The 288,358-nt window shown below is 38.2% G+C and overlaps 2 protein-coding genes, 1 long non-coding RNA gene and 3 other non-coding genes across 14 annotated transcripts in view; 1 reads left to right on the plus strand and 5 right to left on the minus strand.

Moving 5' to 3' along the window:
• Positions 1 to 35,089, minus strand: part of APC (APC regulator of WNT signaling pathway) — a 92,269-nt gene extending 57,180 nt beyond the window's left edge. For 2 of the 8 annotated variants that reach the window (XM_058166562.1, XM_058166560.1), the window contains exons 1-3: positions 34,109 to 35,089; positions 32,366 to 32,412; positions 4,390 to 4,542 (exon numbers count right to left, since the gene is read on the minus strand). In XM_058166562.1, the coding sequence (XP_058022545.1) occupies positions 4,390 to 4,524 (135 nt within the window). In that variant the 5' untranslated portion in view covers positions 4,525 to 4,542; positions 32,366 to 32,412; positions 34,109 to 35,089. Of the gene's footprint in view, positions 1 to 4,389; positions 4,543 to 19,534; positions 19,631 to 32,365; positions 32,413 to 34,108 lie in introns of those variants that run through there. The other 6 variants (XM_058166561.1, XM_058166556.1, XM_058166559.1 and 3 more) reach the window with 5 other exon arrangements.
• Positions 35,090 to 93,350: 58,261 nt separating this feature from the next.
• Positions 93,351 to 187,069, plus strand: EPB41L4A (erythrocyte membrane protein band 4.1 like 4A). 2 transcript variants are annotated; one of them, XM_058166123.1, is made up of 23 exons: positions 93,351 to 94,222; positions 94,853 to 95,173; positions 127,404 to 127,508; positions 135,732 to 135,783; positions 136,780 to 136,858; positions 139,844 to 139,941; positions 145,161 to 145,281; positions 149,990 to 150,077; positions 151,949 to 152,037; positions 153,267 to 153,330; positions 158,030 to 158,121; positions 159,634 to 159,711; positions 163,139 to 163,260; positions 167,254 to 167,344; positions 168,768 to 168,851; positions 171,307 to 171,417; positions 172,503 to 172,580; positions 174,118 to 174,237; positions 178,349 to 178,396; positions 178,484 to 178,552; positions 183,325 to 183,435; positions 184,476 to 184,557; positions 184,647 to 187,069. In XM_058166123.1, the coding sequence occupies exons 2-23, from the start codon at positions 95,075 to 95,077 to the stop codon at positions 184,773 to 184,775; spliced, it is 2,010 nt and encodes a 669-aa protein (XP_058022106.1). In that variant the 5' UTR covers positions 93,351 to 94,222; positions 94,853 to 95,074; the 3' UTR covers positions 184,776 to 187,069. The 2 variants fall into 2 exon arrangements, with proteins under 2 accessions (XP_058022106.1, XP_058022107.1); XM_058166124.1 differs by lacking the exon at positions 93,351 to 94,222 and having other exon boundaries at positions 94,308 to 95,173.
• Positions 148,898 to 149,004, minus strand: LOC131193750 (U6 spliceosomal RNA). The gene has a single exon (XR_009154008.1). It is a non-coding gene; the product is annotated as a U6 spliceosomal RNA (small nuclear RNA).
• Positions 187,070 to 189,019: 1,950 nt separating the features above from the next.
• Positions 189,020 to 196,381, minus strand: LOC131189755 (uncharacterized). Its single transcript, XR_009153119.1, has 4 exons — positions 196,245 to 196,381; positions 195,228 to 195,466; positions 193,387 to 193,438; positions 189,020 to 191,192 (listed from the first exon to the last, which is right to left on the minus strand). It is a non-coding gene; the product is annotated as an uncharacterized LOC131189755 (long non-coding RNA).
• Positions 193,194 to 193,318, minus strand: LOC131193779 (small nucleolar RNA SNORA13). The gene has a single exon (XR_009154030.1). It is a non-coding gene; the product is annotated as a small nucleolar RNA SNORA13 (small nucleolar RNA).
• Positions 194,187 to 194,327, minus strand: LOC131193780 (small nucleolar RNA SNORA13). The gene has a single exon (XR_009154031.1). It is a non-coding gene; the product is annotated as a small nucleolar RNA SNORA13 (small nucleolar RNA).
• Positions 196,382 to 288,358: the final 91,977 nt, after the last annotated feature.

Raw genomic sequence — 288,358 nt, forward strand, 5'->3', positions numbered from 1 at the left:
TTTGATAAGTCAACATCATTAGCTACCAGATGGTGTTAAAATTGCTTCAAATTATTGCATGTGTCTGGGGGTATTGTTCTATTTAACAGGCAATACACATTCATTCCACTCACTTCAAAGTTTTCTAATCTGTTTATGAATATTTAAGTAGGGTATAAGTACACTTTTATACATAGAATTGCATGAATAAAACAACACTCCATGCTAAGTAGTTGCATTTAATTTACGCTAGCGTTTGGCAAGACCATCCATAACTTATTGTTCCAGGAATATGATTTTAAAAACCAGCAGAAAAAGCAAACACGCCTTCATAAAAAATCAGGGCTCTTGGTGCTCTCTGAGCTGTTTTCTTGCAGGCATTTCATTAGCATACTAAGTAACATCATCAATGCTAGCAGGAAGTGGGGTTTGCTTTCATTTTATATATTAGTGGTTTGCTCTGTCAATATTGGAATATTGGAATATTGGTGGAAGTGGTCTTGGCGATTACTTGGACTGCTGATTATTGTTAGCTAAATTAACAGTAAATAACAGTCCAAGAAACCACCAAGATTCTCCCACCAATACTGACAGGGCAAACAGTGATGATGTTACCTAGTTTTCTAATGAAACACCTGCAAGAAAACAGCCAAGCTCAGAGAGCACCAAGGACACTACAATTCAATCCTGAGTTAAAAATATTCTCTTCTATCAGTATAAAATAAAAATGCTTGATAAGGTACTCATGCTGTATTGCTGATTCTTGCTGTTTACAGGTAATCCTCGAGTTACGAATGTAATGGAGCCTGCCAATTACATTCGTAATCCAAAGATTTGTAGGAGTGAATCGGGTAACGTGACCATGATCACTCCCTGCTTTCATCCATGTATTTGTTAATTGAATGTGCGGGTTGTAAATGCACATGAGGTATCTCAGGATGGGAAAGGCCATAAAGGGCCTAGTGATTGAACAGGCTACCTGCTTCATACTACCCAAGGCCTCTGCTGACCCACAGATACCTCATGCAATTGCCCCCCCCCCCAATTCTACCACACCGGGTTTCCACAGGCAGGTCTATGGAGAGTCACTTACCTTTCGAGGATCTAGCGAGCTGTCTCCTCTCCAGCTCTCTGTTTCTTTGCCTGCTTCCAGCAAGGGGTGAGAAGAAGAGGGAGAGCAGGAGCATCGCGTCCTGCTCGGTTTCTCTGACTCACTGAGACTGCCTGTCACTTCTGGAGTGAAAGCTTTTGAGGGCCATGATCTCATGCAATTTCAAGCACCGATCTGCTTTTGCTGAGAATGAGTGCCTGAAGTCCTGCGAAATCACGGTACCCAGAAGCTTCCAGTTTGTGTTTGCATGCCAGCGGAAGCCGAATTTGTTGCCCCAAAGCCTTCCATTCGGCATGCAAACACTTTTCCATGCTGAGCCTGGAAACCTTTGGAGGAGACTCACTGAGGCTGCCTGCCACTCCAGAAGTGGCAGGCAGCTCCAGTGAGTGAGAGAAGCCTAGCAGGATGCGCTCATCCAGCTCTCCCTCTGCTCTCACTGCTCTCGAGGATCAGGCAAGGAAACAGAGAGGCTGGAGAAGAGACACCTTACTAGATCCTTGAAAGGTAAGTGAGTCTCCACAGGCCTGCTTGTGGAGATCCAGCAGGAGGATGGAGTAGGTAGGGCGGATGTTGCAGTGCCTCTGCAGTTGTTCATATGGGTGAACGACTGCCATGGTACTGCAATATTCGTAACCTCGGGATTGTGTTGTACTTTGTGTGTGTGTGTGTGTGTGTGTTATGTCACAACTTCAAAAGGTCACTAAGTGAATTGTTGCAACTCAGGCATTACTGGTACTTACAAAATGTCATATTGCAGGGAAATTTAATCTTCTATTTATACTCTATTCCGTAGAACGCCTTCATTATTAAATGATAAATCTAAGATTTTGAGCCTCAAGGCCTGAAAAGTTTTTTTTTTTTAAAAGCTAATGAGGCTTCATATAGTCCTACTAAACTGCGGCTTAAAATAATGTGTGAAGTAATTTACAAAGAGGAATTCAGGAGCCCACTAAGGCTGCTTCACTCCTAGCTGAATGTTGCAACTGATATACAATGCTAAAAATATAGTCCTCAAAGAGAGATTAGATATAAATTTTAAAACATAGAAACTGCAACCTGAACAGTACCTATACACAAGTTAAAAGATAACGGTAAAGGTTCCCCTCGCACATATGTGCTAGTCATTCCCAACTCTAGGGGGCAGTGCTCATCTCCATTTGAAAGCTGAAGAGCCAGCACTGCCTGAAGACGTCTCCGTGGTCATGTGGCCGGCATGACTAAATGCCAAAGGTGCATGGAACGCTGTTATCTTCCCACCAAAGGTGGTCCCTATTTTTCTACTTGCATTTTTTTACATTCTTTCGAACTGCTAGGTTGGCAGAAGCTGGGACAAGTAATGGGAGCTCACCCCGTTATGCAGCACTAGGCATTCGAACCGCTGAACTGCCGATCTTTCAATTGACAAGCTCAGCGTCTTAGTCACTGAGCCACCGCGTCCTTATGCACAAGTTACTCAGTTCCAAATCATTCTGGGTCTTCCCTGAAGCACACTTTAATGTCTTTCTCAGTGCAATAACGCACTGAAGATATAATCAGACAACTTTTAAACAAAGAAGATGCCCCTGTTATCTCTGATGAAATTGAAACCTTAGAACATGTTTTCCTAAGGCAGGGGTGTCCAAAGTTTTTTGAGTGAGGGCCAAATACAGAAAAATAAGCAAAGGCCCGGGCCACGGGGGGTGGGGGTGGGGGGTGGGTGAAATTTTTTTGTACCAGTTCTTTGGGCGTGGCTTATTTTGGGGTGTGGCTTGGTGGTCATGTGACTGGTGGGCGTGGCTAACTGCTCATGTGACTGAGTGGATGTGGCTATGGGCATAGAACAGGGGTGTCCAAACTTGGTCCCTTAAGACTTGTGGACTTCAACTCCCAGAGTCGCTCAGCCAGCAAAGCTGGCTGAGGAACTCTGCGAATTGAAGTCCACAAGTCTTAAAGAGACCAAGTTTGGACACCCCTGATCTTGGCTTTTGTTTTGTATTTGGTATGAACTTGAAACTCCCTTCGTTATTCCCTGCCCAAGGGGTGGAGGCGCGAGGAGGGCGAAGATAGAACTGCTGGGGTCGGGCACGGCCAGCAGCCTCTTTCCCGCTTGCCGCCGCCTCCTCCGCCCCCTCCCTTCGTTATTCCATGCCCAAGGGGTGGAGGCGCGAGGAGCCTCACCAGGCGGCCCGAGGAAGGCGAGGCTAGAACTGCTGGGGTCGGGCATGGCCAGCAGCCACTTTCCCACTTGCCGACGCCTCCTCCGCCCCCTCCCTTCGTTATTCCATGCCCAAGGGGTGGAGGCGCGAGGAGCCTCACCAGGCGGCCCGAGGAAGGCGAGGATAGAACTGCTGGGGTCGGGCACGGCCAGCAGCCACTTTCCCGCTTGCCGCCTCCTCCTCCGCCCCCTCCCTTTGTTATTCCATGCCCAAGGGGTGGAGGCGCGAGGAGCCTCACCAGGCGGCCCGAGGAAGGCGAGGATAGAACTGCTGGGGTCGGGCACGGCCAGCAGCCTCTTTCCCGCTTGCCGCCGCCTCCTCCGCCCCCTCCCTTCGTTATTCCATGCCCAAGGGGTGGAGGCGCGAGGAGCCTCACCAGGCGGCCCGAGGAAGGCGAGGATAGAACTGCTGGGGTCGGGCACGGCCAGCAGCCACTTTCCCGCTTGCCGCCGCCTCACCTGTTTCTCGATGGCTGTCACTGCCGCCACGCGTGTCCGACATGGGGAGGCGCGAGGAGCCTCGCCAGGCGGCCCGAGGAAGGCGAGGGTAGAACTGCTGGGGTCAGGCACGGCCAGCAGCCTCTTTCCCACTCACCGCCTCCTCCGCCCCCTCCCTTCATTATTCCCCGCCCATGGGGAGGAGCCGTGAGCCTCGCAGCGCGAAAAGGGCCATATTAAATTATACTTTCAGAATTTGCTGCGGGCCAATAAAAACTGACCCGCGGGCCGCAGTTGGCCCGCGGGCCGTAGTTTGGACACCCCTGTCCTAAGGTATAGATTTTATAAGGAATTGATCTCAGTCTAAAGATACAAAGCACATGAACAGCAGCTCTCACAATTAATATGGCACAACTGCCAATTATTTTAAGAAATTGTATTATATGGGTATTATCTTAGAGTTGTGGGAATATGAATACATGCATACCCATACATACAACTCACACACAAATACATAAGAGTCTGATACAACAGAGTGTTTTTAAGGGAAAATCAATTATCTAAAAGGGAAAGCTCAATGTCCATTGCATTATGGAAAAAAATCATACAAGCCTTGCAAGCAGAACCACAATCCCAAAATGCTTTTAAAGCAAAATTATTTTCATACCTTCATATTAGATGCTTCAGTTTCCAGTTTTGTAAGATGATTTGAATTATCTTCCAGTTCTTGTCGAAGATTTGAGTTCTCCATTTTTAACACCTCTACTTGTTTTAACAACTGATCATACGACACTGCAGCCATTCTGGGCTACCCCAGGACCTGAAGCAAATAGAGAATAAACGTTTAGTTTCATTTGGTCCAAGAAACATATCATGAATTATTATTTTTTTAAAAAGGACATTACTTCCCATCTATCATTGCATTTTTCATATATTGTAAAAATGTCTTGGAACTTCAAGTAATTCTCTATTTAAGTACAAAGTACAGAGCTGAAAGATGGACAGTTATATACAATAAATGTTTTAAATAACTAAATAAACAAACTCTTGAATGCCTTTACTTCAGAAAATAACACAATAACATTTAAGACAATATCACGCTATTCATCAATGAGGACTTTCCAATTCAAATTTTAGTTTACAGTATGCATTTCCATATAGACAAGTAGTATGCTTGAATTCATTTGCAAAATAATTCAGAACCAATTAACATGCTGTAATAAATAGATAAGTCCCTTAATTCAATGTCCCTTAAGGCAGACTCAATTTCTCACTGTGGAAAAAGGGATGAAAGTGAAATATTAAAGTTCAAAGTGAGCGGAGTTTGCAAGTTATACCAAAAATAAAAAAAAACAACCTTAAAAGTAAAAGTAAAGTCAGTGAGGATGTAGGTTCCGTGTGAGAAAATAATATGAATTGATAATGGGTGATCACCCGAAGACAAAATTCCTAAACTCCTATTTTAGGCATGTCTTTTTTTCAGAACAGAAATAGAGCCCTAGCTGGTCATTCCACCTCTTAGAGAACAAATAAACTGCAATTTAGGAGAGGCAAAAGAGACAGAACTTAGCTAATTTAAAGACATTCAAGACTTCAGGTCGAATATATCAAGAAGTAGACATTAGTTTCTGATAGCAATTAGGATAGGAATTGCCATCGCTAAGTAATGTGGCTGTAAAGTACAATGTCAGGTGTCTGCATTACTTTGTGATGGTAGTTCCAGCAGTCCCAGTTGCCTTCATTAAGCAAGGATTGTGTGTACTGTTAAGTGAGGACTTCACGTGAAGTTTACTTCCAACTTCCCACTGGTTTCCCCATTGACTTAGTTTATGGAAAGCCAGCAGGGGAACATTAGAAACTATCATTACATGATTCTGGAAATGCTGCAGGGGCTGGAACTCAGAGGGCTGGTTGTAACTAGTACTCATTCAGTACTGTTGTAAATTTGATCACAAGGTCCTAGCTTCTATATCTCAGGATATAGAGGGAACTAAAAGACGCAATGATAGGAACATTTTTAGTAATCTTTAAGAACTTCTGGGGTACTGAAAGGGCCACAGGAATCTGAAAGAAGGCAAATGTCATCCTAATCTCCACAAAAGGGAAGAAAAAAGACACAGGAAACTACAGACTTGTCAGCTTGGTATTTATGCTGAATAAGATTTTTTTAAATGATGATTAAGCAGGATGTTTATAAACACTTGGATAGGTGTACTACAACTAGCTGCAGTTAGAATGGGTTTGTTATAAAGAAATTTGCCTAACTAATGTAATCTTTATCTGTGACAGTTATAAATTTAGTATGTCAGAAAAATGATATAGACATGGTGTATCTGGATTTCAGTAAAGCTTTTGAGAGAATACCTCCTTATTGATAAAACTGTATAACATGGCCTGGATGATACTACTGTTAAGACTCAGAGTTGATTAAATAACTGCATTCAAAGGGTGCTCCTAAATGATTCTAAGAAACTTCAGCTTGAAAAGAAATATTGAAAAAAAATCCCAGGCCTCTATCTTTTATGTTTTGGCTAATGTTTAACATAAAAGAGATATTTATAAAGGTTGCAGACAACACAAAACTGAAAAGGGTGGCTAATGTTTACATAAAAGAACAATTCCAAACAATAACGAATAATGAACAATTTAACTGGTAAAATGTAAATTCTGCATGTTTAGGGAAGTTATAAGGCACAAATAGGATGGGTAAGACTTGGGTTACACAACCACAAGTCAAACATGAGTTAGCAGTGTAATGCAACTGCTATCTTGGGGTGCATCCACAAGAGCTCAGAGTCCAGATCATGAAAGGTAACTGTGACTGGGACCAGGCCTCAGTTGTGGAGTACTGTCTACAGCTCTGAGCACCATACTTCATAAATGACAATGACAATTTGAAGTAAGTTCAAAGCATCAAGAAGCTGAAAGGTCCAGAAACCAAATCCTATAAGGAATGATTAAAAGATATAAGATATGTTTATCTTATAGAAAAGATAGCTGAAAGGAGACTTGACAACATGACATATGTGAAGGGCTGTCTCACAAAACGAAGAATACTTACTTTGATACCCCAGTGGGTAGGCATGTCCTCTGAACTTACTTCAATTTGTCACTGTCATTTATGAAGTTAAAATTACAAAGGAGAAAGTTCAGGTTCAAGTAGAATAGGCTACCATATGAAATGGTAAGTTATTACTTGATGAAAGGCTGAATGGACATCTGTGGGAGCTGTTTAGTGGATCCTGTATTGACTAGAAGAATTAGATGGTCTCTAAAGTCCATGTGAATTTTATGAAAAATGGATATGCTTCTTGGTAGCTACAGATAGGATAGTAGGCAGTAGTTTCACCATATGCCTGATGGCAAATACTTACATACGTAGATGTTATGCGACTAACATTCCATTTGAGAATGTTACTTGAATACAACAGACCTGTGATGGTGAACCTATAGCACCTATGCCTCTCTGCGGACATGCCAGCCATTGCCCCAGGCCAGCTCCACCATGCACGTGCAGACGCCTCCCGCCAGCCAGCTGGTATTTGGGTCACTGCCACGCATGTGCAGGAAGGGTGGGGCACATGCACAAGGGGTGCAGGTGGCTTTCCAGGACCAAAACAGGGCACAGGGGGGGTTTGCACAGCGCCCCCGGACCCCGTTTTGGGCCTGGAAAGCCTCTTGCACCAACTTGGAAGCCAAAATGGGGTGGGGGACAGTGCGCATGCATTTTGGAGTTCACATTGCATTTTGGAGTTTCAGGCATGCGTGCGTGCACTTGCATGCATGCACTTTGGGCACTCAGCACCAAAAAGATTAACCATCACTGCACTAGACAAACCTATTTTCCTTTTTTTTTCCTAAAAAAGATGAAATAAAATAGAAATAGAAAGCAGGGAATGCACCTAACTGAAATATATTAAAATGTGAGTGAAACCTTAGTTCTAAAATAGTAGGTATTCAGCCATGAATGAGCAATAGCGTATTTTGGATAAGAGTACAGTTAAGCATTTTCCTTGATTCCAAAGACTGTGTCAGTTGCTCCATGACGATCAGAAAGTATGCATGTATATACAAATATTCCATTCATACCAGGGGGCATATGAGATGACTGGAGAAAAGTTTAATTCAGATGTGAACTATGAACAGTAAGTAAAAAAAAAATCAAATGAATCTTCTTTGCTAATTAGTTTGCTCTCATTCATTCATTTTCCTGGCCTAAATATAGTACATATGTGTAAGTGTGCAAATGTATTCGTGTGTATAAACAAATAACCTTGAAAGAAAAATTAAGATATGAGAGAACTTAAGTAATAAACATGCAATTTAACCTGATACAATTAACACCAATTTATTTATTTTTATATTTTTGATAACCTGCATATTCTGGCAACTTGTTTTTCCTTTTGGTTGCTGATTGGATAGAAGATCAGAAAGAAATAACAAAGTTGAAGACTAATCTAGGAATTATTTTTAAAAATCCCCAAAGAAGGAATAGGAAAGTAAATTTTTCTTCAGTTTGAGTTCAGCTCCTGGTGGCTTCATGGATATTTCCAGGAAAACTACACAAAAATATCCATGAAGTCACCAGGAGCTGAACTCAAACTGAAGAAAAATTTACTTTCCATTCTATTTGGAATGTGCTTTGTAATACCCCATTCAAAGATGAAATATGGCCCTCATACAAAGTTACAAAGCTTTATATATGAATGCAAAATGCAAAATGCCTAACTCTTGAGATTATTTCCAGCATCTTTGACCTCTGGCTATACTAACAGAACCTACCAACAGGTCGTCCTTGACTTATGACCTAACGACTGCTTGACCCAGTTTATTTAAGATGTAGTTTCAAAATTAAGGCTCCTGCAGTGTTCCTGTGATCATTCACCCTTATAAGTGACTGCAGAGCTACTGCAGTACAACCCCACCTATTTCTCATTCCTCCCCCTTCCCCAGGCCAGGTTCCCGTAGACTTTGGGCCTGCTTCCCACTCCACCAGCTCCCCACCCACTCTTATCACTGATTGCTCATTTACTGTGTTCCACCTTTGTTTCCCTGCCCCCAACAGCTTTTAGTCTTCTTTTCTAGTCCAGGCACACCAGAAGCTAATGGGTGAAATGAAGCTGAGAGACATTTGCCCCCCTCCCCACAGCTTCTAGTCCACCTGGGCTAGAAAGAAAGGCTCAAAGCCATTGGTGGTAGTGGTGAGGAAACAAAGGTGGAATAAAGCTCTGCCACCTTAGTTTTCCCTACAACTATTAGCATGCCTGGCTTAGAAACTGTGAGTGAGAAACAAAGCTAGGACAAAGCTTTCTCATTTTTGTTTCCCCTGCGGTTTCTAGCATGCCTGAACTATAAAGAAAGGTGCTACATCCCTCAATGTCCCTAAACTGTATTGCTGGGTTGTGTCCCTAGGCTGCTCCAAAAACAGTGCTCATTTTTGGGAACGGATAGAGAAGGAACAGTGTGTTTTTCTTCTCCAACATTACTTGTGGAGTTTCCAGGACATCTGGGGGGAAAAAAGTGAGCAATATGTGATGGGGGTGGGGGGTGGGGAATAGTGTGTGGGGATCTGGTGGGATGGCAAAGCAGGCCCAAGGCCTGCAGGGATCCTAAGGGTGGGAAGCGGAGCATGGGATGCCTCAGGGGATGGGAAAAGCCCAGGTAGGGCTTGCATTAGGCTTCTCAGTGACCCTGAGGCAACACTGCTTCACTGAATAACTGCATTGGGGAAAACAGGAATGGGAGCCATTCAATGTAACAATCATGTGGGTGCTTCACTAAATAGCGCTTGCACTAATGGACAGCTCATTATAGCCATAGGTCAAGGACTACCTGTATATTTGCTGCCCGGCTCCATCTCATCAATTCCTATTTTGTACTTGATGCAGAAACTGCAAATTTAGGCAATTTTGTTATTTACACTTTTAAATCCATTTTAACGTTGATGTTTGTGGAGGGGGGGATCTTTCCCTGGATTATTAGAAATCAAATTTACCCCTTCAAAACAATTTATTATGTTCCAAAATAGATCAGGTTTTAATGAATGCTTAGAAGATAGTAATTTTGAGAAAAATATTATTAGGTAACAGTCAAAACTTATATTTTTCATTGCAACCATTTTTCAAAGCATTTACAAGCTAAAATTTTGCATATTAAAAGATGACTACACAACTTCAGACCTACTTAGTAAACATTTGCATCAAGAAATGAGTATAAATATATTGTAAAAATGCAGATTGCATGCAGAGTATCATTGTACCCAGAGAGACTAATTAATGTGTCAAGAGGTTCAGCCATGCTACTTTTCCAGGTTAAATGCATATCTTTATTTTAGTAAAATGACAGAGTTGAAAGGAGGAGTAAGGATTTATACCCTTCTTATCAAGAGTGGAAAAGGTAGATAATGAAGTGCTAATTGCTAAAGTAACACCTTGGCGGAATTAAAGAAATGCAGGACTAGATGAAAGAAAAAGACTAGCTGGAAAAAAAAACGAGAGCCTACACAGCATCCTGGCCTCCACTGAAAAATTTCAAGGAATAGCTAGAGGAGTGGAAGACAAAGAAGAGTTAGTACAGAGGTACCATCCACCTTATTTATGTCTTTTAGAGGGTTTCAAGGGCAGCCTTACATTAAGAGTCTAGAGTCTTTTTTTAAAAATCAGATTAGCATATTGCCTCTGCCCAAGATTGCATAGACTCTAAATATTACATGCAATTGATAAAATATTAGCTAACCATTCTGACTCGTAAGGAATTACAATCTTCTGCATCAATTCAATAGAAAAAATGAAACTCGGTCAATCTAGTTCTTGCCAGTGCCTATCAGCATAATTTCTGATTTGTCTGGATTCAGTTTCAGGCTATTTGTCTTATTCAATAGATATCAGTTCAAACAGTAGTTCTGCATTTAAATTGTCTTTGTTTAATGACCCTATCTGTGGCAGGAATTTCCACCACTAAGCATTATCTAATTATCACTTAAGGTTAAATGAAATATTATGTTATCACACCACTTAATGAGGGCAATTCCAGCAGTCCCAGTTGCAGTTCTTAGGCCAAGACTTTGCCCTAATTAGGCAAGGGCTTCATGCTCCTCCTGCCTTCTGCTTCATTCTTGCTTCTGCTTCAGCCCCTACCCACCTATCTCCTCCTCCATCTTGCTTTTTTGGTGACCCTGCACTCTGCCACTCGCAGCCTCAGCTTCCTTCTACCAACCCATTACTATCTCCTTCCTCCTGCTTACCAGGTGTACCTGGGCTGGCCCTTTGCAAGGCAGCTGCTGGCAGCACAAGTCCTTGGAAATCCCTCATGCACCCAAAAGCTGCTTTGGAGAGGGACAGGCAGGTGAGCCATTCCAGCAGCAGGAGGAAAAAGATGGTGAAAGTCACCTGGGGTTGATGGATAAAAGGACACAGATGGGAGGCAGAGAGGCAGGAGTGGGAAGTTGAAGTGCACTCTTGGCAGTTGTGAAAGCTGACTGCTCAAATTTGATCACCTGACCATGGGATCACTGCAACGGCAGTATCTCCAAGGACAACCTATAAGTACCATTCATTCAGCACCATTGTAACTTTGAACAGCCACTGAACAAATGGTTGTTAAAAGGGGGACTATCTGTATGAAGCAGTTACAAACCTTGGTAACAAGATACTTTAAGAGATGAATCACTGACTCATAGAAGCAAGGCTTTCGGCAGACACTAGAAGTGTCAGTTGGCTTTACTATCCAGGAAGGATTAGAAGCCATATTCCATATAGCAACTTTCAAAAATAAGAAAAATCTTAAAGGTAACTCAATATGGGTTTCAGTAGGACAATGTATATGTGACAAAGACAAGTATTTACCTTCAATTAAGAGAATGTGAATCTCAAATAGCAATGCACACCAATTTCCTTGCTGAATTACAAGATTTTCATTAACATATTAGCTAACAGGCTATATAAATGCATTTCAGATATACAGTCAGGTCCAGAAATATTGGGACATCGACACAATTCTAACATCTTTGGCTCTATACACCACCACAATGGAGTTGGAATGAAACAAACACAATGTGCTTTAACTGCAGACTGTCAGCTTTAATTTGAGGATATGTACATCCAACTCAGGTGAAGGATGTAGGACTGACAGCAGTTTGCATATGTGCCTCCCACTTGTTAAGGGACCAAAGGTAATGGGACAATTGGCTTCTCAGCTGTTCCATGGCCAGATGTGTGATATTCCCTCATTACCCCAATTACAATGTGCAGATAAAAGGCCCAGAATTCATGTTAAGTGTGCTATTTGTATTTGGAATCTGTTGCTGTCAACTCTCAAGATGAGATCCAAAGAGCTGTCACTATCAGTGAAGCAAGCCCATCATTAGGCTGAAGAAACAAAACCAACCCATCAGAGAGATAGCAAGAACATTAGGTGTGGCCAAAACAACTGTTTGGAACATTCTCAAAAAGAAATAATGGACCGGTGAGCTCAGCAACACCAAAAGACCTGGGAGACCACGGAAAACAACTGTGGTGGATGACCGAAGAATTCTTTCCCTGGTGAAGAAAACACCCTTCACAACAGTTGGCCAGATCAAGAACACTCTCCAGGAGGGAGATGTATGTATGTCAAAGTCAACAATCAAGAGAAGACTTCACCAGAGTGAATACAGAGGGTTCACCACAAGATGTAAACCATTGGTGAGCCTCAAAAACAGGAAGGCCAGATTAGAGTTTGCCAAACAACACCTAACAAAGCCTTCACAGTTCTGGAACAAGATCCTATGGACATATGAGACCAAGATCAACTTGTACCAGAGTGATGGGAAGAGAAGAGTATGGAGAAGGAAAGGAACTGCTCATGATCCTAAGCATACCACCTTATCAGTGAAGCATGGTGGTGGTAGTGTCATGGCGTGGGCATGTATGGCTGCTAATGGAACTGGTTCTCTTGTATTTATTGATGATGTGACTTGCTGACAAAAGCAGCAGGATGAATTCTGAAGTGTTTCGGGCAATATTACCTGCTCACATTCAGCCAAATGCTGCAGAACTCATTGGACGGCGCTTCACGATGCAGATGGACAATGACCCAAAGCATACTGCAAAAGCAACCAAAGAGTTTCTGAAGGGACAGAAGTGGAATGTTATGCAATGGCCAAGTCAATCACCTGACCTGAATCCCATTGAGCATGCATTTCACTTGCTGAAGACAAAACTGAAGGGAAAATGCCCCACGAACAAGCAGAAACTGAAGACAATTGCAGTAGAGGCCTGGCAGAGCATCACCAGGGATGAAACCCAGCGTCTGGTGATGTCTATGCGTTCCAGACTTCAGGCTGTGATTGACTACAAAGGATTTGCAACCAAATATTAAGAAGGGAAAGTTTGATTTATGATTGTTTTTCTGTCTCATTACCTTTGGTCCCTTAACAAGTGGGAGGCACATATGCAAACTGCTGTCAGTCCTACATCGTTCACCTGAGTTGGATGTACATACCCTCAGATTAAAGCTGATGGTCTGCAGTTAAAGCACATTGTGTTTGTTTTATTCCAACTCCATTGTGGTGGTGTATAGAGCCAAAGATGTTAGAATTGTGTCGATGTCCCAATATTTCGGGATCTGACTGTACATATGGATCAAACTGCTTTTTTCTTAAGGAGAAATATAAAGAGTTACAATAGGTTTATACTCAATACAACAAAATACAGAAACAAAAAGAAGAAAGCTGCACTAATTTTTTTGGATGGAGAAAAAGCTTTTGACAACTTGCAATGGTACTAAATAAAATGAATCCTGCAGAAGAGATGCAAGCTTGGGTTAAAGGTATATACAAATGGCAAAAAGCAATAATGTCTTGGTCGAGTTTCAAATCAGTAAAGGGACAGGGCAAGAATGAGCATTCTTATCTTTACTATTTATCATTGCAAGAGAAATATTGGCAAAAAATAGTCCAAGATGATAAATAAATAATAGGCCTCAACATTTGGGAAGAAGAATATAAGCTTAAAATTTTATGCAGATGATGCAGTATTAACTGTGATAATTAGTTAATTTCAGTTAATGAAAACAATTTACAATTATGGAGAATACTTTATATAAAATCAATGTTAAGAAAACAAAAATAGTTACAGCATTTTTAGTACAAGGAGAAATCAATTTTCTGCCAGAAGAATTTGGTTGTTACCCTATTTAGCAAAATATTAGTTTGGAATTGACAGGATACAATCAAGAAATATAAAAATAACAATGTCAAATTATGGCCACAAATTACATTGAATGATGTGGGAACCTAAAGCAATCTTGATTATAGGATCTTTTTACAATTTTCAAAATGAAAGTATTACCCAAGATAAACTATTTATTTCAAGTGATACCAATTGGAATATTAGAGAGAATGTTACCTAAATGGCAAGAAATGGCAAGAAACTGTCACAAAATTTATATGGAGAGGGGAAAAATCCAGAATCAAACAAAAAAAAAAACAAAAGACTCCAAAAAGAGAGGTGGTCTCACTCTCCCAAATTTCAAATTGCATCATAAAGCTAACTGAATAAAAAAAATCATGAATAAAATTCCCAAATAGCAGAATAGCAATTCTGGAAATAGTTGGTTTGGCTAAAAGATTTCATAGATATTTATGGTATAGAGATATGAAAGAAGATAAATATGTTAAAACATTATTAAACAAAAACTGATAAACGTATGGAATTCCACAAAGTGAATAATAGGCCCCACACTTTCATCTCTGGCTTCTCCTTCAAATATTTTTCATGTTGCAGATAATTATTGCAAGAAAAATGTAACTGTATATGTAAATATTGTTAATTCAGATTCTGCAGATTTACTGAAAAGGACTACTTAATGAAGGCTGGAATAAGTCATTGGTGATGTATTTACAAATTGCAGGAAGAATAAAATCAGATGTCAAGAAAGAAAGAAGGATATTAAGAAAAAAGAATTTGAAATGTTCACACAAAACCAACACTATGTACTAGAGCACATATAGAAACTTTATATATGATTCAAGACAGAACAAATAAATTATATGATAAAATGGATGCAAAATTTCAAATAAATCGTTGCAACACAATAATGGAAAGAATTATGGACTAAAATAAAACGGAAATTAAAAAAGAATTGTTAGGTTTTTGATTTCTCCTTTTTTATAATCTGCCACTTTACAATGTGTGTAGAAACCTCTTAGAAACCAAACTGTAAGTTAATATACTTGCATCACTTGTGTGACGTTGTGCATCACTTGTGTGATGTTTGCATGTATGGAAACCATTCTTGCGTAAATTTGGTTAAACTTCTAGTGTATCTGTGTGTGTATCAGTTTTACCATCACTGTGTATTCTCTAAGGATCAATCAGTTATCATTGGTACAACATTTTGTATCCATTTTCCTTTAAGTTGTTAATTGGTATAATTTTTTTTAGATTTTTCAACATACTTTTTGGTATTTAAAACCTTTTTAAATTTCCTTTATTTCCTCCTTTTATTAACAAGTTTTAGACAAGAGACAGAAAGGCAGGCAGGTAGACAGTAACAATACAGTGCAAACTTTAATATTAAATAATCAGTTTATCATATAAAATGCAATGAAATTCAGAGTGGCTCTTTTTCAATGTTAAATTCAAATGAGAATGAAAATGTAAATTAATGTTATGCTTGTAAATTAATAGTGATAGAGCACTTCTCTATACTCAATACTCTAGATTTTCTAAATAATAGAATGTTAATCATCTCAAATAATCCATAAGCATCACTATAATTGAAACAACAATATAATGTATCAATATTTATAATGATTCAATGAAAAGCAAAAAAATCTAGCACTTTCACTGATAACATTCATATAAATAATCTGCAGGAAGGATAAACAAAAGGATAATGATAGGGTAAGATATGAAAACCTAGAGAGCACTAAAGTAATTTTTAATAAAAGATATCAGAAAACCAAGGGCAAAATAATGTTGACTACAAGACAAAGTGGAAGATGATTAGCTATGTTATTAATCTTAACTATGTATGATAATACTACAAATGATATTTTGGCAACAATTGATGCTAACACACCAAGGAATTGATCTCATTAAACCTTGTTAGGTAGACAATCTAAAAGAAAATGACAAAAGAAACAGCAGTACAAACGTTTATAAGTTTATAATTTAGATATTTTGTACTCCTGATGATATGATTCCTCTGCCAACCCAATTTACAATGACTACGTATATACAGAACATTAAACCACAAGAACAATGAACCAAAAGAAATGTTTTTTGATTTTGATTTACTATCCTAAAAACAAGCCATGATATATTATTCACTGTTTCCCCATTGCATTAAGCCATAAACGAACTACATTATGATTTGTTCAAATGAGAGTTCTGAGCCAAATGCTCTTCTACTATAGAATTCCAGCTTTGAAATGGTTTCCCAATTAGCTCCTATATAAGACAAATAAGGTAGAAACAGATGCCTCAGGAAAGACCACATGCGTTTCCCAAGGCAAATAAACATGCCTTTGATCATTATAAGGGCTCTTTTACAGCATGCTAACAATCGTATTAAAAAAATAGATGGGACAGTAATTTCTAGTATTTTATTAAATTGTTTTTCATTATTTTTATTTTAACAAGTACTGTAACAAGTACTGTATACAGTACTGATAACGAGTACTGTAGATATATATTTTTATTAATAGAGGGTGCTATGATACTGAAATTCAGTTTCACAACTCCATCTTCTGATGATGAAAAAAGCTGCAGTTATTTCATTGTTACAGACCAAGCAAAAACTGGCCGAAGGAGCAGGAAAAAACAACAACGGAGAAAACAGAAAAAATATTGAAACAGGAGAACAGGATAGGAGAAGCATCAGAGTGAATTGAGAGGAGGCAAGAAAAGAATCTGAAGAAAGAAATCAAATGAAAGGAGTAACAAAGTGAGAAATGAAGTGGATAAGAAAATTGATGTAAACGCATACATACAAAAGAGAATCAGAGCTGGCAGAAAGCAATGGATTAAAAATAAGAAAAAAGTGCAGCAGCAAAAGAGGAAATGCACTGCCACAAATGGAAGAGCATTCAGGCAACAAATAAACTGAGTAGGCCTAGAAGACAGAAGTGGAGGAAGCAGGAATATCAGGAAATTAAATAAGTGATAGAAGGGACTCCAAGTAAGAAAAGGGGGAGAATGATGGAAAGAGTAATGGAAGGAGTATTAATAAAGGGCAAAATATTGGGGACAAGGGGTTGAATGCACTTTAACTGGAAGCAACAAACAGGCCTGGGGAGTAGAGGCAAATGACTGCACCAGAGAGCACTTTACTGGAATTTCAGCACTCCTGCTCTAGGGCTATTCAACATGTTAATCATTCTGCTGTTCTGCACATGTATTCCATGCTAGCACTTCATGTGCTTCCAAAGTTTAGGATTAGGAAGCATTATTTGTCATTTGCATTGTATGGCTTAGGTTTTGTCTTCCTCACTGTAATTTGATGATTACCAGTATATATTATTGATTATAGTTTTCACAACATATAATACAGTATAAATTCAGTCCAACTAAGAGGTCAGTAGAGTGCATTTTCCTCATTCACCAAGCATAAAGGTTTTCATAAAAATCAGTGAAATTGGGGTTTAAAATGTCAGTCCAAATTTAGTAACAATAGTTTCTCTGACCAACAGGTCAATGCCATTATTATTAGAAATGCTTTATAAAGCCTTAGTAAGACCACACCTGGAATACTGCAATCTGTTTTGGTCACCACATTACAAAAAAGATATTAAGACTTTGGAAAAAGTGCAAAGAGCAGCAACTAAGATGATTAAAGGCCCGGAGAATAAAACATATGAAGAACAGTTGCAGGATTTTCAGTTTGGCTAGTATAGAGAAAAGAAGGACTAGGGGGACATGATAGCAGTATTCCAGTATTTGACAGGCTGCCACAAAGAGGAGGGGGTCAATTTATTTTCCAAAGCACCAGAGGGCAGGACAAAAAACAATGGATGGAAACTAATAACGGAGACAAGCAACCTGGATTTATGGAGAAACTTCCTAACAGTGCGGACAATTAACCAGTGGAACAACTTGCCTTCAGACATTGTGGCTGCTTCATCACGGGAGGTTTTTAAGAAGAGACTGGACAGTCACTTTTCTGAAATGGCATAGGTCATAGGATCTCCTGCTTGAGCAGGGAACTGGAATAGAAGACCTCCAAGATACCTTCCAGCTGTATTCTGATTCCAACTCCTGAGATTCCCATCTCTCTCTGCATTTTCCTTGCACATAGAGGATTAGTAGCAAGGACACCCAACCAGTTTTGCGCTATGGTATATATCATGCTAATAGAATGTATCTTTCTGTTCACACCCACAAAACCAAGTAGATTATTTCCTAGATTATTTACTTGCACTGATGTTACCTATTTTGGATAATGAAACGTCTGCAAAAAAATAATCAAGCTCAGAGAGTACCAAGGACCCCTCATTTCAACCCTAAACTACAAATATTCTCCTTTATGGGTAAATTATTTTCCCTTCATCTACCACTAAGTGCTGTATTTATTACTTGTTAGCCTTTTGGGACTGCTACCAATTTATATAGTAATACGTATATCTTTAAGTCTGAATAGTTAAAATTACATATACTAAAATACATTTCATACAAACGTATTCATACAATACTTTTCATATAGATACCAAGTGCAAACGACTACATATTAAGCAAGAAAAAAAATAACATTGAGTTCAATGGAACTTCAATACCAGATGATATACATAGCACTGTTATTTAGACTTGTTCAGTTATTTAAATAGGTTATATTTTATACCCTTTGCTATAATTATTAAAATCATAACTAATTATCTTGAATGTCTTAATATGCATACTTTCTGAAAAATTAGGTGAGATTCAAGATTAAAGACCAGTTGAAATCAATGGGATTTCATTTATTCAGTTCATGACTGAAGCCTCATGGATTTCAACTGGGCTGCCCTAACTATAGTTAAGTCTTCCTCCCCATTCTTTTAAAATAAGGAATATTGGTTGACATAATTAAAATCAGACAATCCTCATGAATACAATTAGTATTGTAACAAAAACAGGAAAATAAAAGCATACACATGTAGAAAAAATTAGCATTTCTAAATTTAGGGTAGATAACGGATTTTAAAGAATAATCTGGATTACCCACCTCTTCCCACAATAGCAGCAAATGTCCTCTAAAATGCTATCTACTGCTTATGTTACCAAATATTATTTTAGATTTATCCATTTACTTTAAAACACTGCATTGCTTTACGATTGTATAATTCTGCTGATACTGAAAAATCCTTCATGTTTCATCTATACCGAACTATCTAAGATGACCTAATTATTACATTAAAAAACTATATGACAAGAAAAAAAGAAAAAACATCTCATTTGCTATTTATTATTAATATTATCCAAGACTGAATAACTCTCATAATCTTTTTGATGATGAATATAAGTCAGATAGCTTCGGTTGAGGAAAGAAAATGAAGAGACTAATATTCATCTTTATTTTCTATTTCATCAATTGCTTTTTTTTAGGTGGCAGGCAGCTCCTTTATTACATTCCTGATTGCAGCAATGCAGGAAACAGTCTTGTCTCTAGGTAGCTTTTTCTTTTTAGTAAGGAAGCAAAAGCTGCTGCAGCAAACCACGGAAGTGCCACTTACACATTATGTCAGTAACAAAGGCATATGATTTTGCACCATTTTCAGTACAGAATCTTCCTGGCTTCCCAATGTCAAATTAAACATTTCAAAGCTAAAATAATTCATTTTCTATAATACTTGCCTCATCTTCCCCTATAGCCTCTATTTTGCAGGGCTGTTAGATTCACATCAAGGCATCTCCTGTGTGGCTTTGTGTCTTTTTCTCTGGCTGCTGCTTCTGTGACAGGAGGGAGGAGGAGGAGGAGGAGGAGGAGAATGAGAACCAGAGGATTTCAATGGGCTCAGTTCTCATTCCTCTAAGCAATGAATCCGTTTCATTCTTTGTTGCCCTTTATCCGTCTCCTAAGATACCATTTTCCCGTTTTTTATGTCAAACCTTTAAAACAATCTTTTGTTCCCGATAAAGACATCTTTTTTTTTTCCAACTGCGTTCTAAGTGCACCATTACTACCTTCTTCCAGCCTGTCAAAAACATGGATTATAATGCTAAGAATCTGTCTCTCGTATATTTCTGTAAAAGTCAAAATGAGAAGGCTGCCCTCTCTAATATTTGTCAATACAAATACATGGGTCAGCCCATTGCCAGAGATACAAATGCTAGTTTATATTAGAAGCACAATGCCAATGTACACCTACCCCATCTCCGATGCTGACTGCACCTCCATTCAGTCTATAATATCCAGTAGCCTCCTGTATTCAATGACTGCGCTACAGTTAGAGCCAATACAGCCACATTCCAATCATGTGGGTGCCCAGCCCAATTCAGCCAATGGCCTGCTTGCTTCAGAGAATGTAAAAGACTATGGTTCATACCCAATGCTTCCTTTTTCCTACTCACCCTGACTCTTGTCAATTTGCTGCCTGGACAATCTACACAGAGAGGGCAGGGTTAACCTGTCAACAAGAACAGGAAAGGACACAACCTTTACACAGCAAAGAGGAAAACAAAATAAAATGGAGTCAGGGGAAAAGTAATAGCTGGACTTGGGAAAAGAAACATATCTAAAACAGAATTCTTTTATCCTATTTAGCTGAAGGATTTATGTCTGCATTGAGATGGGATTTCTCAACAGCAATATTTCTCTATTAATGGCAATTGATAATGAACTCAAATTGTTACTATGGAAAAGAATTAGTTCCTTTGATTATAGTGAGAGCTACTTCAGGTCTGTTTTCTATTACTAATCCTGAGAGTCATTTAATCCACTTAAATTTAAATTACAGGATCCTACTTTAGGATACCTGGCTAACAAAAATTGCTTTCATTTCCTATTTATAAAATCAAGTTTCTGTAATAATGATAAATTAATTTAAAACAGTTTAAAACATTAACCACAAAAACATAGTTTTTAAAGCAAGATTACCTATATTTTACAAAGATATTTTTAGTTTGCTATAATTTATAAGAAAATCTTCGTTAAGTAGGCTATGGAGACATCCATCTAATTTTTTGGCAACAATGTGGAAGTAGTTTATCACTACTCTTTGTGGTATGTTTTTATTATTATGGTTGGTTGTACAATCAGCCAGATGTTTAGATTTCCTAATGACCTGGGGTAGACAGATTAATAATATTAAAGGTATCACTGCAGGATGTAAGCTGTTATAATTACAGCTGCCTTTTGCAATTGACTAGTGGTGATTTTGTTAATGCCAATGGTGTTCAAGTGGTGCTCCAATTGTTTTAAAGTAGCATCCAAGGCACCTATTACTATTGGTATGATCTCTTCTTTTTTGCTACAGTCGCTCTACTTCTATTTGCAGGTCTTTTCATAATTTTATACAGTTATTTCTCTTCTATTCTGCTGTCTCCAGATACTGCCACACCCATTATCCAGACATGCTTGTCCTTTGTTATCAACAATTGTTATGTCAGAAGTGTTGTATAGCAGATGCTTATCTGTTTGAATGTTAAAGTCCAGACCATTTTTTATTTTTCATTTATTATCACTCTATTTGTGGCTCCACCAGGTTCATGCTTGCAGTCAATTGGTCTTTCTTGCAGATATTCCAATAAACCATTGTTTTTATTTTCTTATGCTATTGTTTATAATCAATCTGTGCAATCTTATTGCAGCAGCTAACTACATGGCTCATTGTTTCTTCAGCATCTTTGCTATCTGTTGTTGTCTTCTCAATTGTGGCTTTATATGCATTTGTTCTTAAGGCTTGTTTTTGTGACACCATAATTAGCCCCTTTCTTCAATTTTTCTCTTAGCCATTGCCAGATCTTGTCCTTATCTGCTTTGCCTTTATCTGCTTTGTTTTTATGTAATGGCCAATTTAATTTCTCTGGTATTCAGTAAGCCTTCATTATACACTAGCTTCAAGTGAATCTTTTTCACTGACCTTCAAATATTCTTCCAATGTCCCTTTTTCACTATTTTTCTCCTGCTGATGGTGAAGGTAGTATATTTGTCCAGGCCAAATTCCGCTGTAACATTTTGTCTAAATATACAGGCAGTGTTGAGCAAGAATTCTATTTCAGATGGTGTTTTTCCGTACAGATTCAGAGTATCTACCTAAAGATGATAGCCTGGCAGATTTTTTTTTTATTGAAATTTTTTTACAAAGTTTTAACAGATATCCCCCCTCCTTCCCCCCCCCTCCTCCAACTTAGCTTCTAACAACAAAGGATTTCCAGCCTTTAATACATTAATATAAAAATCTCTTGCTTTAAGAACTGTACTAAGACGATACTTTCTTCCTTTATAATTCACTGTTAAACCAGCTGCAACATCCCATCTAAACTGTATCTGATATTTCTTAAGTTCTTAACATTTTAGGAGGAATTTCCTTCATCATTATTATATCTTGTCCTAGTATTTGAAATTTATTTTTATAAAATGCTTGTAAGACTCCATACCTAATCTTCTTATTTGTAAAAAAAATCACCACATCTCTTGGTAGTTGCCTCTGTCTAGCCAACCAGGAGTTAACACGATAAATTTTTTCAATATTAACTTCAAAATCTTCTGAATTCTCTCCCGTTATCTGTGCAAAAGCCTGTGTAAAAATCTTTTTTAAATTCTCCTGCTTACATTCCTTCAATCCTTTCACCCTTACAGCATACTCCATTAACCTATATTGTAAAATAACCCTTTCTTCATCTGCCCTATCCACTTTAACCTGTATTCCCTCTATTTTGATTTTTAAATTCAAATTAACTTGATTCATTTGAATCTCCTCTATTTTCCTTTTCAAATCCAAATTAACTTAAGTTCTTCCATTCTTTCATTCATCTTAAAAGTATAATCTGCTAAGAGTTTAAATGCTTCCACTACACTTTCCAATTCCTCATTCTGAGTTTCCACCATATCTTTAAAATCCAGTAATTCTTTTTCCATTTCATTAAATTTTTGATCTATTACAGAAATTTGAGCCTCCCAAAATTCCTTTAAAAAAGCCTTTAAATATTCCTTCAGATCTTCTTTTACTTTCTGTATTTGAACTAAAGAAATTTCACAATCCTTAACATTTGGCTTTGTTTGCTTAAAAGCCATTTCCTGTTAAGCTATAATATGCCAAATGGCAAAGAGAAATAATAATGAAGAAAAAAAAAAAGAAAATGAAAAAATTCAGTAAATCTTCTCCTCTTGAACACTATAATAAAAATAAATAAGTTCTTGTTACTTAGTCTCTTCATATACTTCATGTAGCTTCAAGACCAACTGCTTTAACAAGCAAACATTCACTTTCAAAAAAGCAAAACACCATTTCCTTTCTTCATCTTTCATCTTTCCAACAAAGTATCCTCTGGTTAGAGAATTAGAATTTCCTTACAAATAACTGCCAGTACTCCTGTTTTGGTTCCATCTGTGTTAAAAATCCATTCACATGATTTTAAAGTTTCAGTTCATTGTAAATCCAGCAGCACAGAGACACTGAGAGCAATAACAGCTTTAACGAGCAGTTAACTTTCACTTTCACACCCTGTTACAGTGAAAGCGCCATCTTTATTCTTCTTATGTTAATTCTGAAGGAAACTTTGTAGAAACAAAATTACAATTTAATACTTGCAATTACAGTTGCCAGAACTCCTGTTTTCGCTCTGTCTGCATTGAAATCATCTTGAAACAAGTATTAAGCACAGAGGTGGATGCAGCATCTTGTTCTGCTTAGGCAGAAGCGCTTCGGGTCTGGAGCTTGTCAAGCTTCTGGAGGGCTGTCACCTTTCGAGCCCCAGGCTTTATTCCTGGGATTCTAAGGGAGCTCTACCCATGCCTGGCTGCTCTCCTTCCCCTCTTCTCCTGAGGGGAGGGAATTTGAATCGTCGGACAGCTGATTTACACTGTCCAGACGGTTCTAAACATCATCCCGAAGCCGACGATCCATAGGACCATCTTCGATGCAGCAGAGCCAACTGGAAGTCCCCGCCTGGCAGATGTTTTTGATGTTTGATAACCATGACCTAACTTGTTCAATACTGTTGATAGAGAAATCAACAGTAGTAATCATAGTGATTACTTGAAAGATTCGTCTCTCAATGTTAACCTCTGCTCGTTTTTCACCGATTAGCAACCGTGTCTTGCATTGTACCACTGATCTTTGTATAAAGATTATGTTTCTACTGATTCTTATTATTTTCAGGCACTTAATTATTCAGCCATGTGAAAAAGGAGACAAAGGGATGCAGGGGAGCCTTCTTGTAATCACAATTGAAGCTACATTAAAGTTGATCTTTTTCTTACAGTTTCCCAAAATCATTAGGAACTGATCTTTTGTCCCGCTACTGTTTGCATAGTTTCCTTATTGGTCAGATGGAAAGAGTTTATTTTCAATTAGATGCATCAGCTATTAAACCAGTTAATAATCTGAAAGTTACAAATAACCAAGTAATTGGTCTGTAGTTGCCTAGTGGTGTCCCTTTTGTTGGATCTTTCATTATCAGGTAGGTTTTGCCAGATGTTTTATTTATTTTTATTTATTTTATGTTAACCAATCTTCAATTTCACCTCCTTGCATATTTGTTAAACTGCTTGGCAATGAGTGGGAGCAGAGCAGTTATTGAACATAAATGCAGTTCAACTGGTGCTGACCAGGCCTTGATTTTCCTTGCCCTTTTCTTAGCCATTTCTGCTGTTATTACGAGTTCTTTCATTTCAGCTTCTCCCTTTTCACCTCCTTTATCCAAGTTAGCATTCATTTTGTATTACTTTGGGTTGTCCCATAACTGTGCCCAGGCCTGCCTATCTATTCTTTGTAAGGTGTTGGCTGGCTCATTATAGTCTCTCCATTGATGGATTGGTAGAAATATTTTTGTTTTAACTGCAATTGGAAATTCTGTCTGTAGTGTGCAATTCGAGCTTCATTCTTGCCTATGGCTGTTACTTATTACTTTATTATTTCCAGTGCTTCCTTGTCTCTAGAAGATATTTCTTGATCAGGTGTTACTTGGTCTTGTTCTTCAGCTTTTTTTATTGCTTTCACATCTGTTCTAGCTTGCTTGCATCGGATATTGCTTCGTGATCTTATTTTCCAACCTGATCTTCCATTTTGATATTGGCCTTTTTTCTTCTTTGTGCATTTTGCATCCAAGATCTTCAGTTATGACGGCAGCTAAGCTGCCCATTAATTAATCTGTTTCTTGCAGTGTGGTGGTGCTTATATAGTATTGGCATCTTTTAATACTCTCTCATTCTCTCTGATTCTCTCTCTTTCATTCTCTCCCTCGTTCTCTCTCTCTCTCTCTTTCTGATACTTTCTTTCTCTCTCTCTCTCTCTTATCTCACGGGCCAGCCAGTGTCTCAGGGCTGAGAGGAAGTCAAGTGTCTCCTCAAAAGACCGAGGTGTGCAGAGCACCAACAAGGGCAGGAAGATCCAGCAAGAGACAAAGCTTCGCTCCCGCTCTGGAATATGGAGCGAATCTCCCTCCCCCAGGTGAAGAGTGACGGGGAAGGGAGGGTGAGGACAGCCACTGGTGGGTTCATCTGACAGGAAGCCACAGCAGGGGGAAGAAAAAGCCCAAAATTGCTGACATTCATTACATCGGCCCACCTGTGCCACCACCCGCGAGAGCTGCACTGCAAAGTTGCAAGTTGCACGAACTTCACTCTGTAGCAGAGATTTCCAGCCACATTACGAGCTGCCTGGCCAGTCCCATATTCCAGAGCTCTAGTCACAGGACTGGCCATTGGTTATCCCGGAACAGCTCCTCCACCCACGTGCACCACAGACCACCAAAATTTTCTCGTGGACCACTGGCTAGTGACCTCTAATCTAATCCATGGGCATCAAACTTGCCACATCACATTGTTGTCATATGACGTTTTGCGACATTTTTCCCATTCGCTGAGCTGTGGTGGGCATGGCCTGCGCGTGATGCATCTGGTCACCAGTTTGACACCCCTGGTCTAGTCCAGAGGTCACCAACTGCTGGTCTGCGGACCACTGGTGGTCCACAAAAAATTTTTGGTGCTCCGCAGTGCACCCGAGCTGGTCCGGGATGACCAACGGCCCGTCCTGTGACTAGAGCTCTGGAATACGGGACTGGCCAGGCAGCTTGTGGTGGGGCTGGAAATCACCATAGAGGGAGCTATGTGTAACCTGCAACTTTGCAGGAAGTGCAACGTGCAAGGAGTAGCACAGCCCTCGGCGGCCGGAACAAGGTAAGGGTGCAAGGAGGGTGGGTGGCAGAGTAGGTGGGCCAAAGCAATGGGTGTCAGCAACTCGCAGCTCTTTCTTCCCCCTCCTTCCTGCCAACTGAACCCACCAGTGACTGCCGCTGCCCCTTGCCCTCCCTTCCCCGTCACCCCTCGTCTGGCCTGAGAAGGGAAGGGCGGGGGAATGGAAATTTGTTCCACATTCCAGAGTGGGAGTGAAGCTTTATCTGTTGCTGGATCTTGCAGGCATTTCTTCTGACCCTTGGTGCTCCGTGCAGCTTGGTCTCTTGGGGAAACGCGTAACTTCCTCTCAGCCCTGAGACACTGGCCTGGCCTGGCTGTTTCTCTCCGCTGCTCTGTTGGCGCCTCCATGTCCTGCCTGCTGCTCTCGCAGTGCAGTTAAATTAAGCGTACTTCACAATGGGGGAGATGGCATCCCCTTCTCCTCCTGGAGCCCATTACGAAGTGGAGCACTGGCTGCAGCCGGGTCGAGCGAGTGTCTCAGGAGAACAGGTCATGCATCTCCCTGAGCAACTGAGGTGTGTCCAGCCAAAGAAGTTCCCGCAAGACCCAGAGAGCACCAGAGAATCAGAATGAGAGAGATGAGCGAGACAGAGAGAGAGGGGGTAGAGAGAGAGAGATGAGAGAGAGAAAAAGATGAGACAGACAGAGGGGGGGAGATGAGAGAGAGAGAAAGAGAGATGAGAAAGAGAGACAAAGAGAGAAAGGGGGAGAGATGAGAGAGAGAGAAAGATGAGAGAGAGACAGAGGGGGGAGAGAGAGGGGGAAAGAGATGAGAGACAGACAGAAAGACAGAGGGGGAAAGAGATATGAGAGAGAGAAAGAGAGACAAAAAGATAAAGGGAGAGAGAGAAGGATGAGAAAAATGAGAAAGAGACACACAATCTGTTGGTGAACACCCTGGTTTTTTTACATATGTGTGGTTAATTGTAAAGATAATATTCCTCTTTAAATGAACTTGATTCCTAGTGACTGCATGGACATGTCTAAGTTTTTGCAGCAATACATACATGGATTGCTGTTATATCCTTCTGCGTTTTTTTTTCTTCAAATTCCCAGTTTTGCCTATATCACTGGATTTTTTTTGTTTTTATTTTTAGCATATGGCACATGTTAGCCAGGGATACCGAAGTAGCTGGCTGCCCCTGTGAAAGGAATTTTTTTCTGGCGGTGTTATCTTTCCTGTGGGACACCTGAATGCCAGTATGCAATCGGGGTGGGGGTGGGGTGTCTCTACCCGGTTTATTCACTCACAGGAATCAAGCCATCGAGCTGCCGACCTCAGCAGAGCGCAGGTTCAGCATCTTACCATGTGAACCACCACGACCCCATATCACTGGTGATCTTAAATCTAAGGATTACTGAAGTTCAACCTGATATAGCTTTTCAAGATCATTCTGAATCAGCTGGCTGGCTGGGTGGGTACTAACTACACGCAAGGTATAATTCTTGATGCAGTTATCGAAAAGTTTCTTGCAGCACAATCAAACTGATTAACAAGTTTTACTGTTCTGCAATTAACAAGAGATCATCTTTTTAAATGGAAATCTCTGGTTCACTGAATAAACCATAATTAGATAGATTCACAGAATTGTTGGCTTCACACAACCCTATTAAATCAAAGACGTGCATTTGGGTTTTGAATATGAAAACTGAGTTGTACTGTGGTTATCTCCAGTTCCAGTTCTAAAGTTCCCAATGGCCCAAGAGTGTATTACCAAAATTCCAAAGGAGTACGACTGGGGAGAAAAGCTTCAAGTACCAAAAACAAAAAAATCTGGAAGCCCAACTCATTTGGAAAATTACTTTATCAAATACACTACAAAATAAAAATCATATTCATAATTAGCTTCAAGAATTTTATAAGTGAAAGAAAACTATGTCTACATAATAGGAAAGCTTATGTTTGACACATCCATGAACCAGCAAAATCAAAGTGCAAAGTACTAGCTCAAGGTAGTTTTGGCCTAGGTGCATCATGAAAAAAATATTGAGACTTTAAGGACATTGTGAATCAAGGAAGTCTGGGAATCTCTGCACTATATTATAGCAGAACTTATAACAGAAAAGCATGTTTAAATAAAATAATTGTTTTTGAAACATACAATACACATTTGCTTAAATAATGAAATCAAATCCAGCTTTTTTCTATTAACATTTGAAATCACTGAAATGGAACCAAAAGATACTAATTATTTGTGTCTATATAACAATAAGCAAATTAGGCACATAAATCCTCATCAATTTTGCAATGAAGTGATTCAGACCATCACATTAAAAAATTGTCAATTCCAGCTCCACCTACTCCAGTTAAATCACTGAGCCACCAATCATTCTATCACTCTCTGTGATAGACACACACAAATCCTGTACAATATCCAGCTTCCTACTTTGTTAAGTAAAGGTCACCAATATCACCTGAAATCAACATTACAGATTCTTCTTCACCTTTCCTTCCCCATACTGGCCCATAAATATATTTGAGTGAAATATTTATATATGAAGAATTTTCAAATAATACTGGTATAAAGTGTGAAAATAATAGCTTTTCATTCCATACGTTTGAAAATCTATGTACAACATTATAAAATTTCTTTTACTTAAATATAATGAATTCAGATTTATATTTAGAGTATGTCCAATGACTGACAAATGTAAGACTCATTAATTTATATGATATATAGTTTATGATCTAGATATATCTGGATCCAACTGTTCATGTTTAACTGCACTAATCAAACCTCTAGGTATGATAATCCTCATGATAGGAATGAAAAATGGTCCTTTGGGGAATTTTTCAAATGGGAAGAAATGTCATAAAATGGTTACTATTTCAAGAATTCAATTTTTTTAAAAAAAGCTTAACAATATATTTAAAAACAAGATGTTATATCACTGAATTTTCCATGAAAAAAAAGGAAACAAAATATATGAAAAAGGTTTCTTGCATTTGTCAGTTATTTACAAGAATAATTTTATATTATCTAGTATGGTTTGAAAATAAATTAGATAAAATATATTGATTTGTATTTGTGGTAATAATTCAGATTTGTACTTATTTGCAATCACAATCAAATTACAAGAGAACCCGGTCTTGTCCATATAACTAATTAAGCTCCATTTTAAATTCTAACTTCTAAAATATTTTGAATTCTAACTTCTTACAAGAAATTAATTTATGAATAGAAAACACGAAAAAGCTTATCAGAAAAATGTAATCAAAGGAAAAAACAGTGATGTTTTCAAACTTGCCAAAAGAACATAATTAGTCATTTAATTTTATAACAAGAACAGAATGCAAATATTATTGCCAGGTCCAGTGGTTCAACCTGCACTAATGTGAAAACAACTACTAGCATAAAATATACATATATTACATCTACATCAACTATGTGGCAATTGCAACGATAGAAGCTGGGAATGTAAACAAGATAAAATTAATTTTATGCTCAAACAGTAGAAATAACTGGGACCAGCTATAGTGCTACATTAATAATTGCATACCTTTTACATATCACAGTCTTATTTCAAAATGAAGATAAAGTGATTCAATACATAAATGAGAAAATACCAATTATTATCACTGAAAAAGAATACTTAACTGAGAGAGTTGCAAAAATGAATGTAATGTTAGTAATCAGTCTTCAACCTAATATTTTCTGCCATTTAGTTAACTATTCAAGGGACAGCTACACTTTAGATACAGTCTTACATGATAGAACACTTGCTTCTTTGCTTTTCATATTGGATATGCTTAGAAGAACGTAGTTTTGACACAGGTAGATGTATTTATAAAACATAAAATTAAAAAATATATTTAAAGCAATGTTATACATTAATGCTATAAAATACACCCAATTTTAATCTTTAAACAATTAAAGTAATACAACCACAAAGACTTTTCTGAAGCAAGTATTTCAATAGCTGAAGTTAAGACATTTTGTTCCTCAGTAGAAATAATAGCATAAAGACCTACTTTTTTATGCTAACAGAGAGATACACAAACTCACTCCTTAAAGAGGACAAGAACTTTTTCCCCATTCAATTTACTCTTTTAAATGCATTATACTTGAAACATTTTTGGAAAAAACTTCATGAACCAAGTCCAGTTCTCAAGGTCTAACAATAACATCTAATTAGTGAGTTGTCACTTGAGCTGGCACCAAAAAGTTAGTGAAATACACAGTTCCACATTAATTCAATATCACACAGCCTATAACATAAGTAGCAAAAAGTCAGAACTTACCATATGAAATAAAACCAAAAAATACTGTTAATATAAAGAAAATTTAAAAATTTGAAAATCTTCATTTGCTAACCTTACTCATTGAAGAAAATTCCCATACTTGCTCCTAGGTTTTGTTACAATTTATTGTGCACAAAGCTTTTACAAAGTTAAAAGGCAGCATAAGAAATTTCCCAATTTTCATACTCCTACTCTAAAAGTATTATGAATTGAAGATGAACCCAAAGTGCTCTCAAAATTCTTGCTACACTGGTTCAATATGGCAATGTAATTTTCACTATAGCTGAGAATTTAACCAGAATGCTACATCAAAACATCAATGCTCATAATGATTATCTCGCATTACAAGCTATGCAGTTGATAATACTGGAAGTAATTCACATGTCACTTTCAGCCACCATAAAGCCAGTCACAGCTGTGCAATTCTATATATTCCTTCTACTATAGTTTTAGCTTGTTGTAAAAACTACCAACAAAAAATGCAAATCTGAAATCCAAAATTGCCAAATATACAGGCAGCAAAGTCTTAAGAAGACTCCATATGGTCTCTGTTAATATAAACTTTGTTTCATTAACCATTTAGAAATATTTTAAAAATAATGAACAAGGGTGATTTGGAGTATTTTTGTACTGTTTCAAGTTCTTGAGCAAAGATGGTTATTATAAAGTAAGAAAAAAGCATGGTTTATAAAAAAGCATTTATAATATAGGCTGATAACTGATTGAAGAATTTATATAAATGGAAGATTCTCCAAGAATATATACTGAAACCATGCTTTTTAACATGTTTCTAAGTGATTTAATCAGGGGTGAGAAACAAAATGATTGCAGATTCAGACAGCATTATTTAAAAAATTAGAAAAGTTCTAAAAGGAACATTGAAAATGGAGGATTGGCTTCAAATAGCAACAAAAAATTAAATATAAACAAATAATGCACAGTGGGTCAGCACCCAAAAAAACTAGTAACACGTATAGAGGCAGTCCTTGATGTATAACAGCTGAGACTGGTATTTTGATTGTAAGCTACTGTGGTCATAAATTGACGCACCTATTGACTTGACCCAATTTTTGGACCATTTTTATGGTGGTGGTTAAGCAAACCAAATGGTTGTAAATCTAAATCATGTGATCATTAAGCAAATATATTCTCTCAAATGGGCATTTTAGGGAAGTGCAACTTGTTGCTCTTTTCTTCTAGGGCTCGCTCCTGCTCCACTATACTTTTCCTGCCATTCAAGGCCAAAGGCAGACATGCTGTGGGGGGGGGGGGTCAGCATCACAAAGCAGTGACAGCTGGACTTTTGGAAAAAGCAACCCAACTGTTTCTTTGCTGGGAACTGTGGCTCTTTGCAAAATTATTTCAGCAAATTCCAGTCCCTCCTAAGTAGCCATATGCACGAGTCCTTAGAGTATTTGGATCTCTGCAGGGAAGATTTTCAGTATCACAGGGGAGAGGCAAAAGTAAGGTAAGGAGTATGGGGTGTCTCGGGAAGATGGGCAAGGCTTGGATCAGGCAGTGAATGAATGTGTCTTTCTGTTCTACCACTGAAGACCCTGCTTGCAGGGAATGGGGTATATCAGGAGAGTGGGCAAGGCCCGGAGGGCCTGGTACAGATTTCTCTGAGGCACCCCACACTCCTTACCTGGGATTCCATCTGCTTAACAACCTCTGAAATCACTTAATGACTACACTTGGAAATGCTGGTATTGTAGTTATTGACCAAAGCAATCATGTGATGCTTAACAAGTGCTTCATTTAATGACCAAACTACTGGTCCCAGCTATCAAGTTGGATCAGTACTGAGAAACCATGTTAGTTTAAGTACATTCAAGCAATATAGTGATTACTTAGAAGTAATGTAGGGAATTATAAGTTTCCAATAATTTTCATATTAATGGTAATTTTCATATTAATACATAGCAGCAACATATTACTCAGATTCAACAGTATTTACTATGAACCTGATCAAAACAAGTTAATGTAGGAATAAAAGTAGTCCAAGAACAGATATCACCACTTAATAACTCATATACATTCATAAACATACCCTTCCCCAAATATATCACAATATTACACTTACCTGAAGAACGAAAGTTAGATTCCCTCTGTCTCCATACAATATGATACCTAAGTAGATAAAATATGTAATGGAAGGATTAGCACAAACAAGTCCTGCTTCAATAAATCATGAAAACTTGAAATATATGAATAATTCTAACACTGATGCTCAGTGAACCAATATATTGATTTAATAAAATTCAACTTATCTCATTCCCTTCCCATCAGCTGAATAAAACATTGATGTGTAGATCGTATATTTGTTAGCTCAGTTCCTTTACAATACTAATAATTCTATAAAGATTAAAATTCAAGGTTAAAGATATTAGTAACCTATTGTTCGTTAATCACAGCTCCTGACACTGCATTAAAAATGAATTACCTTCTTTGCCATTACGGTATATCAAAATGCTTATTTATTGGCCATGTGAGTTTTATAAAGCTGCTTATCATAAAGAGAACTATGACACTACTGTATACCGGCCAAATACAGTTGATTCTGTTTGGTAATAATTCTCTAAGTTTCAAACATAACATATTCATGTTTGATTGAAGATGCCAGAAACAGAACCTAGGACCTAAAAAATATGTATGTGCTACTATTGAATTATAGTAATCTCACAATCATTTCAACTACTTGAAAAGTGTATCAGGACCAGAAGGTACTAAGAATATAACAGTTTGGTGTGCATCCTCTTGGAATTATTAATCTTCATATTAGGCAAGCACTATAGTTCTCCAAGAAGTTGTTTTCTCTAGGGCCTTACAGTGTTTGAAATGGCTCTGACCCAGATAAAAATTGCTACTTTATTAAACTTATATATGGAAAGAAAGGGTCTCTTCTCAAACTGAGAATAGCAATAGCACTTAGACTTATATACCACTTGACAGTGCTTTATAGCACTTTCTAAGCAGTGTACAGAGTCAGCATATTCCCCCCCAACAATCTGGGTCCTCATAATAGTAAGGATAAAGTTTTAAGAGTCAAGTGAATGTTACCGAGGTACTATTGACTACAGCAAATCAAGACAAACAGTGCCCACATTAAGCCTATTCTACAGCTCAAAATGTACCTGACAAGATTGTTTGACAAGATTCCTAAACAAGTGTTTCTTTGTGTACACCTGTAATTCACCTGTTTAAGTTACCCTCCACAGTCCGCCACTCACTCCATACTACCCAACTTACTACAAGCCGTCCTTTCTAAAAATCCGTACCCAGCTTCTCCCATATAAGAAAAACCTTATGAATCCTGGAAGGGAACAAAAGCCTATTATCCGATCTAGCATCCTGTTTTCCCTTCGAGGGCTAAATTAAACGCTTAGGGGAAGTCGCCCAAACAGGAAACGAGCTTCTAAAGAGACGGCACTGGACCCCAACCCTCCGTATTTTTAAAAAAAATTTTTATAAGAAAAGCTTAAGCCAACAGGCACATCGCATTTACCAAGAACGTCAAGCCCCGTTTCCGAATCGCGCAGAATTGCCATGCTTAGATTTTTCAGAATCCAGCCAGACAATGGGGACGATAATGTCTGCGATCCCGTAAAAAGTGGGAGGATCTGAAAAGGCGCAACGCCCCTTAAAAGGCAGGATCGCTTTGGTTGGCAAGTCAATACCTCAGGACTGCCAGAGCCAAGGATAAGAGACGACAAAAAGAAAAAAGAAAAAAAAAGGGGGGGGGAAGGAAAGGAAAGACAAGCGTGTTCTTCGCAGCCGCCGTGACCGGGGAGGAGGCACATGGACGCCACCGACAGCACACACTCACCTGCCCACCTGGTCGCACTCCACACCCAACGGCGCCGCAGCCTCCGCAGCTCCCCGAACTCTGCCGCCGCCTCCGTCGCGGCCGGTGCTCGGGGGACTCGGCCCCACCAAGGAACCAGGAGATGACCGCCCACACATCCGGGGCGCCAGGCAGGCCCGACGGGACACTGCTTACAAGCGGCGGGGACAGCGGGCAAAAGGGGTAATAGTATCCCTTGTCCCGCCACCTTGACTCCGCATTTCCGAAGAGTACAGGGAGCGAGAAATCCTCCCCGCTCGGCACGGTTCTTGCTCCAATCGGTATCGGACTTTCGCCAGCCTTTGCCTTCCCCGTAGTCCTACCTGGGCCGTCACCGCCCCCTTCCTTCCCTCACTGCAACTCCCTCAGCAGCTCTCCGCCGCCATCTTGCTTTGGGAGCCTACTTCGGGCGCATGCGCGATACTTGGAAATCCCAGCTCCGAAAAAGCTTTAGGCTCGCTTCTGGGTAGGGTTAACCGGAATGAGCAAGAAAGAGCCGAGTGCGCCTGCGCTGACTCACACCTGCTGTGTGACAGAAAAGAAACCTAGTAAGGGGAGGGCGGAGCTTCGGTTTAATCGTGGCTTGTCTTGAAGCTGCAGAAAAGGAGATGTGCGGCGGTGTTTGAGGGCAGCGCGCCGGGCTCCTCTTTTAGGTTTACGAGGTTGAAAGTTTGAGAAAGTATATGAGAAGAACAGGATTGAAATGCGTTTGGGTTCTTACAATGATAAAGCACTTGGTCTGTGATGCAGATAACTAATTCTACAGAATGTCCCAAATGTGCTTTTTCAAGAGGCAACTGGACTTTTTTGATTTTTCTCTGAAGTCGTTTCGCTTCTCGTCCAAGAAGCTTCTTCAGTTCTTTCTACAAAAAAGAATCTTGAAGGGTCAGGGAACATCTGGAACATTCCAGATATGTTGGGTTCTAATTCCCATTATCCAAATAAAGAATCTTAAACTTCCTATTATCTTATCCAACTGCTTAGTATTTTACCTTTATTTAAAAATGTATGTGTTGTTTTCGTACAAGTATGGCATGGTAAATAAAATTAAAAATAGAAGGATGTGCCTATATTATGATCTGATTCATATAGTGTACTGAATTGTGGTTTGCTGAGTAAGTTAGAATGACTGAATTGTGTTTTGTACAGAACCATAAATCAAACTACAGTGCAAGGTTTATATAGCAAGGCAAAACTGAACAGTTATGGTGTAGTACAGTACACTGTACAAACCAGGTTGGATATATTCTAAGAATCTAAGCAAAAGAAAAAACTTAAATATTTCACCTTCCTCTTTTTTTGTATCTTTGTGTACCCTAGCTTGATGATACACAATCATCTTGTTCAGGAAGAAAACCTATTTTTAAGTGTGACATATCTAGAAATTTGGGCAATGAAATGTGTGGAAATTGCTAAATTCAGTAATTTTGAAAGACAACACTGAAGTAATTTTGAAGTTGCTAAAAGTCATTGCATAATTAGAACAGACAACTTGTACTTAATTGATCCATGTGGTCAATTTAGAGTTGCCTACAACTGCATATAAGTCCTCGCCACATAGCTATGCTGTGATGGGGCTGATGGATAAGTGAAGGTTGTAGATGGCTGCTAACAGACCAATGTGCACACCTCTCAAATGCACATCCAAATCCCAACTATACATTGTAAGGAGATGCACATCTTGCACACTGAATGGTTGATCTGACTTCCCATTCTGTGCCATGCTCTTTAAGTGCCCCCTAGACAGAATGTTACTTTTGCAGAAACAAAAATATAACAACTATGCAACTGTCCCCAAATGACAAGTGCATTCGTTCTCTGACATACACTACTGCTCAACCCTTAGAAAGTTTGAATGAAATTATTGCAGGATTTATTGTACAGCTATAACAAATAACAGAATTGGAAGGGACCTTGGAGGTCTTCTAGTCCAACCCACTGCTCAGACAGAAAAGTAAAAGGTAAAGGTAAAGGTTCCTCTCGGACATAAGTGCTAATCGTTTTCCACTCTAGGGGACGGTGCTCATCTCCGTTTCAAAGCCAAAGAGCCAGCGCTGTCCAAAGACGTCTCCATGGTCATGTGGCCGGCATGACTAAACGCCAAAGGCGCATGGAACGCTGTTACTTTCCCACCAAAGGTGATCCCTATTTTTCTACTTGCATTTTTTACGTGCTTTTGAAGTGCTAGGTTGGCAGAAGCTGGAACAAGTAATGGGAGCTCACCCTGTTACGCGGCACTAGGGATTTGTACCGCTGAACTGCTGATCTTTCGATCGACAAGCTCAGCGTCTTAGCCACTGAGCCACCGCATCCCCTCAGGCAGAAAACCCTATACCATTTCAGACAAATAGTTGTCCAATCTCTTCTTAAAAGCTTCCAGTGTTGGAACATTCATAACTTCTGGAGGCAATTTGTACCACTGATTACCATAATTGTTCTGTCAGGAAGTTTCTCCTTATTTCTAGGTTGCTTTTCTCCTAGAATATATATATTCTGGTTTTCTGCCCTTCATTACAGCTGCAATTCCCTTTAAATTAACTTGGCAATAAAGTATTTTATGCTTTACCTAAATTTATGCCTAAATCAAAATGCATAGAATTGTTTGTAAATATTCTTGTATCTTCTAACAGCATGTCTTTGTCTGTAATCCAAAAATGACACACAGATCACTTTTACGATATAAAATAGTCATACACCATCAATTTTTAACTGAGTCACAGACGCTTGTGTTTTAATAATAACTGGGAATCTGATTGCCCTGTCTAATTTTTATGAGTGTGCTTTCTTTGTAATGCTAGTAGAAGCTGTGACATTATAACAAAGACTTTCTTTTAAAATTTCCAAATATAGATTAAGTCCTCCCCCAAACTTAGATTTGTCTCATTTGGTGTAATAAAGAAGTTACTGTTCTTGGTTCATAGCTAAGATTCTTTTTACTGAGTAATAGTATAAAAAGTATAAACAAAAAGTATGAACATTTGCCAGTGGAAAAGCAAGCCAGAAGAGAATTTTTTTTCTGAAAAAAATAACTATGTCCATACAAGGTAAAAAGAAACCCAATTAATATGGAAAATAAAATAATTTAACAAATTAAAAAAAGATATTGAAAAGAAGTAATAATTTAAGAAATGTAAATTTTATCATTAGGAGTTGACAAGCATCTTAATTTGTTATTGTACATATTTTTACTGTTTAACTTCTATGATTTTATGAAAAGCTGTTTGTGTGCACATGAGTTTTAAATTTGAATCAAGCTATTATTTCTTTCATGATGCGTTTATGGTTCTTTGACTCTAGTCCCATATAATTTAAAATCCTCCACCTGCTTCCTTCCAGATATGTTTGACTTCAATTCTCATAAATCTTTAATCATTCTGATTGAGGATTATAGGAACATATAACATATTTGTAGGATACTAATTTAGACAAGGTTAATAATACATTTGCATATTCTTAAATGTTTGTTAATTTTTTAAGATATATAGAATGAAAATTAGTGATTATTTTTTTTTGAATTTATATCCCGCCCTTCTCCAAAGACTCAGGGCGGCTTACATTGTGTAAGGCAATAAAAGGAAATAAAATTAGTGAAAAAAATATCAGGAAAGGATCCTTCTCAACTTCCAGTGTGCTTTACTATATTTAGGAAGACATTTTGCTATTTCTAAAAAGCCCTATAAAATCTTTTTAAACCGGGGTGAAATCCAGCAGGTTCTGACAGATTCTGGAGAACCAGTAGCAGGAATTTTGAACAGTTCAGGGAACCGGTAACGGAAATTTTGAATAGTTCAGAGAACTGGAAAATACCACCTCTGGCTGGCCCCAGGGTGGGGTGGAAAAGGAGATTTTGCAATATCCTTCCCGCAGGATTGGGGAGGGAACGGGGAGTTTGCAGTATCCTTCCCCTAGAGTGGGGTGGAAATGATATTTTGCTGTATCTTTCCCCTGCCATGCCCACCAAACAATGCCCACAGAAATGGTAATAAAAAAAATTGGATTTTTTTTTTAAATACAAGCTCACATTTAATGGATGTTATATGCAGTTTAACTTGTAGAATAAAGCCATCAAATGTATACCGTTCTTCTGCTTCCAACAATCATGCATCATTATAGCATGAAGTTTCTGCTATGGCTTCTAGCTCTCTGTATCTCTTTAGCACTGGGAACTTTATTTTTGCCATGTGGAATAAATAGCTTTCAATATTAGCACGTAAAAATATACTGCTATGCTTTTCTCCAAAGATTTTATATATAGTGGTACCTTGGTACTCAACATTAATTGGTTTGGGAAGGCCCATAAGGAATAACATAATGAGTCATAAGGCACCTGACACCAAAAAGTTCTAGTTGTGTATTGAGTACCAAACAAACAATGAGTACCAGGACAAAATTTAGAAATGAATACTGGGACAAGTTAGAAATGCATGGTATTGCTGGTTATGCCACTTTAAAAAAAAGACATTACATTATTGGGCAGGAAAGTGTTAATCGTTTATGCCTCAATATTTATTCTCTTAAAAAAAAAAAGCTCCCATGTGCCAATATGCTTTTAAAATATCTCCACTGAAAAACAATGGGCTTTGGGAGAGAGAGCAAAGCTTTCCTAATATCATTAGAGGCTGCATTGGGTAAATCCACAGATCCAACACAATGGCCCATGAGATTTCACATTAAGACTGAATTCATGGTGGCGCAGTGGTTAAAGTGTAGTACTGCAGGCTACTTCTGCTGACTGCCGGCTGACTGCAATTTGGTAGTTCATATCACCAGACTCAAGTTGACTCAGCCTTCCATCCTTCCGAGTTGGGTAAAATGAGGACCCAACTTGTTGGGGACAATATGCTGACTCTGTAAACCACTTAGAAAGGCTGTAAAGCACCGTGAAGCAGTATATAAGTCTAAGTGCTATTGCTAAGAGCAGCAAGATTCTTGCTTCTGCAGGAGCATTCAGTATTACATATAATATATATAATACATATAATATATAACTGTAAGATTATTATATAATCTTACAGTTATAGCATGGCTATTTAAATTGCTTTCTTGCATATAAGATATAAGCCACATATATCCAGAAAATTTCTCTTCACGCCTATATTTGTGTCTGCTCTGAGTTTAACTTCTTTTCAATGGAAATTTGGCTATTTTCTTCCCGCCTTTGGAAAGGGAGAGATCTACTTAGTATTGTTGTGGTCTGCCAGCTGCCAGCGGAGACTGGATGATGAGGAGTTTGGGGAGGAACTTGGACCAGTTCTGGAGTCTGGTGAAGGCTCTGATGGATGCTCTGCATCGGACGCAGAGATAGAGCCGAGGCCATCCAACATTTCCCAGCCACCAGAGAGGCAGCTGCCTTTGGAGGCTGAGATAAGGAGGAAAAACAGCTGGGGCCTGTTCCAGATGCATGTTGGCACAGAGCAGTTAGGAGAGGTGAACAATAGAGGACAAGGAATTGACTTGGGAAGCAAAGCACACGTGGATGCTGAATGGCCCCTCCCTGGCTGGGGAATAAACAGGAGGAAAGGGGAGTGGTTGTTGTAGAAGACAACAGTTCCGTATTTATGGAGATTTTGCTCATTGTGTTTCATGTCTCAAAGACTGCTTGCCAGAATTTAATTTGCAGCCTTTCGGCTGGGAGCTCACACTTTGCAATTATCGCAAGGAACTGATAAGGTCTGTTGCTGTGGTTAACTCCTTGCAGGGCTCTTGCCTGGACTTTTCAGTGGGTGAATGCAATTAAGTCCCAAGAGGTAAATAAAGAGAGGTTTTTCATGACAAGAAGTCTGTTTCTTGCTTCTGCTGAAGGCTGAGTTGGAACAAGTATTTATAAGTTCAGGCTAACCTATGAATCACTGGTTCTTGCTTCATGAGATTCAATGTTTATTTTGATTCAGAACTGACATGTTGAAGCCAGTGAGGTAGTTTGCAAAAGGAACCATCAAATTTGATGAGCAATGTATATATTAGCTGCTGTTTCCAGCTACAATTCTATGTGTGGGTAGCCCATCCCTTGAATTAAATAGTCTGATCTGCCTTTCTTGTACCAACTAAATGCCATCTTAAATTATTCCTCTACCAAAATTGGGGGTGGGGGAGAATGGGTTTACAGGTAGACCTCAACGTATGACCAATTGTGTAACAATTGTTCAAAGTTATAATGATTTTGGAAAGGGTATTTTACATCTTGTGAAGCAGTTGCAGCCATGCAAAATGACATGCCGCATCTCCCACACATAAGTGGTTACATGATTGCATTTTTGGCGCTTCACAGCTGGTTTACATTTATGATCAGTTGCAGCATCCTGTAGTCATGTGACCATAATTTGTGATTTTATTTATTTGCTGGTTGCTGGCAAAAATGCCCATTTGTGGGAATGGATTTGCTTAATGACCACAAGATTCACTTAACAAGTGCTGTAAGAAAGGTTGAAAAATCAGAACCAGTCACAACAACTTAGGATCAAAATTCCAGACCCAATTGTAAGTCAAGGAGTACTTGTAGCATAGAAGAATACCAGTTGGAATAGGGGCATTCCAGGAATGGTGGAAAACCAGATGTATTTTCATTGTGATTGGCTAGAAATTAATGATGAAAGATCACATGACTGATCTATGCAATTTATAGTGGGGGACAAAGAGGGTCCCAGAGCCCTGTCTGTCTTCTGGTTTCAAGGCAACCACCTCTCATGCCCTATTTGTATAATCTTCGTCATGGAATGGCAAAAGTCACTCAACTGCAACTACACACACACACAAATAAATTTCCAGAATGCCAATCTTGATATGTTTCATATCATTGTATGCATTTGCCTGGAAGTACATAACAATCTGAAAAGTTGCTCTGAGAGAAAGCCATGTAAATTAAACTGCTGAAATCTATACAGGTTTGATCAACAGGTAAATAAAATTCTTTGCTGCCATTCTTCTGTTGTATTTAAAAGCCACTCTGAGCGGTGAAGATGAAGTGACACCATTTTTTAAAAAATTTATATTTATATCCCGCCCTTCTCCGAAGACTCAGGGCGGCTTACAGTGTATAAGGCAATAGTCTCATTCTATTTGTATATTTTACAAAGTCAACTTATTGCCCCCCCAACAATCTGGGTCCTCATTTTACCTACCTTATAAAGGATGGAAGGCTGAGTCAACCTTGGGCCGGGCTTGAACCTGCAGCAATTGTAGGCTGCTGTGTTCTAATAACAGGCTTCTTACCAGCCTGAGCTACCACGGGCCTTCATATTGGCATCTCTGTAACCAAGCACTTTTGCTAAAATCTGGGATTATGATTGTATGCATTCTGAGCCACACGTAGAAAAGGCAAGGCTTCAGAATAAAGATGCTCAGTCACCCTGGGGTGGTAATGGCAGGAAAGAGTTCCTGTCAATCAGGAAACATTGTACCTACAGCTGCAAAGCCTCAGTAATTCCATGAAAAATTCCCCTTTTGCTGTGGTTTCCAATAAATCAGGGCAGAACCAGCGTGCCTACTGTTCCTGTCCTAATGTTCCCTTTGATTGTATCCAATTCATATGGTTATTTCATGCTTATACTTATATATACTGTGTGTTTGACAAATAAATAAATAAATAAAAATAACTCCTGAAAAGAGATGGTGGTGCAGGGATGAACTAATTGGGAAAGCAGGTGAACTAGCCATCTTAAATTCTCCTATGTACTATTTCTTGCCCTATATTCTCCTCTTTGCACTATTCCTTGCTCTATATTGCCCATTTGGCCCAGGAGGAATAAACGTGGTCATACGGCATTCCAACGGAGTTGAATGGTACAGAAGGAGGAAGGGCACAAGGAGCCACAGCTGCTACTCTGTATTCTCCTTCAGTGTTGATGCTGAGTCAGCCAGCCATTGACTCAACAGCAGCATTTTGTCGACAGCTGTTTCTGATTCTTATCAGTCAGGAAATGAATTCTCTGCAGTGACTAAGAAGGTAAAGAAAGATCACTTGACAGGGCTTAGAGAATTTATTAGGGTGGTGGCAGAGAAGCAGCAACTATGGGTTAGTTCTTTCTCTTTTGCCCATCTCATTTTCTGCAGACTTAGACCAAATTTGGTTTTGGTTCTCTCTGCATTGGTGGGTTCATCCTTGGGATCAAATACCACACAGGGAGTAAGATACGGATTAGAAATGTTGTTCTGGTGCTGCTCTTCTATTGGTTAGATCAGGGGTATCAAACTTGCGTCGTCACGTGACGTATCGTGTCTTTTTTTCCCCTTCGCTAAACCAGGTGCATGTGACCCAAGGGCTGTGAGTTTGACAACTCTGGGTTAGATGAAGGTTAAGCACTGATTGGCTTATGGTGGTCCCTGCATGTTCTCTGCATTTTTGAGGTCAATAGACATGAAAACAACTGCAAGTCAAATTCAAAGTGCTTTGTAAGGGATGGGAGTGGAATTATTGGTAATGTGGAAATATTCTGTCAGGCAATCCTTTTTCAAAAATTACTCTTATCAAGAGCTATACAGCCAGAATCATTTAAAGTCACTAAATTGTAGAAAGATGCCTTAGGGTCCACCTGCATCAGCCATACATTAAGTACAGCATTAAGAAATATAAATATTCTTGTGCAGTTTTCTTGAATTTCAGTATGGCTTGGGAAAAAAATTCACAAACTGAAAACCTTGGTACCATGAATAATATGCTTCCTATATACTTGTCACAATTATTCATGCTGATAGTACATTTATTGGAAGCTCTTTTACAAGGAATCATGTCAATGCAATCACTTTCCTTCCAAAAAGTCTTGTACACTATTAGGCTGGAGACAAAAATAGAAATGTTTCACCTATATATATTGGAAGCCCTATGATGCCAGTGTATATATGATTTCACATTTGCATTATAATAAACTTTTGTAGTACAATGTTTAACAATTAGAAATCGCAAAGCCTGTATCCATAAAAAAGAATTCACATTTATCATATCACTATTATTTTGCTTTTAATATTTATGTGAGGAAGTATCTCTTGCCAGTCACAGCCACCCAACCCACTAGAGCAGGGAGGCAAGGAATGTTGCCAGTCTTGTTCCCTAAGGAGTTATATCTGGCAGGACCCAGAAGAAGACCCTTCTTTGGGGGTCTTCTTCTTTGGAATATCATCCCTTCAGAAATTAGATTGGCCCCTATTTTGACACTCTGTTGTAGGGCCTGAAGATTTGGTTTTGCTAGGAGGCCTGGGGAATCCAGAGTGTGATGGAGCACATCAAATGGCTTTATTTGACTGTGTGTTGACACTGGGGGATGAATCAGTGGAGGGTTATATTTTTATTTTTTTCTATCCTGTGTCTTTATTGTTTGTAAGCCACCTAGAGTCGCTGTGAGTTTGTAAGCCACCTAGAATTGCTGTGAGCCACCTAGGTGGCTATATAAATGTAATAAATAAGTAAAAAAATATACTTGAGACAATATACGTTAACTAACAAAACTATTTGCTCAGCTTTCTTAAGAAATGACCATTCATATTAATTAATGGGGTTTGATTACTGTTGGAGGAATGCCTGCCTTTTTTCTCCTGTTTCTTCTTCTCTCTTCTCCCTGCTTGATTGGAGTTGCTCTTACAAACATTTTGTCCACTGTCTATGTGCATTTTAATCAAAAAGCAATTTTCAATAGAATGTAAATAAACACACATAAAAATCTTCATACAGTATAGCCATAGTAATTATTGAATGTAATAATATCAGGAGTCTTCCTTCTAGTATGCAGAAGGGAATTGAGTATTGTGCTTGAATTCTTTCTTTGGTCAATGGATGAGACTGTTGGTCTTTGGCTTGCCGTGATGTTCTTTTTGGAGCAGGGGTCTCCAAACTTAGCAACTTTAAGCCTTGGCGGACTTCAACTCCCAGAATTCCCCCAGCCAGCTTTGTAAATATTATTTACACCTTCAAATTGTTCTACATAGTAATGTGAACAGTTTTCCCTCTTCCCATCCTATAAGTAATATTTGAAAATAATGTGTGAGCATTTCCTCTCTACCTTTTTACTTTCAGGTTTAGTCAATCTCTCTCCCCCCCCCTCTCTTTCTGTCTCTCGCAATGTGTGTGTGCATATGTGTGTGTATGTGTGTTTTATTCTAATTCTATCCCTATCTGCTGTTCCTAATTCTTGCCTAACCTAATTCTAGATTACATATATTAGAGGCTACATTTCCTCTTTCTCTGGTTCAGAAAGACAAACTGACAACTGTTCTTGATTTACTTGATGATCATTTAATGAGCAAAACTTTGATTATTATTTTTTTATAACATCTTCAAACTCCTACCAAGAACTGTCTGCAATGCACCTTTCCTTCTGAAACTCTTTGTGGTCTTTGGACCACATTCACAGCCAATGAACCTTCAGCAATACAAACACTGCCTAATCTCTTTTAGGATCACTAGTCATCCTTTCCCTGGACTTAAACTGATAGTCCATCCTAAGGATCACTCTGGCTGTCTAAGCCCATATTAGTCATTTTAGCTGCCAACAATCTCCTTTATTCCCAAGTTTTTCCCCCCTCCATAGCCTCCTGGATGTTTCTTTCCTATTCTTCCTTCTGTTATAAGAACTATTTTCTTATAACAGATTCAGATTCTATGCTAAATTCCACTCTCAGCTCCTTATCAGCAAAGTGAGACAAATTCATTTATTTAGCTATCTGTATGGAGAACCAACAAGAAGAAATGTCTTGGTTCATCACACTGTCCTGCCCAAATTTCCCAGATGGGAGATACCTCAGGTTCTGCCTAGAATCTGCAGACTGAGTCACCATCTGCTATCACCTGTTTAAAGATAGGCAGTATTTTTACTGTGATTTGTATGCTGTCCCTTGATTTAATTTTTGGTTTCTGCCCAGAGAAGCTTTAAGAACTTTGAACAATCAATGCAGCATCAAATTTGGAGGCCCATATCTACATAACAGTTCTAGATTAATATTACAGGTGGATCTTTTCAACTTGCAGTGTTATAATTAGATATTCTAAGTGGAATATCTACAGGAGCCAGAACTAAAAATTAAAAAGACAAAATCTTAATACCACTTTTAGCTTCAAAACTTAAACATCTTTTTCTATAGAGAAAGACACTACTCTTGGCAGAATAAAATTGCTTTTATTTCTGAAATGCTCTTTTTCTTGCTTTTTGTTTCAAAAATATTGCTAAACATTCATCCGTAATCAGAGTGACTGAGTTCACAAAGTCAACAGTACCATTTTCAGCTGAAATTCTTACCAGAACAGTCAATAATTATTGACCCATTGCAGATCTCAAAAGTCATTTCTTATTTTCAGTCTTGGAAAAATTTGAGCACATACTGCTACAAAGCTCCTGTAATATTTGCCTCCATTTCAGTTCCAAAGAAAACAGGAACAAAATAGTCTGTGACAGGCCTCCCATTTCTGGATTATCTTAGTGTCTATTTAGAACAATTAATTTTCTCAAGGGGCCATATGAGAAATTGGGACTGTTGTGGAGGGCTGACACCACACCACCAACACTGCCATTGCCCTGCCTCTGATGTCAATGCTGCCCCACTGCCCTACCCCTTCTACTGATACCCCACTCTTTGCTGATACCACCCCACGCCTGCCACCAATGCTGTACCATCACAGCCCTATTGTCAATGCCATGGGCCAGATTAGGGACCACCAACAGACTGGATATGGCCAATATGTCCACATCTGATTTAGACCCACCTATCAGAAAAATACCAACAAGTAGCATTCTTGTGAGCAGCTTAATGGGAACAGACATCTATAGTGTCTTGAATGGAACTCCTGGCTTAGTGAATATAAGGTGTTGTCATGTGAGCAGAATGATGGGAACACACACCTTTAAATTCCTCATTCAAAGCCCAACTCAACCTGCTGCTCTGTTTAAAGTCCCCCAATCTTTCTGAAGCTCCATATGATTGCATATACTGTCAAATTAGCTTGCTCAACAAAGTGCAATTTTTCTTCTGACTTTTAACTATAAATTCAATACTGTTAAGTAATAAAACATAAATTTGGGATAACTTGAGAAATTATATGGAATTAGAATATAACTGCATCAATCTACATCGGCCATGTTTCTCTATATGTTTTTAAGATATATCCTTTCTATTCACCTATAAATCATTTAGGGCAAGGCACCACAGCTGAAGGCAGCTTTCCACTGCAGGCCATGCTTAAGTGTGGTCAGTAGCTTAACAAAATGGGTAGAATTCATTTTGTTCAATAACTTTGTTTGAGTTTTTACTTCCTTTGGTTATAATTATGCCCTATTAAATGTAATTTTGTAGTTATTTTTAATTCTGTAGTTGACCTCTGCAAATTATTACTTTTAATAGCAGCCCAATCCCACCATAATTAAGCAATTTTACTCTTGTACATTGTAATAACAGAACAGATTGTTTTAAAAAATATTTCCTAAGTCCACCTAGAAAATGTACATCAGGCAAAGGAGGGGAGGACATAGAATAATAGCATACATATTTTGTTAGTTACACAAGATGCATCTTGTATCCAAATGAACTTAATAGTGCCAGCATAAAAAGATTTCCTTTGTAAATTAGTTTTAAAGACATGGCAGGAAGAAGCAATTCATTAAGAAGTTAAATCTACAATTAAGCTGTAGAATGTCCTTGTAAACAGACTACAATTTTTTGGTCCTAGGCTGATGCAGAAGTGAGGCTATTTCTAGCATGTAATGATATCACAGAGCCTGCTGTGTTAAAACTGTGAAATTTATAGGGAAGAGGTCCCTTTGAGAGTGTACCACAGATTCAATTGCATGGCCATTTCATTCTATTACTGTCTCCTTTCTAGAAAACAATGACATAGAAAAACCAAGGCACAAAGCCTATCAGCTGTGCTGCTAGGGACAACTGTCAGGACTAATCTATCATACCTTAGTTATTCTTCAAGACAATGGCTGAAACAGCAAGAAAGAGACTCAGCCAGGAAGGGGGAGAAAACGGCTAGCACCAAGGACAAGGTCAGCTGCTGATAAAAATATAATAAATCCAGACAGTGCCTTCAAACTGGAATATAATCTTAACCATGGATGCATCCTCTTTCTGGGTTCATTAATCACAGCTGCACAGTTTCTGTAAACTGCAGCAAAGAAATGATCATATTTAAAAGTACTGATGGTGTTATGGCTAGTAACTTTTGACTGCTTGATTTTATGTTTTGAAATTGTTTCACAGTCAAGTCAAGGTTCTGTAGTGCAATTTGCAAGAGTATTTTAAAAAGATTATACCATAGGGGATTGTTTTCCTTCCTTTTAAAAAATGTCTCATCAAATCCACATTAGGCTGTCCTGAAGCAGACCTTGTGCTGGTTTCACCATTAAGTACAATGTGCAGAGAAATATCTGTGAAGCAAAAGATTGTAAGATATAAAAGGTGAAATTAGAGCAAGTAAAATAATTTTGCATTTCTGTAGAATGTTCACTAAAGACAGGAAAATGGAGATATTGCTATATGCATAATGCTGGGAGGGTGTAGTATATGAACCTAGTGCAAAGAAATATTATACAAAATGCTAAATGTCTGTGTATACAAGTGTGCTTGTGTTTATTTTGTCATATGGAAATGAAAGTTTGGTTTATCATAAAAACAAAAACTTGAATGGAGCGTTGAAATAGATGAAAGAAGAGGAAAACCAAGGTCATAATTGGATTGAGTTGCTGAGTTTCTCAAAAATAAGTTTAAAGAACAAGTGTCAATGTATAAAGCTGTGTATGGATCTGGTAGAAGGATGGGTTTATAAAGAAAAAATTAGGGGAAAGCTCATTGAATAGTATTGAGGTACACTACATTTGATTAGGGTTTTATTCTTTTATCTCCATTTTCAATTCTCTTGCTCGTCTACTGTCCTTCTCCACTTTCCATGTCATTGCTTGCCACAAAATAAAATGGTATGAACGCATCATTCTACAATCTGTCATTTTAACTGTAGAGCTAACAGGCAAACTTTCTAAATCTTTTGGCTGGGCTTTGTTTGGAAATGTCAATCTATCACTTCTATTTAACTTTTACTCCATTTGTCAGTATATGATTTTAATAATTTTATAGCAAATGTAAATGTAAAACAAGAGTTTTGCAGGATTGCCTCAAGAGAGATTTTTGTGGTGCAGAAGATAGAGCATTCCCACCCACCATTAGGCTCAAAGCAAAGGCCCAAGATTAGTTTAGCATATGAGGCTAATCCCCTAGAATGTAATAAACAAATTCAGTAAAAGCAAATTAGTATATTTTGCTGTTCTTTGGGGACATCCAAAATTTACTCCTTGAAACAGTTGTTAAGCATTGTCAAATTTTTACTGAATTTATACATAGCCAATAAATTTAACTTAGCCAATGATTTAACTTCATGGACGTCAGTTATGCTGATTTACTTTAAATACATAATTGCCAATTTGATTTCCATAAAATGCATAGCTGAGCTGTGATCGTCAGAGCCTTTTTTTTACTTTTAAAAGCATTTTTCTACAACCTATCTTCTAAAAGTAAAAAAAAAGATCGTGCGCCACAGCTCATCACATCCCCTCGCACTGTTCTACTTACCCCATGCCTTCTTTTGGCATGCACTGGTACATGATGTGCACTGCGCGTGTGTGTGCATGTGCATGTGCCTGCAGCGTGGGTTTGGCGCACTGTGGGTCAAACCAATAAACCAGTAGTAAACTGGTTCAGATTTTTTTTTTTATTTACATTTATATCCCGCCCTTCTCCGAAGACTCAGGGCGGCTTACAGTGTATAAGGCAATAGTCTCATTCTATTTGTATATTTTACAAAGTCAACTTATTGCCCCCCCCCCAACAATCTGGGTCCTCATTTTACCTACCTTATAAAGGATGGAAGGCTGAGTCAACCTTGGGCCGGGCTTGAACCTGCAGTAATTGCAGGCTACTGTGTTCTTAATAACAGGCTTCTTACAGCCTGAGCTATCACGGCCCTTTCACCACTGGTATAGAGGATTGCAACCTCTTGGATAAAAGAAGATACCAATAGTCTGTTCCAGACTGATTCCAAAGCACATGATAATCCTTCACAAAGTTGTTAGAAAAATAAAAAGAACCTTAAAGGAAATACTGGTATATTATGCTTGGAATAATATGTTCTGGGCCTCTCACATGCCTGGTACAATGGCTCTACTTTCCAATTTCATTGATGTGCACTTATGTGACCATTATAAATATAATGTTGCCAAATCTGACACATCATATGCATTTACCTGTGAAATAGTTTTACCTCTGTAATTTGATGTGTAATTTCTATAGGATCTGAAATAGAACGGATGGAAGAAATGTCCATCTGGATTCAGTTCCAAGTGGGGAGAAAGACGCTGGAAACCTGGAGGCTGTTTGGAAAGATGTTTAATGATGGACAGGACCACATGGGTTTTTTGAGTCCTGGGAAAATGAGCACATGGAAGAGAGAGAGAGAGAGATTTATACCCTGTCTTGGGCTTTGAACTTGAGCTTGTATTTTGATTGGTTGTCAAACTCGCAGGGGTAACTTTGTAAGTTGTCTTGGGTCCCAGGCTTGCTGGATGATGATATAATGAAGAAGGTTGTGTTCCGCAATTCCTTTTATGGCTTAATGGCTTTGTCCTGGTTTGGTTCTTGAGTGAGGGCTAATCCTATCATGTCCGGAAGGTGAAGGTCTTTTGTTTTGTAGATAAGCTGGCCCAGCCTTTTGTCTTGTAGATAGGTTGGCACCAAAATATCTGCTGGGGCTGCAGGGATCTGAGGCTCTGAGTTTATGTCTTTAGAGACATGTTTCTCATTTAGGGAAAATATAATATTCTGCCTTTTTAATGATTCGTAGAATATTTCATTCTTCTAGGAGAAAGGTGGGTGCTAACTTTCTACAGAACATTCAATTTTTTTTCTCCAAGAGAAAACTATTGACTCTCCATGGGATCCAATTAACCCTTCCCACCATTATTTCAGTAGACTTGAAAAAGAGGTCTTGTGGTAGACTAACTTTCCCTCTTCTGGAGTGTGCATACTTCAAAAATGCTTCAGAAGGAATGTTTTGTACCTTACACAAGCACAATTTCAACTCCTGCCTACTATTCATTTAAACAGCCCAACCTTTTTCAGGATTTCTTGTCAGCCTGTTAAAAAAATCACATCACCCAATCTACACATTAAAGTTAATATGATTCCTAAAGCAATGATTTTTTTCACTGCTTTATGTTTTCCGACTGTGCAGAAAAAAGTGGAGCAGCTTTAATGAAAACAGAGAGGCTGCCTTTGCACTATCAAACATTTTATGTGTGCCCATCTTTGTCCTTCATGTTATAATGAAATTAGGTCATTGATCCATGACTGTTCAGTTCCATTTCTGAACTTGGGATTTTTAAACCTCATGGCTGTGCTCAGTGTGAGATTTAAATGAGTTAATTGTACAATGCCACCCTCTTCCTAGTTGCTAAGATACAGTGGTATGCCTTCCAGCTGTAATAGCCAATTCTTTATTCTAGTATAATTTACCTGAATTTGAGAGTAAAGGTTGAAGTTGAAGGTAAGATCAGTAGAACAATGTCAGTTTAAGAACACCTTCAGTAGAAAATTACCTTTTTCTCCTATCTTGCTATACTATTTTCAAATTTATATTTTAATTTATCCATATTTAGAAAAAATGTTACTACCTCTGTGGGTTTTACCTTGCGACTCTATATGCAGAATGTAAACACAGATTGTGTGTCTTACAGAAACACTCTTTCCTGTGTGTGAAGAGGAGGAAGTCAACATTTCTTAGGCAGAGATGAGAGTTATGTAAACACAAAAACCACCCAACTTCAAGAATCCAAAACACCATAGCAAGAATCCATTAATTAATTGGAAGGATTGGAGACAGAAAAGCAAGTTTAAATCATCATGGATATAGGAGTCACTGGTTGTAGGCAATTAACCTTTTTGTATGGTTTGATTTTTATATAAAATTAACAATAACTTTGCCTTTTTTAACTTAGCCCTGGCTCTGAGATTTCTTCAAACTCTAGTAAAGCTTCAAACAACAGAGATTAATGATTTACTGCTAAGTCCTTCTTAAAGGACCATGACAAAGTCTCTCCCATGTCACCCAGGAAAGTTTATCGGTTTTATTAATATTTATTCCTTCTCAGTAGCTGGTCATGCATTTTTATATTTTTGCCTAATATATTTTGCCACACACAAACAATATTTAAAAAAAACACTCATAATATACATTCGTCATACTTTTTCCTCCATTAATAGAAATATTTGGTTTGTACTTTCCCAAAATATGCATATTTTATACAAACGTTCAGAAAACTGCACAGAAAAATCTGAACTGCCAAGAAATTTTGAAATCAAATAATTAAATTGCAATTGGTGTATTTATGAGGTGCGAATTGAGGAGGTGTCATAAGATATGATTAGAGAACTGGCAAAGTGAAAAGTGAAACTGACCAGACTACAAACTCAAGTTCAACTCTATAATATGATCTGGGGGTGGTGAAGGGGAAATTTTTCATTATTTTTCCTCCTACTCCACTGGCAGCTATCAAGTTTTGGCCAACAGCCTTTTTTAAGGTGGCCTGGGGTTACTGAGGATCTGAGTGGACAAAACAAGCTGATGCTAAACCCAGGCCAGATAGATTTCTTGTTATTTTAGGTTTCTGATATATTTGGTGTTATCCTTTGACAGTAAAGCACCACCCAAGAAGAACCGGGTTCATACCTGAGGGATGGATACAATTGGATGGATAGATGCAAGATATGGCGGTGGAGCCTTCACCTACAGTAGTTTTGGTTTGTAAAACACTCTTACGTGAAATGTGAGGACCTCACAACAGTGAATAATGCCTTCATAATTTCTCATCTTGATTATTGAAATACCCTGTACATAGGCCTGCCTTTGAAAAATGCCCCAAAGCAGGGGTGAAATCCAATAGGTTCTTACAGGTTCTGGAGAACCGGTAGCGGAAATTTTGAGCAGTTCGGAGAATTGGTAAATACCATCTCTGGCTGGCCCCAGAGTGGGGTGGGAATAGAGATTCTGCAATATCCTTGCCCCAGGAGTAGGGAGGGAATGGGGATTTTGTAGTATCCTTTCCCTGCCACACCCACCAAGCCACACCACCTCCACCAAGCCATGCCCAGAGAACCAGTAGTAAAAATTTTTGGATTTCATCACTGCCCCAAAGCTTTAACTAATGCAGAATATGGGTGACCTGACTATTACAGTATGTACCACATGAACACTTGATTCCTGTGCTTTAAGCCTGGCACTGGCTCCCCAATGTTCTCCATGCAATTCAAAGAACTGGTTTTAACCTTTAAAATCCTACATAGCTTGACTTTGTGGTATTTTTTCTAACCAGTCTTGATACTCCAAATGCAAATGTCTCAGCAGCCTCCTTTAATGGTCCCCCTCTTTCACAGAATAAACGGGTTGGTGACTCTCAGGCACTGCTCTGTTGCTCTTCCTGCTTTACTGATTACTCTTCCACCTAGGATACAATCAATTCCCACTTTATTAACACTTCATAAGCAGCTGAAAATGAGATATTTAGAAAAGTTAACTACATTACTTTCCATATATGCTTTGTATTTTCTAATTTTATTGTTATATCAACTACAAGATCTGTCTCCACATCATAATTGATGGTAATTGATAGTCAGATTGTGGGTTTTGACATTTCTCTGGTGTTCTGACATAATTGCAGAAACACTTCTCACTTCTTTTCCCCCTTTTCCAATAGTCACTAAATAATAAACCCTATGGGCTCTTCTTCCTTTTCCAAAATATTCCAATCATCTGTCTACTACTTCTTTCTCAAGGAGGGAGGGAGGAAGAGAGAGAGGGGGAGAGAGAGAGAGAGAGAGAGAGAGAGAGAGAGAGAGGGAGGGGTATGATATCCTGTTTGCCAAAGCCCTCAAAAACACCTGAACTATTTCTGCTTGGATAGAACATCCTTGATACTAGAAATCACCATATCAAGCCTATCAATTCAACTATCAATAGATTTTGGAACCCCAAAGTGGGAGGGAAGTCTCATAGCTATGACAAAAATTAACCCTGCAAGGTTTTTTTTAATCATTGCTTATTTAACTATAAATATACAAATAGGATGAAGACTATTGCTAACATAGTGTAAGCCGCCCTGAGTCTTCGGAGAAGGGCGGGATATAAATGCAAAATAAAATAAATAAATAAAAAAAACAAAAAACTACTAAGCGTAGACAACAATTACACAACAGTAATGTAAACTACTCTGTCAGTTCTCTTACCAGATGACTACTAAAGAATTCTTAAAGTACTTCCGTATCTTTGAACATTGATAATAATCATACATATATGAGAGGCATTCCAAAAATGTTATCTTACTGGACATTACAAACTTCTATAATAAGGTGTGGGGGGACTGTATGATGATTTTAAGTTGGGCAGGCATAGAATTGCTATTTTAGTACAATATCATAGCATGAGCTTTGATTATATATCTCCCAGCATAAGACAAATGGTCAGCCAGCTTGTTTCTCTATCCAGGTGATTATTCCAGTAGTAGACTTTTCTGTTTTCTGTTCAATTGCATTCCATTCTCAAAGACTGCCTGGACAAGTCCCTGCAGTTTTTTGAGCAAAGTTTTTCACAAGTGGTTTGCCATTGCCTCTTTTCTAAGGCTGAGACTGACCAGCCCATAGTCATCCAGCTACCCTGGTGGCCAAGGCAGGATTGGAACTCCTGATTTGATTTCAAGCCTAATATCTTAACAACTACATAAAACTGGCTCTAGTAGTAGAGTAGCTCCTGATAATGTAAGTTCCATAGAGCACGGAGAAATTCATTTGAAATCTGCTGAGCTAGCATATAGAATGTGAAGAGATCAATATAACCATTTGATCAGGAGCTCAAGGAAAATGCAGTCCAGTTGTTCTTTTGTATTTATTTATGGATTCAGTTTACCCTACTCTTCTAATGTATGTGTCTCACTCAGATCAGCTTATAGCAATTAAAATCACAGAGGTGCAATCACAGCAAAATTGTCGGTTTGTCTTTGTGAGAGACAGGCGTACAGATGTAATTGCTGCTGCTATATACCAAAGCATTTATTCGCACTGACGTGCATGAAATTCTTTGTAAGGCCTATGAAATCCAAGAAATAATTTAACATTTATTTTAAAAAATGAACATGGACACAAGTATCATGGGAGATATACAGATCATCAAACTTCTACTTTATAGTGAAATTTCTTTCTCTTTTTTTTGTCCTGAGGACATCATAGTGACAGATGCAGTTTTGAGGAATTGCACACCTGAGCATGTGCACCCAAACAAGCCCATCTTCATTGTGTTAGGGCAGAAAGGGCAAAGAAAATATTTCCTGCCATTCTTCAGCACACTTGTGATCACAGCAACAGCACAGAGTAAGGGGATAATATTTGTGGGAGAGTTACACAGGAGATCTTCAGAGGTAGCAATTTGTCCACAGAGATTAAGAAGAATCACAAAAGCTCACATTTAAAAATAATCTTAGGGCAGTGTTGGCAAACCTATGATGCATGTGTCAAAGGTGACATGGCACAACATTTTACAGGCTTATTTTTACCAACACTCAACAACAATTAATATATTCTCAAAAGCATACAATTTTTGGAGGCTGCGAAGGCTGCACAGGAATGGTGTGTGCTCTCTTGTGACCTATGGGCTTTCCAGAAATTGTACAAAAGGGCTATGCTTCTCACACAGCCTCCTAGGCCTCTGATAAACTCATGAGAATGGGTTGTGCTTTTGCATAGTTTTCAGAAGCTGAAGACACCGCAGAAGAGCATTCTCTGAAGGCGCTTTAAGAACAAAGGCCTCATGATTCCCCATGCAGCTTTGAATGGGCTACAGAGGTCTTTAACTAACACCTGAAAATGAGCGGTGCATGGCAGATTTTGGAGAATGATGGGTCATGGAGGCAATTGTACCATTTCAAAAAGCTTGCGTACCTTGGAGAATGATGCACGGTGGCCTTTTTGAAAGGCAACAGTGGCACTAGGACTGAAGTTGAGGTCTGGGTCTCTACTTCAGGCCTAGCCACTGTGCTGCTGCCAAGTGCCATTGTTGCTGAATAGGCCTAGAATCAAATTAGGCATTTTCCAAATTTTTGACACGCCAAGACCAAAGGGTTCATCATTGTAGTTCTAGGCACTCTTTTGTTAAGAACAGCATTTAAAATACCGTAATGTTCTTCATTAAAAGACTAAAAAAATAGAAATAACGTTGACATTGTCACTATCTGGATGAATACATCCAGATAGTGGCATACATTAAATTAGTTCTTCACTGCTACCATCTCTGATGCTATAAATCACAGTTAATCCTGTTTTTTTTTCTGTTTTACACCATTTGGAGCAGAAAATACCAGAGATAATATTCAATCAATCAGGCAGTCATCTCTTTACTATCAATGCCTGGCTTTGTTTTTGTTTTTTAAATATGTGCTTTACTTTGTGCACATACTTTGTGCACAATTACTTCAAAGAAAAACAAGAAAGTCCAGTTGCCTTTGGAAAAAAGCACCTTTGGGACACATGTGCTCTTATGTTTCAGAGAAAGCATGCTGGGCTGGGTCTCATCAGATGACATTGCATTAAAGAAGGAATATGAGCACGCCAGTGCTCCCAGATCTTACCTGGATGGGCAGGATTATTGGGAGAAAAGGAGTCCTTCAAATAGCCAGACCCCATGGTATAAAGGGCTTTATAAATCACAAACAGCATTTCAAATCATACTGGGGGCTTACTGGTAATCAATGTGGCTAACACAGCAGGATATACAGTGTACTCATAACTGCCCATGCCAACCTATTCTGGATCAGTACCGGTTTCAAGTGGTCTTAATGGGCAGCCCCATATACAGTATACAGTATATGGGGCTTCTGCCTGCCCCATATAAGGCAGGCAGAAGGTCACCAAGGCATGAATGATTGTGAGAAGCATATTTGTCGACTGCTGTTTGAGCACCAGTTCTGTCCGGAGGAGTGCTTATTACACAGATAGAAAATTCACTAATTCTTTCCCATCCAGATCCCAATAGCTCTTTGGGCACAAAATCTCAATCACATCATATGTGCAACTGATATTTATGCAGGAGGATCAGGACAACCTTGAGAAAGAAATTCAAGGACAGTTATATATTGTAAACAAAGCTTTGCTCTGAAACAAAAAAGAGAGAAAGAAACTTGAGATTGTGCTGACCTGATTCTCTGGATTGGAGGAGAGAGAAATTCTCTAGGCTTTAATATTCTGCTCTCATACCTTGCAACAATAATGTAGCGTTCCATTTCTCTTTGTGGAATCTGTTCCCTGATTTGGATTGACATCATGTGATCATGTGTCAATAGATGGCCTAGTCCAGTAACTTCATGTACAAGCTAAATAGAAGGACTAAGAGTGTTAAGTCCTGTGAGACCCCACATATGAGGGATATTCCAATTATTTTCTTCCCCATCAACACTGATTAGAACTAGCTACAGAGAAAGGAGAAAACCATTGCAAGTGTGTGCCATCCACTTCAGTTTACTCAGACAATCCAGAAGGATACCACAATCAATGATAACAAAACTGCTGAGAGTCCAAGGAGAACTAAGACAATTGTTTAACCACTATCTTGGTTATACCATTGTTTAGTCACAGTATGATTGATACTGCTTTGATACTAAATGCTGATCTGAAATCTGACTGAAAAAGGTCCAGATAATCCATTTTCTTCAGAGGTCTCTGAAGCCTGGCCACCTTCTCAAAAACACTCACTAAAGAGATATATTTGGAGACTGGATAAAAATTGTCCAGCATCATTAGATACAGCAATGGTTTCTTGAAGATGGGATGCACATCCTTATCTTTCAAAGCGGATGAAATCACCTTTTCATTCAACGCTGCATGCACACACACACACACATTTCATATCCTGGAAAGCATTAACTAACCAGAGGTAGAGGGGATCATGGATCATTAGAGAGGGAGTGTTAGACTTACTTGCAAATCATCCCACCTTTTCTCTACAAGTGACCAAATGCAATAGCAATAGCAACAGCACTTATATACTGCTTCACAGCTTTCTCTAAACAGTTTATAGTCAGCATATTGACCCCCAAAATTTGGGTCTTCATTTTATCGACTTTGAAAGGATGGAAGGCTGAGTCAGCCTTGAGCCAGTCAGAATGGAACTGCTGGAAATCAGCAGAATTAGACTGCAATTCTGCATTCTAATGAGACATCAGTAACCAACCTACACTGTTGCCTCTGAGTTGTGTCTTTAACTTGATAATAGAACATCTTTGCTACTGCCTAACTGTTCAATTGTTCAACTTTTTGTACTTGCTACTTAGAGTATATATATATATATATATATATATATATATATATTATTTGCATTTATATCCCGCCCTTCTCCGAAGACTCAGGGCGGCTTACACTATGTTAGCAATAGTCTTCATCCTATTTGTATATTTATATACAAAGTCAACTTATTGCCCCCAACAATCTGGGTCCTCATTTTACCTACCTTATAAAGGATGGAAGGCTGAGTCAACCTTGGGCCTTCACGTTTATCTTTATCTTTATCTGCCTTCACGTTTGAGTTGTTTTTTGACTACACTTTTTCCTGTTGATTCTGGTATGAATAAATTGGAGGAGTCAGCTCCAGATTAATTGCTTAAATTTAACTTGAAACTTTTTGCTGGAGCTGAAGCAACATGCCACTTGATTATATTCTACTTGTATTGCTACATGGAAAAGCCTTAAAGATTGGAAAAATAGCATCATACTTGCTAAAAAGATTTGGAATACTTTCACTTTCATATATTCTTGCACTCCAAATAAATGTGTTTTTCTCTCTCCAAAATGTATTTTCTGCAACTTGTATTCAACATGACGTAAGAATTATAAATAAATTATAAATTTAGAATTATAAATTATAAATTTAGAATTATAAATAGAATTAAGCATAGAATCAAAATCATGTGAAGCATTAGTACCGTTTTATAAATCCCTAGTAAGACCACTGGTGCTATTTAACTGGTTCCATCAGTTCGGGTGAACTGGTAGCGGCGGCTGCGGGAAGCTCTATCCATCTGCCCGGACGTCATCACATCCCGTTTTTGATCCTCTGAGCAGGTGCGCCCTCTCCCATTTGCGAACCGGTAGCGAAGATAAGTAAATATCACCCCTGAGTAAGATCACACCTGGAATACTGCATCCAGTTTTGGTCATCACATTACAAAAAATATGTTGAGACTTTGGAAAAAATAAGAAGTGCAGCTAAGATTATGAAGGGCTTGGAGACAAAAATATATGAAGAACAATTGCAGGACTTGGGTGTGGCCAGTTTAGAGAAAAGGACTAGGAGTGACATAGCAATATTCCAGTATTTGAGGGGATGCCACAAAGAAGAGGGTGTCAACTTATTTTCCAAAGCATCAGAAGGCAAGACAAGAAACAAAGGATGGAAACTAATTAAGGAGAGAAGCAACCTAGAATTGAGGAGAAACTTCCTAACAGTGAGAACTGCTTGCCTTCAGATGTTGTGTGTGTTTCATCACTGGAGGTTTTAAAGAAAAGACTGGACAGCCACCTTTTTGAAAGGGTATAGGATCTTCTACTTGAGCAGGGGGTTGGACTAGAGGACCTCCAAAGTCTCTTCCAGCTCTATTCTAATTGAAATAAAGCAAATGACAGAAGAATAAGTAAACTAACCTAATCCTAACCCTAACTGCACTTTTTAAAGCAAGATGCTATCTTTTCTTCTTTTGAGTGACTTCTGGATTCATGTTGCATTTGAAATGTGACTTATGCTGGTTAACAATTTAGGAATACTATAAATTATCAGAAGGAGATACCTATAAATTATCTTGAGGAGGTACTTCACTTACATAAACAGATCCGAGCCAGGTGAAATTTTATTGATTAGTAACTTGCAATAAGCAGACTGCGGATCCACATAAAGTACCTTATGCAAACGTACTAAAATATAAATACTAGTAAATTTAAATTTAAATTTAAAATATAAAAATATTTAAAAATTAAAATATAAAAAAACTAGTAAAAACAGTTTTTTTTTCCTGAGGATCAGCATTTGTTAGTGACAATGTTCAGACATGCTGTAAATTTATTGCATTTCTTTTTTTAGCGTTCATTTTCCCTGAGCTACAGGAACGACATCATCTGTTTTATGAGGATGATTTATGGTGATTTGTTTTGAGGTTGATATATCAGCCTGTCAAAGACAGGCAAATTATTGCTTCCTGTTAAATATGGCAGAAGGTCTGAAGAGATGTCGTCTTTTTGCTGCAACAATTTCATGGGAGGAGAGAGGCTTACTGACAGTACAGCTTAGCATCATTTTCTTATCATGAAAGGGAGATCTTGAAGAATACCAAAATCCAAGAAATTATTCTCAACAGAGCTGCAAAAATGTGGACAATCACAAGATAGCAGCAAAGATACACAAAAAAACTTTTCATGAAATAGTTGATTGGACTGTTGCAGCTCATACCCGATAGCTCTGAATAGAGCACATAAACTTTAGTACACAAGGGACCGTGACTGGGGATCTCACAATTATACTTAGCAGGAAGCTTTTAACACATGAAATCTTGAAGATAACATTGGAATGGATTTAAGTTGACCAGGACAAATTGTTTTAGTTATGATAACATAAGCTTAGTCTCGTAAAAATATAAGCTAAAACATAGGTGTGTGACTTGGGACAGTAATTATCTCTTAGCCCACTATAACCCCAGAGATAAATATTGTTGAGATAAAAAGAGAATTGATCCCCACCTAAACTGCTTTGAGTAACTTTGTTATTTAACTGTGATAATAAAATAGAAAATGCCGCATACCATTTCTTTAATTGTTCTGCAGGACCTTTTTTTTTTTTTAAAAAAAAACACCTTTCTATCCATTTTCAGAGACATAATGCCTCCACTACACAGGAAGTTCTATTCTTGAAAATGCATTCTCAGCATATGATGTTAGTCAGTCTCTTGGGTATCTGAATTAACAAAGCTTCCTTCCTGAACCTCTACAATGTCTATTTTTCTGGGCAAGATTAATAACAGGAGACATGTTATATTTCAGCAGCCCCCAATTAAAGAATTTCCCAAGGATTCCCCTCCCCTCTGTAATTCCCAGGAAGAAATGAAAAATATGTCTGCATGAATTTTCTGCTGATTTCACTGAGCACAATTTATTTCAGCTACTCTGACTTTATTGATCTTGCACTAAAAGTGAATGATAGCTTACATATTGGCGATGTAGCAATTTCAGTGATAATCATACCACTACCGTTCCACCAATGTGTGTCAAATTGGGATATACCATATGGTAAAGATATTCAAGTATGATATATGAAATATTTCTTTTCATGTATACGTGTTAATTATTTATAAAACATTCATAGCAAGTCCTAAGGCAATTTATGCTGTGCTTTTCCAAAACAGATAGCACTAAAACTAGCATTAAGTTTGAAAGTAATTACAAACCAGGGGAAATGAAAAAATAATTTAAGAAGAATGCTGAAAATTTAATAGCTGCTGGAATAGACCAAAACCTTACTTCAATCTTCCCAAATGCATACATACAAACAAATGTACAAACAGATATTTTGGGATTCCCTAGCCACCATGTTAGAGATCCAACATTTCTGGAGGGCATCAGGTTGGGGAAGGCTATTTTAAAGCTTCTAAAGAAAGTAACAAGGAAACCCACATTTACGTTGCTCTAGAAGTTACAATTTCAGCAAATTTAAAAAGATTCTAGGTTGCAAAGGGTGACCTTTCATGTTTCTAATCCCACAATGGCCAACCAGATGATTTTAGGAAGCCCAAAAACAGATCAGTCTGGATAATTTCTCTAAATAACAGCAAAAAAAGATTTATTGAAGTTCTTGAAGAGTTTTACAAATGGGAGGTCATTACTCAAAGGGCTCTGCGATAGCAAATAAGAAGATACAATAAATAAAAACAGTCAATCTCTTCATGCCCTATTTTATATATTGTATAAAAAGAGGAAAAATGAAAAAAAAAAGATTTCACACAAGCTCTCCATAAGCACATTACACCCATATTTTAACAGTTATGTTCAATTATATTAACTATACTTGCAACCTTACAATTTTCAGCATTCTCAGACCATTATGTTTTTTAAAAATCAGTTTGGGATTTTTATCACATTTGTAGCACTGATTACAATTCTCTATGCATTATTATACAAATCTCTAATAAAATCTTTCTATTCCTTTAATTCTGTTTCAACCCAAATCATTTCATAGCTTTTTAAAATTCTCTTTACTCTTTTGAAGGCTTCGTGTTTATTTCTCTTCATACACTTTCAGCAAAGAAATATTGGAGTAGGATTCATATCTTAATACAGAAGATTCTTAAATGAATATAAATATAAAACTGGGAACTTTTCTTTTGGGTCTAACAGACAAAGAACTTGAAAAAGCAGAGCTGATGTTATACAGTATATGCTAATAGCAGCAAGAACGCTTTATGCATAAAAATGTAAAGTTGCTTTAATTCCCACAATGAATGACTGGCTGCAAAAGCTGATGAAGTTAGCAGCGATAACTAAATTGACTGATTAATTAAAGAAAAAAATACAACTAACTTTGCTTTTACTTGGAAACCACTTAACTTCATGCTTAAGAGAGAAAAAAATGAAAATTCAATTCTGAATTTTGTGAATTAGATAAGTTTGTTATATAAATGGCTAGTAACGTATTACAGGTAGTCTTCAACTTACAACCACAATTGAGCCCAGAATTTATGTTGTTAAGTGAAACATTTGTTAAGTGAGTTTTGCCCCATTTTATGATTTTTCTTGCCACTGTTGTTACTGCAATTGTTAAGTTAGTAACATGGTTATTAAGTGAATCTGGCTTCCCCATTGACTTTGCTTGACAGAAGGTTGCAAAAGCTGATCACATGACCCCAGGACACTGCAACTGTCATAAACATGAACCAATTGCCAAGCATAGTTACTTTTTTCAGTGTCATAACTCTGACTGGTCACTAAAGGAACTGTTTTAAGTCCAGGACTACCTGCACCATGTAAAAATAGGAAGTTGATGTTGTATGCTATTACCTTATTGTACTGCACTAAAAAGAATTGGAAGTCAATATTTTTGTTTTTCTATCATTCATTTATCTTACAGTTTTTCCTATTGCCTTTTTTCTCCCCTACTTTCCCATTCTTTTCATTTTTCTTTGTATTTTATATTTTGATAACTAATAACATTTGTAAGACAACACACTTCCAAACAACTTATTTCCATCAGAATTGCTCTGCATTTTTTCTGCCACTGTGTAGCTTTTATTCTCACGCAACCCTTTTCCTTATTTCCCATTAGCACAATTTTCTGCATTTCAATGGTGCTGTCTAATATAATTTTTCCAATTCTGTTCCAAGCAACTTCCACATTGTCTTTCATTTTGCTCATTTTTCATTCGTTCTATTGAGAGATTAATTTTAACTTCAATACTTTTCATACAGAATATATACACTCTTTTCCTGCAGTTCTTTCATTCTAATTTTTTTCACTTTTTCCCTGTTCTTCCATGCTCATTCTTCCCCAAAGCCTAATACCACAATGGTGTCTCCCACATTCAGAACCACTATATCTTTGTGTTCTTCACTAATTATCTCAGCCTTTCATAATAAATGATCAATTCTATCTTACCTTAAATTGATAGTCACTCCTTTGCCATATTTACATACGAATATATGATACATGAATAGATATATGTTTATATATCAATAGACTTACTTTTATAAAAGAAGCAAACCTTTATTTACACAAAAATATATCAAAACGTTATCTATTCTCATTTGTTCTTGTGTTTCTGAATGGCACAGTAACTTTTTGTGTGTTTTCCAGAGATATAAAAAAGACTTTGTTCTGTTTGATGGCATAATTACAACAGACAACAGATTGATGTAGAAATGAGACCATGATACAATCAAAGGAAACGAACGGTAGACAGCATAGCAAAATAACTGGTAGTAAACACAATAATAATGGGACGTTGATGACAGGTATATTTTTTTCTCTTTTTGTTACTCACTGCTTGAAATACGATTGTTAGTAATAAACGTCAGAAGATCGAACTCTTTGTACTGCCTGTGAGCCTGATGCATATTTCTCTGTTATGAACTTCTAGTAATATCAATTTTAATTTTAATAATCTGTTCGTAATAAAATCTGACCAATTTTTCATTTTGTAATTTGAGGCAAGAGTGACACCTTGTGCGCAGAATAAACAGTACAGGACAGTGATCTTTGCTCCTTGTTCTTAGCATTACAAATCCACAGAACTGCTTCTTAGGATTTTGGGAATGATGATGGGAAAAGTACCATCAATCATATATACAAATAGAATGAATTAATCAGAATAAGTATTTCTAGCATCGATGCAACTACAAAAACACATGGGTGGCAATGTAAAGCATTTTGTACTGCTTAATGCAAAATGCTTTACATTGACTCTTGAAATAAGGGTAACATCCTCAGGAAAATTACTCCTTCCCTAAACCGTTTACTAGAAAAAGAAAGAAAGGGGTATTAAAAACAAGAAAGAGAAAAGGGAAAAAAGAGCTAATAGAAAGTACAGTGGTAGCAGAAAAAATAGGGCTTTAAAAAATAAAATGTTCCCTCAATGAATAAACCTCAAGCCATGATAAGTAAACTATTTGAATCTGGAATTTTGAGACCACGTTGAAGCACAACTATGGGGAGTTGCTATAATGGTTAATTTTACCATAGGTTTAATTTCTTAACTCTAGCAAAAAGTCAAAGAGGGGAATGATTGTAAAAAAAAATACTGTAGAAGGGAGAGGATCAGGATGTGTTCTAGCCCAGGGAGAAATTTAACCATAAGATTTTAATGAAAATAAAGAATCAGAAATATAGACTCAGTGAGCAACTATTTTTAGGCTGATTCATTAATATGTCGGTATGGTTAAGTATGATAGCTTCTTCTCTGGTTTTTACATGCTTGTAAAAACAAACACAGTGGCTACTTTCAAATGATTGACACTTAGCAGAGCATGCCAATGTTGTTTTTAAAGTATGCCATCTGTCATCAGACATATGCCATATGTCATCAGTTAGACCCAGCAAGTTTTTCTAATTTAATTTTAAAAAGCTGGAAATCGTATTATTTGGTTTTTGCCTACAGAGAAAAGTAAAACCACAGCTAAAATACGACAGCCTAAGCATGAAGGAGAAAGCTGCTGTATCAGGAAGATCCCGCCAGGTATTTTTGGTTGGTACCTGGCTTGGGAAAAAAAAGGGAGAGGAACTTTTTTACTCAGCAGCCTTAAACAGATGCACTCCCATGCATACACCAGCTGGAAATGAAGCCAACTTAAGATTTCCAGTTTTCTGCTTTAACCATAGTGGCCTGATTTCCTGTCTGGATCACATTTACTGTGGCTTTGATCGGTTGATTCGTTGTCTTGTTTACCCCTCCTGGACTGGCTGAAAGTAAAACCAAAAAAAAGAAAATATCACAGTTTTAAAATGTTTGCTTCCTCAGTGAACCTGTAAAAAAAAAATGCACACAAAAAAAAAACCTGCCAGTTTTTTGCAATTTCACTGATGAACTTTGTCCAAAACTAGAAAAAAAAATGCAATGAAGGATAGTGACTAGTAATCAGGAGAGAGGGAATGTGTCTTCCACAACATGCACAGTAGCCAATGGAGTTGAGGGATTTTCTATAATTGAACAAAATGAAGCAAAGAGAATTAGTTGTGTTGACAGAAGTAAAAAAACCCAACACTATTACTGCAATACAGGTAGTACAGGTAGTCTCGACTTATGACTCAATGGAGCCCAAAATTTCTGTTGTTCAGTGAGACATTTGTTAAGTGAATTTTGCCCCATTTTGCGAACTTTCTTGCCACAGTTGTTAAGTGAATCACCACAGTTGATAAGTTAGTAACCTGGTTCTTAAATGAATCTAGTTTCCCCATTGACTTTCCTTGTCAGAAAGTCACAAAAGTTGATCACATGACGTTGGGATATAACAACGTTCATAAAAATGAACCAATTGCCAAGCATCTAAATTTTGATCACATGATCATGGGGATGCTGCAAAGGTCATAACTGTGAAAAATGGTCATAAGCCACTTCTTACAGCACTGTTGCAACTTTGAACAGTCACTAAATGAACTGTTATAAGTCGAGGACTACCTGAACTTAACTCACAACGGTCATTTATCAAGTGACCGTTCAAAATTACAACAGCACTGAAAGAAGTGACTTACAATTGGTCTTCATACTTAACAACCATCGCAGTATCCTGATGGTTATGTGATCATGTATTTATAACAGCTGCAGCATTCTGGAGTCATGTCGTCACCATTTGTGACCTTCCCAGCCAGCTTCTCACAAAAAAAATCAATGAGGAAACCAGATTTGCTTAATAATTGTGATTCTCTTCACAATGATTGGAAAAAAGTTTGTAAAATTGAGTACAACTCACTTTGCTTAGCAATGAAAATTCTGCTTTTGATTGTGGTTGTAAGTCGAGAACTATCTGTATACCAGAAAAATAGGCCACGATGACAGAATAGAATAGAATTTTTTATTGGCCAAGTGTGATTGGACATACAAGGAATTTGTTTTAATAATAATAATAATAATAACAACAACAACAGAGTTGGAAGGGACCTTGGAGGCCTTCTAGTCCAACCCCCTGCCCAGGCAGGAAACCCTACACCATCTCAGACAGATGGTTATCCAACATTTTCTTAAAAATTTCCAGTATTGGAGCATTCACAACTTCTGCAGGCAAGTCGTTCCACTTATTAATTGTTCTAACTGTCAGGAAATTTTTCCTTAGTTCTAAGTTGCTTCTTTCCTTGATCAGTTTCCACCCATTGCTTCTTGTTCTACCCTCAGGTGCTTTGGAGAACAGCCCGACTCCCTCTTCTTTGTGGCAGCCCCTGAGATATTAGAACACTGCTATCATGTCTCCCCTAGTCCTTCTTTTTATTAAATTAGACATACCCAGTTCCTGCAACCATTCTTCATATGTTTTAGCCTCCAGTCCCCTAATCATCTTTGTTGCTCTTCTCTGCACTCTTTCTAGAGTCTCAGCATCTTTTTTACATCGCGGCAACCAAAACTGAATGCAGTATTCCAAGTGTGGCCTTACCAAGGCATTATAGAGTGGTATTAACACTTCACGTGATCTTGATTCTATCCCTCTGTTTATGCAGCCCAGAACTGTGTTGGCTTTTTTAACAGCTGCTGCACACTGCTGGCTCATATCTAAATGGTTGTCCACTAGGACTCCAAGATCCCTCTCACAGTTACTACTATTGAGCAAGGTACCACATATACGGTACCTGTGCATTTTGTTTTTTTGGCCTAAATGTAGAACCTTACTTTTTTCACTGTTGAATTTCATTTTGTTAGATAGCACCCAATGTTCAAGTCTGTCAACATCCTTCTGTAACTTGAGCCTATCTTCTGAAGTGTTGGCTATTCCTGCCAGCTTGGTATCATCTGCAAATTTGATGAGTTCCCCATCTATCCCCTCGTCCAAGTCATTGATGAAGATGTTGAAGAGTACTGGGCCTAAAACAGAGCCTTGGGGTACTCCACTGCATACTTCCCTCCATGTGGATGTAGTTCCATTGAGGACTACACGTTGAGTGCGGTTGGTCAGCCAGTCTTGGTGCATATGCTTTCAGTGTACATAAAAGAAAAGATACATTCATCAAGAATTCTATGGTACAACACTTAATGATAGTCATAGGGTACAAATAAGCAATCAGGAAACAATCAATATCAATATAAATCGTAAAGATACAAGCAACAGAGTTACAGTCATAGAGTCATAAGTGGAAGGAGATGGGTGATAGGAATGATGAGAAGATTAATAGTAGTGCAGATTTAGTAATAGTTTGACAGTATTGAGGAAATTATTTATTTAGCAGAGTGATGGTGTTTGGGAAGAAACTGTTCTTGTGTCTAGTTGTTCTGGTGTAAAGTGCTCTGTAGCGTTGTTTTGAGGTTAGGAGTTGAAACCGTTTATGTCCAGGATGTGAGGGGTCTGTAAATATTTTCACAGTCCTCTTTTTGACTCGTGCAGTATACAGGTCTTCAATGAAAGGCAGGTTGGTAGCAATTGTTCTTTGCCCAGTTGCAAGGCAAAAGATAGGCTGATGGGATTGCCTGTCTCCCCTCTTGACTCCAACTGCCCCACAATATTTTACTTTCTTTTCTGAAACATTGGGATGAAATCCACTTACCTTCGCTACCAGTTCATAAATGGGAGTGTGCATATGCGCTCACTTGTGATACCTCTGCACATGCACAGGACCTTCTGTGCATGTGCAAAGTCTCAAAAATGGGACGTGATAATGTCTGGGCAGGTGGGCGGAGCCTCCCGCCACCAGCGCTACCGGTTTACTCAAGCCGGAAAGAATCGGCTGCATTTCCCCACTGCTGGAACAGAAATACATATTTCTAAACTATCAGATCTGTCAGATCTGACAGATCAGGCCAGATCTGTGGGGTTTTTTTTTTGCAGCTTGCAAGTATCTCTTCTACTCGTACTTTATTAAAAGAATCTTTTATAAACAAAATCAGATGAGAACCGAGTGGAAACTATATAGTTCACTGCTATCCTACATAACCTGCCACTGCTTCAACAGACAGGAAAATTGTACCCCTACTACAATTGATAGAGAATTAAGACCTTTTCCAGTTCAATCAGTCAGACTCTATCTGGCTACCTAAATTAGCCAGGAAAATCAGGAAAAAGCAAGACTAAGTGTTCATGTAGTATGCTGAGATTCCTGTCTGCATTACTAATGTTAACAAAAATTACATAAAACTTGTAAGAAACAAGTATGAATATAACCAACATAACTTTCCCCTGAAAAACAAAAGAAAACCACAAAAGGACTATTAGTGATTTTTATCTACACATTTTTGCAAATCTACATGTTTCAAAAAAAAAAATCACTTTTGCTTAGAGATAAATATTATCAAACACTTCTTCTGTAATCTAGATTTTAATTTAAGAGTCTTTCTACAGTGAGAATTTACAGCATCAGAAGAATGGCTTTGGAATCCCAAATTTACACAGACACACCTAGCTCGTCTTTTCTTCTCTAGCCTATTATTTTAAAGTCCTTATTCTGTACTACAAAACACCAGCCTGTCACAAAATTCAAAGAAGAATTAGGAGAGTAAGGACAATGACACAAAGAGAAAATGGTACATAATGAACCTAAGGACTGGGTTCTGCTAAGGATTACTAATGAAGAAACCTTTGTTAAGTTGACAATGAATGAATGCAATTTGTTTGGAAAAAAGAATTGTCATTTTGGCTTGATTTATTTCCTATATTTCCCAGCTTAGGCAGATGGATTGGTTCCTTTTGTGAACCATACTCTCCACACAAGATTTTATAACACATTACTCTTTTATGTGTGAAGGTCCTGTGATGCAAACTCCCTTCCTATGCCAGTCCACAGAAAATAAAGCCTTGTATTTGAGGAAACACTTGAAGTTCACCAAGGAGGGGCTCCTTGGATTTTGGCCAAAATACTGTTTTTTGTTTTATTAATAGCTTACAAAAACAGTGGTTTAGCCACAATTGAACATTTCACCTTTGCATTTGACAGAGATTTTAAAGCGTGTTCAAAGTTTCTCCATCACAAAGAGAAGGTAAAAATATATGGAGTTCAGAACAAGCAAACAAGCAAACAACAACCTCAAGCATTTACAAAATGGGAATACCTCCAAATTATCCTGGAATGTCATTTTATACCTAATTGCATAGAAAATGTCAGTTAGTGATTGCGTAAATCACAATAATTGCATGAATGTTACAAATCTGCTAACAATGAGTAAACTAATAGTTATCGGCTATCAATTATTAATCCCATTTACAATTTCTTTTTATAGTGCAATATTTAGCTTACATGAAGACTCCCTCTTTTTTTCATTTTTTGGAACACTTCTGAGCTGTTCAGTGTTTTAAAATGAAATGCAAATAATCCAAACTAGAGGGACCACAGAAAAGCCAGTTATAAATTCTTTTAACTATAGTTGACAGACTGCCTTGGTTTTTCCACTTGTACATACATTCTTATAATGGATGTGTCTGTTCCTTTCTCTCTCTCTAGGTTTCTTTTGCAATCTATGCATTTATTTGACCCTGGGCATATAAATCAAAGTTTATGTACATAATCTTTAAAATTCAGCTAATATTCTGTCTGTCTGTCTGTCTGTCTGTCTGTCTGTCTATTGCAGATGTGCACCTCTGAATTCCAAGGAATAGGATACAATTGCTGATGGGAACCATGCATGCAGTATAGACTTCTTTTTTTGATTAGCTGTCCAAAGCACAGAAGATAAAGATAAAGCATTTTAAAATGCTTTAAAATAGAGAAAACTTACATCTCTCCACAATAGGCAGTACCTCACCTTCTAAAAACTATAACGAGTAAAGCTACGGTGGTTTTGATATATGAACACTCCCACATTTTAAAAATGACTGTTTAAAATGCCACAATAAAAGGGATGGGGGAGAAAAAGTATGCTTATCTATTGTAACATTATATTCATTAGTTAGATGCTCATGTATTTATGTCAAAGCAATGGAAACACATTGCCAAAGGAAGAATGCAGCAAATACAAGCTAAAGTATTGCCTTGCACAAAGAGATCTGGTTCTCTTTCCCTAAGTTCATATTGAAGCTTTTTGTAGTATTTTCGTAAAGTGCTGTATAGAATGCTTTTAACATTATTTCTTCCTTCCTGGAATGACTTTGAAGTGAAATATGCTGTGATTGCTTCAGTTACTCTTTGCTGCGGGGTTTTTATGTTTGTTATGGGTCTTCGCTTTTATGTTTTCCCAATTATATGTAAAAGTTACTTTTCTGTGATTTATTTGTTATGGGTCTTCACTTTTATGGTTTCCCAGTTATATGTGAAAGTCACTTTTGTGCGATTTGGGCAGGCATATAAATGAAAATGAATGAAAGAAGAATGGTTGACCATTTGATTAAGCCAGGAATGAAGGCTTCTACATATTTTTGAGATAATCAAAAGTTGTTTCTGAAGATTACATGGGTACAATGCTGCTTCTTTTTAATTATTTAATTTGATTTTTCTATTTTTTAATGAAGATTTATTCCTTTTTTAATACACACTCACATCTTTAGTCACTGACCAGAAATACATACATGCATATATGTATATATTCAAATCTTTATATACGTTATATATATATGATACACTATATAATATACAGTATATTATCTATAGCCGTGATGGCAAACCTATGGTGCGCAGAGCCCCCTCCGTGGTCACACGCGCCATCACTACCTGGTTTTCTGGTTTCTGGGGTGCACATGCGCGCCGGCCAGCTGGTCTTGCCCCCTTCAGAGTGCCGGAAACCCAAAGACGAGCTGGTCTTCAGGTTTCCAGCGCTCCAGCATGCGCATTCATGCGCATGTGCATGCACACTTTCTACTTTGGGCACTTGGTGCCGAAAAGATTCCTCATCAGTGATCTATAGCATGTATGATACATTATACCTATACTGTAGTACACTGTGTACAAAATCTAAGAAAAAGAAAAGATAAGCATGTGGTTTATGATTTTTTTTTCATTGATGTCTCCATAGGAATGACTTTTAAGACATTCCCATGGGCAAAAATCATGTCATGCTCATCACTCCCTTGCATCACTCATTCTCAGAGTACTGAAATCATCCTTCTGCTCTTTATAGCAACTGTCTTTGTGAGCCTTGTGTGTTTTTTTGTAAATCATTTCAAAATGAATACATTTTTCTACATTCCATATTCCCAGACTTAGCTTCTTTTTACATGCTATATTCTATACAACATGTAAATGTGTGTGCGTGCAGGCACATATGTTTATACACAAACATATACAGGATATCATATAGCATGTATTAACATGCATATATGTGTGTAAATGCATCCTACATGCTGCCCTATATGCATTATACACACACAGACACACACACACACACACACACACACACACACACACACACAGAGTGGCATCTGAGGGAGTCAAAACAGATAAGTCCATTTTGTATGTGTACTAAACAACTCATGACTTCTTGGTTCATTGTTTCAGAGATATTTCACAGAACATCTAATGTCCTATCTTCACAGGAAAAGATGGGATACATTCAGAAATGTATCTGCCTTGAAAATGGCCCATGTTGAACTATATAGAACAGTGGTAGTCAACCTGGTGCCTACCGCCCACTAGTGGGCGTTCCAGCTTTCATGGTTGGCGGTAAGGGTTTTGTCCAATACTGAAGCACTTTCCTTTTTTTTAATTTAATTGACTTTTTCAAAAATTTTCACAGCATTATTTAAAAACATTTTCATTAGGTTTTCATAAAATTTCCCATGACAATTTAAATTTCTGAAAATATACTATGTGTATCGCCCACGCATAAGTTTAGTTCACTTTACGTAAATGGCACTATAGTGAGACCGCAAACAAAAGAGCCCTGTAAGGTAAAAGATGAGGAGACTCTCATTTCCTCTCCCAGAAATCCTTGTACACACTCTGCCCTGCTTTCCTGCTTCAGCACAACCACTTTGAACAGTAATACTTTTGCTGCTAACATTCATTATAAAAGAATATATCCTCCAGCCAATACCAGTTCACATAAACGTAAACTAAAATCTATAGTCCATTCTGTAACTGTGGCATGAATTAAGGGAAACGCTTGTATAATTACAAGCATTATATTAAATATATAACGCATTATATTATAAAGCTGTATTACAAATAAGTGAATGATACAACAAATATTCCATAACACTGCTAAAATTGCAGGCACTATAGTAAAACAATCTCTCATAGAATGGTATGTAGTAGAAAACTGCAAAGCAACCATGATTACTAGCTTGTTTTTCATTTGGAAGCCCTCTGGGGTAATGAGGCCCAAATGCACAAAAGGAGAAGAATTATACAAATCACTCCATATATGCAGAGATTATGCCACTATAGACAATAATCACAAACATTAAAATTTGAGAGACTTTAGAGTACATAATTAGCAACACACATTTCAATAAAATAGAAAAAACCCTTGGAGAGAGTTACAGCTGAATTTGGTTACAGCTGGATTTGGCTACCTATATTTACCCAAATATAAATTCTCTTTTATAAATCTCTTTCTCTATATTTACCCAAACATAAATCTCTTTTATAAATCACTTTCCGGTTCAGTATTACCTTGTCTTGCTTTTTTTTGGAACATCCTAGCTTATGTTTTGATGTTCAGGATAGATGATAAAACCTTATTTCTTTCAGCCTTACCTCCAGGATCTTTTTTCAGTGCTGCTGCTGAGCTCACTTGTTTCCCTCTCCCCTCTCTTCTACCTTTGAACCTTAGGTGTTTAAATTCCCCCGCTTTTTCCTCTAGAGGAGGGAAATGCTGAAGTGCTTCCTTTTCCGCAACAAGGCAAGTCTGAACTTGTCTCTCTGGCTGTCTACAGTGACCAGCCACTGCAGGAGGGCTAAGATAAAACTGCTGATTCCAGGTCTAGGTCTCTGCTGTCAATCCTGAGATAGCTGAGTGAAGGTGGGGGAGGGAAAGGTTTGCCCCACCTTGGCTAGGGGACTGGAGGTATGTATGTTGACATCTTCCAGCCAATCTTTGGTTCTTGACAATTCCCTGGAGAGATACCTGCAGCTTTCTTCACAAGGTTTTTCGGAAGAAAACCTCCTTCTTAGAGCTGAGAGAGATTCACTGGCCCAGAGTCACCCAAGTGGCTTTGAGCCTAAGGTGGGTCTAGAACACCCAGTTTCTAGCCTGATAGTTTAATTACTACCTCAAACTGGCTGTCTTTGTGGCAGTTTGCTCTCCCTGAATCTCTTAGAGGCATACTTTATTGGCTGTGTGGAGGTCTAAGGCTGGAAAAGTGTTATTGAAAAAATGGTTACCACTGATAGGATAAATATCCTTTGTCTTCTTGTTTTGTTTTTTGGCCCATGGACAATGGCTAGCCCAGCCTTGGAATAGATCATTATCAAAGGAGGTTATCTGGCAGGCGCTGGTTGCACATTGTTCATAAGCCAATTTTAAGTTCTTGAATCCAGATCAGCTGTTAATATATAGCGAGTGCAAAAATCGGGAACTCTAGTCAGCTTCCTGGTATCTCAGTCTGCTCAAGTAAATCCACTTAAAGTGCATTGCAATTATCAAAACATCTTCTAATGCAAGAATTAATGCAACAGCCAGCCTTTCCAGGAAAGGATGAAGCTATTGATGTGCCAACCAAAGTTAATAAGTTTGCCACAAAGAGCACTTCATCCCCCAACAATGAATACTTTTGAAGCATTTATAAACTATATACATTGTATATAAACTATATACAACTATATACATATACATGTACACTGAGAGCATATGCACCAAGACAAATTCCTTGTGTGTCCAATCACACTTGGCCAATAAAATTCTATTCTATTCTATTCTATTCTATTTTGTACTGTTGGAAGAAATGTCCATCTGGGTTCAATTCCAAGTGGGGAAAAAGACACTGAAAATAGGGAGACTGCTTGGAAAGATGGTTTAGTGGTGGACAGGATCACATGGCTTGAGTTCCTGAATAGGAACTGAGCATGCCTTGGTTTTATGCCCTCTCTGAGCTTTGAACTTCCTGGGACACAGGAAGAGTACCTTGATTGGTTATTAGAATCCCAGGAGCTGAGGGTCTTAGCTAGCCTTGCTGGCTGATGTAATTTTACCAGGTGCCATGTGGTGAGTTTCTGTTGCTAGATGTATTGTGTTGCAGACGATGGTCCATTAACAAAGGGGGCGGGGGGAATTGGGTTTCTGCCTCTGGCCCATTGACAAAGATGGCGGGGGGGGGGAGGCAGGAAGGTGACAGCTGCTTTGTCTTTAAAACATGTTTCTCCATTTCTCGTCCAGGGAAATATAATATTCTGCCTTTTTAATATTTCCTAAAATATTTCATTCTTCTAGGAGAGAGGTGGGTGCTTACTTCCTAAAGTACATTTCTGAGAAAATGCACCCTATCTTTAAAAAAAATCCCCTAATTTGAGGAGCATCTGTCTATTGGCTATGTCTGGGTTATGTGGTTGAATCAGTTGCTATCCTGAGAAAAATACTTAGCTCCATGTTCTGGCAGCACTGAATCATAAATGCCCCAATGAAATGGGAAGTGGGGAAAGGTTTTTGGTTTTTTTAATAATTATTTAATTTAAAAAAGTGTAGTCACCCAATCAGAGTTGGCATCACCATGAATGAAGTTAGGAGGCATAGTCATTTCATCCCCATTCATCTCTTCATGTGATTATGGTGTACGTATGAAAATTAAAATGCAGATATAGAATTTCTAGGCAAATCCTGTTTACTTAGGATCACAATTAACTCACCAAAGTTAGGTTTTTGCTGCCCACTCCCCCCCCAAAAAAATATTTGACAATTTTGGGATCAAACTATCCCCAGAATTTATGCACTTCTGCACAACTTCAGAGAATAAGGGAGAAATTCAGAGCATAAGAGAGAAGTACCCAAGGGCAAGTGTCCAGAAATTGAGTTAGGACGATCTCAAAAACATCTGGGGCCTTGTGTACCACCTAATCTTCTGTCTATTTTTATTGAAATCTTATCAAGAGCTGAAAGTGTAAAACTTGCAAAAGTATTGCCTTCCTATAAGGGCCTCAGTAGTTGAATGTTGCTGGAATGTCAGGCTGGAATTAGGAAGGCTGGTTACCAGTTGTGAATTAATCACATGCCAGCTGAATATATGGGGAGCTTGACCATTCAGCAAACTATTGGAAATGTTTGTAGCCTTCTGTCTTGTAGCTCAGAAAAATCAAGGGACAATGCCTTCCAAATGCCATTTTTGAGGGATGTTGTCACCAGGATCATAAGACTATCCTTTTTCTGTTGACTCTTTTTTGGGGCAGTGCTATACCCAAAGTATTCAGAAAATCCACTAACCCTGGTTATGCCAGAATACCTTTAGGGTTTGGTATTATGACATGTTCCCTCCCTTCAGCAAGCATTTAGTACTGCCATGACTATTTTTCTCAGTGTCTTAATGGTCAGGAAGCATTATTATTGTAATTGGCCATTGTAATTTTTTCTTGCTATTTCTAATTTATTTTTGATTCTTTGCAAGCCTCTTAGAGCATTTTCAGAATTTAGCAGCATATATGAATTTCAGCAATAAATGAATAAACCAGTCTTTATGCAGACTACCCAGATTCTTTGACTCCTGAATACTTATGATTTCACTCTAGGTAGTCCACAACTTACAACCATTCATTTAGGGACCATTCAAATTTACAACGGCACTGACAAAAGTGACTTATGGCTGTTTTTCACATTTATAACCATGCAATATCTCCATGATCACATGGTCAAAATTTGGATGCTTGGCAACTGGCATGTATTTATGACAGTTGCATTGTCCTAGGGTCATGTGATCACCTTTTCTGACCTTCTGACAAGCAAAATAAACGGGGAAGCCAGATTCATTCAACAACCATATTACTAACTTAACAATGCAATGATTCACTTAACAACTGCGGCAAAAAGATCATAAAATGGGGCAAAACTCATGTCTCACCTAGCAACAGAAATTTTGGATACTATTGTGGTCATGGGTTGAGGACTCAATGTATTTGTCTGATTCCTCCTTATTTGGTAAATTAGGAGTGCTTAGTAAGGACTTAGAAAATATTTATAATGGGCATTGCTTAAACTATTTCTTGGGATATTGTTGGAAGAAATATCCATCTGGGTTCAGTTCCAAGTGGGGACAAAGACACTGGAAACATGGAGGCTGCTTGGAAAGATGGTTTAATGGTGGTCAGGATCCCATGGCTTGAGCTCCTGAACAGAAAAAGGGATGAGATCCTGTGCATTCCCTGGCTTTATGCTTTTTTTGAGCTTTGAACTTTCTGGGGCACAGGAAGAATATCCTGATTGGTTGTCAGACTCTCAGGGGGTGGGGGTCTTAGCTAGCCTTGCTGGCTGCTGTAATCTTCCCAGGTATCATGTGGTGAGTTTCTGTTGCTAGGTGGGTCCTATTGTGTTGCAGATGATGGTCCCATTGACAAAGGTGGGGAGAATGAGTGAGCCTGGCTGAGGCCTTAATGGCCCATTGACAAAGGTAGAGGGGGGGAGGCAGGAAGCTGCAGGGAGCTGCTTTGTCCTTAAAACATGTTTCTCCATTTCTCATCCATATTCTGCCTTTTTAATATTTTCTAAAATATTTCATTCTTCTAGGAGGGTGGTGGGTGCTAACTTCCTACAATGGGGTGATGATCATGCTGTTAAATATCTGACTGGATTATTTTTTTTCACATGACATGCTAATTTGCCTCATTTAGGTTTTTGTTGACTCTAATTCAATTTATCATTCCATCCAGGTGCTCTCTTGATTGAGAAGAGGCATTTGATAATATCAGTCTATTAATAATATTTTCTTCCTATCTCCTCATTATTGTTGCCTAGCACTTCACTGGAGATTGTGTTCTGAATTTCTCACATTCATCTCATATTACAGATAGACTTTGACTTCCGACCACAATTGAGCCCAAAATTTTCATAGCTAAGTTAGACAGTTGTTAAGTGGATTTGCCCATTTTATGACCTTTCTTGCCACAGTTGTTAAGTGAATCATTGCAGTTGTTGAGTTATTAACACGGTTGTTAACCGAATCTGGCTTCCCTATTGACTTTGCTTATCAAAAGGCCACAAAAACTGATTACATGACTCTCGGACACTGCAACTGTCATAAATGTGAATCAGTTGCCAAATGTTTGAACTTTTATCATGTGAGCACAGGGATGTGGGAATGGTTGTAAGTGTGAAAAATGGTCATAAATCACTTTTTTCAGCGCCGTTGTAACTTTTAACCATCACTAAATTGTTGTAAGTCGAGGACTACCTATATTCTTCTTGGGCATTTGGCTTCTCACTGTTGCTTGGGCTGCATTTTTTATCCCTTTTTATTTTTATAAATAACTCAAGGTAGAAAACATACCTAATACTCATTCTTCCTCCTATTTTCCCCACGATAACAACCCTGGGAGGTGAATTGGCTTGTGAAAGAGTGATTGACACAAAATTACCCAATCAGTTTTCATGCCTAAGGTGGGACTAGAACTCAGGTTAAGTTCCTTAACCACTAGACGAAACTGGTTCTGAATCATCTATGTTCATGTTGTGGCCCGCCAGCAGCCAGCGGATCTGGCAACAGATTTGGACAGTGAGGAGGTTGGGGATGAACATGGGCCAGTCCTGGAGTTTGGGGAAGGCTCTGATGAGGGCTTTGCATCGGAGGCAGAGAGGGGGCCAGGGCCATATGCTAGTTATCAGCTGCCTTTGGAGTCAGACATCAGTGAGGCAGACAAATAGCTGGAGCCTCTTCCCAGTGTGCGCATGCATAGAGTTGCCAGATGAAGGGAACAGCTAAAGAACAAGGATCGACTTGGGAGTAAGGCCACAGGTGGACAATGAATGGCCCCTCCCAGAGGGAATAAAAGAGGAGCGAAAGGGGAGTGGAGTTTGCAGGAGACAATTAGTTCATTACTGCATTCTTGACAAGTATTGCGGCATCTGAAAGATATCGGCCTGGCTTCTCTCCAAGCCTGATAAAGGTCGGTAATTGTGAACTATCTTGAAAGACTGTGGGAGAAGAAGGACTTTGCTGGAGAGGAATTTACTGTAAATTAAATAAAAAGGGGTTTTTGTCGGAACGAGGAGTCTGCTTCACGGTTTGGGGAAGCCTAGGTCAGAACAGTTCATATGCAACTAGGGCTGTGCAGGTGATGATGCCCATATACCATACATATAAAGAAGAAACCTGTGAATTCACGATGGAACTATGCTTCCAGAACTCAGGTTTTGGAGTATGTGAACAAATATTCCAGAAAAAAAGCAGGCCATTAATTTGCTTCCCTGGGTCATCTCCTCTTCATGGCTTAGTTTTGTCTGTACAGGTCCTCCTTTAACAATGATAACTAGGACCTGCAATCTGGCACTAAGTGATGCAGTCATAAAGCATGACATCATATGACCACACTAACTTATGAGGGCAGTTGTGGCAGTTCCAGTTGCTGTTGTTAAGTGAATCCCATGTTGTTGTTAAGCACAACTTCATATAATCACCATTTATGCCAGGGGTGAAATGCTGCTGGTTCGGACCGGATCGGCCAATCTGGTACCAATGTTGGCGGGTGGTTCGGAGAACCGGTAGCAAAAATCCATGCCCCCCCTGCCCATGCCCACCCAATCGCCCACTTGCTGCTTCTTTTAAAAAATGCTTTTAAAAGGTAAAAAAGGCTCTGACAATCACAGCTGAGCTTCCTGATCATTAGACCCTTTTTTTAACTTTTAAAAGCATTTTTTACAACCTATTTGCCTGAATAGGTTGTAAAAAAATGCTTTTAAAAGTAAAAGAAGAGGCTCTTGTTTTTTAAATGTAAAAAAAAAGATCGTGCGTCACAGCTGATCACCCCACCCCACGCGCTGTTCTACTTACCCTATGCCTCCTTTTGGCATGCACTGCCCGTGCACAGACCTCACATTTGGTGCGTGGTGCGCGGTGTGCACCGCGCATGCACGCAGCACATGCACAACCAGCGAGCCAGTAGTAAACTGGTTCAGATTTCACCACTGGTTTATGCCCTCCTGCCAGTTTCCTAATTGACTTTGCTTGTTGGAAGCCAGCAGGGAAGGTTGCAAATGGTGATCATGTGACCATGGGATGCTGCAACTGTCGTAATTGCGAGCCGGTTTCCAAGCAGTCAAAATGTGATTATGTGACTGCAGGCTGCAACTATTGAGGACCAATCATAAACCTCGTTCAGCAATGTCGTAACTTCGCATAGTTATTGAATGCTGAATCAGTGATTGTTGAGACTACCTGTCTCAATGTGAAGGAAAAGATAAGGTAAGGTAAGGTAAGGTAGGGTAAGGTAAGCTTTATTGTCATATTTTTTTCTGTTAACCACTGACACACATTAAAAAATGAAAGTTTGCATACACATACACAAGTTTGATAGGTAAAAGGTAAAGGTTCCACTCGCACATACATGCTAGTCGTTGCCGACTCTAGGGGGCGGTGCTGATCTCCGTTTCAAAGCCGAAGAGCCAACGCTGTCCGAAGACATCTCTGTAGTCATGTGGCCGGCATGACTCAATGCCAAAGGCGCACGGAACACTGTTACCTTCCCACCATAGGTGGTCTCTATTTTTTCTACTTGCATTTTTGATACTATTTATTTATTTATTTATTTATTTATTTATTTATTTATTTATTTATTTATTTATTTATTTATTTATTTGTCACAACAGTATATATAAGCATAAGCATGAAAAACTATACTATATAAAGCATATATACAATCATAAGTATGTAATAACTATATGAAATTGGATACTATCAAAAAGAACATTAGGACAGGAACGGTAGGCACGTTGTTGCTCTTATGCACGCCCCTTACAGACCTCTTAGGAATGGGGTACGGTCAATAGTAGATAGTTTTTGGTTAAAGCTTTGGGGATTTTGCGAAGAGACCACAGAGTCTGGTAATACAAAGCTGTTACAGAATGTAGTTGTTTGGCTTTGGATATCACAAAGCCTCCTCCCAGAAGATAACAATAAGTTCACATCAGTTACCCTCAGAACATTCTTGTGTATATTTGCCTACTTTCTATATATTATTGAATATATCTTATTTACTCCTATTTTTCTTCCATTGTTGGGACAGGTAAAATGTTCTTCTATTCTAGCTCTACTCTTCTATTAGAGCTTCTGTTGTATGATTTTTTAAATTTTTTTATTCTGTTCCTTGAATCTCTGGTACATGAAGTTGGACTGCAAACATAGACACAGCCTTACCCCACTTTTAATTCTCCATATATTCAGGCAACTGTCTGAAGGAAACGTGTGTGTATCTATTTCAGGTTTTGTTTTTCCTGACACCCATACTGAACGTTCATAGGATGTAAAAGCCATTCTGATACCCAGCAATGGCATATCTCTTTTGAGACGGCAGTATAAAAGGTTGCTTTATAAAGATATATAATCTTTCTTGGCTATTTCTGTCCTCAGGGGTAAGGTAACCAGGGAATGTGAAAGGGTCTGTATTATCCATAGTAGTGCCTAGTTGTAAAATGTCCATCTTCAAAGAAGTGCAAACTAATCAACTTAACCAAACTTTTAATGAGCAATAAAACTTAAACTATTAGCACTCTGATGTATAATTACCATTTTATTGATACTTTTATCGTTATTATTTTGGTTTAACTTTTTAAAAGATACTAAAGGTTAATGATGCTGTATTGGATTTTAAAAATAATTTATAACTTTTCCCAAGATTAAAATATGTGCCATAAATATGTCAAATAAATAATCAAAGATCTTGTTTAGAAGAAACACCTCTTAATCTTGGTACTTTTTCTTTAATAGAAGTGGAAATAGTAGCTTCTTTTCATTTGCTTTTGGCATGAAATACTGCACTGACAGCTCATCATCAACTTCTTTCATATAGTTGAGGGCAATCAGCAGCTTTGAAAATAATGCCTCTTTTGTCAGCTAGATAAGAAAGGCTACAGTAGCTAGAAGCATCAATTGACTGACTAGCTTTTGCCCATCTGGATGTTTGGCATGTGTGCATATACATTTCACATGCTGGAACATATTAATGAATTACTGTGATAATTTAATAGTCAAGAAGTACATGTCTAAAGCAAATATTAAAGGGTAGCGTCTACTAACAAGAGTGCCATTTGTACTTTGTATATACACCAACCTTCCCCAAAGTGAGGAAGACAAGTTCTGTGACATTATCTATGATAGTAAGTGTAAGTGTAAGTGATATTTTGGAGTGGTTTTTTCAATTATACCGGTATTGCTGGTAGTCCTTGACATACAACAGTTCGTTTGGTGACCGTTCAAATTTACAACAGCACTGAAGAATGTGACTTACGCCTATTTTTCAGAGCTGTAACATTTGTAGCATCCCCAAGATCATGTCATTCAAATTCAGACTGCTTGGCAACTGGTTCATATTTATGACCGCTGCTGTGTCCCAAGATCATGTGATCAACTTTTAGAACTTTCTGTCAAGCAAAGTCAATGGGGAAGCCAGGTTCACTTAACCGGGTTACTAGCTTATCAGCTGCAACGATTCATTTAACAACTGTGGCAAGAAAGGAGCAGAACTCAGTTAACAAATCTCTCACTTAACAATAGAAATTTGAGACTCAGTTGTGGTCGAGGACTACCTTTATTGCCTTATCCCTTATTCCTATCCATAACATGTGAATTTCTAAGGAATTAACTTCAATTTTTCTTCTCATATGATGAATTTTCTCTGACTATATGTAAGCCTAACAAAACCAACATAAATATTATAACAAAATATTATAGCTAACATTACAACCACATAACTCATCTAATATGTTACATGCTAAAGGCAGCATCAAAAGAGGTATCCTCTTTCTTAATATTCCAGAAATTATCAATACAAATGTATTACCTGTTTTAAATTTGCAATTGGCAACAATATGGTATTCTTTTGAATGATTTTTCAAAAGGTAAAAAATGTACCAGTTTGTGTACATTTTGATACAGTTCCACAGAAAACACAAAATGTGGTATTTTGTACTGTACCATATCCAGCTAAATGTTTAGTTGCCTCAAAGCAGCTGTGGACAAAAGATTAGTCTGGGCCATAATAAACATTATATTCCCTCTAGGATGAACAGCATAATCACTGCTGTGAGAAAAGAAATAATTTATTTGCCTTATACACTGTAAGCCGCCCTGAGTCTTCGGAGAAGGGCGGGGTATAAATGTAAAAAAAAAAAAAAAAAAAATTTGCAGATGTATACGGTTCTGCACTACATCTTACAACATCTTGAATCTCCAAAGACCTATGTAAGGGTCCTCTTTGTAGACTTTAGTTCAGTATTCAATACCATTATTTCAGACACTCTTCTAACTAAGCTAAACCAACTACATGCACCTGAACAGACTTGTAAGTGGATCACAAGCTTCCTAACAAACAGGAAGCAGCAGGTAAAGCTAAGCGGGATCAATTCAGATACCTGCACAACCCCCCCCCCACAAGGCTGTGTGCTCTCCCCACTTCTCTTCTCTCTGTATACCAATGACTGCATCTCCAACGATCCATCTGTTAAACTACTGAAGTTCGCAGATGACACAACAGTAATCGGTCTCATTCGAGACAATGACGAATCCGCATATAGACGTGAGGTCGAACGACTAGCCTTGTGGTGCGACCGTAACAATCTGGAACTGAACACACTCAAAACTGTAGAAATGGTGGTAGACTTTAGGAGAAACCCTTCCATACTTTCACCTCTCACAATACTAGACAACACAGTATCAACAGTAGAAACTTTCAAATTTCTAGGTTCTATCATATTGCAAGATCTAAAATGGACAGTTAACATCAAAAACATCAAAAAAGGACAACAAAGACTCCTCTTTCTGCGCCAACTCAGAAAGCTCAAACTGCCCAAGGAGCTACTGATCCAGTTCTACAGAGGAATTATTGAGTCTGTCATTTGCACCTCTATAACTGTCTGGTTTGGTTCTGCAACCCAACAAGAAAGACAAAGACTTCAGAGGATAATTAGAACTGCAGAAAAAATAATTGCTACCAACCTGCCTTTCATTGAGGACCTATATACTGCACGAATCAAGAAGAGAGCCGTGAAAATATTTACAGATCCCTCACATCCTGGACATAAAATGTTTCAACTCCTACCATCAAAACGGTGCTACAGAGCATTGCACACCAGAACAACTAGATACAAGAACAGTTTTTTCCCAAAGACCATCATTCTGCTAAACAAATAATTCCCTCAACACTGTCAAACTATTTACTAAATCTACACTACTATTAGACTTCTCATCGTTTCCATCACCCATCTCTTTTCACTTATGACTGTATGACTGTAACTTTTTGTTGCTATCATTAAGGGTTAAATTGCAACCTATGATCATCGTTTGTGTTGTAAATGTTGTACCTTTGATATATTTTTTTCTTTTCTTTTTCTTTTATGTACACTGAGAGCATATGCACCAAAACAAATTCCTTGTGTGTCCAATCACACTTGGCCAATAAATTCTATTCTATTCTATTTGGCGGTGCAATTACCACACACTCTATATCTAGGCAGTATTCAAGGCAAAGAGTTAATGTCTGCTTTCAAAGATCTGTTTCAAAATGATTGTACAAGAAACAAAAAGCATTTTGTTTAGAGACCAGCCGTTCTACTTTGAGGATATTCTGGAGGAGGTGAAATCCAAGAAGACTTCTAGGAAGCCAAAAGTGCATTCTAAATGAACTTTTCTAACTATGGTATATAGCTGTCCAGTCACCCACCTATACCATTTTCTTTTATTTATTCAATTTAAAATAACATTCCAACAACATTTAATTAGAACATTTCAGATATTAAAGACTCACATCTGCTAAGTTAAAAAGATAGTGGAAAAGGAAAACAGTGCCGCAAAAACATACGATCACAAACATAATTGGAAAATTGCTGATTCTCAAGTACCATATCAAGTATTCCCAGTACCAAATAAACTACAGGTAATCCTCAGTTAGCAACCACTCATTTAGTGACTGTTCAAATGTGTAACAACATTGAATAGATGGTACAGGTAATCCTCTAATTACGACCACAATTGAGCCCAAAATATATGTTGCTAAGTGAAACATTGATCGAGTGAGTTTTGCCTCATTTTACAACTTTTTTTGCCACAGGTGTTCAGTGAATCATTGCATTTGTTAAATCAGTAACATGGTTGTTAAATGAATCTGGCTTCCCCATTGACTTTGCTTGTCAGAAGGTCCTCAAAAATGGTTACATGACCCCGGGACACTGCAGCCGTCATAAATATGAGCCAGTTGCCAAAGAGCTGAATTTTGATCATGTGACCACAGGGATGCTGCAACATTTGTAAGTGTGAAAAAACGATCATAAGTCACTTTTTTCAGTGCTGTTGTAACTTTGAACAGTCACTAAACAAACTGTTCTAAGTCGAGGACTATCTGTGCTTATGGCAGGTCCTCGAAGTTCTAGCTGTACTCACTCTCATGGTCACATGATTATGATCTGGGTCCTTGGCAACTAGCTCACATGATGGTCACAACACCCCAGGGTCATATGATCGCCTTCTGTTACCTTCCCTGCTAGCTTCCCACAAGCAAATGGGGAAGCCAGAAAGGAAAGTTGCAAGTTGCTTCTGCCACGTTTTCTCCTGAGGAACTCCCTACCAGGGATCTCATACTCTGTAGTGAATTTGTCCCACAGGACCCATTCCATAGTCTTCATGCATTTGAATGACAGCGCAGCAACCCCCTCATCAGCTTCCACACACTTGTTTGACATAGGAACAATTCCTCCCAATCCAACAGCAACCCATCTTGAACCCGTCCCACATGCACTTGGAATAGCAGCAGCATCCCCCAACTCCATAGACCTCATCCACCTTCCAGCCTTCCACCTTCCACCTTCCAGATTTGTTGGAAGCCTGCAAGAAGTTTCAAGTTGTAGTAATGTGAAATCCTCACTTAATAACCCGCCATTTTCAATACAGGTACTGCTGGGATTGCTATCACTAAACAATGTGGTCATCTGATGTTCAGCTTTATGACTGCATCACTTAATGACATAAATGTTAGTCCCAATTACCTTCATTAAGTGAGTTCTACCTGCAATCCACAACTGTAAATCATGTATAGAATTGAAGAAAAACGATTGAGGTAGAATAGTATCTGCAGCTGGGCCACGCTAGCTCATGTGGGGCTGTTTGTCTTTTTCCATCCTTTGGATGGTCTCTTAGCTATGTACCACTGCTTCCAAGCTGTAGAAATTTGTCTTGGATTTTTCTCTCCAAAGATACTGAAGTCAAATATTTCTTTCTGTTTTAATTCATATGTATGGTAGTATCAGCTATCTTTAAAACGAAAGCGATTTTAAAATTATATTCTGAAAATGCTTTATAGTAGGACTATTTTAAAAAATAGAAAATATAATGGAAATTCCTAAATTCATTAGAGCTAAAGGTTATTTATGATACCAGTTTGTTATTTTTTGCAACAGGATCTCATGCAGCCTTGACAACATACACAGCTAAATAATCTTTCCATCATTCTCCCACATAAACCTAATCTTGTGTTACTATCAGCTTAACACAAATACCATTTAAATGGAAATTAAACATTAGGCAATAGTGCTTTGGTGGAGAAGTAAGTCCCCCCTCCCCGCCCGAGAACAAATACAAGAATTTGATAGTATCAGTCATTATCTTGCAACTCTTTATTTTCCACAAAATCAGTTAAGAAAATATTGGTGTTGGGCCAGTGTGAGACTGGTATTTTGATATACCAAGGGAACTACATACAATATGCTGTTGAATACAGACAGATTCTTGCTTATTTCATTGGTAGTGAAAAACTAATCAGTTATAGATTTAAAGATCTGGTTCTTCAAATTCTGCATAGCTGCAAATCCACTTAAATTAATATTAGGTTAGCAAAACAGTTCTAGTGGTAGACACTTTGCACAATAACCACAAGGATTAAGCAAAAATTGATTGTAAAGTTTTAAGGGACTTGTGAGCAATATGACAATGCAAGTTGAACTACAAATGTATGTATGTTTACTTTTTATATTGCTTTATTTTACAAACTCTGGGTAGCTCACATAAATATTATAAATATCCCCCCAAAAAAATCTATTAAAAAAACAAATACCGTATATACTCGAATATAAGCCGATCCGAGTATAAGCCGAGGTCCCCAATTTTACCCCAAAAACTGGGGTAAACTGGGGACTCGAGTATAAGCCGAGGGTGGGAAATGAGGCACCTACCGGTCGGCGAAACCCTCCCTCCCTCGGCCGAGAAGGCTGGCGGCTCCCCCGCCCCGCCCTCTCACTGCACCGGCAGGGCTTCCCCGCGCTAAAGCAAAAGCCCGCCAAGTTCGCGCCGGCCGGTATAATGTGAAAAAAAGGGGAAAAAAAAAAACTCGAGTATAAGCCGTATATACTCGAGTATAAGCCGAGGGGACGTTTTTCAGCACAAAAAACGTGCTGAAAAACTCGGCTTATACTCGAGTATATACGGTAGTTAAAAACAGCCCTGTGAAACAAGGTCCTCAGCCAAATAGCTCAGCAAAGAACCAGTTTTTATCATCTTCCTGAATTTTGAAAGTATGGGAGTCATCCATACTCCTTGTGGATAGACTATTTTAGAATGAATGATAGGGTCACTATAGAAAAACCATGCTGTCAGGTTCCCATCTGAAGCAGCTGTGAATTCTGGGAGAAACCTCAACTTACACTGGTACTCCTTCAGGGAAACAGTTGAGATATTTAACAACAACAAAAAAGCCCTCTTATATTTTAAGAATGCCAAATAACTTCCAATACATAAAAACATGCTTTGAGAGGCAATTTGGTCTAGTTGTTAAGGCATCAGGCTAGAAACCAGGGGATCTGCGTTCGAATGGCACTTTTTTTAGTCCAAAATTCACATCCATAGTACAGTATTAATTTATTTCATGAAGAGTTTAATAATTGGAAGATTAAACTGAAAAATCAAAAAAATTAATGATATTTTAGCTATGTGTTTTTACAAGGAAATAATGTGCTAAAAGGTAACCCTGTTAATAAACTGAACACAAAGGACATCATAAAGTATTCATTGCAATGTTTTGCCTCCAGCTATAGTTTAAACATCCATTCAAATGACAGGTCATTTTAGCATTAGTATGAATATGTGAAAATGATAAGTAAAGTGCTTCACTTTGGGAATAATAATTGAAGATAATATCTCACTGATTAATAGATGCCTACTGACTTCAAAGAGTAGCCTCTTGAAATAGTTGAAATTAATCCACTCTGATTTCCTCTTGGCTAATTTCTGCAGCCACTAGAATGCCAACTATGCATTTTAAGTACAGAGGAGAAGTTTGTTTGTAAGACTAAACCTACAGATTAACACTGTCCCTCCAAATGTGAAGTAAATAATTACCATTTTATAAATTAATTGCTGTTAATATCCAATGCCAAAACTCTTGTTCTAAACATAATATAACTACTGGTAATTAATCTTGACTGGAGCTTCATGATGCCTTTACATTACCTGAGTGAAGTAGTTAAGATGTTGGACTAGAAACCTGGATGCTATGGGTTCTGGCCCTATAGTCCTTCATTAGACACAGAAATTGACTGTATAATTTGGGGCCAGTTTAACTTCCTCATAGGGTTCTTGTGGGGAAAGCAAGAGGAGAAAACTGCTTTGAGTTGTATATAATAAAGCTGGGATATAAATCTAATCAATCAATAATCAAATAATCAAAAACTACTTGGAATCCTATCCCACATAAATTCTATCAATGATACACACAGGGGAGGCATTCACAAAGCTGCTAGATTTTCTGTTATATAGTGCAGTTTTAAAATTAACCAAGTAACCAAATGTGCATAATATTTTCACAGCAAGAGTAGCAGGAACATAGCAAATAAATGGATAGAACTTAATTAAAAATGTATTTTTATTATTTATTTATTTATTTATTTTTCATATTTTTATACCGCCCTATCTCCCTAGGGACTCAGGGCGGTTCACAGGCAAATAAAAATACATATAAATACAAAATAAAACATCAATTAAAAAACTTATTCCAAATAGCCAAATGATTAAAAATAACAATATACATAATAAAATAAAACCCATTAAAACCAATTTAAATTTAAAATCTAGTCCAGTCCTGCGCAGATGAATAGATGTGTTTTAAGCTTGCGGCGAAAGGTTCGGAGGTCAGGAAGTTGATGAAGTCCTGGGGGAAGTTCGTTCCAGAGGGTGGGAGCCCCCACAGAGAAGGCCCTTCCCCTGGGTGTCGCCAGACGGCACTGCCTAGCCGACGGAACTCTGAGGAGACCCTCTCTGTGAGAGCGCACGGGTCGGTGAGAGGTATTCGGTAGCAGCAGACGGTCCCGTAAATAGCCCGGCCCTATGCCATTTAACTTGATTGAATACAGGAAACAGAATTACTGCTCATTAATAATTTTGAGAGCATTTTTGAAGCACCTCTATAAGTGCTTATAAGTAAGTTTACAGAAAGACCCTTTTAAAAATATATTTGCTTGCTTTTAAGTCAGAAGCTCAAAAATTACTTATTGGTATTTACCACTTAAGATGGTGTCAGCCCATAGCACCCCAGACTGTTCTCCTGATATTTGGGAGAAAAATACTGATTTTCCATAGTATGATTTCTTTGGCCCTTCCTGCTAAACACAGTAAGAGTTGATAAAGAAAGTGAGAAACTTTGAAACCTAAATTGCTCTCCTTTTCACTTCTTTCCTGAAATTCTACTTTTGAAATTATTTTGCCTAAAAATTTACTTATGGCAATAAATGAAACTATTTCTGATAGTGCACTGGTCCAGGTGAAAGATTTCAACGATTAGCGACCTCTCTTTGCTAACCTAGCAATAAAGAAGGTCACTTCTTTTTCTTTTTAAAGCTAGGGTTGAACAGTGAAAAAAATGCTTAAGAGAAAATCAACTGAATTCACACTGATGAACTCGGAGAATGAAGTTTATTATAAAACCACTGTGTTGAAGCATCATTCTCTTAGCCATTTCCTATTTTCCCTGGAGGTAAGGTGAGGCAATAACTATATCTCTTAGTGGCCTGTTAGGTACCATCTTCACAGACACTCCCCTTCAGAAATGCAAATATCTTAATACAACTGCATAAGGCAAGCTTGTTGTGGACAGGTCACAGCATGCTTCTGCAAAGCATAAACTTCATTAGTTGTGTGTGGGCCAAATTTCTAGAAGCCTTTGAACGTTGCACTTGTGCTTGGTGGAACTTCACTGTGTACTTTTATACTACAAATTTAAAAACCAGAAGGCATTTTCTACTGTAATTATTAGTGGATAAACGAAACAGAATGGGATTTTCAGTTGAGGAAAAGAATATATATTTATTTTAAAATAGTATCATACCATCAGTGGTGGGATTCAGCCAGTTCGCACCACTTCGGGAGAACTGGTTGTTAACTTTCTGAGCAGTTTGGCAAACTGGTTGTTGGCCCTATAGTCTTTTCACTTTTCACAATTTAACCGGTTGTTAAATTATTTGAATCCCACCACTGCATACCATGTTTTCTCACAGGAGTTTCCAGAATGGTATATAATTGATGGATTGTTTAAAGGATATCTATATATTTTAGTTTCAATTCTGTTGGTTGATATATGTTTTATTGGGTTTGAGTTATTACTGGACTTATTACTACAGAGTTGATTTTAATGCTCACCACCACTTGTCTTTCTTTAAAAGTATAACAACTAACTAAATGTTTAAGGTTTTTCATAGTGGACATAATACCTTGGAGCAACACTATAATTTAAAAATAATACTCAAAATCAATTACAGGTAGTCCTTGACCTACAACAATTCATTTTGTGACAATGTTTGAAGGGCAATGGAAAAAGTAACTTATGACCATATTTTTCACACTTATAAGAGTTGTAGCATTCCCTAGTCAGAAGGATAGATAGGATAGAAGATAAAATGAAATAAGAGAGAATGGGTCAAAAAAGAAAAGCTTAATTAAACAAAAAGAGAAGGGGAACAAGGATGTAAAAATGAGAGGAATAAGGAAACGAAGCTGATGTGAAGAAGGAACATAGGTTCTATGTTAATGTATGTTATGTATTGTTATTCTTTCTTGTCATATGTTTTATGTCAATGTATGTTATGTATTGTTGTTCTTTGTTAAAAAATAAAAAATATATATTAAAAAAAAAGAGTTGTAGCATTCCCATGATCACATGATCAAAATTCAGTTGCTTTGCAACTGACTCATATTTATGATGGTTGCGGTGTCCCGAGGTCATGTGATCATCTTTTGTCATCTTCTGACAAGCAAGGGGGAAGACAGATTCACTTAACAACCATATTACTAATTTAACAACTGCAACGATTCATTTAAAAACGATGGCAAGCAAGGTTGTAAAATGAGGCAAAATTCATTTAACAAAGATATCACTTAGAAATGTTGGCCTCAGTTGTGGTCATAAGTCAAGAACTTTCTGTACGAGCTGAAAGGCGCCAAAAACAGTGTCAAAATTATTGTAAATTAAGTGTACTATTTTAGGGAGGGCATTTTAGAAACAGACAGTCCTGTTTTGAAAAGAATTTAAAAATAAATACTGATTTAATACTGATTATTGAAACAAGTCTTTGGAGGCATCTTGTTCACATGCTTTTAGAGGAGTTCCTTTCCCTAAGAAGTATGATAACAACTGTTTTTTTAGGTTCTAAAAAAGCAATTTATTTTAGACTTTTCTACCAGTTTTCATTACTGATCCCAGGACAATTCATCACAGACCAATGAAACGACTCCTGGAATAAGTAAAAGACCAAACCCTCAGCAACACTTTGAAATATTTTGTATTCCGATTGCAAAACAACCAAAGTATGTTTAAATAATGTCATGTAAAAAAAGAATGGAATTGGCTATGGTCCAAATTCTTTCATTTGTGACTAAGAATGTAGTTTCAAAAATGTACATTGCACCATGCCCTGAAAGAAGTATGAGTCAGTCTCTCTCCCCACCCCTGCCCGCTCCCTCCTCTCTCTTTCTCTCTCTCTCTCTCTCTCACAAGAGTCAATTGGATGAAAGTAAGATTCTAAGATGATTGTGTTTTGAATTCTGTTTGTGTATTCTTAAAACAATTTAAAAGTAGTAAACTCTGTACATTGCACTGATTTATAGTTTATTTAATAATTGATCGTTGAATTAAGAGCTATTCTAGACCATTGTATTATACTGCTACCTATCAGCTTCTAAGCTTTCAGGAAAATATGCTAGGGTAAATACTGTGGCCCTCCTACTCTGCCATAATAGTGTTCGTAAACACTTGTTACATATCAAACTGAGAAGCAGGAGAACTGGATTTGCTTGGCTTCATTTTCCCTCCCATTTCCCAGTGGGCAAAAAAACCAGCGACTAGTGTCCCCTGTTTGGGATATGGTTGGGTGAATGCAGATGAGTCTTTAAAAGAACAGGTTTATCTATCTGTCAAATTGTCTGACTAATAGATTGCAAGTGCAAAAGGGAACATTAAGGTGGAGTGGGAGGGAATGCTCCCACTGTTCCTACTTATTGCAGCCCCTTATCTGTCCCTCTCAGTCCAGCTATTACTGAAGAGTGCTAAACTCATGTGGAAAACAATCCAGCTGACAGATTACAGGTGGGGAAGATGGGTATGGGGGTCAAATGGATGGTAACAGCCATGCTCCGTTGTTGACTAATGTTGTAAGAGAATTGTGAATTATCAGACAGTTAACTTCTGCCTAGTCACCAGTGCCAAATTTGAATTAGAATGGGCAAGATAGCATCAAATTCTCCACAGAAGCTCATTGTTGGTAGAAGCGGCAAAACGACGGTTGTAGCAATAGTTGGAAAAAGCAGCTCTTTCTCATGCTTTAAATCAACTTTCTCTGCAGTTTAGAAATGAGGTGCTGCTTAGAAAACAAGTCTAGCACTTTTTCTGAAAGGTACTAAACCCATGTTTATAAAGAACCCATTGAAAGCATTAGTCACGCATTAAGCAGGCAGGTATCTCTGCAGGGGCAGGTGCGTAATCTTTTCTGTAGACCAAGCCAATATGACCACAGAAAGCAGCTCCCAGGGATGGGAATAGATGAAACATGTGCAGCAGCATAAAGTAGCTGGGAGTTAGGTTAACCCTTGAATAGCTCAGCATCATTAGTGTAATACAGTATTTCTCACCTTGGCATGCTGGCTGGGGAATTTTTGGAATTGAAGTTCACACTTCTTAAAAGTTGTCAAGGTTGAGAAACAGTCAGGTGTACCAGATTGTATTCATACCTAAAATCCCATTTAACAAGAAAAAATGCTTCCTTTTTGCTAATTGGAACCACAGGTGAAAATATTAAGTTCCCCAATTATAGCATGGGATCAGGGTATCTGAGGATCCATCTCACGCCAATGGCACTAGCCTGCCCCCTTTTTTTTCCCAGGAGAAAGGGCCTATTTGGATCCCATCTGCCAAAGTATTTTGACTTGGCGGGATCCAGGAGAAGAGCATTTTCTGCTGTGGCCCCTGCTGTATGGAATATTCTTCCGTTGGAAATGCACCCCCCCCCATATTCCTGACCTTCCCCCGCATATTCCAGAGCCTGAAAACTTGGCTCTGCTGCTTGGCTTGGGCCCTAACAAACCCTAACAAAGGCCTGCTATGTTGGAGGTGACTACCATCTAGAAAAGATCTCCATTCCCAGACTGCCTACCATCTTTCTTTTTAGATTTTCTAATTAATCCCTCTAATTTAAATTTCTTGCAGGACTTTGTAACTTTTTATTATATTACAAACCACCAAGAGTTGCTGCATTATATGGTGGAGTGGAATAAAAATTCAATAAAAAAGAAAAAAAAATAGGCTAAAAAGATGGTTACTAAGCATATTAGTGCTAGATGCCTGGATGGGAGAAAAAGCCCTTAATCACAAACAATCCACATGATGACTTAATGTGAAATTGAACTCGGCCTAAAATTAAGATTGAGGGGGATGATCTTGTATAGCACAAAGCACACTCATCACTACTTTGTTAAGTTTGCAGCATTTTACATAATTTTTTTTTTTTACCAGTTGAATGCTATGCTGTCTGGTAATATCTGGTTGCTCCATTCCCTGCAGTAATATAAGCGTACAGTACAGCTGAAAGGCGATTTAAGCGATTTAAGCGGAATGTGCCCAGGAAAGGCCTCAGGCAATTTTTATAAATTGGAAGCAAGTTCAAATCCCTTCTTCCAAACATTAGGCAAAGGGCTTGTAAGAACATCTATGATAGGCAGTTTTAAGATGCACTTAAAACACATCTAAAGCAAACAGCAGTCTCCAGCAAATGATGCCTCTTCTCCTTTTGCTAAGACAACTCTCGATGAGAGATGTCTGTCTCCAGAAGAAATAGTTTGCATGCTAAATCTCTCCCTGGAGTGGTTATTCATCGAAAAACACACGCTGCCGTTCCCTCTCTGAATCATCACGTTCAAGTCCGGCTTGGCGGAATCACTGCCAGTAGGGGTCACTGCTATCCTTACACAGTTACACCGCCGCCTCCTCCGCCCGTGCTGCTAAGGCAGGGAAGGTGAAAGGTTGGCGGGAGCAAAAAAAGGCGGAGGGAGACCAAAACGCCGGTTGGACAGCCCAGCGCAGCCACAAGCCGGCATCGCGGAGGTGCCAGAGCAGAGCGATTCACCGGCAGCAAGTCCGACTTCTCAGCCGGGAAGGAGGAGGAGGAGGCGGCACGCCGGCAGCTTGAGCGGAGGCGTTTGCTCGCCTTGAAGGTAGCGTGCGCGGGAGCCGCGGCTGCCTCTGGGCTGGGCAAGGAAAGCTATCGCCGGTCCGCCCGGCACCATCCCGGGCCATGCTGGCCAAGGTGGACCGGGAAGCCGAGCCTCATCCGAGAAGGAGGAGGAAGCGAAGGTCGGGCAAGGAAGCAGCGCTGACATCCCGCCCGCTCTTCAGCTTCTCCAGCCGGGAAGGAAACTGAGCGGCTTGCTTGGACCCACCCCCGGGGCAGGTGGCGTTCGTTAACTGCTGCGCCCGGGGCTCGCACCGCTTTTCGCGGGGAACTTTGCCGGCGGAGTTGAGCGGCAAGAAGAATCCTGAATTCTTCGCGGCTTCCCCCGACGGGAAAAGCTTCCTCGCGGGGAGTACACAAGGCCGGGAGAAAACGGCAATAGGAGCTCTACGGGGTGTCTCTGCCGCCGCCCCCCGATTTCAGCGCCGCGGAGAGAAGGGAGTGTGTTTGTGTGCGCGTCCGAGGTAGACGGGCTTGCGTCTGACTTAAGAAAGCGCGAGCTGGTTGTGCTTTAGTCCGCGCAAGAGTGAACGGTCCGTACCAGGCAGCCCTCCTCTTCACGCCCTATCAGCAGCAGGAGCAGCGGCGGCTTCTTGGTTTGGCTTTTCCGCTCCTCCAGGTAAGTAAGGGCCCCCCCCCCCCGTATTCCCCGATTTCGGGTAGGAAAGGGTGGCGGGGGGGTGCGCGCCGAAGGCGGGGCGGCGGTTTCCCTTCTGCCCGGATCCTTCCTTTTCTCTCGTCATACAAAAGAGCAATCCCCGAGGGAGGGGGAGGGGAACGTGGGTAATTATTAATCCCAGGGACTCGGCTTGGAGGAGCTTTCGCTGGAGCGGCTGGCGTTGTGCAGTCCAGGAGGAACTGGAGCTTTTTTTTTTCATCCCGGCCGGGTGTTTTTTTTTAAGTTCTTTGCGCTTGAAGGGCTCGGGCCCCTAGTAGGCCTTGAAGGATGACCTGCTTCTCTTGCGGTTGCCTCATACTAGGATCCAGAGCAAGCTTCTTAACTACTCACTTACCCGTAGCACCCGTGTGCTTCAGAGGCCAAGGGATTCTCCAAGCTGAACTGGGAACAAAGAAGCCCATAGGACTGAGGAGCGTGTGAAACTTTATAATGGATTTTACCTCTGACAACTTTCTTCTTTTGAATTCACTCTTACAGCTTGACAATGAATGTATAGGTATTCCCCCCTCCTCCCTTACAAGGTGGTTAGAAGGATTTGGGCTCTTTTCCTCTTTTTTTTTCTTTTTCCAGGATGCCTGATGAAGACTTAACCTTTGGTGTAAGCTACCCTCTTTAGTAGCTGGTTGAAGACAAAGACCAGTCTGCTTTCCTTCTCCACCTTTGACCCGAGTGAAATAAAAATTGCCGGATCAGAACGGAGTTATTTGGTTTCCTGCTTGCTGTGCTTGAAGTTACCTTCGTCTCTTTTTTTTAATCATTTTGCACTCTGACATCCAAGACACTGGAGCAGCCATGGGCTGCTTCTGTGCAGTGCCTGAGGAATTTTATTGTGAAGTTCTGCTTCTGGATGAATCCAAATTAACCTTAACCACACAGCACCAAGGGATAAAGGTAAACGCTGCCTGTTCTGTTTTTACTACCTTGTCAGTAGTGCTTGAAATGCTTTGTCTAGTGTTAAGCAATAGGGGGCAAATCAACATGGAAACCCATTTCTGAGACAGCGCTTATCAAAACAAAGTGGTTTCTAATTACAGGGGTATGGCCATGTCAAGTGGCATTTAACTTTACATCACATTCCATGACCCAGGAAGGAGTTGTAATAACAGCAAACAAAAACCAGATGAAAGTGTTAAAAATGAGCACTGATTTGCTTTTCTTAAATCATGTGTGTAAAGTAGACACAGCGGCAAGGGAAGAAATTCTCAAATTTTAGTAACTCATAATTGTATAATAATACATTAAAACACATTTTCCCCCAGATGGCTTGTTTTCTTTAGATAGTTTACCTAATTGTCAAAACCATGATTGCAAGATATCCTTGTTTATATTTATATAAAAACCAGCCTTTTTAAAAAATGCATACATCCACAAAGGTATCTCAAAACTAATAAAATTATACTTAGGGTTTGCATAAGACCCATGTTTATCAATGGTAGTGAATATTAATCAGCACCTGCTGACTAGTTTTTAGGCCCCAGATTTTTGATCCAAATCCTTTTTAATTCCAGCTGACTTCCAAAAGAACCTCATTTATTTACCATAGGTTTTAACTATCCAGTAAGGTCAGTGGAGATAATAGTGCTTAATTTTCCTTTGAAATACCTCTCAGTCAACAAAATGATAACATATTTTTGCAACTGAAGTGCTTCTAAATAATCCATTGTTTTTTATTAGTGCTAAATTGGGGGTCAATAGCTTTAAACATTCCCTCTAAGGAAATAAGCCACTTTCCCTCATTAGAAAGGAAGAATTTATATGTAAGCATTTTAGTAAATTTTTGAATTCTACTTTTGTTCATGTATAAATGCTAGAGCAGTGAGTTTTCTGTCTGAATATGAAGTGCAGGTTTTAAACTTAAAAAAAATCTACATAAAATTAGAATTTAAACGGGGCTTTCTTTTGAATGAGAATAAAGGAATTGTTCTGGAAGAGTCTTAAATATATAGGAAACTGTCTTCTTTTGGCTGTGTAATATATTATGAGCTTTGTATATCATCATAAAAATGTTAAAACTTGAGAGTAGCAAACAAATCACACATTTATATCAATGAGGACCACTTATATTTGCCCATAGAAAATAAAACTCTGAAAGTCTATAAGAAAAATGTGCAAAATCCACAGTAGGCAGAAATGTATTACAGTATCTGTAGCAAATGTAAGTTATTTATTTAATAATTTACATTGAAACTTAATCATGGGTATGTATTATCCTGTCTGAAGTTGACATAACTTGAGTTTTTAAAAGATGGAAGAATTTACAATCCCATATTCCTAGAAAATTATTCTCATTAAATTTAAGGGAATTATTATGATTTATATACATATGGGGTAGAAAACAATAATACTAGACTGACTTGCCAGTTATATGGGTGCTATGAGAATTAGTACTATAATTATATTTAAGGATATATCTAAGCTAATTTCAGTGCAGTGAAACATGCAACTTTTTAACTAATAGGTTTGCAAACATATCAGTTTCCTTTTAAGTAAATTTTTACTTTTAAGTAAAATTGTCCAAGGAATCAAACTTGATAGGAAAACTAAGATTGCCACTTTGTAGGATAACTGAAATAAATGGAACTAAAGGAGGGGTGAAATCCAGTAGGTTCTGGAGAACTGGTAGCGGAAATTTTGAGCAGGTTGGAGAACCGGCTAATATCACCTCTCGCTGGCCCCAGAGTGGGGTGGGAATGGACATTTTGTAATATCCTTCCCCTGCCATGCCCACCAAGCCACACCCACAGAACCGGTAGTAAAAAAAATTGGATTTCACCACTGAACTAAAGTACATAATAAGCAATAACATGCAAACTTCTGAATGTTTATATCCTACGGGCTTCAATGAAGCTTAATCACAGGTCAATATGCAGGGATTTAAAGGAATTTTATATGATAATGGTTTTAATTGCTGCTAAATTAAAGGAATTTAGTTTTAAGCATTCTGAAGTTTGGTGAGATGCAAGAATTCTCTGGAGGTTTATTTGTCTAGTTAGGAGAGTATTGATAATTTAGTATGCTAGTGGTTAAGGTGTATAGAGTGCGAGACTGAGTTCAAGTCCTGCCTTAGCCATGAAAACCAAATAGAGGCTGAGTCCCTCTCTCAGTCCAAACTACAGGATTGTTGTGGGGAAAATAGGAGGAGGAAAGTGTATTTTATATGTTTGCTGCCTTGAGTTATTTGTAAAAATAAAGGTGGGAGATAAATAAATAAATCTAATCAACTATGTTCACCAGAATAAATGCATGTTCAACAGAATATATTTTATAGAAGATAGTTTTTATTTTTAACTAAATGTGCAAAGACTCATTCCTATAGAACAGAACAGAATAGAATAGAATAGAATAGAATAGAATAGAATAGAATAGAATTTTTTAATTAGCCAAGTGTGATTGAACACACAAAGAATTTGTCTTGGTGCATATGCTCTCAGTGTACATAAAAGAAAAGATATCTTCATGCAGGTACAACACTTACAACACTTAATGATAGTCATAGGGTACAAATAAGCAATCAGGAAACAATATCAATATAAATTGTAAGGATACAAGCAACAAAGTTACAGTCATACATAAGTGGAAGGAGATGGGTGATGGAAACAATGAGAAGATTAATAGTAGTACAGATTTAGTAATAATTTGACAGTGTCAAATTATTCAATAGTTTGAATAGTGTTGAGGGAATTCTTTGTTTAGCAGAGTTATGGCGTTCAGGAAAAAACTGTTCTTGTGTCTAGTTGTTCTGGTGTGCAGTATTCTATAGCGTCGTTGTGCTGGTGTGCTATGCTCTATAGTGTTGTTTTGAGGGTAGGAGTTGAAACTGTTTATGTCCAAAATGCGAGGGGTCTGTAAATATTTTCACAGTCCTCTTTTTGAATTGTGCAATATACAGGTCCTCACTGGAAAGAAGGTTGGTAGCAATTGTTTTTTCTGCAGTTCTAATTATCCTCTGAAGTCTGTGTCTGTCTTGTTGGGTTGCAGAACCAAACCAGACAGTTATAAAGGTGCAGATGTACAGTTAGTAGTTTTTGTTACAATTACTTTTTACTAAATATAAAAACAATATAAATAATTACAGGATAATTGTGAAAACACAATATAAAATAACCTTTTAAATATAATTAGTCTTGCACATTTTATTTTTGTTTGCATTTTGAACATAATAGAATAGAATAGAATAGAATTTTTATTGGCCAAGTGTGATTGGACACACAAGGAATTTGTCTTGGTGCATATGCTCTCAGTGTACATAAAAGAAAAGATAAGTTCATCAAGGTACAACATTTACAACACAATTGATGGTCAGTATATCAATATAAATCATAAGGATTGCCAGCAACAAAGTTACAATCATACAGTCATAAGTGGAAAGAGATTGGTGATGGGAACTATGAGAAGATTAATAGTAGTTCTAATGGCTATTAGAACTGGGCAGTGTTTTTTAAGTTCAGTTCCAAAAAGCTGCTTTGAAGTACACATGAATGTGATTGCAATACCTGTTTGAAACACTTTCAAAAAGCTGTATTGTTTATCCAAGGTTTCATGGCTGCTTTGCCTTGTGATCTAGAGAATATTTGCTGTGTTAAAAAAGGTTGGAAATTGTTGTTATGACCCACATACGCCAAACAACTTTTCAGAATTGAATCTAATGTTTTGCACAGTGTTAAGGACCATATCATAATAAAAACTATTAAAGGGATCTACATGACAGAAATTTAGAAGAATCTATATCTGGTGTTAAATTTAATTATCATGTCATCCTAAAATTTCAGAATACAAATACCCTTACAGTATATTAGAAATCTGAGAGGAGGAAATCAAGACAAAAACTAGGTGATTATTAACTTTTGGACATTACAAATTGTTTATAAGTTTATTATTAATTATAGGGATATTTCTCTTCTGTTATATTTTTCTTCATTTAAGTGAGGGGTGTCCAAACTTGGTAACTTTAAGACTTGTGGACTTCAACTCCCAGAATTCTGGGAGTTGAAGTCCACAAGACTTAAAGTTGCCAAGTTTGGACACCCCTGGTTTGATTCTTACATTTGCAAATAATTCTATCAATTCATTATAGAAACAGATTATTCTAAACTTGTTTAGTTTGTTTAATGTTAGAATATTTCTGAAGGTTTAATGTCCATAATTTTAATTAGGAGCTGTTATGTGACAGCTTGAATGGCTTATTGGGGATAAAGTAATTAATACCCTTTATATAGCTGTTCCATAGAACAGACTATGGAACCCATAACTTCCATCTATATTGTTGGTGAGCAAGAATGACTTAAGTTGAAGTCCACAAGACTTAAAGTTGCCAAGTTTGGACACCCCTGGTTTGATTCTTATATTCGCAAATATAAGTTAATTATTACTAAAAATTACTATTAGTAATTTTAATTGGGTTTTTATGGTTTTAATGTGTATTTTAATTAATGGGCCAAATTGAATAGGTTTTTTAAACGGGTTTTTAACTGTATATTGTATGTTTTATTGTGTTTTACCTGGCTGTAAACTGCCCTGAGTCCTTCAGGAGAAGGGCAGTATAGAAATTAAATTATTCTTATTCTAATGATTAGAAATGCAGTTAAGAAATTCTAGAGTGCCAGAGCGTTTCCACTTTTGCCAATATTTCTGTCATGTAGATGATTCACTTCCTTTCCACTTTGGAATGTCTTAACAAATTAGAGTTACTTGAATCCACATAATAAAAGAGTGTAATAACTGTAAGAAAAGCATTTAGAACTACTGTGAATTCCTTAAGTGAATGTGTAAGAAAACAGTCCTGCATGATGTAAATACCATAGGGCCATGTGTATATTGGCCTAATGGTGCAAAATACAAATCGATGCTATGAGGAGTTAGATATAATAATTTGTACTGTTGGATCAGGAGACTAGATAAGGAAAAAGCAGCTTGAAAGCAAGTCATTCAGCATATAAAATTGAAGAATTTTTCTTAGTGATTCATATGAATTGATTTATTTGAATGCAACTATAACATCTTAGAAATTTATTGGCTATGTTTGATTTTCCTTAAATCTCTTCAGGGAGGAGAGAAACAAACAACGGAATAGTGTACAGACAGATCATAAGCATACAGAATTAGAAAGTAAGGTTCCATGGGTTTCTGTAATGCAGTCCAGACACTTTTCAATAAAGTAATTGTGGATTCTTTTTTCTGTTTGTTTTCCATGCGGTAACTCCTCTTTTGCCTTACAAACAGTATCTGGGAATAGATAATAGTATCCATGCAGGAATGGGTGACAAATGTAAAACTTCCTTTTGTAAAACCTTTTTCTCCGTCTCTTGTATACATGTAAATGGATAATGACAATACATATTTCCACACTACTAGAAAACATGTGCAATTTTTTTTGAGCAATAGTAAGACATATATCATGATGATTATGTTATCCATTCAGTCAAGTCCGATTCTTGGCGATTCTATGAGCCAGATCTCCCCACATCTTCTGATCTTGCAGTATTTCTTTGAGTTTTTCTATGTCGTGGCTGGTGTCAGCTTTGATAGTGTCCATCCACCGTGTTCTTTGACAGCCTGGCGTCCTCTTTAATGCTAACTCTTTCCAACATTATTGCTTTCTCCAGTGAATTCCCCTGCATGACATGGCCAAACTGAGACACAGTTTTGTGATTTTGCTTTCTAGTGATATTTCTGGTGGTATGCGTACTTGCTTATATCAATGATATATCAATATAATTGCTTATATCAATAAACAATACAGACTTACACCAATGATCCCATAAATGTATTCACTTAATTAGCACCCAGATCCATAGTGCTACAGTTTTATATAATATAGTATAGAATAGAATAGAATTTTTATTGGCCAAGTGTGATTGGACACACAAGGAATTTGTCTTGGTGCATATGCTCTCAGTGTACATAAAAGAAAAGAGACGTTCATCAAGGTACAACATTTACAACAGAAATGATGGTCAATATATCAATATAAATCATAAGGATTGCCAGCAACAAAGTTACAGTCATTCAGTCATAAGTGGAAAGAGATTGGTGATGGGAACGATGAGAAGATTAATAGTAGTGCAGGTTTGACAGTGTTGAGGGAGTTAATTGTTTAGCAGAGTGATGGCCTTCGGGAAAAAACTTTTTGTGTCTAGTTGTTCTAGTGTGCAGTGCTCTAAAGCATCGTTTTGAGGGTAGGAGTTGAAACAGTTTATGTCCAGGATGTGAGGGATCTGTAAATATTTTCACGGCTCTCTTCTTGATTTGTCAAGTATACAGGTCCTCAATGGGAGGTAGGTTGGTAGCAATTATTTTTTCTGCAGTTCTAATTATCCTCTGAAGTCTGTGTCTTTCTTGTTGGGTTGCAGAACCGAACCAGACAGTTATAGAGGTGCAAATGACAGACTCAATAATTCCTCTGTAGAACTGAATCAGCAGCTCCTTGGGCAGTTTGAGCTTTCTGAGTTGGTGCAGAAAGAACATTCTTTGTTGTCCTTTTTTAATGATGTTTTTGATGTTAGCTTTCCGTTTTAGATCTTGCAATATGATAGAACCTAGAAATTTGAAGGTTTCTACTGTTGATACTGTGTTGTCTAGTATTGTGAGAGGTGGAAGTATGGAAGGGTTTCTCCTAAAGTCTACCACCATTTCTACGGTTTTGAATGTGTTCAGTTCCAGATTGTTACGGTTGCACTACAAGGCTAGTCGTTCGACCTCTCGTCTATATGCGGATTCGTCATTATCTCGAATGAGACCAATCACTGTTGTGTCATCTGCAAACTTCAGTAGCTTAACAGATGGATCATTGGAGATGCAGTCATTGGTATACAGAGAGAAGAGAAGTGGGGAGAGCACACAGCCTTGGGGGGCCCCTGTGCTAATTATACAGGTATTTGATGTGATCTTGCTTAGCTTCACCTGCTGCTTCCTGTTTGTTAGGAAGCTTGTGATCCACTTACAAGTCTGTTCCAGTACCTGTAGCTGGTTTAGCTTAGTTAGAAGAGTGTCTGGAATGATGGTATTGAATGCTGAACTAAAGTCTACAAAGACTTTATTGTCTATTGGCTGTGTTTTCAAGTTTATCTACAATTTTGTCGATAAGGTTATGCATAGTATACGCCACACAATTTTCTAGATTCATACTAGGAATCTTAAATTAACCATCTGAACTGAGTTTGCATGCTCTAGTCCAGGGGTGTCAAACTCGATTTCATTGAGGGCCGCATCAGGGTTATGTTCGACCTTGGGGGCCAAGTGGGTGTGGGCAGTTCAACGTCATTCATGTTGGGGGTGCCTGTGGAGGCCCAAGCACTCTGCTCTGCCAGTGAAAACGGAACCTGGGAGGCTGCGATGGCCTCCAGTGAAAACGGAGCTCAGGAGGGCCGCTTTCACCGGCAGAGGGTTGGAGGAGCCTATTGCAGCCTCCCAAGCTCCATTTTTGCTGGCAGAGGCACCGCAGGCTGCTCCTTCACTGTTTCCAGGGCAGCTCTGCAGGCCAGATCTAAGCACCCTGTGGACCGAATCCGGCCCATGGGCCTTGAGTTTGACACCCCTGCTCTAGTCTATAAGAGGATGATTATTTAGTATTTCATTGTGTTATGTAAATACAGAAATTGAAGCAGCTTCTGTTTTGCAAGCCTAGCCTAGCCTAGCCTAGCCTAGCATAGTCTTTATTGTCATTGTACATAATATATACAACGAAATTGGTTTAGCCTCTCTGGTGCAATCCATGACAGAAAATACAAAAGCGAGGCTTTGGTCTACTCATTTCCACAGAACTTTCTTCCATTAGTTGAGTTTATAGGTTTTGATATCTATAATGAAATGAAAACTTTTTGGACAGCATTCCAAAGATAGTGGAAGTATTTGACTCATTATTCAGTTAATTCATGGTTAACTGAATCATGATTCAATTTAGTTTTGGTTTCTATATGATGTACTAATCATAAGGAAGGTTGAGTGTCAAAGAATTGAGGCCTTTGAACTATGATGCTGGAGAAGACTCCTGCGAGTCCCTTGGACTACAAGGCGATCAAACCAGTTAGTCCTAGAGGAGATCAACCCTGACTGCTCTTTAGAAGGTCAGATCCTGAAGATAAAACTCAAACACTTTGGCCACTTAATGAGAAGGAAGGACTCACTGGAGAAAAGCCTAATGCTGGGAATGATTGAGGGCAAAAGAAGAATGGAATGGCAGAGAATGAGGTGGCTGGATGGAGTCATTGAAGCAGTCGGCGTGAGTTTAAATGGACTCCAGGGGATGGTAGAGGACAGGAAGGCCTGGAGGAAAGTTGTCTATGGTGTTGCGGTGGGTTGGACACAACTTTGCAACTAACATCAATGATGTACTAACTAAATCTTATGGAGAGATTTATATAACATAACTGGATCAGGGGATCTCAACTGTTTGAAGCCGGTGTACATGTTTATAACTCATAAAATGCTTATTATAATTGATGTGGCCAGTCGCAACATACTCATACTAGAAAGCAAACAAATATTATCATTTTATTTTCTAGGAATGCCTAAAAATATGCCTGTGTAGAGTCTAGAAACATTGCTGGAACAGAGATTCTTTTTTAGACTGCTGTTTTGCTTTGTTATATTAAATTAAAAAACTAAAAATAACGTTTGCTGGAATCAAGGAAGTGTAAATGGTTATTGCTAAGTATCACATTGGGAATCCAGATGCAGCATGTAAACATTTTTGCAAATTTGTGCTTCACTATGCTGTATTTACACAGTTAATTTGAGTATCGTGATATATAAATTGTTATATACACAAAAGATTAAATAATACCTTGCTGGAAGATTATTGATGTGCCCTATATTTTTATGCCTAGACATGTGATTCCATTGAATTAAGAAAGATTGGAAACTCAAATAAATCTCCATTGATACTAGGAGGGGAAAAAAAGTGTACATTGGCATATAACGAAGTAAGCATAGAGAGTGATCAGTCCCAGGAGTAAAATTCATAGGTTTTATTGGTGGTAGCTGACTGACAAATGACCCATGGAATCAGGTGTTACCAAATTAGAAAACTGTAGGACTGCTAATTCCAGTTTTTCTGAAACACTGATTAGTAACTCACTCAGCCAATCACAGGTTTTTATATATCCTAAAAAGATTTTATTATATTTAGTCCTGACCCTTCCCCCTTTCACTGTGTCCATTCATATTTCTGATTACTAAGGCTATGTAGCACTTTTGATTAGAAGGGAGATGAGTGAATGAATATCTGCAATTCTGAAGCTTGCTTTTTTCCTAGGATCATGTGGCAGATGTGGGAGACAGCTATGTGATCCTAAAAAAACAAGCTTCTGCTTTGTGGACTGCTATATTTGGGTTATGCATCAAATCATCATTATGCCTTTAAATCCTTTATGCATTCTAATGTTTTGGCTTTTGATGGGCTAGATTCAGCTCCCTATTATGAACCATCATCTATCTATCATTTGTATTTCTTACTATTTTGTAGTGATGCTTGATTTGGGTATTTTTTTCATATGTTGTATAAAAAATTTGTAATGTAAAACTGGCAATGTAATAATTCCCCCCGCTTCTCCCGAGGCCCCAACTTCACTGGTCCCCCAGAGGGCCTGAAGCCATGGATTTGCTGTCTGGCCTAGGAATCCAGTCATGTGGATATAGATTCTGTAAGGTGGTTACATTGTTAGAGAAACTGACTGTGCTTTCCTTCAAATTAGGGGTGGTTTCATTGCTTTTAATGTATTTCATGGTGTTATTTTAATTATTATTTACTGTACAGGTAGTCCTCGACTTATAACAGTTCACCTAGTGATTGTTCGAAGTTACAACAGCCCTGAAAAAAGTCACGACCATTTTTCACACTTATGATCGTTGCAGCATCCCCATGGTCACATGATTTACATTTGGTTTTTGACAACTGACTCACATTTATGATTGTTGCAGTGTCCTGGGGTCACGCAATCCCCTTTTGCAACCTTCTGAGAAGCAAAGTCAATGGGGAATCCAGATTCACCTAACAACCATGTTGCTAATTTAGAACTGCAATGATCCACTTAACAAATGTGTCAAGAAAAGTTGTAAAATGGAACAAGACTGACTTAACAAATTTCTCACTTAGCAACATAAATCTTGGCCTCAAGTTGAGGTAAGAGGAGAACTACCTGTACTGATGGTATTTATCTTTGTACACTGTACAGAGTCATTTATGTGAGATGGCCAGTTACATAAAATACCAAATGATCCCTGAACCTGCTGTTTATTTGATTCTGGATTCCCAAAATTTAATGTAAAATTCTTACTAGGAGGAAAAAAAGCCTTTATAAAGTATTTTTTTATATAGAATCATGAATTGATTTTAAAACCTTAAAGTGCAGAATTAAATCTGAATCTAAAACCAGATTATATTTCAAACAGGTGTAATATACAACCATTCATTTACTGACCATTTGAAGTTACAATGGCACTGAAAAAAATGATTTATGGTCATATTTCACACCAAATTAAGTTAACAACTGCAGTGATTCGCTTAACAACCAAGGCAGGAAAGATTGTAATATGGGTCAAAATTCACTTAGCATAAATTTTGGGCTCAATTGTGGTTGTAAGTTAAAGACTACTTGTATAAAAATGTAATGTTTCCCCCCATCTTATGTTATTATTAACAATAGCCTTGGGCTTTGTCAGTTTATTCAGATATGCTATTTTAATTTATTCATTTATATTTTGCTACTTTATAAGCTGAAAGTGGCACATATAGGAGTCTTCCCAATTTTATTTTTCTAACAATAACCTAAAATTGAAGGTTGGATTAATAATAGGTTGAATTAAATGAGACACTTTGGTTGAAAGTCACTCATAAGAGTTCTATGTCATTTGAACAGTATAGCACAAGTTTCAAAATGCATCACTGGCAAACTTCTCTTAGCTTAGAGCAGGGGTATCAAACTGAAGGCCCGGGGTCCAGATCCGGCCCACAGGGTACATAGATCTGGCCCGTGGAGCAGCTCTGGAAACAGCGAAGGACTGCCCTGTGGTGCTTCCGCCAATGAAAACAGAGCTCGGGAGCCCGTTTTCACTGGCAGACCACTTAAGCCACCACAGACACCCCTGACACGAGTGATGTCAAGCTGCCTATGCCTACCCTGGCCACGGCCACCCCAGCCCCCGAGATCAAACACAACCTAGATGCGGCCCTCAATGAAATCAAGTTTGACACCCCTGGCTTAGATAGTCAAGCTCTGAAAACCTGGAATAGAGTCAGTAACCCTAGTTATTGTTGTTGCATAACAGGGGTATCAAACTCCAGACCCGGGGGTCGGATCCAGCCTGCGGGTTGCTTAGATCTTGCCCGTGGGGCTGCCCTGGAAACAGCGAAGAACCAGCCGACTGTGCCTCAGTCCGGCTCAGGCCGACTGGGTGCTGATGTACAGCCTGGTGGCAGCTGTTTTCATTGGCAGAATGCTGCAGGAGGCCATCTCAGCCGAAAACGTTCTTTATTTGAAAGAAATATCCAAGAGCAGCCAGCAGTGACACTGGAATTCATAGGGCAAATGGATACCATGAAAATACTAAGGATTTCATGCATCGATTTAGTTTTCTCAGTCAGATATTTAAGGGATGAAGGAATCTTATTCCATAACAATATGGAACATAAGCTTTTTATAAAATAGATTATTAATGTGGATATGCTTATGATGAAACTGAAGAGACTGTGTGTAAAGTATATACCATAAATTCTCTTCGTATTTCTGATACTCATTTATAAAAAGCTGAAAGGCACAAAAGATTTGCAGAACCTTTCATAAATTAACCATTCTCTAAAATCTGTCTTTATTTTACACAGATTACTAATTTTTGCTGCATCTTTACAGATGAGACCAACCATTCTGAATTCACAAAGGAATTACTATGTAATGAATGAGTATGAAAGTCATTTTATTTTCCCAGAGTGCCTCTAACTAAATTAATGGAACTGGCATGACAACGCGGTAGAAATCCATTAATTTTTAAACCAAGTTACCTCCTGGCCAGTCTGAGGTTTGTACAGTCAACAATCAAGTCCATTATTGAATAGACTAAAGTTCTGGCTTCTTAATGATTGCAGACAATACTGTATTTTAAATTTTAAGTAATTTTCCTTTAGCAGGGTTGATTTGGATATTTGTTGTAATATAAGCTGAAACTGTGGGACTATTCACTTTACAATACAATATGCTTGGCTTTGTCTCATAAAAATTATAAACGGTAAAGAAATTACCAAATACAGCATTGTAACAGTTGGGAAACAAATTTTGCAATATTTTGTAGAGTGAAAACAGTCAAATATATCTCTTGGTTGTCACTATCAGTAAATTGCCAATTCAGTATTTGATTACCATCTGTCTCTTGCTTAATAGGAATCAGTCTAATTAGTAATGAACAGGCCAGAGATGTCAAGAGTAATCAAATGAAATCTGCATGTTTAAAGCCAAAATATGTAAAATTCAGAAAGAAAAATTCATCAGCATATTACCTTAGTTCATTTATAGCCATGATGCAACTGCAGCAAAGGCTTTATTTTGAACCTCAGAAAGAAAAAAACCTAAGATTCCTACATTAGCTATAATTCTCAATTTTTAATTTACTACTATATATTCTTTTGGGGAAATAGATTCCATGAGTAGGATTGTTGAATGTACCGGGATAAGAAAGTATAAAAAAACAAACAAATGGAATTGAAAATGAGAGCATGAGAGATATGGGATTCTGTGATTGCAACTCCTGCCATTTTTAAAATTCTTATAACTTAATGGACTATTAACAAAATACTAAACAAATGTTCATGGGATTACATCTGCCCGAAAATCAAGAATATTCTTACAAGCCAGAACGATATGGCATCAAATTTGAAGGGGTGAGAGCAGTGTTGAGTTGCTACCAGTTTGCCCCAGATCAGGTGATCTGGTAGCGGCGGCGGAAGGCTCTGCCCACCTGCCTGGACATCTCTGCGCATGTGCAGAAGCGTCACGTGGGCGCACGTGCCCATGAGCGAAGCAGTAGCGAATTAAATTGAAACCCACTACTGGGTGGGAGAAACCAAGAAAAAAAAATTGAAAATGGGCAGGATTTATCTTTTCTTTTTTTTTTTGCATTTATATCCCGCCCTTCTCCAAAGACTCAGGGCGGCTTACACTATGTCAAGCATATTATCTACGTGCTGTGGTGGAAAAAAAAATAGAAAAAAAGTGTTTCAACACATCAGTGCAGCTAAAGTACTTGGCTAGCAGTTTGGAACCTTACTGACCAATCTATTCTATGCCCCATCCTTCCTCAGATGACCCCGAGCAGAGTGTATATAGCCTTGTACTTCCTAGTTCCTGTATGAATCAGACCTACAGATAAGCACCATGAGAGAATAACAGAAGCACATAAATAAGTATGATACGCTATAATGGATACATTCTCTTGATTAGATCCATCCTTTCCTCCAAGAGATAGAATGCATGCACTTACCTCAGAGGCATACATACACATGCATACATAACACAAATAAACCAAGATAATATGATTAATCCTTGGAGAAAAAGTGTGTGTGTGGACACAAGCACAGAGGATGTTATTTTTAAAAAGGAAAATGAAGTGTATTTCTATGGTGATTTCTAGTAAAAGCACTAGAAAGATTTTAGGCTTTTCCCTTGAATTAAAGAAAGCAGCAGATGGGTGCCACAGTGCAGAGGTTTGTCCTTTTTGTATTAGTTACATGATTTATAATTTCTATCCTTCATGCTGTTTTAGCTGCAGGAAGTAAAACATACAGACCTAGCAATTTTTCAGGAGTCTGTTTATCTTCCAGTGTTTTTAAGGAAAAGGTTTAGATTCTGATGTGAGGACAAAAGGTGATAATAAATCTGGTTCCATTATAATTTATATAGTTCTTCCCATTCCACAACTATTCTTTCAATAAAAAATGTGCCCAGAGTCCTGCCACAGATTATTTACATCACATGCGGTTCATAGTGCACAGTGGATCAGTATAAAGGGAAAAGTCCAACAAAGTCACTTAACTTTTAGTAATTAACAAGGCTAATTTGTATGCATGCTTCCTTGGTTTTATTTATTAAATTTAAAGAAAACCGTGCTGAAAAGTTACCACTTCAGTCTGAGTATAGCCATATAATGTTGCCAAGTCAAATGCTGCTATTTAGTGAAATCTATCTTGATCTACATCATTATTGAACACACCCAACCTTTCCTAAATATTTTTGAAACAGCAACTTACTTGGCTTCCTTCCTGACTTCTTTGTTGAACTTTGTTTCTGTTAATGTGTAGCAAAACCGATGCTTTCAAACATAACAAGGATATTTCACTGCTGCTAGATCACAATCACATTCTTTTCATTGAATCTTGTGAGGAATCCTTATTGAAATGAAAAACCATAAGCCAATGTTGGTTTCATATATTGTACCTAGTGCCGTGCAAATGTTTGAATGTCTAAGAAAAGTATAATTGTTCTATAATGCATGTTTTATTGACAGCCCAGATACAATACCCCTAAATGGTACACCTTCTTTTTTTGGCCTTTAGTTTGGAAGGTTCATGGAAAGGCTTTCTTAATTAATTTTATTCTCCACAACAAAAGGATTGAAAATGCTTGGGCATTTTTTATTTATTTATTGATTAAATGTATATGCCGACCATTTTGCTATCCAAAAATATTTCAACAGGAATGTCCACAGGAGAAGGAATATCAATTAGAGATCATTTTAGAAGAGATGACATCAGTTTTAGTTTATGTTAAATCATTGTAAGAATATCTGGTCTAGTTATCTGTATGGCAATTGCACAAATAAAATCTAGTTATCTCAGTGATAGTGAAAGGAATTCACCCAAATTCAGAACCATAGCTAATATATGTATTTTGAAAAATAGTAATTGGGGGTTGTGCTGTGTCCGCGTTATTTTCCTATGTAACTTGTCAATCCTCTGCTGATTTTGGGTGGAGACAGTTAAGACAAGTCTTGAGTTGTTTCTCCATTTGTAGACCTACAAGTTTGACTCCTGTCGCTATTACATGCATTTTCAGCATACTCATATACTCCTACTGTGGTGTACAAATTTATACTTGCTTTGGGAAAAACTGCATGCAGTATCTTAAAAATTGGAGGGAGCATTGTTTCAGAATCTAAAAATAAATAGTCAAGGCTCTCTCCTACACTTTTTGGGAATGGTACAGTCCTATGTAAAATAGGCTTTCACTTTCCTATTGAGAAACGTATCTTTGTTCTGCTTGGTTCTAATTTCAGCTTGCTTACAATCATCCAGCTCAATATCCACTGCAACTACATCACAAAAAAGGCTCTAAGAGTTGTAAACTTAATCTTACGTAGCTTCTTTTCCAAAAACACTACACTACTAACCAGAGCATATAAAACATTTGCTAGACCAATTCTTGAATACAGCTCGCCTGTTTGGAACCTATACCACATTTCTGATATCAACACAATTGAATGTGTCCAGAAATATTTTACAAGAAGAATTCTCCCCTCCTCCAAATACAACAAAATGCCTTATGCCACCAGACTTGAAATCCTGGGTTTAGAAAACTTAGAACTCCGCCGCCTTCGACAGGACCTGTGTATAACTCATAGAATCATCTATTGCAATGTTCTTCCTGTTGAAAACTTCTTCAGCTTCAATCACAACAATACAAGAGCAAACAATAGATTTAAACTTAATGTTAACCGCTTCAATCTTGATTGCAGAAAATATGACTTCTGTAACAGAGTTATTAATGCTTGGAACACATTACCTGACTCTGTGGTCTCTTCAAAATCCCAAAATCTTTAACCAAAAACTATCTACTATTGACCTCACCCCAAGAGGTCTATAAGGGGCGTGCTAAGAGCACAAACGTGTCTACCGTTCCCTGTCCTATTGTTCCTCTTCATTATATCCAATTAATATAGTTATTACATACTTATGCTCATATATATGCTTATATATTATATAGTTGTTTCATGTTAATGCTTATATATACTGTTATGACAAAATAAATAAAATAAAAAATAAAATAAAAATATTGTGCAGGCCCTGACTAAATAAGTTAACTTTTCTGTCTGGAGAGATTTCCAGAAGAAGAAGATTAACTGGGTTTAAAAATATATTGAGGGTAATCATGTCTCCTTAGTTAGATATGCTACAGGGATTTCCTACACTGGATTTTACTTAATGCCGGACAGAGTTCAGCTAGGGAATATTATTATTCCATCCTACGCATCCATACTATACAGATGTTACAGGACTATGGAAAATTTTGAGTTCAGAAGCAATTTATTGCTTCCTTTAGAGTAGAACAACTTTATAATAATAGCCATTTAGCATTGAGTGATAAAGATTGTATTAAGTTATACTTCTAGAATAAACTTTTGAGAACTGCTGAAGTATTAGTGGGTCATTACTTTGTTAATTGGGCGTTAATTAGCTATCCTTGGTTCTGCTTTGATTAAAGATCACCATTTTGATTTTAGTGTAGTAGGGAGTGTACATCCAGAGGTTGAGATAAGGATTCAGGAGACCCTGATTCTCACTCCAGAATAGATGTCTTGAAATCTTTCAGTCTAAGGAAAAATAAGCCAAAATCTGAGAGAGAGGGAGAGAACACAGGAGAGAGATAAACCACAGATAATGGATTCAGACATTTGACACTTATAAGATCATTGTGGAAAGAATCTATTTTTTGTGATTGCTAAGAGTCAACATAGATTTGGTAGCACATAATCAGTCAATCAACAGTTATTAGCCTGACGTTCTCCTTGTTAATAGTTCTTATAAAATCATCTCATGTTTGGCTATAGGAAGTTTAGACAAATTTGTGACAAATACCTTGTCTTTCTCCTAGGTTAAAAAAAAAGAAAATTAAAAATTAAAAAGTTATCAGTACAGATAGTTCTCGGAGTTATGTCATGTGACCACATCACTTAGTGATGACAATCCAGGTTGTCTTTAACTCAAGGTATTTGGATTATTAAGTGGGAAGTGGAGGGAATCTTAGGTAAAGAGCACATGGGTGCTGTAAGGGAGTGGGAAAGGCCCAGTGTACGCCATGTGTGAGTTGGGATGCTGCATTATATTGTAGTATGAACTTAGGGAAGCCATTGAAAGTGTGGGTGTGGGTGTGGGTACAGGGTCTGTAGGAAGTCTATGGAAAGGCGTGTGTGTGCAAGCTGGGAGAAAGGTATATGTATGCATGTGGGAGCACAGGGAGGCTGGGGAAAGGTATGAGATATGGGACGGGTGGGTTCCAATTTTTTTTACTACCTGTTCTGTGGGCGTGGTTTATTTAGTGGGCGTGGCTTGGTGGTCATGTGACTGAGTGGGCATGGCCAACTTGAAGTCACTCGGCAAGGTGGAATGGCACCTTGTTGTGAATGACATCAAGTTGGCCACGCCCACTCAGTCACATGACCAATGCTGCAGCTGCACTTCACCCAAAATGGCCCCTGCAACAACAGAAACTTCACATAGCCACAAAAAGCTCAAAAACCAACTTTCACACTTTACACACACACACACACACACCCCACAACACAACTGACTCTCACACACACACAAAATGTCACATACAGCTTTGTGAGATTCTGTGTGTTTGTGTAGTTAGAGTGGAACACTACAGAAACATACCAAATCTCAGAAAGCTGCACAAATATTTTATTATTTTATTTCATTTATATTTTTTAGATCAGGGATCTCCAACCTTAGTAACTAAGGTTTGTGGACTTCAACTCCCAGAGTTCCTCAGCCAGCAAAGGCACTGAGGAGATGGATTGCAGGCAGGCAGGCAGATTCAGTTGCTAACTGATGCAACTGATTGCAGAAGCCAAAGGAAAGCGAGCCTGAAAGGAGCAGTAATTATGTAAGTGAGGAGGCGGATTGGTTGGGCCAGAGGAAAAAAAGATTTTAAAAGGCTCCTCTGACGATCCCAACTGAAGTTGCCTAATAGCAGCCCAGAACCTCTTATCTCAGCTGGGATCGTCAGAGAAGCCTTTTAAAACCTTTTTCAAAGGCCACAAGAGGTTGTTAAAAAAAAAAACTTTTAAAGGGTTCTGATGATCCCTGCTGAGCTGCGCGATCATCAGAGGTTTTTTTTTTTACTTTTAAAAGCCTTTTTTTGGTTGAAGAAAAGATGCTTTTAAACGTAAAAAAAAACAAACCTCTGATGATTGGGGAACCGGTTTGGGGGCATGGCCAGCCAGCCATTACTACCGGTTCTCCGAATGCCAGCAGATTTTTACTACCGGCTCTCCAGAACAGGAGCAAACCGGGAGCAACCCACCACTGATGTTGGAGCACAGGAAAGCTCTGGGAAAGAGCATGCTGGGTTGTATGCTGTGAGTAAACACATGTGTAGAAGGAGGGCACTGGTGGATGTGTGTCTATGTACAAGTGCAGGGAGATCCAGGGAAGGACAGCACTACTGGATGTGTGCAGGTATGTGAACCCAAGAAGGTCCAGGAAATGAGGGTACTGATGAGTGAGCGAAATGGGATGAAGGGCGCAGTGCATCTGAGCAGAGAAAGGCTGTTTGGGAGACTTGCCCATTATACTCCCAGTTTGGAGGAAATTAGCAGAGAATGTCGGCAGTGGGTGAGCTGGTTGCCATCAGCCAAATTTTGTTCACATAACCCTGGGGACACTGCAACAGCCAGGACTTTGAAGACTGGTCCTAAATCCCTTCATTCAGTGCCATTGTAACTTTGAATAATCACTGAATTAATGTTTGCAACTCAAGGACTGTGTTTTGAAATGCTATGTTCTACATTTTGTCTATATAAGCCAATCAAAATAATAGACTGGATAACTTGAAAATTGATGGCTAAACAGGTGAGCAGGCAAGTTATATTTTGTCATTTTGTGTCTTTGAGCACAAAGAAAAGAAATCTATTTTTTGTTCTATTTCCTTCTTTTTACTTATATGACCTAGTGCAAAAATGGCATCTGAACTAACAGCCTGTATCTACTTGCAGGCAAGTGGGAATAACTTTAATTTTTTGGGTTTTGCTATATTTCAATGAGGATAGAAAAGTAAAAAGAAATGCACATATTGATAATATCCTTGTCATTGATTGCTTTGGCAACTGATTTTTTTGTAATATCCAAAATCCCTTTCTTATTCAAGGGAGAGTTTCTAATAGAGAAGTTGAGAAGGTTAGTATATTCAATGAATACAACAAATGACTGATTGCGAAAACTTATTTTTTACAAATAATTTTGTTATTCGTTCCCACGTTTAGTACTATAGCAGCTGCTTGTCATTACAGTTATAAAAACTATTTCAAGCACTATTTTTAATTAAGTTTATATTAAATATATTCATCTTAATCCTGACTTTAAAACATAGTTACACTTCATACTGTGAATACAGTATTGATATTAATGGAGGTACTCTTTACTTCCAGAGAATAAGGCTGGGAATTTTGCATTTTATACACTTTTTATTTTTGAATGTCTTGATTGCTTTGAAAAACAATTGCCATCTTTTCTGTGAGGTGGTTGTGTAGAGTGCCATCCTTTGACTTACGATTAAATAGAAGTCTTTCAAAATTTGCATTCCAGGATCTGTATATATCAGCTTGGTTTAATTTTACAGTTTAGTTTAAAATTGTACTGTCGTTGCTTGTTTAACCTTTCTTTAATTTAATGTTTATCTGCATAGAATTGAAGTATAGACTATCAGAATTAATTTTCTGAGTTCTAAGCCACTGCTGTATTTTCTCAAATTTACTTCTAAAGTTTTATAATTGGTTTGACACTTCTGACTTAGTGGTATGAACAGAATTATGAACTAGAAATTATGAACTATAATTACACTTTGCGAATGTTTCTATTTCTTCCCTGATGACAGAATACCTTATAAAGTCTCATAAACTTGCAAATTGGAGGCATTACATGTTTAAATACTGTAATAGATTATCTCAAGAAATACATTTAATTGCTATTTTTCTCTCTCATATTCTAACTTTTTAATTGCTTACAAATTACAGTAGTTTATGATCCTGTAGTGTTTCTTAAGTTATCTTTATGTTAATAAGACAGTTGACTAATTCTTGGGTAATTAGAAGCATAAACAATTTAAATTTTATCTACCTATATCTATAAAATGCATTTTTAGATTATTAGTTGCTCATACTTGCTTCCTTCTGTCATTAAGTTGTTTATTTAACAACCTGCTGATTGTTGCAGTTTACAATGGAATAACAACTGCTAACAGCTTATTGCAATTGATTATAGTTAGGACTAATGTAGTAAATTCTGATGTCATTATATAGGCTCATATTTTACATAATATTGCTCAGGGATGAAATGCTCCTGGTTTGGACTGGATTGCCTGATCCAGTAGCAATGGCGGCGGGTGGTTCGGAGAACCGGTAGCAAAAATCCCTGCCCCCCCCGCCCCAGATGAGCCATGCGATTATCAGAGGTTGTTTTTTTTAACTTTTAAAAGTATTTTTTCTTCTGCCGGAAAAAATGCTTTTAGAAGTAAAAAAAAAGCCTCTGATGATCACGCAGCTCAGCTGGGATCATCAGAACTCTTTAAAAGTTGTTTTTCCTCTGGTGATCCCAGTTGAGTTGCCTGATCATCACAGGCTTTTAAAAGCATTTTTTTACAACCTCTTCGGCCAAAGAGGTTGTAGAAAAAATGCTTTTAAAAGTAAAAAAAAAAAAAAGTTGGCCACGCCCACCCAGTCACATTATCCCCCCACCAAGCCACGCCCACAGAACCGGTAGTAACAAATTTTACATTTCACCTCGGTATATTACATTAATGAAGCAATTACTGTTTTACTAGTAAGACTCTATATCAGGTATATATAAAAAATTAATAAAAATATGTTTACTTTGTTCTACTGAGTTGGAAAACTATAAAGTTTTCCACCCAGATTAGTGATACAAAAGAATATTTGAATCCCTGTCACTCAGCTTGTGCATTGTAATAACAAACTACTATGAACAATTTGAAAAGATATTTAATATAAACTTTCTGTTTTGTATTTTCACACGTGAGATAAAGAAACAAATATTACATGCACATTTCCTTTTGTCTACATATTTAAGATTCTAATATCTCCTGAATTAACATTCAGTAAGTACACTTGGAAATATTTTATGTATTTTTATTTTGTAATGCTATTTCTGATGTCATTACACTGTGCAAAATCATTGTTAGACAGTTATACCCTAAATTTAAATGCTGAATCAACAGTTTGAATAATTTGTGGCGTACAGTGTTTTAAAGAACATTCTACAACAAAACAATACATTGGTATACTCTCAATGTTCACTTATATTTTTATTCTTCTGTTTGTTGATATTAGGTCCTCAATATTAATTAGCTAAAATTAATATTACTAAACTTAACTTAATTAGCTAAAATTAACATTACTAAACTGATTTCTAGATTTTACTGGTTTATCTAGTCAATTAGAAATGTCATTATTTAATTAATAAAGTTTGCCACATACCACAAGTTCTTATCTGCTTTGAGAAAAAAATATACTTGCCTAGAGCTTTTTATTAATTGATCCCAAGAGACTTTGGTTTGAACATTGGAAAGAATGAATTTTTCATTAGCAGTGTCTGTGCAAACAATGAGTTCGAAGAACTTAGGCTGATTTAACTGGGTTGCAAACATTTGAATGAGCCTGAATTAGCAGTACAGTTAGACAATTCCGTTTCTCTTTGCTGCCACTTGGTGATCATTTAATTTTTGCATCCCAAATATGTAACACAAGTTAGGTAATATTTTAATTGTTGCTTAACAGTGCATGTGTGTCCAAAGACACTACATTATGCTGCATTAAGTTTATTATATTAACATATATTTTGCTGATATTTTTTATGTAGTACATTATTTGAAATTTCTCTCTTAGCATTTGCAAAATATTTTTATATACCTCTACTTGGTGTAGTATCCTTTTAGTATCAATACTCCATATCACAGAATTATTTGTCAAATTTTGTACTACCTGTGTTTTTACATAAACAGTTCTAAAACAGATAAATTGCATACATTACACTACAGTAATATTTTATTTTCTTTAGGAATTATCAGATGCTTGTATTGCCTGCACTTTGAATTGATTTATTCTTTATTTTAAAAGATTTGTATGGCTGTCCATCTTAACACAACTATGGGAGGCTCACAATAAAAATATAAAAACCAAGAAGTTCTTTGGAACTTCTTTGGATAAGGAGAGGACAGGAGATCACCGACATGTATTTTGGATGACTGCTCATTGGAAAGAGACTATAGGACAGAGGTTTTCTGCAGATTTGAATGCCAAGAGATGAAAGGATTAGTTATTTTGCTTGCAACAGTGTTTGAGATTTTTAAGATACTAATTTTACAAGTTTCTTTTTCTAATCACTTTTGGAAATAGTCTTTAATTATCTTAAATCTATAAGAGATCTTTAAAATAACAAGCTTGAAAATTTGCGAGGTGAGTTTAGTTTAAACTTTGAACAAAAGAAAAATTGCAAGCTTAAGAATTTAAGCAATTTGAAATAAGCAGCAACAGGCTAAATTAAGTTTTTGATCTAAGAAATAGATTTAAGGGTCCAGTTAAATTTTGAATATTTTTACTATGAGATTTTTGAATCTTATAGTAGATTTTGGAAGTAACTATACAATATTAATAGCTTCTCATGAGAACCAGTTATTTTAACTATCTTGGTCATTAACAAAGATAAGTGACTATGATTTTAGAAACTAGATATTAAAAGGAATGGAACATTCTAAGTAGAAGGAAAAAATACAAACCAACTTTAAGTGTCAGTTAACTGAGACTTAGAAAATGACACAATCATTGGAAATATTACAAGAGATCATTGAAGAATAGAGCCAGAAATTAGTATCAACAGTGTCAGTAATGATGTCTGATTCTATAGATAGATTATATCAGATGACAGATGTGAAGCAATTTTGAAGCAATGTGAAACAAGAGAGAGAAAATACCAAAAGGGGAACTACCGGTACAAAGAACAGGCCAACAGAATTATTTGTATAAAGATGATTTATTGAATATACAAAAGAAAGTGGATAAAGATTTAAAAATTAAAGAGGAAATATAAATGACAAACCAAGAGAAGGATCCATACATAGTTCTAAAATTTTGCAAGAGAGGTGCTTTGGAATACATGAGCATACTACCTTTCTGAAACAGTTGCCTCTTTTTCAGGCATTGTTTAAGCCTGAAAATCGACATAGATGCTTTAGAGAGTGATATTATGGAAGTTTTTTTCTATAAATTAACTTCTGAAGTCTGAAAAAATGTCAGCTGTTTTAGAGTTATGCTTGTAGTGCTGGAAAATATTCTTTTCAGATAGTTTTAAATCCATACACTGCTATATAAATCAGCTCTTTCATAATTGAAGAATATTCTTACCTTGAGATTGTCAAAGGATCACTTTTATATAGAAGGTTTTAAAAAATGAAAACTTAGAAACCACAAAGCTAGTGAGAGATCCCAGAAGAATTTCTATCTATTTCAGTAAATAGGCCAATACTATAGTCCAAAGCATAGCCATATGAATAGGCTGATGGATAGCCATGGGAGAGGAAAAATCAATTACTTGTGTAAGTAGGAAAAAACAATGAAATAAATTATATCTAAGTATCAATAATGTATGATGTCAACAATAGGAAATAGAGTGTGTTTGTCATATAAATATACATGATATGGAAGGATTATATTACAGGTATGTCAAGTTTAGCTATGGTGCTGAGCTTGTTTTATATGTTTTTTGTTGTTGTAGGTCCATATTCTCTGGAAGTAGAAACACCTCTTCCAACACAGCAGGAGATAGTACCATTTGTATAATACACATGAGAAATCTTACATTAATGTTGTTATTTGTTCTGTTAATCTGATTCTAATCATAAATATATTTCAGACGTACATATTTGTATTGTCTTTGTTAATAGCTATAAATAATCTCTATAAGTTTTGCTTATCAGGTGAAACATGTAACTCCCTAATTTATGTAAGTTTTGTTTATAAGTTTAAACATGTAACTCACTAATTAAGTTCTACCTGTTTGTCTTGGTAAATATTTGCAGAAGCGTCCAGTTTTAAATTAAATCTATTTGCTTGAACATGTATTCTTCAAATTGAGATCTGCTTAGTTACTGGCCTTGGAATCAAACTTTGATGTTGCTTTTTTAAAGATTTGCCTGTGGAATTATATGCAATTTGAAAATCTGTAATATTTGAGAGTTCTATCCAACAGTCTCAAATATATGACAATGAAAAGTTCAGTCTTAGGTATGATTTCTGATGTGATCTAAATTGCCAAAAAGTAGAAATCTTCAGCAAAATTATTAATTTTCATTTATATTCAGTTAATAATAGAACACAAAATGTCCCCCCCCCGCCAGAATGCTTCTTTTAAAGCATCATGAGCACAAGGAGTCTGCCATTCTCCAAAGAGCACAGCCATTCTCACAAGACCTTAAGAAGACCGCAGAAGCTTTGCAAAATATTGTGAAAAGAAGGCATCACTCTTTGGAGAGTAAACGGCTCATGTAATTTGAAGAATGTCATAATTTGGCCTTGGGAAAAAGAGTTGGCATGACTTAGTAGTTGCCTCACATACAGATCAGGGGTGAAATGCTCTGACGATCCCAGTTGAGTTGCCTGATCGTCAGAGGCTTTTTTTTTCTTTTAAAGGAAAAAAAATCTTTTAAAAGAAAACAAAAGCCTCTGACGATCAGGCAACTCAGCTGGGATCGTCGGAGCCTTTTAAAAGCATTTTTTTACAACCTCTTCAAATGAAGAGGTTGTAGAAAAAATACTTTTAAAAGTAAAAAAAAAAAGTTGGTCACGCCCACCCAGTCACATTACACCCCCCCCAAGCCACACCCACAGAACCGGTAGTAACAAATTTTACATTTCACTACTGATACAGATACATTACAGTCAAACTGGGAATGCCTCAGCAGCAGGAGGAGGAAAATGACCAAATCAGCTGGGATGACAGAGTGCAGAGCAGTGAGGGTAGCTTGGTTGGGCTGCGCTGCACCACATTACTCGGCTTCAGCTTCACACCACACTGTTCGAGCTTCCTGGGCATTTGGCACTTCCCAGAGTGTAGCAACAGTGGCCCAGGCTGGGACAGCGGAGGCTTTCAAAGGTGGCTTTGCACTGCACCGCAGCTCAGGAGCTTAAGTGTACATTTAACTACTACACTACTAACTAGAGCATACAAAACATTTGCCAGACCTATTCTTGAATACAGCTCATCCGTCTGGAATCCATACCACATCTCTGACATTAATACAATCGAACGCGTCCAGAAATATTTTACTAGAAGAGTTCTTCGCTCCTCCGAAAACAACAAAATACCTTATACCACCAGGCTAGAAATCCTGGGATTAGAAAACTTAGAACTCCGCCGACTTCGACATGACCTGTGTTTAACACACAAAATTATCTACTGCAATATCCTTCCTGTAAAAGACTACTTCAGCTTCAATCGCAATAATACAAGAGCAAACAATAGATTTAAACTTCATGTCAACCGCTTCAAACTTGATTGCAGAAAATATGACTTCTGTAACAGAGTTGTTAACGCTTGGAACTCATTACCTGACTCCATAGTCTATTCAAAATCCCAAAATCTTCAACCAAAAACTGTCTACTATTGACCTCACCCCATTCCTAACAGGACTAGAAGGGGCGTGCATAAGAGCACAAAGTGCCTACCGTTCCTGTCCTATTGTTCCCTTCATTATATCAAATTAACATAGTTGTTGCATGTTTTTACTTATATATACATATTTTTCTTTCATGATGTGTTGTTTTTATTTATGACGATGTTTGTGTATACTGTAAACTTGTGTATACTGTAAACTTAGACCTAAGTTTAACTCATAAAATCATCTATTGTAATGTCCTTCCTGTCAAAGACTACTTCAGCTTTAATTGCAATAATACAAGAGCAACCAATAGATTTAAACTTAATGTCAACCGCTTTAATCTAGATTGCAGAAAATATGACTTCTGTAACAGAATCATCAGTGCTTGGAATACTTTACCTGACTCTGTGATCTCTTTAACCAAAAAGCTTTAACCAAAAACTTTCTACTATTGACCTCACCCCATTCCTAAGAGGACCATAAGGGGCGTGCATAAGCGCACAAAGGTGCCTACCATTCCTGTCCTATTTGGGGGTTTTTGGGGTTTTTTTTTGGTTTTTTCTTTTCTTCTTCCTATATATTGTTGTGACAAAATAAATAAATAAATAAACAAACTGTTGTGACAAAAATAAATAAATAAATAAATAAGTGTATTCTTTCCCTGTGCTTGCACTGCAGCACCCCCACTCCCACACTTACATGTGACCTATGCTGGACCTTTTCATGCACACACATAATATACACCCCCCCCCACATGGCATCCCTGCAGTCCCTTCACTTAATGATTCATACATCTGAAGTTATGATGGTAACTGGGACTGTTGGCATTGTGGTTGCTAAGCGATTTGACCAAGTGATGTCTCACTTTATGACCATATTGATAGAAATTCCAGTGCCAATTGTGGTTGTGAATTGAGGAATGCCTGTATTGATAAAAACGTTACAAATGTAACAAAGGACAGATTTGAACAATATATGTATTCTTAATTCTGATTAAAAGAATGAAGGTGTCTTTAAAACATACAAAAAAAGAATTACTGTTGCATTGACAGAATCACCTGCTATAATCCCACATTATACTTTCAAAGGGAGGTTGCAATTACTATGCAATTGGTGGTAATGCTGGCTTAAAGTGACTTGGAGTGGGCAGCTTTCCTAGTAATTGGATGACAGATGACTCTTGAAATAATTGGCTTTTGAACGTTTGGCGGATTTAGTGATATTCTGCCATTTGGCACCGGGAAAGAGGATCACATCACTGGTGAATGACTTGTAAATTCTACTCAAGTATTTTAATTAGAGACTGTGTTTAGAAGATAAATCACTAAAGAACTATAATTTGTAAAAGCAGTTGAAATTAGAATATCAGATGGTCTTTTCATTTTTTTCTCGGATAAATATTTCTGTTTCTGTCATCAGAAATTCAGCAGTAGAATTTTCCTTTCCACTCAGTTGCCACAAAAAGTTTCACACTGACGTTATGATTGCCTAGTATCAGCTAGTTAGAAATGTGAAGTTGCTGTCCAGAAACACATTTGGCTGCTTCAATATTTTGGAGATTGCCATATTTTCTAAATACTCAAATGCTTAACCTAGCAAGCTTGTTTTATAGATTTTTTCCCCTTTTCTTTTCAAAATATTTTAAGTATGTAGCCATATTTTACTGTACCATTTTACTCCTGTCAAAGGAAAAAATATGTCTCTTTTCCGAAGGTTCTAGCTGTCATTTTATGAAGCTGGTAGAAACCTGCCTTTCTGGTTTTTACTGCTGCTGCATTATAAAGCATAACTTTATGACTCATTTTGAACAATTCTTTGTTTGCTGATGATTTTTTAAATCTTTCCCTAATCAGAATGTAAGCCTTTATAAGATTTAAGTATAAAGCCAACTCTTTAAAGTTTAGAAGTATCCCCAGTCCAGATTGGTTATTTACTGTTTTTCTCTTCTTCTGATGGAGTTTTCTACCTGAAGGGTGTGTAATGATCAGGATTGGACTCTGTTTGGAAGCAGGATGCTACATTGTTCCTTAGTTTTGCTTTTGGGTCAGCTTTCAATAAAGCAGGGCACTCTCAAAAATCTATACAGCCATGTTATGTAGTCAGTGACCTTGTTTATATAATTTGTTTAACTCAGTCAAAGAGGGGAGGGGATTAATGTGACATGTGAACAATCGACTGCAGTGATAAGAGTAGAAAGATTAATAGAAATTTCATTGGTCAATTGTTTTCCTACAAAGTTAGTGGAGCTTGATCCAAGGGTGAAATTCACTTACCTTCACTACTGGTTCATAAATGTGGGCACGTGTGCCTCCTCCACGCATGTGCAGAGCGTGCATGAAAAATGAAAACAGAAAAACTGAATCGTCAAATCCATCTATTTTTTACAATCTTGGGAAACATAAATGAAATCATGTTTAAAGAAATTGTGTGTGTGTGTCTGTCCCTGCCTGTGTTGTACACATTTAATAGTACAAACATTTATAGTCCATATACAAGATGCACATTGAATTTGCACTGAGTGTTTTTCAAGGATACATACACATTTTAGAAACATCCATGTTACTTACATAATTCAGTCGGGGTAAAATTCACTTCCCTTCACTATCGGTTCGCAAATGTGAGCATGCACGCCCCCTCCACGTATGTGCAGAGCCTTCTGCACATGTGCAGAAGGTAAAAAATAGGACGTAATGACATCCAGGTGGGTGGGCGGAGCCTCCCGCCACCGGCGCTGCCAGTTCGCCCGAGCTGGATATAACCGGCTGAATTTCACCACTGGCTTGAGCCCTTTCTCTTCCTACTGCTCAAAGATAAGATAAGCCTTTGGATAGTGCCAGACACACTAGCTCTATTCTGTACCCATCACACACAGCCAAAGAAAGTGGAAAAAAAGCAGAAAATGTTTGGGATATGTATAATGTTGATTCCCATTGGGCCACTAGTGAATTGCATATATTTTTTTCACTGATTCTATAAGTAAGGAGGGCAAATCCTTTTTGTAGGGTCTGGGAAGATATCTAAAGCAAGCACTACATGCTTGACTCCATCATTCCTGATCATGCTGGTAGGGCAGTATTGAGTTTGTTACTTTGAGAAATGAATGAGTCATTTGTGTTGTTCAAACCAGTCTAGGATTTTTGCAGGAGGAAAAGATCACACCTACGCAAACATGCACATATGCTAATTACATCATTACATGGATCTTGCTATCCACTATCTAAGTTTGCTGGGAATTCTAAGAAGTTATAGCCATCAGAGGTCTACCTTACTGTGTTCAGACATGTGCCCTACTCTTTTATGAGTAATGCAAACTATAACAGTCTTAACATAGGGTGGAAAAAGCTCTGGTACTGGTTGAATATGCTTTGCATTACAATGTAGACTTGATAGTCATCATGATTCATTTCTGAAGTAGCTTAATTTCATGTAAGAATTTCACTGATTCCTGTAAATGCAGATTGAGTGAGAGGTTCTGAATACCAATAGAAACATTGAGAAGTATAGGATAGTAATGTGGATTGCATATGAAACGTATCTCTGTAGCAATTATTATATTTCTATTCAACTAATGTGGCATATGTTTTAGTTGATTTTCCTTTAACATTAAGGAAATAGAACCTTATAAATCACAAGCTTTACTCATAAAGCTCCATGGCTTAGGACCCAGGTACTTACGAGACCACCTGCTGTTACCTTATGCCTCCCACCGACCCATACGCTCTCACAGAGAGGGTCTCCTCAGGGTGCCGTCCGCCAAACAGTGTCGGCTGGTGGCCCCCAGGAGTAGGGCCTTCTCTGTGGGGGCATCGACGCTCTGGAACGAACTTCCCCCTGGCTTACATCAAGTGCCTGATCTTCGGACCTTCCGTCGTGAGCTAAAAACACATCTATTTATTCAAGCGGGACTGGCATAATAGTGTTAAATTTTAATCCGAGGTTTTATTAATATTTCTAAAATTTTAAAACTAAATTTTTAATTATCAGCCTTTTTGTAATTTGCTATGTTTTAAATGTTTTAATTGTATATATTTCATGTTTTATCTTTGGCTGTACACCGCCCTGAGTCCTTCGGGAGAAGGGTGGTATAAAAATTTAATAAAATAAATAAAATAAATAAATAAAGATAAGTAAAATAAAATATTGGCCTACTAAAATAGATTCAGAATTTTCCTTTCCTCCTCTTTGTATCTAAACTGTTTTATAAAGATAGATTTTTTTCAGTTATTTATATGCAGAAGCTATAGCTTAGTGGAGCAATACAGTATAACTGCACAGCTAAGAATTCAGTAGCATTAGTGTCAAAGATTTCTTCCTGGAATATTTGAAAGCTATTGTCAGTCAAAGCTAATTGCACTAGGTGGCATGGGAAAATAAGGCATCTTTCTACAGTAATAATTAATGAGCTTGTGGTGATACTGCTTCCTCAGAGCTCAAAAACAAACTATCACACTTTACACAAATGTACTGGTTCGGGCAATAGGTAGTAAAAAATGCTTTAAAAAGTAAAAAAAAAAGGTTCCAAGGATCGCGCAGCACAGCTGATTGTCACAGCTGATCATCGGAATCTTTTAAAAACCTTTTTTTAGCATTTTTTTACTACCTATTCACCCGAACCGATAGTAAAAAAAAATGATTTAAATTTTTTTTAAAAAGTTCTGATGATCAGCTATGCCGCACGATCATCAGAACTTTTTTTAAACATTTTAAAGCATTTTTTTTACAACGGGTTCGAGTGAACCAGTAGCATTTCACCCCTGGCTTGAGCATGCCTGAAAGAGGGCCCAAGTACCCTAAGGATGGGGGTAGAGAGTTGCTTAGGTAGTGGGGAGTCTGCTTGTCAAACCTGCGACGAGGGTCGATCAGGGGAGGAAAAAAAAGTTGAAACACACACGAGCCTGAAGAGGTTTGTGGTTCAGAAATGGGGTGCTGCAAGAACAACCATTGGGACCTGGAGTTTGGCATCCCCTGCCACTTGTGAAGCCCCCACCAAATGTGCTCCTACTTATTCCTGTGGAGAATGGAGTAGTGCACTTCAGTCCTCCCTCAGGTTGTGTGTGGTGGCAGCACCTGATTGTCTTGCTGGGGTCCCTTCCCTAAAAAGGGTCCTAATAGCCCATGGGAAGACTGGCCGTGCCAGCAGCCAAAGCCACAATGGATCAATGCGGGAGAGATCCTCTGTACCCAAACCCAGGGCTTGGGTTAGTCCTTGATTGATTGGGTGGAGAAATGTAGTTTAATTTATATAAAGTAAGAATTGTACTTTATATGGGTTTTTTTTTATACCTGTTTGGACTTCTGAACAAAATGGATTTACAAACAGCTTTGTAAGTAGAAGGCTGTCTGTACAAAGTTATATTTTTTTCTCCAAAATATTTATGTTCAGTATAGATTGAAACTGATCTTATACTCATACTTCAAAAAAGTCTTTGTTGTTGTATGCTAGTTTTCTGATTATATGTTTTAATTTTGTCTTAAAGTAATTTAAAGCAATTAAAGACAGGTGTTGCAATTTATTTTATGTTACCTGCTAGCTTTGAGATTTTTGAACATTAAGTTAAAATGACTTTGGAATTCTTTTTTTTCTTGGCTATTTTATAGTGAGATTTTTCTCTGTTTCTTTTTTCATCTAAACTGTCTGTGAGTGTGCTTGATTCTTTATTCAAAGCCTATATTCTCTCTTTTCATGTTGTTGGCACATTAAGTACTAAATCCATAATATCTCTCATTTCTTCATGTTTAATTCTGCTGTGCTTTAGTCTTTTTAAAAAACTAGTTTGTGAATGTATCCTAAAGAGAAACAAATGTGTTATACTGATATTTTACTTATAGAGCATCATACAACATACTTCTTCATTGTCCAGGACATATTGTTCAGCTAACAATATGTACTTATACAATACTACTAGCAAAGTAAAATAAATTGGCTACAAAATAAATAAATAAATTGCCTACAAAATAAATAAAAGGACTACAGGTAGTCCTTGCCTTTGTTATTTAACAGCTATTACCACTATATACTAATACCCTTACAATAAACCACAGTATTACTAGTATCAATAAATATGCCAAAGTTGAATTAATTAAATTTGTCTGTGTATGGATTTGCCTGATGTTTTCCCTCTCTCTGTAGGGAATCTAAAATCACAAAGTGTTGAGGAGAATGTTTGAATACGTTCAAGAATGAATAATGCAGAATTACTGCAGATCACAGTTTGGGTACATAATTATGTGACCTCATGATATTAGAGATTAAAAACTTGTCAATATAATTGCTCAACCTTTTCTATAAAATGACTGACGAATATGAGGGGGAAAAAAACCCCTTTCTTGTCATTGCAATTTTTGTTAAAGACCAGTTCTAATAATGCAGTCTCCTCTGGTAGACTTATCTAGCTGAATGCATGAATGCCACTGTGTAGCTAACAAAAGAATGACCATTTGTATGAAAAGTCTCTGCACATTCTTTCCCACAGAAATCAACGAAAGGGTCGGTTGTCCTGGGCTACGTATTCCGGCATTTAAACCTCATTGAGATAGATTATTTTGGACTGCGGTACTGTGACAGAAGTCACCAGACGGTGAGTAAAGCTACAAGAGATTAGATAATTCCAGAATAGATAGCAGGGTGACCTTTTTTTTAAACAGTTCTATTCTACACTGTTATATGCTGTCTCAGCAAGTTAGTTGTTAAACAGATAAAATCTATATCCCATTAGTCCATGCAAATTAATATTAAGTCAGGAATTCTTTTGGAGGGGAGGGTTAGTCATTAACTGTATAAAAAATGCCTTTCCTATTCAGAGGAATAGATCCAAGTCTCAAAAGGCTAACATGTCAATAAGTAAATGTTTCCTAAGAGGAAACATCACAGCTAAAATAAAATTTATATTAATGCTGAGATTATTCAGTTGCCCGCATGTTATTTTTGAGTATCGCCAAACTCTCGGTGCATAGTCTGATCAGGCATCTTTTAATCTCGTAATTCTTGATACTAAATATGTATGGAAGGATAGCATGTATGGGGAGTTCCTTGTTCAGTAGATAGTTGCATTAGTTAGACTTTTATGGCAGTGGAAATCAAAAGTGCACATCCTGTCCTAAACTCAAGACTTATTCTAGATGAAATACTTGACAATAGGGAAATAAATTTCACATGATGCAATTTATTTTGTCAACTGTTTAAACTAGGACAAATGTCTGCATATATTACAACGATGAAAAGGAGTCATAAGGTTGGAGTGATGTGAACATGGTTGTGCATGTTACACAGGGTTAACCTAAAAATTAAGTATGGGCTTTCCAAATTCTAAATTAATGGTTTGATACTTTCCAGTTAACTAAAACTTCTTTATTCAAAAGAAATCACCCCAAACCGTTTTAACAGCATGATAGGAATATTGTATTAATTATTGGAAGGCCTAGTTTTGATGTCAAACTGATTTTAGAGGCTAGATTTAGATGTTACAGTTTAGGACATCAGAATTTATATATGTTTGTGCTGCTGTTCATCTGTTAATACAGTAAAATGCTCTAAGTTTTCTCCCAGAAAATGATTAGAATAACTCCATATTTTGAGGGAATTGGTTTAAAATTATATGACTGATACTAGTAGTCCTGCAGAGAAACAAATATATATGTATCAGACCATTGGTGGGCTGCAAACTGGCTTAACAACTGGTTCTGTGAGCATGCGCGTCGCATGCGCACACAGACTTCGTGTGCATGCCTAACACACTTGCACACAGCATTCAAAATACAGCAGTTTGAAACTCAGCTGCTTACCTTCTAATGCAGCCTGGAAAAGTAGAACAGTGGAGGCACAGAAATTAACTGTGCTGCACAAATAAGCTGAGCCAGAAATAAGGAAATATAGGACAGGATAGGGCTGGGCGGGTGGGTGGGGCCAGCTGATCATCGGAACTACCAGTTCACCTGAACAGGTCCGAACCGGCAGCAGCCCACCACTGTATTTGACTGACAATTAGATAATACTAATATTGATGATAGTTGTCATGTGGTGAAGAAGCAAAAATAAAACTGATCTTGTCTTTGAAGTTATATAAACAACTCAGGTAAAACTGGTTAAAAGACTATAATTTATTGTATGTATTCATACCTGCATATTATATGTTGAAATAAGTTATACATTCTAATGAAGATAAAGACTTTTGTGATAACATACATTGGATTGAAATGGAATATTCATGGTATAGAGATTGCCATTTGAGACTGCCTGTCTCCAGTTGTTTATGTCCATCCTGTGCTTTCAGACAAACTGGGTGTGTTTCAATTAAATATTATCTTATTGGGGATAAGACAGGTGCATTCTTTCCCTGTTGACGCCTGGATCTTCAGGAACAGCAGAAGACATACCTCCTATCAGGGGTAAAATGCTCCTGGTTCGGACTGGATCGCCTGATCTGGTAGCAATGGCGGCAGGTGGTTTGGAGAACTGGTAGCAAAAATCCCTCCCCCCTCCATTTCCAGCTCAGCCGTGTGATCATCAGAGTTTTTTTTTAACTTTTAAAAGCATTTTTTCTTCGGCCGAAAAAATGCTTTTAAAAGTAAAAAAAAAGCCTCTGATGATCTCACAGCTCAGCTAGGATCATCAGAGCCTTTTAAAAGCATTTTTTCTACAACCTCCTTGGCCGAAGAGGTTGTAAAAATGCTTTTAAAAGGCTCTGGCGATTCCAGCTGAGTTGCCCGATCATCACGAGGCTTTTTTTTCTTTTAAAGAAAAGGCAAAAAAAAATGCTTTTAAAAGAAAACAAAGCCTCTGATGATCAGGCAACTCAGCTGGGATTGTCAGAGGAGCCTTTTAAAAGCATTTTTTTACAACCTCTTCGGCCGATGCTATTAAAATGCTTTTAAAAGTAAAAAAAAAAAGTTGGCCATGCCCACCCAGTCACATTACCCCCACCACCAAGCCACGCCCACAGAACTGGTAGTAACAAATTTTACATTTCGCCATTGGCTCCTACTCTCCTTGGTTTCTGGAAGTAGCTTAAGATCTGACTTTGTTCCAAGACTGCAGTTAGAGACCCTATTACGTTTTTGCATGTTGGGGAGTGTTGTTTGGTCTGGGCAGCTGTGTGGTTTTTTTAACATGTTTTTATAATCTGTGTATTGGAGTTATTGGATGCTGCCCAGAATCTTCTGGGAGTTAGGCCACTTTATCAGGTCCAATAAATCAAATCATATTCTTTTCCTGCTTTAATGTGTAAATAAAATGGATATTACAAAAAGATCAAGGGGAGAAAGAAAGGAGGGTTTGTATTTATGAGTATTTAAGTGACAGAACAAAAGGCATTTTGATTTTGACTGGCATGATTAAGGTTTTTTTTAACTTGACTAAAGATCTATTATAAACATGTTTAATATATTGAATTTAAATTTGAATTAATAGTCATAATAATGAGTCTCTAAACCAAGGGTGTCAAACTGGCAGCCTGCAGGCCAGATGCATCACGTGCAAGCCATGCCTACCCCAGCTCCGCGAAGGGGAATAACGTCGTGATACGTCATGTGACAGCAACATGATGCCGCGAGTTTGACACCTGTGCTCTACACCATAAAATCATCTACTGTAGCAAAACATAAAATGTTTCAGTGACTTGGATTGGTCATGGAATATATTAGAAAGTTAAAATCTGACCTACATATTAAAATCTGGCCTGCTGCACAATTCTGCATTCCATTAAATGTGACGTTCAAAATGCCATTGTACTCTATTGCCTTCCTTTTGTCAGAACCCCATTTTAAGGTTGGTTTGGACTATTTTATATCCTTTGAGCCTTGATATGATGGGTAAAGTGAGAAATGGAAATGTTGGACATTTCCATATTTTCATCATATTGAACAATTTTTATTGACGGGGGGAAAGGTCATAATTTGTATCTTTATTTCAGTTTGATACATGGGTATGTATAGTTTTATTGCTTTTACTGTTGTAAGCCACCCATAGTTGTCTCCCGGCAAAATGGGCGGCAAGCAAATATAATAAACAAATAAATAATTGATATTGCACAGGGACATAGGAGTCTAAGATCTGATCAGTGAGTCCAGTGGTGGTTTAGGCTAAGGAACATTTTTCAAGGCAGGCATGTGGAGTATTGTCTTCTATCTCCCCTCACCCCCAGTGTATCAGGAAGGCAATTTTTTTCTGCTACACTCATCAAGCATGTAGTATGGTTGTGCTGGCACAAATGACGCTGTTCAGTTTATATCTCTTGTACTTCATTTCATAGTAAACAAATACCGGTATGTCCAATACTGTTATTTGTGGCAAGAATAACCCATCTGCTCCAGTGACTGGCTGCTCACTTCCATGACCAATTTGTGTTGGGCTGCCTGCTCTCTTCCAAAGGAACTTAGATCAGTGAATCTATGTTCATATGCTTGTCTTCTTTTTATTCCTGATGCACTGATGAAATGCTGGAGTTTATTTACTTTTATTTTTATATAAACTCACTGTGCAAAAGTGGAATGCTAAGCCTTTTTGTACACATTTTCTGACTTAAAAAATGAAATGGTGGACCTATTCTTTTTTTAAACCACGTGAAATTGACAAGAATTCTGCCAGCTTCTTCTTCAATCTAGGCTAAATATCAATAAACATAGTTAAACTGAATTTTATTTTCCTTCCTTTCCTTTTTTTTATTTTTTACAATTTTACTGATGAAATTTTAAAACTGTATCTTTTTTAGGGGACACGGGGGCTCAGTGGCTAAGACACTGAGCTTGTCGATCGAAAGGTCAGCAGTTCAGTGGTTCGAGTCCCTAGTGCCACGTAATGGGGTGAGTTCCCATTACTTGTCCCAGCTTCTGCCAACCTAGCAGTTCAAAAGCACGTAAAAAATGCAAGTAGAAAAAAAGGGATCACCTTTGGTGGGAAGGTAACAACATTCCGTGCACCTTTGGCATTTAGTCATGCCAGCCACATGACCACAGAGATGTCTTTGGACAGAGCTGGCTCTTCAGCTTTGAAACAGAGATAAGCACCGTCCCCTAGAGTCAGGAATGACTAGCACATATGTGCGAGGGGAACTTTTACCTTTATCTTATATCTTTTTTAACCAGGTGAAATTGTCAAAATTATGCCAGTTTCATTTTGAGCCCAAATGATAAGCAGAATTGTAAAATAATAGAGATTTTTTTTTATAAAGAAGGGATTGATTAAATCCTTTCCACCTGAAGTAGCTTAAAGATGCAGTGCAGAAAAGTCACAAACATCTGTTGAGATAAGGAATACTATTGGAAATCTACCTGATGTGATACCAAAGGATAAAAATGATTATGGTCAGATTCATAACCTGATCAGTTATAGATTCTTCTGCTAGGAAAATCATCTGACATTTTGGTCAAATAAATCTAGTTTGCTATAGCTATACTTTGTCTCTCCTTTTAGGTACTCTTTATTTAATTTCTACTCTGTTTACTGAAGAGACAGCCTAAGAAGCTCTGTTTAAAATAATTGGTATGGAATATGCTCTGCCTCTTTTCTTGCTGAAAATAGAAGTCTGTGTTAGGACTCTGTATATGATATAGATATGTTGTGCCTCGCTTGCCCCCCTCTCCGCAGCCGGGCCCCTCTCATCTCCTGTTATCTCAGCCAGGGACTGATAGTGCAGACGAACGGCCTAGCATGCCTCCAGCCCCCAGTCCTGGCACCATGCCCGGACAGACCGAGCAAGACGAATGGCCTGGCATGCCTCCGGCCCCCGGTCCTGGCACCATGCCCGGACAGACCGAGCAAATAAACCCCTCCCCCACAGCATGTGAACATGAGGAACTTGAAGCCAGTCACGAGCTGGAATTGCCGGCAGCTGTAGGGTGGACGGATCCACGCTTCCGGAGAATGGAGAGGCGACATCAGCAAAAGGAAGGGAGGGGCAGGCCTGGATAAGTGCTGAGTCATGGAGCCACACCCCATGGCCTATATAAAGGATCTGTTTTCTGGCATTCTTTGAGTCAGGCAAAGTCTAATTTGGATTGCTGAAGTCACATCTTGGACTCCTGCCTGCCCTGAGAACTCTGACAGAACTTTGGCAAAGCTGCAGAGGCTTTGTGGCCACGCTTGATACAGACTTCCCCGACCCGGCTGTCAGAGGAGGAGTGTGACACGACAAGATAGGCCTGCAGTTACTCATTCAAATTATACAGAAATGCCTTATTGAAGCTGCAGTGTTGGTAAATGTATTTTGGTAAGCTTGAGTATTTGTTTGAGAGGCATGTTCTTTCATGTTTCTTCTCTTGACTGAGCTCTCTAATGATTTGGCATCTATATTATTTATGCATTATTTGCCAGAAACAAAATGTATATCCATATGCATTTAAACAGCATGCTTGGAATCTGCAATTTGATGCAGGAAGGAGCTCAAATATCTTTTTTGATCAATGTTTTGCTGAAGACTCTTCTAAATTTGCTGTATCTCTTCTAATTTCTTTTGTTTGGTTTCAGCCAATATAGAATTGTAGAACATTCTGCTAATTTGCTTATAATGATGTATTTTCTAATATAGTTTGTAAGATTTTCCTGCAACTTTGAGAAATAAGCCATACTAGTGATTATTGAAAACAATCACAAATGCCACTTCGAATTATACGGAAAAATATTTGGCTTTTACAAATGTAGCTGTACACATACTTACACAATTGATGAAATAATGCAGTAGCAAATATTACATTGCTAATTTGTATTTTTAATTTTGTTGATTTCTTTGAAATGTTTCAACTATGTATTTTCAGACAATGTTTCCTTTTTTGATCGGTCTTTTTGGTTTATTTGTTATACAAGATAATAATAATGTTATTATTATATATTTCCCATTCAAGAACAATTGGCAATTTTAACTCTGATTAGCTCTGATTTAGCAATACTATACTTGATTTTATTACCCATGAGTATAAATGAACATTAATTGGCAGATAATTTTACTATCCTTAAAATACTATTGTCAGAAAGCAATTGAGACGTATGGTTGGACCCCTCTAATTATAGTTTATGTTAAAAATATGATTTCATTTATTCATATAACTTATTTTTCTATATTTTTAAATAATACTCTTCAATTCTCAACTAATAAATATTAAGACACAAAATGTTCAATAGAGGGCAAGCTGATGAAAGTTAATGAAAGTTGTAATTTAGCAGACACTAGATTGAAAGAGGTTGAACCTAATGATTGACACATAATGTGTGCAAATGTTCTTAATATAGAATTCTTTATTGATCAAGTGTGATTGGACACACAAGGAATTTGTCTTAGGTGTATATGCGCTCAGTGTACATAAGGAGAATAAAATACATTAATCAAAAAATAAAAAGATACAACACTTAGTAATATCTGGAGAACATTTATTTATTTGCAATAGAGGCAAATATCTGTAGCTCCGGTGTAGGATGAGGCGGAAGGTTCGTTCTCCAAGTTTATGGGTTGGTGTCTGAATGTTTTGTTACCAGGCTAGGTAACATCTTCAGTGGAGTTTGGTCATGGGTTTTACAATGAATCAGGTGTGGGTGTATCAAATGAGAGTGTTGTGATGGGTATTGTGATGGGTCAGGTGTGAGTCATCAATGAGAGTCTTATGATGGGAAGGTTACATGAAGTAAGGATCATTGAGGGGTGAAGTGCTGGTTGGTGGGGGGGCTTGCATGGGTTGGTTGAGGTTTGGTGCTGTCTCTGATTAGTTGTGTGGTTGATGTGGATCCTGCGAAGCTCGTAAGCTGTCTTTTGATGGAATTGCTTGTGGAGTGCCGGGCTTTGATGAACTCACAGTTGTGGCAGATGGTATCATGGTCAGTGAGTTTTGTGTTGCTCCAATCAAACTGGTGTCAGTGTAAGTAGAGATTAAAGATTTGGGGTCATGGCATTTGACTGCCAACCAGTGTTCATGGAACCTGGTTTTTAATTGATGTCCCAGGTAGAATTGATTGCAATTATTACAGTTGATTTTGTAGATTACATTGCTTCTTTCATCCTTGTATATCTTGTCTTTGGTTCTGGAAAATTCCTGGTGGAGTGTGGCTGTGGGTTTGTGGGCTATTGCTATTCCTAGAGGTGGTAGTTTGCGTGGTGGTTAGCTGTGTGGTGTGTTGTGGTTGGGTGCTGTATGTTGGAATATGAATACACCCATACCTGATCTATCACAAGACCTACTGACCATACAAAGACCTTATAAACATAAGAACACTGACTATGACATCCCCTAAACTCCACTGAAGATGTTAATTAGCCTGGTAATAAAATGTTCAGAAACCAATCCATAAGCTCGGAGAAGGAACCTTCACCCTCATTTCTTTATTTATTTCTATTCCACTTTTATTATTTCTGTAAATAACTCAAGGTGGTGAACATATCCAGCAAACCTTCCTTTCCCTACTTTCTCAACAGTAGCAAAAATCCAGTGACATGGGTTGAGCTGAGAGAAAGAAGAGTGACTGGTCTAAATCACCCAGCTGGCTAAAATGAGACTGGAATTCATATCCTCCTGTTTTCTAGCATAGTCATAGTCATAATCATTAGACCAAACTGTCTAGTGATAGACATTACTGATTGTGGGGGGTGTTTTTCTATATTTTTAGCATGGGCAGAATAGGTGCATTATTTTTTTAATCTTAAAACACATATATTGCACCGAAATCTCTTCAACAGCAATAAAGTGGTGGAGAAAACTTATAGGAAGATTTTGTATAATGTTTTGATTTGATTTGTCTATGGCAAAAGCTTTAAAGTCTTGTAAGTAGCATATATGTTGATATATATTTTTAATAACTTAACCATTTCTTTATATAATTACAGTTCTGGCTGGATCCTACAAAGACTCTTGCAGAGCATAAGGAACTCATAAATAGTATGTATATAATTTGAACTTTATAAATATTGTTTAATGACAGAGAGGCTTAGAAAATACATCTGTATATCCAATCTTTTTGAGAAATCTGACACAAATTCTCGAGAGTTTATTTTGTATGTAGAAATATTGATCAATCTCAAAATTGAACATACTGATTTGAGTTCTAAAATTTATTTTTCCACCTGTGTACAAGCATTCTTATTTCAATCCTGTTTCTGTTTTATTCTGGCGTGTGTATGAACAAGTTTGATAGTTTATGGTTCCTGCCCAAAAAATTCAGTGGGGATATTACAGCTATATCAATTCTGCATGCTAGTGTATGTATGTATGTATGTATGTATTTATGTATGTATGTATGTATGAATGAATGAATGAATGAATGTATTAGAGGTGGTATTCAGCAGGTTCTGACCAGTTCTGGAGAACTGGTAGCAGAAATTTTGAGTAGTTCAGAGAACCAATAAATACCACCTCTGACTGGCCCCACCCCCATCTATTCTCTGCCTCCCAAGTCCCAGCTGATCGGGAGGAAATGGGGATTTTGCAGTATCCTTCCCCGGGAGTGGGGAGGGAATAGAGATTTTAAAATATCCTTTCCCTGCCATGCCCACCAAGCCACACCCACTAAGCCATGCCACACCTACCAAGCCACGCCCACAGAACTGGTAGTGAAAAATTTGAATCCAACCACTGGTATATATGTATGTATGTATATGTATATGTATGTATGGTATATTGATATTACAATTTTAATATCTGAAAATTAATTGGGGAACCCCAATGTAAATGGATTTTGAATTGTGTTCTAAAAAAAATGGGAAGATAATTTAATAGCTGTTATATAACTAAAATCACAAACAAAAGCAGGTGAATTCTTGACTGAATAAGGTAAAACAATATTTCTGAATAAGAAAAACAAGATATCACAGTATATTCAGATATAAATTATATGCTTATGCATTTAATTTTATACAGTTTTCTTATTTCTAATAGCTGGTCCACCTTACACATTGTATTTTGGTGTTAAATATTATGCAGAAGATCCATGCAAACTAAAAGAAGAAATCACAAGGTAATTAACAATAATAACAAAAAAAGACTTAATGTGATTTTAAAGTAGATTGAAAATTGACTATATTTCAAGGCAAAGGTAAAGTAGTGATGCTTTAATTTATGTAATATTAAACAATATTGTATTTTAAAAATAGTGAGAAATAGCTTACTCAAATCACTTAAGTCTTAGTGAGAGTCAGTAATGTTCAGTCTAATGGGTCTTAACTTACTTTGTGCACAGGCCAATATTTTGTACTGCTTGTTTTGTGCACGTGTGTGTTGGTTGGATGCTTTGATGAGAAAAATATTTGGGAAAGAGAGGAAAGAATTTACGAAGCATAAAATAGAAATAAATGGGAAATCCAAAAAATTCATATTCCAGTATATATGTTCACAATGTGTGAAAAGCTGGCATTACATATAATGGAAATCTATAGAATGTGTGAAGTTTTTATGTGAAGTACGAAATTTCTGTGTTATTTTAATATGGTATATATTTTCCCTAGGCATTTTATATAATACTTACCTAGGCATTATGCAGAATAACAAGAACTATTTAGGCAAAGTATGAAAAGAGTTATAAAAGGGTTTGGGATTAGGCTTTGAGTTAGGATTAGCCTAAACCTAACCGTAACCCTTTCTTGAAAAGACATATATAAAAATGTAAGAAGAAATTCAAAATAAAGTACAGGACTTTCTTACTGAAAAAAAAAATAACCAAGAGAAAAAGATCAGTATTGACCTACTCGTTGCAACAGGGAAAGCTAGATGGCATTTTAGTGAGAGTATTTATATTTGGGCAGTTTGCCTTTTGGTATTATGTAGAATTGTGTGAAATATTATGCATTTTATACTTTGACATCCCATTTTGACATTCTATAGATAGCCTAGCTTTCTGTAAAATGTCTAATTTCACACATTGATAGTAACATATACATCATTTTTCTTTGTTGACAAAAATTTATTAATGGCAAAAATAATTAATTACATTCATAGCATTAATCACTATCCATCTAGAAGTAAAATGGACATTTCAGATTTATACTATCTATCTATCTACCTACCTACCTACCTATCTATCTATATCAATATTTGTATTTTATATAAGAAATATTTTAGAATGTTTTAGAAATATTTTATATATTTCTATAATGAAAGATCAAAAGCCATATAAACACTTGTAAGTTATTTATAAAGAATGCTTGATCATCAGATTCTTTATACATTTTAAATGGACCTGTTCAAGTGTGCTGCAACTTCCACCTTGGTTCCAGCAAACGTAATTTGCATGGTAATTTATTGTTCTGAATCACAAAAGCAGGTTTCATGGGTGACAGTAGATCATGCCAAAGCAATGTAAAATCTAAAATAATTGATGCATCTCTACATTTATTGCTTATCTACCTATTTACAGTCTTCTCTGCCCCAGTGCAAAGATCTGAGGGAGCAAAATATAGCTGTGTACTTGTTGCATTTTATATGTACCCTCTCTGTAACATAAAATGACCTTTTACATTTTATAATTATCATACTATTGTATCTGGTTTAGTAGCTGATAAGTTCAACAGAGTGAGAAATATTCCACATGAAAAAAGTATTTATAGGTGAAATTTAATAGGCTATATAGCCATCGGTTTTGCTTTAATTAAGAAAGATGTTAAACAAGAAATGTTTTTTAGGTGTACTAAAGGATGGAAACAAGTTCTGTTGAAAGAAATATGGATTTCAGAAAAAGAAACCATTCATTCTTTGCAATAAACTTTACATGATTTGCCATGCTAAGTCAGTTTAAGATTTGATCCTTCGTTAAGTAAATCCAGAATACCCACTAGATGAGCATATACAATACTACTCCTACAACATTATTCAAGCTATGTTTGGTTTCTGCAGACAGTTGTGATTTCTGTGCAGCTGTTTGGTAAGGGAAACCCTTTTGTAATGTGGTATGGTTTGACTTTAGCATAAGCCTTGAAACTTATCGTTATCAGGTCAACAACCTCACAAATGAAGGTTTTTATTTTGCAGACAGTTATGGTTGAATGCATGAATAAATGTAGGAACCAGTGTCATTTTTGTCATCTTAATTGGTTAGGCTTTTATAGAGTGTGTGTTTTGCAAATGTTTCAAACTTAGCAATGCAGACATGTTTCAAAATGATCTAAATTGGTAGATGCTTTTTATGGCTTCACTATATACACAACTTTCACTTCTTAATGTTAATTGCTTGGTATTCATACCATATAATACCAAAGTGCCATATCAATTAGTCAGTTAAATCCTTACTTTAATCATAGACCAGCATAAAATATAATAAGGAAAGATTACACCCATTTCAGTAACAAAGCTGAAACTTATAAGACATAAAAGATCACTAAAAGCTAAGGTTGTCAACACAATACTATATATAATACTATGTTATATTCAATATAATACTGTAATATTAAAATACTAACATCTCTCTCTATAAGGATTCTTAATACTAAGACTATTGACTGGTAGGGGCACTCTTAAGCCACAAAAAGGATGTCAAAGCAAATAAAGATTTAAAACTAATAACAATAAAAAAGGATTCTCAGTAAGTATACCCATGCTCAACATCCTTAATTACATGTACATTGGAAAGGGGAAAATAATTTGCATCTGAACTAAAGATAAATAAACCAAACAGATTAATTGTTTATAATAGATGAAATATGACTTTCCTAAATAGACATATATAGTATAGATTTTTATGTAGTTTTCAGTTTAAAAATTATGTATAAAATGAATATGCCAAGGATAATTATTTATGAAAATAGTGAAAAACATTACAATGTAGAAATAAGATGGAATTGATATACATCTGAATACATGTGGAACTAACTTAAAACACAATCCCATCTCAAACTTAAATGAACAATACTAATATAAATTAAATAGGAGAAATAAAACTGTTCCATAGAAAATGAGCATGTTAAGCAGTATACAATTGTATGTGCTAATGTTCATTTTGTCTTTGTTTCAGGTATCAGTTCTTTTTGCAGGTAAAGCAAGATGTCTTACAAGGGCGTTTGCCTTGTCCTGTCAACATTGCTGCTCAGTTGGGAGCTTATGCAATACAGGGTATGTGCTGATACAGTATTTCCCTTTTTAATACTTTCTTTTATTTGCAATACAGGGTTGATTATATCTTAAAGTCTGTGTTTCTTTGAGTTGAATATAGTGGATTGTTATGAATTTCTTCTTCAAGATACATTCCAGAGGGATAATAAATGCTTGCATTGGGTACCTATGTTCACATGACTCACACATAATGTAAAATCAGCATTTTTAGTCATGGTTTCCTAAAAAAATATTGATTCCTGTTTCAAACATAATGGTTTAGGTTCACTAAGCCTAATGCACTAGATTAGCTTTGGGTCAATGTTCAAGATTACCAAAATTTGCTGTTGCGGGTACTTTTGCACACTAAAAATGGTAACTTTATCAGAGATCCAGTCCATATTAAATTTTCAATGGGGAAGGGAGTAATAGTCCACAGAAACTGTGCCACCACAGATAAGTTAGCCTTTAAAAGAGCTATGTCTTCTTTAGTATTTGCTATGCAAAATGAATATATGTACAGTTTTAATTCATACAAAACTGAGTTCAGTTTATGTAGGACCACATCATAAAATGTTCAACTATATTAAACTTGTACATCTTATGGTAATAGAATGTTTCCAAACTGCTTTTGTAATGATTTTGTTTTATTTTATTTATTTTGTTTTATTTTGTTTTATTTTGTTTTATTTAGAGTCACTTGATGGAGAAATGGGCGGCATATAAATTTAATAAATATATAAATAAAACAAATTTATTATTTTATTCCCTTAAAAATTTTTGTTTTATTTAGAGTCACTTGATGGAGAAAGGGGCGGCATATAAATTTAATAAATATATAAATAAAACAAATTTATTATTTTATTCCCTTAAAAAATTATATAACTGCTCAATTCCCTTCATGTTCTTTTAAACGTATTAGGCAATGTTGGCAATTTTGTTTGTTTTAGCATTGTAATCTTTGGGCTTCCACTTAATAAGACTTAAGAATCATCACTTCGTTCTTTTTTGTCTTCAGTCTAGAATCCAGTATCTTCTTTTCAAAATATAATTCTGAAGAATTTCAGAACTGAGGGAGGTATTGAAGATCATGGGGGAGCGGGGGAGGCTCAGGCAAAGATTGCCCACAGAAATTGCTTGCTCCACCTCCACACACATAAGCACACCCAGATTGGAGAGGAAGAGATTTCAAGAGAGTGCTTAAGCTGTTTGCATAGCTTGCCTGCACCTCCCAGCACCAGTTTGCAGGTGCAATTGCATTGCTTTTAATATGTACAAGACAGTAAGCAGGCACTTGAGCATTCCAAAGGGTGAAGGGAATAGTTAGAAGGCAAATAAAAGCCAAATGTGAAACTGAGTGGTTATGTCACTTTCCATCCAGAAAGCACATGCAATTTCTCACTTAGTGACTGCTTTCCTTAGTGCTGAGCTGCCAGTTTCAGTAAGTGTTATTAAGGGAGGACTACCATTACTAGATTGCCACCAATCTTAGTGGAGTGTGACTTCTCCCTTGATGGTTTATCTGTTGCTATTTCCTGCTAATCTGGGTGTTGGTTGCTAGAGAGGTTATATTCTAGGCTATTTCTTTCCCTTTCCTAGACTTTTGATTGTGTCTTTTAAATAGTGTGTAATGAGGTTTATCTCTATGTATCTCTTGATGGCGGAGTCATCTGAATGCCAAACTTTCAAGAATCTTCTAGGATTTTTGAATTTGGCTTGATCTAAAATGTTAAGTTTCCCAATTGAAAATGATTGAGGCTGTCCATATGTCATTATCATTAAGTAAAGCAGTCACTAAATTGGAAACCGTATGACTGTGACTGTGTTTTCTTTCTCCCCTCTTCTCCATCCTTTGGAATGCTGATCCCAGCAATGGGCTAGCCAACCAGCAGTTCCTAACTATAACTGACCAGACTAATCAGTTTCACACTTTTGTTTGCCACCTAATAATTTTACTTCTGCTTTCTTTCCCCCCCATTCCTTCACCATGTGGAATGCTCATCATAGCACTGGGATAATTAATAAGGCAATTAATGCTGGTATTTACATTCATGAGTAGATTACAAAACAGTAAGGAGACACACAATGGGGCATATACATCGAAAGGAATGAGGTGGTACTGGTAGCTCTGAACGTGCTATGCAAAAGCTTGGTATGTTCCCCATCATGTGTATTAATACTCTCCTGCAATCCATTACTCTCCAGTCTCCATTGTGGGGGGACATGTCAACTGGAGGAGAGATTTCCCACAAAGATTGCTTGTTTCCCCCCCCGCCTCCCCCCCCCCCGTTATTTAAGCAATTGTCTCTGCAAGATGGGAAGGAAAAAAACAGGCTATCTTTATAAGCAATTTCTCCTGTGCCTGATCCAATTTTTTCTCACTGTTCCCTCACAGAACAAAGAACTTGGTGAAAAAATAATTAACAAGGGAGTAAGCAGGCTTCCTATGGGAAATACACTGCGCTTGGGTCTGTTAGCACCACTACCTCTATATGTCTGCTTACTCTCTTGTAATTTCTTTTTCTCTCATTTTTCTTCTCTGCAAGGGGGTACAAAAGAAAAACAGGTCAGGCACAGGACAACCCATACTCATTGTAATGCCTGTTTTATTGCAACATGTAAAATGGGATCCATACTTATTTTTTCTGTTCTCATTTTTCCTTCCATATTCCTATGTTCCACTTTTTTAATTAAATGCTATAATCTAGTATAATTTGTTAATTAAAATTAGATTATTTTAGTTGTATAATTTCAATAAAGTATTGAAACCGACTCGTTGGTTCTGTCCCAGGTGCCTGATGGACCCTGAGAGGTTCCAGACGGAGCTTGGGCCATTCCCTGAGGATTTGGCCCACGACTCGGCTGGGGATCTAGTTGCCGCCTGGGATCGGGCGGCAGCTGGTGCTCTAGACTGAGTTGTGCCTTTGCGGCCTCTGACCTGGTGCCGATCTCATTTAGCCCCTTGGTACTCTGAGGGGTTGAGGGAGATGAAGCACCAGAGACGACGCCTAGAGAGTACCTGGAGGTCCAGCCGCTCCGAATCTGACCGGATACTAGTTAGGTCCTATATTCGGACCTATCTAGTGGCAATGAGGGTGGCGAAACAGGAATATTTTTCCACTCTCATTGCATCAGCAGATAACCACCCAGCCGCCCCTGTTTAGGGTGACTCGCTTGCTCCTTCAACAGGGAGCAGTGGATGATCCCTTACCGGGTTGAGCTGAGGAGTTTGGGCAGTATCTGTTTGATAAAATCACTCAGATTCGGGAAGGGTTGGACACTGATTGGGTAGATCCGGGCGGGGTGGGAGAGGCAGGTCTTGGGGTTACTATCTGGGACGAGTTTGATTCTGTGGCTCCTGAGGATGTGGACAGGATACTGGGGGGACTGAATGCGACCACATGTTTACTGGACCCGTGTCCCTCCCGTACTGGCCACCCGGGAGGTGACACGAGGCTGGCTCCAGGGAATTGTGAACGCTTCTTTGATGGAGGGTGTTTTCCCTACCGCCTTGAAAGAGGCGGTGGTGCGGTCCCTCCTCAAGAAGCCCTCCCTGGATCCAGCTATTTTAGGAAATTATCGTCCTGTCTCCAACCTTCGTTTTGTGGCGAAGGTTGTTGAGAGTGTGGTTGCACGTCAGTTGCCCCAGTACCTGGATGAAACCGTCTATCTTGATCCGTTCCAGTCCAGTTTCCGGCCTGGATACAGCACGGAAACAGCCTTGGTCGTGTTGGTTGAAGATCTCTGGAGGGCTCGGGACAGAGGTTGTTCCTCTGTCCTGGTCCTATTAGATCTCTCAGCGGCTTTTGATACCATCGACCATGGTATCCTGCTGCACCGGCTCGGGGGACTTGGAGTGGGAGGCACCGTTCATCGGTGGTTCTCCTCCTACCTCTCCGACCGGTCGCAGACGGTGTTGACAGGAGGGCAGAGATTGGCCCCGAGGTGCCTCTTATGTGGGGTGCCGCAAGGGTCGGTTCTCTCGCCTCTTCTGTTCAACATCTACATGAAGCCACTGGGTGAGATCATCCGTGGTTTTGGGGTGAGTTGTCACCTATACGCTGACGATACTCAGCTGTATATTTCCACCCCTAACCACCCCAACGAGGCTGTTGAAGTGATGTCCCAGTGCCTGGAGGCCGTACGGATCTGGATGGGGAGAAATAGACTCAGACTCAGACTCAATCCCACCAAGACTGAGTGGCTGTGGATACCGGCAGCCCGATACAGTCAGCTAGTTCCATCGCTGACCGTTGGGGGCGAGTCATTGGCTTCCACGGAAAGGGCGCGCAATCTGGGCGTCCTCCTGGATGCACGGCTGTCTTTAGAAGAACATATGATGGCCGTCGCCAGGGGGGCTTTTTATCAGGTTCGCCTGATACGCCAGTTGCGCCCCTTTCTGGATCGGGCTTCCTTATGCACAGTCACCCATGCCCTTATTACATCCCGCCTGGACTACTGCAACGCTGTCTACATGGGGCTCCCCTTGAAGGGGACCCGGAGGCTTCAAATGGTCCAGAATGCGGCTGCGCGGGTGATAGAGGGAGCACCTCGTGGCTCCCGTATGACACCTCTCCTGCGCAGTCTGCACTGGCTCCCAGTGATCTTCCGGGTCCAATTCAAGGTGCTTGTTATCACCTTCAAAGCACTCCATGGCTTAGGACCCGGGTATCTATGAGACCGCCTACTGCCACCAGTAGCCTCACACCGACCAGTGCGCTCTCACAGAGAGGGCCTCCTCCGGATACTGTCAGCCAAACAATGTTGGCTGGCGACCTCCAGGGGGAGGGCCTTCTCTGTGGGGGCTCCCGCCCTCTGGAATGGGCTACCTCCGGGGCTTCGTCAACTCCCTGACCTCCAGACTTTCCGCCACGAGCTGAAGACGCTGTTGTTTCGACGTGCAGGACTAGCTTGAACATAGTTTTAATTTCAGGGTTTTAATCAGGGTTTTAAACGGGGTTTTAAATTGTATTTAAATTTTTAGGCCGTTATTGAATCAGTTTTTTACATAGTTTTTTAAATTTGTATTGTATGTACTGTATTTTTATTGGCTGTGAACCGCCCTGAGTCCTTCGGGAGAAGGGCGGTATAAAAATATAATTAATAATAATAATAATAATAATAATAATAATAATAATAATAATAATAATAATAATAATAATAATAATAATAATAATAATGTGAATACCTTATCAAAAAAATGCAATCAAAGAATTCATATTTTTGTGTGCATTGTATAGCTGAACTTGGAGACTATGATCCATGCAAGAACACTGAAAATTACGTTTCAGAATACCGTTTTGTTCCTGACCAAAAAGAAGAATTGGAAGATGCCATAGAACAAATACACAAAACTCTGACGTAAGAATTTGGTTTTATTAACTAATATCAAATGACAACTTGTGCAAAGAAAAAGCATTAAAGAAGCAGATTTCTCTGAGAAGAACCTTTATTTTGATTGCTTTTTAAAATATGCTTATGTGCTGGATCTCTTTCTTATCCATCCAGAACAAATACAAGTATAATACATTTTGCCTTAATGTTTTCTATGTATTGTATACAAGGGTGGGATTCAAAAATTTTAGCAACTGGTTCTCTGCCCGGTTGCTGGGTGGGCGTGGCCTACTCGGCCTCCTGCACCACTGCGGGTGGGCCATTTACACCCTCCCCAAGCTCTGGAGGCTTTCCTTGAAATTAGCATCCAGTTCGTCCGAATCGGCTGAATCCCACCCCTGATTGTATGTATATTACAAGCCAGGATATGATTGTAATTGCTAACTGGAGATCTTGGTCTGAATATCTTACTAATTTATTTTTCAAAATTATGGTTTATTTAGTAAAACACAGATGGCTAGGTTCATAACCATAGACAATTATCTAGGTGGAAGCATCTGGACAACTTTGTCTTGAGTTGTAAGCTAAGCAGGTCTTGGTCTGGCTTATACTTGGATGAGAGACAGTCAGTGACAATTAGGAGTTATAAAGTAGAGTAGGAAGTTATAATATACCCCAAATAAAGCAGTGAAAATTTATTTTATTTATTTATTTATTTATTTATCACATTTATATACCGCCCTATCTCCCTAGGGACTCAGGGCGGTTCACAGGCAAGTAAAAAATACATATAAATACAAACTAAAATAACAGTTAAAAAACTTATTCTACATGGCCGAATTATTAAAAAACAATATAAATAATAAAACCTATTAAAACCAGTATAAATTTAAAATCTAATCCAGTCCTGCGCAGATAAATAAATGTGTTTTAAGCTCACGACGGAAGGTTCGGAGGTCCGGAAGTTGATGAAGTCCTGGGGGGAGTTCGTTCCAGAGGGTGGGAGCCCCCACAGAGAAGGCCCTTCCCCTGGGTGTCGCCAGACGGCACTGCTTAGCTGACGGCACCCTGAGGAGTCCCTCTCTGTGAGAGTGCACGGGTCGGTGAGAGGTATTCGGTAGCAGTAGGCGGTCCCGTAAGTAGCCCGGCCCTATGCCATGGAGCGCTTTAAAGATGGTTACCAAAACCTTGAAGCGCACCCCGAAGGCCACAGGTAGCCAGTGCAGTCTGCGCAGGATAGGTGTCACACGGGAGCCACGAGGGGCTCCCTCTATCACCCGCGCAGCCGCATTCTGAACTAACTGAAGCCTCCGGATGCCCCTCAAGGGGAGCCCCATGTAGAGAGCATTGCAGTAATCCAGACGAGACGTCACGAGGGCGTGAGTGACCGTGCATAGGGCATCCTATCTCCTCTTTGCTGCTGCTAAGAAAATTACAGAAATATTTCTGTGAAATTGTAGCAACTGAATTGACTTAAGAGGCTTCATGTTTTCATATTGCTAAGTATATTTTAATAGATTTATAAACTATGGCTTATAAACAAATGGATTAATTTACATTTCATGTTAGGCCAGACATATGCATGCTACATTATGATTTAGCATATGCAAATCTCACTACTAAATAGTATAGATAAACATGAAAAATACTGGTAGGAAATCCTATATATAGCTTCAGAAGCATGACACGTTTAATCAAAGTGGTGGGGGCGAAAAAAAGATGAAAGCAATCTATAAACTATTAAAACTCTTGTATCTGTAATCTTCACCTGGATGAAACAGTGCATCACAGGGCAGTGATCAGGGTGAATATGATAACTGTCTTCCAGTACTTGAGGGACTGTCACAAAAAAGAAGGGATTGACTTATTCTCTAGGATACCAGAATGCAGGACTAGAAGTAATGGGTGGAAGCTTGTCAAAGAGATACAACCTAGAAGTAAGGAGGAATTTTAGCTCGCCTCCTGGGGTTATGGGTGCTCCACCACTGGAGTTTATAGATCTATTTGGGGGAAGACAAACAAAATTAGAGGAGGCCCCAGTTTGCCTTTTGCCACATTTGTATATTGAAGGATCAGTGAAAATACTAAGGTGCTGGTTACCACCTTTAAAGCGCTCCATGGCTTAGGACCGGGGTATTTGCGAGACCGCCTTCTGCCACCGATTGCCTCCCAACGACCTGTGCGCTCCCACAGAGTGGGTCTCCTCAGGGTGCCATTGACGAAACAATGTAGGTTGGCGGCCCCCAGGGGGAGGGCCTTCTCTGTGGCGGCACCAACCCTATGGAACGAGCTACCTCCGGGGTTACGCCAACTCCCCGACCTCCGAGCCTTCAGACGTGAACTGAAGACTTTATTATTTCACCGAGCGGGACTAGCCTAAGAATGTATTTTAGCGAAATTTTAATGGGTTTTAATCGGTCTTTGACCGTTTTAGTGATTCGGCCACTAAATATTTGCTTTTAATTGTTTTTAAATAGTGTTATTTATTATATTTATATTATAGTGGTATGTGTATTTTAATATTTTAATATTGGCTGTACACCGCCCTGAGTCCTTCGGGAGATGGTGCGGTATAGAAATCTAATTATAAATAAATAAATAAATAAATTATAAATAAAACTAAGTACAATAACTATAAAAGGGGAACTTTATTGCAGTGTATTCAATTCATAGGGAGTTCTATAAGCAAACTGATTTTTGCCACATTCAAAGAAAGAGAATCAACACATTACATAAAATAGATCTGTGGCCTAGAAAATTTACTGAAAGAGGGGTACAAAATGTAACCTTGTATTTTTTATAAAAGGTGCAATTACAACTGAATATGGATATAGATTCAATAGTCCCTACGCCACAATGGCAAGTCTACCAGACTTTTAATATTGTCCTCTGAAGAAAAGCTATTGAAAATACATAAGGATTTGTTAAGGTTAGAATTTGTCTAAATTTGGAGCCGATTATTTCATGTAAATATCTTGCTGACCTGAAAAAGAAGATTAACTCTAAAATATATGTGTCTAAGGAGAGCAAACTGATCTTTTTTTTTATTAAAAAGTTTTACCGCAATTTTAACAAGTATTTACCCTCCTCCTCCCTCCCCCCTTCACCCTCCCCCCTTCACCCTCCCCCCTCCCCCCCTGGACTTCCCAGAGCAAATGCAGGGTATAGCATTTACCAATCATAAGCTAAAATACGCTAATTATTCATAAATTCCCATCCCTCCCCTAGAACCATAACTCCCTTATTTCATATAAAAGAAAGAAAAAAGAATACTGTATACAAATACAATTATTACTTTCTGCTCATTCATATGCTATTTGATACTTTTTAGTCTGATATTTGTTTTGAATATATTCTATCCATCTTTTCCATTCCACTATGTATCTTTCTTGTGAATAGTCTTTCAGGTATGCTGAAATTTTTGCCATTTCTGCTAAGTTCGTTACTTTTAGTGTCCATTCTTCAATAGTAGGCAGATGTTCCTTCTTCCACTATTATGCCACCAGTAGTCTGGCTGCTGCTATTAAGTTTAAAATTAATTTAGTCTCTATTGATGTACAGTCCATAGTTATACCCAATAAAAACAGTTGCGGAGTAAATTTTATCTTCTTCTTCAAAATATTTTGCATAATCCACCAAATTTAAAAATATGGAACGCTTCACAAATTTGCGTGTCATCCTTGCGCAGGGGCCATGCTAAACTTCTCTGTATTGTTCCAATTTTAGTATATGTGCTGCCAAAGCGAGCACAAGAGCAAACTGATCTTGTTGCCCTTCCAAATCATAATGCTACTTAAGAACTGACACTGCCTGCCCACAGTATATCATCAGACTGCATCTTGTGAAAACTCCTAGTACTTCAGTTTCGGCTGGAATAATTTTCAATATCTTTCAAAATTATCTTCAAAGTGAAAGAGCATAAACCCAAAGGAAAGGGTATTAGCTTAGTAAGAAAACATAACTATATATTAGTCTTTACTTTGATCATTCCAATCTCTTGATGAAGAACTGCACTGGACACATATTCTCTCACTTTAAATATATTCCTTATAATATTGACTCTATCTTCTTTGAGGAATCAAAGTTTCTATACAGTCCCATTTGGGCTCCAAATAAAATCTGCATGAGCTTTAGCTGAAAATACTTTTCATATAGCTACTACATGTATCTCTGAAATGGTAGAAGGATTGTATATTTTGCTGATTTTTGAAGTTTTGGATTCTGGTGGCTCAGCAGACTAAGTCTGTCTGTTATTAACACAGCTGCTTGCAATTACTGCAAGTTCAGGTCCCATCAGGCCCAAGGTTGACTCAGCCTTCCATCCTTTATAAGGTAGGTAAAATGAGGACCCAGATTGTTGGGGGCAATAAAAAGTTGACTTTGTATATAATATACAAATGGATGAAGACTATTGCTTAACACAGTGTAAGCCGCCCTGAGTCTTTGGAGAAGGGCGAGATATAAATTCAAATAAAAAAAAATGAACATCTTTTATAATTTGTAAGAATTTTAATGTGCGGTATAAGAATGCAGTACTGCAGGGCTAACTCACTGCTTACTCCAGGAATTTAATTCTGAGCGGTTCAAAGTTGACTCAAATGTCCATCCTTCCAAAGTCGTAAAATGAGGACCCAGATTGTTGGGGGCAATATGTTGACCCTGTAAATTGCTTAGAGAGGGCTGTAAAGCATTGTGAACTGGTATATAAGTCTGTGCTATTCTATTTATTCAACAGAGGCCAAGTTCCAGCTGAGGCAGAACTGAATTACTTAGGAGTAGCAAAGACACTTGAAATGTATGGAGTGGATCTTTATCCTGTTTATGTAAGTAATATTTTTTAAAGTTAAAAGTCCCCAACCTTTTTGGTACCAAGAACTGGTTTTGTGGAAGACAATTTTTCCATGGACGGAGGAGGAGGAGCATGCATCCTAGATCCTCACAAGCACAGTTTACAGTAGGGTTAGTGCTCCTATGGGAATATAATGACTGGTGATCTAAAGTGGAGCTGAGACAGTGATGGGAAGTGGCTGCAAATACATATGAGCTTCACTCACTCACCTCTGTTCACTCACCTCCAGCTGTACAGCCTGCTTCTTTACTGGCCGTGAATCAGTTCCGGTCCTTGTCCTGGAGGTTGAGGGTCCCTATGTTAATAGAACTGTTGAGTTATTTTCCATGAAAAGGAAATTATAGTGCTGAACCACAAATTTATTTTTACTTTCTTCCATTCCAAAAGCAGTTTAGAACAGGGGTCTCCAACCTTGGTCCCTTTAAGACTGGTGGACTTCAACTCCCAGAGTTCCTCAGCCAGCTTTGCTGGCTGAGGGACTCTGGGAGTTTATTTATTTATTTATTTATTTATTTTGTCACGACAATATATGTAGGTATCATACAAAAAAGATTATATAGTATATAAACACATATATGAGTAAATATAAGGAGGTATAAGCATATATATATATAGGAAGAAGAAAAGAAAAACAATAGGACAGGAATGGTAGGCACGTTTGTGCGCTTATGCACGCCCCTTATGGTCCTCTTAGGAATGGGGTAAGGTCATAGTAGAAAGTTTTTGGTTAAAGCTTTTAGGATTATGAGAAAAGACCACAGAGTCAGGTAAAGTATTCCAAGCACTGATGATTCTGTTACAGAAGTCATATTTTCTGCAATCTAGATTAAACCGGTTGACATTAAGTTTAAATCTATTAGTTGCTCTAGTATTATTGCAATTAAAGCTGAAGTAGTCTTTAACAGGAAGGACATTACAATAGATGATTCTGTGAGTTAAACCTGGGTCTTGTTGAAGGCGACAGAGTTCCAAGTTTTCTAAGCCTAGGATTTCAAGTCTGGTGGGATAAAGTATTTTATTGTTTTCAGAGGAATGGAGAACTCTTCTTGTAAAATATTTCTGGACACGTCCAATTGTATTGATGTCAGAGATGTGGTGAGCTGTATTCTAGAATTGGTCTAGCAAATGTTTTATATGCTCTGGTTAGTAGTGTGGTGTTTTTGGAAAAGAAGCTACGCAAGATACACAAGTCTTAAAGGGACCAAGGTTGGAGACCCCTGGTTTAGAAGATGTTCAAGAGGCTGAGCCTATTAGGTTTGTAGATTGTACTATATAATTCTCTGGATCCTGGACAGAGTCAACAATCCTTGATTACCTGTTGCAAAGCAGTAATTCTGTTACTCTGGAACAAGATCCTTTTTTTTAAAGACAAAAGTTAAATCTTTGAAAATTCATATTTGAGATAAGCATGGATTATGGAACTTTCCCTTAAAGATTGTGGTTGCGTTGCTGTACAAAAGGCAAATAACTATTATAAAAAGTATAAGATTACAAATCTGAGGGATTTATTCTAAGTGTCTTTAGAAGATAAAAGGTATATACATGCAACAGATATGTTCAGGCAAGAAATTACAAAAGTAACACAGAATCTTCTGAGTAAAGTCCTTAAGAAGTTCAAAATAACAGGAAATAATAGATAATTAGTAGGCTCAGACTTAAGTGGAGAGAGTGGAAGCTTATTTAATAGTGACAATGGATATTTTTTTTGCAACTATTATAATGGAACCAGCTTAGAAAATGTTATTCTTTATCTCTACACAGTGATCTATATAAAACACATTTTTCTTTTGAAAAAAGTATCACATTAACAAATACAATTTAACTTAATTTAACATTTTTTTCCAGGGTGAAAACAAATCTGAGTATTTTCTGGGACTTAAGCCTATAGGAGTAGTTGTTTATAAGAATAAAAAGCAAGTAGGAAAGTATTTTTGGTAAGTAAAATCTATAGCCCATATCAAAATGGATGGTAAGCAACAATAGATATGCAAACTTAGTTCCTTCTTTTCCATCTATTCAATCTTCCAAGTACCGTAAATATTTTTCCTTAAATTGGTAAAGAAAAAAGTCTCTTTGATTGAGATGTAGGTCCTGATGATTGCGTGATTACACCCATGTATGCTTTGATAACTACATACATAGTCCTCTGTTTATAACCATAATAGAGCTTGCTCATTATGGTCGTAAGTTGTGATGATATAAAGCATGTGATCACGTGTCCAACCTGATTTTACAACCTTTTCTTACGGTAGTTGAGTGAATCGCTTGGTCATTAAGTGAATCAGTTGTTAAGCAAACCCATGGTTGCTCTATGGCATTTTTGGAAAAACTGGAAATAAAAGATGGTTATTGGCAAAAAGTCATAAATTGTGGTCATATGACTGTGAGATCCCACAATTCAACCCTATGCTACAAATACTCTCTTCTATTGGTACAGTGTTAACAGATTCTAATCTCTGCATACACACCACTATATTCAATTATTATCTGCATCTATATTACCGTATATACTCGAATATAAGCCGATCCGAGTATAAGCCGAGGTCCCCAATTTTACCCCAAAAACTGGGGTAAACTGGGGACTCGAGTATAAGCCGAGGGTGGGAAATGAGGCACCTACCGGTTGGGGAAACCCTCCCTCCCTCAGCTGAGAAGGCTGGCGGCTCCCCCGCCCCGCCCTCTCACTGCACCGGCAGGGCTTCCGTCCGGTAAAATGTGAAAAAAAGAAAAAAAAAAAAACTCGAGTATAAGCCGTATATACTCGAGTATAAGCCGAGGGGCTTAAAAAAAAAAAAAACTCGAGTATAAGCCGTATAGACCCGAGTATAAGCCGAGGGGACGTTTTTCAGCACAAAAAATGTGCTGAAAAACTCGGCTTATACTCGAGTATATACGGTACTTGCATTTTCTACTGCAATAAAACAGCTGGGGGAAAATACATTTTAGGATCATGGTAGGTTATGGAATGCTTATTTCCAATTTAGAATTAATTTCGGATCTATCTATTATAGAGAATTGGTATAGATATACTTATATGTTTCTAAGGAAGTAAAGAATGGCTACTGTATTAACTTTTTATAGTTAGAGCGATTCTTTTAATATTTCCTGATTAAATTCATTTCTATCTTTATGTGTTTTTTTTCTTTTTAAAAAAACATTTTAGGCCTAGAATTACCAGGGTCCACTTCAAAGAAGCTCACTTTGAACTTAGAGTTTTGGGAAAAGATGTAAGTTTATATTTTTATAATTTTAAATTAAGTGTATTATGCAACCCTGTAAAAAGTGTGAAAACAATAAAAGGCATTAATAAGCTGGCTGCGTGATTGTGGGCTGGACCAATACACTTCACAGTTTAAGTGTTGTGAGGAAAATAGAAGGCAGGAATATTTACACTAACTTGAGTAGTACAAAATAAAGGTAAGTTATAGATCCAATAATTTCAGAATATAATTAATAATTGTGAGATTTATGGGTAAATCTGCAAAGTTCTGTAGACCAGGGGTCTCCAACCTTGGCAACTTTAAGCCTGGAGGACTTCAACTCCCAGAATTCCCCAGCCAGCTTTGCTGACTAGGGAATTCTGGGAGTTGGTCCTTCAGGCTTAAAGTTGCCAAGGTTGGAGATCCCTGTTGTAGACAACTATAAGTAGTCAGATAAGGATGGTAACTGAAGTAAGAATTTCCATCACCAAGCAATATGGTCATAAAGCATGACATCACATCACTACTTAACAATGGAAATCACACATTGTTAAATGAGTCCCAGGCAGCTCCCAAGTAGGCAGCCATGTAAGGTATGGGGCCAGGGATGGCTGTTGCCAGTTACGGAAGGTTATGTGAGTGGCCTGCAAGACATGGAATTGTGGAAGGCCGTAGTGGTTGGGCAGGGGAGGGCGTGCAAGGAATAGTTCCAGTGTGGTAGGTTCAGGAGTGGGTATTTCCAGGCAGAGGATTGTGCAAGCGATTTATGACTTTCCCTGTCAGCTTCCCCATTGATTTTGCTTGTGGAAAGTTAGCAGGGAAAGTTGTAAATAGTGATCACATGACCATGGGATATCACAAGCCAATTGCCAAGTACCCAGATTGTGATAATGTGACTGCAGTAGTTCTGTGATGGCCAGAACTTCAAGGACAAGTAAGTCTCCTTTTTCAGTACCATCATAACTTTATTATTATTAATGGGAAAATTGTAGAAAATAATTAGTAATACCTCAGCTACTGCTCTTTTGTCTACCTCTTACATTTGAGGTGGGACTTTTAAAGTTCTTATAATGTAGCATTCCCTGACATGATACTCTCCGGATCATGGCTGGCAGTTATAATTCCAACACAAGAGAGCCCATTTGCTCTACTGATTTAAGGCATCAGTCTAGAAACCTTTCTAGAAATCCAGTCTAGAAATCAATCAGGATATTGATTTCCAGTCTCGCCTTAAGCACAAAAGCTCAGTGGGTGACTTTAGGCAGTCACTCTCTGTAACCCATAAAATCATGCATGGGTGACAAGCCAATCAATCAGTTCCAGTCACAAGTAGATGCTCTACTTTTGGTTGATCCAAAAATGGACCCTGAACTTGTAGAAAAATACTTGGAAGAAGAAGAGTTGTAATTCTAACACAACTATTATAGTAGAATCTTTGCACTGCCTCTAATATCTACATAAATGAGGCCACATGAAAGTAAAGCAGCTAGTGTATAATGTATGCATGTAATAAATGTGCCTGTATGAACGGCATGGTGGCCTATAGGTGAAGCTCTCATCTCACAATCAGGAGGCTGTGAGTTCGATCCTAGTTAGCAACATATAATTCTCTATCTGGGCACAAAGAGGAAATATCTACTGTGAACTCCACATAGGAATCGGCAAGGGCACTCAACCAGTAAATGCTCAGCTCCATTCAGTTGCCCAACTTCCCCCCAATGCAAGGGATTGCAGGGTCACTAAAAGGAAAAAAAATGTGCCTGTATATGACTTGACTTTAGTAATATTTAATCAGGATCCTGATTAAAACCATTCTTATTTTAATTAAATGATGAAATTGTATTTTTGTACTACAACTGGGATTGTATACTGGCCATCACAGTAATTCAGTAATGAAGAAACAAAGAGATAGGGACAGACTTTGCCCAAAACTTGTTGGTATTGGAAACATTCTATATACAGTAGAAAAGTTAGCTGGAGTGATGATTTGAGTCTTTTTTTAAATGGCAGAGAGATAGTATCCATTTTTGGTGACTGCAAAATGAATAGAGCAAACTGCTTGGCAATAATAACTCGAGATCAGAAATTTAACTCTTATTCTTCCAAGATCTCCAATCTGAGGATGAAATGGATCACAAACAAAGCAAATTTACCCAACAAATAACATAAAGTTTAGGAGGGTCTGTGTCAAAGTGAATCAATAAACACCTGATTTCTGATGTCTTTGTAGCTTTATGGACTACATGGTATAGAAGTGTTTTACAATGACTTTCTTCCAGGACATTTATTCAGCTTCTCAATCTAGCATGCAGCTCTGTTAGTCTCTCAGTCAAATATTTACCAGGTTCATTCTTGTTAGCTTCCAACTTATCTTCCAACAAGATCAATCAGGTACTGATACCTGCTGAAACATGTTTGGGTAGATGGACTGTCTAAAATTCAGGCCTGAGGGGTAGAAAGTAACAATCATACATGTGCTGTTGATAAATTACCTATTGAAGTGTAAGGTGAAATTAGTTGGAGAGACTGTGTGTAATATATACTTGTTAAAAAATGCAGTAGTTTTTCTCTCTGCTGTTTCCCTGAGAGAGGGAGCAGATCCATTGAGCTGTTTCTTTCCTCTGATTTTTCAGTGGAATGGTCCTGTTTTTCATTTCTCCTTTTGCAAAAGGAACATGTTAAAGGAATGCTGCTGAATGATCAGGTCTCTCAACATTGCGGTTAGAAGATACCTACTGTATATCTTGTGTGAAACATGTAGATTGTATGAATGTTGTTTTTACAATAATTCAGCAGTTTAATTGAAATTTCCAAGTTGAAACTCCAGAGTGATTCAAACCATCAAATTGTAAATTCCCAAATCAATTTGGAAAGATTCAAAAACGTATTAGAGATGTAACAGACTTTTCTATATATGCACATGTATTTTTTCTGTATCTATCTGAAAATCCAAATGTATTCAATTTTCTACATTGATATGAATGTCCAGATTGCATTGCATCAATTTTCCAATTCTATTCGGATTGATTTTAATGATACTTTTCCAATGAAATTCTAGTAGAAAATAGGGCAAAATGTGGACTGATCTATGCTATCTTTAAATAATTACAGAACTGGTTGAACAGTTATACCCAGTTACTATACACCAAGTGACTTCACACTGAGATGGAAGGAGATGTCGAGTGGAATATTACAGGTCCCTGTATTCAACATATTTATAAGTTACTTTGATAGGGGATTACAAAATATGTTATCCAATTTGTGGATAGTAAAAAGCTAGAGGGAATGCTAAGCAACTATTTTGTCAGTCTCAAAATACAGTAATTTGACTAGCTGGAACAACAGACAGACTCCACAAAGAAAAACTTTAATACTGTGTCCTTCATTTGACTAGGAAAAATCAAAGGGATAAAAGAGGTGTAACCTTAATATACAGTGGTACATGTGTAAAGGATCTGAATCTTTTGGTGACTCACAAGCTGAATCTGCGCCAATAGTGTATGCACCTCCCCTGCACCTCCAAATAAAAAAAAAATCTAATCCTAGGCTGAAATCAACAAAAATATAGTGCCAAGATTACCCACAAAATCATTGTTTTTCTCTGTTTTGTGTTGATCATATCATACCTAGAATATTGTTTCCAGTTCTGAGTATCACATTTTAGGAAAGCCAATTACAAATCAGAGTATGGTTTGACTTACCATATTGAAGGAGATGAGAACTTCGTTTCCTAATATTTTCTGTTTGCTAGATTTTTAAAAGAAAACACATCACAGATGCGGTTTTAACTGAAAGTCATTCTGGCTGCTATGCTGGAATTACTGTATACTTGACAATCAAAGGCTTTGCCACCATTCTCATATCATGACTTGACAGGAAAACAATATCTCATGTTCTAACGTGAATTCATCTTTTAAATCTTTTTATATACCAAAGAAGAAATTGTATGCTTGGGTTGGAAGAGGAGACTTGATTCTTTTATTCTCACTATGTCAATTATTATTTGATAAGGTGTATATATAGTTTCTATTTCAAGTATCTTAGAATATGATGTCAAGGATGCAAATAGTATTTCAGAGACACCCCAATGATCTTATAATTTATTAGTGGGGCTAGAAGGGTGATATTCAAGAAGGATATTGCAGGAAGTTAAATCCTGTGTACTTAAAAATATTAGTGCTTTATAGGGTTATATAGCATTTCTTCATTTTAAAAGTCAATCTGTTATAGTAAGATTATTTTTATTCAGGTTTTAGATATTGTATAAACTATAGCAGATTTTCTTTGGTTGTTAAAAGTGTTCTCATTCCACTTACATTTTCTATGAAGGAATTTCTGTATATCTTTCAGTGATTTGAGCATTACTTTTGTTGTAGGTCAGATCTATATCTTGGTACGCTCTACAAATCAATTTGTATTTAAAACAACTCTGGTGCATATATTTGGTTCCCAGCTAATGAACCAAAGAAAAAGACAAAAGCCCTACCAACATTCAAAATTATTTAAATAGTACTTGAGTTAATGGCTGATCTCCCAAGATAAAGTGATCTAAGTTCTACACTGTATCAGTAGGCATAACTTCAGTGAAGTTCTCAATGATCACAAATGGTGTTCGATCTAGGGGGCTAACCATAAAAAAGTGTATTTAGCACTTACATGCTCAGGTTATTAAGTGCAAATCCTTTACATCAGAGTGATCCCCATAATATTATCTTTTTTATTTCAGTGTAATGAAACTTCCTTCTTTTTTGAAGCACACAACAAAACTGCATGCAAGCATTTATGGAAATGCTGCGTAGAACAGCACACCTTCTTCAGGTAAGTGAGCTGAAACTCTGAGGAATCTGTTACTGAACGACAGCAAAAATGGTTTATCTGAGTAGTTTAGGGACGATATATTTAAATCTTATCTAAAGTTTAAAAATCAAATATTTTGGATTCTTTTCTTTGTCTATCTGTGTTTAGGATAGGTGTGCACATTTCATTAGACTGGTTTGGATCCAAATATAAAAATGGAAGATAAGTAGCCACTGGCTTTGGTCTGCAACTACACAAGCAAGATTTTTCCAATTGCAGTAACTCTGGGATGGTGATTTTTCTTAATCTTTTTTTTTCCCTGCTTGTCCGGGGTCCATTTTTTGTAACCCAAATGGGCAGCAAAGATTTTACCTATACCAAGGAAAGCCCTTGCACAGAACAAATGGTAGAACCATAGAACAAATGGTTAGGGTCTCCTACTTAAGCAGGGAGTTGGACTAGAAGATCTCAAAGGTCCCTTCCAACCCTACGATTCTATGTTCTATGAATATTAGCCCTCAGACAGGAATGAATCAAAAAGAAAATACAGGTAGTCCTTGACTTGCACTCACAATTGGGACCAGAAGTTCCATGACTAAGCAAGGCAGTTGCTAAGTGAGTCATGGCTAATTCTACAACCTTTCTGCCATAGTTGTTAAGTGAATCATTGCGATTGTTAAGTGAATCACATTATTAAGTGAATCTAGCTTCTTCCATCGACTTTGCTTGTTGGAAGCTGACTGGGAAGGTCTCAAATGGCGATCATGGATACCGGGATGCTGCACTGTGGTCTCAGTTTTTACCCAAGAAAACTAGGAGCCATATCTGTGGAAATATACTGCCATGGATCTGACCTATAATTGAATAAGGTTTGCCAGTGCCGGCAAGCAAAGAGCAATGCACAAGAGACTATTTTCTTAAGAAAAAAAAATGTTGATGTTTCTTCGGGCTACCCTCAGAAAACTTCCCCAGTGAAGATTTCCCCTTCTTCAGTCTTGTTCCTTTCTCAAAGTACCAAATATCCAGCATCCAAACCACAACTTATTGTTATTTCTTTTGTCGAGGTGAAAATTCGTGACAGTTTAAAAATTAATATTTGTATGAACTTTAAAAAAAAACAATTATGTGATTTCCATTTCCCAAAGGAAAAAAAAATACAGTGAAAAATCACCTTCAATTATGATTGGGAGGTGATGGAGGGGGCTGCTGGGTCTCTTTGGTAGCCAGAGTGAAAATGGTGGTCATGGAAGTGCAGAGCCTGCCAGTAGGACAGAAAGGTTTGCAGTTTGTCAATTGCAACCAGCACATCACAAATAATCTTGTGGGAGGTGGGAGGAAATAATCAAAATTTCAAAGTAGAGTATCTCGGACCAGCTTCAGTTTACAGGAAGTTGGTGAGAAGATGGACAGCTGATTCTGAGCATATGAGCCCTCAGTAGTAATAGAGAAGGAGATTATGTGCAATTGATATTCTCTTTTATTTATGGCTAGTCCTATAAAGACAAATGTACTCTGTGTTTTAAATTGAAACAGAATGCCAGAAAATGAATCTAATTCTCTGTCAAGAAAACTTGGCAAACTTGGATCTCTTGGTTATAAACATCGATACAGGTAAGAATAAGATAATATTACTATTGTAACTTGAAGCTGTATTTCAAGATGCATTTATATGTTGTTGTTTTTTTGTTCATGGAATCTGGAAGTTTAGGTATTGTTGCTGTGGTTTTCTATCCATTTTTTGAGACAAGTATTATAAGCACAGCTTTAAAAGGGATTTGAGGAACTCATTTCCAGCCTTTTATTAAAATTACAGCTGCAGAGTTTGTAAAGCTGCAATATGCTTTAATGTTTTAAGAGTTCTGTTTACAAATATATAGTTTGTTGGTTGATTGTAATGGTATGTGGTAACTTATTTGAGTCAAGATTTACTCCTTGTAATTTCATGGATATTCTGAAGAAGGGTGTTTTTTTTTAAGCAACTGTATGAAAATAAGTTACTATTGTCTTCAAGGATTTTTTTTCAATATTTACAAAATGTGAGGGGGTGTATTCACTCTGTCATATACTGTACATGCCTAAGTTTTATGTACTATTAGACCCCATCACAATTGGGACAGTAAAGTACATATTTGTATGCCATACTATATCTCTGCCTGATCTGGCTTGACAAGGCCTTGAGTTTGTTTTGTTTAACCTGAAAAAGTCATTTGATCAGATATGCAACAATAACGAGGAAAGCACATGTTAACGGTAGAATATCTCTTTGTTCTAAACTGCTTTGTAAAGTATTTGCAGTGTTAGTCATTTGAATTCTGAAATTCTTGTACGTTTTCCTTACATTAAGAGTTTAAATCTTGAATCTGGGTAGTATAATTGACATTTGTTTTGCTAATTGTAATAGTATATGGAACTAATGTATACAATACAGGGTGTGCAGAATGTGGAGGTCCGTTCACTGCATCTAGTGTGAATACACTAATCTGTACTGAAGTAGCTACAATTCTTGACTATTAGCCATTTAGTCAAGTTCAGGATTTAGTTTTTGGTAGGTAATAGTATCTAATAGATTGCTATTAAAGGCCTGATTTTTTTAAAAAAAATATGCTTGATTTGTACACATCATCTTAGACCACAGGTTTAAATTGGCAAGCTTCACTCAATTTCTGTGGTTCATACACTCAAAAGACTATTTCTGTATTTAGGCCCTTAAAACAAGATTTATTCATTTTATGTAGATTCTTTGGTAACTTTCTTAAGAAAAGTAACAAATGGAGGAAAAAATAGAAGCTTTTAATGGAATTATGAATAATATTGTACAGTTAGCTCTTAAACAGGAATATTGGGACTTTAAATAAGGTTCCCTAGGGAAGGGAGTTAGTTTGGTTGCTACTTAAGTGGAGTAATTCAAGGGTGCCTTTAAGTTAAAGATAACATTGCTAATGAGCAGAGCAGTCCTTTGGAGGGTGAGGTGGAGAATCCAAGGTGAGAGAAGTCTTCAGCAAGGTAGCAGGTTTTATTTTTATTACTTTATTTTGTTACAAATGGGGTCCATGTCATTAATTCATGTGGCAGGAAAACAAATGACTCCATTACTGGCATAGCTTTCTGTTCTTCCAGAGCCATGTCAGAGGACCAGAGAACTTTGGGTCCCTGGCAGCTGCCGGTTCGGGCAAACTGGTAGTTGCGACCTGCATGTGGGCCTGGCCATCCGCCCTGGTGCTATGATGTCCTATTTAGCCCCATTTTTTAACCTACATGCGTGCATGCAAGCCACATGTGCAAGTAAAGCGCATGCACATGCCCTCACATTTTTGGTGCTGGGCGAACCAGTTGTTAATTCATGTGCCACCCACCTCTGGTCCCAGGGGAGCCCCTTTCTCTCCCACCATACTCCCTTTCCTTTCTGTTTGGCATCAGAAGTCTATCATAGACATACAGAGAAAGCTTCTAAAACCACCATTTCTGAAGAGAGATCTCTGAATTTTTGAATCTTTGAAAACTTATCTCTAGGACACTCTCGTAGATATCCTAGTGTATCAGCCCCATTGATTATTGTGGATTGGAAACTGGGGATGGCATCAGTAGTTTGTCTTTCGGAATGAAGGGGAACCATACCTGCTGATATTCCACTTGTCTATCTTTTAGCCCAGCTGGATGGCAGTATTATTTATTATTATTATTATTATTTATTATATTTGTATACCGCCCTTCTCCCGAAGGACTCAGGGCGGTTCACAGACAAAAAACAACAACAACAGAAAACATATAATAGATTAATAGCGCAGGCTGGTAAAGCCTGTTATTAAGAACACAAAGCCTGCAATTACTGCAGGTAGTATCTAGGTAACCTTGACTGATCTTGGTAGGCTGGAGTAGGAAGTCAAGGAAACATCCTGGAAGAAGGCAACAACAAACCATTTTTCTATTGGTGCCAAGAAAACAACATAGTAATTGCTTCAGTCTGCTTTGCAACATGTTGATGTGGATACATAGTTGTGTCTAAAGACATAGTTACCACTAGAAAAGAAAGCAAGGTAAAGTAAGGGTAAAGTACTATGAGAAACGAGATTTGAATGCCATAAGAGTAAATTGCACTGATTATGAAATTCACTACATTTCCTTGGGTGGTAGGTAAGCAGTTTTTACTCTTGGAAACAGTCATAGTTATCATATTTATCATACTAGTGACTTGCTTGCACTAGGACTTGTGGTCCTCAGGTCACATACCATATTTTAGATGAATTTGAAGACAGGTTTTTCACCAAGTGACCAATTGTGGCATCAGCAAATAAATTGAAGATCAGACATTGGATTAAATAAGTGAATACAATTAGTATTGTATTGTTGTTGGGTTGAGATTAGTTTCTTAGGCCTGAGAGATTGATTAGGATGAAAGGGCTTTTCGTAGATATACACATCAGCTTTTGGAGGACAATTGATTATAGTGAAGATGGTAACTTTAGTCTGAAGGCACTTTATAGGCACCTTGTTCCATTAATCTGTTTGGTTAAGTTTTGAAAGATGTACTGCATACTAGTTGAAATGTTGCATTCTTCAAAATGTATAGGCAATACAAACTCAATGACAAAATAATCTGGTATTTCTAGGGGTAAGGGATAGCAGCAAAGACTCAGTGAAATTGTCTGTTTTTTTTCAGGATGTATTTCTGGGGCACTTTATTTCTCTTCCATAGAAAAATCCTTTTGAAAATCTGTTGTTATGGACATAACTAGTTGAGAAAAAGAAAAGGCTGAAGAAGCACATAACATGAAATCGGTGTGCTTTTTCAATACCATATACATTATAAAGTAAAAATGTGAAAGAGATAGAAGTGCTTTATGTCAAATTGGGAAACCGTAAGAGTAACAGAAAGCCATATAATGGCAGGCCAGTTGGGGATATTTTTTGTTTTATTGGTTTAGCTCTTACTGATACTTGAGCTTTTAAAATCCTCGTCTTCCCTAAAAGGGATAAATTGCAATGCTTTACTTTGTAATTTCCAGTTAACTTATCATATAATATTTGTTGCATTTTCTAGTGGGAAGACAGCTTTGCAGATGTATAAAGATATTTCTGTCCAGCTTCCTCGACCCAACCAAACAATTGAAAGAAGTCGTAGTAAGACATATCCAAAAAGAACACCAAAAGTGCAACAGTTTGGTAAGAAATGTTAGAGCTCTTGTTTGAGTTAGAAACTCAGCAAAGGGCGGGTACAGAGGAAAAGCTAAGAAATAAAATAAATCTTGTTGGATCAAATATATAATTAGAAATAATTGACTTTCTGAAATCTATGCTAATTCTTATTCAAATCATGCTGCATTTTCAGCACATGAAATTTGTAGACATTTCTGAATGAATGCTTCTGGATTTAGCAATAGCATAGAGGCTACTAAACTCTCCTTCTCTAGTGCTGAGTTATTGTTATGGTCAGATCAAAGTTGGTCCAAGCAATCGGTGGCCCTTTGAATCAAAATATATCTTATACTTTATATTGTGGCATAATGAAAGCTACCAGATGGGAAACCAAAAAGATCATCACACTGAGATTGACATATTGAAGCCAATATGGGCTTCATTGGTCATAAATAGTGCCTACTGAACCAGTCAGACCTATTCACTATTTTTGTATATTGAAACAATATCAGCCTCACATTTGTCTAAATCACAGGCCTTCTCTTATAAACTAGATTTCCAGATTGCTGCAAATTTGTAAAATATGAAAATATTTTAAAATGTCACTTGTGACATAAATCTAAACCATCTTCATAGTATGGGGAATTAGACACATCTTCCATAATGCAAAGATGTATATCAAATTAATTGTGTAAATTTATTTTATTAATGTGTTGGATGTTTTAAAAGTAGTACAATAAGGCTAATTCTGTTTTCCGTCTAGGATATATATGCCATTCAATTCTTTGTAAAACTTCAGTTGTTGATAGAGCTTTGACAAGAAATTCTCAGTCTTGTAATATAATCCTTATTTATATTGGCTGCTTTGTATTTAATTGTTTAAAATAAATCATATCCAATTGGAGCCTTTCCAATTTCTTAGCATGCAATTTATAAATTGTAGCCATTTACAATTAAACCACAAGTATTTACATAAATAACTGGAACAATATTTTTTGCAAATCTTATGGTATGTGGAACTGAGAAAAGAATCTTGTATTTTTGAATGATTTCTGGAAGGGCTCTTTTTTTCTAATACTTTGCATTTATCAAGCTGTAAAGAAAATAGGGTCTCTTCTTTATCTATGTCTCATTTACCTTTTTTTAGTTGCATACTTAATAAAACAATGTTTGTCTTTGACCAATAAAAAATGAATCAATTTAATTGTTTTGCCATTGAGTGTATTTTTTTAATAGTTTGCTAAAATTATAAAATTAAAACTGAATTCTGTCTGTAGAGCTACTCCAGTTGATTGACTGTAACTTGCCTCACCTCTAATGAATGGTTCAGCTAGCTGAGCTTTTGGAAAGTTGGAATTTAGCTATGTCTAGAGGGCAAAAATTTGTCTAGCCCAACACTACATAATTCTTTTAGTTTTTTTAAAAAACGAAATTAGTGATATTATTTAAAGACCTCAAGCTAAAATAACATAATATATGCAGTTTTTAAAATATTTAGTTTCCTTTTCTGTGGAATAAAGTCAAATATATTGTCTGAACAGAATTTTTAATATGCCTGATTCTAATATGTACCTAATGAAATTATTACCATTTACAATTTTATTCAGTATGAGCTTGTAAATAAAGTGTAAATCCCATTTTACAGGAAGATTAACTTCCTAAAACCCAGGTCGATAAAAAGAAACTTAAGAGAGAGAAAAAATTGTGTGGGATATAAGTCTGTAGGATTTCTGGAGGAAGAAAAGGTAGATTTAAGATAGTTCTGTGAAAAGCATAACTGAGGACTGCTGTATGAAGAGCAGGCCATTAGATAAGCTCTTCAAACCTCTCCAGATAAGGAGAGCACTTGAGATTGCTTACAAGAGCTGTGGCTTTTGAAAGGACTTTTAAGTCTGCATACTTCCTTTTCTTGTCATTTTCAGAAACTTGTTAACTGCCATTTTCACTTTGTATCAATACATTTGATAACACCAAGCGAGTGTCCCTTTACTTGTTAGCAAATTCCTCAATTTAATAATGATTTGTTCAGAGACTGTTTGAAATTATGTTGCTGCTGCAAAAATGGATGTATCGACCATGCTCAAATGTAATTGGATTACAGCATACCCCCATAGTTACATGATAAAAATTTGGCTATTTGGCAGCTTGCCTGCACTTATAAACACAGAAAAAGTGTAACTCATCCACTCACCTATCTCTCTCCCCCCCCCTCCTTCCCCAATCTATATTCCCTTTTGGCCACCCTGCACAATGGTACTTTTTGGCAGGAACTGGGAATGAACTAGAGGCTCAGGGCTTTCAGCAGTCTCAGCCAGCTGCCACTCCCCCCGCCACCCAGGCCTCTCCTTCAGCCCCAGCGCTACCTCAACAGCGGCCATTATTTAGATGCAGCTTTTTTCATTTGTGTGATAATATCTGTATTTTAATAGCTGGTAATACTATATTTTTAAATGTAAATATAATATTTAACTATATTACTGAAGAGGTTACATACTGGGCTACATGCAGAAAAATTTAGCAACAAAATGGAATTCTGTCAGCATCGAAAAGGGAGGGGGAAAGAAACCTTCTCAAGTAATCTGGCCAACTGGTTGGCTGTTCCAAAGTCACTGTTTTGAGCATATTGTAAATACCTGGGCTAGTAGGAATAAGTATTTCTTTTATTAAGCAACATTAAAGTTTTTAAAAATCAAGTTTTAAGAAAACAAATGGGATTTATATAAAATATAGCATATGCTGCTTGTATCGGAGATCAGTATGTAAAAAGAATACATCTTCCTCCATCACACATTTCTTTCCCAATCAATAATCGTGTGGGTTTTCAGATTGGGCTAAATCCATTTATTTCATTTTAGCTGAGCATATTGTACAAATACAGCCAATTAAATAAACTGTGGCTTAGGTGATATAGTAACATAGCCCTTTCTGGTTTTGGAGTTTGTTGATTTCTAGTTTTAAATTTGATAGCTTTGGAGATTTAAGTTCTTATGCAAATTTTGGATTGTTTGTGTTAATACTTCGATTTATTTATTTAAATTTGTTTGCTGCCCAAATCCAGTGGACTCTTTTTCTATTGCCCCTCCATCTGATAATAGCTTCAGTAACTATGGGGTTTTTAGTAATTAATCACTTGATTAATTAATCTACTAAATTTATTATCCTGACATATATATTTTCTACCTTTCTGGATATTCATGTGCAACTTTTTTATATGCATGCCTCTTTGAAATGACTTTGGATATTTACTAAATGACTTTTTGAAACTGTATCAAGTGAAGTATTTTTTTCTTAATGATCCGAAAATGAAGGCAACCTGATACCCTCCAAATATCTTAAGCTGTACCGTAGTGAGATTTTGTGTGATAGATTCATTGTTATAGTATGTTTTAATGCTGTTAACAACATATAGCTTACCCCTTTTCATTATACAGTATAGCTGTATCTTGTGAATTACAATATTCACAAGAGTATTGACTATTTGTAGGGGTAAAACAAGGTCTTTAACACCATGTGCTAAACTTTAAGGAGCATGCAACATTATACGCTTGAAAAACCTTCTACATAGTGTTCAAATACCTTTTAAAAAAAATCTACTTCAAATATTTGCATATTTAGTTAGTATTGTTATTTTTTCCTATTCCCAATCCCTTTGGTTATAATGGGCTGAAGTGCTTAGTTTATAAATGCTACTTTCCTATTGGAAATATTGCTTCTTATGTGAAAAATGAAAAATTATGTTACATTAATATTTAATATTTTAGTTTTTTTTAAATTGAAACATTATGTAGGAGAAAAAAGGCTATCTTTCCTGGTATTTTTGAAATATCAGTAGTTTCAGTTTTAATTGAAAAACCATCATGCTGGCTAATTTGAGATAATTGCATAACAAATATGTGACAGTTGTGATTTTAAGAGATTGAGAATATAATTAAATGAAAATATATAGAAAAAGGTGTACCCCCAAAGTACAAAAGAATGCTAACAATTTCTAACATTAGATGTTTTCTTTGTTCATTATAGGGACACATTGCACAAGCCAGGTTATTACATACAAAGAATCTGGGGAAAATGAAGGAAGAGCCAAAATTATTGCTCCATCACCAATTAAAAGGTATTGATAAAAGAAGTGAAAAATTGGCAATCTGAAGCTAAAACAATGACCTATTGATCTCTTTTTAAGAAGAATGAACTACCATATTTTTCGGAGTATAAGATGCTGCGGAGTGTAATTTATTTTGGGAGGAGGAAAATAAGAAAAAAAAATTCTGCTTGAGAGCCTCTCAGTTCTAAAGCTCTAAAAAGGTGGGGGGCAGTGGGTGGGCGGGGCTACATTCAGTGTATAAAATGCACCCAAATTTTCACCCTCTTTTAGGTGGGGAAAAGTCTGTCTTATATTCTGAAAAATACGGTAGATGTTTAACATATAGGTTGTTTGGATTTAGAAAATCTGTGGGAGGTTTGGGGCTTTCACTATGATATACAATATTGTGGTGCAAGAATGTAAGAGCAAGAATGAGAGTTTATGTTTGCTTTCAGGAAATGGGCAAAACTATATGAGAAGTAGAAAAGCCTTCATTAGATATTGGAAAAAGACAGATAGAAGATAGAAATAGTCAAGTTATGATGGGGAAAGAGTCCAGGAGATTCAGTCTTCCTTGAAGAGGGGGGAGATACGCCCCTCTTCATGAAACAATGACTAAGACCCAGCAGTGTTGGACAAAGTTTGCCAGTCTCCAACCTTCTTCCCTTTTCAATGAAGATTGTTGAGAAAGTTGTCTGCTTGCATCTTCAGAGATCTTAGAAGAAGTAGATTATCTGAACCCCTTCCAGTTAGGGTTTAGGCTGGATAGTATGGAGACAGCATTGATTTCACTTAAATGACATCTGACAGATTAATGGTGGTGCAGCTATCTTAGTTCTCTCAGCAACCTTCAAGACCATTGATCATCCTTCTGGACTGATTGTGGAGATTACAAGTAGGAAACACACTGCTGTGGTAGTCTCTGTAATAGAGACTTATACTACAGAAAAAAGAAAGCTACTCTGGCCAGTTCTTTACTGTTTCTGCCTATCTATATATGGATGCACATATATAGTGCAGATGCCTAGCTTTCGTTCTGACACTGACAATTGTCTAGATTGGATTATATTTATGTATCTTATTGTGTGGAAGAGAATAACTGCTCATCTAATCTATCTCACAACATTATCAAAATCCTAAAAAAAAATACACTGACAAAGTTTGCAAAAATGATTTAAACATATTAAAAACTTACATATAGAATGCATAGTTTGCGTGGAATGTTCTGCTTTACTTGATGTATACTATAAAAAGCACAGATAGTATTTTGTATCATTTCAGCAGTCATTTCAACTTGAACAATATCTACACTTGAGCAGTCCCCAACATAATTATGGCAAAAGTTCTTCATTATGAAATTTCCCTAGAAATAAATATCTAAGCTTTTGATGTAAGATTTATGCTTATTTCCACAGGTTGATAGTTCTAAATTATTTTTTTTTATGCTTACCAGTTTTAAAAAGTCAAGAAATGAAAGCAGCCCAGAAACCCAAAGAAGTAAAACCAGTGCACCATGGGAAGAAAACTGTCCTCAAAGGTAAGTTTGTGCTTTGAACAAAGTATACACATCGTGTTAGACGCAATGAATTTGCAGGCATCTTTGCGCTATAATGCTAACTCAAAATCTGCTTAGATTAATGTTGATTGTTTAGATTAATGTTAATCTGAACCTATACTAAATACAAACTGAAGGCATTGCTTTACATTAGTTGACAGGTCCTGATTTGCTTCAGTCCATTGTTTCTGAACCTAGAAACAAAACCACTTTTTCCTTGATTCTGCATTATCCAACTTCTCAGATTCAAATTCTTGAATTTCCCCAAACAATAAATGCTGGCATTCTTCCTGGTAATGAATCTTTAGTAATGCAACTCCTCCTTTATCTAGAGTTCCTTCCATACCAGAGTGCTTATATCGTTTGCAAAGAGAAAAGGGATGTGTGGGGTGGGACAATGTCCTTACAAAATCTCAGTAAATATTGTTTTAAATAGGATTTCCTGATGGTTGCACCCTCAGAGTGTAAAATAATACACTTTGAAGAGAATAAAAGACGACTAAAATAAATTATTTATGGTAATTTTTACTGCTGGATCTGCAATTTGTTTTGATTTTTTAAAAAAAGCTTACTTAGCTTGTGCAAAGAAGTGCCTGTGACTAAGAACGTTTGGAATGCCATCTACACATCGGCAGGGCAAAAACAAGCCACATTTTATAACAAATGATGATTATTATAAACTTAGTTTCTTAAAACATTCACAGTCTGTGTTAAAAAGTCTTGGCTTAGTGTTATATCCAAAAGCATGTTAGTTAAATGTTGATGACACAATAGAAAAGAGAGGTTATGGTAAGCAAAAAAAAGTTTTCTGAATGATAGTGGGGCCTTACTATTTAATAAGAGCCACAGGTTGGGAAAAAGACTGTCATATTTCTAGTGTCTTAAAATTGGTGCCTTTTTTTATCACTAGCTAAGACCTGATATGGAGATTTGAAATGGGTTTACTATATACGGTAGCTAGACCCCATCCTCAAGAGAAGTAGCTGTACTTCCTTACCAGTTGTTGCTATTTCCAAAGGTTAAGAGTGTGAAAACATACTGACTTTTCTGGGGCAAAAGGTTAAAGGAAGACCAAAGGAGATGGAAAGCCTAAGCCAGTTATAATTCCTTTCATTTATATGTGAGATTCTCTACAAAATGTGGGTAAATGGTTGCAGAAGGGTTTCTTTTTCACTCTTCGATTCTTTCCATCACCTCTATATGGATGTGCAAAGAAAGCTTGGGCAACTATTTTACAGCTTTCAGTTGACTTAATGCAGGTATGGACTCTGAAGAAATCAGTTTCATAGATACTGCATGTTGACAAAAGACCAACATTTCTGTCTGTGAAATAAAGACATTGGTTAAAATTCAGGAATTATTAATGTTTACAGTTTTGTTTGGCGGAGACAAACAGTGCTTATTCTTAAAATCTTCAGCATGGCATTGGAAAAATACATTCCAAGGGGTCTTTCTCAAATATTATTTCACAAATCTGTTTGCTAATTGCAATTTTTTCTTACCCTGTTACCATTAATAATTATGGGAAATTGCTCTAATGAAAACTTAACTGTAAGAACTGCAAATTGTTAAGCCTGTTATCTCTGCATAGCTGGTCAGGAATAGTGAGTCTTTTCCTAGTATTATAAGGAAATCTTGCAATACAATGCTATTCTTAATGAAGAAATATGGTATCTTCTATCATGTTCTGTAAATTTGTAAATATTTTTAATGTTCTGTCTTCAAAGCTCCCTGCATAAATATATTTGGGGAAAAGTTCAGTGCAGTGTATTCATTTTCCCAAAGTAGTAGAATCACCATCTTCAACTTGACTGTGCATTTTTTAAAAAGTGTATTTGTTAGGATGGAAAATACCAATATTTTCTGTCCATAAAGTTTTTTTAAAAAATTTATTTACATTTATATCCCGCCCTTCTCCGAAGACTCAGGGCGGCTTACAGTGTGTAAGGCAATAAAGTAACTGTAAAATAAAATTACAGATAATCCTCAACTTATAACCAGAACTGAACCCAGAATTTTGGTTGGAAGTTGAGTCACCATGTGATCAGACTCAATTTTACACCCATTTTTATGACAGTAGCTAAGCAAATCCTGTGGTTGTTAAGCGGGTCACGTGGTCATAAGTCCAAATCCATCTTATGCAATAAATATTTTTTTGTTGGAAAATGGCAAAGAGGTAGCAAAATATAGTCACATGATCCTGGGATGCTGCAACTGGTCGTAAACGTGAGCTGATTGCCAAGCACCCAAAATGTTATTTGCATGACCACAGAGGTAGTGCGGCAATCATAACTTCAATAATAGATCCGTAAATATTTTTTTTCAAGTCCATCATAACTAAATAGTAACTGGTTATGAGTTGAGGACTATTGTAAAGCTGTAAATTTCCAAGCCACTGTAAAATTACATATGTTTTTTTATTCTTCTTTGATCCTAGTGGGCTTTATAATTCTCCCAGTGACCGAACTAGATCACCAAAGTTTCCTCATTCACGACGGCATCCTTCAGGCGGAAGTGAAAATGAGCCTGTGCAGCCTTTCAGAAGAAGGTAGGATCTAACCCTAAATTTTCTGTGACTGCTGTACACGCTTCTTTAACTCTGCTGTTTGTTATTTATGTTTCCTTTCTATTTCCTTCCTAATGCAAATTTAGGGTTTCTTTATGTCTATTTTGGTTTTTTGTTTTTTTTTCTCTTTGACTGTCATCAACTATGTTTGCTAACAAGGTGAATGGAAGTTTTCCAAGTCATCTAATTTGTGCATCTGTAAACACTTTTGGTACCCAGGATAATTCAACATTAATAATACTGAAAGTGAATTAGTAATAAGAATAATTGTTATTGCTTCGTAGGGAAACCTGGTTGTTTCCTTTTCCAAATATATAAATTTGACATAATTATGCATTCTACATAGGGCTGCCCTTGAAGGGTATACAGAAGCTTCAGCTGGTGAACAGCGCAGTGAGGCAGACAGTTATGTGTGCTCTAGGACTGGGGTCTCCAGCCTTGACAACTTTAAGCCTGGGGGACTTAAACTCCCAGAATTCCCCAGCCAGCTTTGCTGGCTGGGGGATTCTGGGAGTTGAAGTCCGCCAGGCTTAAAGTTGCCAAGATTGGAGATCCCTGCTCTAGGAGGTCACATTTTGCATTTCTGTCTTGGGAGTTGCACTGGCTATTGGTTTGTTTCTGGCTACAATTCAAGGTGCCATTTATTTGAGGGACTATTTCTCCCCAATTACATCAACTCATCCCCTCAGATTTGGCAGCAGGGGCATGTTGCAGATACTGTCTGCTAAGGGGTTCCACCTGATGGAAGACAAGCCTTTTCTGCCATGGCACCCTCCCACTAGAATATCATCCTCACTGAAGTGAGCTTGGCCCCTACAGCCTTCCGGAATTCCCAAGGCTGGGAATTCCCTGGCAATAGGGAACTCACACATTGGCGGCACCACATATAACCATCTTGCAATCTTGTTCTTATTTATGTTTTCTTAGTTAGGTGGTTTTATATTTTTTTAATTGTTGCTTTTGTTGTATGACACCTTTGTGAGGAGTGCAATCATATAAAATTGGATGTATAGAATACTCCTATGTTTTATTTTTTGCCAGTGTCATTATGTTTTTCTCCATTATAGATCAAGATCTCGTTGCAATACCAGCAGTGGTAGTGAATCAGAAAATTCTAATAGAGAACATAGGAAGAAGAGACATAGGTGATGAAAAATTATGCACAAATGTTGAATCAAATGCATATTATACTTAATTTACAGATTATCGTGTAAATACTGCTTTTATGAATGACATTTTCTTGGCTGGTTAATTTTCATTTGAAAAAATTGGGGAAATTTCTTCTTCTATAAATAGGGGAGGTTCCCTAACTCCCTTTTGTTACATATTGGAAGCAGTCTAGAATTATGAGTAATTTAAAATCTGAATATTCCCCATGAGCATTATGGTTATGTTCATCTTTGGAGAAAAAAAATGTCTTTTTCTTCATTTAAAACGCAGAGATTAAAGCAGTTTGCAACTTGCTCAGGCAAGGCAAAGGGATTTAATCTGTCCAGGCTCCAGGTGATTTCATGTATTAAAGAACTAAACAAAAAGAAATCAAAAGCAATCAGTTGTTTTTTTAAAACAACCAGAAATGTTGGTAGCTATTTTATATTTAATAAAACCTGAATCTTTAAGAATGTTTTACCAATGCAGGGAAGTAATCTAATATGATGATTGATTCCTTGCATGCAATTTGGAGACAAAATCCAGAGAACACTTTGAGTAGGAGAAGGGTAATTCCTGATGAAGGAATTCAAACTGAACAATCAGTATTTTAGACCAGGGGTCTCCAACCTTGGTCCCTTTAAGACTTGTGGACTTCAATTCCCAGAGTTCCTCAGCCAACTTTGCTGTCCACAAGTCTTCAAGGGATCAAGGTTGGAGACCCCTGTCTTAGACGACCTGACCACGTGTCTATTAATTGATTTCATCAATGGTTTTCATCAAGGAAGTGTTGGATCATTTGAAAAATCAATCTGAGAGATATAGATTTGATATGGCTATGCCTGACTATTAAGATTGAATTGGGTTTAGGTTTGTCACAACATGACAACAAACAAACAAGCATTGTGTGTTGGGTTTTTCTGTTTGGATTTTTCTCTCCTTTTCTATTCATTTAAAATCAGAAAGGGCAGTTAAAATACTGCTGTTCTGCAGAGACTTTTGGGGATGAATGTTATTGTTACATCCAAGTTAGTTTTTATTTGTTACCTTTTTAAAAAATGAATAACTGGTTTCTGGTTTGATAGGTATTGGTTATTATTTTACTGGGGTTATTTTATTGCACTGGTTGTAAGCCACTTTGAGTCTGTGATTGAAGCAGATATTTGTTTTGTAAATAAATATAATTAAATGTGCTGCCTGGTTCATTAGAGTAGTACATTTATTTTTCTTAAACCTCTAGCTACTAGAATCAGTCATCTTACGGCATTGTTACTTTTAGCATTCAGTTTGTGAATAAATGCTCAATTTCTCAAAATAGCATTAAACCAGAAGCAAGAATGTCAAGTGATGAGCATTACGTAAATTATATCATGAAATAGAACAGGTATCTGTCTTCAAGATTAAATTTCCAGAATATTAAGGTCTGATCTGATTATCTCATCTGCTTATCTTCCCAATCTGACGCTTTTCACTTCTGTTGAATTGCAAGTCTCATAATTTCTAATTGTTATCATTATGTTAATGTTTGTAAAGGTTACGACAAGAGAATGACATGGTTGATTCAGCTCCTCAATGGGAAGCAGTGCTGAGGCGACAAAAGGAAAAAAACCAAACTGAACCCACCTATCGACGTTCCAGGCACAGATCACGATCGTATGTTGAATGCTAAACTTTTTGGGCATCTAAAATGATAAAACTTACCCTTATTTAACATCATTTTTACTTGTTAGTTAAATACAATAGGAAAGACTCCCTCTTGTGGTCAACTTGAACATTATTAACAAGCTTTTGAAAGCCAGATGTAGTGACACCCTTATGAAAATGAAATGAATTGCTGCAAAATGATATAGTTTGCAGTTTAATGGACGTTTTGGTGTATCAGATACCTCTCCATGATTTGGATTAGCCATTCTGTATTTCCACCTGCTAAAATGTTGTTTCGCTTCTCCACCTCAAGAAAGCTTGAATTTCTGATGTAGCAACTGTATTACGCAGAATAACATATAGCTGCTTTAAGTTAAAAAGAAAGTCCCAACAGATTGCAGCTAGCAAAGAGAGACAACCATAGTATACACCTACAATGTCATAACATTTTCACCTGAAATGTAAATATGTTATTACTTCAAATGCTTATCACTCATTTTGGCTTATCAGAAGACTCAGGTCACTAGGTACTGTAAAAAATAAGATTTTTATTTTTCTAAAGAAAATCTTTAAAAATGTATCATTTCTCATATTATGCAAAACATGGATCACTAATGCCTTCTCTATGGTCATATTTCCTGGAATTGTTTTCTGATTTTGTTTTACAATGAAACCTAGTTCTTCCAAGCAAAAACATACGTTTTGGTGTTTCTTCTGTTAAATAGCCAATTTGTTCCTTTTAGTAATGCAAGGATGAGTGGAATGTATCCAGCCTTCACAAACTGCCTTTTTTATCCACTTGTTTGTTGTTTGTGAGCTTTCTGAGTGCATCTAGTTACCATTATATGATTCAAATTCTGGGATAGACAAGCCCTTAGTATGATCCAGCAGAATTCTTGCTATGTCTTGGTTGGCCTTCTCTGTGTTACAGCTTCCACTTGAAACAGTATGTTGGACAAGATTCTTTCCATTCAACTATAAGCAGAATGGAAGTGCCTTCTAGTAGCTTCAACAAGCACTAAGAAGTAAGCAAGACAAAAGCTGGTTAAGAGCCAGTAACCTTATGAGAAACATTTCCTTTGATCAGAAGTCTTCATTAGCAAAAAGGTAAACAGCGTGTCAGGGTTCCAAGTATCACCCCCAATCAAATAAGTCTCCGAGGCAGGCAATTCCCAAAAGTTCCATTTTATTAGAGATGTCATATTGGCACATTGGGGAATCTGAAAGTCCCTGGGTTTTCCCCACCCAAAGGAAAGTCAAAGTCCCTTTCCCTGCACCTACATGTCCATCACATGGTCCAATCAATCCACTGTCCCTGCTGGAAATGTTTCCCCAGTCACATCTCTCCAGGTGCAGGCTGAACGTTCTTTACACCCAGAGAAAAGAATGTTGTTATGGCTATCTATCTCTACCCACTCCAATCAACCCCACTTCCAGTTTCCCACAGCAGGCCTATGCAGTAAATGTGGCAGCCCTGAAGATCCAAAGAGAAGATGGCCTCCAGGGCTGACACAGTGAACAGTAAGATCATGTTAATATCGATGCCTGCCTGATTTATAGTGGAAAGTAACTGTTTATATAGCACTACTAAATACATTTTCTACATGGTTAGCAATAATAATAATAAAGATGCTACTGAATTTTGCTGTTATCACTTAATATGAGAGGGATGACATATGTAACATTTATTTTCTGTGCATTGTATCTATATGTGACCTAATTAAGCTACTTATTCAGAGGTGCATAAATAAGTCTACGCAGTTTATTATAAATCTGAGTATCTTTTATCTATTATTTACGTGTAACTTCCCCCCCCCCCCGGTTCTTCAGCAAAGAGGCCTAAAAAGTCCTGCATTGGGGGGAGGTTCATAGCTTAAGGATGCTGTTTATGACTACGCTGAGGTTGAGCTACTTATTGACCTGAGGGTTTTCTTTTGGATGGATAATGGCAGCTGTAGGCAACTCACTGAAGCTTTCTTTCAATATGAATTGTTTATGCTTAGTTCCTAGTTATATTACAAATTCAGAGGAGGTTGCTTGCGGATCCCTCAAGATGAGGGCAGAGTTCACAGCTGCTGCTTTGCATGAACGGGTCTCAGTGCAAAAAGAAGAAATTTAGCATTAGGGGTTGAGAAATGCTATTAAAATCCCCCCTTTCCCTCCTCCAGACTCCTGCACTAACCAATGTTCCTTAGGCAGACAGAAGTACAGAGGACATAAAAGGGAGTGTACAGAGATTGGGGCGAGGGGACCAAGGTTGAAAAAAAAATGCAAAACTATGAAGAATATCTCTTTGCCCAGGAATAAAATTTGGGCTGCAGCTCTCTTATCTGGGATCCACTACCTTTATTAGGTCAATTGAAAGTACAGATAATACAGGTAGGTCTCGATTTACGATCACAATTGAGCCCAGAATTTCTGTTAAGTGAGACATTCATTAAGTGAGTTTTGTCCCATTTTAACACCTTTCTTCCCATCGTTCAATGAATCTGGCTTACCCATTGACTTTGCTTGTCAAAAGGTTGCAAAAGGTGATCACACAACTGCGGGACACTGCAACTGTCATACGTATGAACCCAGTTGCCAATTATCTCAATTTTGATCACATGATCGTTGGAATGCTACAAAAGTTATCCCTGAAAAATGGGCATAAGTCACTTTTTTTCAGTGCCGTTATCACGTTGAACAGTTATTAAATGAACTGACGTAAGTCGAGGACTACCTGTAGTTTCAGGTTTTCAGAAACTGTTTCATGTAGCGAGGGGAAAATCAGAAAAAATAAGATGAGCAGAAAGAAAAATGTTGAGATTATTTATTTATTTAGCAATTGTCTACACCGCCCATTTCACCTAAGTAAATGACCAAATCATACAAGTACCTTAACAAAAACGATAACTTTCTTTTTCCTCTTGATTTTGAATATTTTGCCTAATATAAATAGTTATGTGAAACTATAAGACTTGCAGTTATTAAACACACTTTTCATTACAGGTATTCCTTAACTGTTGTTTTAACAGTTTAGATTTATGATCACCATTTGCAGTCTTCTGTACTGGCTTCCCCAGAAAGCCAGTGGGAAAGTCATCAGGGAAGGCTGTAAATGGAAGCGATGGAGGATTTTAGGTCATTTTTGCAGTACTCCAAGGGATTCCTCCTCCCCACACAAAATTTCTCAGTACTATGCAAGAACACATCTCAAATCCTAAAGATTTGTTAGCTTTCTAGGGCTTGAAAACTAGTGAATGCCATAATTCAGAACAATGGTATTTGCTAGCTTTCTAGCCTTCCTAGGCTAAGAAGGCTAGCTAACATAATCATTCTCACAATAGTTTGGAAGGTCCTTTCTCCAAATTGTGCAGTTTGCAGAGAGAGTCTTCTTACGATTGTGAGAATGGAACCCACTTGCAGGATGATGCAAGGTGGCCTTGAAAGGAAGAATGTACTTTGAATTGGGTGGGTGCTTCTGCAGCTGCAGAAAAAGGCAAGGGTTAGTGGACCTGGGCATAGTTGGGCAGGGAGAAGGCCCTCTCCCTGGCACTCAGCTTAAAAGCTGGCACAAGCAACTGCAACTGGGAGAGCTGGGATTGTGGTTGTTAAGCAAAGCAGTCACATGGATGGTTCACTTCATGATTGCTCACTTAATGAATGGCAAAGATTCTGGTCCCATTTGTGATTGTAAGTCAAGGACTACTGGCACTCATAATTCACTTGGTTGCTTTGAAATCCAGTAATTTTTCTATGAAAGTGATATTAAGCTATTAATATGGCATTTTTTTAAGAAACAAGTTTACTTAACTAGTAAATAGAGTCAACACTGATTGTACCATTAGTTGTTCCCACTTTTAACATTCCCAGAACTTTGAGAGGTAGGAGATACCTTAAATAATTATTTTTTAATTAGAAGTTTAGTCAACACATCTTGTGAATTTTGGAGGAAGACAAATAGTCATTCATCTCATGACTTCCCTACTCATAAGATGCCATTTCCACATGTAAAATCTAAAAATTGTACTTAAGTATTGATTGGATAAGCCATTGTCTTGGCTGTCATAATTTAATTTAAAGATTTTGTATTTGTTTATTATGTATACTGATAATAAATATATTTGAATGCATATAGGAGAAGCCCAGATGTTCAAGCAAAGGAAGAATTATGGAAACACATTCAGTAAGTATTTCTGCAAGTATGGATGCCTATGATTAGAGAATATTTTTAATGCATATGGTTGTTAACTTTTAAACTTTTCTTTTCCAGAAAAGAACTCGTGGATCCATCTGGCCTATCTGAGGAACAACTAAGAGAGATTCCATATACTAAAATAGAGTGAGTTTATTTATTGGACAGGAGTTGTGATGTAATGTTGTTATACCTATATAAATCTATATGAGGACATAATTTGAGGTCGATCATACAATATTAAATAAGATGGCAAATATCAATCTAAATTTTAAAAGGCACAGATCTACTCTGTTTCTAATATCAGAAATAAAAGAGAATTACTAAGCTTCTAATTATATATTATTACATCCAATAAAAGTAAAATGTTATGTTATGTTAAAATGATGTTATGTTATGTTAAAATAATTACCTATTTTATGTTTTGTTTGAGTTTCACTTGTGTAGGAAAAATCCTGAAATGTAGTATTGCAGAAATCCCTATTCACCTGTAACTTAGCTGAGGTTGGTTGTGATATGGGAATTGTAGTTCAACATTTTGAATGGCATCAAGTTGAGAAAGCCTGTCAAAGATATTCCTATCAGCATCAGGCATAGAAGTGAGCTTTGTTTGGAGACAATCATATTTGTCAAGACAATCATCTTTTTTACATCCACGATGTAAAAAAGATGTTGAGACTCTAGAAAGAGTGCAGAGAAGAGCAACAAAGATGATTAGGGGACTGGAGGCTAAAACATATGAAGAACGGTTGCAGGAACTGGGTATGTCTAGTTTAATAAAAAGAAGGACTAGGGGAGACATGATAGCTGTGTTCCAATATCTCAGGGGTTGCCACAAAGAAGAGGGAGTCGGGCTGTTCTCCAAAGCACCTGAGGGTAGAACAAGAAGCAATGGGTGGAAACTGATCAAGGAAAGAAGCATCTTAGAACTAAGGAGAAATTTCCTGACAGTTAGAACAATTAATAAGTGGAACGACTTGCCTTCAGAAGTTGTGAATGCTCCAACACTGGAAATTTTTAAGAAAATGTTGGATAACCATCTGACTGAGATGGTGTAGGGTTTCCTGCCTGGGCAGGGGGTTGGACTAGAAGGCCTCCAAGGTCCCTTCCAAATCTGTTGTTATATGTTATATTTTATTTAGTAACTTGGTCATTGCTAAGTATTTTGAGATTTGAAGTTTATGCATCCAGAGAATATTCATTAGTGACAAGTGCCTTCGGCAGAAAATTGCATGATAAATCTAAATGTGGGAGGAAACTTATCCTTACTCAGAACTTGAGTTGTTTATATCAACTTTAGTCCCCTTTGTTTTCCTTATGACCGGGACAGATAATGGATTTAGATACAATTGCATCAAATTTAGTTTTAAGTGTTCTAGTTTCCTGTGATTTTGTTACATACACTGTTGAATAATGGAGAATTTTCATTAATTTAAGATTTGGGGAAATACTTTCAAGCTACCTTTCATTTTAAAATTTTTAAAATGTACTTTTACTCTGATCATCCAAACTGACTCTTCGACTTCCTTGACCTTCTTTCCTCAGTATAGCTTCACTAATTGCCAAAGCACAGTTGGTCCTTTCAGATCAAGCTCCAGTTTCATTCTGGTAATTGGCCATTTGGGATTTCCATGTGGTGATGTGAACAAGTGCTTCTGACAGGAGTTGAATCATGTTTTGCATCACAATGTGATTCTGACACATCACTGAATAGGAATAAAGAATAGTAGTACAGGCATGAAAGTTAGACATGAAATATTTCCTTCAGCTTATTTATCTTTCAATGTGCATGCATGCACATGTCGTTTTGCAAGGCTTTAATCTCAAAATAATACTATTGAAAATGTGTGAACAGGTGACTTTTAAGGCTAAAATAAATTATAAAAGTTTCTCAACAGGTTCTGCTTAAAAAATAATGTCATGGAAAAGACTACTGGTGTGTTCTCTCTGTCAGAAACATATTTTGTGAGAGATTAAACCTTCAGAGCTCACACAGCTTACTCAATTTCCTTGGGTACAAGTTTTGGATCAAAGGCATTATAAAAAGAAACATTGAAACCTTTATCCTAACAATTTATGTTATAACATTAGAAACAGAGCTGCATGTGTAAATTCTAACCTTAAAAGAGATAATAATATTGCACTTTACCCAATGCTAACTAGTTAAAAGGATACTGATGTATAAATGAATGAATGAATATTTATATGGCCTCATTGACTATAGGTGACTTATATACATTAGGTTCCCTCCCCCGCAAATCTAACCTCCCATTATGTAACGGCTTGCTTCTATAATAAACTGGGCCAAGGAAGTCCCAAGTTGTACGGACTGGAAAGAGTTAATAGGCCCAGTTAGCTAAATCCAAGATGTAGCTCTAAGTACACCCAGCCTTGCACATTTAACTAATCCTCTGTTCACTCTGCCAATTATGCAATTAGTTAGTCCTAACCTTTTCCAAGAGGCAAAAATGGGAATCTCTAAGCATTGCCTGTCAGTGGATGTTTGGTCTTTATCTACCTGTGACTAGGTGGAAAGAAGAAGAATGAGAATAAATTAGTGGGTATTGAAAAGGTCAATTCCCCAAATCCAACTAAAGTGATGCTTTAATTATACTGCTAGAATTTTTTCCATCCTAGCTTGGAAAAAAAAAGGGGACAGGAAGTGATAGCCACTCAGCCTGCTCTGCAAGATCTGGAATAACTGAAAATATATGCCACAACACAGACCTAGCTCTGCTTGATTGTGTGCTTTCTGTACATAATTGCAAGAATGAATGATTTAAAACTTCCAAGTAGTACAGGAAGAAAAGAGGTTGGGAGACCCAGGTTCCTTATCAATGGATGTTCACCATCTCTCCCTCAGTTGATTTTATAGATGTTAGGGAAACAAATTGGATGCTAAGAAGAAAGATGGGGTAGAAATCTAAAGACATACTTTACTTTTGTATAGTGTTCAAAGCTTTTTATATATATTCTTTTTCAGTAATCTGTACAGCTGATCTGAAAATCGAAATTCATATGACATTCTCTATGGCAAGAGGCTGAGAGAATAAGTGTCAATTGTATTGGGTGGCTCACATTTCCAAACTCTAACTATTAGAGTTGCCCTATAGTTAAATGTCATGGAGAAAATATCTATGTGGTTCCCTTAAGAATTGACATGGACTTGATGGTACAAAATCAATTAATAGTTAAGTGGAAATTCAAAGATGAAAGGACTACCTTATTAAAAGTCCTGCTCCCTTCGTGGTGAAGGCAGGGAAATTTTCATTTTCTAATTTTATTATTTTCTTCCTATTGAGTAGGGAGATTCTATAGTTCTATACAGTTCTATAATAAGTAAACTACTCACTAAATGCTTTTGGCGAAGGGACTCAGGTGCTGGGCTATGAAACAGAAGACTCTGAGTTGTAGTTCAGACATGAAAGTCAGCTGGGTGCATTTTTACTAAATACAAAATACATGATACCATGACACAAGCTGCATTGCAACTAGAATGCAAAGTTTACCCTTGATGAACCTGTGTGTATAATTCTTTCCACCTACCAGTTTGCAAATACTACATCCCTTTTCATAGCATTTGAAGAGAAGCTACAAGGTCAAAGTGTTTTAGGGCTGGAATTTAATTCAACTTATACTCCTGGTTGAGTTGAACCTAGCTGTAATATGCATCAGTATTGCAACAACAGCCAAGAAGTCTATATTCTCAGTCATCCAGGCCATGATTATCCCAAAGGTGCTTTTTTCAAGAGGCAACTGGACTTTCTGGTTTTTCTTTGAAAACGTTCAGCTTCTCATCCAAGAAGCTTCTTCAGCTCTTACTGGATGGTGGGGAATGGAAGAATTTATACTCCTTGCAGACAGTTGGACATCGGCATTGTTTTAGGGGGTTGTTAAGGCCACCTGGAGGTTTATCTGTATTATCAGGGTCACCTGAGTGGTGCAAATTGGTGTGGAGCCTTTTTGGAAGTGTTGAAACGACCGTGTTCTACGTTAGAGATAGATTATGTCATATACTTCCCTTTCTGTTGAGACAGGGCTGTTCAATTTTGACATACATGGTCTCTTTAACCCCTCTTTTGAATCAGTGATCCTTCTGTCTGGACAAAATATGGACTTTGTTGTCTTCAAAAGAGTGGCTTGTGTCTTTTAAATGCAGATGGACTGCTGAATGTAGTCCTGATGTGTTTGTTCTCCTATGTTGTGCCATGCGTTTATGAAGTGGTTGTTTCATTTCCACAATGTACAGATCTGCACATGGCTCACTGCATTGTACTGCATATACCACGTTGCTCAGTTTCTGTCCTTTTATCCTTGGGGTGCACACTTGAAACCCAAGAATATACTAAGGCAGAAGCTATATCCTTTTTCTATTTTGATATATATATAACATAACATAACAACAGAGTTGGAAGGGACCTTGGAGGCCTTCTAGTCCAACCCCCTGCCCAGGCAGGAAACCCTACACCATCTCAGTCAGATGGTTATCCAACATTTTCTTAAAAATTTCCAGTGTTGGAGCATTCACAACTTCTGCAGGCAAGTCGTTCCACTTATTAATTGTTCTAACTGTCAGGAAATTTCTCCTCAGTTCTAAGTTGCTTCTCTCCTTGATGAGTTTCCACCCATTGCTTCTTGTTCTACCCTCAGGTGCTTTGGAGAACAGCCCGACTCCCTCTTCTTTGTGGCAACCCCTGAGATATTGGAACACAGCTATCATGTCTCCCCTAGTCCTTCTTTTTATTAAACTAGACATACCCATATAACATTATAACCATATAACATACCCATATAACATTTATAAATGAATTTGGTCGTAGATGTAATACTCTGAAGAAATGCTTTTTCTGCTATAATCATCTTCATAATTCTTATGAACAAATAATAATTTGATCCTGGAAATTTTATTTCTTCATTAGGACTCAAGGTGATCCTGTTCGCATCAGACACTCACATTCTCCTCGAAGCTATCGCCATTATCGCAGATCCCAGTGCTCTGATGGGGAGAGATCTGTTCTGTCAGAAGTGAAGTATGTTAATTCACCGAGGAAGGGGGATGGTCGTTTGATAAACATTACAATGCCAGTTATAAGGCATGAAGCTCATAACAGGATGCTCTGGGAATATTAACTCTATTAGTAATAGTAATTAGTAATAAATAGTAACTCTGTTACTTCTGTAACAGAGTTGTTAACGCTTGGAACTCACTACCTGACTCTATAGTCTCAACTCAAAATCCCAAAAACTTCAACCAAAAACTGTCTACTATTGACCTCACCTCATTCCTAAGAGGCGTACATAAGAGCAGAAAAGTGCCTACTGTTCCTGTCCTATTGTTCCCTTTCATTATATCAAATTAATATAGTTGATGCATACTTTTGCTCATATATATGTTTTCTTTTATGATGTGTTGTTGTTTTATGTTGATGTTTACGTATACTGTTGTGACAAAATAAAATAAAAAATTTGTTAGAATATTTAGTTTTCTGGGAAATTATTCAGGAGCCCCTCTGATCTAATAGTTAAGGTACCGATCTAGACTAAAACTGAGAGTTTTAATACCCCCTTAGTCATTCAAGATGGCTGGGTGACTTTGGATCAGTCCTCTCAGCCAGCTCACCTCACAGAGTTGTTATTGTAAAGAAAACAGGAGGAAGAAGAAGTATTAGTAGGTATGTTTACTGCCTTAAGTTATTTATAAAAATAATAGAAGAAATTTTTTAAACAAATCTAATTCTAAAAACCTGGGTGGAAAAGGTAAGTGACCACCACGTTGACCTGTCATGGAATTCTTCATTTTGTGATGACTAAAAGGCTATACCCTTATTGACAGGGAGATGGATCTCCTTGTTTTCAAAAACAACAAACTCTGCTAGACATTCAAATTAAAAGGTAGGCTTCCTCATCAAGAATTTCTAATGGAACGAAGTAAAAAGCATGCAATTATCTCTGAAATATAATGTAGATAAAAATCAGCAACTGAATGATTTACACAAAGGCAAGCATCTTTGTAGTTCCTTTTTTTATTCCCATAAGCACTGTGGATTTTGAAATTTGCTTTCTTTTCCAGTGCCAAAGCAGACCTTGTGCCTCCACTCCTGGTTACCCGCTCCTCAGATGCTCATTGTCTCACCACTGCAATATCGCAGCAGGTTAGTAATGGCTTTTAATCATGCTTGAATATTTAAAGTGCAAAGATGTTTTAAATGGTTTTAATTGGTTCAATATTTGTTTATTTCAGTGGCGAAATGGATCTAAGGACAGCCTGTTAGAAGAAAAAATACCAACATCTATGAACAATATGGATGGAAAACACAGTGCTAAAACTATAAAAATTGTTCCGGCATCAAGGCTCAAGATAGAAACCTGACTTTTATCACACACAGGACTGGAGGAATGCAAATCCAAAATCCAAATAAACAGCTTTAGTTGAGGATCTTTTTTTTTTAATTAAGAGACTATAAAATAATTTAGGAACATTCTGGTTTGCTGTGGAGAAGACGCTGTTTGAGTAAAAACAAAGTTTCTTTTTTCAGTAGAAAAGAAGACTGCTGCCACCATGAGAGTAAAACTAAAATGCAAGTTATCCAGATTGTATTGGATGCACAGCATAAATACATGATTTCAAAATGGAAGCATCGGTAAAAAAATTCAAGGAACAGTGCATTTTCAAAGGTGCAATAGTAGATGTTCTTCATTATAAGGGCTGTAATTCATATGCCTATACTTGCCTAGCAAATATACTACTACTTTATTATTTATAACAGTGTTGAATATTTTGCTACCTAATAGAACATCTTTAATACAAGGAATTAATCAAGAGCATTATTCAGTTATGCAAACCCAGGTGCCCTTTCAATGAATTGATTACTTTAATTCTCAGTAAAATAATGTTTTAAAATACAATTCAGAATGTTGCCAAAGTTATCAGTATACTTACTTACTTCTCTAAGCACCGAATAGTTGTAACCAATACAGAGAACATGATTTTGTTTGAAATCTATGGCAAGCATATATGACAGTTTTATAAATCTTCAAGGTATGTTGCAGTATTCTAAACTAGTTGCAATCGTATTTGAGTGAAATGTGGCAGACTCTTTTTTGCTGATATTTTAAAAACTTTTCAGCAACAGATTTGATATTGAGGTTACTGAAGAAAAGGGACTAATATTTTCTTTTTTATTCCTTTGGAGGGGCATAGAGTGTGATAGACATGTCTGCAATTAATTTGATTTCCTACTGAGAATCAGTAGCTTGCTGAATTTTGGCAGTAGTTTTGTAGCACTTGGGAATAGGAAAAAGACTTGGAAAACTCTGAATACTTCATTCCTTGGGTATATTTGCAATGATTCTGCTATTTAATTCACAAGACCACTTCCAGCAAAAATGAATATGGTTATTACCTGAAGGGACTGAAAGAAATAGTATAGATTATGCAGGCTGTGCAAAATCTTTCTGAAGTCCTTGTGGGCAAGATGATAACAATGCAGAGAACATTTTTCTATTTAATTCCCTTGAATGAATGGATTAGTTGCATTGTCTTCCTTTTCACAGGAAGGAAAGTGAGCCAATTTATTTTTAAAAAAACCAAGGGAAATACAATTTAAAATGTCTGCTACCATATGCACCTATTTACATTTCTGAACTGCTTTGATGATGAGCATTTATAAATATAATCCAACCGGAAGACATATTGAATGTAGGAGAGAACATAGATTTGCATAGATCTGACTATAAATTAATTCTAGAAAGTTTCATCTGAAAGGGATATCATAAAATGCTGCTAGATTTTAAATTCAAGATGGCCATCATGAAAAGTACTCCCAAAATAGTTGCACAAACTCAATTCTTAATGTTGTATGTATCTCCAATTAAGAGAAAACTCTTTGATTTGAAAAATGTGTCAATTTTGATAGTGCTGATTTGAACAAAATTACAGTAAGCAAAATATATGAAATTGATTTGCCATTGCTTTCTCCTATTAAATACGATTTAATACATTTTTGTAGATGTTTTTATGATCATTTATGGAGGATCAGTATTTAACATTTGTTTTTTAAATGGTTACTTGTGCTGTGTACATAAAAACATGATACACAAATTGAGAAAAATAAAGTTCGTAGTTTTCAATCTTTGTTCACTAATGACCTAATCAGTAATTTGCAGTCAGTTGACCTAAATTCGATCAGAAGTAATAGTAACTGAAGCTGAATTAAAACTTGACACTATATTATAGGTAATTAAAAGACTTGATATGCAGTTACAACACTGAAGATCCCTGAGGGGACTTTTTATACATTCCATGGCATAGAGGAAATCAAGATATATCAAGATTATGCTTGACAGCTTTACTGCAAATGTCGCAAAAGGAATGGGCTTGAATAACTTCCACTTCCAAAAGAGTTTTCAAGATCATATCTAGTAGCTAGATTTCTCTGAGTGTATTTGTGTTCTGTTTGATTTTGATTGCCCATCTCCTTTTCAGCTTAAGCATTATTAAAGTTTGTTTCATTCAAATCAGTGAAAGGTAGAGTGCTGATATCAGTGATGTAGTGGCTAAGATGCTGACTCTAGTCTATCAATAGAAACTCAATTTATCTCAGCACAAGATGATTTAACAGTTGCTGCTGTAAGAACAAATGGTCAAAAGGATCATATGTCCCATCTTGATGTTTGTGTTGGAGATATCATCACATAAACCTGGCTACCAACAATTGTATGAAATTACAAGAGCTCTCAGTACTCTGCAACCTCAATGTAAGTTTTCCTTTTCCAATAAAAGTAGCCTTTACTTTAGCAGGTGCTTTTTTTGTCTACCTGCTTATGTACATGCATACGATAAACTGACAGGATTCCTATGTTCAAAATGCTGAGCCAACTATGGGTGACCCTTGTCCAGGTTTTTTGTTATTTTATTACAATTTTTTTCAGTACAGTAATATACAAAACAAAGACAGAAAACAAGAAAATGAAATGAAAAATGAAGAAAACATGACTTCTGTCCTATAGAGGAATTGCCATCTTACTCTTTTCTCCAACTTCTCTAACAGTTAATCCCAGAGGTGGAAATCAACAATTCAGACTTCTTTCAACAAAAGCTCCATACAAGGTTTCCAAGCTTTCAAAAAAAAAAAAAAAGTCTCCATTGTTTTCCCTGACCAAATTGGTAGCTTTGCCATTTCCACAAATTTTATAATCCATCTTGCCTTGGCCAGGTCTGACTTGCACCAGTTTACCCTAAAAATTCAACTTGCCTCTAGATTTTTATCAGCCTAAGCTTAGGGCTAGCCACCAGGATGTTCAGGTTTAGTACTTTTTATTCACTTGACTGCTTTATCCACTTGAATTACATGGTGGACCCAATCTGAAAAGGGGCTCTGCTTTTGAAGGGCCTGACGTTTCTTCCTGCAGTTGCCCTATCAGATATTTAAATAAGCTTCATTGGATCCGATAGTTGGCACTACTTCCTTCAGCTTTACAAAAATAACCTGCAATATTTTCAGCTCAATTCATGATAATTTATAGGGCCATAACTACCTAAATCACTAGAGGCTTTAATAAAGGGGGGGAAATGTGGAGCAATGTTAGAAAGCAAGTTAAGTAAGGCTGGTATGTATTTCTTTTCAACTCTGCATGATACCTATGCCAGTTTGCCTGTCCATCTTCCGTCCTTTCATTCCCTCAGTGCTGTGCCACAAATTGGCCAAAATTTCTTATTGCGTCTCAGCAGTAAAAAGCAAGATCCTAGAATAGCATATCCACACTCACCCCTTCCCAGCCACTTCCTTCTGCCCCAAGCTGTCACTCATGCCTGAACACATTGTCAAGGAAACCAATGGCTTTTTCTCTGCACTTAGTTTCCCCTTGGGCCAGTTCTGTCCAGAACAATTGCATTTCATTCTGCATGCAGACTAAAAGATGTGACGTGACATGACATGCACTCGTTTTTATTTGGGCAGACTACCCGACGTTAGCTATTGGGTGTACTGAGTTCATATATAGAATCATCTGTACATCTATCATATCATTTCCCTACATACAACAGATGTGCAGTTCTGTAAATACAGAGCCCCAAGTGACTATAATGAAGATTGACACCACGGGTCATCCGCATGCTTAGTGTAATTAGGAGTATACGAGATCTCAGCTTGCAGTCACCCAGATGCTCCTCAGTTAATGTTTTCTATTTTCTAACATAAATTTTAATGCCAAGACAAGTGATTCATGCAAATACACCGATCAAAAACAAAATTACGTATTTGCAGCATTTCTTAATGAAACTTTTATGATTTAACTAGAATCCAAAAATCATGGCTTGAATTTTTCACAACTGAGCCATTTTAAGAACTAGTCTCCAGCTCTATTTCTTGCAGTGACCGGAGATACAGATAGTCCTTGACTTACCACAATTGGAGCCAGAATTTCTGTTGTAAGCTATGGAGGTCATAAACTGAGTCAGGCATGTTATAATTTTTATAGCAATCAAGTGAATGACAGTCATTAAGTGAATCCAGCTTCCTAGAAATTGGCAAGATTACAAAATGCGATCACATGACTGCAGGATACTTCAACCTGTCATAAAAGCAAGCAGTTTCCCTAACACCCAATTTTAAAAAAAAAATAATTTATTTACATATATCGAACAGTGACCGTCCTGGCATTTCATCCGCCATAGAAACCATGGTGAAAAATAAATAACATATACACAACTTACACGGTGCTAGTCTTATACAATTATTTTTGACCAATGTATTCATTCTAATACACACATCTCATTTCATGTCTACTTAATTTTTCTATGTTCTGGCTCCCATCTTGTGTTTCCAGCCATTGATAAAATGTTCCATGTGTCATTTTTAAATTCTGTTAAGTCTATCCATTTCTGTCCATGTTAACATCTTATCTCATTTTCTGAAGGGGTGTTTTCACTTTTCCATTGCTGTGCATACACCATTCTCACTCCAATTCCATCCTTTGTTCTTGAATTCGAATCTGGTTTTCAATTCACCTTCTCATTTAATATACCCTTATATGTAACAATTTTTTTCCATATTTATAAGGTCTGGGGGTATCAGTTCTTCCAAGGTGGAGAGCCAGACTAGTATTTTCATATAATTTTGTTTTTATTCCACACTACTAGTAATGCATTTCTTATATAATGCCTTGTATTGATGTGCCATGCTTCTCCCATACGAAATAAATCCATGCCACCCTATTTGAATATCATGACCCTCCAGTAGTAATAATCTCCTATTCCTTAGGACTATCCGTTCTTTTACCCATGTAAGTACAGCAGCTTGATTGTACAATTCCCAGTGAGGCAGACCAAACTTTCTTTTGATTAATTCTTGGGTTTTTTCCCTTGGCATATAAACTTAAGCATTGTTTTGTTCAGATCTTCAAAATATTTTCTCTAATTTTATGCGTGTATTTTGAAATAGAGTCTTTGGCAGAATGCTCATTTTTATTGCAGCTATTCTGCCCATTAAGGAAAGTTGCAGATTCTTCCATTTCTCCATATCCAATTTAATTTGATTTGTTAGCTTTGTATAGTTGTCCTCTTCGTTATACACTTTGCCATTAAGTAAATTCCTAGAAATTTCACTTTTTTCACTATCTGAATTTTCATTCCCTTTGCCAATTCATCAGTTTGTCATATTTTTGGCTACCATTTTAGTTTTTTCCTTATTTTTGTCCGGCTCCTTCTCCATATTCCTCCAATTTCTCTGTAAGTCTCAGACCTGATTTTAGTGGTTCCTCTAAAATAAAAACTAGATCTGCAAATTCTTGTAATTTATATTTTTCTCTTTTAACTTCCTAACACCCAATTTTCAATTACTTGACTGTAAGGGGTGGCACAGCAATCAAGTACAAGGAGAGGTTTTAAGTCACTTTTTCAGTCACTTTGAACTGTTCTTAAATGGACAGTTATAAGTATAATTTACTATAGTTATTGAACAAAATCCAAGAAGTTAACAGATAAAACAAAATAGTTTATATCAGGATCCTTAGTGCAATCAAAAGTGGTTTTATAAACAGTACTGCAAACTATGGCCATAGTCATAGAAATCTTTTAAATTACAGAAGGCAGCTAAGTCCAATAGCCAAAATTGCTCAATGCTGAAACTTTGTATACTTTTTTCATCAAACAGATGTACAGCCAAAACAGTTGGCGGTGTGGTGTGGTTGCTGTGTGTCAGAATATGAAGTTTTCTGGATAGCCATTACAGAGAAAGACATCAAGCAGCTGTTTCTCTTCTGCTTTTTTTAGCGTTGACGTGCTGCAGTGTGTTCTCGCCTTTCCGGACAGTTTCTTTTGTGTGGGGTGGGGTGATTGCTTACAAAGCCGAGGATGTGGCCTGTGTGTGGGGGTTTGCGATAGGCACAGGTTTCTAATTCTCCAATGTCTAGCCTCCTTATGTCATCATCGAGGAATGAGTATCTGTTGTCTGTTTCCTTTGCATATAAATTTGATCCCAGGGAATATATTATTGACTAGGCCGTGCGTTTCTTCAATTTGGGAGCATTTGATGATGACAAAGGTGTCAATCTTGCATCATGTCCAGAATTTTGGTTGGATGCCTCTTTCAACTGGATGCCATTTTCGAGTCCCGCCCCTCCCCTTGGGAAATAAATTTGCAGTTTAAAAGATGCCACAGCACTATTCTTGCATTGTGTTGTAGGTCTAGTGCAGTGTTGCTGTGAAACTGCCTCAGAACAATAGTTCTTTTGCCAGTATTTATACAAAAAGCCCATCTTCTCTCTTTCACTTTCTGGTTCAGTCATTCTACAATTACAGGGAACAGAAAAAAAAAATGCATTTACTCAGTAGCGTCCAAAATATTTATTAAAAATAACCAACAGACATATAAGCTGTTTGAGTATTATTTTGAGATCAATTTTGAGCTTGATTCCAATTAAGGATAATGCATCACACTAGTGTTTAAACCAATATCCCCCCAAAAAAACAAAAGTCAATCACTAAAACATGGCAAGGATTACTAATATGTGTATGCATATACACACTGCCCTTGTCCCATTCAAGGCTGCCACATTTTCCTTTTAGTGGTTCTCTGCAGTAAGGTACTTGTTCTCACCAAGTCCTAAGTCTACTTATCTATGTCAGTCGAAACAATGGCAGAATGCAGCAAAGAACACTTTGCTTCCAAAGATGCTGGTTTTATATCTGCAGGAGTAGCTGAAGCCAATGGCTATCTGCTTCCTCCACAAGCTAAAGTAAGCAGAGCAAGAATGGGGAATTGGTGGCTCTCAAAATGCTGCTGAACTACAAATTCCAGCACAAGATACAATGATGAAATATGCTGGAAGCTTTAGCTCAACAACTTCCAAAGACTCAAGATTCCACCTTTCACAGCCTTCTGCATAATTTAACCAGCTTTTGTTGTCTGCTAGATTCTTTTTCTTGTTTCCCTAAAGGGCAAATGTAACAGCAGTTCTACTGAATTTACGGATCTTTTCCAAATAGTCTCAGGAGGCTTTGCTGCATATTCCACCCCAAACATGACACATGCATAGATTATTGATGGAAAAAGGAAATTTGTGGTGTTACTTGAAGCATAGGAAGAGTGTGCATGTTTAGAAAAGGAATATAACCTTGTAATAGTAAGAGACATGTTAAATTTTATTTGCAATGGAAGACCAAAATGAGAAAGACAGAGGCAAGGAAATGGGTAGACAGAAATGGTTAAAACCAAGAGGAACTGTGAGAGAATTTGTAAAGCTAAATTCAGCTGATTGGAAAATCTCTTAAGCTTTCAAAAGCCCCATACAATATTTCCCCTTTGAACATGGAAAAGGGATTTGGAGCAAACAAGAACTATCACTTCACAATTCTCCAACACTTCCTTAAACATTCCAACATGTCTTTTCTTAGGGTGTGAACAATTTCAGGAGAATATATTCAATTTAAGAGGAGTGATGTGCACATCTATGCATATGCTAAATAAAATTTTCTTCAGATCCTGATCACTAGAGACCTGTAGCTGATACTGTACCATTCCTGGAAGTGGTTGAAGGGGAAGGTAAGGTAGCAACAGAAATAAAAAGCCTCCCAAAATCAAGCCATTCCTGTTCTGACTGATAATCCATTAAAAAACTTGAAAAATGGAGCAAAATTTGTTGTATGGCAGTTCTGTATATTTCAACGACATGTTTACAGATTGTCAAGGAACTAAAACTAGTGTGCTATAGGTCAGGGGTCTCCAACCTTGGCAACTTTAAGACTTGTGGACTTCAACTCCCAGAATATTGGCTGAGGAATTCTGGGAATTGAAGTCCACAAGTCTTAAAATTACCAAGGGTAGAGCCAGCAATATAGGAGAAGCAGTGCAATGAAGTTAAAAAAAAGTTTTTAGGCAGAATATCTGAAAAAGTCACCAAAACTGTATCCTGACAAAATCTCATGCGTTTTTTAAAATAGTCTCAAATAGCACCAAAAGGTATACATTTAGAAGATAAAAAGGTCAAAGGACTCCACTAGTCTTAACTGAACAATGTTCACAAAGAATAGAAGTCATAACTCTATAAAAGTACAACCTGCCAATGTAAAATTAATTTCCAAACATGGGTATTCTTTGAAAAAAATTAACAGTAATATTAATTGAATGCCAAAATATAGATGAAATAAAAACCAAAAGAACAAAAGATATATTTCAGATATATTCTGACTTGAAACAAAGAATGAAGATCATATCTATGAACTAATGTCAAAATTTAAATATGTAACTACCCCTGAAGATGCTGAAAGGGCATAATTTTCTTCAAAGGAGTATGTTCTAGCTGAAATGCAGAAGAATAAATAATCCATTCATGAAACATGACAACTAGAGTTGATATATGCCTTTTTTGACACCACATTCACCAAAGGCAGTGTGAATGGGCAACACAAAGGCAAAATTTTACATCATGAAAGTCTAATTTTTAATTTATTACAAGAAATAAAACTTTTGTAAGATCCATACCTATATCCTAAGCATTGTTTGCATTCTAAATGGCAGTTTTTCCTGCTTACATCTGAAAAACACATCAAAAAATTGAATCTTTAGATCTTTACTTGCATTCCTGCAAACATTCTATAGTAGTAATAAAATCTCATAGTTCCAATCTGAGCTAAAGGGAGGGAAGAGAAAGTAAATTTTGACAAATATAGTTGCCTCCTTAGTTGTGGAACCTCAAATATTAATATAGAAAACAATTATGGAGTACTGCTTAAGGAGCTGCCCAAGCAAGTAGTCTGCTACAAAAGTAATTTCTTCAGGGAAAGAGTTTACTATTATATCTTTCCTCTGTGAACAGGTGGTCTACATGAAGCACTTCCATATTTATTCTCTCAATAACCCTTAAATAAACTACTTTGAGAAATAGCAAGCTGCTCAAAAGCTAGACAATTAATGTGGACAAGTAGGTTCTTGAACCCACGTTTTCCAAATCCTAACCACTATATCACGATCTTTTTCAGTAAAAGAGGACAATTGCTTTCCCTATAATCTTCTGGCTCTGAAGATCTGAAATGAATAGTAATGCTGATTCAAAATAGTTAAAAGTGATCCAGGACATGCAAAGCGTAGCATGTGAAACGTTGGGGATTTTTTTTTTCAATCGCTTGTCCCTCTCAGTGATCCTAGCATGGAACAGATTATACTTTATCAACTGCAGTAGGAAATGTTTCCAAAAGCAAAGATTTTTTATGTAAATGTAGCATTATTTTTTAAAGCAACTTACATAATGGTGTATTTAAAGTTATCTTTAGAATAAACCTGGTTTTTGTTCAATACGCAGCAAACTCCAAAGGAATAATCCCTAGTGATGCAAAGAAAAAGGCTGCAATATGGGAAACTTGCTTTATGCCTTTTCTGACACTGCATTCATCAACAACCAAAATGAATGGGCAACACTAAAGGCAAGAACAGAAATTAACTGCACATGTACGGGTGCGCTTTACATGCTCGCAAATCATGATACTAAAAAAGCCATTGCTTTGTGCATGGAGTTTATCAAGAGTGCCATACTCACACTGCCAAGAAAATGTGAAGCTGTAGTTTCTCAACTCGGCAACTTTTAAGACAGTTTTTCACTACTTCCAGAATTCCTCGATCAACTTATTGGCTGGGGAATCTGGGAGTTGGAGTCCACTTATCTTAAAAGTTGTTGAGAACAAAGAAATAAAATATCTGATTTTACGCATCATAAAAGCTGCACGAATAACATATGCACAAAACTGGAATCAGGAAAGGACACCAACAGATGAAGTAATGATAGAATTTTTTTAGAATGTGCCAAGATGGACAAATTAACAAAAGAAATTAAAAAGAAGAGACAGATTATTACATAATTTGGAACAAATGGTATGAATGGTTTGAGACTAGAAATAAACAACAACATATACAGGGGAGAATTTAAAAATGTAAAATATGTATATAACAAATATATAGAAATGTATAAAAGTAAGGCTATTAGTGTTAGAAAATACAATGTAACCAAACAAAAAGGGACAATGAAGAAAATAAAACAGTGAGAGAGAGATGGGGGAGATAGCTATAAAATGGAAAAAAGACCACTAAGAAACATTGGTTAAAAAGAGGATGCATTTATATGTTGTATGTTATGTGTGTGTCATATTGTGTCATAATAAAATAATAAAAAAAATTATATATATATATATATATAAAAAGTTTTTGAGAATTGCTGCTGAGTTTCAACTCATCAGAAAAGCATCAATTTAGGTACAAGGCACTTGGAATAATGTCTGCCCAAGCAAAAAAAATAATCACACACATGCATTATACCTCCGGCCAAAACCAACCTTGTTAGAATAGAAGCCAAGGGGCTAAAACCAGGCGGACGCACGCAGGGTCTTCCCGTTGAGTTCCGACTCCACCACGTGCTTCTACTGGTCTCGCGTTTCGCAATCGGCGGCCCGGCACGCGCCTTGGCAGCGCAACGTCACGAGGGGTGCCGGAAGTCTTCCTCGAGGCCCCCATTTCCGTCCGGGGAGCCTCCGAGGCTTTCGCCGCGCGCTAGCCCGGGGCGCTTCGTTGCCTTCTATAGAGAAACGGAAGCACGTTTTCTTAATCTACCTCAGGATATGCTCGCGCGACCATTTCTCTCTCCCCCCCCCTCTCAATTTTGCGCCGACTTAACGGCGCGCTTCACCAAGCACTTCAAAGGGGGGGGGGGGCGGGCCGGACGAAACGAATGCAGGAAGCTGTTATAGTTGCCGTCCTAACTAACCCCGCTCCATGAACCGCGCCAAAGGATTAACGGTCTAATGCCGATGCGGCAGAGCAGGGGTCTCCAACCTGGGCAACTTTTAAGCCTGGAGGACTTAAACTCCCAGAATTCCCCAGCAAAGCAAAGCTGGCTGGGGAATTCTGAAAGTTGAAGTCCTCCAGGCGTAAAGTTGCCCAGGTTGGAGACCCCTGCGGTAGAGCGTTACTCCCACGGCTCCAGTTATTTACAAGATATATATATATATATATTGCACTACAACTCCGGAGTTGCGGGTGTTATAAACAAGCACGGTGCCTCGGGATCGGGGAAAGGCGGCTTGCAAACGTTGCAAAATATATTATTTTATTTTGCAACGTTTGCAAGCCGAGGCACTGCGCTTGTTTATAACACCCGCAACTCCGGAGTTGTAGTGCAACGTTACCGGAGCGGTTTCTTCTCTTTTTCCGGCCCTAAAGACACCGTCTTTGTCTCCGCGCTCTTTCTTCCCTCCCTCCCAGGCTGCAGGCTCCACCAGTTGGGTGGGCCAACAATGCAGGCTGCCCACCTCGCCTCCGCCCGCAGATCTTTCCTGGCCCGCTTTTTCTTTTACCTCCATAACCGCCGAGACAAGCCCGCTCCCCTCGCGCGCCAGAAACAGAAGGACGGCCTCCCGCCCCTTCGGTTCCCTTTATGCTTTGCTCCAGGACAAACCATTGCCAGGGCGGCGGGGGTGGAAAGGCAAGCAAACTTCGCGGCGAAAAGGGGAGGGAGGGAGGGAGAGAGACCCTTGGCCCGTCCCTCAAAACCTGCGCGTGGAGAGTGCGCGATTCCTCCTTCCCTTTCCTCTGCAATAAGCGAAAGAAGAATAAGGATTGCACCAACACAAAACATAGAATAGAATAGAATAGAATAGAATAGAATAGAATAGAATAGAATTTTTATTGGCCAAGTGTGATTGGACACACAAGGAATTTGTCTTGGTGCATATGCTCTCAGTGTACATAAAAGAAAAGATTCGTTCATCAAGCTACAACATTTACAACACAATTGATGGTCAATATATCGATATAAATCATAAGGATTGCCAGCAACAAGTTATAGTCATAGAGAAATGCATTTTGTTTTGTCGTAGCTGTAAGTTCCTACATAGGGTTTGTTTTTTTTTTGTTTAATAATTGGAATCCAAAGGAATTCTGGGAGTTGAAGTCCACACATTTTGAAGTTTGAAAAACGCTGATTTTAGCCATGTATGTTTTCAAAGTAATAAAAAAAAATACACAACGAGCGCAAAATCCGGTTTCCACCCTTTTTTTGCCCCACGTGATCATTTCTCCTTTGAAGAATAGAATAGAATAGAATAGAATAGAATAGAATAGAATTCTTTATTGGCCAAGTGTGATTGGACAGACAAGGAATTTGTCTTCGTGCATATGCTCTCAGTGTAAAACAACAGCAAAAGGCTTGGGGGGGGGCACAGAACAGCTGTATGAGCATACAGGACCACATAAATTTGAATTGGAGCCTTTACTATTCTTAAGATCAGGTGTAAAATTTTTGGTTAAAATTAAAATCCCTTGTTTAATCACACGAGACCTGCTTACTTTCTTTCCAAGGATATCACAGGTTGAAAAATTAATGGCAAATGGAAGTTTTTACCATAAAACTGACTTTATCTCGTGGTTTAGTGGAAAATCTATGAGGAACTTGAAAATAAATAAATAAATAGAACACTTCTGAAAAACTAGCAAAACATGTCTCTAATTCCTGGCTTTAAATGTGACTTGCAGTCATGCCAATTAACTTATGTTGCACAAAAGAATGGTTTTGATTAGAAAGAACCTCAGATGTATGTTTTGAAAAGAACAGTCTCCTTTTGATGGAGATTTATGATCTGGGGAAACAACAAAGTGTTTTGTGACTCTGATGATTAACAGATGCATTATGGAACAAGCATTAAAGTCTTACTTTAATTTGGCAAATGAATACAGAGAGAAGAAGAGGGAGTAAAAACAGAGTTACAGTACATGTCAAGCAAAAGACATGTTTTGCTGAAACAGTTCTCCTAAATGTTTGTACATGATAATGCAAATCTTGCTTTGGGGGTAGAAATGCATATGGGTTTCAGATCCTTATTCAAGTTGTTCCTAGTCCTTCAAGTAAGGAATACCCCTCAACAATTTCACCTCCTGGCTGTGAAAACAGTTTACTTTTTTTCAGATATGTTTAACAAATCAGTGAATTGATTGTAAAAGTAGCAAAACTGTGATGGAAATATGCAGGAATTATTACTAAAGCAAAAAGAGTTGAAGGCTTTTTTAAGTCTGGAACTTGAAAGTATTATCAGATGCCTTCCTTATTCGCTGAATTATTAGAAGAATAAGGTACAGCACAAGGAGGTACAATCATACTCAAGTTCTGTTATAGCCTGGCTTAATAATACAATAATAATAATATCAAGTGATCTAAGGGCCAAAGCCCACTGTAACTACATCGCAAAAAAGGCCTTAAGAGTTGTAAACCTAATCTTGCGTAGCTTCTTCTCCAAAAACACTACACTACTAACCAGAGCTTATAAAACATTTGCTAGACCAATTCTTGAATACAGCTCGACTGTTTGGAACCCATACCACATTTCTGACATCAATACAATTAAACGTGTCCAGAAATATTTTACAAGAAGAGTTGTCGTGTCCCACTCCTCCTCTGACGGCCGGGTCGGGGAAGTCCGTATCAAGCGTGGCCGCAAAGCCTCTGCAGCTTTGCCAAAGTTCTGTCAGAGTTCTCAGGGCAGGCAGGAGACCAGGATGTGACTTCAGCAATCCAATTAGACTTTGCCTGACTCAAAGAATGCCAGAAAGCAGATCCTTTATATAGGCCATGGGGTGTGGCTCCATGACTCAGCACTTATCCAGGCCTGCCCCTCCCTTCCTTTTGCTGACGTCGTCTCTCCATTCTCCGGAAGCGTGGATCTATCCACTGCATCGTTTCGTCCCCAGCTGCCGATAATTTCAGCTCATGGCTGGCTTCAGGCACACATGCTATTGGGAGGAGGTTTGTTTGCTCGGTTTGTCTGGGCATGGTGCCAGGGCTGGGGGCTGGAGGCATGCCAGGACATTCTTCTGCACTATCAGTCTCTGGCTCAGATAGCAGGAGATGAGAGGGGCCCGGCTGCGGAGAGGGGGGCGAGCGAGGCACAACAAGAGTTCTCCACTCCTCTGAATACAACAAAATACCTTATGCCACCAGACTTGAAATCCTGGGTTTAGAAACTTTAGAACTACGCTGTCTTCGACATGACCTGAGTTTAACTCAGAATCATCTGTTACAATGCCCTTCCTGTTGAAGACTACTTCAGCTTCAATCGCAACAATACACGAGCACACAATAGATTTAAGCTTAATATGAACCGCTCCAAACTTGATTGCAGAAAATATGACTTCAGTAACAGAGTTGTTAATACCTGGAATGCACTACCAGACTCTGTGGTCTCTTCCCAAAATTCCCAAAATTTTAACCAGAAACTATCTACTATTGACCTCACCCCATTCCTAAAAGGTCTGTAAGGGGCGTGCATAAGAGCACAAGCATCACAAGAGCACAAGCGTGCCTACCGTTCCTGTCCTAATGTTCCCTTTAATTGTATCCAATTCGTATAGTTATTACATACTTATGCTTATATATATTTTTATATATCATATAGTTATTTCATGCTTATGCCTATATATACTGTTGTGACAAATAAATAAAATAAAATAAATAAATAAAATAAAATAAAAGTAGCTTTAGCCTTCCTGTGATTTCCTGGTCTGGTCCAGGGGTGAAATGCAGTTATCTTCGCTACCGGATCGCAAATGTAAGCACACACACGCTTGCTACGCTCGTGCGGGCCTCCTCCACACACGCATAGAACCTTCTGCACATGCGCAGAGGGTCAGAAACAGGATGCGATGATGTCCAGGTGGGTGGGCGGAGCCTCCTGTCACCGGCCCTACCGGATCACGCAAGCCAGATAGATCCAGCTGGATTTCACCACTGGTCTGGTCTTAGTGGGGCTGATAACTATAGAATTGGCATTGGTTCCCACTAGTGTTCTAAGTAAATTCTGGCAATTTACAGTACTGTTGTGTTTCAGTTACTGCACCCACTCCCCTGATTGAAATTTCTTTGATTTTGTTAATAAAATTATAAAAACCAAAGTCTTCTGAAGACTAAGGAACATCTGTGGTTTTTTTTTAAAGAGGACTGATTAAAGCTTTGTGCCATAAATTTGATTATTAGTATTTACATTCATGGTAAATATAGTAAATTATGTACACGCATACAGATGTTTTACTACACCTATGTTAATTTCAAGAGTCAGGACTGAAATATAGAAATAGGAAATACATTACAATATACAGTAGTCTCAACCTGAATACAAAGCAAATTTAAACTTGATGGTGGAAAAAACAATGATAGTTTTATTTCCTTCCGCTCAGTAATAAAGATGGTTAGGGAGGAAGAAGATGAACAAAAAATCCAAATGAAGAATGTCAGTTATACAAGATTATAAAGGATAAAGACATACCAGGGAAACTAAGTTAAGAACAATTACAACAATTATCTCTACCAGAAGAACTAAATAAATAAAAAATTCATCCTGGGCCAAATAATTTCCCTCCCTTATTTATCAAAAAACAAAATCTCACATATGTTCCATATCTGATGGGGCAGACTACAGGCTACATCACTGGCAAAGTAGGAAGAAAGAAGAAGACAAATAATTGGATGAATGGTATGAAAAAGTTCTAAATTGTTTCAGGCGCAGGTGAAGATGATTACTATCTTGTCCTTATTTGCCAGGAGACAAGCCTGATTCACTGACACTACAACACAGGTACAAATATAGGATTAAATTTTCCAGGTAGGCTTTCATTCTGAAATAAACAAAGGACAGTTTAGTATGCTTTGTGAAACAATTCAGTATATACTTTTATATGGTCTTTATAAGAAATTATTTCAGTTTCATTGTTTTACATGTAATTTCAAATTTGTAGGTTCTACCATATTGCAAGAGCTAAAATGGACAGCTAACATCAAAAACCTCATCCAAAAAGCATAATAAAGAATGTTCTTTCAGCGCCAATTCAGAAAGCTCAAACTGCCCAAGGAGCTGCTGATACAGTTCTATAGAGGAATTATTGAGTCTGTCATCTGCACCTCTATAACTTTCTGGTTTGATTCTGCAACCCAACAAGACAGAGACAGACTTCAGAGGATAATTAGGACTGCAGAAAAAACAATTGCTACCAACCTGCCTTCCATTGAGGACCTGTATACTGCACAAGTCAAAAAGAGGGCTGTGAAAATATTTACAGACCCCTCACATCCTGGACATAAACTGTTTCAACTCCTATCCTCAAAACGACCTTATAGAGCACTGCACACCAGAACAAGTAGACACAAGAATAGTTTCTTCCCTAATGCCATCACTCTGCTAAACAAATAATTCCCTCAATACTGTTAAACTATTGACTAAATCTGCACTACTATTAATTTATTTTTTATTTTTTATTTATTTTTGTCACACAGTATATATAAGCATAAGTATGAGATAACTATACAATATATAAGCATATATATGAGTATGAGTATGTAATAACTATATTAATTGGATATAACAAAAGGAAACAATAGGATAGGAACAGTAGGCATGTTTGTGCTCTTATACACGCCCCTTACAGACCTTTTAGGAATGGGGTGAGGTCAATAGTAGATAGTTTCTGGTTAAAACTTTGGGGATTTTGGGAAGAGACCACAGAGTCTGGTAGTGCATTCCAGGTATTAACAACTCTGTTACTGCAATCAAGTTTGGAGCGGTTCATATTAAGCTTAAATCTATTGTGTGCTCGTGTATTGTTGCGATTGAAGCTGAAGTAGTCTTCGACAGGAAGGACTTTGTAACAGATGATTCTATGAGTTAAACTCAGGTCATGTCAAAGGCAACGTAGTTCTAAATTTTCTAAACCTAGGATTTCAAGTCTGGTGGCTTAAGATATTTTGTTGTATTCGGAGGAGTGGAGAACTCTTCTTGTAAAATATTTCTGGACACGTTTAATTGTATTGATGTCAGAAATGTGGTATGGGTTCCAAACAGTTGAGCTGTATTCAAGAATTGGTCTAGCAAATGTTTTATATGCTCTGGTTAGTAGTGTAGTGTTTTTGGAGAAGAAGCTACGCAAGATTAGGTTTACAACTCTTAAGGCCTTTTTTACGATGTAGTTACAGTGGGCTTTGGCCCTTAGATCACTTGATATGAAAACTCCAAGATCTTTAACAGGGTGGGGGTCATCTACAAGGTAATGTCCATCAAGCTTGTACTTAGTGTTTAGGTTCTTTTTTCCAATATGTAAGACTGAGCATTTGCTGGTTGAGATTTGGAGTTGCCAAGTTTTAGACCATTCAGATACGATGTCAAGGTCTTTTTGGAGGATAGCGGTATCGTTGATGGTGTTAAATAGTTTGACATCGTCAGCAAAGAGAACACAATTACTTGTAATATGGTCACAGAGATCATTAATGTATAATATGAAGAGTGTTGGTCCAAGAACGCTGCCTTGGGGAACGCCACTTTTGACAGGAACAGGATTTGATAGAGCATTGCCAATTTTGACTACTTGTTGTCTGTTTGATAGAAAAGCTGTTATCCAATTGTGGAGAGGTCCTGAGATGCCATAGGATTTTAGTTTTAGGAGAAGTTTATCACATACTACTGAGTCGAAAGCTTTACAGAAGTCTATGTAGATTGCATCTATTGCTTTGCCCTGATCAAGATTTGTAGTCCATATGTTTTTGCAGTGAAGAAGTTGTAAATTACATGATAGATTTTTTTTCTGAAACCAAATTGTTTGTTAGAGAGTAGGTTGTTTGTTTCTAGGTGGAGTGTAATGGATTGGTTGATGATAGATTCCATTACTTTGCAGGTGACACAGCAAAGAGAGATAGGTCTGTAATTTTCAACTAGACTGGGGTCTCCTTTTTTGAAGACAGGGATGACCGTGGCAAGTGACCAAAGTTTGGGAAGGGAACTGGTCATGAAAGCTTTTTCAAAAATTATGCTTAGGGGTTCTGCTATATTTATTTATTTATTTATTTATTTATTTATTTATTTATTTATTTATTTATTTATTTATTTATATTTTATTTATTTATAATCAAATTTGTATACCGCCCTTCTCCCGAAGGACTCAGGGTGGTTAACAGCCAGTTTAAAAACAACAGTATAATACAAGTTAAAAACAATATAAAATTAATATAATTTATGGCCGAAATACTAAAAAACTAACAATAACAATAAAACTAAAACCCCATTAAAACTACATTTTTAGGCTAGCCCTGCTTGATGAAATAAAAGAGTCTTCAGCTCGCGGCAGAAGGTCCAGAGGTCGGGGAGTTGACGAAGCCCCGGAGGCAACTCATTCCAGAGGGCAGGAGCCCCTACAGAGAAGGCCCTCCCCCTGGGGGCTGCCAGTCGACATTGTTTAACTGACGGTACCCCGAGGAGGCCCTCCCTGTGGGAGCGCACAGGTTGATGGGAGGCTGTTGGTGGCAGTAGGCGATCCCGTAAATAGCCCCGTCCTAAGCCATATTAGTAGAAAACTTTTTTAAGAAGTATGCACATAGTCCATCAGGTCCAATAGATAGGGATGGTTTCAGTTTGCGAAGAGCTTTTTCAACATTATTTTCTGTGAAATCTATATGTGTTAGGTCATTGTACTCATTGTTGGTACGATTGGGGAATGTCGGGTATAAGTCATTACTGTTAACAAAGACTGTGCCAAAGAATGTGTTGAAGAGGTTTGCTTTAATTGTTTCATCATTATATTCTTTGCCGTTAGAATATTTAGTGGTGGGATGGATCTCGAGTCTTTAAGTTTGTTGTTCACAAAATTATAAAAAGCACGATTGGAGTTTGTGCACAGAAGGTCTTCTTCTTGCTTGGTGTGGTAATTGGTGCATTCAGTTTTTATTTGATTGCATATATTTCTGTAGCGGTTTTTGAAATTTGCTACATAGCCCTTTTTGTTTCTTCTCCAGAGGGATTTTTTTTTGGATTGAAGCTTTTTTATTGATATGGGTAATTTGTTTTTTCTGGTTTTGGTGGTGGTTAGTGGTATGTAAAGATTAATGACTCTGTTGACTTCAAGTAGGAAAACTCTATAGTGGTCTTCTGCAATGATGCAGGTTGAGAACACATTTTGCCAGTCAAGAGATAAGAAGTCGTAGTTTATAAGGTCATAGTTTGCTTTTTTGAAATTGTAGTTTGGACTACCATTATTATGACTTTATTATTTATTATTATATATTTATTATTTATTATTATTACATTATTATTATTATTAATCTTCTCATCGTTCCTATCACCCATCTCCTTCCACTTATGACTGTATGATTGTAACTTTGTTGCTTGTATCCTTACGATTTATATTGATATTGACTGTTTCCTGATTGCTTATTTGTACCCTATGACTATCATTAAGTGTTATACTTTAGAATTCTTGATGAATGTATCTTTTCTTTTATGTATACTGAGAGCATATGCACCAAGACAAATTCCTTGTGTGTCCAATCACACTTGGCCAATAAAAATTCTACTCTTTTCTTTTCTTTTCTTTTCTTTTCTTTTCTTTTCTTTTCTATTCTATGTAAATGAAATGTAAATTGATCCAATGTATAGTTACTTTAAGGGACGCTGTGGCTCAGTGGCTAAGACGCTGAGCTTGTTGATCGAAAGGTTGGCAGTTCAGCGGTTCAAATCCCTAGTGCCGCGTAATGGGGTGAGTTCCCGTTACTTGTCCCAGCTTCTGCCATCATAGCAATTCGAAAGCACGTAAAAAATACAAGTAGAAAAATAGGGACCACCTTTGGTGGGAAGGTAATAGTGTTCCGTGCGCCTTTGGCGTTGAGTCATGCCAGCCACATGACCATGGAGACATCTTCGGACAGCACTGGCTCTTTGGCTTTGAAACGGAGATGAGCACCGCCCCCTAGAGTCCGCAACGACTAGCATGTATGTGCGAGGGGAACCTTTACCTTTTACCTTGGTGGGAAGGTAACAGTGTTCTGTATGCCTTTGCCGTTTAGTCATGCCAGCCACATGACCATGGAGACGTCTTCAGATAGTGCTGGCTCTTTGGCTTTGAAATGGAGATGAACACTGCCCCCTAGATTTGGGAACGACTAGCACATATGTGCGAGGGGAACCTTTACCTTATAGTTACTTAAATATAAATCCTACTTTCAATCCTTATTTTCAATAGGGCATACTAGAACTGAAGCCTAATAATTGCATTCTGAAATAATTAGCTTCTTATGTAATTAATAGAAAAGGAATGGCTCAAACGAATAGAGAATAAGCACATACAGTATGTACACAATGTTCCTAATTTGTAAATTTCAGCTTTACTTGCAAAACCACTAGGGGTCTCCGTAAGTCCAATATTTAGGAATAAATACAGGAAAAAAACTTATTTAAAAAATAGAACAGCTTCTTAGTTTAAAAAATTCCTGATAGGAAAAATGTATTTATAATTCACTTTATTTTATGTAACTCAAATCACGAACAAGTTGATTTTGCAACCATTGCTAATAATCAAAAGTATACTGAACATACTGTGCATTTTGTAGTTTCCAAGCAAAACGGAGAAAAAGCACTTTTGGTTACTTACAGGGCGTGTCAAATTTTTCAGCTTTCAATCTCCAAACATTAGGGGTGCTCAAAAGTTGTGACATGCCTTGTGACTATAAAGATATATTGGTTACTTTAATATGATTTAGATGTGCTTGATAAGCAACTACATAAATCTAACTTTTTAACTTTATTTCATTTCACAAGGTCAGCATAAGTCCCCATACCGTTACACTGTTACTTTACAAAAATCATGTACAGTACTCAAAATGGATAATTATTTATGGAAACATTTAATTTTGTTAGGATAACGCTTTATTGCTTGGGTAGACAGTTCTGTTTCTTTGCAAGAAATTGTATCACATTTCTTTCAAGCATATATTAACATCCATGTTGGATTTTTACTTTTATGTTGTTATTCTTATTTCACAGATACTCAATAGGAAACTGCATGTTTTTGGATGAGTTGTGATGCTCAAATATACAAGGGTTAGTTTCATTGGAAGGACATAATGACTATCCATGTTTCAAAATACCTTCTACAACTTTATTGAATGCTGCTGTAGAATTTGTTCTTCAGTCCGTGCTTGCCCGGGGGCTGTCTGAATTTGTGTTATTCCACAAGGTTATTGGATTGGATTGCAAAGCCTAAGCCAGACATGTGCATGTTTGTTACACATATGGTTACCATTCTGGCTATAAAGCAGACATTTATTACTGAAAGGAATGTGAGGGTAGAATAGGAATAAAATTATTCTCCCACTTCTGTCTTTTCCCCCCCCTCTCTGCTTGGTTCATTTCCAGTACTGGAGCTGGGTTTAAAATTAGGGTTTAAGCAACAAAATAAAGATGTTGCTTTCACTCCTATTCTGTGCGAGCCCAGTGTTCCATTTTTATTAGGTATGAAACTGAGCTGTTGAGAAGTATTACAGAAACAAACAGCATTTAGAAGTAAAGAACAACCTGTTCTCTGACTAAGATCAGAACTGCACTTTCTGCTTGGCCTATTACCAGTGCAGAAACAGATTACATTATCTTCCTCTCACCCCTAAACATATTGTAAATTGACTTTGTGCCTATGATTTCCAGCTTCAGTTCAAAATTGTTTCACAACCTGAGTTGTCTTGAACCTTTCAGAGCAGATGGTCTCTAGCACTTCATTCTGTTCTAATAAAGATGGTCCTCCGATCACAACCGTTCATTCAGAGATTGTTCAAAGTTATGACAGCATTGAATGAGTAGTAGTTACAAACCAGCTTTCAGAGTTCTGGCTGTTGCAGCATCCCCATGGCCACATTAACATAGTTTCTGATGTTACCTATCAGCTTTCCCCAAGCAAAGTCAATGGGAAAGCCAGCAGGAAGTCACTGTTGCTGCTGAGTGGTACAATCTAGTGACACAATGCTTTATAGCCATGTTGCTTATTACAGTCCCAATTGCTAAAGGACTACCTGTAGTAGCTTCAACTCCAATTGGCTGCACTGTATGATATACCCTTAGCTCTTTAACAGGTGGTTACTACCCCTGCAGCCATTTTATCCTGGTTTGCTTTGTAGTTATATTTTCTGACAAGTAGTAGTAGTAGTTGTGTTTATCCAATGGCTCATTGAGTCAATGAACCAGGGGTGAAATGCTACAGGTTTGGGGTGGTTCGCCCGAATCGGTAGGTAACAAATGTGACTGGTTCGCCGAATCAAAGGCTCTAAAAAGTTAAAAAAAAGTTCCGAAGCACAGCTGATCGTCTGAATTTTTTTTAAAAAAATTTAAAGAATTTTTTTACTACCCATTCAGGCAATAGGTAGTTTTAAAATGCTTTAAAAAAATAAAAAAAAGGTTCCAACAATCAGCTGTGATAATCAGCTGTGCCACACATCCTCAGAACTTTTTTTTTTTTTTACTTTTTAAAGCATTTTTTACTACCTATTGGGGGGAAGTCTTTTTGCTCCCAGGAGGCTTCCCTGAAGCCTGCTAGGCCAAAAATGAGGGATGGGGGCGTGCTGTGGAAGAAAGAGAAAGAAAGAAGGAAAGAAAGAAAGAAAGAAAGAAAGAAAGAAAGAAAGAAAGAAAGAAAGAAAAAGATAGAAAGGGAGGGAGGGAGGGAAAAAGGAGAGGAAGGAAGGACCACAAACCTGGCACTAGATGCAGCTTCACAGGATACCTTGAAAGAGTACAGCAATCAATCCAGGGCTGGAAGGGACCTGGAGGTCATCTAGTCCAACCTCCTGCTCCAGCAGGACATTGTTAAAGTGAGTTTCTGTCTTCTAAATCCCCCAGTCACATGACTACATAGCCACGTCCATCCAGTCACGTGACCCCACCACCAAGACACACCCATCAAGCCATGCTCACAGAACTGATAGGAAATTTTTGGGGATTTCACCACTGCAATGAACTATCCTGGAAGGGTCTGTCCAATCCTTACTTTACCTAGTGGGTGCTCTTTTGCTTTCCTTGCTTTACCAATCCTTACTTTTCCTAGTGGGTGCCCTTAGATGAAGCTTGCTCCCTGTTGTGTCTGCGCCCCCCGAGCCGGGCCTTCTGCCAGAAAGTGACTTGGAGCTGGGCCTCCTGCCAGAAAGTGACTTGGAGCTGGGCCTCCTGCCAGAAAGTGACTTGGAAAGTGAGGGGAAGGGCCATCAGGATTTACCTCGGGCACACCAGCTTCCCTGGCTCAGCTCCAGGAGCCAGAGGCAGGCCAGGTGGAAGAGATAATGAGGCCTCCGTCCCCTGACTCTTTCCTCCCCCAGGCCACGCCTCCAGACCCAGCTGATGGCAATCAGGCCTGGCTGGACCCTAGGTTCCGTAGGCAGGAGAGGCGGGAACAACAGAAGCAGGGGTGGGGCAGGCCTAGGAAGTGCTGAGTCATGGAGCCACACCACACAGGATTTAAAGGCAGCAAGAGCTGCTGTGCCTCTTTGTAGCAGGCAAATTAACTGCTTAACTAAGAACTGAAGTACTGTTTGATTCATCGGCGTCGAGGGAGATAACAGAGACACTTGGCATACGCTCGCTATTTTGCTGCCAGAGCTGATAGTGCTGGCTAATTAAGCCATTGCTCGGACGGAGGCGAAGGGGGACAGAACACTCCCCTTGCTTTCCCACCCTCCCTTGCAAAGTTTTCTTTTCTCTCTTTTATACATTCAAGTTTCAGCAGAGGAACATAGTTTCTACAAAGCTAAACTATTGGTTCTCCCTTGCTTTACAATATCCATTGATCTACCAAGGAAGGATATGAGGCTAGTGAGGGGAGATCATTTCCTAAAAAAAAGAAAGGCAGGCTTTGGTAGATGGTCTAAACTGAAGCCAACCAGGAAGGTTTGCCTTTCTTGGATAATGGGAAGGAAAGAAGCAAAGGAATAACCAATCAGGTCTTATGATGGCCATAGCCCAGTCTAAGCACAATGCAGCCCAATTGCCAACCCATTGCAATCTAGACTGGGATTTCCAGAATTGGCTTAAGCAGCAGATGGGAGCAGCACTGAAAACAAGCATCCCAGGTTTGAGACCCAAGCTCCATCTGACAGGGTGAGCTCCCTTCCTCACCTCAGCTCCTGCCAACCTAGCAGTTTGAAAGCATACAAATGTAAATAGATAAAAAGGTGCCACTTTGGTGGGAAGGTAACAGCACTCCATATGTCATGCTGGCTACATGACCATGGAAAGTGCTGGTTCAATGGCATTGAAACAGAGATGAGCACCACCCCCTATAGTCGACAACGACTAGTGGAGTAAAATCCTCAGGGGCTCCTTTACCTTTTTACCTATCACATATAACAGTGTTGGCGAACCTTTTCGGCATTGAGTGCTGAAATGGGAGCACGCACTTGCATGCTGGAAACTGGAAGAGCAGCCCCCCTGCGTGCATGCGCATGCTGGGAGGATGAACTTCTGGTTTCTGGCATGCATGTGCGCGTGAAGACCAGCTGGCTGCTGCACATGCACGCAACAGAAACTGGAAGATCATCTTCCCAGTGCATGTATGCTCACTGGGTGGCTGCTCTTCTGGTTTCTGGGTCTGGTGAAGATCAGCCGGCTGGCATGCCAGAACTCGGAAGAGCAATGGGTGATGGCTCACGTGCCTGGAGAGATGGCTCTGCGTGCCAATTCTGGCACGCATGCCATAGATTCGCCATCATGGATATATAATATTAGTACATCTTAACAGATGGCAGATTATCACCATTTCAAAATCCCAACATTTTTTTAACCGGTTAAAAAAGACGTTTTTTTAAGGCGGTTCTCTCGCCTCTCCTGTTCAACATCTACATGAAGCCGTTGGGTGAGGTTATCCTTGGTTTTGGGGTGGACTATCATCTGTACGCTGATGATACTCAGCTGTACATTTCCACTCCAAACCACCCCAACGAAGCTGTCGAGGTGATGGCCCGGTGTCTTGAGGCCGTGCGGGTATGGATGGGGAGGAACAGGCTCCAGCTCAACCCGACCAAGACAGAGTGGCTGTGGGTTCCGGCATCCCGGTACAGCTAGCTTTCGCCATCGCTGACTGTTGGGGGTGAAGTATTGGCCCCCAGGGGAAGGGTGTGCAACTTGGGCGTTCTCCTGGATGATCGGCTGTCTTTAGAAGAACATCTGATGGCCGTCGCCAGGGGAGCATTTTATCAGGTTCGCCTGATTTGCCAGTTGCGCCCATTCCTTGACTGGGACTCCTTATGCACGGTCACTCACGCCCTCGTTACCTCAACCCTGGACTATTGCAATGCTCTCTACATGGGGCTCCCCTTGAAGAGCACAAGGAGGCTCCAGTTAGTCCAGAATGTGGCTGCGCAGGTAATAGAGGGAGCACCACGTTGCTCCCATATAACACCTATCCTGCGTGGCTTGCACTGGCTGCCGGTAGCCTTCCAGGTGCAATTCAAGGTGTTAGTGACCACCTTCAAAGCGCTCCATGGCTTAGGACCGGGGTATCTACGAGACCATCTTCTGCCACTGATAGCCTCCCAACGATCTGTGCGCTCCCACAGAGTGGGCCTGCTCAGGGTGCCGTCGACCAAACAATGTCGGTTGGCGGCCCCCAGAGGGAGAGCCTTCTCTGTGGCAGCACCGGCTCTTTGGAACGAGTTACCTCCGGGGTTACGCCAACTCCCCGACCTCCGAACCTTCAAGCGGGAATTAAAAACTTTATTATTTAATCGTGCGGGACTAGCCTAAATGTATTTTAAATGTATTTTAATTATAGCTTTTAAATTTTAAAGGGTTTTATGTCGGCTTTGACCGTTTTAGCAATCTGGCCAGTTAATATATTTTTAAAACAAATATGTTTAAAACAAATATGTTTAAAAAAATTTTAAAAACAAAAAATGTTTTTTAAATTTGTTATTTATATTATGTGTATTTTTGTATTTTTAATATGGCTGTAAACCGCCCTGAGTCCTTCGGGAGAAGGGCGGTATAGAAATTGGATTAATAAATAAATAAAAAATAAATAAATAAACCTTTGGTAGTGAAATAATATCAAGTATCCACTGTGACCCAGCAAAAAATAGATTACTTTTATATTCTGGTTTTCAGCTGAGCTAACAGAGACGCCAAATTAAAAATAAACAAATATACAGAAAAAGCAAAGAGTAGTTTTCAGGTCTTGGTTTATTCACTTCTTCAAAAGTGTATTTTTCCCAATTTAGCTATTAAAAAGAAGTGATAATTCATTTGAGACTTTTGGGAATAGTCACATTGCATCAGAGAGGGAAGAAGCTAGAAGAGAAGAGAAATGGGGTATAAATGCCACGGGTATCTTGGTTTCTTTAAGATACTTAAATTTTGAACTAGACCTTTGATGCTATCTTTTGTTAGCTGACAAACATAAAAATATAATAGGTTTGAAACCATTAACACATTTTTACTGAGACATCACATTAAAATTTATGTAAAATTAGAAGTATATATTTTTTTAAAAAATGAATTTCTTGTGAGATTTACATAAGACAACCAGAACGTACTGTACATTAGATTACCATTTTGCTTTAGTCCAGGTTTCTATGGGAAGGTTTATCAACATTTTTATCTAGTGTGCCTTTTTGTTGTCTTCTCTTGCAACATGTTTGGACACTGCATGGTGTATTAATCTACTTTGTAGGTGCCTGTTGCCTGGGCCATCTGTTGTTTTGGCATCTACTGTATCATATCTTTTCCCATGTGTCTCTATAACTCAGGGTCAATAGGTTTTAGTTAAAGAGAGAGAAAGAGGCAGATGGTATTCCTGAGAAGCAGGAAGAAACCTTTGGATAAGTGAGAGAGCTTCCACAATTCTTCGTTAATTACCTGTTACTGGAACTGATGTATCATCTTCTAAGTGGGAAGATTGCTGTGACTTTAACAGATGGCCATGCTATAAATAATCAAGATGATTAGAACATTATAATAATGAACTGTGTGGGTGGGATACCTGATTCTCAGGAAGAAATATGACAATTACTGTTATTTGGAGGTCTCTTGATCTCCACTTTTGTGGGAAGCCTATTTTTTAATGAAAGTGTTTTTCTATAAATTTGCAATGAGTTCTATATTTTATGCAGGACAAAACACACAAGATTGTTTAAAAATATTATATGCTTTTGCTTAGATCAGTGGTAGTCAACCTGGTCCCTACTGCCCACTAGTGGGCGTTCCAGCTTTCATGGTGGGCGGTAGGGGTTTTGTCCAATAAGCACTTTCCTTTTTTTAAAATTTAATTGACTTTTAAAAAAAATTTCATAGCATTATTTAAAAACAGTTTCATTAGGTTTTCATAAAATTCTCCGTGACAATTTAAATTTCTGAAAATATACTATTTATATTGCCCGCGCATAAGTTTAGTTCACGTTACGTAAGTGAAACTAAATGGCGCTATAGTGTGACTGCAAACAAAAGCCTCGTCCCAGAATAACTCGCGCATCTCCCCCCGAACCGGTGGACAGTTAGAAAATTTTACTACTAACAGAGATACAAAAGTGAGCGGTAGGTATAAAAAGGTTGACTACCCCTGGCTTAGATCCTTGGCTGATGAGATGAAGCATGTGACAATTTGGAAGATGACCTTTCAGGGGTTCTGCATCTGAATTGAGGATGCTTTCCCCAAAGAACCAGGCCTGGGGCTTTTGCTGTAATCTCTATTGGAGGGGACAGTTCATTCTCCACACCATTACTAATAAGTATTTTTAATATGGATCTTTGGAACCAATATCCTTTTATTATTTTTTAAATTGCCCCTCCCCCACATCCCTCTATTTTTTATTCTCTTTCTGATTTTAAAAGTTTATGTTAGTGTTATTACATTTTTTCTGGTATCAGAATCTCTGGTTTGTTTTTTTTAAATAACTTACCACAGGCCAGGGGTCTATAAACTTGGCTCTTTTAAGATTTGTGGACTTCAACTCCCAGAGTTTCTCAGCCAGCAAAGCTGGCTTTGCTGGCTGGGGGATTCTGGGAGTTGAAGTCCACCAGGCTCTCCACCAAGGTTGGAGAGCCCTGCTCTATTAGGATGTGTCGCTAACAGGATCTTCTCATGATTCATCAATCACCACTGTATAACTGAATCCATCCATCTTGATGCTGGTGTCCTCTTCTTTGCTTTTCTTCCACTCTGTAGAGAATTTGGACTGTGTGAAATATGTTCAAAGTAGGATAATTGGTGCCTAGTCATTTATGCCTCTATTGAGAACTTTGGGTTGATTTACTCAATAAACTATTGGCTTGTTACCTTGGCTAAGCATGGTATTCTGACCGGCTCAAGGTTGATTGAGCCTTCCATCCTTTCGAGGTTGATTAAACGAGGACCCAGATTGTTGGGGGTTGTATGCTGACTCTGTAAACTAAGTAGTGCTGTAAAGGACTATGAAGTGGTATATAAGTCTAAGAGTGCTATAGCTATTCTCAGGAGTCTTCTCCAAAACCAAAATTCAAAAGTATTACTACTCTTCCTATCCTGTTCCTTCAAAGTCCAGGTTCCATTTCCATAGAATATCATAGGGAATCATAGGGTATCATAGGGAATCACTACTTGCACTATTCTAATCTTTGTTGGTATAGATCAGGGGTCTGCAAACTTGGCTCTTTTAAGACTTGTGAACTTCAACCCAGCAAAGCTGGCTGAGGAACTTTGGGAGTTGAAGTCCACAAGTTGAAGTCCACAAATCTTAAAAGAGCCAAGTTTGTAGACCCCTGGTATAGACACATCATGGCATTTAAATATTTCTTCCAATACATTGATGGCTGCTCTACCAAGTACCAGTCTGCAGCATATTTCTTGTTCTGCTTGCTCCATTTTACTGTTGATGGCAGTGGTGGGTTTCAAAATTTTTTACTACCAGTTCTGTGGGTGTGGCTTGGTGGGCGTGGCAGGGGAAGGATACTGTAAAATCTCCATTCCCACCCCAATCCAGGGGAAGGTTACTGCAAAATCCCCATTTCCTCCCAATCAGCTGGGACTTGGGAGGCAGAAAATAGATGGGGGTGGGGCCAGTCAGAATTTTTACTACCGTTCTCCGAACCACTCTAAATTTCCACTATCAGTTCTCCAAAACTGGTCAGAACCTGCTGAAATCCACCTCTGGTTGATGGTTGATTCTAAAAGACAAAAGCTATCTACCATTTCAATAAAAGGTTTTTGTACTTTCTGTAATATGTTCTTCATATTTAATCTTAGTCCTACTTTTTATACTATGTTCCTTGACTTCTATTATTAAAGCTTGTAGACCTTTTACATTAAATCATAGCATAGTGTGGATTATTGATGCTTCTTCCTCCAATTTTAAAAACCCATTCATCTTCTTCCAATCTGGCTTCCCCTAGTATAGATTCACTATAAATATAATAAATCTGATGTTATCAGTTTAAATAATAGCTTGATTCTTGTTAATACAGTCACATTACATATTCTGGTCTGATAGAGATTTTCAGAGTTTTTCACTCTAGTCCAGGCATTTCTGCTGGTTTATAAAAAAAAACTTTTGCATGAGTTTGCCTTCTGAGTTGAATTGGAGCAAAGGCTGACAGCAGTAGTGGGATTCAAATCCCATCACTACCAGTTCGCTCGTGGATGTGCAGAAGCTTCTGTGCATGCACAGAAACGCCCAGGTGGGTGGGCGGAGCCTCCCGCTGCTGCTGCTATTGGTTCACCTGATCTGGGGCGAGCCGGTATCAACCCATCACTGGCTGACAGAGACTTTTCTGTATAGTGTATGTCCAAAACCCTGCCCTGAATTTATCTCTTAAATTTACTTTCCGTGCTGAGTTTGCTCTTTCATTTTGATATAGTTTATGGTTCATCGGTGTTAGTCATTATAGGCCTCTATTTGTAGAGGAAACACGAAGTATAATATTTTTATTTGGATTAAAATAGTATGATGCTTATGTCAAGAAATGTTAAACAGTATTATATTTAATGGCTGACAGAGCAGCCTGTGACTAAAATCAGAGTTATGTCTTTTGAATATCTTGCCATTAGCAAATGCTCTGCCTAGCTGCAGAGCAGCAGCAGAAATAATTGAAAGGTTTGTACTACTCTGCTCTCCTCTTGGAAGATTTTGTTTTGCTTTGCCCTTTTCTGTCCATGGGAAGGAATATAATTTTGCTGGAAGAGAGCTCAAAGACTTCCATAGCTGCTGCCAAACTCTTAACACCAACTTTTGAGGGGCTTTTCAAGGACAGGGATAACTAACTGGCATCTGATAATTTTCTTAAAAAGTGGACCACTGTTTCTTAAAGGCAATATCCAAGAAATTCTGTAACATATGAGATGCTGTCCTAGGAACCATAGGACTACAATAAATAAATTACCTTTATTTAATCATTGTCAGAATGTTTCAATGTAATAATTGTAGGCAGGTTTTAATACTACATGCATTATACTAATGAATGCAGTAATTATTTAGTTTAAGAGTAGGTTATTTCAAGAGTTTGTTTTTAGACAAGTTGAAATATGGGTCTCCAGTTTTTGCTATAAAGTGCTAAAAATAACAGTGTTTGTAGGCTGAAGTGCTAAACTGCATGTAGGAGTATCTTTTTCCTCTGCTTAATATATCAACTTTAATAATCTAGTTTTGGTTTAAAATAGTATTCATTCTTTAAATGATCAAAGATGCTATTTACCTCAAATCCTTAGAAACAGTGTTCTTATTGGACCTCTGAAGCTGGATTGAAATTTGATTGTTTAAAAAATGATAAATTTATTAGTTCCATCTTCCAAAGGTTTTCTCTCTCCATAATTCCAATATATTATGAAAGAGCTTAGATATGTGGCATTCTATTTGTGTATGCCTTGACTTTACAGATTCCTTTTTCATCCCTGAAAAATACAAGCAAAGTAAATGGTTGGTGGATTTTCTAGAACCTGACTGATTGTTTTCTAGTATGATTTGACTGCTTATTGTACCGTAAGATTGTCACTGCGTGTTGTGCCTTGCGAGTGTATCTTGTCTTTTTATGTACACTGAGAGCATATGCACCAAAGACAAATTCCTTGTGTGTCCAATCACACTTGGCCAATAAAGGACACTATCTATCTATCTATCTATCTATCTATCTATCTATCTATCTATCTATCTATCTATCTATCTATCTATCTATCTCCTGATATGTGGGGTTTAGTTTGTAGAATTTCCACAACCAAGTGTGACTTTTCTGAAAATTCTGGGAGTTGAAGTCCTCATGCCTGGACAACACACAGGTTGGAGAGGTCTGTGTTAGAACTACAAAAATATTGTGTTATGTCCTCTTCCTTTTCTAAGTCAACAATAAGTTGTGTAAGTTAACCCAATGCAAGGTGGTAATACTGAAGAAAGCCCTAGTATAAAGCAGTCTGCTACATGAGCTGCACTGGTGACCAGTAAATTTCTAAGTGTGAATACTGTAAAGATGTTGATTTTAATCAACGTGGTGAAGGTTTTTTATGGCATATATGATTTGGCTATTGGAGGGAGAGCCTTTCTCCCATTCTTTCCGTTCATGCAGTAACATTTAACAGAGTGGGCATGTTCAAGTTCTCTTTAATGATGGAATGTAGGCAGTGCACTTTCCTTGTTATGATCCTTGCCCTCTGGAACAGCAGTCATACTGAGGGTCAAGTTCACTATGTGGGATTCACATAATCTAACAACCGGTTCTCTGCCCTAATGATTTCTTCCAACAACCAGTTTGTCAAACTGCTCAGAAAGTTAACAACCGGTTCTCCCGAAGTGGTGCGAACTGGCTGAATCCCACCACTGGTCAAGTTGCTCCAAGCTTCTCATCCTTAAAATAAACCTTAGAGACCTGTCTATTTTTCTAATTTAGTGTTTCTCATCCCTGTTAAGGTTTAAGATGTATGAACTTCAAATCCCATAATTCCCTAGCCAGAATAAGTTGAAGTCCCCATATCTTGAAACTGACATGGTTGAGAAACAACTCTCTAGGTATTCCATTAAATGTACATGTTCTGGGGGAAAGAGGGATTTTATCAATAAATTATTTTAGTCCCTTGGCTTTTTTTTGTGTGTTCTTTTGCACAGTTTTTGTTGTACTGAATGTTGCTTTGAACTTATATGCTAACCTAAATTGTAATGAGATGGGAAGCTTAAAAATTTGATTGACTGACTGATTGATTGATACATCTATTTTTTTTTACTTTTTTTTTGTTCTCTCCCCAGGTATCTAGGAGGGCTGATAATTTAGTGAAATTTTACTGCTGTCCACATTTGCTTCCAAAGGTAGTGTTGCATTTGGCTTTCCTCCCCCCAAATTTAAATTTTAATTGAATCCTTTGCAATTTGGTAATCCTGAAATAAGCGATACTCAACCACTAGATGGCAGAAAGTTTAAAATTTAATGCCATATATTGATAATCCAGATTGTTACAGACTGGATATGGTTAAAGTTCAGTATCAATTTTATTAACGATTTAAGACACTCCTTTCGCCATGATCTTTGTTCTATCTGACATTTATCTCATTGCTACAAAGCATTTTTTATGTGGTCTGGGTGCCTTTTATTTAGTTTTTATTATTATTACTACAAATCATCCTGGGATTAAAGGAGGAAAAACAGTGTTAAAAACTTGTTTAAAATAACTGGATTCCTTTTATTGGAGAACTGTATCAGAAAAATCAGAAATGTGCAGGCACCAAAGGAGAGGGGGGAAAAGGATTCATTAAAACATACATCCCTTACACTGTACATAAAACTAGTTTTACTTCGTTTGTTCCCCTTACACTGCTCTTTCTTTCAAGGAAGCATAGGCAATTTATATGAGAATAGTAAAAAGTAACCTTAAATAAAGCAAGATTAGCTTTAAAAAAATATTCCATAAATATCTGGGGGGAACAGATGAAAGAAAATGAGGAGGCAGTGAAAAACTTATTTCAGGACAGAATTTCAAAACTGGATATCTATCAGAAGAAGACTCTACCCTTGGTCACAAGCACTGTGAACTACCTGTCAGAATATTCATGACTGGGAAGACATGGTAACAAGGTCAGCCAATGAATAGGCATAGCAACTAAATCAGCCAATGGGAGCTGAGATAGACTGGAGCCAGGGCATGTCTTAGTCTGCAGCTTCTAAAACCAGTGTGTGTGAGCTTGTCTGCTGATCTGAGCTGAAATGAAACTGTGAATCTGCTGTTGGTATTGTAAACTTACTTCATGTATTATTGTGAATATAAAGAAGTTAATGAATCCTGCTGCATCAGTTTATCTGTGTGTGCTTCTGGATTTGGTTTTTGCAAGAAACTCTGACACTACATATATCATGTCATAAAAGTGAACTGTTATTTAATTAGACTACGAAAATTGGAATATAAATTTGAGGGAACAAACCAGAGGTAGGTTTCAGCAGGTTCTGACCAGTTCTGAAGAACCGGCAGCACAAATTTTGAGTAGTTCGGAAAAACCTGTAGTAAAAATTCTGACTGGCCTCGCCCCCATCTATTATCTGCCTCCCAAGTCCCAGCTGATAGGGAAGAAATGGGGATTTTGCAGTAACCTTCCCCTGGATTGGGGAGGAAATGGAGATTTTACAGTATCTTTCCCATGCCATGCCCACCAAGCCATGCCCACCAAACTCCAGCCACAGAACCAGTAGTAAAAATTTTTTGAAACCCACCATTGGAACAAACCCTCTAAACAGATGAGGAAATTATGCAATAAGTATATAAACTAGAGAAGAAGCAGTATAAGAAAAAGTCTAAAAGTCTGTTTTCATTCATTGTGAGAATATGATATAGGTACCTCCTTTGGAATATCCTGGCAGCCAACACGAATCATCTTGAATTTGGGATGCTTTTTATTCAGTGATGATATAGCAAGATTTAAGATGGCATTACATTGTGAAGCCATTTATTTATTTGATTGCAAGTTTAAAAACAATGTGAAAAATATTTTAAAACTCATACTAATTACTAAAAATACACAAGAAGAAATTACAAATGAAAATAAAAAAATTAGTTACAATTAATTACAAAGGGAGGGTGCAGAAAAAATAAAAACAGAATAAACCAGGAAAACAGCATTACACTGTGAAGCAAACTGTTTTTTTCCTCTACTCAGCAGGCAGTAATGAGACATATGGCATAAAGTTTTAAAGAGTGATCCGTCACGAATAGCAAGTATATCAGAATTATTAACCAAAACAATTTTAAGGCTATGTTATAGGAGAGAGAGTAAAAAAAAAACCACTTTGCCTTGGAAGGATAGCCAGTTTGGTGTCTGTGGATGCCAAGCCAATCTGAGCAGGCGAATGTGATCTTTCACCAGACTAATGAGGGAGAATCAAAGGCTTATGACAGACACTGTTACAGCAAACTGGTAGACGCTTTATGGACCACCCTGCTGTTGTCTTAGAACACAAACTTTTCCCTATCCAATCAATAGTGATGCTCTACTAATGGTACAGTAGTCACTACTTAGGTTGTAGCAGATGAGTCTAGTGACTCACTGGAGAAGAGCCTAATGCTGGGAAAGATTGAGGGCAAAAGAAGAAGGGGATGACAGAGAATGAAGTGGCTGGATGGAATTACTGAAGCAGTAGGCGTGAGTTTAAATGGACTCCAGAGGATGGTAGAGTATAGGAAGGCCTGGAGGAACGTTGTCCATGGGTTCGCAATGGGTTGGACATGACTTTGCAACTAACAAAACAACAGGTTGTAGCAGATGAGAATTTAAAAAAAGAGAGGATGACGAATGTTGAGAGCAGCAGTAAAGACTGGGGGTGCAATAAGTTATCCTCCAAATTTGCAGCCTAAGCAACAGAGTTCATCTGTCATATACATATTGAGTTAGATCAGGGGTGTCAAACTCGTGTCTTCACATCATGTGACATATTGTGACTTTTTCCCCCTTCGCTAAACTGGGGTTGGGCATGGCCAGCATGTGATGCATCTGGCCCGCGGACTAAGAGTTTAATACCCCTGAGTTAGATTAAGAAAACCAGTGTATTGGCATTAACCATTATATGATGACTTCAAATTGCGTGGCTGTTGGTGAGTATAATAAGAATACCCTCCCTCATCCAATAGAAAGCAATATGATGGGTAATCACCTTCATTTGGAGTCAAGAGAGTTTAAGCTTATTTGAATGTAATAAAAAGTATCCCAGAATGTATATGACAGGAGCTTAGTGTTGATCACATGACATCATAATAGGAACTTGCAATATTTTTATAGTAATAATGTAAATGTTGTTTGAGTGTAATACTTTGAAATTGAAATAGCCCCACAAGAAGGATCAACAAGCTTTAGGAACCCCAAGGTTGGTAACTGCATCAAACAACAGTAAAAAAGCCTATTCATTCTATTAACTTCTAGTCTGGCTCTCAAGCCTCCCTAATTATTTCTGCAAGGTAGGGCTCCTTGCCAGCTCTGTTTGAAAGCAAATTTCAGCATGGTTTGACTTAGTTCTATGTACAGTTTCCATTATACACCACATAGGCCTGGCAACAAGTTTGATGAGTTTCCATGCAATTAGGTTAAACTGGATGGAAAACAGCTTTCAAACATTATAATCACTATCTGTCCCATTTCATGCATAAGAGTTTTTGGGAAAATCTATAATATAAACCAACACTCTGAAAACAAAGATACTTGAAACTATGGATAGCATACATAATCCCATAACCATAAATTTATTAAAACAGTATCATCATGAATACAAAGATAAACATTAATCCTCTAATAGCTGCCTTCTCTGAAGGGAGGGGAAGGCGATAGTATTAATACACATTCAGTTTAGTCTAGCATTTAAGACACCATGCTGGAAACCAGGAGATTATGAATTCTAGGCCTGCTTAGGCATGAAAGCCGCCTGGGTGATTTGGGGCCAATCATTCTCTCTTAGCCAGGGGGGAAATGCTTTCGGATCGGGCCGGATCGCGTGATCCGGTAGCTATTGTCCCGGTTGGTTCGGCGATCCGGTAGCAATCATGGAGCGAAGCTCCGCCCACCCGCCTGGGTGTCATTACTTCATGGTTTTAACCAGGAAGTAACATTTTACCTTCTGCACATGTGCAGTTTCTGCGCATGCGCAGAAGATCCACTGGTGAAGAAGCGCTGCCCCTCTCAGCGCCTCTCAGCTGGGGGGGAGAGTGATATGTGTGCGAGACTACTCAGAGGGACATTGCGAGGCTCACTTGCCTTTTGGGTCTGGCGCACTTGGCTTCTGCGCGGCCTTTGGGTGACCGCCGCCCACTTGCCTTCCCCGCTGCCTGCATCTAGCCCATGACGGGGGATGCCCCACTTCTGGGCCAGGCTGCCCACCCTCCCAGAGGACTTTCTTCCTTCTCCTGCAGCAGCCGCTGGGGCAGAAACTGCTGCTCTGCTGGGATGCGCATGGGCAGCCCCAGGAGGGCAGGCAGATGTAAGGCCAATGCTGGCAGTTGGGAAGAGAGACCCGCTGCGCTCAGCAAAGAAGAGCCACTTTGGGGGAACTGGTGAGGCTCGCTTGGCTTCCACAGGGCGTTTGAGTGACTACTGCCTGCTTGCCCTCCCCTCCACTTCGGGTCCCGCTGCCTGCATCCATCCAATGACAGGGAACGTGCCCAGTGCACCCCGCCCCGCTACTCCCCTGACCCCACCCCCCTCCATGCAACCGGCGCACAGCCCCAGCTACACCTCATCAGGACTAGCAAGCCTGCCTTAATCCTGTGCTGCCTGGGCCATTGAGTTCTGATTACTCCTGGGCAAGCCGCCCTGAGTAATCCTGGGCAGCCTGGGTTGCTCCCAATCAGGCTTGGGGCCTCTGAGCAGGCGTGGAAGCAGCCAGTGCTGACCTGAGTGCCTGCTGTTTCCTGTCCACCTCTCAGCTGAGAGGCGGTAGGGAGCAGGCAGCAAGGGGGAGATCTGAGGTCTTGGCAGCGGTCCCAGAAGCAGCGAGCAGGAGTGGGAGCCACCAGCCAGCAACAGGATGCAGGGCTAGTAAGTGGAGCCAGGGTGAGGCTTCCTGGTGGCTGGAATGTGGGGTGGTTAGCTCCGTCAACTGCCGTCCCCGCCAGAATGAGAGCCCCCATGCAGCGGGGCTGACGAGAGAGAGAGAAGAAGGAAAGAGAAAGAAAGGAAGGAAAAAAGGGAGAGAGAGAGAGAGAGAAGAAAGAAAAAGGAAGGGAGAGAGAGAGAAAGAGAAGAAAGAGTGTCGTGAGTGATGTCATGTTGGTCCCGCCCACCCAGTCACATACACACACACACCAAGCCACACCCACCAAGCCACACCCACCAGACCGGTGGCAAAAAAAATTAGATTTTACCCCTGCTCTTAGCCCATCTTACCTCACGGAATTGTTATTGTGGGGAAAACAGGAGGAGGAAAAAGCAGTAAATATGTTCACTCCTCTGAATTATTTATAAAAGCAATAAGAGTGGGATATAAATACATGAATAATTATCCTTTGCACCTGCATTTATTCTTGAAAATTCAAACAGTTTCTCTCAAACTGTTATGATGCTTGGGAAAAGATTGTATATATTATCATAAAATCTGAGCCTAATAGGCAGCCATCAAATCAGAAATATTACTGTGTTTCTCCAAAAATAAGCTCTCCCCCAAAAATAAGCTCTCTCCCAAAAATATTTAAACGCATGTGCAGCCAGTCCCCATCATTTCTTCTGGTTAGGGTTAGGGAGACAGAGCTGGAAAATCAGGTTAGATGGCAAGAGGCTCCCCATCTCACTCCATGCGCCCCAAAATAATAAGACCTCCTGAAAATAAGGCCAAGCGCTTATTTTGGGGTTCAAAAAAATATAAGACAGGGTCTTGTTTTCGGGGAAACACGGTAGTAAGTGAACAGATTATTTTCAGATGGGACTAAATGCATTTACCTTGAGGGCTGGGAAAGGACATTTTAGCTGGCTGCAACTCCCAAAAGCAGTAGTCTACCTAAAAAAGTAGCGCAACAGAGTAGATCTCATTTCAAAGGCAAAGCAAAACTCAGAGGAAACACGCCATTAATATTTGTTTCTAAGGGAATAGAATGGGGATATGATCTGCTTACGACCTTGCCTGGACATTATGGGAGACAGGATATTGAATTAAAAAGACTTTTAATCTGATTTTGAATACTTTTTCTTTTCTAGTGGAAATGCCCAGAAAAAAGGATCAAGATGTTGCCACATTCTCCAGGTGTTTCTGATAATAGCTGCTACTTTCCAAGCAGTTTGAATACATTGATCAGTTTGCTGGTTTGCCTTTTGTCATTGCTATTATGTGGGAATGTGAGAAAAGACAAATCCAACAGTCTTGTACTACATCTCTTTTATGCTTTTGCTTCATTTTTTAAGGAAAAACATCAGATTCTGGAACATATGATTTTTTACAGTACTTAAGTGAGTGGCAACTACCTACAATGGCTACAATGTTCATTACTTCCATCCAGCAGATAAATGGTGTCTTGTCAGTCTGTTGTGATTCATTGATTTAAAAGAGAAACAGATGGGAAACATGACTTAAAATAGCTAACTTCTATGTATTAAGATTCATCACACTTTCTGCAATATATGTGGGAAAAATATAACTATAAAGTTATTTCTGTAATGGTTAGGTTAAGACCTATCATTTTTTAAAAACCTTATTTCATCAGAATATATAAAATAAGCCTTTGTTGCCTAGCACCAGTAGCATACCAGCACCACTAGCATAATTTGCATAAGTGTACCAAATACGTTATGAACTACATAATTAAATCCTCAGTAAACTCATTCTCTGGTTGTAGAACCTTGAAGGCAAAACAGCAGTTCAACAGGAAGGTAAGAACAAGCTGTGGAGATTCCAAGATTAAGAATTGTTTAAACTCTCCCTGCCCCACTTTCAGTAAAATTGGAACACATTTGGCATGAAGAGTTTGAGGGAATAGCAAATCCAGGGAGAAGAGAAATTGGAAAGATCTTCTGGAAGAGATGCCTGTCTACAGCAGGAACATTCCATGCTGCAGAATTCTCCTGCACGTCAACATATAACTTTTTGTGTCTCTCATGATTTAGAAGGTTATTTCATTTTCATTTATTTCCTTCTCTCCATTCTTCACCTTTATCTTCTCCTTAGTAATCAGTCACATTTTGAATGACTTTCATCATTCTCCCCCTGGCATCATCTATCCGAGCTGGCCCCTGCTGACCCTTACCACGTTGGGACCTGTGGCTTTCTGGAGTCAGTAGTTGGCTGTGGACAGGTTTGGGCCTTAGTAGTCCGCAGCCCATTCTTGGAGGAGTTGGGGGGGGTGATATGATGGGCCCGGTGGAGAAACCGACAACGGACACCGATGGTGGGGGATTGTGATGTCACCTATTTTCATCTTATGGGTTTTTGGACTGGACCACAGATTGTGACTATGGATGGTAGTTTCTGCCTTGTTAAGACCTTTTGTAGGGACTTTATCCATAGGTTTAACCATGGAGGCCGTTGGGCTACCTGTTTGGCTGAATCATCTTTATTATCCAGTTCCGGCTTTTATTTGTCCTACTTGACATCTGGACATCCCTTGGAGGTTTTACCATCTCCCAATGTCCTACCACCTGGGATTTTGCCATCTTATCATCCTTCACCAATTCGTACTTTTCTATGCGTTACGCTGCACAAGAACTCTTGCGCCTGCGAGGTGCCCCCGCCTCGCAGGAATGGCCCGCTTCGTTACCGAGGGCCGGCCTCTATGACGGGTTTTGGGACCCACAGAGGTGGCATGCGAAGAGGAAGAGCCTTTGGGGGTTTTTAGATAGGGCATTTTTAAGGGGTGGGAGGGAAAGGGCGGGTGTTGGGGGAAACCCGTCGGGTGGGGATCCAGTTCCTGCGCATGCTCGTGGCGGTAAGTTAATAGGTCCGAGGGTCACGGGGGGCGTTTGTGTTCCATCGGTTGAGGGTGGTGTTATTTCCACGGTAAGGGGGAGGGGCAGATATGGCGGAAGTGGGGGCTCATATCGTGTTATGGGGGCGCGCGCTCGATGTTTGCAGGCGATCGCGCTTCCCGAGCCCTCAAACTTCTCCCGTTCCCCAGATGGTCAGGACCCTCAGAGCCCTGGCCTTCGGCTGATGTTGTGCAACGCACGGTCCATGGTCAATAAGGCCCCCCTGATTTACGATCTTATCCAGGGAGGTGCCGCGGACCTTATGGGCGTTACAGAGACCTGGTTGGGCACAGAAGGGGCCGTGCCCCTTGTTCAAATGTGCCCGCCAGGTTTCCGGGCATTCCATCAGCCGAGGGGCCAGGGTAGGGGTGGTGGGGTGGCGGTTGTGATTAGAGAGAGTCTGGAGCCGAGGGAGACCACTGTACCTCAGATTGCCGGGTGTGAATCCCTCTTTGTGAGATGGGGTCATAGATGTCAGATGGGCTTGCTGGTCGCGTACCTGGCTCCTTGCTGCGTGACAGCTGCCCTGCCCGAGCTCCTGGAGGTGCTTGCTGGGGTGGCAGTTGAGACCCCCAGACTTTTAGTCATGGGGGACTTTAACTTGCCATCTTCCGGCTCGTCATCGACAGCAGCTCGGGAGTTCACGGCTTCCATGACGGCCTTGGACCTGACTCAAGTAGTTGATGGCCCTACTCACATTGGGGGTGGCACTCTGGACCTGATTTTTATCTCTGGTCAGTGGTTGAGAGATCTGGATTTGAAGGAAATAGTCATTGAACCTTTGTCATGGTCAGATCACTCTCTCCTTCGCCTGGACTTTCTGACCGCCATTCAACACCGCAGGGAGGCGGAGCCAATCGTTGGTTCCGTCCCAGGCGCCTGATGGACCCGGAGAGGTTCCGGACGGAGCTTGGGCCATTTCCTGAGGTCTGGCTCACGGCTGGGTTGAGGAACTTGTTGCGGCCTGGGACCCGGCCGCGGCGGGGGCCTTAGACCGTGTCGTGCCTTTGCGACCTCTGACCCGGCGCAGGTCCCAACCGGCTCCTTGGTTCTCCGAGGAGCTGAGGGGGATGAAGCGCCGGAGAAGATGCCTAGAGAGTTCCTGGAGGTCTAGCCGTTCGGAGGCTGATCGGACACTAGTGAAGTCCTATAATAGGACTTACCTAGTGGCATTGAGGGAAGCGAGGCGTTGCTACGCCTCCTCCCTCATTGCGTCGGCAGATAACCGCCCAGCCGCCCTGTTTCGGGTGACTCGTTCCCTCCTTCATCAGGGGGAGCGGGATGACCCGTTACAGGGACGTGCTGAGGAGTTTAACGGTTATCTATACGACAAAATCGTTCAGCTTCGGGACGGTCTGGACCAAAATTGCGGTGACTCAGGGGAGGTGTCTGAGGGTGGTCTTGGTGACATTGTATGGGATGAGTTTGACCCTGTGGCTCCCGAGGACATGGACAGGTTGTTGGGTAGGTTGAATGCCACCACATGTTTACTGGACCCGTGCCCCTCCTGGTTGGTGCTGGCCACTCAGGAGGTGACACGAGGCTGGCTCCAGGCAATTACGAGCGCTTCTTTGGTGGAGGGAGTCTTCCCGGCCGCCTTGAAAGAGGCGGTGGTGAGACCCCTCCTCAAGAAGCCTGCCCTGGACCCGGCTGTTTTAGGTAATTATCGTCCGGTCTCCAACCTTCGCTTCGCGGCGAAGGTTGTAGAGAGGATGGGGGCATATCAGATTCCCTTTCACCCGGGTGAAACTGTCTATCTTGACCCGTTCAGTCCGGTTTCCGGCCCGGTTACAGCACTGAGGCGGCTTTGGTCACGTTGGTGGATGATCTCTGGAGGGCCAGGGATAGGGTTGTTCCTCTGCCCTGGTCCTATTAGACCTCTCAGCGGCTTTTGATACCATCGACCATGGTATCCTGCTGCGGTTGGAGGGTTGGGAGTGGGAGGCACCGTTTACGGTGGTTCTCCTCCTATCTCTCCGATCGGTCGCAGACGGTGTTGACAGGGGGCAGAGGTCGGCTCCGAGGCACCTCACTTGTGGGGTGCCGCAGGGTCGATTCTCGCCTTCTGTTCAACATCTACATGAAACCGCTGGGTGAGATCATCAGTGGCTTGGTGTGAGGTACCAGCTGTACGCGGACGACACCCAGCTGTACTTTTCCACACCGGCCCACCCCAACGAAGCCATCGAAGTGCTGTCCCGCTGTCTGGCAGCCGTACGGGCCTGGATGGGGAGAAACAGCCTCAACCTCAAACCCTCCACGACAGAGGGGCTGTGGATGCGGCATCCCGGTACAGTCAGCTGAGTCCACGGCTGACTGTCGGAGGCGAGTCATTGGCCCGATGGAGAGGTGCGCAACTTGGGCGTCCTCCTGGATGAACGGCTGTCTTTGAAGATCATTTGACGGCCGTCTCCAGGAGAGCTTTTACCAGGTTCGCCTGGTGCGCCAGTTGCGCCTTTCTGAACCGGGATGCCCTATGCACGGTCACTCACGCCTCGTGACGTCTCGCCTGGATTACTGCAATGCTCTCTACAAGGGGCTCCCTTGAAGGGCATCCGGAGACTGCAGTTAGTTCAGAATGTGGCTGCGGGTGATAGAGGAGCCCCGTGGCTCCCGCGTGACACCTATCCTGCGCAGACTGCACTGGCTACCTGTGGCCTTCCGGGTGCGCTTCAAAGTTTTGGTAACCATCTTTAAAGCGCTCCATGGCATAGGGCCGGGTTACTTACGGGACCGCCTGCTGCTACCGAATACCTCTCACCGACCCGTGCGCTCTCACAGAGAGGGACTCCTCAGGGTGCCGTCAGCTAGGCAGTGTCGTCTGGCGACACCCAGGGGAAGGGCCTTCTCTGTGGGGGCTCCCACCCTCTGGAACGAACTCCCCCCAGGACTTCGTCAACTTCCGGACCTCCGAACCTTCCGCTGCGAGCTTAAAACATATTTATTCACTTGCGCAGGACTGGACTAGGTTTTAAATTTATATTGATTTTAATTGGTTTTAGTATTTATATCATTTTTAATTAATTTGGCTTTAGAATAAGTTTTTTAATTGTGATCTTAATTTGTATTTATATGTTTTTATTGGCCTGTGAACCGCCCTGAGTCCCTCGGGAGATAGGGCGGTATACAAATTTGATTAAATAAATAAATAAATAAATATTTACTTTGAAAATTAAAAGTTGTGTTACATAGATTGAGGTGGAGGAATTCACAGTGGATGGCTCCATCCATATTATCTACTTTAATTGTAGTTTGATTATTGGATGATCCAGTTTGCGAACAGCTTTTTCAACATTATCTTCTGTGAAATCTATACATGTTAGGTCGTTGCACTCATTGTTGGTACGATTGGGGAATGTCGGGTATAAGTCATTACTGTTAACAAAGACTGTACTTCTATATATACTTGAACAGGGTTGCACTAAGAACATTTGTAAAAGAAAAACTTACAAAGGTCTCAATATTTATTATATTCATGGTTGTTATTCATAGTTTTCTGGCTGTAGTTGAATACTGTTCCCAGGGCAGAGACAATTCTAAATGTAATGCATTCCATCTGTGGCAAGACTGAAATTAACATTTATTTCTCAGGCTGCCAAGTGAACCTCTATTTGCTGCCAAAATGTAAAATTTTCAAAGGAGGGGGAAGACTGTTAAACCACATGATTCTCCACTGTTTAAGGAATGTGGCAGTTGAAAAGTAAGTTCTAGAATAGAACAAGAGAACAACATTTTGAGCAATTCTTTTCTGCATTTGCTTCCTGGATCTTTCTAGGAACAGCTCAAAAATGTTTGGGTGTTTAAGGTGGGAAATTCAGAAGGCACTTTCTGCAATGGGACAATTACTGAAACAGTAAACAAACATTACCTTCAGTCAAAATGTCATCTCTAATAATCTTTAGTCCCACTTTCTAATAATTAATAAATATTGGTGGGGGAGTGGGGCCATGCAACATTTCTCTAGATGTACATGCTTAGAGTTAAGTGTTAAGGCTTAAGTGTTTTACGATATTTGACAAAACCCAAAACAAAGTTAAACAATTAAAACAAAAGGTTCTAGACAATTGCTTACTATGCTTCTATTCATTTCAGTGAAGGTTGTATAAATAAATAGTTTGTACGGAGTCATCTTCCTGAAAGGTCAATTCTTTTATTGTTCAATGTGAATGTCTTCAATGTTAAAATTTAAATATTAAAAAAAATCAAAAATTATTACTCGTGAGACAGAGATGGGTTTCAGCAGTTCCGGAGAACCGGTAGCAAAAATTTTGAGTAATTTGAAGAACCGGTAGTAATAATTCTGACTGGCCCCACCCCCATCTATTCTCTGCCTCCCAAGTCCCAGCTGATTGGGAGGAAATGTGGATTTTATAGTAACCTTCCCCTGGATTGGGGTGGGAATGGACATTTTACAGTATCCTTCCCCTGCCATGCCCAACAAGCCACGTCCAAAAAGCCATGACAAGCCCACCAAGCCACGCCCACAGAACCAGTAGATAAAAAAATTTGAAACCCACCACTGTCGTGAGATAATAAATATCATGCAACATGTAAAAATTTGGCATATGACTGACAGGCTGATTTGGATGAATGTATGATATCATAAAATCTAAGACGAGTGAATAATTGCTGTACAGATCTGCTAGGAAGATGGAGCTTTCTTCCCTTACAAATCTATCTGCAAAAAACAGAATTGTTGATGAAAACATGCAAAGGGATTGAGATGATAATGGCTGTGGAGATAATGCTGAAGAGTTTGATCCTTCCAAAGATTAGCTTCAGCAGGGCTATTTGCCCAGCAAATTGAATTATTTTAGTAATGTCTAAACAGCTCCTTTTTTCCCTGTTCCTTGTCTACTTATCAGTTCCCTTTGAATTACTCTATGCAGTTTTATTCCTATTCTCTTTCCTTCACTTCCCACAGCATCTTCAATTTTTTCTTCTTCTGCTGCTGAAGGAAGGAAATGCCTATGTGGAATGCGTTTCTTGCAGAAATGTGATAGAAAATTACAGTATTAATTTTATAAATGGAAACCTTACCTGAAAGAAATTAATTTTAATTAGTAATTTATTAATTCAATTACTAGAAATTTGTTTTGTCCAGGCATGCCTTTTGGCAGATGTGCATATGCATTCACATGCAGAAGTGTGTTACAAGCACACATTTATTGGAAACGCGATGAAATATTCAGGATTTGATTATCCTGAAGATGGCACCTTATGGTTAACAAAGTGGAGACACTGGGCAGTTTGGAAATTTTTTATCTCTAGATATTTTTTTTTCTATCCTCTCTTTCTCCAGAGGACATAACTTGCATTCAATGTGATCTTTTACATTAATTAAGTAGGTTCTAGCTATTATGAATTGAATTCTAGTATTTTAGATATTACTTCAGTTCATCTTTCATTTTACAGCCTAATAACCTTTTAGAGGGAAATAAACTATGGAGTTATTGGGTAATAAAAAATATTACTCTATAAATGCAGACTCACTAGGCACTTACTAAGAGCACATTTCAGTGGCTGGAATAAGTTATTCATTATGCTCCATAGGAATATTAGAGGAAATCATGAACAGAGTTTGAAATTCAAAAGCTATTATTAGATTGGATTATAGCAAGAAATGATATCTGAAAATGAAAATTGCACCTTTGATTCTTTTTAAATCGTTTCTTTTGTCAGATCTTGCAGACAATGCATGTATGCATTAAAATAACTTAAAGGATGGTGAAACTGCATTTTAATCTTCTACGTTTTTGCGTTTAGCTCAAATTGTACAATGAATAGGTTTTCACAAAATGGTTCAGACTTCAGGGCTCTTTATGTAGCAAAAGGATATATTGAAAATCTTTTATTTGGAAAAGACTAGTTCAGAAGTTCTATAACTGCTAATGAAAAGAAGCAACACTTAGTAAGCTGTATTGCTCTATCCAAGGAACAGAGACTGGTCTTCTTAGATTCCCTAGATGTTGAAATTCCTTCACGTCTAGCTTCATCCTGGTGCTGTCAAGGTAGTTGATTCAAGTTGCCACTAGCTTTTTGAAGTGTACCCGGTGGCCAGGCTTCCCAAAAACCTTTTCCCTAGCTGAATCACATAGTGTTAAGCTGGCAGCTGAGTAACAAGCCCTGGTCTGTACAGCTTGACGGTGCGGGTGCTCAAAGGCACCCCTCCTCTTTCCCCTGGATGGGTAGGACAAACCTGAATAAATATTAAAACAAGTGCATTAAGTACTCCCAAATCAAATAATGCTATGAGAAAGATTGAGTTAATAAAGCAGAAGTTAGAGAGGTTAGGGGAGTACAGAATACAAAAACCAAATAAAAAGAACCGGTATAGACAGATAGACACAGAGTCTGCTGAAGCCTCTCTTTCTCAGCTCCATGCAAAACTGTCTTTTCCAAAACAGAGGCAAAAGCGTAACTCAATCGTATTGGAGAAAGTCAGAGGCCCACCAGCCAATCCTGCAGCTGTTGCTATGTGAGACTCACTTAACCCATGGCTACTCTCTACCGTATAAAATGTCCTGCTTATAGTCTAATACAATGTCATAAAACCCCGTGTTATATGAATCCAGCAGTGAGATTACTGAGATATGACAGACAGTCATGGCAGTGTATGCAACAGAGCAGCATATAATTTGTCACTCAAAAACGGTCAGCTTCATTTGTAAATAATTACATAGACTGGAGTATCTATAAAGTGATTTCTTATAATAATTCTTGTAATAAACAATGAACTGAATTTTGCTGAAATCCTGGGTGAGTTTTAGTGAAGAAAAATTATTTGACTGGATTAAGGCCATAAATTACAGAGTGACAAAATATCCGGGGTGCATGAAGGAAGAATTAGTAAATAGCCTTATTTTACTTAAATGAGAGGCTACTATCTGCAAATCTAAAGATGTTGGATTGTGCCTGTTACTCTATAAGGCAGGGTTCTCCAACCCTGGCAACTTTAAGACTTGTGGACTTCAACTCCCAGAATTCCTCAGCAAAACTGGCTGAGGAGTTCTGGAGTTGAAGTCCACAAGTCTTAAAGTTGCCAAGATTGGAGACCCCTGCTATAAAGAGTGTTTAATTAAGGGATCCTCTCAGGTTGAAAGAATATAATATAGTACATTTTCCCAATGCCTATTATAACTTACATCACTTTTAAAAGCAATATTTTAAATTAGATACTCTTTTTTGTCAGGTCTAGATATTCAAGAATATTATTATACAATAACCTATCACTTTATTTAGTTAGTTTTCTATTTGACATTTTGAAATGAACATTTTGAAGCAAGAATTATAGCTTAGGGCCTGGGTACTTACGGGACCGCCTGCTGTTACCACATGCCTCCCACCGACCCGTACGCTCTCACAGAGAGGGACTTCTCAGGGTGCCGTCCGCCAAGCAATGTCGGCTGGCGGCCCCCAGGGGAAGGTCCTTCTCTGTGGGGGCTCCCACACTCTGGAACAAGCTTCCCCCGGGTTTACGCCAAATACCTGACCTTCGGACCTTCCGTCGCGAACTGAAGACACATCTTTTCATTCGCGCGGGGCTGGCTTGAATTTTATTAATTTTAAATTTTAAATTTTAAATTTTCTATTAATAATTTTAAATGGGGTTTTAGTTTATTATATATTTTAACTTTTTAGGCTAATTATAAAATAAGTTTTTTAATTCGCATTTTAAATTGTACATTGTATTACCTGTTTTTATTTTTGCCCTGAGTCCTTCGGGAGAAGGGCGGTATAAAAATCAAATAATAATAATAATAATAATAATAATAATAATAATAATAATAATAATAATAATAATAATAATAATAATAATAATAATAATAATAAAAACTGCTATCTTTTATGAACTTTTTCAAAACTTGGCTTTTTCAGCAAGTTCTGTGGCAGGCTGATTTGTGATCCTACGTTTGACCCTAGATATTTTAATTCTTTTGTAGTGAAGCTGTTTTCTCCCAATTTAGTGTTTAATATAGGTGTAATAGCTTTCTTGCTTTGTTTTTAAATATCGGCACTCTGCCTAAAGTTGCATTGGAAATTGAAGTGGCTGATCCATTGATTGAACAATAATTATATTTTCATTTATTTATTTATTAAATTTGTTTGCCATTCATCCAGCGATTACATTCAATTTTTTTTACTACCGATTCTGTGGGTGTGGTGTGGCTTGGTGGGCGTGGCAGGGGAAGGATACTGCAAAATCTCCATTCCCACCCTGGGGCCAGCCAGAGGTGGTATTTGCCGGTTCTCTGAACTGCTCAAAATTTCCGCCACCAGTTCTCCAGAACCTGACACAACCTGCTGTATTTCCACCCCTGCACTCATCTCACTGTTAATAATCAGATAGGCAACGGGCTAAATTATTTTCTCAGGGTTGAATTCACTTACAATTATTTGGTTCATCCTCCAGTCAGATGTCACCATTTTAAACCAACTATGGCCACCATTCTCACTTTCTGCAGAGTCTTCTGGCCCTCACCTTTCCCAGAAAGCCTCCCAATTCTTTCAAGAAATTCAGGCCTTCATAACTAGATTATGCTAAGATTGCCTATAAGCATTTCATTTACTAATATTGTCAGGAAAGCGTCTCTTAATAAGTTTCAGGGATCACATAATTGTTTACAATTGTCTTACATGATTGAAAATCGCATGGTTGTTTACGATTGTCTAAGACTGTGCTCATGATTTCTAAGAAGCTTGAAACAAAGTTTATTAGATCAGTGGACAGAGAAGACATATAATAGCTAACTACTCAACTTCAAGGTCATGAAGTGTAAGGCAAAGGTCTTTTGAAATATGGAGAGGACAGAAATAAGAGGCAACAAGTTTAAACTGCCATAAGAAGGGACCTGCATTATCATTGTGACAGAATTTAATCAATTGTTCAGTGTAGTTTCATTCTAATTTGTAGTAAAGACTCTTATCTAGCCACCACACAGTGGCATATCCTACGAGGCTTCATCCAAATCTAAAATTAGCTGCCAAGTTAAGCCATGTGTAGCTGGGGCACTGAAATGTACCTCTTCATCTTAGTCTAGAGCCTCACACCTTTTGTGATAATCAAAGCTGTAGACAACATAATTGCGTTTATACACTATCAAACTTCATTGATTTTCTGTTATATAAAAGTGGGTTATCTATGGCTGTGCAAACACTGTGATATCAATAGCTCTAACCAGCATGGCTGATAATGAACAGATTAGGAGTTGTAGTTCAGCAATATCTGGAGGTCCGCTAATTCCCCATTCCTAATTACACCAACTAGGGAGTTCTGTAGAATCACACAGCTGAAGTCCTGTATCAAAGTCAAGATTACAATCTTGATTCAGAAGGTGACAGTCTTATTTTCCAGAGAAAACTAAGAGGCTGAGACTTACCGTGCAGAGCTAGGCATAATAAAACAAACAAGATAGCCGAGGAGGATCCATAATGTTTTTCCCAGTGTAAACTATTTTTCATTATACAGGAATGGGGTGGGACAACTGCTGTAAGGCAGTCAAGAAACTGTAGGTCTCTAAAATGCATGTGGATCTGCCACATTACTAACAATAATATGCATGGTCAGGTTCTAAAAGTCCCCATTGGTTTACAACTATGCTGGTGAGACCCCTCCTCAAGAAGCCTTCCCTGGACCCAGCTATTTTGGGTAATTATCGTCCAGTCTCCAACCTTCGCTTTGTGGCGAAGGTTGTAGAGAGTGTGGTGGCGTGGCAGTTCCCCCAGTACCTGGAGGAAGCTGTCTATCTAGACCCGTTCCAGTCCGGCTTCCGGCCCGGGTATAGCACGGAGACAGCTTTGGTCGCGTTGGTGGACGACCTCTGGAGGGCCAGGGATAGGGGTTGTTCCTCTGCCCTGGTCCTGTTAGATCTCTCATCGGCTTTCGATACCATCGACCATGGTATCCTGCTGCGCCGGTTGGAGGGGTTGGGAGTGGGAGGCACCGTTTATCGGTGGTTCTCCTCCTACCTCTCCGACCGGTTGCAGATGGTGTTGACAGGAGGGCAGAGATCGGCCACGAGGCGCCTCACTTGTGGGGTGCCTCAGGGGTCGATTCTCTCGCCTCTCCTGTTCAACATCTACATGAAGCCGCTGGGCGAGGTCATCAGTAGCTTTGGGGTGAGTTATCATCTGTACGCAGATGATATCCAGCTGTACTTCTCCACCCCAGGCCACCCCAGCGAAGCTGTCGAAGTGCTGTCCCGTTGTCTGGAGGCCGTACGGGTCTGGATGGGGAGAAACAGACTCAGACTCAATCCATCCAAGACGGAGTGGCTGTGGATGCCGGCATCCCGGTACAGTCAGCTGCAACCGCGGCTGACTGTTGGGGGCGAGTTACTGGCCCCAATGGAAAGGGTGCGCAACTTGGGCGTTCTCCTGGATGGACGGCTATCGTTTGAAGATCACTTGACGGCCATCTCCAGGAGAGCTTTTTACCAGGTTCGCCTGGTCCGCCAGTTGCGCCCCTTTCTTGACCGGGATGCCTTATGCACGGTCACTCATGCTCTCGTCACTTCTCGTCTGGATTATTGCAATGCTCTCTACATGGGGCTACCCCTGAAATGCACTCGGAGACTTCAGTTAGTCCAGAATGCAGCTGCGCGGGTGATTGAGGGAGCACCACGTTGCTCCCGGGTAACACCACTCCTGCGCAGTCTGCACTGCCTGCCTGTGGTCTTCCGGGTGCGCTTCAAGGTTTTGGTTACCATCTTCAAAGCGCTCCATGGCTTAGGGCCCGGGTACTTACGGGACCGCCTGCTGTTTCCACATGCCTCCCACCGACCCGTGTGCTTTCACAGAGAGGGTCTTCTCAGGATGCCGTCTGCCAAGCAGTGTCAGCTGGCGGCCCCCAGGGGAAGGCCCTTCTCTGTGGGAGCACCTACTCTCTGGAACGAACTTCCCCCCGGTTTACGCCAACTGCCTGACCTTCGGACCTTTCGCCGGGAACTGAAAACTTATTTATTTATCCAAGCGGGACTGGCCTGATTTTTTAAATTCTAAATTTTAAATTTTAAACTTTTTAATTGTAATTTTATTGGGTATTTTATATGGTAAATTGGATGGTTTTAATTTCGGCCTTTTATTGAATAAGTTTTTTAATTGTTATTTTAGTGTGTATATTAATTGTTTTAAATGAAGGCTGTACACCGCCCTGAGTCCCTCGGGAGAAGGGCGGTATAAAAGTTTAATTAATTAATTAAATAAATAAATAAATAATCTCTAGCTCAGGGGTAGTCAACCTTTTTATACCTACCACCCACTTTTGTATATCTGTTAGTAGTAAAATTTTCTAACCGCCCACCGGTTCCACAGTAATGGAATGTATCATCATCTGCGCATGCCTCTTGCTCATCTGGATTGGGTTTGGGGAAGGGGGCGCCGACTACCAGCTCTGCTTGTCTGTTACAGCTGGGTGGTGTGGGGGGAGATGCGTGAGCTACAATATTCTGGGATGAGGCTCTTTTGTCTGCGGTCGCATTATAGCGCCATTTAGTTTCACTTATGTAACGTGAACTAAACTTATGTGTGGGCGATACAAATAGTATATTTTCAGAAATTTAAATTGTCACAGGGAATTTTATGAAAACCTAATGAAAATGTTTTTAAATAATGCTATGTAAAAAATTTTTAAAGTCAAATAAATAAATAAAAAAAAAGGAAAATGCTTCAGTATCGGACAAAACCCCTACCGCCCACCATGAAACCTGGAATGCCCACTAGTGGGCGGTAGGGACCAGGTTGACTACCACTGCTCTAGCTAATGCTATGCCTAAATTTGTGTGATGTTCACTGCCAATTCTTTGACCAAGTTAACAGTATCCTTGAAACTGACAGTGTTGCTGATACATATATTCAAGGCAGCTAACAATCCATTTCATAAACATAAAGGCAATTATTATGGAACTATCAACAGAAAATTAGCAGAAAGGGATTTAACTCTTTGCAGCTAATTGAAGTGCAACACAGCATTGGCTGCAACTTTTCCGAATCAGTGTGGTGTACTGATTAGCGTTTCAGACTAAGTCTACTCTAGGCAGTCCCATATGCAAATCCCTGTTTAATTATGATCGGTTTAGGCCTTACTTATTTTACTTGGCAATAAATAATATGTTGGGTTAGGATCCAGATAATCCTATTTCAGTCAATCCTATGCCACTCACTTTTTTTCAGCCCAGTTTTCTTCACAGAGTTATTACTGTAATGTCTGGGATAAATTAAGTGAAATACCCATGTAAGCTATGTTGATCTCTTAGAGAAAAGTTACCTTGATCTTTTGGAGAAAAACTACCTTGATCTCTTAGGAGAAAAGCTATCTTGCATCTTGGAAGAAAAGCAAGATATAAGTCAAATAAAGTAATGGTAAGTAATTGGTACCTTTAGGACAGTGATGGCTAACCTTTTTGCCGTCGCGTGCCAAAAGCAGGGGAGTGTGTGGGGGGGTGCGCACATGTCTGTGTCCACACCAATAATTTAATGCGCCCACACCTGTGCATGCGCACACGACTCCCCTGCGCTCTCCCCGCTTTTGGCATGGGGTGGCACCGTGGGCCTGGTAGGCCCATTTTTCGCCCTCCCCAGGCTCCAGAGGCTTTCTTGGAGATTGGGGAGGGTGAAAATAGCCTTCTCCCCCCCCAAGAGGCCCTCTAGACGCCAGAAATGGCTCCTGATTTCCAGTGGGCCCAGAAGGCCTGAAAATCAGCTGGCTGATGTGCACTAGGGCAACACTTGCGTGCCCACAGATATGGCTCCGCATGCCATCTGTGGACGCGTGCCATAGGTTTGCCATCATGCCTTTAGGATATGTTGAAAGAAGTGTTTTTTGCCCATTAAATAAGACACAAAGAGTCTGCCTAACAGTTATGACATGCTGACTTTCTGCCCTAAACAGATCTTCTACTCTACAAGTCTAAACTATTGGAAATCTCCCTCCTATTCCAGAAGCAAGCCTCACTCACAATTCCCACCCCACCTCTTTTTTTTTGCAAAGATGTTCTTTATTCTCTATTCTCAAGACTTGTGGTCTAGATGTCTCACCACACCTCCAAAAAGATTGTAACCTGGGATTTATAAACAGCTTTCTGTTTCTCTTGTACCATTTATTCATGGAATATATTTATCATATATCTCTGAGTGTCAGATGTATCGCGTTTGTTTCCATTTTACTTTTGCCATTAAGGTAAGTACAAAATAATACTTTCCCTTGGTTTTATTTATTTATTTGTGTAGCCACCCAACTCACATAAAAAGTGACCCTTTTACTGAAAGCTTAAAGATACCTTGTCTATCTTTCAATAAAACTAGAAAGGCAACTTATGTACTATCCTGCCTTAGGCGTTATTTTTAGTGGAACACTGTGATATAAATATAATAAATAAATACACACAGTCATACATACTCATCATGGCATTCCCTTTGGGGATAAGCAACACTTTGTACATTACAGAAAAGTGCAAGCAATCAAAAGCCAAAGGAAAAGGAAAAGGAAGGAAGGAGCATTCATTTCTCACAACCAATTATTTTCTACCCATTATCTTTCTATTGGTACATCTTAAAATTTCTCCCTCCCTTTATTTTTGAAAAATACTCTACCAAGATATACCAAGGTATGTGTGTGTGTGTGTGTGTGTGTGTGTGTGTGTGTGTGTGTGTATTTGTTCTAATTGCTCACTATTTATGTATAATTTGTGATGGTTCCCTGTCAGATACAGCTACTTTGATTTTTAATATGTTAATTTTCATATCCATAGTCCACATCCCATAGTACAACCTGTGTAACATATGCTACACAACTCAACTCATTTGAGTTCTCAGCCCACAATGCAGCATTTTTTTCATAAAAAAGAACAAGTACATTCACTTACTATCACCATGATCATTGCTTATATCTATGATGGAGAACCTATGGCACGCGTGCCAGAGGTGGCGCACAGAGCTTTCTCTGCTGGCACGTGTGCCGCCATCCCAGGTCAGATCTCCCTGGCGTTTCTTTCGTGAGCTTCTGTTTCCCTGCAAATGATGAAACAGAAGCTCGTGAAAGAAAAAGATCTTACCTCTTGCTGTGCTGCCAGTTTTGGGATGTCCCGCCTCCCGCCGGCCAGCTGGTCTTTGGGTTTCTGCTGCGCATGGATGCATGTCCTCCCATGCGCATGTTCCTGCATGTCTGCACATGTGCAAATCCATGCACTCACACCTTTCAGTTTGGGCATGGGCACGCGTGCAGTTTGGGCACACGCTGTCAAAAAGGTTCCCATTACTGGCTTATATTTCTTAAAAATATTAAGCACTTAAGTGGACATCATACATTGTTGTATCTTTGCTCAATGTTGAGCTATTTGCTAAAGATTCCAATTATATTACTTCCTGCTTCTTCACAATACACTGTTCTTAATCCAATCAGCAACCAATCTTCAACTTCATATTTATTCAAAATCCAAGCCTATTTACTATCATATATTTCTCTAAATCGACAAATGTGCAATGTGTTTTTTCATTATCTTACAATTTCTCAATAAATGTTATGTTACATTCCTATTATTTCAAATATAACATATTTAGTGGTATTTTCATTCACAAGAAAGGCAAAGGTGTTTCTATATGCATTTCTCCCCTTTGCCTAGGTGAGCATACCAAGTAAAACTATTAAAATAATCTGGACTGCTCTCTGTCCCTCTCTCTTTTTCCTCCTTCAACATTCATTCTGGGAGGCGGGGAAAGTATAATTTGAGCTGTGATGGGTCCTCACTTATTTTTCATTCCATGAATGAAACTCCCATTACAATTTAATGACTCTTTCTTTACATTTTTCCTGCCCTTCCTTTTTATTCCAGTGTCCTTGAATTACACTGTTTGGCTAACAACCAATAATTCCAGCACTTCCAAAATGACATCAGTGTAAAATCTAAGAACACATTAGGTACAACTTGTTCTTTTAAATTTAATTATTCTTGAGGTTCTCTTATACATCCAAATGATTAGACTTGAGTAAATGCCTGGTGGTATTGTGAATCTCTTTCCCTTTTTTCTTTTTTGATAAAAACAACCTGGATGCCACTTCTCTTTTGTCCCATTTTGACTCCATTTTTGTTTTTACAAACATTACATGACAGATGTTATTCACTGAATTAAATTTAATTTTCATTTGGAAGATTATAATGGAAACTAAAACTCAGATATTTTTTTGGAGGGGCTTAGCCTTGAATGGTGCTACTTGGATTGAGTGGTGGAAATAAACTGGGTCTTTTTTGTGGCTTGAATTTCATAGGTCCAAAGTGCTTGTTTTAGTGATTTATATTAAAGGACATTGAACAGAGGGCTAAAAACACAATTTTTACTGGTTTAAGTAACAGATTCAGATGGATGATAATGAAACATGACATAGAATTAAAGAGCAATAACAAAACATTACTAATGCAGAAATTATTTAAGAATTTAGCTATTTCAGGTTTAAATCCATATACATAGTATTTCTATCAAACATTCATTGTTTATTGCAAAGAATATTGAAACGTTAACTTTTAAATTATTTTAAAATTGTATGTTTGTTTCCACATTTGAACACTACACTATTCATCTTTACTTGAACTAAATAATTTCACACACTTTGTTATGAAAATAGAGGGAATGATGTGAGAACTTGTTTTGTAACAGCTACTTCTTATACTGTATACATTTTGCCTTACCCACAATTTTGTTATGCAACAAGAATGAAAGAAATCATTCAGCTTTTATTTGTTCAGGGAAATGATGTCTGTGTTACTTAAGGTATAATCCACATAGCTACTTCATTCAACATGGCAAGTTGATTGTACAGTCTAAAGCCCACTGGTAAATGTAAAAAATGATTTAAATGACAATTGATGGTGAATATTTTGAATAATTCCTTAAAACAGCAAAAGGATTACAAGTTAGTGGTGGCTTGCTACTAATCTTCCTGATAGAGAGAACACGGTGCCGCTATTTGTGTCCCTCACTTACCAGTCTTCTCAAAGCATTTGTAATAACGAGGCAAGCAACTATCCTGGACAGCAGACAAGTATTTTGAAGTTGAACAAAAACATATAGCCATCATGCAACATATCAATTGCCTCTCAGCTAGGGTCAGCCGCAGGACTACTATCTGAGAAAATTTCTCCTCCCCTCCCCAGAGAAGCATGGAGGCAGTACTTGCAATAGCAAGAATAACAGGACATGTTGCTGGACAGGAAGATAAATGATGGGATATCGATCCCCAATTTGCCAATAGTCACAACAATGATTTCCTAGTGAGCAGCACACCACACTTGTTTGATGGCCATCTATGACATTATGGCAACCATAATGATAGACTCCAAATACTACCAGTAGACATTTTTTTCAGTCAGTGGTACATTGCTCCATTCATAGTTGCTGCTCTATTTTAAAAGCCTGGATTGGCCCCTAAGGGGGGTATTGTTGAGTGAAGATAGCTGAACAGTATTTGTAGCACTTGATGCTTGCATGAGAGAGTAGCTCACTGCTACATGTCGGTCCATTTCATGACTATAATGCCAAACCTTTTCACTTCCATCCGCCATTGCTGCAGGTTGCAAAGAGAAGTGTAAATTGTGTGCTACTAAGGAAACCAGGTGCTGATAAATATAAGCCTCTAACAGTCCCATGCTGTCTTTCTGGAATCCCTTCTGCCTGCTCTGCAGTTTATTGTGTCAGTCCCCTAAATAGCATTGCAGACCATTTCAGAGACATATTGTAGCAGCCTTTGAGCTGTATGCTGCTACCCAGGATCACAGCAGGCTGCAAAGGGAACATAGCTGGACAGCATTAGCTACATCTGCTGCTACAAATGTTTTCTTGGATGCTTACATAAGAGTAGTAGAAGATCATCATGGCTATACATCAAACCATTTACTGAATAGGTGGCCATGGCCATCATGCCATTTCCACCACTTTCACCAATGCTACCAATTGTCTTCCTTTTATCTTATTCACCTATGCTGGCAGGTCTTCCTGAAACAAGACTTCTAGGACAGAGGTCTCCAACCTTGGTCCCTTTAAGACTTGTGGACTTCAACTCCCAGAGTCCCTCAAGCAGCAAAGCTTTGGGATAAAGGGACCAAGCAGTGGTGGGATTCAGCCAGTTCGCACCACTTCAGGAGAACCGGTTGTTAACTTTCTGAGCAGTTTGGCAAACTGGTTGTTGGAAGAAATCATTAGGGCAGAGAACTGGTTGTTAAATTAATTGAATCACACCACTGGGACCAAGGTTGGAGACCCCTGCTCTAGGAAACAAAAAGTGGAGGTCTGGATAATTCACTTTGCCAACTGCTGACCCGGGACAGAAGTTACCTTGTATCTGAACAACTCCTTGCTACGAATGCAGCAAGTTGCACCCTATGTAGACACAGACTGGGGGAGGAAGGGATTGGGGCAAGACATTCAAGTAGTCATGTAAATATATTTATGGGTAAGTCCAGGCAGTTGTGTAAGGCAAGATATAATTCACTGTTTTCTGAATATAATCAAAGATCAAGACTCTTCTGAATTTAATTAATACAGTTTGCTTCTTTTGCATGAAGAAGTCTGTTTGATCAGCTATGCCGCCAGATTAATTTGTCAAGGGATTATTATGGTAATTCAATTCTTTTGAACTGCTGCAGAGTTAAAATATACATAGCCAAGTCATTGCTTTCCCTTTACTGCTTGGATTGTGTTACCTTACAAGCCATTCTCTGCATCTTTAGAAATGCAGACATAAATTATATATACGATTTCCAGCAATAATCATGAAATAACCATTTGATGTCATGACTGTGATTATCTGGATCGTTTTATTCTTGTTTATTTTTTTTTAAAAAAAGGTTACTTTATCTATTTGCTTGGATTTTATTACTAATGGTCTAAGAAACCCTAATGAGTAAATAAAAGGAAAGAATATTTACAGACCTCATCTATATAATTTACCCACCTCATTTCCTTTCTGAAGCCTAGAAGATGAGGGTTGAATGTGTGCACTCACAGAAACAAAACCAAAATGTTTTGCCTATTGCTATGTGTCTTCATTGTGTAGAATTCCTTCCCTTGTAGGCCTCAGTCTGCTGTTTTTATTTCTATTTAATTGGTAGTTTACAAGAAACACAGCCTTGTAAGAGAGTTGAAGTCAATCACTGCCTTTTGAATTTGCTTCCTGACTCTCAGCCAATGGAGGAAATAGTATGAAAAGTTCTTCAGAGGAAATACAGTATAATTACAGGGCAAGGTGTTTATATCACATGCCATTTCTAGCTTTGATAACTAAAAGCAGCACGAAAGAGTTCCCTGATATTTTTTCAGCCTTTAGCTGAAATTATTAGCACTGTCAGGTAGGTTTCTGGTAATCATAATGTCCAGAGAGTTGGGCTGGAAATGTCTAGATTCTTTATGGGAAGATGCAGGGGTAAAATATACTTACCTTCCTTACCGGTTTGGAAGTGCAGGTGCCGCCATCGTCAAGTCTGATTTTTGACCCTCTGTGCATGCGCAAAGCCTTCTGCACATTTCCAGGAGGGTCTAAAATGGGTTACTTCCTGGTTAAAACCAGGAAGAAATGACGTCTGGGTGAGTGGGCGGAGCCTCATGCTGCTGCCACTACTGGTTCACTGAACCACACACCGCAAGTGTTATCGGCTCGCGTGAACCGGACAGAACTGGCAGTATTTCACCACTGAGAAGATGTACTGCAAGTTACAGAGGACTCACTGACACAATAGTTGCTAGTCTTTGTGGCTGTCTATAATGTTCAGAAGAAGAAGAATTAAAATTCAATATAATTCTATGATGACAGATTAGCAGATGATTTTTTAGTATAATTTTGTTTAAGCCAACTGTTTGGTTTACCCTAATTTAAATTTAGGAAATTTCATAAATAAAAGATGCTGTCATCAGTGGAAATTGTATCTGAATCATTCGTTGACTCAGCTGTTGCTATAGTTTTTAATAAACTCCTAACACAAGATTAGTCTATAATTAAAATCTATGTTAATATCAACACAAATTGATGATCTTAACTAGTACTCTCTGTGCAAATGCTGTGTTTTTATTCTATAAATGGAAGATGATTAATCTAACTCAAAGGCAAGATGACATACTATTGTCTGTTGGTTAACATATTGGTCTCAGTAGAGCTTGTGTAATGCTTTTGAGTAAATTGTGGCATTGTGAGTATACTAGGAATGAGTTCAAATCTTGGGGAAATGATCACAGAAAGTACTTTGCATAAAGTGACTTAAAGCAAATTTCACTCTGAAGTCAATCAAAGTATTAAAATATTAAAAAGTATTAACTATTTAATTATGGTTTGGTCCTTGCTTTTCACCGTTAAACATAATGGAGGCTCCTCTTGCTTTCTATTCCCACACTTTGTCTGCCACAGCCAATTGGGCAGAGAGGCACTGGTTGCTGTTGCTGGGTCCAGCGGTCCCATGACTATTTGTATGGCAGACATTTCACCCTGATTACAGACCACAAGCCCTTGCTGGGATTGTTAGCAAGCGACCATTTGACTTTGGCTTTCATGTCATCCCGAATGATGCGCTGGCATGCCTACCTGCGTGATTATATCTGTAAATATATACATAATTACTCAAAGTAATTTTATTCTAGGAGGGGAGGGGTGTTATATACCATATAAGGAATGTGCTATAGTTTTTACTCAGGTCCTCCAAAAAGGTGGGAAAATACTTGAATCTCATTGGCTAAGCTATCTGGCAGCCCTCTATATAAAGAAGACTCTGCCAGACCAGCACTCTGTTGGGTTGTACTGGTCTACTAATAAAGAGCTGTTGTTACTGAAAGAGCTATGTCCGTCTCTTCCATCATCGGATCTAACAGGTTGTATTCTCTGAAATATCTTAAAGTGACATAGCTTAACCTATACCAATCTAAGGAATTTCCTGGAGATTTTGCTGTCCTCTAGTGAACTACAAAACGTAGGTTAAAAGGTCACAATGCCTTTGCTTCTGGTACTCAGCAGGTTCTGAACAGTTCTGGAGAACCAGTAGCGGAAATTTTGAGTAGTTTGGAGAACCAGTAAATATCACCTCTGACTGGCCCTGCCCCCATCTATTCTCTGCCTCCCAAGTCCCAGCTGATCGGGAGGGAATGGAGATTTTACAGCATCCTTCCCCTGCCATGCCCACCAAGCCACACCCACCAAGCCATGCCATGCCAACCAAGCCACGCCCACAGAACCGGTAGTAAAAAAATTTGAATCCTACCACTACTTTGCTGGTTAAGCAAGCTGTATGGAATGCACCCATGGGCATCTTTATAGTTTAAGTGCTCTCCAGTCAGTTTAGTCTTGCTTTTATAGTTAGAGAAAAATCCAATCAGTTTTCTAATTCTAGGCATTTTCTATGAGAACATCTAGACCAGTGATGGCTAACCTTTAGCGGACTGAGTGCCCAAAGTGCGCATCAGTTCCTATGTGGGTTACTGCAATGTGTACTTGAACACAGTAGGTTTGTTCATGAAATACATGTGTTTTGAGAACTACATTTCCTACCTATGTATTTCTAGGTACTGTTTCAAGGTGGTGGTCCCTACCTTTAGCCCGTTGTGTATCAGAACTTGAATACCATATCACTGCTTACACCCAACATTGACTTAAGAAGGCTTGGAAAAAAAACTTTTTATTTTTTCACTTTCCTGAATGAAAGCATTATAATACAGTAACCACTTCATGACTGTGATTTGAAGATTCTGAATGCTCATGACTTTGCTCATATATCCCTCTGATAAATTCTTGCATAGAAGGTCAATATCATTTATTAAATCCGTCTTTTTGTTGCTTTTCAAAATGCTACTCTGGAACAAGATGGATAACTCATAGTCCATAACCATGTGGTCTCTTATCTCTAGTTTGTCTGTCCCTGAAGCTGTATCCACCTGCAATTATACTGGACCAAACAATTATATTATAGAATTGATTATATATTTTTTATTTTAAAAGAGAGTTAAAGACTGAGAAAATACCTTGATGCACTATTGAGGGATGACCCAGAAAAACTTTGTGATGAGTTCTGTGAATGGAATGAGCTAAAACAATCCGTAGCACTATTCACTGTTTTATTTAATTGCGATTCCTGTGAAACTTAATTATGTAGACACCTGGCAGTTTTCCCAAGACCAAATCAACAGCACTAATTTGTGACCTTACTCATAATTGGAAAAAGTGTAGAATACCCAGTATGAGATGGTTATTTTACCTGTAGTAGCATAGTAGCATGAAACTGAATAAACAGATGTGGCTTGCTGATTCTTAGGAAATGCTACAGAGTACTCCCATTTCTTAAAATTATAAGTAAAATTGTCTGGCTTCTCACTGTGATTATTTTCAGTTATGCTGCAGTTTCAAAAGAATGCATATCCGTAACTCCTAAAACTTTGATTTTGTAACTCCTAATGTAAATAAGAATATAAGATAAGATTTACATCTTTTTCTGCTTTATTTTTACAAATACATCCTTGAAGGTTGGTTTGAAAGATGCAATTTTAAATTTTTAAAATTGAATTTTAAAAATTTAAAGCAATAGAAACAGTTATATTGCTTCAACCACGATGTTGCCTGTTTTAATCATCAGTTTGGCTGAAGCAATATAATCCAATCCTTGTCCCTTCTGCCTGTGTGTGTTTGTGTGTGTGTGTTTGTACACACAAATGAGACAGGGTTGTAGGGATATTCTTAGATTATGATGCCAAATGACCATCTTTCCTGCTTTGACACTTCCCATGGCCATTAATAAACTGTTGAGTTTACTTTGTGTTTTGGTTTCTTATTAGAACCCTGAAATCCACCACTTGCAGCTTGGTACAAGACTCATGAAATTTAAGAATTTTGAATACATCTATCTAAGTACCAAGAAAAAAAGAACTCACAGTCCTTCCATTATGAAGTCCATTCTTGTTCTTTTCTTTATTCCAGGATGCTAATTACTGTTGCTTATTTTAATAATGAAAGGGTTGAAGCTGGCAAGGCCTGAAGTAAAAAATAAAAAACCTGAAACCAGACATTATTGTTAAACCACTGTGAAAGTGCCCTCAACATTTCAGCCTTCATTCAGTGAAGCAAAAATCTGTTACTATGTATGTGCAGGAAAAAAAAGGGGTTTAAACACTCAAAACTGACCTATAAATGTGGCCAAATTTCTACATTCTGTCATACCTGAACTATATTACTATAAAATATTCTGCAATAAAAGCAACTAATTTATTTGAGTCTCAACCTTGAATAATCGACTTCTAAGTTTATGAGTGCATGTCTGCACTCCTAGAGATACATTTATTGCCTTGTTCAGGTTGAAACTTTGAGAGTAAATCAAGCATTCCTTTCTCCCAATTTCACAGGAAAAAATATACTTAAGTCTCCAGGATTAAAATTACTGTTTGTGAATCTAATGCCTAGATTCACAATACCTTGCTCTGATACTAGAATCCTATGATGATCAAATAAATCAATTGGATCCAACTGATTAATCAACTCAGACTATTTTATTAATCCATGATTCATGCTGGCATTTTGCCATTACATATGGTTACCATACTTGTAATTCTGAAATAAAGGATACTCTGGAGAAATAGGAAATATTGTGGGAAGTAGACCTTTGAATTTTCAGCTGCCTGACCATGCAAGTATAATAAACAAACAAATAAATAGAAGACATGTTCACCAACATTTTGCTATTCCCACACTATGACAAATATATATCCTACATTGAATGCTTCCATATCATGGAGTTGGTCTCTTAAAAGATCCCGCATGAACAATTCAAACAATGAATATAAAACTTGGTCAATATATAAATACTTTGCTCTCTCTTTTGGGTGATTGTTAAATGGTTCAAAATGACAGCCTACCATACTGCTGTGTGCTAAATTGATTGTTTTATTATGTCTTACCAAGTTGTGTTGATTTTTAGTGACCCCATGAGTAGACTCCCCAGGATGGATATCCTGAATATCCAAGTGGAAATGGTCAGCTACATAATTCGAAGTACAATAGGTCTGTAGATTCATGTTGGAAATAAATGCAATTTTTGGATTGCACTCTGCCATTCTTTCTCTGCCTTTAACATTCTGATAACAGTTAACAATGTAGCATTTTGAAAAAATCTGTGAACTTGACTTTATTTCTGACAGTAGGGAGATTTGTTTTTGTCTAACATGATTTTATGAAATGTGATAATATAATATGTGGCGCAGTGGTACAGTGGTTAGAATGTAGTACTGCAGCCTATTTCTGCTGACTGTCAGCTGCTTGCAATTTGCCAGTTCGAATCTCACTAGTTCAAGGTGACATAGCCTCCTATCCTTCTAAGGTCGGTAAAATGAGGATCCAGATTGTTGGGGGGCAATATGCTGACTTAGGAAACCACTTAGAGAGGGCCGTAAAGCAGTGTGAAGCTGTATATAAGTTTAAGTGCTATTGCTATTTAGAACATATTAATATAATAATTCTACAATAGTAGTTACTAAGTGAATTTTTCTCACTACTCTTGGTTTTCTTTTAAATACTCATGGAGTAATCCTCTCCTACTGGTATTTTATGGAACACCTCTCATTTTAAGATAGGTTATAATATATTTAAATTCACATACATCATACTGTGGAATTCCAATAACAGACAAAGAGATTAGAAGTAGTAATAGAAGTAGTACAATAGTGTAATGTTGCCTTCTCTGGTCCTTATTTTAGAGTGAACTGAACTAATCTGCAGAACAACTACAGTATTTTCTACAGGAAACAATGATCATACCCTCATGTTTAGTGGAATTTATATTTTAATCTCAATTAGAATTGATCCTATGCCTCTCCAGTAGTTTTTTTCTTCCTGTTTTAATAGATTACATGATATTTTAGCAGCTATGATGATGCTTCTGCCATATTCTGCTAATATGGTGACCTCTTAAAGGGATTCCCATAGCTGCCTTTATTTAATAATTTAATAATTCTTATAGAATGAGAGAGGATACTTATGATAATTAATTCATTCGGGCATTTGCATTTTGGTAATCCCCTGGACTAAAAGTAAATTTAAGCATGTATTACAGTATGTCAAAAAAGCTCAGATGCAAATTAAATAATTTATGTCATTTGTGCCATGATACAATGGCATCTTCCGCCAGATGCCTATGGTTCTAGATGTATTTAAAACTGCAAAATGTAAAAGTGCAAAATTTAAATTCAACATTGCCTCCTTTGTGGCTATGATACAGTTTAAACTTATTCAGTGTGTTTATATATCTAAATATGCTGATTGGCAGTGTGTCAAGAAGTTTCTTTAATGAACCATGCTTTACAAAGCGGTTAATAAGTTTTTACATGAGGATGATTGAAAGGAAATCCATTTTTATCCTATTGATATCATATACTTACAGAAGGATTTCAAAGAAAAAACCAAGAAGGAAAAATACTATACAACTGGTTTATTCCTTTAGCACAGCTGCTCAGATGTGTAAGTTTATGTATTCTCAGATTAGTCTTTTGATTTGAAATGTTTAAAAAAGTGTATAACTGGTGCTTTTTTTAGTATTTTTCCTCATATTTGTCCTTGAACCCTTGCTTAGCAAATTTGACATAAGCAAACAAACTAGATCAATGTTTGTACTGATAAAAAGTGTGACTCTTACAAAAATATGCAGTTGCTATGTCATTAGGATACAGTTCTATTTTTAAAATGTGGGATGTATAAATTGCAAATATTTACATGAGTACTAGACCCAAAATTCCTGGAGAGGAAAGCAAAATTCTTTGAATTTTCTACTAAAAGCCCAAAAATGTGATTTGGCATACAATACATAGCCATATCCTTATGTGCATAGAGGTTTCATTTTTTATCATATATTTTAAGTTTGAGTTCCTGTTTCTCTCCTTCTCACACGTTCCAATTAAGAGTTGTACAAATAGATTTTTATTACCCAAACTGCTTCCCTAGCTTCTCATTGCAAACCCTTATAATTTGCACCAGGTTCATTTACTTGCCAACTGTGCTGCAACTTTCTGGGTAAGATAAAGAAATTGGGTGAGTGATTATGCAGGCTATGCAATGAGGGAAATGTTAACTTGGTCTTAGGAAAAGCTATCCTGGTCCTAGTCTCTTGCTTGCCTCACCATTTTCCCCTTTCCTTCAGTTGTGAAGTGTTTGGAACCTATACGCTGGTTTAAATATAGATCTGGTGACTCTAAAGACAGAAATAGAGAAATCAGCTTTTAAAGAATCACCCAATGCCCCACCTTGTCTCCTTCATTCTTTGGGTTTAACATCTGCAGTGTCAGCTCTCTGAGGCAGGAAGGTGTGTATTTGTGCATAATGATGAGATGAGCATCGTTCTCCCATGTTCTTCATAGGGTACCTGAGAGTTATCTTGCCCCTGTTACATTGACTCATCCTACCCAGTGAAGTAGGGAGGGTATGCTGTGAACCCTGACAACAAAGAATTTCAACTGGCAGGATCTAGGAGGAGGGCTTTCTCTATTGTTGCCCCCAGGTGTGGGATTCAGAAATTTTAGCAACCAGTTCTCGGCCTACTTAGCCTCCTGAACCATGGGAGGAGAGCGTTTTCACTCTTCCCAGACTCCGGAGGTTTTCTTCAAGCCTCCGGGAGGGTGAAAATGGCCCCCCGGGCTCCGGAGGCCCTCTGGAGGCTTCTGGAATTTCCCATAGACCCATTTTTCGCTGTCTCAGAGCCTCTGTGTGGGCCCTGCACTTACCTGGCATCCAAAACGAGTTAGGGTTTTTGTGTGGAGACTCCTGGGAGGGACGGGGTCAGCCAGTCCTTGCAACAACTGGTTTAGTGAACCAGATTTAAAATAACATCCGGTTCGCCTGAGCCAGTCCAAACCAGCTGAATTGCACCATTGGTTGCCCTTCCTCTTTGAGTATCTTACTTGCAGAAGTGAGATGATTCTTCTGATTTTTCTGGAAAACTATTAAGACTTGCCTCTGCCAATTAGCATAGGGGTCTTAATGTGATTCAAGCCTGCAGATGGTTGGGGGCTTCCTTCCAACTTGTTAATTTTTGCAATCTTCTGAATGTTTTTAACTGTGATTTTTCACTTTTAATCTATACATTTTAATCTTGTTTTTAATTCTGTTTTTAACTGTCATATGTTTATGGTTTTATTAAGTTCTTGTAAACCATCCGGTCGCTCCATGAGATGGCGATGTACAAATTTAAGAAATATATAAAAATAAACAAAGGTAAGCTCCACTCTTTTGTATGTTGCTTTATTTTGCTATCATCACAATACACATAGCTACAAAAGGGTCTGAATTTGGCTTGTAATGGTTTGATGCTTGTTTTGATGAAAGCATCAGGTCTTGTGAATGCCTTTGTTAGCTTGCTACATGACAGAATAATTTATAGGTAGATGTTTAAATTTCAAAAAGTGAGAGTTGTTACACTGAATTTGTGACAAGTGCTAGCACTTTCCACAATGAAATTGTCACACACTTCTATGATTCAAGCTGCATTTAGACAATAATTTCCTCATGGAGCTCTGCTGCATTCTCATAGAGAATTTGCTTTAAAATGAAGTTGGTAAGCATAATATTGGTTCACTGATTTCTTGAAATAACCAAAATTAATTGAATATGAAGATATGTTTCCTATTCTAATTGTACAAACATTATTTGTTTAGATCAGATTTCCATAACTAATTGTCTTTAGTAGAGTTAGAATGTTTACATAATGTAGAAGTTATTATCCTTAAGAATCAGTGGCTTTCTTCCACCAGAAGTAAGTGGTGGATGAAGTGTGTTTTAATCATAGTGGATTTACAAATCCTGGGTGTTATATGTCAAATAAAAAAGTTTAATTTTTTTTGCTGAAATTCCATTTTGTATACATGGCTTTCAGTTCCTATAAACTTATTGACCACCAGGGATAGTAGATATAAAGGCAGTTAGCAGATGGACTTTACACCTTTACAGGTAGTCCTTGACTTACGACCACAATTGAGTCCAACATTTCTCTTGCTAAGCGAAACTATTATTGAGTTGCCCCCCCCATATTTTACAACCTTCTTGCCACAGTTGTTTAGTCAATTACTCATTTGTTAAGTGAATCCTGTAGTTGTTAAGTGAATCTGGTTTGCCCCATTGAGCTTGCTTGTCAGAAACCAGCTGGGTAGGTTACAAATGAGCATCACATGATCTTCAGGATAGTGCAATCGCCATAAATATATTCCAGTTGCCAAGTGCATGAATTTTGATCAGGTGACCATGGGGATGCTGCAACAATTGTAAGTGTGAAAAATGGTCATAAGTCACTTTTTTCAGTGGTGTTGTAACTTTGAACAGTCACTATACAAATGGTTATAAGTCAAGGTCTACCTGTATCTTATTTTCTTAACCTGAAAAACTTATTTTTGCGGGTCTTTTTGTAATATGCCTTCTGTTGATATTTTCAGCACTTCCTGTCTCTCTTCGTTTCCTCTTTCACTTTTTACTCTGAGCTGTGCAGTTCAAGTATTTCCTGATTCATTATTTCTCCATAATTGAGGAAAGGGCACTACTGACTATTGTTTAAGTAACTTTGTTTCCTATTGCCATGCAATTTCCTAAATAAAAAAATTGCATTTACTTCCTTTGATATAAGCAAACCTAAAGAATTCTTTCTTTCTTATATGAATTATACTGTACTCATAACTTTGTGTTGTTCTCTTCACGTCTGTTTTCTGTGTCAAAAGCTATTTGTTATCCCAGAGTGCAGGCCTCATTATAATCAGCTGTTATGTGTTATCGCAACATTGCTACTTTGTGGGAAAGGAAAAGAGAAATGATTTTGAAAGTGCAATGCCTCAAGATTTTAACAATAGTTTTGGTGTGTTTTGCAAAAGACTGAAGGTAGAGATTATCGCAAAACCTGGTGACTAGATTACTAACATTTTAATCTCTAACAGTTCCCATTCCATGGTAATTCTAGAATAATCACCATTGTTCTGATACTTAAAACTTTTTACTAATATTTGGTGAGGGGCAGTAGTGGCAGAAAAGATCTGATGTGACAAATGGTGCCATGAAGCTAATGAAATTGTGATTTCTATCCAATGATTGTTATTCAGCACTCCATGTGGCATCATTTTCTATGTTCCAATCTTTAATATTCCATAGACAGTTAGATAAATTTTTAAAATACATATTATATTAATGGAAAGATATGAACTCACGAAGTTTTTTCCTTTTGAAATGTAAGTATGATGATTCTCATAGATGTTAGTAACATCTATGATCTTCATTATAGATTGCACTTATGTCAAAAGTTGGCATAATAATAATAGTAGTTAAGACACTGGGCTAGAAACCAGGAAACTGGGAATTTTAGTCCTTACCTGAAGCAGCAAACCAATGAGTGATCTTGAGCCAATCATTCCATCTCAGCCTAGGGAACAGGCAAACCATGCCTGAATATATTGCCAAGAAATTGCAGGGAATTGTCCAAGACAGTGGTTCTCAACCTTTATAGTGCTGCAACCCCTTTAATACAATTCCCCACAATGTGGCGACCCTTTTAATACAATTCCCCATGATGTGGCGACCCCTTTAATACAATTCCCCACGATGTGGCGACCCCAACCGTAAAATTATTTTCATTTTGAATTTATTGCACCTGAAGCCGTATTGGCTAGCGATCTGACCTGCTTGTGATTGCCTTGAGGACGGAGGCATTAAAGCGGAGACTCCTCCCCTATTAAATTTATCGCGCCTGAAGCCAGATTAGGCTAGCGATTGGGAGTGATTGCAGCTGGCTTGAGAGGGAGTCATCAGAGCAAAGATTTCTTTCTTTTTTAATTCATCGTGCCTGAAGCCGAATTTGGCTAGTGATTTGAAGAGCCTGCAGCTGGCTTGTGGAATCAACCATTGCAGCGCGATTCTTTGACTCGCAAGTATACTTCCCATATTTCCGATGGTCTTAGGCGACCCCTGGCAAATCGTCATTCGACCCCCAACCGGGTTGCGACCCACAGGTTGAGAACCGCTGGTCCAAGAAGTTGCCAGGAGTCTGACTCAAAGGCAAAGGCAACAACAACAACAAAACAACAACAGCAGTAATAATAATGAAACATGTAACTGTGATACCTATTGTCATAAGGACACTTGGTACCATGTCGAAGAATTTTATAAAATACATCAAGAAATTGCATAAATAATACATCAGTGATTGGTTAAAAACTTGCAAAGTTTATCTTATTCAAAAACCCAGAGACAGGGACAACACTAAGAAACTATGGTGAAATCCTCCGCAGATTGCTTGCTGCCCGTGCATGCATGGTGTGTGCCAAATATGTGCTGCACACACGCATGCACAGTCCACACCAAACTCACACTGCGGTCACGCGTGCACAGTGTGTGCCAAATATGTGCTGCACACACGCATGCACAGTCCACCAAACTCACACTGTGGTCACGCGTGCACAGTGTGTGCCAAATATGTGCTGCACACACGCATGCACAGTCCACACCAAACTCACACTGTGGTCACGCGTGCACAGTGTGTGCCAAATATGTGCTGCACACATGCACAGTCCACACCAAACTCACACTGTGGTCACGCGTGCACAGTGTGTGCCAAACACGCGGAAAAAGGAGGATTAACAAGATAAGTAGAACAGCAAGGGGAGAGAACAGCTGTGCCATGCGATTTAGATTCCTGCTTTCTAGTGAATATAAATCATGCAGCACAGCTGATCATTGGAAATACCAGTTTGGACAAACCGATAGCTTTTATTACTACTGGTTTGCCCCAACCGATGCAAACCAGTAGCATTTCACCCCTGCTATAGGGTGATAACATGCTTTACTACAATGTTTAAATTGCTCACAGGTATAATATCAGACAACACCAGTGGTGGGATTCAGCCAGTTCGCACCACTTCAGGAGAACCGGTTGTTAACTTTCTGAGCAGTTTGGCAAACTGGTTGTTGGAGGAAATCATTAGGGCAGAGAACCAGCTGTTAAATTGCTTGAATCCCACCACTGGACAATACCTATTATTTAGAACAAGGTATAAACTTATGGTGTCACGTCGCCATCACGTGATGTTTTGCAACGTTTTTTCCCTTCATGGAGCTGGGGTGGGCGTGGCCTGTGCGTGACGCATCCGGCCCGTGGGCCACCAGTTTGACACCCCTGATTTAGAAGAACATATTCATCTAGTAGAAAAGAAAGGAAAATAAAAGGAAGGATACAAAAGATCAATTTCTGATTGATGAAATGGTTTTAGAAAATTACAAAATGTGAAAAACAAATTTACACATGGTCGAATTGACTGGAAAAAGGCACTTGATTCCTTACCACATACTTGGATCATCCAATATTTTGAAAAAACTGGTGTCCATAAAAACATTAGAATGTTTATAGAAAAAAATAATGAAGCAATGGAGGACACAATTGATGGTAGGAAATAAAGAATATGGACATGTCAATATTAGGATAGATATTTTCCAGGGTGAGTCATTTTCACACTTACTATTTGTCTGCTATGGTCCCACTTCCTGTGCTTTTCAAGAAAACAAATCTTGGCTACCAAACAATAATAAAATCTCATATTTGTTTTATATGGATGATTTGAAGCTTTATGGAAAATCAGAAATCAAAATCCATTGACAAATACCATGAGAATTTTAGCACACTAGTGGAATTCTATCTAGAGAAATGTGTTCCAGTAGCAATAAATTGGTGTAAAATCACAAACTGTAATGGAATTGATATGCTGAATGGCCAAACTAATAGGGGCCACCAGGATGAAGCATACAGGTCAGGGGTGAAATTCACTTGCCTTTCCTACTGGTTCGCAAATGTGCGCACACCACACGTGCACTCGCTTCGTTCACACATGGTACCGTCCGTGCATGCGCAAAGCCTTCTGTGCATGCGCAGAGGCTTAAAATTGTCACAAAAAAAGCAACATGATGTCTGCGGGGATAGGCGGAGCATCCTACAGACGTTGCTACCGGTTCGCCCGAGCCGGATAGAACCGGCTGAATTTCACCCCTGATACAGATATCTGAGCATTTTATAGTTTGGATAATATCAAGCATGGACAAGTTAAAATGTGATTCATAAAGAATACATTGAAACAGTAAGAAAAGTGCTAAAAACAAAATTGAATGGAGAAAACACCATCAAAGCCATGAAGACCTGGGCCATATAATAAAAAGGGAGTTTTCCCCTGCCCAGTTGATTCCAACTCTAGGGGGCAGTCATCATCTCTGTTTCTTACACAAGGGAGCCAGCATTGTCTGAAGACATTTCCAGGGTCATGTGGCCCACATAACTATATGCTGAGGCACATGGAACATGGTTACCTTCCCACCGAAGTGGTACCTGTACAATATACTGCTGGAATTTTTAACTGGACACATCTGAACTGGATAATTTGGACTAAAAAACAAGAAATATATAAATTTAATAAATAAACAATAAGAAAGCTAATATCTACTGTAGTCACTATGCATTACATACTAGTATTGATATTGATAAATTATACCTGCCCACAAATTTGAGACAGAGATTTATTTCAAGTCAATAGAAGAAGAAAAGCATGCATTGGCTGATAATGTAAAAACAGCCAAGAACAAACATTGATGCAAGTTAAAAATCAGAACTTATTTAATGTACAGGAAATAAAGCACAAACATCAAAATAATGTAATGGAAACACAGAATGCTGGCAAGGAAAAGCACTACATGGTCAATTTCTACAAATGTTCAAAGAAAAGATCTGCATCAAATGGATACAGATAAAACCTGGTAATGGTTTACAACTGGAAGATTAAAAAAAAGAATCTGAAAGCTTGATTTTGGTTGTGCAAGAACAAGCTATTCAAACTAATGCAATCAAAGGCCAGAACTGAAAAATGGTTATATGATTCAAAGTGTGGACAGTGCCAAGAACCAGAAGAAACAATAGATTGTATGTTTAGCTTGTGCAAGAAGATTGCAGAAACTGATTATAAATAACATCATAATACATTTGCCAAAATGAACTGGAGTATCTATAAAAAATATCATTTGTCATTACTGAAAAATAGGTGGAAATATAAAATTGAAAAAATCATCCAAATGAGCAGGTTACAATGCTGTGGATTTTCTGAATACAAACTGATAATGTTTTGCTCATAGCACACCAGATTTAACTGTGGTGGAAAAAAAGAAAGTATGGATAATTAATATGGCAATATCAGAGGATAGCCAAATAGAAAACAAAGAATTGGAGAAGATCATAAAGCCTCAAGATCTGAAAATTCTTTTAGTGTATCTTAGCAATTAATATAGAGCTTGTTGTATTTCTTGTCTGAACCACTTTGCAGGGCCAACTTCAAGGAAGTAAGTTGTATTATATGTATGATTTAAAAAAAAAATCTTTCTGTGGCTTGGCTACATCATAGTGTAGGAAGTTAACACCCACCCCTTTCCTAGAAGAATGAAATATTTTAGGAAATATTAAAAAGGCAGAATATATTTCCCTGGATGAGAAATGGAGAAACATGTTTTAAAAACAAAGCGGCTCCCACCTTCCTCCCTTCCAACTTCTGTCAATGGGCCACAGGCAGAAACCCAACCCCCCCCACCTTTGTCAATGGACCATCATCTGCAACACAATAGGACCCATCTAGAAACAGAAACTCCCCACATGGCACCTGGGAAAATTAAATCAGCCAGCAAAGCTAGCTATGACTTCTGACAGCAACCAGTCAGGATACTTTTCCTGTGCCCCAGGAAGTTCAAAGCCAGAGAGGGTATAAAATCCAGGGACTCTCAGCATCTCTGCCCTTTTCTGCTTAGGACCTCAAACCATGTGATCCTGTACACCAGTGGTAGTCAACAGGTCCCTACCACCCACTAGTGGGTGTTCCAGCTTTCATGGTGGGCGATAGGGGTTTGTCCGATACTGAAGCACTTTCCTTTTTTTTAATTTAATTGACTTTTTAAAAAAAATTCATAGCATGATTTAAAAACATTTTCATTAGGTTTCCATAAAATTCCCTGTGACAACTTAAATTTCTGAAAATATACTATTTGTATCACCTGCGCATAAGTTTAGTTCACGTTACGTAAATGAAACTAAATGGCACTATAGTGCGACCGCAGACAAAAGAGCCTGGTCCCAGAATAGCTCGCGCATCTCCCCCCATACCACCCATCTGTAACAGACAAGCAGAGCTGGTAGCCGGCGCCCCTCCCCAACTCAATCCACAATGTGCGAGAGGCATGCGCAGACGACAATACACTTTATAAATTACCATTACTGTGGAACCGATGGGCGGTTAGAAAATTTTACTACTAACAGAGATACAAAAGTGGGCGGTAGGTATAAAAAGGTTGACTGACCCGGCTGTACACCATTAAACCATCTTTCCAAGCAGTTTCCATGTTTCCAGTGTCTTTTTCCCCACTTGGAATTGAACCCAGATGGACATTTCTTCCAACAATTGCAGAATACATCCCAAGTGCAGCACTGGTAACCCATTGTGTATTCAGCAATAATGTAGATTTTGCTTTCCAGTGTATATTCACAATAACTCTTGCCCTTTAATTTCCACATTGATTATTACAAAATTATTATTTTTTTGGCCACATTCTTTAAAAAAAAATCATACATCTTTGTTTTCCCTTTACATCTTCCTGATGTAATTGCACACATTAATAATAATTTACTTTTACAGTTTAATTTTGTTATGTGTAGTTTGTTTCAACTATTTGCAAACTACCTACTAAACAGAATTTATGCCTTCATTGTGTGTTCTTTGAATGTGATAATTTTAGTCCTATTGTTTCCTGAGAGCTGCAAAAAATAGCTAAAACCACCAACATAAAAATAGATGTATCTACAGTGAGAGTCAAATGATTTGCAAAATTGGCATAATGAAATATGCAGCAGCTGCTTGAAAGCACTGAAAGCTGCAATCACACAAATAGATGTGAAAGGGCAAAGAAGAGTGATTGATGTAATGGCTTCTGCTGTCCTCTTAGAAATGACACCTGGACATATTGAGGAGATACTGTACAAATAGTTCAAATATGAATTTATCCTCTGCATGAATATTTTCTATGTTTTTTTTAAAAAAATCTACTCTTTGTCTGATTCATCTAATCTTTGTCTGATATTTCCAATTTTAGGTCCTTGGGTTGGAGGACACAGTTTTATGACTGTTCTTTTTAGACTGACCAAGGAAGATCCTATCAGACTTTATAGGAATTTAGGAATAGCAATTCAAGAACTTTATGATTTGACTTTATGAATGTAGAACAACATGTTTCACTGCAAGAAGCATTCAGGGATATACTGGCTATGTAAAGTTTCTTGCAATGAAAGGATTGTTCCTCCATGCAGTCATGAGCTGGAACAATGTCAAGTGAATGATATAGATTGCAGTATTTACATAGGTTAAAGTTTCAGATTTTTTTTGTTCTAAGTGTTCAGTAGCTACGAGTAAGAGAATAATTATTTTATTTTATATTTTCTTGTTTTTTTTCAATGATTACAATAACAATTAAAGTTTAGGATAATTTAGGCAATTGTCTTTGTTGTAATGAACAGCTGAGAAAGCAGGGAATTGAGAACAAGTAAAAAAAAAAATCTTCAAATTATGGATTTTGAGAAGAGCACCAGAGTTTCCATGGATTGCAAGAAGAATCAGTCAATCATTCCTGGTTAATGGAGACTCATTGTTTCTTTGAGGTGATATTCTGCAAAAAAAAAAAGCTGATATATAGTGTCTGATGTGAGACCAAAATGGCCTCCAAAAACATATATGCTTGTTCAGATTCAGTGAAGCAGAAGGAGGAGATGTCAATCGAAGTAGCAGATGAATACAGAACTGCAGAAAAAACAATTGCTACCAACCTGCCTTCTATTGAGGACCTGTATACTGCACAAGTCAAAAAGAGGGCTGTGAAAATATTTACAGACCCCTCACATCCTGGACATAAACTGTTTCAACTCCTACCCTCAAGACGACGCTACAGAGCACTGCACACCGGAATACTAGACACAAGAACAATTTCCTCCGAAACGCAATCACTCTGATAAACAAATAATTCCCTCAACACTGTCAAAATATTACTAAGAATAGAATTTATTGGCCAAGTGTGATTGGACACACAAGGAATTTGTCTTGGTGCATATGCTGTCAGTATACATAAAAGAAAAGATACCTTCATCAAGGTACAACACTTACAACACTTAATGATGGTCATAGGGTACAAATAAGCAATCAGGAAACAATCAATATCAATATAAATTATAAGGATTACCAGCAACAAAGTTACAGTCATACAGTCATAAGTGGAAGGAGATGGGTGATGGGAATGATGAGAAGATTAATAGTGCAGATTTAGTAAATAGTTTGACAGTTTTGGGGGAATTATTTGTTTAGCAGAGTGATGGCCTTCGGGAAAAAACTGTTCTTGTGTCTAGTTGTTCTGGTGTGTAGTGCTCTATAGCGTCATTTTGAGGGTAGGAGTTGAAACAATTTATGTCCAGGATGTGAGGGATCTGTAAATATTTTCATAGCCCTCTTTTTGACTGGTGCAGTATACAGGTCCTCAATGGAAGGCAGGTTGGTAGCAATTATTTTTTCTGCAGTTCTCATTATCCTCTGAAGTCTGTGTCTGTCTTGATGGGTTGCAGAACCAAACCAGACAATTATAGAGGTGCAAATGACAGACTCAATAATTCCTCTGTAGAACTGTATCAGCAGCTCCTTGGGCAGTTTGAGCTTTCTGAGTTGGCACAGAAAGAACAGTCTTTGTTGTCCTTTTTTGATGATGTTTTTGATGTTAGTTGTCCATTTTAGATCTTGCGATATGGTAGAACCTAGAAATTTGAAGGTTTCTACTGTTGGTACTGTGTTGTCTAGTATTGTGAGAGGTGGAAGTATGGAAGGGTTTCTCCTAAAGTCTACCACCATTTCGACGGTTTTGAGTGTGTTCAGTTCCAGATTGTTTCAGTCGCACCATGAGGCTAGTCATTCGACCTTCAGTCTGTATGCGGATTCATCATTGTCTCGTTGGAGATGCAGTCATTGTTATACAGAGAGAAGAGAAGTGGGGAGAGCACACAGCCTTGGGGGGGGGCTGTTCTAATTGTACAGGTATCTGATGTGATCCTGCTTAGCTTCACCTGCTGCTTCCTGTTTGTTAGGAAGCTTGTGATCCACTTACAAGTCTGTTCAGGTACCTGTAGCTGGTTTAGCTTAGTTAGAAGAGTGTCTGGAATGATGGTATTGAATGCTGAACTAAAGTCTACAAAGAGGACCCTTGCATAGGTCTTTGGAGATTCAAGATGTTGTAGGATGTAGTGCAGAGCCATATTAACAGCATCATCTGTTGATCTATTTGCTCGGTATGCAAATTGCAAGGGGTCTAACAGCGGATCCGTGATGGTTTTCAAATGGGACAGCACTAGCCTTTCAAAGGTTTTCATGACTACAGATGTTAAAGCAACTGGTCTGTAGTCATTCAGTTCCTTGATGGTGGGCTTCTTCAGCACTGGGATGATGGTAGAGCATTTGAAGCAAGAAGGAACATAGCACATCTCTAGTGATTTATTGAAGATATGGGTGAAGATGGGGGCCAATTGGTCAGCACAGACTTTTAAGCAAGAAGGAGTTATCTTGTCTGGGCCTGGAGCTTTTCCTGGCTTTTGTCTGTGAAATAGGTCCTGCACTTCCTTTTCTGTGATCACTAGGGGTTGTGAACCCAATGGGATGGGGTCAGTTGTAGGAGGCTTGGCTGTTGTTGGTGTGTCTGAGATGGGGGTTGTGGAGATAGGTGGCTGTAGTTTCCTTTCAAACCTGCAGTAAAACTCATTCAGGTCATCTGCCAGTTGTTGATTTCCTTCAGCCTGGGAAGGAGGTTTGCCGTAGCCGGTGATATTTTTAAGAGTTTTCCACATGTTTGCTGGTTTATTTGTTGAGAACTGATTCTTTAGCTTTTCAGAGTAGCTTCTTTTTGCTGCTCTGATCTCCCTTGTTAGTACATTTCTGGCCTGATTGTATTTTATCACCTTTTCTGTAGGCTTCCTCTTTGGAATGACGTAGCTGCTTAAGTTTAGGTGTGAACCAAGGTTTGTTGTTACTGTATATTCGCAAGTTCCTTGTCGGAACACATAGATCTTCACAGAAGCTGACATATGATGTTACAGTATCTGTGAGTTCATCCAGGTCTGCAGAGGTATCTTTAAAAATATTCCAATCAGTGCAGTCAAAGCAGGCCTGTAGCTTTAATTTTGCCTCCTCAGTCCAGGTCTTCATTGATTTAATTGTTGGTTCTGTGGTTTTAAGTCTTTGCATGTAAGCAGATACAAGGTGAATCATGCAATGATCAGAGTGTCCTACAGCTGCTCGTGGTAAAGAGTGATAAGCATCTTTTAGTGTTGTGTAGCAATGGTCTAAAGTATTCTTGCCTCTAGTGGGACGATTGACATACTGAAAGTATTTTGGTAGCTCTTTCCTTAAGTTTGCCTTTCTTAGATCTCCCAAAACAATGGCCAGTGAATCAGGGTGTTTGGCTTCAGCCTCCATGATTTGGTCAGCTAGAGTTCATAATGCCTTGTTTACACAAGCTTGTGGTCAGACATAAACAGCAATTAGAAGAAATGAGGAAAATTCACGAGGCGAATAGTATGGTTTGCAGTTGATAATTAAAGTCTCTAAATTTTCGTCACAGAATTTGTAAATTACAGTTAAATCCTGACACCAGCTGCTATTAATATATAGGCATAAGCCTCCTCCCTTCTTTTTACCAAATGTTTCTGTAATTCAATCTGAAACTCTGGGATATGCAAGCTGGGATATGCAAGCTGCTATCTTCAATTGATTCATTTAACCAGGTTTCAGAGAAGCATAGGACTGCTGAATTGTGAAAATCAGAATTGTATTTGTTTAAGAGGAGTATTTCATCCATCTTATTAGCAAGTGAACGTACATTGGTTAGGAAAATTGAAGGCAGAGGAGTTTTATTTCTCTTATTTCTTAGCTTGATTAGAATCCCCACCCGTTTACTTCTCCTTCGCCGTTTCCACCATTTGTTTGTTTGGGTTTTTTGGGGTTTTTTTTTTGGTAATCCATGGCTCAGGGGAAATTGTGTTAGAATCTCCTATGCGTTTGTAAAGACAAGGGGTGGTGAGATCACAGAAAGCTGCTCCTTAAAGAAATGTTGCTTAATTTTTAGCAGATGGTCTCGTGAAATTCGTGGTGAATCGCAGAGAATAATTAGAAATAAAGAAACCATTTCTTTAGAGAGCATTTCACCGAGGCAGCCTTTGTCGGCGCCATCTAGGGTAACCTACTAAGTCTGCTTTACTCATCGTTCCCATCACCCATCTCCTTCCAATTATGACTGTATGACTTTAACTTTGTTGCTTGTACCCTTACGATTTATATTGATATTGTTTCCTGATTGCTTATTTGTACCCTATGACTATCATTAAGTGTTGTACCTTAGAATTCTTGATGAACGTATCTTTTCTTTTATGTATACTGGGAGAATATGCATCAAGACAAATTCCTTATGTGTCCAATCAAACTTGGCCAATAAAAAATTCTATGCTATGCTATGCTATGCTATGCTATGCTATGCTATGCTATGCTATGCTATGCTATGCTATGCTATGCTACGCTACGCTACGCTACGCTATGCTACGCTATGCTATGAGATCATTTCTAGTAAGCTCTGTTCAACTCCTAGTAGAGGGTATGAACCGCATAGAATAACTGCAGCTAGCTGTGTTTGAAGAATCAATAGAAATGAAACTGATAAGATGGTGCTTCTTGATGGTCATTGTAACTGAAAATTCTACACAAGACACATAGTGTGTAAAAATAAAGCCATCCCACACCACATTGCAAGAAGGCTGTGTATAAAGGGGTATGATATAATACAACACACGTATCTTCCCTCTCTGAGAGCTTAAGAGAACCGTATGTACATTTTGAAAGAATTTTAAGTATCCTAAAAAAAAGGAGAATTAACATCTAAAACAGGTCAAAATGGGATACATTTGTTTGATGATATGTAATTAACTTAAGTTTCTGAATTTTTAATAGTCATCCTGGGCAAACCATGAAAGATCTCATTTTTCTCCCATCCTCCTCGCATGAAAGGGAGGAAAGTACTTACTGAACTTATCTGTTGTACGAATAATGAACATGATCAAGATTAGAAAGCATTTTACACAGTGTCAGTACAATACTGATGGTTGTACAGTCCATGAATCATTACATTACCCTGAAATTCTTTTGAGCTGATGTGAAGTCTAGACTTGACAGGAATCCCAGACATTCTAGTGCTTTAAAGATTTGATAGAAGTGGGCTTGTAAATTGTGTACAGAGAAATAAAAAACATTAAGATTTTTTTCCCTTGAAAACTTGAGAAATTGTTGTTTGTAACTGACCTTTTGCTGTTCCCTTGTTAAAGATATAATGAACGTAACTCTTTCCATTTTAGAATTTTCTATGTAAAACATATAAGCTCCATTTAATTAAGTCCATTTGCAGCTGCTTTCTTTTATGGTTTCCATGGAAAACATCCATGAATCATTCACAGGCTAGAGAAAATATTTTCTCCTCAGACAGCCCTGATAAATACACATTCTCCTGATTTAAAATACATTAAATAAGTTAACCAAAGTAAAATGTGATGTTATGGATTTCAGAATAGCTTGCAAAGCTGATTATAGTAGATAAGTTCGCATCTATCAGTTTTATGGAAAGAATTGGCCCATAGCCTGGCTTGCTTTAAGTATGAATAAAGGTGATTAATTATAATAGTTTCTTCCTGGAAACACTAGGGTTTTTTTTTCTATATCTTCTACATGTATGAAAAGAAGTAACACTTCTATCAAATTTGTAGGAAAAACAGCTTTAAGCTTGTTTTTAATTGAATCCTTCAAGCAGGCTTCAATAGAGGAAGGTTGAACAAAAATCTAATTAATCAGACAATTTCTGAATATGAATCTAGCACTCTTTTGAAAGAATGCTAAACCTGTGTCCCAAAATAGTCCAGTTCAGAGGAAAGTCATAGCATAAAGCTGAAAAAATTCACTTTCTAATATAACAATTTTAGGCAATATAAAGGGCCTCTGGTGGCTCAGACTGCTAAGACAGTCTGTTATTAACACAGCTGCTTGCAATTACTGCAGGTTCAAGTCCCACCAGGCCCAAGGTTGACTCAGCCTTCCATCCTTTATAAGGTAGGTAAAATGAGGACCCAGATTGTTGGGGGCAATAAGTTGACTTTGTATATAATATAAAAATGGATGAAGACTATTGCTTAACATAGTGTAAGCCGCCCTGAGTCTTCGGAGAAGGGCGGGATATAAATGCAAAAAAAAAAAAAATGTCTGAAAGTGCAGCAAGAAACTGCAACTGAACATTTAAGAAAAACGTTACAATTTTCAAAAATTTCATAATCCAGGTTTGTTTTTTCAAGATACAAGTGGATCTAGGAATGGTCTTGATGATGTAAAATTTACCTCATCCAACAAATTTCACTACATTATTACACTGCAAACATATGCTAAATATTTTAGATTCCAAATTTCTGAAAAAATGCAAAATACCAAATCGGGGGTTAAAACCTAACCTTTCCTTAACTTTTTGTGGTGTGTCTTTGAATCAGTTTATTATCAACTATGTAGAGAAGTTCCTGCAATTTTCTTGGCAACTTTTTTCAGAAGTGGCTTGCTGTTGTCTTCTTCCTAGGGCTGAGATAGACTTGGCTAAAATCTCTCAGCAGCCTTCATGCCTAAAATACCACTATAATTTACAATCTACTGGTTTCTGGCTGGTTGCTGTTAACTATGCTCTCTTTCATAATTTATACATCCATGTTTAAACATTAATGTATATAAAGGTAATTTAAATAATTTAAAATGTAAAATACTGTGCTGAGATGCAGAATAATCCAGATCTTATCACTGGACAATAAAGATTTTGCTTCCTGAACACTTTTGGTGTACCTTGTAAGTTTTTGGCTGCTAATCACAAAAATAACCTGTACTTTAACCTATTATGTACTGTTTTATAGAAATCTTCAATCACAGTGGCAATGTTCACTCTTCAGAATTTGTTGGCTGCACTGCACACATAAAATAAAAATACAAAAACATGGAAATGTTGAACAAAAGTACCAAGTCCAATGTACCAAGTATAACTGGAATAGCTGTGGAGATCTAAAGGTAGTGACTCTGCTGCTTGCAATGCAACTCAGATATACCAAGTACTGCTGTTACATATGCAAATAGGGTAGCGGTGCAAGAGAGTCACATTACATTAAAAAAAAAAAGAAAGAACTTAGTTCCAAATCAGAAAAATGTAGCACATGAACCATTTGTTGACCCAACAAAGATATTTTTGCTTTGCTTCATATAAAACTCGGACTGATGAAAAATGTTGTGGAAGAAATGAACAAGGAAGGTGAAGGTTTTCATTATTTGAGACGGATGTTTCCAAGAATAACTGATGCCAAGATTAAGAAAGGTATTTTTGTTGGTCCACAGTTCAGATACATCTTCAGTGACAAGCCATTTGAAGATCTGCTGCTGGGGCCAGAGAAAATTGCCTAGGAAGAATACAAAGATGTTGTTGAGAATTTTCTTGGCAACTACACAGCATTAAACTACATTCAACTAGTTGACAAACCTCTTACAACATAGAAAGACCATGAAGTACAATATGTCACTGAAGATTCGTTTTCTGCATTCACATCTCAACTTCTTTCCTGAAAAGCTAGGTGCAGTCAGTGACAAATGTGGTGAAAAATATCACATTGCACAAATGAGAAAAGAATATCAAGACAAGTGGGATTCATCAACGCTGGCTGAGTATTGTTGGATACTGCAATGAGATACATCAAACGCTGAGTACAAACAAGCAAAGCAAAACTCTTTCACCCCTGTTGAACTAATGTAGCATGTTAGAAACATTATTTGATTAAATACATTATAGTCATTCAGCTAATTTCATTTTTCTCAAGATTCCTATGTGATACAGTCATTACAATTTTTCAAGAAGCAAAACTTTTGAACAGATTTGTTGTCTAATGATTCTTTCCCATCATCTAAAATTGTAAGAAAGGGGGAAAAAATAGGAAAATGTCCTTCAATTTTAACTTGTGCTGACTAAATGGATATATCCTGTTGTTTTCTTGGAATGGTTGAAAAATAATTTGCAATTTACTTTTTAGTTGTTGTTGTTTTTAGTTATTTTAAGTTATTTTAGTCTGGTGATCTCCCATCCAAATATAAATTGTGTCCAACCCTGTTTTGCATTTTCAGATAACCACCGTCATATAGATTTAGCCTATAATAATGCAAAGGTGTGAGTGTGTGTTTGTATGCACATACTCTGTTTGCCAAATCATCATGACAGACATATGATAAGAAAGGATAAAAATGTTAAATTGAACTGCACCCTCCTACTCACAACAGGCTGTTAGGAAGTTTAATACTGATTATGGAATTTACTGCAGATAAATTATTTTTAAACAAACAAATAAATAAATAAATAAATAATCTGTATAAATGTAATCTGTATTAGAAATTATTTTTATATTATGAAATTGCTTAACTCTCCCATAGCATTACACAGATAAATGTTAACATGTAAATATGGCAAGAGCTGAAGAAAATATTTTTATTGTTTTTTTATTATGTTAAAAGCTATCTTGTAATTTCAAGACTGGACAAGAATGACAGTAGCTCCAACTCAAAAATGGCCATATAGGCAGGATAGCACAAATTATAGTTCTTGCTATCAAAATACATGTATAAAACAGTCATATAAAGAGAGGGAAGCCAACTTTGGAGACAGGAAAATCCAGGGTGACATTTAGTGTATGAAGACAGAGTCACTCAATAACCATGTTACTAGCTTAACAACTGCAGTGATTCAGTTCACAATTGAGGAGATGAAAGGTCATAAAATGGGGCTAAATTCACTTAAATGTCTCACATAGCAACAGAAATTTTGGGCTCAAATGTGGCCTGTAAATCGAGAACTTACCTGTATTGATTATTGTGCATTCAGTTACTGTGTTTCAAAGTAAACCTAAAATCATGATTCTAAGTTGATCTTCGATTGAAGTACTTGAGATTGCCTCAAGGCATGCCTTTTTTAGCTTAATAGAATTAAAAAAAATTCACTTGACTGTCTTATATGGTCAGAACACAAGTCACGTTAGAAACCATTGGACAAAGAATATCGATTATCCTAATATTGCCATCTAAACAAAGGCGCGGTGTCGGAGGGGATGATCATATTCTGGCACCAACTATTGTAAACTATTTCAAAAAGCTTAACAGCCCTCATCTATTTTTAGTGATCTAGCTTTTCTGGAAATTTTATTTTGTTCAACCCAAAGCAGGTAATTACTGAGCTCTAGATTTGCCTCTTGAAGGAAACTGAAGTATTAAATCTCTATATCTGTAGTTTATACCCCCAAAAGTCTGAAAATATTTAGATAAAAATCTGTTTTCCCCCTTGCTAAAAGCAAACCACAAGAGATGGAGGAGCTGAGGCTGGCCCTCTTAATATTATTTCTACAATACAGTAATCCATAGAGCTAAATCTGAACACAAACTCTTAATTCTAACAATAATTCTCCAGGATGCATTGGTTTTTTGGGTGGAGGTGATAAACAATGTCTAAATACGAAAAGCATATTTATAAAAGAAATGAACATTCAACCAGACTGTTGTGGGAGAGGCATCACCCAGCTTTTGATATATTCTCATTTTGGCTTGATCATAGCTAGCAGAGATTAACTGTTCTTTAGATAGCACAAGGGTAATTCATTTTTTTTCTACTCTCATGGTCCATGGAAAAGTATAATTATCTGTTGGAATCAGCAGTGTTAGGCTTCAAAAAAATAGAAGCTTCAACCAATATGTCAAAACTGACTTCTAAGCTCTGTATTCAATTTTGGACATCCCTGTTCCAAGTCTGAAGGCTGCACTAGAGATACTTTTTAGTACAGAGTATTGACCACAGATAATTAGTTTGTATTGTTGGAAGAAATGTCCATCTGGATTCAGTTCCAAGTGGGAAGAAAGACACTGGAAACTGTTCATAGAGGCTATTTGGAAAGATAGTTTAATGGTGGACAGGACCACATGGTTTGAGGTCCTGGGCAATTGAGCACATGGATGAGAGAGAGAGAGAGAGAGAGAGAGAGAGATTTATACCCTCTCTTGGGCTTTGAACTTGCTTACTGTTCCTGTGAAATAAATGTATTCTGATTGGTTGTCAGACTCCCATGGGCCATGCAGGAGTAACTTTGTAGGTTGTCTTGAGTCCCAGGCTTAGTTGAATCTTGCTGGATGATGTAATGAAGGGACTTTGGGCAATTATGGCTTAATGGCTTTGTCCTGGTTTGGATCTATCACCCTAGAGCTAAAGGTCTTTTGTTTTGATAAGATGGCCCAGTCTTTTATTTTGTGGATAAACTGGCACCAAAATATCTGCTGGGGCTGAGTGTCTGTGTCCCTTAAGATTTCGACTTCTCTTTTAGTGGAAAAATTCTGCCGTTTTAATATTTCCTAGAATATCTCATTCTTCTAGGAGAGGGGTGGGTGCTAATTTTCTACAGTATCATTTACATGAAAGAAATGTTGAAGATGGCTCCACTAAAAGCAGAGTAGAGTAAAAGCAGAGTAGAGTAAAAGCAGAATAGAGTAAAAGTCCTTTGTAATTCCTCTCCGGGCAAGGAATGGAGTTGAGATTATCTACAAGTGCCCCCTAGAGTTGCTCCTCAGGAGGAGATCATAAAACAGTGGCTTCTGGTGAATTTAAAACTCTGGGAGACAAGGGAATAGCTTTTTTTCCCCTCAAACCACAATCTGTTCCTTCAAAAGGATAATGGGTTTACATACCTCTCCTTTCTAATAATTTTTAGAAATTACTTGTTAACTTCTTTTCAGCTATTAGGAATCAGCTATGGATTAACATGTTGTACAGCACTGTGTGAGTTTCCTTCAGTCTTAGAATCAATAACTTTTAAACACAATTTAAACCCTATTTTTCTTTTGGAATAAACAAAAACAGATGAGTAGAATGTTGATTTTGGACAATTACAAACAGACTAACAATAGCACTTAGACTTATATACTGCTTCATAGTACTTTACAGCAGGGGTCCCCAATTCCTGGTCCATGGACCAGGACTGATCTGCAGCATGTCAGAAACTGAGCCACACAGACAAGCAAATTCCATCAATGGGATGCAGCAGCACATGAAGCCATGCCCCTCTAGTCAGTAGAAAAACCTCTCTCCACGGAACTGGTCCCTGGTGCCCAAAAGGTTTGGAGGCATACTCTCTAAACGGTTTAAAGAGTCAGCATATTGCCTCCAACAATCTTAGTCCTCATTTTACTGATCTTGGAATGGTTCTAACCATTGCATCACCATGGCTCCCTGGACTAAGGTCCCATATGGATTTGAAAAGATTTTGGAGTTAATTATTTAAAAAAAAATTCCCATGGGAAAATACTTTTGTTTTGAAATCTTTAAAAAAAAAAAAAAACATAAGACGAGACTTTGAAGGCTGGCCATGAGAGGGAACCAGAAGAAACCAAAGACTACAATTAAAGGGAAATGCTTTGATTCACTAGTAGAGAATGAAGCAAAATATTTTAAAATTGGACATACTGAAGAATATTTTTGAACAATGGCTCAAAAAGGTAATTTTTTGAGTGTCTGTCTCTATAGATAGACTGTGTTTCAAAAATATTATGACTAAGGAACAAGTTTTACCAGACAAGATTGCGACTGATCTGAAAGTGGATTTAAAAATAACAGGCTTCAAGATTGATGTGAAAAAAGATGCTTCACTAGCCATAAAAAATATTGGCTGATGTCTTAATAATTAAAAGGAATATACAAACAATAGAAGGATTTGAAGATTAGTTTTACATTTATGACAACTTATTGACTGGTTTTTTACATATATATCATGAATAGATATTGGGTCAATTTGATTATTAGACAAATTGATTACCACATCTGGGATATTTGTTTAATGTAGCGTTTTTGTTAAATAGATGGGAAAGTTTATAATTATTTGTAGACCTGTTACATAACAGGAGGAGAACATATTAATTTTTTGATGTATCTTTCAGCATTCAGCCAGGGTGGATTTTTTTATGTTTAATGTTACATCTATTTGATATTTGGGGTTTCTTCTTTTTTTGTACACCAGATCTTTTGTTGCTGTTGTTGGATGTTTGTTAATCTATTTTTCTTTTTCTTTTTTTTCTTTTTCTTTTTTGTAGTTTATCTTCGGTAATAAAAGAAAAATCAATAAAAGTAATAAAATATGGTTCAATTATATTAAAAAAGGATGATATGAAAAGGATGCTTCACTAGCCATAAAGAAGAGATTGGCTGATGTCTTAATAATTAAAAGAGATATACAAATAACAAGCCAAGAGAATGACTGGGATAGTCATTTTTCCTATGTTGCATTTACAAAAGAGATGTTAAAGCTTTGAATAATTTTGTGAGAAGAAACAAAGAAACAAGGAAAAGAAATCAAGTGCTAAGACATTATTGAAGGGACTAAAGTTTAAAATTGTTAGATGTAAAAAGAGGGAATATAAAGTTGGCTTATTTGATCGAGGTTAAAATAGATACATTGTTATCACTGTTAACACTTAATGGACTTTTGCTGATAAGGATTACTGAACATCAAGGCTTGAAGCATTTATTTATAGATAAAGGATAGAATATAAGAAGAAGAGATTGTTGTATTTTAAGAGAAAGTAATGTTACTAAAATTGTTTATACTTCTTGTTATGAAGGGGGAAATATTTCTTTATATATTTCTTTTTTCATTACTATATTCTTGTTTTTCTTCTCTATTTTTCATTTTCATCTTTTCATTTCTGCACTTTTTTACTTTGTATCTGTTTTTCTCCTTTTAATTGTAATAAGTTCACAATGGAACTCTTGAAGTGCCCAAAAGTTGTTTTCAGTCACTTATTATGAAGAGCCACGGTGGCACAATGGTTAGAATGCATTATTGCCGGCTACGTCTGCTGACTGCTGGTTGCCAGCAGTTCAGCAGATCGATTCTTACCAGCTCAGTCTTCCATCCTTCCAAGGTCAGTAAAATGAGGACCCAGATTGTTGAGGGCAATATGCTGACTCTGTAAATCGCTTAAAGAGGGCTATAAAACAGAGTGAAGTGGTATATAAGTCTAAGAGCTATTGCTATTGTCATTTTAATAAATTTAATAATGTATTTATATCATATTACTTTATATATTATGAATTGTAATATATTACAATTTATTAATAATTTAATAAAATCTGGGCCAAGGTTTTGGCCTTATATAGCCTAAAAGCTGCTGAAACAAGCTCTCTTCCTCTGGTACAGAAGACTCTCCAAATGTCCATCAAGGATCCAGCTGTTGTTTTATTTCTATATTCTTAGTGGGCTTCCTAGGATTCTGAAGTATGGAATAGTGTCTCAATATTGTCTCTCATTTGAACGAGGACACTTTCTCTATGTTGTTCCCACCTGCCATCCATCTCTACTGTTCAGCCTTGAGGCCAGAAACATTTTGAAATTCTGATGGAAAAGGTTAAACAGGCTAAATACATTATTAATTTCAATGGTCTTTGTTTGTACAATAAAGCAATAGAACTCTGTTCCAGTACTGGTCCGTATAGATCAAAATGCATATAATCTCTTCCGACTGAACTGAGCAGATCTTAATTTCTTGGCATGAAAAGTTTCCTGGAATGTTTCTGGCAACTATTCTGTACAATTAAAAACATTTATAAACTTCATGGAGTGCTTTTCCAAAGCCAAAATAAGTGCTCATTGCTTGGTTATGTGGCTTTTTGTAACTTAAAATTATTAATATCCTTTCTCTGTTTTAAAGCTTGACTTTGAATAATAACAGTTGAAGGAAATGTGGTAATTAAGTGTTATTACTGCACAGCACTAGAAAAAAAATATGATTTTTGAATCAAACTATGCATTAGTTTTGAAACAGGACTTTCCAACTTCATATTTCTCCTTAACTGCTTTTGCAGAAGCTGGGAGTGGGAGGTCAATTGGGATTTGCTAGGACATACCACCAAATGAGAGGGCTGACCCAAAATCAGCCCATCATAGGAAAATCAGTCTTGCCCTAAGGCCATTTCAGAAGGAATACAATGCATTTTGTGACTGAACAAACTTCACAAAGGTTCACAAGATCCCTTCCAACTCTATTATTCTGTTATTATTCTGTGGACTTAGCATTACTATTTATTACAGCAGCTAATTCTTTTTCAGACTTACACATGCATGTGCACATGCGCGCAGACACACACACATAGGCAAACACACAAGATGCTGTTGTTTTCAGGAGTAAATTCACAATGGAACTCTGGAAGTTCCCAAAAGTTGTTTTCAGTCATTTATTATGAATCAGTTTCAAACAGTGCCTATCCCTATCAATTTCCAATTATAATTTGCAAGCCACCCTCTCTCAGTACCCATACTATTTGAATAAATTGAATAAATTCCATAAATAAATATGGAATCAGTCAGAAGGGATCATCTGAGGGCATCTAATCCAACTTTCTGTTCAATGCAAGGAACCACATTTAAAGCATATCCTGAGGAGTCATTTAGTCTCCATCTGTACAAATCCAGGGAGAGGAAGGCAATTAATTCTGTCCACTATCAAACTTGCTGTTATGAAGTTGTTTCTTCTTCCTCTTCTTCTCCTCCTCCTCCTGCCACTGCTGAAGTTCTTGTAAAAACACCAGTCTACTTCTTCTGTGGAAGAAATGTCATTTTTTTCAGCTCAGGAAAATGGGTAATTTGGTCAAACAGTTTAAGAACCACTCATCTAACTTATAGCTCTTATATAGGTAGTTTTCAACTTACAACAGTTCATTTAGTGACTGTTCAAAGTTACAACATCACTGAAAAAAGTGACATGATCATTTTTCTTACTTCCGAGCATTGCAGCATCCCCCATGGTCATGTGATCAAAATTTGGATGCTGGACAACTGATTCATACTTACGACAGGTGCAGTGTCCCCAGGGGCCTGTGATCCCCTTTTGTGATCTTCTGATAAACAAAGTCAGTGGGGAAGCCTGCTTCACTTCACAACTCTGTTACCAACTTAACAACTGCAGTGATTCACTTAAGTACTGTGGCAAGAAAGATTATAACAATGGGACAAAATCCACTTAACAATTGTCTCACTTATCAACAGAAATTCTGGGCTCAATTGTGGCCGTATGTTGAGGACTACCTGTACCAGAGGTGGGTTTCAGCAGGTTCTGACCAGTCCTGGAGAACCAGTAGCGGAAATTTTGAATAGTTCGGAGAACCGGTAGTAAAATTTCTGACTGGCCCCGCTCCCATCTATTCTCTGCCTCTCAAGTCCTAGCTTATCAGGAGGAAATGGGGATTTTGCAGTAACCTTCCCCCGGAGTGGGGTGGGAATGGAGATTTTACAGTATCCTTCCCCTTCCATGCCCAAAAAGCCACGCCCATGAAGCCATGCCACATCCACCAAACCATACCCACAGAACCGGTAGTAAAAAAATTTGAAACCCACCACTGACCTGTACATATAATCTGCATGTGCACTGCCTGTATATAGAAAGCAATTCTCTCCCCCTTAACCTAAGATTGCTGTTCTGTCCTCCCTCACCTCCGTCCGAGTGATGGCTTAATTAGCTGGCACTATAAGCTCTGGCAGTAGAATAGCCAGCATCTGCCAAGAGCCTCCGTTATCTTCCACGACGCTGGTGAGTCAGCTAGAAACAAACTTCAGCTCTTAATCAGTGGATTTGCCTGTTACAAAGAGACACAGCAGCTCTCGCTGCCTTTTATATCCTATGGGGTGTGGCTCCATGACTCAGCACTTCCTGGGCCTGCTCCACCCTTGCTTCCGTTGTTCCCTCCTCTCCTGCCTAGAAAGCCTAGGGTTCAACCAAGCCTGATTGCCATCAGCTGGGTCTGCAGGCATGGCCTGGGGGTGGGGAAGAGTCAGGGGACGGAGGCCTTGTTATCTCCTCCACCTGGCCGGCTTCTGGCTCCTGGAGTTGAGCCAGGGAAGCCGGTGCTCCCGAGGTAAGTCCTGATGGTCCTTCCCCCTCACTGTCCAAGTCACATTCTGGCAGGAGGGCCGGCTCGGGGGGCGCAGACATAACAATTGCTCAGTTCACTTTCCATACCACTCATACATTTATTCGCTCTTCTTATAGAGCCATTCTTTGACTTCAGATTGGGAAATGAGTGGGTGGGTTGTATTGTTCAGCATCAGTGATGGTAGAAAACACTATACATTGACTATGATACTTAGTCCCATTCCAGAGAACACTCTAAATCACAAAGATATCCTTAGCTAGAAAAAGAAGTATTATTTCACAAGATAACTGTGAAATTCAGTTTCCGAGCCAGTGGCATACCATAGTTAAAGTGTTGGACTGACATTAGGAAGATGTTATCCACTTTCAGCCACAAAAGCTCATTAGATAATGTTGGATCAGTCACTACCTCTCAGCCCAATTTATTTTACATAGTTGTTGTTACACTATATAGAAAAACATAGGAGAAGGATGCACTATGTATGTCTCCTTGAACTTCCTAAACAAAGACAGGATAGAAATCTAACAAATAAATACTAACAAATTACATAGACATCTTAAAACAGAAATTTTTCCTTTGAAATCTCTGCTTTAATTTTATGAAAAAAATGAGCCACAGCTACATTGTTGTTCCACAATATCTAAGTAATAATCTGGAAATATATTTTAAACAGATACATATTCATTCCAGGTGCTGTAATGCCCTGGTATTTGGCTGAAATCAAATATTAAAAGCATATAGATGTAGGCTTAAAAAATCCCAGAAGAACCCCTTGCATGATCTGGATAAATGCTACTACAAAATGATGGCAGTAATTACATTTTATTTCTAAGGAAAAAATACTCTATTTTTTTTAGAGAAAAGAACAAAAGTTGAGCTCACACTGGTATATTTCTAATATCTTCAAACAGCCAGTAAATGGGACATTCTACTAGTGGTGTAAAAGAATAGACTGGAAGAAAAGCCTCACTGGTGCCTTTCAATTGTTCAGACCGCTTCCAATTGTTTTCTCTTATCTTTGAGTCTAGCTACGAGATTCTGAACTGCCCTGGCCAGTAATATAAAGAGATTTAAAGAAGAAGGGGATTTATGAAAATTAAAAGTCTATGTTGGTGGTGCCTTCTATCTGTGATATTCCTTCTTTTAAAGTTAGCTATAGATCATGTTTAAGCATCATGTGCCCTCATGCTATACCTCTGTCCCTTATGGTGAACTTCAGTAGCTTTCGGTATAAAATTATTTCTGGAATAATTGTGATTCAGTGTAAAATATTCCATATCTTACTTTGCTACTTTTCAAAATCTTCACGTTGCTTGGTTCTGACTCTTTTGCTATTATAAATACATAATATTTTATTTATTTATTTATTTATTTATTTATTTATTTCGATTTTTATACCGCCCTTCTCCCGAAGGACTCAGGGCGGTGTACAGCCAAGTAAAATTCAATATATAAACATTAAGAGAAAGTTAAAAAGCATATTATAATGTGGCCCAAATTTTAAAACAAATTTAAATCTTAAAATATAAATAACCCCAGTAAAATTTCAGTCCAGTCCCGCTTGAATAAATAGGTGCGTTTTTAGCTCACGGCGAAAGGTCCGAAGATCAGGCACTTGACGTAAGCCAGGGGGAAGTTCATTCCAAAGCGTAGGAGCTCCTACAGAGAAGGCCCTTCCCCTGGGGGCCGCCAACCGACATTGCTTGGCAGACGGCACCCGGAGAAGGCCCTCTCTGTGTGAGTGTACGGGTCGGTGGGAGGCATAAGGTAACAGCAGGCGGTCCCATAAGTACCCATCTACTGCCATCTTCTATCTCCCAGCGACCAGTGCGTTCTCACAGAGAGGGACTCCTTAGGGTGCCGTCAGCCAAGCAATGTCGGCTGGCGGCTCCCAGGGGAACGGCCTTCTCTGTGGGGACTCCTATCCTGTGGAACGAACTTCCCTCTGGACTTCGACAACTACCTGACCTTCAGACCTTTCGCCGCGAACTTAAGACTTATTTATTCCGTCTTGCTGGACTGGCTTGAATTTTTAAATCTTTAGCTGATTTTATGGGTTTGAAATTTTTATTAATTTTTTTTTTTTTAGAATAGAATAGAATAGAATTTTATTGGCCAAGTGTGATTGGACACACAAGGAATTTGTCTTGGTGCATATGCTCTCAGTGTTGAGAGCATATGCATTTTATAGGGTTGATTGCATTTTAATATGGGGCCAAATTGAATAAGCTTTTTAATGTTTGTTTTTAGTATTGTATGCGTTGTTGCTTTATTTTATTTTGGCTGTAAACCACCTTGAGTCCTTCGGGAGAAGGGCAGTATACAAATTAAAATATTATTATTATTATTATTATAAGTTGAAGTCCACAAGTCTTAAAAGAGCCAAGTTTGCAGACCCCTGTTTTAACTGATCGTTGTGAACTCCATAAAATTCTAGAGAGATTGTTCTCAATTTGTATACAGGTAATCCTTGACTTACAACAATTTGTTTAGTGACCGTTCAAAGTTACAACTTCTAAGGGTCATGTTTCAGGATCATGTGATCACCTTTTGCAACTTCTCCGAAGCAAAGTCAATGGGGAAGCCAGATTCAACTGGGTTACTAATTTAACAAGTGCAGCTATTCTTTTAACAACTGTGGCAAGAAAGGTAATAAAATGTGGGAAAACTCACTTAACAAATGTCTCAGCAACAGAAATTTTGGGCTCTGTTGTGATCGTAAGTTGAGTGATCGTAACCAAAACCCAGTTTTGGTTTTCATCCAACTGTGCCAGTTTACCTATGCTAGTAAAAGAACTTTGAAAGATGTTGGCTTCGGAGTCTTTTCTGCAGGAGGGGTTTTCTGGAACATTGACATTGAGGACTACCTGTACTTGTGAATGATCCAAATGCTCATCTTGTGTGGGTTTGAGCTTTGTAGAGGCTGATAGTGATAGAGAAGGTTTTAACCTAGAGTTTTCACTGGAGGCATAAATGACCAGGCCCCCAATTTATCCTATTTCAGACAAATTATGTGAAGACCTAACTCTCTGGAGAAGGCTCTAATGTTGGGAAAGGTAGAAGGAAAGACAAGAAAAAGACAACCATCAGCAAAGTGGATAGATTCAGTAATAGCAGCAATGCTTGCACCCCTGGGAATTTGAAAGATTAGGGGCTGATCATTACGGAGAAAATCTAACTATATGGTTGCTAAAACGCAACTATTTTATGGCACTTGATCAATCAATCATGGACAGAAAGATCACAGATTCTCTCTTAGGTGTCACTTTTTGACTGTATGACTTTTTTGACTCATTATTGAAATGTGTATTTTATATTTATTTATTTTATTTATTTTATTTGATTTTTATACCGCCCTTCTCCCGAAGGACTCAGGGCGGTGTACAGGCATAATAAAACCGGCAATACAATATACAAATTTAAAATACAATTTAAAAAACTTATTTAAATTAGCCCAATGATTAAAATTTACCATACTAAAATCCCCGTTTAAAATTACTAAATTTAAGATTAAAATCCCAATTTAAGCCAGCCCTGGATAAAAGGTGAGTCTTGAGTTCGCGGACGAAATGTCCGAAGGTCAGGTATTTGGCGTAAACCGGGAAGCTCGTTCCAGAGTGGAGCCCCACAGAGAAGGCCCTTCCTGGGGCCGCCAGCCGACATTGTTTGGCGGACGGCACCCTGAGAAGTCCCTCTCTGTGGGAGCATACGGGTCGGTGGGAGGCGTATGGTAACAGCAGGCGGTCCCGTAAGTACCCAGGTCCTAAGCCATATCTCTGTGTATACTGGTAGTGCTTGACTTACAACCATTCATTTGGCATCATTAATATTAGAAATATTCTTAAATATAAGGATATTTTAACAGATAAGTGGGAATTGAAAGGGAAACAAGAAATAGAAGAACAAGGGATTGAGATGGATTGGTATATACTCATATGCAAATTCAAACAAGATATGAAAAAGGTGATAAATTATATGGTTTATATTTAGAAATGACAGAACTGGATAAGATACTTATCCAGGAACAGATGAAAAAATATGTAAGTATTTACTTAATATTGCATTAGAAAAAAAACAAGTAAAAGAAACAATGATAGCCTGGGCAAAAAAATTCAGATACTCAGTTGAGCTAGATAAATGGCAGCAGCTATGGGAAAGGAATTATAAATTAAGTATCCACAGCATATAAGGAAAATAAATATAAAATGTTTTAAAGATGGCACATGCCACCTGAAAAATTGACAAAAATGTTTAAAGATAAATCTGCAAAATGTTGGAAATGTTATCAGATACCAGGATCATATTATCATATGTGGTAGACATGTCCAGAAGCAAGACATTATTGGATGAAAATCAAAACATGGTTAGAAGAAATGATACAACAACATATAGATTTAAAACCTGAACTGTTCCTATTGGGTATCTTACCAGAGAAATTTAGTAAGGAAAATATATATTTGATTGTACATGTTATAACTGCAGAGAGGATAGTATTTGTGCAAAGACGGAAAGCAGAGAAAATACCTATGGAGGGAGAAATAATTAAGAAAATATTGGATTGTGCAGAAATGAATAAATTGACTTTGACACTTAAATCGGAATACTTTAAAATATGAAGGCAATTTTATTATTGGTTGGAGAAGAGATATATATATAGGGCAATGTTGTAATGAAGAAAGAGGAGAAAGAAGATAGATAAATGTATTAATAGAAAAGCAAGTAAATAAATATATTAATAAAAAAGCAAGAAATGTGGGAGAAATGTTATAACAAATGAAATGATATTAAGAAATGATAAATATTGGAGGAGCAAGAAGACACAAAAGATGTACTCAGATGACACACTGAATGATTATGTACTGTATGTTTGTTTATCTATAAAATAATAATAATAATAATAATAATAATAATAATAATAATAATAATAATAATAATAATAATAATAATAATAATAAAAAAAAAATTTTTTTTCCAGTGTTGGAGCATTCACAACTTCTGCAGGCAAGTCGTTCCACTTATTAATTGTTCTGTCAGGAAATTTCTCCTTAGTTCTAAGTTGCTTCTTTCCTTGATCAGTTTCCACCCATTGCTTCTTGTTCTACCCTCAGGTGCTTTGGAGAACAGCCTGATTCCCTCTTCTTTGTGGCAACCCCTGAGATATTGGAACACTGCTATCATGTCTCCCCTAGTCCTTCTTTTTATTAAACTAGACATACCCAGGTCCTGCAACCATTCTTCATATGTTCTAGCCTCCAGTCCCCTAATCATCTTTGTTGCTCTTCTCTGCACTCTTTTGACAAAGCCCCCCCATTCGTTTGGTTAGGGTTACAACAGCACTATTTATTCATTTTATTTATTTATTTATTTGTCATAACAGCATACATAAGCATAAGCATGTAGGGACAATAGGACAGGAACGGTAGGCACGTTTGTGCTCCTATGCACGCCCCTTATAGACCTCTTAGGAAAGGGGTGAGGTCAATAGTAGAGAGTTTTTGGTTGAAGCTTTGAGGACTTTGAGAAGAGACCACAGAGTCAGGTAGTGTATTCCAAGCATTAACAACTCTGTTACTGAAGTCATATTTTCTGCAATCAAGATTGGAGCGGTTAACATTAAGTTTAAATCTATTGTTTGCTCTTGTATTGTGATTGAAGCTGAAGTAGTCTTCAACAGGAAGAACATTGCAATAGATGATTCTATGAGTTAAACACAGGTCTTGTCGAAGGGGGCGGAGTTCTAAGTTTTCTAAACCCAAGATTTCAAGTCTGGTGGTATAAGGTATTTTGTTGTGTTCAGAGGAGTGGAGAACTCTTCTTGTAAAATATTTCTGGACACGTTCAATTGTGTTGATGTCTGAAATGTGGTATGGGTTCCAGACAGGCGAGCTGTATTCAAGAATTGGTCTAGCAAATGTTTTGTAAGCTCTGGTTAGTAGTATAGTGTTTCTGGAGAAGAAGCTACGTAAGATTCGGTTTACAACTCTTAATGACTTTTTTGCGATGTAGTTGCAGTGGGCTTTGGCACTTAGGTCATTGGATATGAAGACTCAAAGGTCTTTGATAGGGTGGGGGTAATCTGTAAGATAATGTCCGTCGAGTTTGTATTTAGTGTTTAGATTCTTTTTTCCAATGTGTAAGACAGAGCATTTGCTGATTGAAATTTGGAGTTGCCAGGTTTTAGACCATTCTGACACAAAGTCAAGGTCTTTTTGAAGGGTAGCTGTATTGTTGGTAGTGTTAAAATAGTTTGACATCGTCAGCAAAGAGAACACAATTACTTTAATATGGTCGCAGAGAACATTAATGTATAATATGAAGAGTGTTGGTCCAAGAACACTGCCTTGGGGAACGCCACTATTGACAGGAACAGGATTTGATAAGGCACTGCCTATTTTGACCACTTGTTGTCTGTTTGACAGAAATGCTGTTATCCAATTGTGGAGGGGTCTGGAGATGCCATAGGATTTTAGTTTGAGGAGAAGTTTATCGTGTACCACTGAGTCAAAAGCTTTATAAAAGTCTATGTAAATTGCATCTATTGTTTTGCCTTGATCAAGATTAGTAGTCCATATATTTTTGCAGTGAAGAAGTTGTAAGTTACATGATAATTTTTTTCTGAAACCAAATTGTTTATTAGAGAGTAGGTTGTTTGTTTCTAGGTGGAGGGTAATGTATTGGTTGATGATGGATTCCATAACTTTACAGGTAACGCAGCATAGAGAGATTGGTCTGTAATTTTCAACTAAGCCGGGGTCTCCTTTTTTGAAGACGGGGATGACCGTGACTAGTGACCAAAGTTTGGGAAGGGAACTGGTCATGAAGGCTTTTTCAAAGATTATGCTTAAAGGTTCTGCTATGTAAGTGGAAAGTTTTTTTAAGAAGTATCCACATAGTCCATCAGGTCCTATAGATAGGGATGGTTTTAAATTGCAAAGAGCTTTTTCAACATTTTCTTCAGTGAAATCTATATGTGTTAGGTCGTTGTTGGTGCGGTTGGGAAATTTCGGGCTCTGTTGTGATCGTAAGTTGAGTGATCGTAACAAACCCAGTTTTGGTTTCATCCAACTGTGCCAGTTTACCTATGCTAGTAAAAGAACTTTGAAAGATGTTGGCTTGAGTCTTTTCTGCAGGAGGGTTTTCTGGAACATTGACATTGAGGACTACCTGTACTTGTGAATGATCCAAATGCTCATCTTGTGTGGGTTTGAGCCATTGCTGTTGACAAAGACTGAGCCGAAGAATGTGTTAAAGAGGTTTGCTTTAACTGTTTCATCATTATTTTCTTTGCCGTTAGATTCTTTTAGTGGTGGGATGGATTTCGAGACATTAAGTTTGTTATTCACAAAATTATAAAAAGCATGATTGGAATTTGTGCACAGGTCTTCTTCTTGCTTGGTGTGGTAACTTGTGCATTCAATTTTTATTTGGTTGCATACATCTCTGTAGCGGTTTTTGAAATTTGCTACATGCCCCTTTTTGTTTTTTCTCCAAAGGGATTTTTTTTTTTATTGGAGCTTTTTTATTGATATGGGTAATTTGTTTTTCCTGATTTTGGTGGTGGTTTATGGTACGTAGAGTTTAATGACTCTATTGACTTTGAGTAGGAAAACTTTGTAGCGGTCTTCAGCAGTGATACAGGTTGAGAATAGATTTTGCCAATCAAGAAATGAGAGGTAGGCGTTTATAAAGTCATAGTTGGCTTTTTTGAAATTGTAGATTGGATTACTATTATTATGACAATTTTTGTAAGGGCATATCATACTGTGATCACTTGGAAAAGGGTTCTTTAATTTGTAGTCCATAAATTGAGTTTGTGTTATTGCAGAAGATGAGGTCAAGGCAGTTGTTTAGTCTTGTATTGTTAGTTACTAATTATTCAAGACCTATTATTATTATTATTATTTATTATTATTATTATTTATTAGATTTTTATACCACCCTTCTCCCGAAGGACTCAGGGCGGTTCACAACCAAAGTAAAAACAATAGTAATACACAATTAAAATAAACAATTAAAAAACTTATTATAAAATTGGCCAAAAATTTAAAACATAGTAAAATCTAAAAACCCTTAAAATTCATCTAAAAATTTAAAATTTAAAATTTAAGCCAGCCCCGCGCGAGTAAATAAATACGTCTCCAGCTCGCGGCAAAAGGTCCGAAGGTCAGGCAATTGTCGTAAGCCAGGGGGAAGTTTGTTCCAGAGAGTAGGAGCCCCCACAGAGAAGGCTCTTCCCCTGGGGGCCACCAGCCGACATTGCTTGGCGGACGGCACCCTGAGAAGTCCCTCTCTGTGTGAGCATACGGATCGGTGGGAGGCGTAAGGTAACAGTAGGCGGTCCCGTAAGTACCCAGGCCCTAAGCCATGGAGCGCTTTAAAGGTAGTAACCAAAACCTTAAAGTGCACCCGAAAGACCACAGGCAGCCAGTGCAGCCTGCGCAGGAGTGGTGTTACACGGGAGCCGCATGCGGCTCCCTCTATCACCTGCGCAGCTGCATTCTGGACTAACTGAAGCCTCCGAGTGCACTTCAAGGGGAGCCCCATGTAGAGAGCATTGCAATAATCCAAGCGAGAGGTAACAAGAGCATGAGTGACCGTGCATAAGGCATCCCGGTCAAGGAAGGGGCGCAATTGGCGAATCAGGCGAACCTGGTGAAAAGCTCTCCTGGAGACGGCCGTCAAATGATCTTCAAACAACAGCCGTCCATCCAGGAGAACACCCAAGTTGCGCACCCTTTCCATTGGGGCCAGTAACTCGCCCCCAGTACCGGGTTGCTGGCATCCACAGCCACTCCGTCTTGGAGGGATTGAGCTTGAGCCTGTTTCTCCCCATCCAGACCCGTACGGCTTCCAAGCACCGGGACAGCACTTCAACAGCTTCGTTGGGGTGGGCTGGGGTGGAAAAGTAAAGCTGCGTATCATCAGCGTACAGTTGGTATCTCACCCCAAAGCCACTGATGATCTCGCCCAGCGGCTTCATATAAATGTTGAACAGGAGAGGCGAGAGGATCGACCCCTGTGGCACCCCACAAGTAAGGTGCCTCGCGGTCGGTCTCTGCCCCCCTGTCAACACCGTCTGCGACCGGTCAAAGAGATAGGAGGAGAACCACCGATAAATGGTGCCTCCCACTCCCAACCCCTCCAACCGGTGTAGCAGGATACCATGGTCGATGGTATCAAAAGCCGCTGAGAGATCTAATAGGACCAGGGCAGAGGAACAACCCCTGTCTCTGGCCCTCCAGAGATCATCCACCAACGCGACCAAAGCTGTCTCTGTACTATATCCGGGCTGGAAGCCGGACTGGAATGGGTCTAGATAGACAGCTTCATCCAGGTATTGGGGTAGCTGCCATGCCACCACACTCTCTACAACCTTCGCAACAAAGCGAAGGTTGGAGACTGGACGATAATTTCCCAAAATAGCTGGGTCCAGGGAAGGCTTCTTGAGGAGGGGTCTCACCACCGCCTCTTTCAAGGCGGCCGGAAAGACCCCTTCCTGCAAGGAAGCATTAATAATCCACCGGAGCTAGCCTTGTGTCACCTCCTGTGTGGCCAGCACCAGCCAAGAAGGGCACTGGTCCAGTAAACATGTGGTGGCATGTAGTCTTCCCAACAGCCTGTCCACGTCGAGAGCCACAGGGTCAAACCCATCCCAAACAATCTCGACAAGACGCGTCTCTACCCTCTCACTTGGATCATCCCAATTTTGGTCCAAACCATCCCAGAGCTGAACGATTTTATCGTATAGATAACCACTAAACTCCTCAGCACGTCCCTGTAAGGGGTCATCCTGCACCTCCTGATGAAGGAGAGAGCGGGTCATTCGAAATAGGGCGGCTGGGTGGTTATCTGCCGACGCAATGAGGGTGGAAATGTAAAAATGCTTCGCCTCCCTCATTGCCACTAGGTAGGTCTTAGAATAAGACCTAACTAGTGTCCGGTCAGCTTCGGAACGGCAGGACCTCCAGGCACTCTCTAGGCGTCTTCGCCAGCGCTTCATCTCCCTCAGCCCCTTGGAGAACCAAGGGGCCAGTTGAGACCTACGCTGGGTCAGAGGCCGCAAAGGCGCGACATGGTCCAAAGCCCCAGCCGTGGCCTGCTCCCAGGCCACAACTAGTTCTTCAGCCATGCCGTGGGCCAGATCCTCAGGGAACGGCCCAAGCTCCGTCAGGAACCGCTCAGGGTCCATCAGGCGCCTGGGACGGAACCAACGCATTGGTTCCGTCTCCCTGCGGTGGTGGGTGGAGGTCCGAAAGTCCAGGCGAAGGAGAAAATGATCTGACCATGACACAGGTTCTGTTACTAAATCTCCTAATTCCAGATCATTTAACCACTGACTAGAGATATAAATCAAGTCCAGTGTGCCTCCCCCCGTGTGTGTAGGGCCATCAATTACTTGAATCAGGTCCAAGGCCGTCATGGAGGCCTGGAACTCCCGGGCCGTCGTCGATGACAAGCCGGTCGATGGCAGGTTGAAATCCCCCATGACCATAAGTCTGGGGGTCTCAACCGCCACTCCGGCAAACACCTCCAACAACTCCGGTAGGGCTGTAGTCACGCAGCAAGGAGCCAGGTATGTGATCAACAAGCCCATCTGATTCCTATGGCCCCACTTCACAAAGAGGGATTCACAGCTGGCTATCTGATGTACAGTGGACTCCCTCAGTTCTAGACCTTCCCTAATAACAACCGCCACCCCGCCACCCCTACCTTGGGCTCTTGGTTGATGGAATGCTCGGAAACCCGGAGGGCACAACTCGACAAGGGGAACGCCCCCTTCCGTGCCCAACCAGGTCTCCGTAATGTCCATGAGGTCCGCGGACTCCCCCTGAATAAGGTCGCAAATCAGGGGGGCTTTATTAACCACGGACCGAGCATTGCACAACATCAACCAAAGGCCCAAGCTCTGAGGGTCTTGGCCGTCCGGGGAATGGGTAAAGACTAAGGGGCCGGAGCACGTGATCGCTTTTATACAGCGAGCACGTGCTCCCAAAGAACGATACGGCCCCTTGCTTCCGCCATATCTGCCTCTCCCACTTACCGTACCGATGGAACAATCCTCTAAAACTGGAACATACTCTTCCCCACCTGCCTTCGGACCAGATGAAGTAGAGCCGCGAGCGAGCGCAGGGACTGGTCCCCTCCCCGACGGGTTTCTCCCCCCACCCGTCTCTTCCCTCCCACCCCTTAAAAAACCCTTCTTTAAAAACCTATTTAAAAAACCCCCAAAGGTTCTTCTTCGACGCATGCCACCTCTCTGGATCCCTAGATTTGTAACAGCATTGTATAGGGTAGCATGGATGGGTTCAGTTGCACATTCAAGTTATCCAGTTAATAAGAGGTAGATTGAGGTCACCCAGGAAGATGAGAGGATATGGGCAAGAGGTAGCCCAATTTAGTAGTGAGGTTAACTTGTTCGCATGTATTTATTATTATTATACTAGAATAAGTGACTTATGGTTTTCACATTTACAAGAATGGAAGCATGTACATGGTAATGTGATAAAAATTCGGGCATTATTTATGACAGCTGCACTGTCCTGGGGTCATGTGAGCCCCATTTGTAATCTTCCCAGCTGGCTTCCCATAAGCAAAGTCAATGGGAGCAGCCAAAATTACTTAACAACTGCAGTGATTTGCTTTACAACTGTGTGAATAAAGGTCATAAAACAGGGCAAAACTCACTTAACAACTGCAATGGATATTTTGGGCTCAATTGTCATAAATTGAGGACTACTTGTATGTGACTTTCACTAGTTGAGAATCTTCAGGTATATAAAATGTATTCTCAGTCGTAAACTCTTAAACTACAAATAACCTTATTTTGAAATTATCACAGTGAATATACTGTAGCCCAAGTATGTTCAGTATCTCATCGTTCCTATCACCCATTGCCTCCCACTCATGACTGTATGACTGTAACTTGTTGCTATATCCTTACAATTTATACTGTTTCCTAGTATGATACAATTGCTTATTGACTATCATTAGGTGTTGTACCTTATGATTCTTGACGAATGTTATCTTTTCTTTTTATGTACATTGAGAGCATATGCACCAAAGACAAATTCCTTGTGTGTCCAATCACACTTGGCCAACAAAGAATTAATTTTCTTTTTCTTTCTTTCCCTCTCTCTCTCTCTCTTCATCTGTATCAAGTTTAAATACTGACGGTAACAGGTTTCAGGTAGAAAGCTCATATTCAGATTTTGAGTATCTCAAGGAAACTTCATAATTTCAATTTCTATCTTTTTCTGGAGAATTGCATTCTCTTAACATGTGTATTATATAGAACATATTTTTACCATTTCTCCTCTACTTTATTGTTTTCTTACAAAGGATACTAGTCACCCCTTCCCCTAATAATCGTTCAAATTAAAAACACCCTATTTATGTTTCTTGTTTCTTTTTAAAAGCTTCTGCCTGAAAAAAAAAAGTGGGAAGTCACCCAGAAGTTTAAAATTCAAAAACATCCTTGCACACCACCTGTGAAATTCCATGAACACGGCAAGGCAACTGCACAATAAAAGACAAATTTTAAAGATAGCATCCTTTAATTACCTGCATATAAAGCAATAGGGTGCTTTATGCTAGAGATGACTGGTGAAATAAGAGAGATCTCAACTTTTTCTCTCTCCTGTACTAGTTTTATCTAATTCCTGTTAATTTTAATGATTTTAATGATTTTTATATTTGTGCTTTTTTTGTATTGTAAGCAACCCAGTCACTTTGGACAAGTGGCATATCAATTTAATAAACAATATTGTTATTTTTTAATCTGATAGTTGCTCTTGACATGTAAATTAGGACATCATAAAAACATACTTTATCTGGCAATGCCAACAGAACAAGAAAAGTGCACCCAGAAATAGCAAAACGTGCTGACCCAAACTGTTCCATAATGTAGCCACCCTTAAAATTCGGCCCAGTTCTTGACAGCCCTTCGTTCTGCCGGGTGTTTGCTGCTTCCTTCACCTCCTGGAAAACTATAGCCGTGATTCTTGATCACTTTGGTGAAGGCAACTGGCTGTATGTCAGTCTAACCAAACCTACAGCTGGGTTTATACTTCTCACTGGACAATTACGAAAAAAAGTGATTTCGCTTTACCGGAAGGGGTTAGGTGAACAAAGCCTTTGCCAAACCTGGTTGATGGCTTTTGTGTGGGAACCCAGCCACTCTGGCTTGTTCAACGAACTGAAGTTAAATCAGGAATCCCCCTCCCCAAAAACTCGCTCGAATCTAAACTGCATGCAATCTCCCGTGAAATTTGTTCATGGGCGTTCTCTGCCTCCATCACCCCGTGAGGGTCTGTGCGCCCCCTTCCCACTCCGCTCGTCTCCCTTTCACGATATGGTGCGTTTCTGGGTCAGTGCGCCGAATCTCATCCGCTCCGCCTGCTCTCCCCGCCCCCGGCCAGCCGTCTTGGGCACCATTTTCCCCCCTTTTATATCAGGCAGAAGAAACAGGCGAGGCGGCAACACATGCTGCCTCTGGTCGCTCTCCCGGTCTCCTCAGATGCCCTCTGCCGCCGCCGCCGCCGCTTTATTATTACAGTATGTGGCCGCGCTCCTCCGCCTCTTTCCCCTTCTCCCCGCACCCCTCCAGCTCAGGTTTGGCGCCAAGCCGTGGCTGTGCAGCTCTT

Source organism: Ahaetulla prasina, chromosome 2 (assembly GCF_028640845.1).
Source record: "Ahaetulla prasina isolate Xishuangbanna chromosome 2, ASM2864084v1, whole genome shotgun sequence".
Classification (NCBI taxonomy): Eukaryota; Metazoa; Chordata; class Lepidosauria; order Squamata; family Colubridae; genus Ahaetulla; species Ahaetulla prasina.

Coding starts and splice junctions, on each gene's coding strand:
- EPB41L4A (XM_058166123.1), top strand. CDS start 95,075: ATGGGCTGCTTCTGTGCAGTGCCTGAGGAATTTTATTGTGAAGTTCTG. Junction 95,174..127,403: donor CACAGCACCAAGGGATAAAG/GTAAACGCTGCC, acceptor TCTTTCCCACAG/AAATCAACGAAAGGGTCGGT. Junction 150,078..151,948: donor TGGATCTTTATCCTGTTTAT/GTAAGTAATATT, acceptor ATTTTTTTCCAG/GGTGAAAACAAATCTGAGTA.